The sequence below is a fragment of the Phycodurus eques genome, chromosome 1 (genome assembly GCF_024500275.1).
Source record: "Phycodurus eques isolate BA_2022a chromosome 1, UOR_Pequ_1.1, whole genome shotgun sequence".
Lineage (NCBI taxonomy): Eukaryota > Metazoa > Chordata > Actinopteri > Syngnathiformes > Syngnathidae > Phycodurus > Phycodurus eques.
The window spans coordinates 47,086,939-47,350,412 of record NC_084525.1 but is presented as its reverse complement, the minus strand read 5'-3'; the positions used below and the strand labels follow the sequence as shown (position 1 = coordinate 47,350,412).

The 263,474-nt window shown below is 47.0% G+C and overlaps 23 protein-coding genes, 2 long non-coding RNA genes and 1 other non-coding gene across 48 annotated transcripts; 16 read left to right on the top strand and 10 right to left on the bottom strand.

Moving 5' to 3' along the window:
* Positions 1-2,986: 2,986 nt before the first annotated feature.
* LOC133412442 (IQ motif and SEC7 domain-containing protein 2-like) lies at positions 2,987-33,127 on the top strand. Its single transcript, XM_061695654.1, has 17 exons — positions 2,987-3,512; positions 18,687-18,798; positions 23,101-23,268; positions 23,344-23,517; positions 23,604-23,699; positions 24,824-25,383; positions 25,577-26,428; positions 27,217-27,375; positions 27,455-27,577; positions 27,643-27,809; positions 28,127-28,266; positions 28,343-28,468; positions 28,933-29,032; positions 29,369-29,530; positions 30,327-30,533; positions 31,321-31,370; positions 31,848-33,127. Exons 1-17 carry the CDS (start codon positions 3,433-3,435, stop codon positions 33,030-33,032), a joined length of 4,461 nt encoding a protein of 1,486 aa, XP_061551638.1. The 5' UTR covers positions 2,987-3,432; the 3' UTR covers positions 33,033-33,127.
* Positions 33,128-38,411: 5,284 nt separating this feature from the next.
* On the bottom strand, positions 38,412-38,493 carry trnas-cga (transfer RNA serine (anticodon CGA)). Its single transcript has one exon. It is a non-coding gene; the product is annotated as a tRNA-Ser (tRNA).
* A 386-nt stretch (positions 38,494-38,879) lies between these two features.
* Positions 38,880-40,673, top strand: LOC133397567 (small integral membrane protein 11-like). 2 transcript variants are annotated; one of them, XM_061668723.1, is made up of 3 exons: positions 38,880-38,968; positions 39,685-39,896; positions 40,505-40,673. In XM_061668723.1, the coding sequence occupies exons 1-2, from the start codon at positions 38,954-38,956 to the stop codon at positions 39,871-39,873; spliced, it is 204 nt and encodes a 67-aa protein (XP_061524707.1). In that variant the 5' UTR covers positions 38,880-38,953; the 3' UTR covers positions 39,874-39,896; positions 40,505-40,673. The 2 variants fall into 2 exon arrangements, with proteins under 2 accessions (XP_061524707.1, XP_061524623.1); XM_061668639.1 differs by having other exon boundaries at positions 39,685-39,920.
* Positions 40,674-41,440: 767 nt separating this feature from the next.
* LOC133397434 (insulin receptor substrate 2-B-like) lies at positions 41,441-45,732 on the bottom strand. Of its 3 annotated transcripts, none has more exons than XM_061668360.1 (7): positions 45,589-45,732; positions 44,735-45,158; positions 43,919-44,159; positions 43,222-43,474; positions 43,003-43,129; positions 42,418-42,720; positions 41,441-41,893 (listed from the first exon to the last, which is right to left on the bottom strand). In XM_061668360.1, exons 2-7 carry the CDS (start codon positions 45,142-45,144, stop codon positions 41,671-41,673), a joined length of 1,557 nt encoding a protein of 518 aa, XP_061524344.1. In that variant the 5' UTR covers positions 45,145-45,158; positions 45,589-45,732; the 3' UTR covers positions 41,441-41,670. The 3 variants fall into 3 exon arrangements, with proteins under 3 accessions (XP_061524344.1, XP_061524429.1, XP_061524504.1); XM_061668445.1 differs by having other exon boundaries at positions 41,682-41,893; positions 42,566-42,720; XM_061668520.1 differs by having other exon boundaries at positions 41,682-41,893; positions 42,587-42,720.
* An 883-nt stretch (positions 45,733-46,615) lies between these two features.
* LOC133397296 (cytochrome P450 4F3) lies at positions 46,616-51,378 on the top strand. 3 transcript variants are annotated; one of them, XM_061668232.1, is made up of 13 exons: positions 46,616-46,893; positions 47,009-47,153; positions 47,236-47,289; positions 47,785-47,912; positions 48,367-48,488; positions 48,558-48,704; positions 48,795-48,909; positions 49,315-49,381; positions 49,481-49,610; positions 49,729-49,820; positions 49,891-49,955; positions 50,701-50,783; positions 50,868-51,378. In XM_061668232.1, exons 1-13 carry the CDS (start codon positions 46,690-46,692, stop codon positions 51,082-51,084), a joined length of 1,569 nt encoding a protein of 522 aa, XP_061524216.1. In that variant the 5' UTR covers positions 46,616-46,689; the 3' UTR covers positions 51,085-51,378. The 3 variants fall into 3 exon arrangements, with proteins under 3 accessions (XP_061524216.1, XP_061524038.1, XP_061524127.1); XM_061668054.1 differs by having other exon boundaries at positions 49,687-49,820; positions 50,868-51,377; XM_061668143.1 differs by lacking the exon at positions 50,701-50,783 and having other exon boundaries at positions 49,687-49,820; positions 50,868-51,377.
* A 637-nt stretch (positions 51,379-52,015) lies between these two features.
* On the top strand, positions 52,016-57,239 carry LOC133412438 (uncharacterized). The gene is made up of 12 exons (XM_061695640.1): positions 52,016-52,683; positions 52,760-52,842; positions 53,279-53,437; positions 53,505-53,630; positions 55,144-55,307; positions 55,473-55,563; positions 55,634-55,732; positions 56,075-56,095; positions 56,190-56,210; positions 56,428-56,454; positions 56,523-56,588; positions 56,658-57,239. The coding sequence occupies exons 2-12, from the start codon at positions 52,767-52,769 to the stop codon at positions 56,675-56,677; spliced, it is 870 nt and encodes a 289-aa protein (XP_061551624.1). The 5' UTR covers positions 52,016-52,683; positions 52,760-52,766; the 3' UTR covers positions 56,678-57,239.
* A 61-nt stretch (positions 57,240-57,300) lies between these two features.
* Positions 57,301-67,375, bottom strand: slc19a1 (solute carrier family 19 member 1). Of its 2 annotated transcripts, XM_061695625.1 has the most exons (7): positions 67,258-67,373; positions 66,093-66,652; positions 65,210-65,357; positions 64,583-64,960; positions 63,279-63,471; positions 59,781-59,922; positions 57,301-59,157 (listed from the first exon to the last, which is right to left on the bottom strand). In XM_061695625.1, exons 2-7 carry the CDS (start codon positions 66,366-66,368, stop codon positions 58,966-58,968), a joined length of 1,329 nt encoding a protein of 442 aa, XP_061551609.1. In that variant the 5' UTR covers positions 66,369-66,652; positions 67,258-67,373; the 3' UTR covers positions 57,301-58,965. The 2 variants fall into 2 exon arrangements, with proteins under 2 accessions (XP_061551609.1, XP_061551600.1); XM_061695616.1 differs by having other exon boundaries at positions 64,583-65,357; positions 67,258-67,375.
* A 320-nt stretch (positions 67,376-67,695) lies between these two features.
* Positions 67,696-72,337, top strand: LOC133397156 (uncharacterized). 3 transcript variants are annotated; one of them, XM_061667844.1, is made up of 7 exons: positions 67,696-68,126; positions 68,545-68,723; positions 68,828-68,986; positions 69,112-69,258; positions 69,484-69,654; positions 69,779-69,952; positions 71,644-72,337. In XM_061667844.1, the coding sequence occupies exons 1-7, from the start codon at positions 67,817-67,819 to the stop codon at positions 71,680-71,682; spliced, it is 1,179 nt and encodes a 392-aa protein (XP_061523828.1). In that variant the 5' UTR covers positions 67,696-67,816; the 3' UTR covers positions 71,683-72,337. The 3 variants fall into 3 exon arrangements, with proteins under 3 accessions (XP_061523828.1, XP_061523908.1, XP_061523749.1); XM_061667924.1 differs by lacking the exon at positions 71,644-72,337 and having other exon boundaries at positions 69,742-69,881; XM_061667765.1 differs by lacking the exon at positions 71,644-72,337 and having other exon boundaries at positions 67,699-68,126; positions 69,779-70,583.
* A 726-nt stretch (positions 72,338-73,063) lies between these two features.
* arpc2 (actin related protein 2/3 complex, subunit 2) lies at positions 73,064-81,487 on the top strand. The gene is made up of 10 exons (XM_061695604.1): positions 73,064-73,298; positions 74,819-74,853; positions 75,851-75,963; positions 76,869-76,914; positions 77,026-77,212; positions 77,309-77,402; positions 78,687-78,813; positions 78,906-79,006; positions 80,346-80,446; positions 81,017-81,487. The coding sequence occupies exons 1-10, from the start codon at positions 73,225-73,227 to the stop codon at positions 81,036-81,038; spliced, it is 900 nt and encodes a 299-aa protein (XP_061551588.1). The 5' UTR covers positions 73,064-73,224; the 3' UTR covers positions 81,039-81,487.
* A 4,351-nt stretch (positions 81,488-85,838) lies between these two features.
* On the bottom strand, positions 85,839-90,394 carry LOC133397099 (G-protein coupled bile acid receptor 1-like). The gene is made up of 3 exons (XM_061667636.1): positions 90,158-90,394; positions 89,037-89,252; positions 85,839-88,975 (listed from the first exon to the last, which is right to left on the bottom strand). The coding sequence occupies exons 2-3, from the start codon at positions 89,130-89,132 to the stop codon at positions 87,896-87,898; spliced, it is 1,176 nt and encodes a 391-aa protein (XP_061523620.1). The 5' UTR covers positions 89,133-89,252; positions 90,158-90,394; the 3' UTR covers positions 85,839-87,895.
* A 4,445-nt stretch (positions 90,395-94,839) lies between these two features.
* On the bottom strand, positions 94,840-99,866 carry aamp (angio-associated, migratory cell protein). Of its 2 annotated transcripts, none has more exons than XM_061667414.1 (11): positions 99,483-99,862; positions 98,311-98,442; positions 98,111-98,230; positions 97,821-97,960; positions 97,572-97,716; positions 97,017-97,100; positions 96,425-96,540; positions 96,133-96,227; positions 95,855-95,945; positions 95,628-95,782; positions 94,840-95,105 (listed from the first exon to the last, which is right to left on the bottom strand). In XM_061667414.1, the coding sequence occupies exons 1-11, from the start codon at positions 99,571-99,573 to the stop codon at positions 95,030-95,032; spliced, it is 1,245 nt and encodes a 414-aa protein (XP_061523398.1). In that variant the 5' UTR covers positions 99,574-99,862; the 3' UTR covers positions 94,840-95,029. The 2 variants fall into 2 exon arrangements, with proteins under 2 accessions (XP_061523398.1, XP_061523487.1); XM_061667503.1 differs by having other exon boundaries at positions 95,018-95,105; positions 96,133-96,271; positions 99,483-99,866.
* A 20,332-nt stretch (positions 99,867-120,198) lies between these two features.
* On the top strand, positions 120,199-146,032 carry LOC133412416 (histone deacetylase 4-like). Its single transcript, XM_061695592.1, has 25 exons — positions 120,199-120,501; positions 127,955-128,211; positions 129,161-129,311; positions 130,100-130,223; positions 131,035-131,153; positions 132,178-132,306; positions 132,394-132,503; positions 134,087-134,221; positions 134,287-134,482; positions 135,143-135,378; positions 137,449-137,667; positions 138,388-138,589; positions 139,013-139,146; positions 139,219-139,321; positions 139,397-139,443; positions 139,538-139,645; positions 140,820-140,875; positions 141,068-141,155; positions 141,219-141,338; positions 141,443-141,540; positions 141,606-141,724; positions 142,051-142,184; positions 142,493-142,577; positions 143,124-143,268; positions 143,338-146,032. Exons 1-25 carry the CDS (start codon positions 120,387-120,389, stop codon positions 143,375-143,377), a joined length of 3,270 nt encoding a protein of 1,089 aa, XP_061551576.1. The 5' UTR covers positions 120,199-120,386; the 3' UTR covers positions 143,378-146,032.
* A 1,794-nt stretch (positions 146,033-147,826) lies between these two features.
* LOC133412410 (ribose-phosphate pyrophosphokinase 2) lies at positions 147,827-156,863 on the top strand. Its single transcript, XM_061695579.1, has 7 exons — positions 147,827-148,105; positions 151,008-151,191; positions 151,785-151,883; positions 152,089-152,213; positions 154,916-155,089; positions 155,166-155,325; positions 156,248-156,863. The coding sequence occupies exons 1-7, from the start codon at positions 147,984-147,986 to the stop codon at positions 156,338-156,340; spliced, it is 957 nt and encodes a 318-aa protein (XP_061551563.1). The 5' UTR covers positions 147,827-147,983; the 3' UTR covers positions 156,341-156,863.
* A 702-nt stretch (positions 156,864-157,565) lies between these two features.
* LOC133412403 (thymosin beta-12) lies at positions 157,566-159,454 on the top strand. Its single transcript, XM_061695567.1, has 3 exons — positions 157,566-157,644; positions 158,438-158,547; positions 158,629-159,454. The coding sequence occupies exons 2-3, from the start codon at positions 158,448-158,450 to the stop codon at positions 158,661-158,663; spliced, it is 135 nt and encodes a 44-aa protein (XP_061551551.1). The 5' UTR covers positions 157,566-157,644; positions 158,438-158,447; the 3' UTR covers positions 158,664-159,454.
* Positions 159,455-169,334: 9,880 nt separating this feature from the next.
* Positions 169,335-170,371, bottom strand: LOC133412395 (uncharacterized). Its single transcript, XR_009769759.1, has 2 exons — positions 169,576-170,371; positions 169,335-169,464 (listed from the first exon to the last, which is right to left on the bottom strand). It is a non-coding gene; the product is annotated as an uncharacterized LOC133412395 (long non-coding RNA).
* Positions 170,372-173,075: 2,704 nt separating this feature from the next.
* LOC133412397 (uncharacterized) lies at positions 173,076-177,757 on the bottom strand. Its single transcript, XR_009769761.1, has 2 exons — positions 177,677-177,757; positions 173,076-174,073 (listed from the first exon to the last, which is right to left on the bottom strand). It is a non-coding gene; the product is annotated as an uncharacterized LOC133412397 (long non-coding RNA).
* A 111-nt stretch (positions 177,758-177,868) lies between these two features.
* LOC133396947 (transcription elongation factor A N-terminal and central domain-containing protein) lies at positions 177,869-179,676 on the top strand. Its single transcript, XM_061667296.1, is given in 3 exon segments — positions 177,869-177,945; positions 178,946-179,272; positions 179,274-179,676. Coding segments are annotated over 3 exon segments (705 nt in total). The 5' UTR covers positions 177,869-177,879; the 3' UTR covers positions 179,586-179,676.
* A 1,804-nt stretch (positions 179,677-181,480) lies between these two features.
* LOC133412391 (ras-related protein Rab-9A-like) lies at positions 181,481-183,697 on the top strand. The gene is made up of 2 exons (XM_061695543.1): positions 181,481-181,567; positions 181,813-183,697. Exon 2 carries the CDS (start codon positions 181,851-181,853, stop codon positions 182,454-182,456), a length of 606 nt encoding a protein of 201 aa, XP_061551527.1. The 5' UTR covers positions 181,481-181,567; positions 181,813-181,850; the 3' UTR covers positions 182,457-183,697.
* Positions 183,698-184,534: 837 nt separating this feature from the next.
* LOC133412382 (neuronal membrane glycoprotein M6-b-like) lies at positions 184,535-203,681 on the bottom strand. 2 transcript variants are annotated; one of them, XM_061695530.1, is made up of 9 exons: positions 203,592-203,681; positions 201,211-201,351; positions 200,866-201,003; positions 190,832-191,018; positions 190,590-190,749; positions 189,262-189,430; positions 188,587-188,660; positions 188,447-188,512; positions 184,535-187,330 (listed from the first exon to the last, which is right to left on the bottom strand). In XM_061695530.1, exons 2-9 carry the CDS (start codon positions 201,215-201,217, stop codon positions 187,178-187,180), a joined length of 954 nt encoding a protein of 317 aa, XP_061551514.1. In that variant the 5' UTR covers positions 201,218-201,351; positions 203,592-203,681; the 3' UTR covers positions 184,535-187,177. The 2 variants fall into 2 exon arrangements, with proteins under 2 accessions (XP_061551514.1, XP_061551505.1); XM_061695521.1 differs by lacking the exon at positions 203,592-203,681 and having other exon boundaries at positions 201,211-203,025.
* Positions 203,682-207,415: 3,734 nt separating this feature from the next.
* gemin8 (gem (nuclear organelle) associated protein 8) lies at positions 207,416-212,645 on the bottom strand. 4 transcript variants are annotated; one of them, XM_061666959.1, is made up of 3 exons: positions 212,594-212,645; positions 209,951-210,263; positions 207,416-208,771 (listed from the first exon to the last, which is right to left on the bottom strand). In XM_061666959.1, exons 1-3 carry the CDS (start codon positions 212,636-212,638, stop codon positions 208,512-208,514), a joined length of 618 nt encoding a protein of 205 aa, XP_061522943.1. In that variant the 5' UTR covers positions 212,639-212,645; the 3' UTR covers positions 207,416-208,511. The 4 variants fall into 4 exon arrangements, with proteins under 4 accessions (XP_061522943.1, XP_061523107.1, XP_061523177.1 ...); XM_061667123.1 differs by having other exon boundaries at positions 212,353-212,638; XM_061667193.1 differs by having other exon boundaries at positions 212,582-212,633.
* A 96-nt stretch (positions 212,646-212,741) lies between these two features.
* On the top strand, positions 212,742-216,593 carry LOC133412373 (nectin-4-like). Of its 2 annotated transcripts, XM_061695497.1 has the most exons (6): positions 212,742-213,630; positions 213,708-213,797; positions 213,948-214,199; positions 214,534-214,869; positions 215,323-215,434; positions 216,207-216,593. In XM_061695497.1, exons 1-6 carry the CDS (start codon positions 213,516-213,518, stop codon positions 216,307-216,309), a joined length of 1,008 nt encoding a protein of 335 aa, XP_061551481.1. In that variant the 5' UTR covers positions 212,742-213,515; the 3' UTR covers positions 216,310-216,593. The 2 variants fall into 2 exon arrangements, with proteins under 2 accessions (XP_061551481.1, XP_061551490.1); XM_061695506.1 differs by lacking the exon at positions 216,207-216,593 and having other exon boundaries at positions 214,534-214,963; positions 215,323-215,403.
* On the top strand, positions 216,512-224,952 carry LOC133412360 (OX-2 membrane glycoprotein-like). 4 transcript variants are annotated; one of them, XM_061695467.1, is made up of 6 exons: positions 216,512-216,593; positions 217,488-217,617; positions 218,455-218,778; positions 219,613-219,939; positions 221,657-221,944; positions 223,131-224,952. In XM_061695467.1, the coding sequence occupies exons 2-6, from the start codon at positions 217,497-217,499 to the stop codon at positions 223,286-223,288; spliced, it is 1,218 nt and encodes a 405-aa protein (XP_061551451.1). In that variant the 5' UTR covers positions 216,512-216,593; positions 217,488-217,496; the 3' UTR covers positions 223,289-224,952. The 4 variants fall into 4 exon arrangements, with proteins under 4 accessions (XP_061551451.1, XP_061551441.1, XP_061551469.1 ...); XM_061695457.1 differs by lacking the exon at positions 216,512-216,593 and adding an exon at positions 216,965-217,049 and having other exon boundaries at positions 223,131-224,951; XM_061695485.1 differs by lacking the exon at positions 216,512-216,593 and adding an exon at positions 222,911-223,028 and having other exon boundaries at positions 217,142-217,617; positions 223,131-223,214.
* A 453-nt stretch (positions 224,953-225,405) lies between these two features.
* Positions 225,406-229,640, bottom strand: LOC133396697 (uncharacterized). Its single transcript, XM_061666837.1, has 5 exons — positions 229,470-229,640; positions 228,567-228,881; positions 228,443-228,484; positions 228,251-228,358; positions 225,406-227,218 (listed from the first exon to the last, which is right to left on the bottom strand). Exons 1-5 carry the CDS (start codon positions 229,537-229,539, stop codon positions 227,010-227,012), a joined length of 744 nt encoding a protein of 247 aa, XP_061522821.1. The 5' UTR covers positions 229,540-229,640; the 3' UTR covers positions 225,406-227,009.
* Positions 229,641-229,829: 189 nt separating this feature from the next.
* Positions 229,830-237,076, top strand: LOC133412355 (splicing factor U2AF 35 kDa subunit-like). Its single transcript, XM_061695443.1, has 8 exons — positions 229,830-229,892; positions 231,558-231,645; positions 231,721-231,787; positions 233,515-233,564; positions 235,036-235,134; positions 235,217-235,350; positions 236,492-236,584; positions 236,680-237,076. Exons 1-8 carry the CDS (start codon positions 229,849-229,851, stop codon positions 236,786-236,788), a joined length of 684 nt encoding a protein of 227 aa, XP_061551427.1. The 5' UTR covers positions 229,830-229,848; the 3' UTR covers positions 236,789-237,076.
* Positions 237,077-237,688: 612 nt separating this feature from the next.
* Positions 237,689-246,678, top strand: cbsa (cystathionine beta-synthase a). 2 transcript variants are annotated; one of them, XM_061695381.1, is made up of 15 exons: positions 237,689-237,826; positions 240,232-240,506; positions 240,660-240,766; positions 241,775-241,909; positions 242,036-242,115; positions 242,188-242,392; positions 242,482-242,573; positions 243,458-243,583; positions 243,659-243,743; positions 243,907-244,012; positions 244,273-244,350; positions 244,440-244,574; positions 244,675-244,783; positions 244,968-245,052; positions 245,942-246,678. In XM_061695381.1, exons 1-15 carry the CDS (start codon positions 237,716-237,718, stop codon positions 246,127-246,129), a joined length of 1,917 nt encoding a protein of 638 aa, XP_061551365.1. In that variant the 5' UTR covers positions 237,689-237,715; the 3' UTR covers positions 246,130-246,678. The 2 variants fall into 2 exon arrangements, with proteins under 2 accessions (XP_061551365.1, XP_061551357.1); XM_061695373.1 differs by lacking the exon at positions 237,689-237,826 and adding an exon at positions 237,833-238,024.
* Positions 246,679-246,770: 92 nt separating this feature from the next.
* arl13b (ADP-ribosylation factor-like 13b) lies at positions 246,771-258,541 on the top strand. 5 transcript variants are annotated; one of them, XM_061695405.1, is made up of 10 exons: positions 246,771-248,184; positions 251,978-252,048; positions 252,126-252,375; positions 254,547-254,652; positions 254,819-255,021; positions 255,247-255,361; positions 255,448-255,589; positions 255,944-256,066; positions 257,711-257,779; positions 258,336-258,541. In XM_061695405.1, exons 1-10 carry the CDS (start codon positions 248,126-248,128, stop codon positions 258,347-258,349), a joined length of 1,152 nt encoding a protein of 383 aa, XP_061551389.1. In that variant the 5' UTR covers positions 246,771-248,125; the 3' UTR covers positions 258,350-258,541. The 5 variants fall into 5 exon arrangements, with proteins under 5 accessions (XP_061551389.1, XP_061551379.1, XP_061551417.1 ...); XM_061695395.1 differs by having other exon boundaries at positions 258,199-258,541; XM_061695422.1 differs by lacking the exon at positions 246,771-248,184 and adding an exon at positions 250,582-251,561 and having other exon boundaries at positions 258,199-258,541.
* Positions 258,542-263,474: the final 4,933 nt, after the last annotated feature.

Sequence of the window (263,474 nt, the reverse complement as noted above, 5' to 3'; positions counted from 1 at the left end):
CAAAATCATGATCTATCTATCCTGTGGATGAATTCATTCAAAATTAAGAAAAGTCATCAAATGTAACTAGTTATTTTACTTTGACAAAGTCGTTGACATAATTACACACTGTTACATTTGCAGCTTGCAATTGTAAGCAACTACATTTCCCAACACTGTTGATATCGCACTCAGGGCCTCACTGATTGGTTGCAATTTGCTGTGTTGATTTGCATGCTAGCAAGCTACCACTCCAGGTGCATAAAGCTACAGTATATAGACAATTTACAGCATATTTCAAAAGTCTGCATGCGGCTGTAATGATTTATGACAGCACCGTTCACGTGGTCACTGTCTGATTCTGATCAGTTGTGGCAATGTCGCGGCCCGTTTGGTAGAATTGCGCGTTAAAGGACAATTATCCCACTTCCTAAGCAGTATCAGAGGTGGAACAAAAAGGAACGGGAGAACCGGAAATATCCAACGGTCATTTCTCCCTGGCCTTTTTCGTGTTGAAACCAATTGTCACTTTCACCCGACATTAGCGTCGAAAAAGTCATCAAACGACCTCATTGTAGAGCGCGACGTCCGCGTGTGCAGGAAAAAAGGCCAGGTCCTCCACGATGGCTCGGATGCTCCAATTTTGAGGGGGAAAGGACGTATGAAAGACGTTCTGGATAAATGGCACTGTGTGTCACATGACGTGACGTGGCATCTGTAAAGCTGAAGTCGACGCTGCGATTTAAAGAGAGCACAAAGGTCAAATTCTCTTTGTTTCGTCGTTCTGTTTGAAGGTCCCATGCCAACCTTTTTTTTTTTTTTCATCATCTTTGATGCCCTTTTATCGGGTTTGCCAGATATTTTGGGTTGGAAATGCCCAGGATGTCCTTTTGCAAGCTATTCTAGTCGGTTTTCTACGCCTGGCAATTGAGACGGACGGACTTCCCATGAATATTGCTTATGTAAATAAGATTTGCACCGATTGGATCACTCTTATTCTTCCTTTAAATATCGAAAAGCAGCCTTGGTCCTTGGCGAAATCGTGGCGTCCTGTGGCCCGCGACAGCACAGCCATCGTGACGACACCGTGTTTGGACTATTCGATGTCTTAGTTTCATTGGGAAGCACGATTCAGCAAGCGTCGGATTGTCGGCCCACTAACGGGGAGCGCGATCTGAAAGGGGACCTGGACGAAAATTCAAAGATGGGAATATTACGAGGAGGAACCTGCGCTCGACATTCCTCGCTGGTGACAATGCTATTTTCATCCAATGGTATGATGGCTACGACCTTTAAATGACCCTCCCCAAAAACTGATTTTATTTTTTACTGCTGATGATGATGATAGTTATTATTATCATTTTTTTTCTTTCGTGCACATTTTTAAGGGTGACTGTTACCATGGCAACAGCCAGCGTCACTGTACCTGCTGCTGCATTAACACACGCACACACACACACACACACACGTCTTTTTCTGATTCTCTGCATTTCCTGCTCATATGTAAATAGTTTTTTTGTGAATGCTTTGAAGAGAACGTGACCTTGGATGCTATAATACATGACGATGTATTCTTTTAAGAGCAGTTCGCAAAAAGCATTGTCATGAAATGAAAACGTGCAGAATGTCAGTGAACATTGTCAAAAGAATGATGACGACGACGACGTTGCTTGGGGCTCAGATTAAAGTTTCTGGAGAAATGATTGGTGCGTTTAGTCTTGAATCACTTGGCGCTGCCAGCAATCCTGAGCTTGTTCCCGTGGCAACGTAACGCACACACATACACGCACTCGTCCAGGCGACACTACACGAGCTCAACTCGCAAACAATCGGGAATGAGAAGGGAAAAGCAGCAAAAAACGACCTGGATTAGGACGTACCTCTTTCCATCGGAATTACCACCTGGAACAGGAAGCGCCGCCTGGAATGGGAAGTACCGCCCGCAAAAGGAAGTGCTGCCTGAATTTGAAAGTAACACCAAGCTCAAGAAATCCAATCTGGAAAAGGAAGTACCGCCTGAAACAGGAAGTACCGCCTCGATCAGGAAGTACCGCCTCGGTTCAATCTCAATCTAAATCAATCGACTGGAAGGAGGCGCGTCGGCAGTTAATTGGATTAAAGTCTTAGCGAGTTTGGTGAGTGACAGCAGGAAGAGGAAGACATTTCCCAGTCTGCAGAAAGAACCGAGCAGCACGTTCACACATCAAAACCACTTCGGCGCAAAAGCAATCCAAGTCCGCCGAGGACACGAGCACCGCCGGAGGAAAAAGTACCACCAAGAGGAAGCAACTGGATTCGGAGTACCATTTGTGTGAATATGTGCCATCGGGAACAGCATGAAACAGGAAGTACCACCAGGATTTGGAAGTACCACGTGGGCTTGGAGGTACAATTTGGAATAGGTAGTAAAACCTGGATTTGATGAACCATAGCAAGAAGAAGTACCAGCTGCAACAGGAGGTGTAGCGCAAAGACGAGAAAGTCGTACCTGGAACAGAAGCAGCCGCTTTAGGAAGTACCACCACGGACAGGAAATGCTATAAACGTCTGGATTTGGAAGTACCGCCGTGGATTAAGAAACCTGGATTATGAAGTACCGCCTGGGACCGGAAATTCCCCAAAGAGCAGGACTACGAAATCCCGTCTTTCGTCAAATAGCGGCCGTCCCTCTGCCTCAGATCACAATTCGCTGCCTTAACGCTGTTGCTAACCAGAACAGCGGCACTGAGCGAGGCGTGATGGGTGATAGTGTGGCATTTCGTTCGAATGATGGAAAAACATCCAGTTGAATCCAAAAATGTGTCATTTTTGAACAACACATTCATTCATATAATATTCTGATTTTATTATAGTTCCTTAAATATTTTTTGGTGTCTCATAAAATAAAAAGACACAAGTTTGGACTTGTATCTTTTTTAGGTAGGACTTTTCTTTCCAAAAAAAGATAAACGAAGATATTACTTTTTATCCAAAGAGAATATGAATTTTTTTGGGAATGATAAAAAATAAATACATATGTTTTAAATACAAATTGATTTTTGGAACATGATGACATTTTTACAGCAAAATACTGCTTTTTTGTGAAGAATTACATTTTTATTCTTTTAGGATTATGGCTATGACAAAAAATCTTGAATCTTTCTTTAAAAAAAGGAAAAATTCTTGCAATATGCGTTTTTTATCGACTTGGGAAAACAAAATTCTGTTTGGGAACGGCCATTCTCAGCGTTGCCGGACTGTGACGTCACAGCGGGGCCAACGTACGTCTTCCGTCCCCACGTGACTTTATGCGGCGGACGTCTGAGCATTCCGGTCGCCTCTGACACGCGACGCTCCGCAATGTTGCGCGTGGACGGCTGACATTTCTCCGCATCTCCTGGGATCCGCTCAGAGGACGTCGGGAGATTTTTGCCGACGTTTGTGAACGCGAACGTCCGAGCGCCAATTCCTGGCATGTTTTGCATTTCCGGCGCCTGCCGGCTTTGCCTTCCGTTTTGTCTGCGCTCCTCTGGATCCTGGTCCCCCTTACACAGGTAGGACGTGTTGTCCTCATCGACCCGCAAACTGATGGGTAACTAGTTTTGAAATCTAAAGCCGCTACAAATTGTTTGTTCGACTATTATTCAATGTATTTTAAAAGGGGCATTGGTGACAATAAAAAAAAAAATTTTTTTTTAAAAAGAGCTTGCAAAATCCGAACATAATTTAAAGTGAAGATCATTTAAAATTTTGGAATTTAAGCAAGAATCATGGAAGTCGACACACATGTTTTGCTTTTTGCGGGCCACACAACAAGATGCGGTGGGCCGGATCTGGCCCCCGGGCCTTGAGTTTGCGATTTAGGGCCCTTGACGAAGCTAACATGCTAATTAGCATGAGACTATGTGTGTGCGTGCGTGTGCGCGCGCAGTGGACAGTGAGAAATGAAACGCAGACACGTGGCTGGAGAAGCAGGTTGCGTCTCGGGGAGGGAGGCGAAGGAAGCAGGGGAGGAAAGGAGGGAAGGGAAGACGCATCCGACTGGAAGGAAGCGAGAGAGAGGGGAGGGACAGCGTCCGAGTCGGGGGTGTGGCCGAGCGACACACAAAGCAAGAGAACAGAAAGAGAGAGAGAGAGAGAGAGAGAAGGGCAAAGGGAGATGAGAGCGCGAGAGGAGGAGACACAAATACAGGTGTGCGCGTGTGGAAGTTGTCTTCATTGTCGACACGGAGGTAAGACACTGCTCAGCATCCGTGTGTGTGTGTGCGCGTGTGTGGTTTGACATTTGTGTGTGCGCGTGCGGCGTGTACTTACGTGAAGGGCGTGTGCTGATGCGTGCGCGTGCGTACGCGTGTCTCATGAGCACACGTGTGAGTAATGTGAGCGTATTATATTTAAGTGTGTGTGTATGTGTGAGTATGTATTTGTGAGTAAGGCCGTGTGTGCGCGCGCGCGCATTATAACTGAGGTCACTGCACAATACCGATAATACAACAATGAACAAACGATTGCGTCGTAACGGATGTGTCGGAATGAAAACACCCGTGACTTATCATGCTACATGCTACATACCACACAAGCCGCTGCACATTCATGAACAGTTATTGTTGTTATTTTGTCATATTACCAAAGTTTGCTACTTGAGCTCACGGATGTTGAATGCTCAATTTGCTCGTGCTGTTAACGAACGTGAAATGCTAACTTTGCTGCCGCTACTCACGGTGCGGCTAGCTTTATATTGCTATTTTATGATTTGCTCGCTATTTGCTATCTTTGCGCCCGCTGATCGATGTTTAGCTTTGGTACTGCTGGTAACAAATGATTGCGGATGTCGAATGCTAACTTTGCTAATACTGCTAATGAATGTCAAATGCTAACTGCGCTGCCGCTAACAATGTCGAATGCTAACTTTTCGACTGCAGATAAATGATGTCAAATTGTAACTTTGCTTGTGCTGTTAAATGAGGTGAAATGCTAGCACAGCTAACTTTTGATTTGCATTTTGACATTTTGTTTGCAAATTTTGCTTCCGCTGCGTTTAGGTCGTGAAGACCGTGAAGAAGGGGAAAATAAGGCCACCGAAGTGAAGCGACGCATGAAGACACTCAAGTGCACTGCGCTCAATAATTCACGCAGCACGCAGCTGACATGTATTGGCTATTTTTAGCACGTTAGCATACCTGAACATGAGCAAAATTGTTATGGATTTATTCCTCATTGCTCAACATCAGCTATGTCCTGACTAACTTACACTCGTACGACGAATTGACTGCTAAGCGCTACATGCAATGCTGCTAACACTCCTAAATTTTGCTATTACTGCTGCTAATACTGCTGACTGTCTGAGTGCAGTAATCCCTCGCTATATCGCGGTTCACTTATCGCGGATTCAGTCTTCTAGGCGCGGTTCCCTTTATTGGCTGTATGATTTGAATGTAGGCGGCACGGTGGACGCCCGGTTAGCACATCTGCCTCACAGTTGTGACATTGTGAAATGTTAGCGGTTGCAACTCCTGGGAATTTGGAAAAATAATTCGCCGCCCGCACCGGTTTGAGCGATCGAGGCGAAATTGGGCAAGCGTGTCTGTCGTGACAGGACGCGCGAAAAAAAGTCTCAAAGATCCAAATGAACAGGAAGTCGGCCATTGTGGCTTAAAGCTGCCATTTTGGATGAATTTCAGTGCTTATACTTTTTTCAAACTCCAATTAGCAAAGTTGCCCAAATCAAAGCACAAAATAACACCGAGTAAATGTATCTTATTTCGACTGAAAACCTCTTACTTTCATTATTTTTAAGACAGTTTTGGCTTTTTTCCCCCTACATTTTAAGCAAGACAAAAAGACTTGGTTTAGGATGCAAAATCTTATTTTAGGAATCTTATCAAGTCAATTCATACTAGTTCCACTGGCAGATTTTTTTAAAAAATGTATTTGGGTTGAGGGGGGGGGATTTTTGGATTGAAAAAAATCTGACAGTGGAACTAGTATGCATTGACTCGATAAGATTCTTAAAATGTGTATCTTAGTCATTTCGTTTTGCCGAAAATGTAGAAAACTGTCTTAAAATAAAGTAAGATGTTTTCAGTAGAAGAAATAAATAAATATATAAGCGTTAGATACAAAAAGAGGATTTTGCGTTTGTGCATTGAACAAGAAAGCCAAGTTTTTATTTTTTTTGCGTCGCCATCTAACGTGGGAAGAGCACGGAGTCAAGCCCCCGTCGTGACGAACACTCGACGACACTAGCGCATCCCATAACGACAAGCGCACGGCGAGGTGCCAGTAGATGACGCTCGTGCACTGTTTGGTACGGCGGCTGTTTGGAAAGTGGATTGAGTTGCGTGCAGAATTGCTGACTGTGCGCATTTCGGCTGACGGGTCGACTCTGCTCCTCTGGCTCGCCGATCGTCACTTTTCATTTGTGCTTTGATTCGCAGAGATATAAGATTTCTACGTCATATTCTGCCCTTTGAACAAACTTTTTTGACGACGAATACTGCAGCTTACTGGGTGACTAACAGTAGTTGTGAAACTCTTCTTCATTTGTGTCTGCATGACTGTGTTGTACTGCCCCCTGATGGCCAAGTTGCACACAAGCTGTCTGCAGCGAGACTGTATATAAATGGCCACAAAGTTATTTATTGTTTAAGGAAATATGATAATCTTTTGAATTGAACTGCCCTAAACATTTAATAATCTTGTATGTATGCGTACAACGTTATTGTTAGGGGAGTCTAATTGACGTGATTTGCGCATGTGTGACGTTCACAGTAACCTGCTGCCGTTCACACACCCAAACAACTAAATGTAAGCACAAAGAGAGTGAAATTGTATTCATGTAAAAAAAAAAGAAAAAGCTGAGGGAGAAACAGTCATACAAGTTTTCAATTTGCCACTATTTTCATGAGTGCACTAAAAAGGTTTAATCTATGAAATGTTTTTGTTTGGTGCTCATTTGCGTATTATTGTTATTGGAGCGTTTCGATTCACTTGCACGGGCGCTAAAGCTAACGTCGCAGTGGCTGGAACGAGCGAAGCTTGCCGTGCAGTTGTGCTTTAATGACAAGTGAGTAGCGACACACAAGCACACGCATGAATAAGTGCGCTGTTAGCGATAGCCAGTACAGTACCTGCGTGCTATTGGAGGTTTTTTTTTTTTTTTTTTAACATGAAATCAAGTCGTGAAAGATGCTGTGTAGCAATTGCTAAGCTAGTGACATAATAAATAATGATGATAAATAATGAAATAGAAATATGCTGTCACGTGATCCCCCCTCAAACATGCATTCCTAGAACCGGCCCTGGTTAGAACTATTTGGGTTATGATTATTATTATTTTTTATCCATCCATCCATCTTCAACAGCGCTCATCCTGGTTAGGGTCGCGGGGCGATGGAGCCTATCCCAGCTGACTCGGGGCGAAAGGCGGACTCCACCCTGAACTGGTCGCCAGTCAGTCGCAGGGCACATATAGACACGGACGACCGTTCGCACTCACATTCCCAGCATCACTGAGCGGGAACTGAACAGTGACTTATTAAAAATATGGCAAAAAAATGTTGTTGTGTTCTTTGTGGAGGCTGGAACGGATTTGATGACTGTGATTTGAGATACGACTGAAACTCATTTCTCAAGGCGGCGCTGCATAAGTGTTGCGCGTCCGCTTTTCCAGTTAATGCTTTTTTATTTGTTTTTATTTTTTTTTATTGACCTCCAGACTTTTGTTATGGATGTGGCGTCCAGTCGCGGAGTCCCGATTGGACTGTCGGGTTTGCTTTGCTTTCAAGGAGCCTAGGGAACGAGACTGCTCGGATTCGACTTCTTCTTAGGGCCTGATTTTTCAGCTGCAGCGTCCAGTCAGTACACGGCTGGGAGATGACAGACGGCATCCAATCAGATCGATTGCGGAGACCAGTCGGAGCGGCTGTCAATCAAAACGCGACGAGACTTTTGCCAAAAAGTTGTGCACACGTGAAGGACACGTCACTGGCTCGGTTAACCGCACGCGCACATACACACATGGACAGACACACACACACACACACACACAAACATGCATACATACAAACGAGAAAAAACAAACAACTCACATAGACACACGTGTGCACACGCAGACACGTACACACTCAAAATCAAATAGCCATACACAGAGACACAAACACACACACACACACACACGTGGACAAAAACACTCCGAAAGACACACACACTACCACAAAAACACACATGCATGCACACAAACACCCACAGACAGACACACACGTACACAGACACAGACCCATACAGACACACAAACAAACACACACAAACTAAAAAAAAAATGCATTGACACAAACGTACACTTGAAGCACACGTGCACACATAAGCAGACACACACGCATCCCCCTCATCGTGCCTCTCCGGGTCGGGGGTCACTCGAGGCGTCAAGAGGCTGAGGATGCTGACTCGTGTTGTGTTCAGGAGCGTAGTTTTTTTCCCCTCTCTCTGCCTTCCCGTCCTCCTCATTTCCTTCCCTTCTCACTTCCTCCATCCTTTCCAGCCTCCTCCTCCCTCGTGTGTCCTTCGTTTCTCTTACGCCTCCCGCTTTCCCCGCCTCACTGTCACCCTTTCGCTCCTCCCCGTTTCCATCTCTCGTTCCTGCCCTCTTCTCTTCTCTGCAATCCATCACTCACAATCCCAGAATTCAACTTTGACCATCGGACGGAAAGCGAGTGAGACAGAGGCAAAAAGAGAGAGCGACAGAGAAGCAAAGACGGCGAGAGAGAGACATAGAGGGTGGCGAGGATGGACGTTGCTCGGCGACGGTTGCCGTGCAACGCGATGGGGAGGGACAGAAGGGAGGGGCTTGGTCGCAGGAGTCAAGTGAAGGGTTGCCATGGCGATGCAGGCTTCCTGCTGTCAGCCTGTGTGTGTGTGCGTGTGTGTCAGATTTCCTCTCGTGGGGAGATGACAAAAGAGGTCATGTTTAGGATGAAGAATAGTTTGAATTTATTTAAATCATTTGTATGAAATGGAACAACCAAGTAAGGAGAAGAGTTGTAATACTGCGAGAGTGAAGTCGTGTTTTTTCAAGCAATTCCTATTTTTCGAGATGTCAGACTTTGGGAGGATAGACGAAAGCTTTTTAAAAGAAAGTCAAGGTTGTGCGGAGCAAGATTTCTTTTACACGAGTCATATTTTTGGAATAAAATCTTTTTTCTTTTTTAAGTCGTTATTTTGCCATTGTAAAATCAAAATATTTATTGATATATTTTTTTCAAAAGTCATGCAGGTATTTGTTTTTAGAATTAAAAGTATTTTTATTCAAGAAAGAAGTCAGATTTCTTCAGGTAAAAAGTATAATTTATTTTTAAGAAAGGGTCACAATGTAAGAAAAAAGATATATTGCTACGACAAAAAAACCCTGTTTTTTTTCAAGATAAAGTAGTAGAATAAAAGAAAATATTATTTTATGATGATCATTTCAACATACTTCCTTGACACCAATGACTGTGCTTATTTCTTATGAAGACAGGACTTTGACGCCATCTTGTGGGCATTTTCGGACCTCGATACGACTCGTTTAACCAATGGCGAGGGGTAGGATCTACCAACAACAAAAGAAAACCAAAAAATGGTTTTGTTTTGAAAGTTTCAGTGACTTTCTCAGAGCAATAGAACTCATTCAAGTGGATTACATTTGGGTGACTTTTCTTAGTTTTGAATGAATGCAAAGTGGAACTTTCAAATTCAAAAAATGAACCACATATTTGTTCTTGACACAAATGATAAACGGATAACTCCATAAGATGACATGTAGATACACAATAAAAATGCGTTCGTTGCGTCATGTGTACAACGTGTGGGGAAACATGACGCCGTGTTGACGTCATGACAAACGTGCACAATTTAGACAATTTCGCTTCTTAAGACAAACCAGATAAACGAATGTTCCATTAAAAAAAGAAAGTCCCAAATTCTATAGAGGAAAGTGTCCAAAAGTCAAATGTTCTTTTATGTGTCCTCGAGTGCAGCTCACTCTTTCAAAATCCTAGACACACTAATAGATTGCAGCACAAGGTGGCGCTGGGAGGTCATATTTGGAAAAATATGTCACGTTTGGACTTCGGCAGAATGCCACGTGACCGGTGAGAGCCAATCGCGAGCGTCAACTTTCGACGGAGGAAGTCAGGGAAAAGAGTAAAAATGAAATCTGCGCTTTTTGTGGCGATTGTTCAAATGTGATCACGAGAAGCAAAAGTGTGATTTACCGACGCCTTTTCTCGCAGTCACTAAAATGAATTCAAATCGACTTTGCAATGAAATGACATCTTGCGGTTCCATGTACTGAGTTATCATCTGCAAATGATGGAGAGGAGGAAGGCGCGCATCTCCCGCCTCCTCTGCCTCCCTCCCTCCCTCCCTCGCTCCTCTTCCTCCTCTCCCTCCTCTTCCTCCGCTCAACGTTGCATTGGCGCGGACGAGCGAGGCGAAGCACAACAATGTGGTGCATCAACTGCGCGTCGGACAAAACGCCCGCCATTGCGCACAACAAGCTCCTCTACTGGTAAGGAGACCGACAGCGACGGCGTCGTGCGGTCACGACGGCGAGTGCGTGTGCGCGTGGTGCGCGCGATCGAGGGCCGACGGCGCACCGGCATGCGCGCGCGTCACACTTGACCGTTGACGACCCGCCGTGCGCACGGCGGCTTTGCGCGCGTTGACTCTCTCGCCATCTTTGGGTGTCTCTCGAGCTTCTTGCTGGCCTGGCAACTCATCACGACTGCTCGAGTCAGGCGTCTTTTGCTTGGTCGTTTCGTATCGTACGATTCCGAGTTTCAACGTGGGATATTCAACTATTTCGCACCGGACGTCAAGTGAAATATTCGTGTGCAAGCGTTTGTATATGAAGTCAACGCAAATGCGCGAATAAGCGCAAATTCAGGCAGGGCGACGCGAAAGACGCGGAAATTTGCTTCTACGGCAATTCGCTCTTCCGACTCAAGCCGCAAATTTGCACGAGGCTGCGTCGCAAACAGCCAATCGGCGTCAGGAAATTCCCGGAGTTGTTGAGCAGCACGACGGCGGGTAAAATGATCGTCGCCGGAACATTTCGTTAACTCCGGCACTGGGAAGTGAACTTTCACCTCGCGTTACTCGCGGCGCGGGAGGAGTGTGCACACTCGACGTGAATTCGCTTCATTGGCGTGACCGAAGATGAGATTTGAAACCGTAACCCTGTTTTTCAACCCTCATTTGAAACAGTAATCCTCTTTTGAAACCCTACTTTGAAACCCTAATCCTGTTTTAAAACCCCAATTCGAAACCCTTATCCTGTTGTAAAACCCTCCTTTGAAACCATTACCCTGTTTTGAAACCCTACTTTGAAACGCTAACCTCGTTTGGAAATCTTAACCCTCGTTTGAAACCCTACTTTGAACGCCTAACCCTGTTTGAATACCCTCATTTCAACCCCTAACTCTGTTTTGAAACCCTAACCCTGGTTTGAAACCGTAATTTCAAACCTTAACCCTGTTTTAAAACCCTAATTTGAAACACTAAAGATCAGGGTTTCAAATTGGGGTTTTGAAACAGGGTTAGGGTTTCAGATTGGGGTTTGAAAACAGGATAAAGGTTTCAAATTGGGGTTTTGGAACAGGAGTAGGATTTCAAAGTAGGGTTTTAGGAGAGTTTTTGGGTTTGAGAACAGGATTAGGGTTTCAAATTAGGGTTCAAATAGGGTTAAGGACTCAAACTAGGGTTTGAAAACAGGGTTAGGTTTAGAAATTTAGGTTTTAAAACATGATTAGGGTTTCAAGACAGGATTACGGCTTCAAATATGGGTTTCAAAATAGGGTTAAGGTTTCAAATGAGGGTTTTGAGACAGGTTTATGATTTGAAACCCGAATTTGAAACCTTAATCCTGCTTTGAGACAAAATCTTAAACCTTATGATTTGAAAGCCTAAAAAACCCTGTTTTAAAACAATGTTTTGAAACCCAAACTCTGTTTTGAAATCCTCGCCCGTCTTGAAACCCTACCCTGTTAATCCTTTCTCTGTGCCAGTCGACTGGACAGCGGCATCGAATTGTCGCAGGGCCTCATTCAAAACATCAACAGCCAAGTGTTCGCGTCGTATTTGTCCGTTTTTGTGTCTCGGCGTTTTAATTGCCTCAATGTGTTGTTCGATTGAAATCAGCAGCGTCGATTCAGTCTCTTCGTTTTCCCACAATTCCGCAGCAGCATCGCAGTCATCGAAGGTGCCTTCCTCACCAAATAAACAAAATGATTCAATCGCTCATTATTGTTTTAAACTGGCTGCTTTCTGTCCTCAGAGAACTTCTCGTTTATATTTGACTTTACGCCGATCTGATCGGTATCGGCCGATAATTAGCGTTATATGCTCGAAAGCTTTTATCGGCTTTGATGTCGTAATTCGCCGAGCCGATCAATGACGTCATCGATCTGCCCCGCACGAGACATTTAACTCCGCGTCGCCTTTGCGTATAAATCCAAACGCTAGTTAGTTTTTAGCCTTGTCACGTGCCTTGTGGCGCACTACTGTAACTGTCTGACGGCCAATAAAGTTTTTTTCAGTAATTGAATTACGTTAAGTTAGCACCCATTATTTCTGTCATGTAATGTTGATTTGACCTAAACTTACGTCAGTGGCCGATCCTTGAATGCCCCCTAGAGGTCATCGATGTTTTCACTTTTGCCTAAAATGCTCGAGAATCATTTTGAGCTGGGATGGAGCGAAGATGAGGTGAAGATGAAGATGATGAGGACTTGCGAATTGACCTCGAGTTCAAAGTCTTGGGCTTGCGACTTAACTGCGACTTGAAGTTGAGAAAGGCAAGTCCCGAGTCAAGTCGCGAGTCCTGTTTCAAAGTCTAGGACTCACGACTTGACTTTGAGTTTCAAAGTCTTGGACTTGCGACTTGAAGTTGAGACAGGCAGAGTCAAGTCACAAGTACTGTTTCGAAGTCTAGGACTGCTGACTTGACTGTGAGTTCAAAGTCATGGACTTGCAACTCGACCGCGACTTGAAGTTGAGACCGGCAAGTCCCGAGTCAAAGTCACTGTAGTTCCGTGAAGAAAAGTTAGGATTTATGTGGTTGGGGATCGCTAACATTAGCTAACGTTCGCATGCTGCTAGTTTTGTTGAGTGCAGCGAGTTGATCCAATGAAACCCGTGTTTCATGCATTTCAAGCAGCGTGCAGAGCTGGTCCGTGAACTGAAAACCGGTCCCACATCCCCAAGAAGAGCTGCCGTGCGAGCCCGTCCCTGTGGATCTGTGAGAATGACGTGCGGGGTGGAAAAAAAATGAGAGAAAGCCGGAGGACGGGGACGGTGGGCGTTCATGAAGACACTCGAGTCACGCCGCCTGTTTGGGAAGCGCCGCTGAAGCCGTTGAGTCAGCAGTGAGCCTGTTGCCTAGCAACCACCGTGTGGATTCCAACCCCGATCCCAGCTGGTGCTTTTCTTGGATGGACTCGACTCCGGGTGCTTTGGATGCTACAAACGGGCATGACTAGTCGACAGAATTGGAATCTTACGTATTCTATTATAGACTCCAAACTGTTTGTGATGTTTTGTGGAACACATGTACGTTAGGTTGGACAAAGATGCTACAATTGTCCGATGTCTATGGAAACGTGTACATTAGGTTGATCAGTGGCACTTTTTGGGACAGACTCAAGTTGCCAGAGTGGCGTGGGTACAAAAAAACAGGCATGATTAATCGATTGCTGATATTTTAATCAAGGAATATGTATTTGTGTGAATGCGGTTCTTAATGAACGAAGCAATGGAGGCAAAATAGAGTGCACATAACGATCCTGCCGTCCAAACAGGAGTTATTAATAATAATAATAGTAATTCATGTGTTACACTTATTTTTCACTCAAAGACGCTTCACAATTTCATGGATGGATGGATTCATGGAGTCGTCAGTGATAAGCTCCATGTGTAGCCACAGCTGCCCTGCAGGGGGCAGTCTGACTGAAGCGCGGCTGCCATTCTGTGCCTACGGCCCCTCCACCACATCCGTTCGTAGGCCATGCAGGTCGGGTGTCTTGCTCTGGGTTATGAACATTCAGAGAGCGATTATCCCATCCCGTGCAGTTTTTTGGGGAACTGTGTGGCCAGTTAAAGATGAGTGACACGTCCTCCGTGATGGCCGGTTAGCTTAAGCTGTTTGACTGACAGAAGCGACTTGAATGTTTTGCTGTTGTGCATCAACTTGAGACTTAAATCCTCCGCCATGACGTCTCCACCCAGGAAGGACCCCCAGGAGCCGCTTAGCGCCGCCGTTGAGCGCCGTCTTCGATCACATTCTGATTTCTGTCATCACCTTTAAGTTAGCTTTTCATCATTTAGAAAGTTTCACTTTCAGCTTCAGTTTCAGCGGCTGACAGAAGAATCTGGAATGTCCGTTTACCCATGTTGGTACCATCATCCTTATGTCAAGTTGACACAATCATGCCAGTTGGAACCAGCATATGAAGTTATGTTGGAACATCATGTCTACTGTATTCCATTTACTCAAGCTGGTACCGTCATGCCGTCATGGTGGTACGAATGTGCCCATTTGGTCAATTAGATAGCACCGTGCCCTTTTAGTCATGTTTGGTGACATCATGCCCATTTAGCCATGGCGGTGGAATCTTGCTCTCGAGTCACAGTGGTACAGTCGGGCCCTTCTAGTCATCCCCATCAATTTACAAGACGAAAAACAGCTGTGTCGCTGCCCCCTCAGTCCACTTTTGCTTTCCGTCCACGCCGCTTGCAATGATGCGGCAAAATGCTAACGACGCTTGGCTATGTGTGTGCGGGCACAACAGAGGATTGTGGGTGGATGATGGAGGATTGTTACGTCAGATCCCAGATACACGATGACCAGTTTTACTGCAGCGTGGGGAGAACTCTGTGTGTGTGTGTGTGTGTGTGTTTTGTGTTCTGCAGTATTTTGTGAGCTTCAAACACCCCCACAAAGCAGGTGCCCAGGGTGTGTGTGTGTCTGTGTGTGCTTGTGTGCGTTAGCTGAGCAGGATGGCGACAAAGCAGAACGACATTCAAAGTAGAGTAGTACGTCATTACAGACAAAATGACCGACCTGTTGTGTTTGTTTTCATGTGTTGTCACGTGCGCTTCCTGATTGGTGGAAGGATCTAAGATGTTGAATGTGTTGGGCGCTATCATCACGCCCATTTTGTCACAGTGGCACCATTGTGCCAATTTAGTCAAGTTGGTTCCACCCTGTCTATTTAGTTGCTTTGGTACCATCGCATCCATTAGTGACATTGGTGCAATGATGCCGTTTTATTCATGTTGGTGCAGTCGTGGCTATTTAGTCCCACTGGTACCATCACGCCCATTTAGTCAAGTTGGAAGAAGCGAGTTGGTATAGTCATGTCCTTTTAGACAGGGTGGTATCATCAAAGGTATTTAGTCACGTTTGGATCCTCTTGCCCATTTAGTCACTTTTTTCATACGCGTTCGGTGACGTTGGTACTATCATGCCCATTTCATCAAGTTGGAACCAGCATGCTTGTTTAGTTATGTTGGCGCAATCGTGCCCATTCAGTCAAGTTGGTACCATGATGTCAATTTAGTCAATTCATGCCCTTTTAGTAATGTTGGTACAATCATTTAGCCACATTGGTGCAATCATGCTCCCTCAGCCACGTTGCTACAAACATGTCTGTTTCGTCACGTCTGTACGATCATGTGTCAGACGGTCCCAGTTGGTGGAAGACGACGAGTTGGCGAGTTGCCTAGCCATCTCAAAGTCAAAGTCGTGCCGCCTCGCGTATCGGACTGTTTTGATGCTTCGTGGAGGATGGACCTCCTAGCCGGTGGAGGATGACTGAAGATGTTGAACGTGGTGGGCGGTGCTTGCCTACTGAGCAGTTGAAATCTCATCACTTTGTGTCATCGCAAAATACTTTTGTCTCTGAGAATCACACGCTTGCCCAAGGCAAGACGCTTGTGTATGCGTGTGCGTGCGGGTGGAAAGCAGAGATTTGAGCTCACTAAATTGTCTTTTATCGTTTTACGCTTCGGGATGACTAAATTGTCCTGGAGACTTCCAACAACTTGTACTGTATGTTTGGTCAGTTGAAGACTAAATTGTCTTTGAAGTTTACAAACTATGTCGATCGTCGTGGCCTTTTGAAGAAAAGGCACACGTTAGGTCATTGTCTCCTTGCTTTCAACGATCCGTTTCCTTTCCTCCACATCCCGACTCCCGCTGCTTCTTCTCTGCACACCTAATTCCACACCTCCTACTTTGTCTCCGCCTCTTTCACGCTTCCAGAACTCAGCAGCCAATGATGCGGCGGCAGGTGGGGGCCTGGCGACGGTCCCGCCCGCAACAGACGACAGGGAGGATTTATTTATAGCACAGAGCGAAGAGCTGCTTGGTCAAATGTAAAACAAAGCGTGGAGAAAACAAAGTATGATTTTCGTTCTAATCACAAGCGTAACAGCAACAACAATAATGATGACGACACGACGTTTTTTAGATTATGTGGGTGAGCGTGGGTGTGTGGTTGTATTCATGATGACCTCGCACCGACTACCAGATCCTCCTTGAGACCGGTAGGTAGATCATCTTGAGCCGTAGAAGCTGTAGAACCTTGTTAAAGCCCACATTTACAACCCTGTAGTGAACAACCAGAACCTCCTTGATCATCACTAGAACCTGCTGTACAACATTTAGATCTGTAGAACCTCTAGAACCCTCTTAATGCCCACTTTCACAACCTTGGAGTGGACTTCCGGAACCTCTCTGATCACCACTAGAATTAGTTGTAGAACATCTAGAACTATGGAACCTTTAGGACCTTCTTAATGCCTACATTTAGAACCTTGTATTGGACTACCGGAACCTCCTCGATCAACACTAAAACCAGCTGTAGAACATCTAGACCCATAGAACCGATATGACTTTCTTAATGCTTACATTTACAACCAATGATGGACTACCTCCTTCATCACTACTAGAACCTGCTGTAAAAGATCTTGTCCAGTAGAGCCTCTAGAGCCTTCTGTTCACCTTCACAACCTTGTACTAGACTACCAGAATCTCCTCGATCACCACTAGAACCTGCTGTAGAAAATCTAGCCCTATAGAACCTCTAGAACCTTCTTAATGCCCACCTTCGCAACCTTGTAGTGGACTACGGGAAGCTTGGATCACCACTAGAACCTGCTCTAGGACCCCTAGGCCTACACAACTTCTAGATACTTATTAATGCCTACATTCACAATCTTGTAGTGGACTACCAGAACCTTCTTGATCACCACGAGAACCTGCAATACAATTGGTCATTAGAAGTTTGAAGACGATCAGGAACTTTATGGCGAGCCAGAGAAGGCTTGAGAGGATGGGGGTGATGTGATGCCAGGCCTTTGAATGGGTGAGACTCTGGCGGCAGAGTTCTGGACATAACGGAGCCTATCCAGGAACTTGCTAAGCCCCCCGTGCAGGACGTTTTGTCAAGCGATTCCCGAAGCTCGAGGTCATAGTGGCAGCAAAGGAGAACTTTATCTGCTACCCGACAGCTGAAGTCAGGGAAACTTGCTTATTACCTTATTAACACTCAAGCGCAGGAATGCGTGGGCACAGACTCTTGTTGTGGATCCTCCTCCTTTATTGCTTCAATGCAACATGTTGAACTCACACATTGTTAGCCTAGCACTACTTCCACCCTCACACACCCTTGCAGTGCCCACACACAACAACAGTTTATCGTAGGAGCGCAGAAGGGAGGAGGGCTTCTGTGGACCATCTGCAGGGAGGGAAAGAGGAAGAAGACCTCCGGGTCCGATGCCATTTGGTTTGCTTGCGCGCGTGCGCGCACACGCACGCACGCACACACACACACACATACTGCGCTCACAAAGTGGTGGCTCACTGACACACATTTGCCAGAGTCCCCGTTGTGTCGGAATGTAGAGCGTGGCGAGCCCACCGGGCACACGAGTAGGGGGCTCGCTGGTATGCGTATTGATATGTATAACTTCATGCATAATATGCATAATACTTCAAATAACCTAATTTACGAGTTTTTTTGTAAAATTCCTCGTGTGCTTTTGACATATTTGCTAAATAAAGAGGATTCTGATTCTAAAAAAACAATAGGATTCTTCAACAAACCAAGTATATGTTTTTAGAGTGTAAACAATGTTGTCGAAGAACCCAACATACGTGTTTGGATATACATCAAAGACTAGTTTTCAAACGGAGATGTCAAACACAATTTATCGTCTTAATATACCTGTTTTTATTAACATCAAGACAATGGACCGATGTACGTGTTTTTGTTAACATCAAAGACAATTTACATTCTTCTAGTCTAGTGTACAACAATGTGGTCTTCCACGATATCCGTTAATTACACATTTGCTGTGTGTCATATTGTTGGCATTGTCGACATATTATGTACGCTTGTGTCACACTGTAAAAAAACACACTGTGTGTGAGGTCATGTGAAAGACACAAGGACATCTCCGACACACGCACAGTGCAGACACCCACACACTGTTCAGCATTAGTCAACGTGTGCGTGTGTGTGTGCATGTGCGTGTTTGTGTGTGAGTGAGCTTGGCAGCGCCCACGTTTGCTTCTCTTGCATCTTCACGGGCGTCTTTGATGATAATGATGACGATAAGGACAAGCTAACGATGGCATCTCTTGAGCTGCTAGCGTTGCGTTAACCGCGCCTGTGTTTTGTCCTCAGCGTGGAAGGTGAGCCGCGGTGTACGGAGGCGCTCCCTTTTCCAGATTCATTGTTCGGCCACCCTTACGCCTCCAGCACCTCCAGTGGGCCCCTGGGAGCCTCCCACACACAGGTAGTACCCACACACACACACAGCAATTAGCAACACGCTGATATACAGTATCTTGGCTCCATTTGTCCACCTGTACTTCTTCATACTGAAACTAACTCCTTGAGCCATCACCTTATAATGGTGGAATGGTTTGTCCCAATGATCCTAGGAGCTAGGTTGTCTGGGGCTTTATGCCCCTGGCAGGGTCACCCATGACAAACAGGTCCTAGGTGAGGGACCAGACAAAGCACGACTCAGAGGACTCCTATGATGTATAAAAACACTGGAAAACGTTTTCCCTTGCCCAGACGCGGGTCACCGGGGCCCCCCTCTGGAGCCAGGTCTGGAGGTGGGGCTCGAAAGCAAGCGCCCGGTGGCCGGGCCTGCACCACAGCCCGAAAGGGTAACGTGGGTCCTCCTTCCCATGGGCTCACCACCTGTTGGAGGGGCCATAGGGGTCGGGTGTGAACTGTGTGGTGACCAAAGACAGGGACCTTCGCGGTCCGATCCCCGGCGACAAAAGCTGACGTGGACCGTCACCTCCCTGGCAGGGAAGGAGCCCGAGCTGATGTGTGAGGTCGAGACTAGATATTGTGGGGCTCATCTCCACACACAGCTTGGGCTTTGGTACCAGTTCCACTCTGGAGTTGCCCATGGTGAGAGGCGCTGACCAGGTGTGGGTATACTTATTGCCCCCGGCTCGGCGCCTGCACGTTGGGGTTCACCCCGGTGGACGAGAGGGTAGCCTCCCTCCGCCTTCAGGTAGGCGGATGTGTCTTGACTGTTGTTTGTGCCTATGCACCAAACAGCAGTTCAGAGTACCCACCCTTTTTGGAGTCCTTGGAGGGGGTGCTGGAGAGCGCTCGGCTCACTGGGGACTCCATTGTTCTGCTGGGGGACTTCAATGCTCACATGGGCAATGACAGTGAGACCTGGAAGGGCGTGATTGGGAGGGATGGGCCCCACGATCAGAACCCGAGCGGTGTTCTGCTATTGGACTTCTGTGATCATCACGGATTGTCCATAACGAACACCATGTTCAAGCATAAGGGTGTCCACACGTGCAGTTGGCACCAGGACACACTAGGTGTCCTGATGATCGACTTTGTGGTCATCTCATCGGACTTGCAGCCACATGTGTTGGACACTCGGGTGAAGAGAGGGACGGAGCTCTCAACTGATCACCACCTGGAGGTGTCTTGGCTCCGATGGTGGGGGAAGATGCCGGTCCAACCTGGCAGGCCCAAACGTATTGTGAGGGTCTCCTGGGAACGTCTGGCAGAAACCCCTGTCAGAAGGAGTTTCAACTCCCACCTCCAGCAGAAATTCACCCACGTCCCGGGGGAGGCGATTGACATTGAGTCAGAGTGGACCATGTTCCGCACCTCCATTGCCAAGGCGACGACCGGAGCTGTCGCCGTAAGGTGGTCGGTGCATGTTGTGGCAGCAATCCGCGAACCCGCTGGTGGACACCCGTGGTGAGAGATGCCGTCAAGCTGAAGGACTCCCATCAGGCCTTTTTGGCTTGTGGGACTCCTGAGGCAGCTGGTGGGTGCCGGCTGGCCAAGCAGAATGCAGCCTTGGTGGTCGCATGGTAGGAGTTTGGTGAGGCCATGGAGAAAGACTTCCTGACGCCTTTGAGGAAATTACGGTCTACCATCCGGCGTCTCAGGAGGGGTTAGCAGTGCACCATCAACACTGTGTAAAGTGGGGATGGGGCGCTGCTGACCTCGACTCGGGACGTTGTGAGCCGGTGGGGAGAATACTTCGAAGACCTCCTCAATGCCACCGACACGCCTCCCATGAGGAAGCAGAGTCTGGGGTCTCTGAGGCGTGCTCTCCTATCTCCGGGGTTGAGGTCGCAGAGGTGGTAAAAAAGCTCCTCTGTGGCAAGGCCCCGGGGGAGGATGAGATTCGCCCGGATTTCCTAAAGGTTCTGAATGTTGTGGGGCTGTCCTGGTTGACACGCCTCTGCAACATCACATGGACATCGGGGACACTGCCTCTGGATTGGCAGACTGGGGTGGTGGTCCCCCTTTTTAAGAAGGCGGACCAAAGGGTGTGTTCCAACTACAGGGGGATCACATACTTCAGTCTCCCTGGTAAGGTATATTCAGGGGTGCTGGAGAGGAGGGTCCGTTGGGAATTAAAATCTCATATTCAGGAGGCGCAGTGTGGTTTTCGTCCTGGCCGTGGAACAGTGGATCAGCTCTGCACCCTCGGCAGGGTTCTCGAGGGTGCATGGGAGTTCGCCCAACTAGTCTATTTGTGTTTTGTGGACTTGGAGAAGGCGTTCAACCGTGTCCCTCGGGGGGTCCTGTGGGAACCCCCTGATACAGATTGTTCGCTCCCTGTACGACCACTGTCAGAGTTTGGTCCGCATTGCTGGCAGTAAGTCGGATTTTATTTAATTGAGGGTTGGACTCCGCCAAGGCTGCCTTTTGTCACTGATTCTGTTCATAACTTTTATGGAAAGAATTTCTAGGCGCAGCCAAGGCGTAGAGGGGGTCCGGTTTGGTTGCTTTGGTATTGCATCGCTTTTTCTAGATGATGTGGTTCTGTTGGCATCATCAAGCCATGATCTCTAGCTCTCAGTAGAGCAGTTCCCAACCGAGTGTGAAGCAGTTGTGATGAATATCAGCACCTTCAAATCTGAGACCATGGTCCTCAGTCGCAAAACGGTGGAGTGCCCACTCCAGTTTGGGGATGAGATCCTGCCCCAAGTGGAGAATATCTCTGGGTCTTGTTCACAAGTGAGGGAAGAATGGAACGGCAGATCCGCAGGCGGATCGGTGCAGCGTCTGCAGTGATGCAGACTTTGTATCGGTCCGTTGTGGTAGAGAAGGAGCTAAGCCGAAAAGGTGATGCTCTCAATTTACCGGTGGATCTATGTTCCTACCCTCACCTATGGTCCCGAGCTGTGGGTGGTGACTGAAAGAACAAGATCCCGGGTAGAAGCGGCTGAAATGAGTTTCCTCTGCATGGTGTCCAGGCTCTCCCTTAGAGATAGGCTGAGAAGCTCAGTCATCCAGGAGGGGCTCAGAGTAGAGCCGCTACTCGTCCAGATTGAGAGGAGCCAGATGAGGTGGCTGGGGCATCTGATTAGGATGCCTCCCGGACGTCTCCCTGGTGAGGAACAGGGAGTTCCAGCCACGTCCCACAGGGAGGTGTTCCAGCCACGTCCCACAGGGAGGAGACCCCGGGAACGACACAGGACACACGAGATATATATATTTCGTGTGTCCTATATCTCCCGGCTTGTCTGGGAACGCCTCGGGATCTCCCCTTAAGAGCTGGGGAAAGGGAAGTCAGGGCATCCCTGCTAAAGCTACTGCCCCCGCGACCCGACCTCGGATAAGCAGAAGGCTTATGCCCAGCGAAGTTTTTAGCTTGGAAGCTAATCAGGCAGGTGTTTACTAGGAAGCTGTTAGCTAGGAATATTGTCTTATCAGGAAGTTATTACCTCATGGGCTAAGTGGAACCTCGATTTAACGGACCCCAATTTAATGGTTATCAGATATAACGAACAGAAAATAGTGTCCAAAAATAGTGTCCAGTTGTCACACAAACCATCATTGACAAAGTCTGTTAATTCCAGAACTGGCCGTTGTTGTCCCAGATATTTGGTCTGAAGACTAGATCTGGCTAATGGAGGTGTCTACCTGTCCATCCCATGTTGGCAGGGGTGACGTTCCATCAAAGCTTAGCTTAGCGTCAACGTAGGCACGCAGCTCACGTATCTAGCTCTTCACAGCTGTGGCTGTGTACATCACGTACACATCTCTGGAACATTTACCCCCCACCCCCACCCATGCGCCAGCGAGGTAAGTTTGGATAAACTAGAAAATGTTTCATCTATTTTTAAGCTTTTTGATATTTAGTTTATTTGTACTGTACTGGGTGTTTTCGGCCACGAAAAAAAGGTCTATTTGTATAGATAGCCCTTTATCACAAAAAAGTCTCCCCCCCATTCGTCTGTTAACTCGAGGTTACACTCTACACAGGTGTTTACGATGAAGTTTTAGCTAGGCATATAATTTGTCAGGTCACTGATGGTGTAGTGGTACAGTCGCCTGACTTTGGTGCGGGCAGCGTGGGTTCAGTTCCCACTCAGTGTGAATGTGAGTGCGAACTGTCGTCCGTGTCTTTATGTGCCCTGCGACTGACTGGCGACCAGTTCAGGGTGTAGTCCGCCTTTCGCCTGAAGTCAGCTGGGATAGGCTCCAGCGCCCCGCGACCCTAACTAGGATAAGCGCTGTTGAAAATGGATGGATAATTTATCAGGAAGGTGTCAAGGCTAACCGAGCACCTGTTGTTAAACAGGACAGCTCGCCCATCTCTACGCCCAGCGCGGCGAGCTTGGCGTGGGCACAGCGGAGTCGCCAGCAGCCTGCCAGCCTGGCACTACGCAAGCAAGAGGAGGAGGAGAGCAAACGCTGCAAAGCCCTTTCTGACAGCTATGAGCTCTCCACGGACCTCCAGGACAAGAAGGTGACACACCCCCTCGGGACCATTTATGAGCCCAATCCGTATGAAAGGCTTCTGATTGGCCGCTCTTTCTCTCAGGTGGAGATGCTGGAGAGGAAGTACGGCGGCCAGTTTGTGTCTCGGCGGGCGGCCAAGACCATTCAGACGGCATTCCGGCAGTACCGCATGAACAAGAACTTCCAGAGACTCCGCAGTTCGGCCTCGGAGAGCCGGATGACGCGTCGCATCATTTTGTCCAATATGAGGATGCAGGTACACACACACACACACATATGCACAAACACACACAAATGTGCACAAACATACACGTTCCGTCATCCTGCTGCTCTGTGTACCAGTACTCCTTTGATGAGCGTCAGCCGCAGGGTCAAGGCTATTCAGGTCCGCAGGGGTCCGAAGACACAGCAGAAATTGACGACTCTTTCTCCAAGCAGGTACCAACTGTTAGCTTGTTAGCATTTAAAGGTCCCCTCCCATCGCATTTTTGAAAGTTATTTTTCATCATCTTTGACGTCCTTTTATCGTGTTTGCAAGATCACTTGGGTTGAAAATACCCAAAGATCCCTTTTTCAAGCTATTCTAGTTGGTCTTTGGATTTCTAATTAATATGCCATATGTAAAAAAGCTTTGCTCTGATTGGATGATTTCTATTCACAATTGAAGTATGGAATACAGCTTCACTCTGATTGGCTGTTGGCGAACGGCGATATCTCGGTGGCCAGGCATTCGTAGTGACCGAGCGTTTATTTCATTCGATGTGGGGATAGTTGTCCTATCATTTTGCAACAGAATTCACCAAGCGTTGGATTGTTGGCCCACTACTCACAAGTCGCAACACCACAGAGGAAGGGACGTGTCACATGGGTGAAGTAAAATAAGAGGATATTTCGAGAAGCGGGTCTCATTCAATCACTACAACATCACCGGCTCACGGCGCAGCATTCATCTGTGGCGTACATTTCGGCGACATTGACCCCAGTTATTCAAGATTATAAATATGGTTAAGTACCTTTTTTAAAACACATTACTGATGTGCCATAGTTCTTTTTGTAATTGGCTTGCTATCTTGTTACATGTTAGCGTACAAGTGCTAGCATGTTAGTTAGTGTTTTATCAATTCTCATTTGAAATAGCACAGGAAAACACGTCGAATCTATCGAGAATTCATCTAGCTCCCTTACTGCATTTTATAGTCCTTTGGTGTCTTGCTAGCATGTTAGCATTTTGACAATTCTCATTTGAAATAGTACTCGATTCCCGCACAAGATGTAGAATCCTTATCAAGCTGCCTCTGCGCTTTTTGTAGCCAGGTTGGTATCTCGCTAAATGTTAGCAGATCAACTGCTACCATATTAGCATTTTATCAATTCTCATTTGAAACGGGGCTAATTGATCTGACTTAGGGGCTATTTTTTAGAGAACAGATTGCTATCTGCTGTGTTAGCATACAAAGTTTTAGCAAGAAAGCACTTATGTTAGCATACAAATACAGTTGGCAATGTTGACTGTGTGTGTGCCTGTTTGTGCGTGTTTGTGTATGTACCTGCACGTATGTCAGGTCAAGTCACTGGCAGATTCAATGGACGACTCGCTCACCTGTCAATCGGGTCGAGGGGACTCCCAGGAGGCGGGAGGAGAAGGAGAGGAGGAAGAGGAGGGTGACGAGGAGGAAGAAGAAGAGGACGAGGAAGAGGAGGAAGACTACAGGGAGGGCTGCTGGAGTGGGACCGCCACCTCCTCCCGCCGTGTGGTGGGCCAGGTGGGTCGGGTCGGGCGGGGGGCCTCCGGCGCCGCCATGCACGAGGACAGCACGGCCACCTCCTTCAGTGACGTCACCCTCTACATGGACGAAGGCTGCCTCCCGGCCTCGCCCATCTCCCGCCCGCCTTCCTCGCCCCTGTCTTGCCCTGCCTCCAGCTCCGACACAGAGTACTGGGGAGGCGCTAGCGGAAGGGAGGACAGCCGAAAAACAGAACGAGGCGGCAACGCCAGCCGCAGGAGCAGCACCCCTTGCACAGAATGTCGGGGGGAGTACCGAGGGAGGGCCGCCACAGGAGGACACTTGCCTGTCTTGACCATAGAACCGCCCAGTGACAGCTCGGTCGACATGAGTGACAGGTCAGTCGAGAGACACAATCGCAGAAGGTTGAAAGGAGTGAGGCGCAGAAAGTAAATGTAGGGAGTAAAAGTAAAAAAATTAATCCACGAGTACAGTACATAGACCTGTAAAAAGCTACTATCTAGTGCAGTCATGAAGTATTTGTACCACTGACTTCAAATCTTAAATCCTATGAACTGTGGTCATCTTAAGGTCCGAGCGCGGCTCCATCGGGCGTTTGGTCTACGAGCAGGAGCCGCCCGGGGTGGAGCGAGCAGCAGGAGAAGAAAGTGGAGGCGGAAATGGTGAGAGCGCAGAGGAAGACCACGGAGGTGGCGGGGCAGCAAGTAGCGAGGCCGACTCACCGCAGGGAACCATCAAACACAAACCAAACGGCCGCTCGGTGGTGATGGCGCAGGGACAGACTCGTAGTTGCGCCCCCTTGCCCATGCCCTCGGCCCGCGCCCTGCCATCCCACGTGCTGCCGCACCCAGTCCAGCACACGCACCCTCACCCGTCGCCCGTCCCCCATCTGCCCACCGTCTTGCACCACCACCCGCAGTACAACCACATGGCGTACGTGCACCACGGCGGGGCCGCGTATGTGCCGCACTTTGCCCAGCACCATTACCACCACCTGCACCACCACCACCACCTCCCCTACCCCTGCCCGGAACCCACTTCTTCGCCGCTGCCCTTGCCCATTCCACCACTCTCCCCGATGCCACCGCCGCTCACACCCTCGCCGCTGTCGTCTTCCGCGGACGCTAATCAGCACCTGCACCACCTGCCGCACCTGCACCATCCGCTGCACCACCACCTGCTGTGCTCGGATGGCGACAACGAGAGCGTCAACTCCACGACCACCAACTCCAACGACGACACCACCGTCAACAACGGCAGCTCGGGCTCGTCGTCACGCGACAGTCTGCGAGAGCCCACAGCGGCGGCGCACGGCAAGCAGACGTATCAGCGCGAGAGCCGCCACAGCTGGGACTCGCCCGCCTTCAATAACGACGTGGTCCAGCGGCGCCACTACCGAATCGGACTCAACCTCTTCAACAAGTGAGGAGAGAGAAAGCGTTGCGCGTTAGAGCCTTTTAAAGACTCCATCGTCTTGGATGTTTACGAATGTATGATGAATGGTTCAATGAAGACTACAATCTATTTGGTGTTAACGAAATCACGTACATTGGGTTCTTTGAAAACTAAATTGGCTTCGATGTTTTCAGATACCCATGCATTAGGGTCTTTCAAGAATACATTTTCTTTGATGTTTACGAAAATCACAAGCACATTAGGTTAATTGAAAGACTAAATTGTCTTTGGATTGATTGCCTTTGGTTTATTAGGGTCTTGGAAGACTAAATCGTCTTTGATGGTTACGAAAACTTTCATTAGGGTTTATGAAAACATAAGTATGTTAGGTACATTGAAGACTGAATTGCCTTTGGTGTAACGAAAAACACGTCCGTTAGGTTCTTTGAAGACTAGTTTTTGTAATGATTACGAAAACACAACGACACAAGGTTCAATGAAGACTAAATTGTCAAAGATGTTGACAAAAACACCTTTATTAGTTAAATATTTGTTGTTTATGAAAATATACTTTGGTTTCTTTGAAAGCGAAAATACTTTTTGATTATTACCAAAACACAAGTATGTTAGGTTCAATGAAGACTAAATTGTCTCTGATGTTTCCTAAAACTTGTGTTTTGGTTCGTTGAGTCTCCAATTCTCTTGTCTTGCTTTTTCTTTGGCAGAGGGCCCCGCCCGCTGTGCCACATATTAGAAACGGACAAGGAGGCTTGGCAGGATCACAGTCCTGACAGGTTATTTGTTGTGGTTGTCAGGAAGCCGGAGAAGGGAATCCAGTACCTGATCGAGAGAGGCTTTGTTTCGGACACACCGGTGGGCATCGCAAGGTTCATCCTGGAGAGGAAAGGTTTGAGCCGGCAGATGATTGGCGAGTTCCTGGGCAGCCGTCAGCAGTTCAACAAGGATGTGCTAGAGTGAGAACTTCGTTTTCCCACCACTCTATTCACCATGACGTGGTGCACTGATTAGCTCCTGTGCGTGTCTTGTGTTCAGCTGCGTCCTGGACGAGATGGACTTCTCTGGGATGGACCTGGATGATGCACTGAGAAAATTCCAAGCTCAGATCAAAGTTCAGGGTGAAGCTCAGCGGGTGGAGCGGCTGGTGGAGGCTTTCAGGTAGGTTCGCGTCCTTCGATGGCTGGTGACAGAGTTCGGCTGACGGTTTTGCTCTCGTCCTGCAGTCAACGCTACTGTGTGTGCAACCCGGTGCTGATACGGCAGTTCCAAAATCCAGACACCATTTTTATCCTGGCCTTCGCCATCATTCTCCTCAACACGGACATGTACAGCCCCAACGTGAAGCCCGAGAGGAAGATGAAACTGGATGACTTCGTCAAGAACCTGCGAGGCCGGTGGCTCTTCATGTTGTCTTTTGTTGAACTTGTAGAGGCTACTGTCGCTCCCACGGTCAAGCTAAATTGACTCTTTTGTCGTGTATTGACGACAATCAATCACACTCATATTCAGGCCATCACTGCACCGAAGTCAGGCGAGTCTACCACTACACCATTCGAGATTAAATTATCTTCAATGTTTGCAAAAATGCTAACTTTAGGTTCTTTGGGAAGTTTGTCTTAAAAAGTCCACAGATTTGAATTGGACCACCTCCACATGCTCTTCACTCACACTTCACTCAACCCCAAGCCAATTCCTTTTTATTTCTAGGTGTGGACAACGGTCAGGACATTCCGAGAGACCTTCTGGTCTCCATTTATGGAAGGATCCAGAAGTGGGAGCTGAGGACCAATGATGACCACGTGTCTCAGGTGCAGGCGGTTGAGAGGATGGTGGTCGGCAAGAAGCCCGTAAGAGCCTGTCGACTTCTGCGTTGGCCTCAATCAGCCGTCTGCTCTTACTGAATGGTTGACGGATAATTCCCAGGTTCTGTCACTGCCTCACCGCCGGCTGGTGTGCTGCTGTCAGCTGTTCGAGGTTCCCGACCCGAACCGAGCTCAGAGGAGCGGCGTCCACCAAAGAGAGGTCTTCCTGTTCAACGACCTGCTGATGGTAAGAAACGAGGGGTGAAACGTTTTTTGAAATCCACCCAAACGGTTCGGTTCAACTGTTTCATGTGTTCCGTTTGTTTCGTAGGCACGCGCTCGCTTCTTTTTTTGACAAAAGCAGTGAACAGTAGTGCTAATGCAAGCCAAGATGGTGGCACACGCCGCAGTGACGTGTAAAAGATCCGTTCGGAAATTCAATCGGGCGCCCTGACGCTACTCTGCGAGTGCGAGTCTTCAGCACATTCCAACAGCGCTCCAGAAGTGAACAAGTAAACAAAGTTGACTTGAGAGTTTAGCATCTCAAAGCCACGCAAGTCTTGAGTGTACACGCGTTACGTACTTGGAAACTGCTTTTAAATTGTGAAAACAAAAAAGACAAAATGTCTCCTTTAACATTGATAAATGAACATGAAGTCCTCTCTTTCCCTTCATCTTCCTCCTCCTCCTCCTCCCCCTCTCCCTTCACAGGTGACCAAGATCTTCCAAAAGAAGAAGGCCTCCGTGACGTATAGTTTCCGACAATCATTCCCGTTGGTGGACATGCAGGTGCACACCTTCCAGAACACTTGTAAGAACCTCTTCTTTTCTTTTTTCAGAACAGTGCTCACTCTTCATAGACCCTTCGAGAGCTGCAGGATTTAACCCTCGTGTTGCGGGTCAAATTGAGACGTTTGGACGTTAAAGACAAACAGTAAACCCCCGTCTATCACCGGGGGATACAACCATATTTAACGCGTTGAATGTAGTTATGGAATACTATTTCAATCTGAGTTACATCGATGAAACTAATACAGTTTAAATATTTGACTAGGCCCCGGGCCACTTTGGACAAATAGGTTAAGAGCCCCTTCTTTAATGCACGTTGCAGCCGCCCAATGAGCTTGTGTCGTGTCGTGTCGTCCAGATTACCCTCACGGCATCAGGTTGACATCGGCCAACCCCGGGGGCGAGAGGAAGGTCTTGATCGTGTTCACGGCGCCGAGCCAGCAGGACCGCACTCGCTTCACCTCGGACCTGAGGGAGAGCGTGGCCGAGGTGCAGGACATGGAGAAGTACCGCGTGGAGTGTAAGTGGGGGCGACACGGCTTTGGGGCAACTGACTGGCCGAGAGATAGACCGTTTTTTTTTTTTGGGAGGGTCCACTCATTTTTTGTATTACAGAGCTGTATTACAGTGGACCCCCGCTATTTGCAGGAAATAGGACCGGTCTGTACCACGAATAGCAAAAAGCCGTGGATAATTGACACCCGTTGTAATTACTTTTATTTATTTTATTTAAAAAAAACAAACAAAAAAAACGGAAAACCGGAGTAACCGGAGAAAAGCCACCCAGGCACGGGGAGAACATGCAAACTTCACACAGGCGGGGCCGGTTTTAAACCCACAATTAAGCAAAATGTTTTTCATGTACAGTGTAAGAATATTTTAGATTTGATTAATATTGTTATTGTATAGCAGCACGATGGACCACTGGTTAGAGCGTTTGGCTCACAGTTCTGAGGACCGGGGTTCAATCCTCGGCCCCTCCTGCGTGGAGTTTGCATGTTTTGCATGCTAGGCTAATTGACGACTCTAAATTGCCCGTAGGTGTGAATGTGAGTGCGAACGGTTGTTCGTTTATATGTGCCCTGCGATTGGCTGGCAACCCGTTCAGGAAGATAGCCCGAAGATAGCTGGGATAGGCTCCGGCACGCCCGCGACCGGCGTGAGGAGAAGCGGCTGAGAAAATGGATGGATGGATGGATGGATTGTTATTGTACTATTTACAATAATTCAATGAACCAATTATCTATCAATGTCAATGCTCAGCTGTTGGTTGTGGCACTTCGGGTACCCACACAGTCCTCTCGCCTCACACGCAGCCGAACTAGAGAAGCAGAAAGGTGTGATGCGTCCCGCCGCGCTGATGGCGGGCGGGCCGGGCAGCGGCGCCGGAGGGGCGGGGCCCTTGAAGAGCGAGGCTGTGAACGGCGCCCCGGGTCGGCCCGGCCTGGACGACACGTACGCGTCGGTGGACGGACTCAAACGCACGGCGCTCAGCTCCTCGCTCCGAGACCTGTCCGACAGCGGTCAGCACAGCTTCCTCTTTGGGTCGAGATGTGAAAAATGGCTTTACACTGTGTCTCCAATTATTACGCGTAGAACATTCCGTTCAAGACTTGACGTTAACGCCCGCCAAATGCGCGTGAATTTCAGCAGTGGCGGGCGTTAACGTCAACTCGCCACTCCCGCGAGCCACTTTGTATTTCGATGGGTAAAAGGCTCCGTCATGAAAGGTTTCACCGAGCACCCGCCCCCCACCGCCAAGCCCGCGTTGATGACTGTATTTGGACTGGCCAAAATCTTGGGAATAATTGTGCCAAGTGAAAACTGTGAGTGGCCGGTAGCAAAAAAGTTCATGTCAAGCCCTGATTATGCTCAATCAAAATCAAGCACGTCGTTCCACTTTAATAAGCAAGTCCGAGTTCTTATGAATAGCAGGAAGAAAAGAAGTATGAAAAGCGTGGACTCGTTCGTCCAATGCCTTGCCAGCGTTCGGGCCCCTACGGACAAAGAACGGACTGGTTGCCAGCCAATGTCTGGGCACCAACTGCTACTTCGGATGATCCAGATAGATGAAGTTCTTGATCGGTTATCATAGTTTTGATTTTAAAAAGTGATATGTGAGACATTATTTATCGAACCGAATGGAATTTTAGATGATTCCATTGTATTCCATGTAAATTGCACTATTGAGGAAAATGCACCAAAACGGCATACGCCTAATAATTCGGAACACAGTGAAAGTCGACGACGTGATGCCGCTTCTGCCCCCGATGGACACTTGACCGTTGCTTCATTCTGATTGGCCAACAGGGAAGCGAGGTCGTCGGAACAGCGTGGGTTCACTGGACAGCACGATGGAAGTAAGCATGATGTCAATTCATGTCACGTGTGATCAGAGCAACTCATCACTGATCATCTATTTGTCATTTTTTGCGTTGTATCTAGAAGCACAACGATGGCCTTTTTTTTCTCTTTTTAAACCTTCTGCTATGTTTGTTTTTTCGCGGGTGCGTTGTATGTCGGTACCATCAAGGGTCCCCTGTAATTTTTTACTGCCTCTTCGCGACCCATCCATTTATGGGACCGCGGCTCACTTTTGGGCCCCGACCCATCAGTTGAGAATCACTGGTCGAAGCCATCGCTTTAGCTTGAAGATTGTACCATCAAGGTTTGCCACTGTAAATTTGAAAAATTATTATTATTTTTTTTAAATATCGAATTAAAAACAAGGAAAGAATACGTTTTTCTCAATTTAAACAGTCACATAACAGGAGGGTTCAATGACAGTCTATAAAAAGTGGAAAATGCTAATTGAACTTGTGTGCTGGTCCTGTCAGGGGTCCATCATCAGCAGCCCGCGGCCGCACCAGCAGTACCACCCCGGAGGGCTTCTGGCCTACAGCCCCATGATGGCGCCCTCGTCTCCGGCAGCCTACCGGCCGCACCGCCCTACTCAGAGCCCCGGTACGGGGGTAGGCGGTGGGCCGGGGCTCTGTCACAACCAGGCCGGGCCGAGCGCATCCCCGCTCGCGAGCGGGGGCGCAGCTGGGGCCGGCGGAGGGATGGCGACGGGGGTCGGCCCGGGCGGCAGCGGCCGGTTCGGGAACTTTTTTGGCAGCCGCAGAGGGAAAGTTCCCGGTCCCCTGACGATGACGTCGCCAACACCGCAGGGCCCCCCGAGTCCGCTGATGATATCCTCCCCGCCCCACTACCCCGCACCCGAGCCTCCTATCGCCCACCCGTCCTCCCCTTCCCCGTGCCCCTCCCCATCCGTCAACCTCGGCCAGTCGGACCCGGGAGGCATTGGAGGGGCTGGAGGCCCGGGTGGGGCGCCGTCCAAGCTCCAGGCGTTGCACGCCCAGTATTGCCACGGCAACAGTGGGGGAAGCGGGCACCAGCTGCAACAGACTCCACCCCCACCTTACCACCACCATCACCGATACCACATGCAAAGCGCCCCACAGCACCACCCCCTCATGCACAGGGTGTCGGTCCCGCGGCGCCAGGTCGCGTCTGGCTGCGCGCCGTCTCACATCCAGCAGCATCAGCGGCTCCAGCAAGCCGCCGCCCAGCACCAGCGCTACAACGCCGCCTCGGGTTTCATCACGCCCCCGCCGCTGTCCCCGCACTCGCCTCTCACCCCGACGACGCCACACGGACTCTTCCGGCCGGGCGGCGGAGGCAAGCTGCCGCTAACCATCTCGCACTCGCAGCCCCACCCCCACAGTCACTCTCACAACCACGCCGCCCACTCCCCGCTGAGCCCCTCACCTGCCAGCTCGCCCTCCACCCACTTCATCTTCTCCACGCCACCGCCCCAGACTCCTTCGGCGCGTCTGGTCTCCCAGACCCTGCCACAGCCCTACGGCTCCCAGTACCCACCGCTCTCCTCTATCCCACCCCCTCCTCCGCACTCCCCGTTGCCGCCCCCATCCGCCTCACCGCTCTCCCCGCACCCGGGGGCGGGCGGCGGGCCGGGAACCAAGTCGAAGCCGGTCAGTCGGATCAGCACCGTCGTGTGAGGAGTCGGCGAGCCGAGGCCCCAGCCCGTCTGGTCGTCGGCCACCGGGGGGCGGCACCCCACCTCGTAGCCAGCTACCGGGGGGCGGCGCTAAGAGGGGGGAGGAGGAGGAGGAGGAGGAGGAGGAGGATGGCCGGAGGACAAGTGCAAACGTATCAAAATGGCCGCCTGGTTAGGCGGCGAGAAATTAGAACGGGGAAGAGGAAATTACTGAGCCTGTGTTACTTTCACATCCACTTCCCCTGCGGCTAGAACACCCGACAGATAATGTCCCGGCGCACATCGATCGAGCCATCCTTCGGGGGGTGCGGAGAATTTAGTGAGGAGTGAGAACAGTGCCTGACGAGGGTTTGCGCACCACACGAGCACGTGACAACTGGATTCCAGAAATCCAGCTGTTCCCCGGAATGGCCAATAGGGGGCGCCGTAGTTAGTTTGCTGCACTTTGTGTCTTGTTTGGTGCACACCCGTGCATGACTTGTGCAATCGCTGCTGAGTGTTTGTAAGAAGGGGCGGGGACTTTTTGTTGCTGCTGTTTTTGTTTTTTTTACCTCTGTGCTTTGTGAAAATGTTGTTTTGGCTCACAGGGTTTCTGCACTCTCCTTGTTATGGATCGGGACGGTCATTTAATTCTTCACTACGATACACATACCATATGCATGTATATATATGTGTGTGTGTGTATATATATATATATATATATATATATATATATATATATATATATGCATGTATATATATCAAGGCAGGAAGAAAGCCTGAAGACCAACATCAAGGTGAGAAGACGAACATCAAGTCAAACATTAAGATAGGACAAACCTGAAGACAAGCATCAAGACCAACATGAAGACGAGATGACGAGACAAACACCAACGCGAAAAGAATTCAAAAAATACAAAGACAAACATCTCCCATTCTAATGTGTAATGCGGTATATAATGTATCAGGTATTCCAAAGGTATACAAAAGCAAAGCATATTGATGTACTGATGTTTTTTTTTCCGTGTTGCCAAGGAAGGAGATGAAGCTATTAATCATGATCCCAAACAGGGTGCACTCTGGGAAACAGAGTCTTTTTTACACAATCGACGAGTCAGTCAAATACTAGTCCTGCGTATTTAGATCAAATGTGGTGTTATTATGCAAAATGCAACGTAAGTATACATAGTTACAATCTTCCTGGCTGGCAATATAGTGACATTATCAAGAGTCCTGGAATGTTTGTTCCATTAATTGAGCCATTTCCCCCTCAAATTGGTTGATTAAAACATGTATTTTTTTATTTTACCTCATTGAATAATGGGCTATTTGATTTATTGTAAATAAAATAAAAATAGCTTAGTGAAAAACTTTTTTTACATATATTTTATATTTTTCAATAAAAAATGTTTTTATTAAATATTAATTATAAATAATAAAGTTACAAAATGGGAAATGACTCTTTCACCATTAAAACGATTTACATAATTTGGTTCATTATTATAATTAACAATAAATGTGTTGAATTTTCCCTTGAGGGGTTATAAACAGGAAAGAAAATAATAAAATGAGCTTGAGTTATTCTATTAAAATCAACTATTTTACATCATTTTCTTCATTATAATTACATTCATTATAAAGAATGTGTTGATTTTCCCCTTGAGGGATTATAATCATTAAAATAACGTAAAACAATTTAAATGAAAATGTTCAACTGTAAAAATGTTTGATTATTTTTTTTTTTTTTTGGATTAAAATAAAATATTTGACATGCACATTTGAACTTGGCCCATCTGTCCCTTTTAGGAAGCATCATTCTGTGGTCGTTGAGCACTAAAGTTAGCCCGCCCGTCCGAACATGAAGTACAACGGCAACAATTAGCGCAACGAATCCAGCTCATTCGTCTTTTTTGCAAAGTGGAGCGCGAGGTGCCTTCAGACACGAGGATGGTAAAATATGAATCATCTTTTGAATAGACTATCATTTCAGACCACACCAGATGTAAAGGTTTTTGGGGACTTTTTTTTTTTTAAATCCGGACCTACACACGTGTACCTTTCTCTAATTATGATGATTATTTTTTGCACTTATGCAACTATGAGCGTCGCCTTTGTGAATGTGTGCACGTGAAGTTTACAGTGTGTGTGTTTTCTTGAGTCTGCGGGCGTATGCGTGCGAGTGTGTGTGTGTGTTTACGTTTTCAGGGTTCTACTGGGCGTATTTGAACTTGATTATTTTTGTACGTTTACCCATATTGCGTTACGAGTGGAAACGGCGTGAGGGCGTTCCTCTGGGCACCTTCTTGGCTCCCCTCTTTTTTTTTCATTCCCAGGGAAGACTATTGAGTCCGATTTGACTTTTCTTTTCTTTTTTAAAGAACAAAAAGGCAAAACTGGGCTTATGCAACGTTCCCTGAAGACTTAGATTACCTGATGATGACTTGAAATGTTTACACTGAAAACTTTACATTACTTGATGATTTGAAGACTACACTGACTCGTTCTTACGCTGAACCTGTCACATGACATGATGACGACTTGAAATGTCTTTACACTGAACATGTCGCATGGCTTGAAATTGAAGTGTCTTTACACTGTCTGAATCACGTGACTTAATGACTTGAAGCCTTTACACCTAACAGGTAACGTAACTTGAAATCTTTACACTGAATATGTCGCTTGACTTGAAGTACTTCACACTGAGCGTGCATTGGTAATAACTTCAAATCTTGACACCGAACACAACATGATTTGCCAACGATTTCCAGCGAACACGTCATATGCTCAGAGCCATATTTGAATGAAGTAACAACGATTTCATGAAGTGATGATAATGTACGGTGCAGCGTTTGGGTCATCGCGCTCGGACGCCACCTTGCCGTTTCCGCGTGGCTTTTGTCGGCCGCGGGGCTTGTGTGACGCTGCGCAAACACATGCAATAAGTGACTTCAATGGATTTTCTTTTTCCCCTGACCTGTTTGATTTCGCAATGATTGAGCGTTCACTTAACAGCAATCAAGACTGGATGAAAAGAAGAAAAGGCGTGTGTGTTTTTCGGTGTGCAGCACGTTGACGTATGAAAAGACGTAAAAATAGAGGCATGATGCTCTCTCGGCCCAGCTCTTCTCTCCATTATTGCTGTGCATGTCTTATCTATTATTACAGTATCTGCACTGAATGGAAGTTTGTATTATAAGCCGCTATGTACATAATAAACACGTTGAATTCAATGAAAAGCAGCTCTTTTCTTCAGGAACCAAGACCAACATTTTTCATTTTACAGGAAATATTTTCTGACCGCTGCTGCCGGCAAAACGGATTGTGTTGTTTTGGTTTTTTTGTTGTTGTTTTTTTTCTCTCTAAAGAAAATCAAATGACAAATGTTGTCTGCTTCCTGTGCTGAGGTAGTACGTGTACAAATGTACCAGTAGTGTCAAATACTGTATGTGTCCACAGAGATGACGTTATTTTAAAGATGATTTAGCCATGTATAGAATTATATTACTTGTAACTTTGTTTTGGACAACATTGCCGAGGCAAACGTGGAAATATTTATTGCTCTGAACATATAAAAATCTGTTCATGTTGATGGAAGGATGATGGCTCGCCTCCTGTTATTTTGCGGTTGTTTGTCGTATACTGTCCAGTAGTGCATCCATCCATTTTCCAAACAGCTTATCTTCACGGGGGTCACAGGTGTGCTGGAGCCTAAACCCAGCTGACTTTGGGGCGAGAAGCAGGGTACACCCTGAGCTGGTTGCCCGCCAATTGTGGGGCACAACGGTGCCGTGAAAGAAGTTACATTCTTTTTGTTTACAGTCATCAAACAAATGTAAATAGCAGACAAATAAGTCACCTTCAAATGCTGTTTTTACATGATTTCATTGATTGAGGAAGAAACTATTCAAAGTTACCTGACCCTGTGTGAAAAAGCAATCGCTCCCCTTGTTAAATCATCAATTCATAATAAGGCACATCACAATTTTTGGGTGAATCATCACTGATCACACCCGAGCCTGATTACCTCCGGACCCGTTCGATCAAGAAATCACTTAAACAGAACCTGTCTGACCAAATCAAGTGGGACAATAAAGATATAGAAAAGCTGCAAAGAAATGACACCATCCAAACAAAGTCAAGAACAGTTGCGAAATAAAGTAAGTGGCATCTATCAGTCGAGAAAGGGTTACTAAAGCCATTCAGCCAGCTTGAGGATTCCAGCGAACCATATGGAGAGCCATGATCCTCACATGGAGAAAACATGGAACAGTGGTGAACCTTCCCAGGAGTGGCCGGCCTACAAAGATTAGCCCAAGAGAACAGGAGGCCACGAAGGAACTCAGGACAACTTGGAAAGAACCGCAGGCCTCCCTTGCCTCAGTTAAGGTCAGAGTTCATGACGCAACAATAAGGAAGAGACTGAGCAAAAATGGCATCCATGGCGGCGTTCCAAGCCAAAAACCACTGCTCGTCTGACTTTTGCGACAAAAACATCGAAATGATTCCCGAGGCTTTTGGGAGAATATTATATGGATGAATAAATGTTGAGCCTTTTGGAAGGAGTGTGTCTCGTTGCATCTGGCGTAAATGTATCACAGCATTTCAGAAAAAGAACATCAACGCAACAGTCAACATGGTGGTGGTTGTGTGATGGTGTTGGGCTGCTTGGCTTCTTCAGGACCTGGACAACTTACTGTGATTTATGGAACCATGAATTCGGCTCTTTAACAGAAAATCCCGAAGGAGAATGTTCAGCCATCGGTTTGTGACTTCAAGCTGAAAGCGCACTTGGGTTCTGCAGCAGGATCGCGATCCAAAACACACGAGTCAAGTCAACTTCTGAATGGCTTCAAAAAACAAAATGAAGGTTTTGGAGTGGCCTAGTCAAAGTCCAGACTTGAATCTGATTGAATTCATGCTCGAAAACCCTCCATTTTGGCTGAATTCAAACAATTCTGCAAGGAAGGGTGGGCGAAGCTGAGTATGGCCTAACCAATTCTTAGTTTTAGGGGGCTTTATTTTTTTTCACGCAAGCCCAAGTAACTGAAGAGATTTTTTTCCCGCCCTTTATAAATGAAATCACTATTTTAAAAGAGCATTTTAAGTTCACTTGGGTTATATTTGTCTGATATTTATATTTGTTTGATGATCTTAAACATTAAAGTGAGGGAACTATCTAAAAATATCAGAATTTGAGAAGGCAATACATTTTCACTGTATTGACAAAAAAGAATCATAATAATGATTAGAAGACGTCGAAACTGGGTGGCTGAATGTCAGAGACTGTAATCGATTATTGGCACTTCCGGATTTTGAGAGTTGCATTGTTAGAACTACCACAGGGCTGGGACGAGAATTTGATTTGGATTTGGAAAGGTTGTTCATTCAAACAAAACCAAGTCGTCACGAACAGGATTCGAACCTGTGCGGGGAAACCCCATTGGATTTCGAGTCCAACGCCTTAACCTCTCGGCCACCGTGACTACGTGGCATGATTCGGCGCTGTTTGAGACATTGTATTCAAAAACATTCATTCGTTACTGGGACGCCAATGGCGCAATGGTGGTTGGTTTGTGAGCATTAATGCTATTGGTCCGCTATAAATACTATCGTGGTCACCACGAACTAACTCCAACCAAGCCCCGAGTCACGTCTTCAATAGCATTACGATTGTGGCGGAAACAATCGTGTACTTCCTTTTCAGACTTACATGCAACATTTTAGGGACTCTGTTTGAACACCGCGTTGCAAAAAAAAGAAAAAAATCAATCGGATTTAACTAAATAAAAACGGGTAGCCACTTTTATCATAGCTACCCAGAATGCCTCACGACTAAAGATTTTGATTGGCTACTTAGCTTGAAGCCCCGCCTCTTTGATGGACTGTTCAGTTGTCCTCTGGTACAGTTCCCCGAAGACAAACTTGAACGCTTCATAAGCTAAAATGATCAATTGGAAGGTAAACAATTCCAAACGCGTCATTGACTGCTTGTCTTCTGCTCTCCGTGGTTCCCCCCGCCCCCTTCTGTGAAATCTTTCCCGAAATCTTACACCGTCTGTTGTCGCTCGGGTCATGCTAATGCTAAGTTGCTAAGTTGAACTAATTCATTTGGCCTCATCTAAACTTTTGAACGCACGTGCAGCTGGTCAATGTTTCAATGCTTTTTGCACAACGCGGTTCTCTGAACTAATCTGTTCCATGAGCATGTCAATGTCTCTACATTAAGGCATTTCTGCGAAACGTCCAGTGTCTGTGCCTTCTCAACCAAACGCACAAACAGCATGTAGCTTAATGTTCGACCAGCTATTGGTGAGATCAACTGCGAAACTCGTGTAGCTTTCTTGTCTTCGTGACTTCTACAGTGACAGAAGGAGTCCGATGTCGTAGTGGTTGCGTCTCTCAACTTCGAATCGCAAACTTTGCATTTTGCTATTCTCTTTCCCAATTTGATCAAAAACAATTTTGAACCCAAATGAAGTCGCCTCTGCACTACGCATCCTATCATACTGGCAGATTGTAAAAAAAACCAACCAAAAAAAAAGTACATTTAAAGAAAAAAATATATATATTATATATATAAATATATACTTTTTTTTTTTTTTTTTTTTAAGTATCCCTCTTCAGTGGTCAGGAAACCGTGTCGTCACCACACTTCTCGTCTTCTCTGTCGGCAGGCTTTGGACAACGTACCGGTACTCTTGTACATTTTAGCCCTGAAGACGCTGATCCTATGTTTGGCCTTCGCTGGGGTGAAGATCTACCAGAGTAAAAAGGCCGAGGCTGCGCTCAAGCAGCAGCAGGCCGAGAGGAGGAAGTTGGCCCGGAGGACACAGGAGCTCATCGATAACACGAAGGAAGACTAAGAGGAGCCGACTTGCCAGTTCATGTACCAACTATATGTTAATCAGGGGTACATTCATGTCGATTTTTTGAATAGCGCTGGGGGGGGGGGGGGAACAAAACTGAGACGAGGAAAGAAATCCTCGTGGCTTCTTACTGCTCTGAATGTACTCAATATGAGTAACAGTCCACACGTCACCGTGTGGCTGGCTCGGAACCACAACTGACCTGTACGAGCCAGACGGGTGGAAAATACAAGTAATCCAAGTAGAAATACAAGGGGCTAGTTTAACTGCTGAACTCCATTGTTGGTGTGGCGAATGACTCGGGAGACGCGTTATACCACGGGTGTGCAGAGGAAGTGTTTATATTATCAACATTCGTTTCACCATTCTCCTGAGAATTGGTTCAAGTTTTTTTTTTTTTTTTTTAATGCATGTCTCAATTATTTTGTTAATTGAAATATTTATTTCCAAAAAAAAAACCATTATTGTAAGCAGGATGATCAGTCAGGCTAATCTTTCAGAAACATCCCAGAACGTTGCCTTTACTGACATTGCAAGGGAGGAAAAATTTGACTTCATCGTCAGAATGTGTACCCCGCATCACTACGTTGTAGTCTCACCACCTTTGTCTTGTCCTTTCGTCTGCCAGGGCCGAGCACCACGTCGTGACGTGACCTGACCGTCTGCAACTACTCAACATGTCACCTTGATACGTTTGCGCCCTGTGTCCTACGTGAAATCGCAGAACACACAAAAGTATTTATTGAATTTTGAAATATGTTTTATTTGTAGTTAAATGGATAAAAGATTATTCAACACCCTTTTTCTCCCCGTATTGTACTGTGCTGCATGTTGTCTGTAAAGTGATCCGGTTGACTCAAAATGTGACTCGGTGTTAATACAGACCTCTGACTAGTGATTCAGGAGAACGTTTTAAATCATCAATTCAGATGATTCATGAACTAACCATCCCAGGCATATAAAGCCCAGGTATTGACGAGTTGTTACTCCATGGCTTACATCATAGTTGCTGGGTTTAAATTTGACTTAAAGCAGCCCAAAAAAATAATAAAAATCAAGCCCAATAAAAAAAATTATTCACTTAAACTCAAAATTCTGATGAATCATATTGAATATGCTAAATATATGCTATGCTAGTATACCTGGACCAGTTATTGTCAAGTAATAACATTTGAAGATACAATTGTACAGAAATTAACCTTTTGTCATGTGATGGGGGAAAAAAAAAAACAAAAAAAAATCTAATCAGAAACTGATAACACTCATTGCAAAGGCTAAGCCCTTCCACTTGTTCATTCCCGTTAAAAACACCATTACATGACACCAAAGGGGAAAAAAAATCAATCGTTCCATTACCGCCAAAAAGGGTACCCATAAAAAATACCTCCCCCTTCCCCATTACAATACACTTTAAAATGTTACCCGCTGCAGCAATTGTTTTCTGTTTTGAAGTGGTCGGTGGAGTTCAGTGTTCCCCAGCTTTGGAGGCAAGTTACGTAATTTACATCACAAAGACATCTGACAGCACACCACCAAACAAATGTCACAGAATGTGTACAACAGGTTGCATTCAAGTGACTTTTATTCATTCATACAACAGTGGAACATGAACCGTGAAACATCTTTCAGTGAAAGCCACATCCTGGTGGTGAGAAACTGTTTTGCACTCTTGTGCAAGCAATAAGTGAAACGTGACCGTCTTCACGTTCGGGGTCCGACATCCCACGGCTGCACCGGCTTTAAAACATGCCGGATCAGCCCACATTGACAACGCTTACAAACCAGTGTTCTTGATCAGTCGTAAGCTCGCAGACATGACGGCAGACACGAGGAGAGTCGAGATCGAACAGCGAGCCGATCTCCTGCTTGGAGGCGACTAGATTGGACAAAGGGAGTCATCGGTCCGGGAGGATCTGTACGTTCTTTGGGAGACCAAGGGAACCCAAACGGCAGCGGCAGTCGTTCGTCGTAACTCGAAGTACGCCGCGACCCGTCGGTGGCTTGACGAGGAGAACATCTGTCAGAACCACAAAAGAAAAGCAGATCGAACGGAAATAAAATAAAGGGCTAGCCATATCATTGTCAATGTACGAAGTAGTACGTCCCTCCAGGATTTCGTGGGATTTTTATTTATTTTTTATAAATTGTTGCCATAAAAAGTCTGATTTCGCAGCAGCAATTAAGAAAAAAAAAATGTGATTAATGCTGATTTGTTCATCTGTTATTACCAGAACAAAATATAAACTACATGAATTTCTATTTGGTTAATGACTAATTATTGAACAAAATGGTAAAAAAAAATCAATTTTACCAGTTTGTTTGCAAAACCTATTGTAAGTGAAATTTGAAACACTAGCATACATACATTTTTCCCCATTTATTGTATAATTTAAGGAACTCAGGGAAAGCAATGATGGGTCCGATGCGCAGACATGTTGCAGCGATTGGATGAAACCGCAAGCTCGCGCCTAATTCGCCGGAATCGGTGGCATTTGCATGATTTGTTGCGTCGGCGTCTGCGGTAGGCAACTTTAAATGTACCTGTTGACTCCTCCCCCAGGGGAAACGGAGGCTGGCCGGTCGTGTTTTTGTGGACTTGACATGGCAACATAAGCATCTTGAGGCAGCGCACAAGAGGTGCGGCTGACCTGCGGTGACATCATCACGTAACCGCCGCCTTCCGCCTCACCCCCCATAGTGCATCCGTCACCTCCGGGCCGCCTGCTCATGTCCATGTAGCGGTCGTGCACAGGCGAGGCGAGGCTACGTAGGCTGAGCGGAGACTGAGGTTCTGTTGCGTCGGCTTGTTGGCACGGCGTCTGGACGTCGGGGTTTTTCTTCTGTCTGTACGGGTACACCTCAATAAATTAGAATACGGTCAACAAGTCCTTTTATTTCCGTACTCATACGGTTTATATGGTTTCATTAAACATGGAGGACGATTCCTGCTCATTTTCAGGATGACACATTTTAGCGTTTCATCTGCTGTAAGCTATAATTATTATAAAGACAGTATATATTAAAAATAACAATATTTCACTCGGTGTGTGCATCAGTTTCACTTTTTGAATTGAACTACCCAACTAAATGAAGCTATTGCCACTGTTCTAATTGATTGCGATGTACCTGTATTTGGGTCTGCAGCGTTTGGGGGCCAGGAGCTGATTGTGGTTGGAGGTCGGGGACCGGCCGAAATCCGGGAGCGCCCGCAGTGCGCGCACCGTGTCCCGAACCACTTCGTGAATGTGCTGTGCTGTCAAATCAGAGGAGGAGGAAGCGGGGTCACGCCGGAGCACTGAAGCAGCAAGTGGCCAAACGCCAACACGGCGCATAGCTTGTTACCACCTTGGTCTCTCGCTTCAAACCAGATCTCCCCAGGGCCGATCGGCGCCGTCCGGCCGAGCTCCAGAAAAAAGGAGCCGTCCAAGTGGCCAAAACGACGGATGCCCGGCAAAGGAATCGTAACGGAGGGCAAATCGGGGCACGCGCCCACTGGGATCAGGATGAGCGAGGTCGCGGTGAGGCAGAGGCGGAGCTCACCTGCCAAAGTCTTTGAGCGGCCCAAGCCGAGACCAGCCTTCACTGACACAGGCCAAACCTTGAGCAAAATGTACATGGGACATTTTCATATTTTCACACTTCGATAACAGGCAATCAAGTGTTGCATATTGCTTTTTATCTCGGGCGGCTGTGGTTCAGTGGGTAGAGCAGGTCGTCCAGTGAGCAAAGGGTAACCGGTTCGAATCCCAGCTACAACTGTCTGCATGTCGAAGACGCCGAACCCTAATTTGCCCCCAGTGGGCCTGGCAGCGGCTTGCATGGCAGCAGTCGCCCATTGGTGTATGAACGCGCGTGTGTGTGTGTGTGTGTGTGTGTGTGTGTGTGTGTGGGGGGGGGGTAATTGTCATTTCAGAAGTGTGTTTCAAACCGGTAGCGCTTCACTATTATCCGTACCCCGGAAGTATCTCTCAGTTTCAAAAGGGTTTGCCCGGTCTTGGACTGGACGTTCCGCTGTATAAAAGTGACAACGAGCTTATCCAACCTCTTTGAAGAAGGCCGCGGGTGGCAGCGTGCAATACCCGTCGTCCTCATCATCACACGCTTGATCTTCATCACTGCGCTCCTCCATCATTTTCTTGATGGACAGGTACCACGCTTCTTGATCCCTCTGGTCCTCCGCCACCAGCACCATCGTCTGGTCCTGAGCATAGAGTGCCACCGTGAGGCCTTTCCTGGAACTACCCAGGCAGCCCACTCCAATGCAGCACCTTAGGAAAATCACCCTGGGAGAGAGGAGCTCATTTGACTTTTCAAAAGGCAAAATTGTACCGTTATCATTGCAAATGAACAATAACGAGCGCAGTGATTCTCAAAGTGTGGTACGCTGGATCCCTCTAGTGGTAAGTGAACGAATCACTGCCCAAGTACAGTTCTGTTTATTTAACTTCAGTTCATTACAATTGCATTTCATCTTTAAGAACAAACCGTTCTTAAATTTCTATTTAGGTACAATTTATTTACCTTTTTGTGCAACATTTTTTTTCATAAAAACGGTTTAGTGACTTTTTTTCCCCCATATATCTTGTAGTACTCCACCTTTTAGACTTGGATAATTCCATTATTTATTTATTGGGCATGTGTTTTTCTTTAATAAATATTTTAGGCCTACTATGCTCCCGTATTTTAATGCTGGTCATTATTGTGGTAGCCTACTTGGAGAGTTTTAATTAGTTTTGGGGTGGTCCACGGTGTACAAAGTTGGAGAACTACTGAACGAGCACTGAAGATTTGCTTTGTGTATGAACGGTGGTGCACAAATAAACTTTCCTTGCCTTTAAAAAAAAAAAAAAGTACCAACCCTTGCTTCCTCGGCCCAAACAGCGTAGCTTTTCCAGACGACTTCTCCATTGCTGCAAACTTCTCCTCCGACTTGTACCACTCAAGTCGACTCGGCCCGGTGTGACTTCCTGCTCTGAGGACAAAATATCGTCTGTGACTCCGCTCGAGCTTGCCCAGGTAACCTTGTTTCACCACATCACTGCGCTGCCCAGAGGAGGTCGCGAGGGCACTGAGCAGACGGACGGAAGCGTGACTGCTGCAGAAGAATTCCTCGTACCAATCAAAGGGAGTCACCTGCACCCCAACGTGATGGCCCACCTCACCACCTCTTATCTGGGTCTGACAATCATCGCAAGAGGGTTCTGTCGCCATGAGCGTTTGCTCCGGGCCGGCGGCCCTCCTGTTGTAGCCGTCAACCATCTCCGTCATATCCAGAGTGAACCCTGTACCGTTGCAAGGAGATTATGAATGACGAGCCAGCAAAACAAATGCTGTTCGTGCTAAATCAAATAACCCTCTATATCAGTAGTCCATCTTGCAGGTATACAGTACAGATAAGACTTGTACTTACTGTTTCTGTTTGGTCATGACAATACTGGAGCCATATTTGTGGGGGCATTTTTATGAGCATGCGACACATTAATATGCCAAAAGACTTAATGAAAAATCTGCTCCATCACATAACAAACACTGCCAAACGAACATTGACCCAGGGCTATTTTTTTTAAATATTATTCATTACATAATACAACGCGAAACGATGCTTGACGAAAGTGTCGGTCTGAAATTAAAAGTAGCTGACTAGCTAGCTAATTGGCTAACAAGTGATCTTATTATGCTGATGTTCCCCGAAGCTGTGGAGCTCAAACTCACCTGACTTGAACAGTTACGAACATTACATCTATAAATGTCTTCGTTTGGGTGTCATTTGCGGCTACGTGTAGAGGTCAAAGAAGGACTTTTACAGTGACTTTTTCCACCACCATGTCTGAACTGTGGCCAGGTGTAACAGAGCGCTAATCAGCGGGGGGGTTGTTTTGTTTTGTTTTGTTTTTCTTCTTCTTTTTTTTTTTTTTTTTTTTTTATTTCTTGTAGTTGACGCACTTAAACGCATCCAGGACCAAATGCTGCCCTCTGCAGTTTGTTATTGGCATGGCAAGTTGTTTGTATACAGTACAGGTACAGTACAGTACTGCACAGGTACAGTGACTTTAGTTGTTTCCCAACATTTATTGAGACAAGGCACATTATTTTACATGTGAAAAATGTCAGCGCACGCCACCAAAAAAAAGTGTCACAAGAAGTACATTTGCAGAACTAAGGAATCAATGTCAATGTAGTCCCAAATTGACTTACGAAGTGAGAACTCTGGGCCTGTTTACGTCAGCGTGAAGCTATTACGGTGGTACCTTGACGTACTAGTTCAATACTTTCAGCGACAGATCTCAAATGACTTCTCGTGTATATCAAATCGATTTTCGCTTTTGAAATGAATTGAAACGCCATGAGTCCGTTCCAAGCTACTGCCTGCATTTGTCACATTTTTATGTTTCAGGGACTACGGCTGGAAATTGGCCCTGTGCTAAATCCAGCGCTTTTACGCTTTAATCGTATAACAACTATGCGCGACGTGTTTCATGAAAGTGCGTTGTCCCGTCCTCGTGAACACGCCAAAACGGGCATGTTTTTGGAATATGGAAGGAAGCTGAAGTACTACCGAACCCCCAACCTCCGAACTGTGAGGCGGATGTGCTAAGCACCCGCAATATGTAGACATTTCCAAATGATTGGAATCGCACTAGCCACAACATTGAAAGGAGGGTGTGATTCTAAAAAGGAGGGTGTGATTCTATGAGATTGCGGAGGAGGAAGTTCATGTCCAAATAATTGCAAAAGCAGGCAGAACGAGTCTGCGTTCGCTTCACATCAACAGTTCGCCACCGAGCGGCTTTCCGCGTCCGCGCCCGTGCCGAGATGTCTCTCGTCTTGCGTGCCCTCTCTCAGCTGTTCTGCTGGGCCGCCCTTTGCCACGTCTTACAAGTGGCTGCTGCGGGACTGGTTGCCGTGGTAACGGTCCGGACCGCCGAGCTGTTGCTTCAACACGCTCGGTTGACTCGTAGGCTGTCCTGCTTCAGCAAACCTCATGCAGACTCTTGGCTCATAGGCCACCTGGGTCAGGTAGGTCACGCGCATTCATATAATTGCTGGTCAATCCAATATTTGTCAACTTGCTCTGTCGTCCTTGATTTAGTACTTCTCCAATGGCGCTTATCCTTCCTTGTTTCTGTATCAGATGAAGAGCACAGAGGAAGGTCTCCTCCAGGTGGACGAGTTAGTGCAGACGTACAAACATTCCTGCAGCTGGTTCCTCGGGCCCTTCTATCATCTGGTCAGACTCTTCCACCCGGACTTTGTCAAACCTCTGCTAATGGCGCCAGGTGAACTCATACATATTCACGATATGTATTTATTTATGCGTTTGTTTTCGGTGCGACAATGTCTCTTTCTCCCGCTACGCAGCCAGTATCACGGTGAAAGATGAGCTCATCTATGGTCATCTCCGTCCGTGGCTCGGTGAGTCGAAAGAAATGAAGAAGCAATGACAACATGTTGCAAGCTGAGTCGCTTTTACATTTCAAAACAGCCAGGAAGACGGCTAGTCGTGGAAGACGGTTTATCAGTGAGAGGAACACACGTAACATATATTGAAATCTTGAAGATAGGGTTTTGTTAGTGGACCGTCATAAAGCAAACAACCACATTTTGAGTTTCTCAGTGAATAACGAAGGATACGGTAGGTTTTTAAAAAATTGGGAAAATGTGAATGTAATTATAGTTGTAGTTCCCTCTGAGGGACTAATATGAGCATAATGCGTCCAATTGAAAACAAAGCATGTTTATAAAATGTTACAAATGTAAAAAAATATATATCTAATTAAAAACAAAAAAGTGGCGATTGAAATGCCATCGGTTGCCCTTCAGGAGGATTACAAGCGCAGGTAAATATTTCATAAGATAGGACTTGTGCGCTTACCAGATGAGGCAAACCTCGATTCTCTTGTTTCTCAGGCCAGAGTCTGTTGCTGAGCAACGGGGAGGCGTGGTCCCGCAGGAGGCGTCTTCTGACCCCCGCTTTTCATTTCGACATACTGAGGAACTACATTGCCACATTTAACACTTCGGCGAACGCCATGCATGTGAGACCAAAGGCAATCGCAGTCTGTTGTTGAACTTCGGCCCCTCCCGTCGGGGGTCCCTGAAGCCAGTAAACCCTGTGGGATATTTTCCTTCCACCGCAGGCTTAAAGCGGGTATATTTTTGCGCGTCGAACATGTCGTCACACGCAGGTGTAAGAAAGATGATCAATGAAGTAGCATCCATTTTTCCGAGCGGTAGTAGCGGTATTTGACTGACGGCCGAGGGGGCCGAGGGGGCCGAGGGGGCCGCGGTTTCAGCGCATTCAGCGGACACGCGTCCGAGAGCGCGGAGGACGGCTCGATTTTTCACAATTTGGAATATCCTGGACGCATTTTTGAGTCATGCGAATTTAGCAGGGTTGTCCGCGTTAGAAGACATTTTGTTTTGACTTTCCGCGGACTTTCAGCTGGCATGTAGAAAGTGTGCGCGCCTTCCCCTCCACGTGTCACGCAGGCTAAGTGGCGGCGTCTGGTGGCAGAGGGCAACGCGAGCCTGGAGATGTTCGACCACGTCACTCTGATGACGTTGGACAGTTTGCTGAAATGCGCCTTCAGCTACAGCAGCAACTGTCAGGAGTGAGGATGCGCCCGCCGGCCGTTCTTCTTCCTTTGACCTTTGACCCGACGCATCCCGTCTCGCTGCAGGTCGAGCAGCGAGTACGTGTCAGCCATAGTGGAGCTGAGCAATCAGATAATAGAACGGCGCCAAAACATTTTGCTCCACTGGGACTGGATTTACTGGAAGACGGCGCAGGGAAAACGCTTTAAGAGGGCTTTGAACATCGTGCACGGGTAACACACACGCCTTCGAGCGACTACAAATAATGCTGACTCGTCTATGATCACGTGACAGAATGACTATTGTGACCTTTCCACGTGCAGTTTTACGAGCGAAGTGGTCCAGAGGCGCCGTACCCGCCTCAGACAGACCTCGTCTGATTCCACCTCCGAGCCCGGGAGGAAAAAGGATTTTGTGGACATCATACTGCTGGCCAAGGTCTGGTCTGAGTTCACGAATCGTCCAGTCTGCACTCCATATTGCGTACTGAAACACTGAGGTGGAAGTAATTACGCCCGCTGGAGAGTGAATACATTTGGGTTTGAGATCAAAAGAGCAACGGGAGGTTTCAAAGTCGAATTTTCTCCTTCGTTGTGGCACAGACGATGAACCGGCGCAAAACGTTTGCAGTCGCCACGGCAAGAATAAACAAGAGTCCGGGAGCCCATTCCCGCTAGTATAAATCACGTATAAAAACACAACTCACATCATTTTACTACATTTATCGCACATAAAAAAAAAAAAAAAAAAAGACTGCCTCTTCAAAAAAATAGACATGATTTTTTTTTTTTTTACTGGCAGGAATGGACTTCCATAAAAAAACATTTTCATTTCACATTTCAGGATGACGACGGCCGAGGCTTAACAGACGAGGAGGTGGAAGCTGAGGCCAACACTTTCATGTTTGCCGGTGAGACTGTCGGACCGCCGCGTCGGAGCTTTTACTTGGCGTTTCCCAAGCGTCGCACGGAGACGTCACCGTCGACCTCGCTTCCGCGTTCCTTCGCAGGTCATGACACCACAGCCAGTGCCGTTTGCTGGACGCTTTTTAATTTGGCACGCCACGCGCACTTTCAAGAAAAATGTCGGAGGGAGGCGCTGGAGCTTATGAAGGGCCGCGAAGGACAGCGAATAGAGTGGTGAGGAAATACACGGACACACTGTGTTTGAAAAGTGGCCGCGGTACTGAGTCGCACGCGTTCATCCGCACCGCAGGGAAGATCTGTCCAAGCTTCCTTTCACCACCATGTGCATCAGGGAGGCGCTGAGGCTACACTCGCCGGTCCAGGCCGTGACGAGGACGTACACCCAGGACATGCCGCTGCCGGGGAACCGGACGGTGCCGAAAGGTCAGAGGTCAAAACATTCCTGGGTGTCCGCTTGTCTGAAAGTCATTTTCCCATGAACCTCCTCCCACAGGTGCCATCTGTTTAGTCAGCATTTACGGAACACACCACAACCCTGCGGTGTGGACAAATCCGCACGTAAGAAATCAAAGACACACTTTTCTTGTCACTCTTTCGACTTAAGACTTCTAAGACCTCAGAAGCACTGGCTTACATTTACAAGCTACATGCAGTATATTCTAATATTTCTTCCGTGAAATTGTATCCATTTCTTCCCGACAGTCTGCTCTGTTCATTTCGTAGCGTTTCTCTCGACTCTGCGGATTTCGGACCGTTTAGTCCAATCGGATTTCGGCTTCTACGTGTTGCCGTGTCAATCTCGTGTGCCCGGGGAACTTCACGATGTAATGCGGGGGGCTGTTTCTTTGACCGATCAGAATGCAGATTTGATTTGCCTCGCAGATCGGAATTCTGATCTGAAACATTAATATCAGCATTCTTCAGTCCTCTGATTGGTTGCTCAGAGCAAGCTAAGTTCAGCTCGCAACACATGTCTGTATAGCGATCGGCACACAAAAATACATTTCAAAATGTATTTGATTTTGTTTTCCCAGTTTTTGTCCTGTTGTGAGATCAATGTTGATTCCGAACTGCTCCAGATCACGTACGTGGCACAGCTGTGCGCTGTTATCTTGCGTTTTGTCTCGTATCGATGGCGTCTGAACTTGCGACTCGATCGCTGCGCCGTTGGTAGGAGGTGACTGAAGTCCGGTGCCCGTGCCCGTGCCCGTGCCCGTGCCCGCTCGAAGCCCCAGCCGGGTACCAAACGCTCGGCCCGCCACTGCATTATGCCAATAAATAAATGTCTTGTTTTGACCGAAAGGAGTTCGATCCTCTGCGTTTTGAAGCAGCCAACCAAGAGGGCCGCTCTTCCCACGCTTTTATTCCCTTCTCGTCAGGCCCCAGGTGCGACCTCGCGCGTATCGCGGCTCAATCGCGCGGCAGCGCTTTCGCACTGCTGACCAGACGCGTGTGTTTTTGCCTCCACAGAAACTGCATCGGTCAGAAATTTGCGCTGGCAGAGCTCCGGGTCGTCGTGTCACTGACGCTGCTCCGGTTCCGCTTGACTCCGGGGCTGAACCCCAAACTGGGCTCCGCGGAGGTCCGCCGTCTGCCCCAGCTCGTGCTGAGGGCGGAGGGCGGCCTGTGGCTGCGGCTGGAGCCCCTGACGCCGACGCCCGATGCCAAGGCGGCGTGGGACGCATGAGACGCTTTTGTTGCACTCTCGACCCAAATTGTTATACATATAGGTAAATACGAGCAATAATCCTAATCCTAATCATACGAATAGGTAGGCTGATTGAAGACTAAATTGCCCGTAGGTGTGAATGTGAGTGCGACTGGTTGTTTGTTTCTATGTGCCCTGCGACTGGCTGGTTACACCCCGAACCGGTCGCCCCAACGTAGCTGGGATGGGCTGCAGCGACGGAAAACGGAATGGATCATGCAAATGCGGCCCTCGAAAGAAATAAAAGCCCGCTGCAAAATGATCGCTTTCTCTGATTTTGTCATTTACAGGCTTGAAGAAAATTGACAGTTGCATTTTATTCCATAAACTAATGAAAGCATAACTCGCAAACTCCAAATACAACGACAACTTGTTGGAGAGATGCTCGTCCGCTTCCAAAATCCCCACCAAACGCGTTCTTTGAGAAATGGGTGTCCAAGTGGTGGCCCTTGACGCGAATCAGTACCCGGGAAGTAGCTCTCCGTTTCAAAAAAAGCTCGGGCACCGCTGTCGTGAGCCCGAGTGTACTTTCCCCTCAATCTCAGTGTTGGGGATGGAACAAGATGATGTCCTTTCATTTCCAAATGGAACAATTGTAATCCATCCCATTACCGGGAGAAAATGGGTAGTCAAATTACGGTCGCTTTTGGAAATTTCCGTCATTGTAATTTTTGTGAAATTTGAAAAAAAAAAAAAATAATTATAATTATATATATATATATATATATATAGAGAGAGAGAGAGATTTATTTCTTTTCTTTTTTTCTTTTCTTTTTCATATCACATCCTCCTTCTGAGGCTGGTGGTTGGAATTGGCTCTCTCTGGTCACGTGCTCTCAAACATGACAAATAATAACCAAATATAACCTTGTCTATTTTCATCTATGATTTTGAAAAGGTTAGACTCAAAGGTACACGTTTAAACACCAAAAAGAACATTCGGCTTTTGGACAATTTCAATTGTTCTGGGCGGAACCTTCACTTATCCGATCGCCGTAGGAAGCGATATTGTCTGAATTGTGCACATTTGTCATTAGGTCAGCATGATATCATGTTTCTCAGGTTCTGTACGCATAATGCAGCAAGCACATTTCCCGTTATTTATTTCCATTTCACGATGTTTCGCTATCAGTTCATGTCAAATGAAGGTAATCCATTTTTTTTTCCCGAGGACTCATCCAAGGGCCCCGTTGCCTTCGCTCAAAATGAAGAAAAGGGATCCAAATGTTACACTCGGGTTACATTTTCAACAGGGTCGCTTGTAAGTGGAAGCAACTACATTACCCACGATGCACCTCGAAACGCAGAGAACAGCCGAAAACGAACAACATCGCGCATGCTAAGGTTATTATCATGTGTTCGTTATTGCGGGAGGTCCACCGGTTTGGGATTGTGCCGATTTCTTTCCTTTTTCCTTTTTCCTTTTTCTTTGACTTTGACTTTGACGCGACGCGTTTCCGGTACATTTGGGCGGAGCATTTGAGTGCCTGCACCCAGAGTGGGAAAAGTCAGCTCCGCGTTCCTGTTTCCGGAAACAAATGACCGCGCATAGTTACGAGAGCGTCCATTGCTGACAAGGTGAGCGTCCAAAACATTGTTCCCCGCGGTGGGAAGCGTCGCTTTTACAGCGTTGCTGCTGCCGGCGTGTTCGCAGCGTTGTGATGGCCGAGCTGGTGAGAAAGATGACGCCGGCGTGCCTGCTGGTGATCCTCGTCCTCCTGGCCGCTTGTTGCACAGGTACAGTCCAGTTTTATTTTTGACACGTTCAAGCGGAAGGCAACATGTTGAGCGGAGCTCGTTGTTTGCCACACGGTGGCAACTAAACTCGCTCTGATGATGTTGTTTTTGACTGTACAAAAAAAAAAGAAAGAAAAGAAAGTCAACTTTAAGTTGAGTGTATTCTGATTAAGAACGACAGAGCATCGCACCTGGCAAGGCAGCGCGGTGGTGAGCGCAAGTGGTGAGCACGTCTGCCTCGCAGTTCCGAGGTTCGGGATTCGAATCTCAGCTGCGGCCTTCCTGTGTGGAGTTTGCACGTGGTCCCTGTACGGTGTCGCGCTTAAGGAGTAGGAACCGAGCGAACGTTCCCGGCGGAAGAGCGCCGTCCTTGGAAAAATGTCTTGTGTCGTCGAGACCCGCAGAGGTCGGTCACGGTCTTTGCCGTTCTTTTCAGGCTCCAAAGTTTACAAGAAGGCGGGCGATGGCGTCGTCCTCAGGCCCGGCGGCGGACCCGTCGACACCGGCCCCCTCACGAGCATCTTGTGGAAGCACGGGCCCCACATCGCCGTCGAGTGGGACGGGGACGGGGTCGACGTGTATCGGCAGTTCAAGGGTACGCGATCCGATTAAGAGGCGCCCGAGGGTCATCGGGGATGCTGAATGCTTCTTTGCAATTCGAGGTCGCGCGACGCTCAACAACGTGAGCGGGGAGCTGACCGTCGCCGGGTTGACTCCAAGCGACAGTGGCACGTACACGCCCGAGATCAACTTCGTCTCCGCCGCGCCGACTCATCTTGCCGTTATCTGTAAGTGGATCGACGCAATCAGCGCCAGGGTACTTCTGGGTGGCGCTGACTTGAACTGAAAACGATGACGAAAACTTGTAAACTTAAATAGAATGTAAAGAATCGAACAACTTGTGTGTCACGATACGTCGATTGCGGCTCTTTCTGGCGTGCGTGACTTGGCCACCGGGTGGCAGTATAATACAGTCATGCAAACGCAATCAAAGAAGAGGTTCACAACTACGGGTGCCTTATTAGGATTCCCACATAGTTTCCAGGCAGGACACGCCCTGCTCCGGGACACGCACCGCCGCACTATGATTGGCTGTTGTATCCGTGTAGAACACGCCCTACTGCGTCCAGACGGGAAAAGAAGTGTGTGACTTAAGTGTGGCGGCGTTAACATGTTTCCCACTAACCCTTAAACCGCCTTAAACCGCCTTAAACCCCAGCCCTAGCCCTAGCCCTATACCTAACCATAACAAACCTCTTTGCTTTTCCATGTTTGGGACGGTCATCTCGTTCCATCTGCGTCGCCTGGCCCTTCGCGCCACGCGGGAGCCAATCATGTTGCAGCGGGGCGTGTCCTGCCGAGAAACTTTGTGGGAATCATAATAACATGGGTAGTTCAATTCAAAAAGGGAAATTCATATTCTAGCGATGCACTACACACTCGGAGTGAAATATTACTTGATTTTTTTTTTTATATGCATCATTTTTATGTTTATAGCGTGCAGCAAACGAAAACCCTAAATTCACATGGAAATTCTCGAGATTTCTTTGCAAAGGATAAAGAATATATGCCTGTGAATCTCGTGATATTGTCCATCTGCATTGTGTTCAAATATGTATTGTTTAAAGTATTATCATAGCACCACTCTGTAGATGCTACTCGTTAGCCTGCCTATGGCGTTTCCCCTTGTGTGTGAGCTTTAAACTTGCAGGCATCAAGGCAAAGCTATGTGGTTGTTTGAAATGCTCAACGTGCAATTCTCTTTGCCGTGTTTAGTTTGACAGTCAACTTCAAGCGGGAGTGGCATTGAAGCCCCTTTTTTTCGTTTATGTTCAAAAAGAATTGCTCACTATTTGGCAAAGTGCCGCTTGTGTCGTCAAGTGAGTCGCGTTCGCTGCCACCGTACGGGCCTCGTATCTCGAGGCGCAACTGTAATCAGGCCGTCCCTCGACAATCTTTGTAAGAATTTCCTCCACGTCTATTTATGAATCAGTGTACCGCACATGGCGTCTTCTTTTCAACTGATACTTCACGCGTTCAAACTACGGCGGTAGACAAAAAGGCTACAATCATCTTTCAAGCCATTGACCCTGTTTTCGCAATCGCTCCGCCTCGGCCAAATTGACGTAACGGTTTGAAATGAGAGTTTTTGCCGACCGGGCGTACGTGTGTCGTCGGAACGGTCTGTAAATAATGCGCGCGCCTCCTGTTCTTTGCGATTGAGAAAATCGAAGCACAGGCGGGAGAAGATGAAACAACCGAGCGAGGCGTCGTCATCACGCGTTCTGTTTCTTCATCAAGTGTCCGTCCCCGAGCCCAGTGTGGTAACGTCCTGCGATGCCGGGAGGACGGTTTGTACGTTGACGTGCGCCGGCAACACCACGGGGGCCGAACCCGTCACATACACCTGGATGCTCGGCCATTCCTTGGAGCCCAACTCGTCCGTGGAGCGCGTCATTCAAAAGGTCTTCAACTTTTTACACCAAGTTAAAAAAACAAAACAAAAAATTCAAATACACTTGTTTCGTGTACCACTAGAGGGAGAATCATTGGTCAATTGCTTAAAAGGTGTCAATGAAAAAGTCAACAAATGTGCTAACGGGCTGTTGGTTCTTTCGCTCACCGCTCAGGACGCTTCAAGCGCGGCCGAGATTAAGTGCGAGCTACAGAATCCAGTCAGCATGAAGGCCAGCCCGTCTGCTCAAAACCCGTTCCTCGCGGGTAAGCTGTCGCGATATAATGTTCGGTTAATTGTCTTCTTCTACAAAAAAAACAGTGTTTGCTCCAACAGCGAGTTCAGGGACTCTGAAGGTCAACGCGGGCCTGACCGTCTTCATCTGTCTCCTGACTGCAATGGTGCTGCTGGTGCTCATTCACAAATGCAGAACAGGTAGGACGAGGAGAATTTCTGGAAAAAAGTCGCTGAAATATTTAAGGGTTCGCACCGCCGTCATTTCATCAGGTGGTCTTTGCGTTAAATGAGCATCGCAAGATTAGCCCCGTTTTGAATTTTTGGGGGGGTAAGGTGTTCATACCAAATAAAAATAAAAATAAATCTCTCTCCCACTTAGCTTTGTCCGCTGTCACTCATCAACTTTGGTGCACTTCACAGTTAATAAAGGTTTCATGGCAACAGATTGACTCCAGTTCATATTCTATTTCAATTATGTCATACTGGGGAAAAATCCACATTTTGCTTTCTGTGATTTTAACATCTGTTAATGTCACACAGGGATGTGGTTCTTCCAGAAAGGTAAGCATGAAGTTCAAACTGAACTTTTTTTTTTATTTTTTTTTTTTTTACAATTTTTATAACTTGAAAAAAAAAAATCTCTCTCTATCCCTAGCGTCCATGCCGTGGGAAGCAGGTCAGTAGAAAGCGGAACTCTTTTCGACATTCTGATATTGTCGGCCAGTCTCAGATGGCCAAACCGCACTTTGTTGAGATTCCTTTTCCATTCGAAAATGCCTTAGAATAGCATTCAATGTAAATTGGCACTACTGAAATACAATTGAATTCAAGTGCTTTAATGAATATCTGAGTTTGATTCCCCCCCCCCCCCCCTCCCCCCTTCACAACCACAGACTTCTGGAGGAAGCAGGAGAGGCAACGTAAGTGTCACTCATTGTATTGATTACTATATTTCAAGCTATTAAAAGACTTTTCGGAAAACCCACAGTTGAAGGTCAAGGTGCTCACGAGTCGAACGGCACTCCGGCTCGCCAAGAGAAGGCACAAGCGGAAGGTACGCCCGGAAATGTCTCCACTTAACAAGATCCGTCACAGCTTGATTCTTTACCGTTTTGCTTTGCAGAGGAAACACCAATGACGTAGAAGGCCCGAAACCCCAGATTGGTCTCTTAACAGTTGCACACGCTTTTCTACAGACGTTTGTTCGGATCGTTTGGATCCGAGCAAAGCCAAAAAGGGAAATCGGGCATGGTGCAGAATTGAAACGTGAACCCCGGACAATACCAGGAAATACTCCAGCGTGTGCGCTATTGTGCTGGCCAACGTGCCGGACGGGGTCAGCACCAGGGTCGTGGGCGACAATTGCATCATTGTGCAGTTCTGATCCACTTTTCGTCATCTGACATCTTTTCAACACTAACGTTTTTATCTTTGCAACACTAACGTTTTTAACTCATCTTGGTCTGTTTTTGTTGTTTACATATTCACTCCTTGTTCATTGGCTACATGGAGTTTTTCCTAGTGCTGTTTCAGGTTTTATTGTGTGCTTTTAAAGTAACACCACAATAGTTTTTGGAGACTGTCTTGCACATATTTCATGTTTGTTTTGTTTACCTTGTAGCGTTTTTATTTCTTAAGTTAGTGCTCTATAGATAAAATTGAGTAGAGTGTATTTTAAACTATAAAATAAAATCTTGAAGCATGGGGTGTCGATTTCAAGTTGAACCACTTGAGGGCAGCCAGTCAACAGTCTTGCACAGTGTGTCCTCCAGCAAGAAGCCGTACCGCAGCTTTCAACATTTATTGTCCTGTGCAGCTGCAAAAAATTGTTCAGACCCTTCAAAAAATAAGCAGACACCGCGAGGGGTGCTGACCCAAAACAATTCTGAAAGTACAGCTCAACAAGCAAACAACACGGACATGCCAGTGCACAAACTCGGTCTGACAAATCAAATGTAATTATTACCTACTCAAATTGCACATACACAAAAACAATAAAAACAAACAGATTTTGTTTTACAGCATTCAGACAAGCTCACAGATCGGTTATTTTGTAACAATTTAAATCTCACATTCCTAGCGAGTATTGTATAATCCTACTCAAAAACAGTCATCATTTCCTATAATTATTGCTGGCAGCAACGTTTTAAAACCTTGCAAAAATGTTCCCGTTGCATTTGGCAACATTGCATTCTGATAATTGTCCTGCACAAGCGCTTGTGGGCGTCACAGCAGTCATCCTGTCAGCAAAAACCCGACAAACTTCAGGAATGTGGACTGGAAACAAAAAATAACTTGCCGTAATTTCTCGTGTATAATGTGCATTTTATTCCCCAAATGGCAATAGTGCGCATTATACATTGGTAAAGGAGAAAATGAAACATTCCCATTTTATAAATGCATGCTGCCATCTAGAGGTTATGAAAAAGGTGTAGCCTACACTTTCATTCCAATATGACAGGGGTACATATGACTGCATATGTGTACAATAGTGCTCATAAATTTACATACCCAGGCAGAATTTGTGAAATATTGTTTTATTTTTATTTTTTTAAATACGACTGATAACTGAACAACAACCATCATTAAATTATTCATGGTTAGGTTTTGTTTAATGATAATGCTTTTCTGAAATGCTTGACAGTTTAATTTGAATCCTAGTAAAATAAAAATGAAATGTGTTTCGCCTAGTCCTTCATGTGTTCTTAAAAAAATTGTACACATCTTGCAAATTCTGCCTGGGTAGTCAAACATATGAGCACAACTGTGTGTTTTCTCATTTGCTAAATAAAAGTAGGGCTGTGAATTTCAAAATAAGAGTAAGTAAATAAAAAGAAAGTATTATGTGTTCAAATAAAGTGCTTAACCAGAATGATTATTTGAAGAAAATACAAATAATACTTTTGATCACATGGGTAGAAGCAAAATCATGCATTATACATAGGTAGAAGGGTTTTCCAGAATTTTGAAGTCAACTTTGGGGGTGCGCATTATACACGAGAAATTGCGGTATGTCTAAATAAAACAATGCCATAATTTCTTCCCACATTTTTTTTTTTTAAATCTTAAAAGGAAAAAAAAGCGGTTTGACCCTAACAAATGTGTGCAACTGACACAATCAATGCCGGGAAGACACTCAAGGGATCTAATGCGATGTGAACGTCTGATTATTGATCAATCCAGGGGAAACAAAACAATCGCATCATTTTAGTACGGTTTAACAAATAACGCCGATAGCAGCATGATCACATTCGACTTGCTGGTGTCGTGTCACCGAATTTCTTGAGCTGTCCTACAAAACTGAAGTTTGTCACGAAGTGCATTGAATACAAAAAGGTGAAACCAGGCTCTTGTATCAGCCAGAAGATGAGGCACTTGAACATGATTAAGGCTCATTAAAACAATTAGAGGATATCGATAAGTGGCGCTTGCTATGTCTTGGCATTTTTGCCATTGGACAAAGGTTGCGCCTCAGGTACCATGTCGCTGAGCTCCGTCGATTTGGGCCGCCGGCTGACCTCTCGCCTCTCGGGCCGGTTTCTGAAGTGACGGAAGATGACGACGGCAGCGCACGTCAAGTAGGTGACGGTCAGCAGGGTGAAGTAAATGAAGTACACAAGAAACTGGACGGGGAAGAAAAAAAAAAAAAAGCAGAAATACAACAATTATGTGCTGCCTAAATCAAGGATTAACCTTCATCAAAGCGAAAGAAAGGATCTGCTCGTGATCCCAAACAGTCAAGCTCATCTCTGACACTGTGGATGTAGCGTCGTGGCTTCGAGGACTTGGGCTCACTCGTCTTCGCTGGGCAACGGCACATTGGCAGCAGCAAAAGAACCTTTGATACAACGTTTTTGTCCGCCAATTTCCAGAATGACGCAACCAAATGGGTGGGGTGATCTGTCGTTATGCAGCAATACAATGTTCCAAAACAAACGTCGCTCCTCAGTGGCAAAAGGGGAAGCTTTTGGAATCAGAATCGCTTTTATTGCCATTGAAAGGTCAGTGAAAGGTGCATTCGCGAAGAGGATTTTCTTTCCTCAGTCCGACGGCGCAACATGAAACATGGATGGCAGAAATAGAAATAGACGACGCAGAAAGAAAATCATGCACAATAGGCATAAACAATGTGCAATAAGCGTCCGGTGGAGGTGTCTGTATGTGAACGTTGGGTAAAACGTAATCAAATGGCATCAAAAGCATGAGCTACGTCACCCAAGCTCGCTCTTGTCGCACGTCGACTCACCTGACTGTGCACATCCAAAGCCAGCCCCCTCTTGTCGGCAAATATCAGGTTCATGATGCTTTTCAGGATGGTGCCCAGGAAGGTGTTGATGCCGAACACCAGGGCGCACAGCTCCTTGGTGAGCGACGACGCGATCTGAAAACTAGACAGCAAATCTGACTATCAGCCCCATTTTCCAACGAGGCCAAGATCGTTTTCGATTTAAATGTGTCGTTTAGTCTGCGTTCGATAAAACTGGCAACTCTCAGGTGTCAGACCTCTGACTAGGAAAGGCTCAACGGGACAGGGCTTAAAATTGAAGCAAAGTCTTCTGCCCAGAACGACGGTTGGCCGAGATGCGATTCTTTGGTCTTCATCTCGCTCTCTTGCCTGGCAGCTCCACCCTCATCAGCCTTCTACCAATATACTCACTCTCTCCTCTGAACGTGTCCAAACCAAGCCTGCTCTCTCAAACTTTGTCTCCAAAACATCGAACTTTTGGCCGTCCCTCTGATGACATCATTTCTGATCCTATCCAAGCTGCTCACTCCTCGAGAGAACCTCAACATCTTCGTTTGCGCTGCTTCCTGTGGTCTCTTCAGCGCCACTGTCTCCAATCCGTCCACCATGGCTGGCCTCACCACTGCCTTCTAAACTGTGCGCTTCATCCGAGCAGAGACTCTTCTGTCACATAAGACACCCGACACCTTCCTCCACCCGTTCCAACCTGCTTGGACCCGTTTCGTCACTTCCTGCCCACACTCACCGTTGCGCTGGACGGTTGACCCCAAGTATTTCATGTCCTCCCCCCTTGGTATCTCTTCTCCCTTTAGCATCACACTTCCCCCTCCACCCCTCTCAAATCATGCACATACAGCGTCTGAAATAAGTATTGAACACGTCACCATTTTTCTCATTAAATATATTTCCAAAGGTGCTATTGACCAGAAAATGTCACCAGATGTTGGGAACAACCCAAGTAATCCGTCCATACAAAGAAAGTCGAACAAATAAGCTCAGAAATTAAGTTGTGTGTAAAAATGTGAATTGACACAGGGAAAGACTAATGAACAAATGAAGAAAGGGAGGTGCAAAAAGGCATGGAAAGCCAAGACAACGCCTAAAATCGATCAATAATCAAACAGCAATCCAGCTCCTTGTCAGTGCAAATGAATATCAGCTGGTTGAGTCCTAACTGAAGGCCTACAAAAAGGTCTCATTGCACAAGGTGTGAGTCAAGACACATCTCATGATGGGGAAGAGCAAAGAGCTGTCTCAAGACCATCGCAAACTATCCAGCCATCCATTTTCCGTGGCGCGTCTCCTCACAAGGGTCGCGGGCGTGCTGGACCCCATCCCAGCTATCATCGGGCGGGAGGTGGGGTACACCCTGAACCGGTTGTCAGCCAATCGCATAAACAAACAACCATTCGCACTCACATTCACACCTACGGGCAACTTAAGAGTCTTCAATCAGCCTACCACGCGTGTTTTTGGGATGTGGCAGGACACCGGAGTGCCCGCAGCTGGCACGGGGCGAACGTGCAAACTCTACACAGGCGGGGGCCGGGGATTGAACCCCGGTCCTCAAAACTATGAGGCAGACGCTCTAACCAGTCGACCACCGTGCCGCTGCCCATAGCAAACTAATTGTTGCAAAACATAACGATGGCATTGGTTACAGGCGCACATCTAAGCTTCTGAACGTTCAATTGAGCACGGTTGGGGCCATAATACGGAAGTGGAAAGCCAATTGTACCGCTACAAGTTTGCTTTGATCAAAGGTGCTCCTCGCAAGATTTCTGACAGAGGAGTGCAAAGAAGAACCAGAAGAGGTGTCCAAGAGCCGAGGACCACGTGGAGAACTTCAGAAAGACCTGGAATTAGCAGGTACTGTTGTCACAAGGAAAACAGTGTGTAATGCACTCCGCCGCCATGGCCTGTAAGCACGGTCCCCACGCAAGACCTCATTGTGCTGAACAACATTTGGACAAGTCAGTTAAATACTGGGAGAATATAGTCTGGTCGGATGAGAGCAAAATGGAACTGTTTGGATGCCATAGTGCACACCACGTTTGGAAGAGAAATGCCACTGCACATCACCCTAAAAACATCATAGCAAGAGTGAAGTTCGGAGGTGGCAACATGATGGTGTGGGGCTGCTTTTCAGCACACGGTACTGGTGAACTTCACATTATTGAAGGAAGGACGAACTGGCAAATGTACCGAGACATTCTTGACAAAAATCTGCTGCCATCTTTGAGGATGATGCAAATGAAACGAGGGTGGACATTTCAGCAGGATAATGATCCAAAACATACTGCCCAGGAAACTCTCGATTGGTTTCAAAGAAGAAAAACAATAAAGCTGCTCGAATGGGCCAGCCAATCACCTGACTTGAATCCAATGGAAAATCTTTAGAAAGAACTGAAACTCGAGGTCTATAAAAGAAGCCCACGGAACCTTCAAGATTTGAAGACTGCTTGTGTGGAGGAATGGGCCAAAATCCCATTTCACATTGTTACACACAGCGTATTTGGTCAACTTTCTTTGTATGTATGGATTACTCGGGTTGTTCCCAACATCTGGTGAAATGTTCATGCTAATAGCACCTCTGGGAATATATTTAATGAGAAAAATGGTGACATGTTAAACACTTATTTCAGCCGCTGTCGGGGGAAGGGACAGAGTTCACGAATAGCGAACAAACTGACTGACAAGCCCCCAAAATGTTTCGACTTGCCTATACAAAACGTTGAAAAATACCACACAATGTGATCCAAAAACACTTGAATATCATTTTACATTACCCTTAAATTCAAATGGCTTACAGATCATTTGATTTCGAAAAAAACCCAGAGTGAAAAAAATACACACGCTCCGTAAGATCTGCTAACAATCCAGGCTAAATTTAGCTCCTCTCCGACGTACAAAGATCTACAGTCGCGCTGTATCACTTCGACATAATTCCTTGACACCAATTACTACTTTTCTACCAGTCAGGGCTTTGGTGCCAACTTGTGGCAAAAATATGTGGTGATTTCGCAACTACAGGTAGGGTTAGGATAGGCTCAAAAGACCAAAAACGCAAATCGTCAAATTTGTAAAATAATGTGGAGATAAGATATATTTGCATGTCCTCTCTGCATTATGCTGAAAATTGCAAAGGCACTAAAAAGGACGGATTGTTGCCTGGCTGGCTAACAGCTAAACAAAGCAAATGCTGTCTTTTGCCATTGCCAGCCGTGTTTTTTGTTTGCCATAAACTTTGCCGGCTTGAACCACATCGAATTCAGAACTCGTTAGCTCCAAGTTGGATATGTGCCAGTTTTCTGGAATGCAGCATTAGTTCAATCAGTCTGTGGACTTCCACACAAATCTTTGGATTAGTCTGGCTTTTGGTGAGCGAACCCTCATACTTAATCATAAAAGTGACCCACCAAAACTCATGTAACAGTGAAACAAAAACCACTTGAGCTTGGCCTTGAGCGCCTTTATAGGCATGTACTCACTACTCACGTGGCAATGGGCACCAGGAACTGGTAGGAGCTTCTGAAGAGGACGTAGGCCACGTAACAGAGCCAGATGTTGTCAGTCGTGCCCATGAGCAGTAGCAGGGCAGCCTGCACGGCCGTGATCGAGCCAATGACGAGCTCTGACCAGATATTCCACCGGATTTTCACAAAGCCTGCGATGAAAGAGGTCAACGCACCTGCAAAGAGGCAAAAGAATCCAATCACGAATGTAGATTTTTTTTGGGGAAGAAAAACAATTATTGGTTCGGGAAAGGCCACTCTGCGAAATGCTCTGAAATATTTTTCCACCACAGTGCCTAGTCATGGTTTTGCTATTCACCAATTTATGTATTTTAGGCTCTTCCTGTAACGCCCTAATATTCCACGGGATGATGCCAAAGCCCTGGCAAAGGAAAGTAGTAATTGGTGTTGTAGTGACTCTGACCCAGTTGCCGGAAGCGTGTCGTCTCCCCCCCCCTTGATAAACTGCATTCTTCCAAGCGGCCCTGCTGTGACACTGCCCCAAGGAAACGCCTCGTGGACCCGAATTAACATCTACCCTTGAAGTCTGAACTCCCAAGCATCAAAGACCAGATGTTTTCCCCCGGACCACCTGTCTGTCATCTAGAACTCCAAATTTCATAAAGTGTCGCAACCTTCAGGTCACGAGACTGATAAAAAGGTTTCTCGCCACGCTCCCGAAATTTTATCCACATAAAAAGTGACGTGGTGCCCCTGTACGATACAGATCAGTTTGATTTTAACGATTAAACTTAAAATTACGCTAAACCGGAAGTAACGCAGGCATCGCTTCCCGCTTATTCTTTAGTCCCAAATTAATTACATTTTTAGTTAACCCTCATATACGCTACAGTGTTAAAGAAGCAGCACGTTAAAGTGACACAACTTGACGAAAAACAAGCTATGAAGCCAAGTTAATAGGTAGTTAGTGGAAGTTCTGGAAAGTCTGCTGTAGACGGCACACGCAGTTCCGGTGCATTTTCTTCAGAATCCAATCATCTGGATGAAGGCGTTTTATTTTAAGGTAGGTGTTGTGAAATGTCTTTGAAATACATTGGCGCTCGATTGTCACGGTGCAAAAACACCTCCCTCCCCCTCACTGGTTTTCAAAAGGCAAAACGTTTGATCAGACCCCCCTTCGACGATTGGTTTTCGTTGCCACGCTGCTGAATTTTGGGCCACCACGCAGCTACAAGCTCAATATTGAAATGTTGGATCGCTGCTGATTTTACGAGTGTTGGGGACCACACTGGTACCGGTGTAACTTGAGGACTTGAAATAACTTACTCAGTAAGGTAGAAGCAGCTTCCACGGCCCCATTGTAAACATTATTGTTCTCAGTGGCCGGGTAAACTTTGCTCCACAGGATGTGGACGTAGAAGAGCACCAGGTAGTATCCTGTGGAGTTGAACACCCACCACAGCGACCACAGTCGCATGTTGGGCCTTTTCACCACAGTACTCAGCTCCATCAGCATCTGCACAAAGATAGAATCCTTCCAGCGGGACGCAGAGCACGTGGAGACCGCTGCGGTCAACTGGGAATCCTTCGGGTTCATCTTGTCCAGTTCCGCCTTGGCGGCTACTTGAGAGGCCGCTTCTCTGCGCGCCTGGTTGAAAAACAAGGAGCGTTTGGGCCAGGGCAGGCACAGCGACAGCACCAGACCTAAACTGACAAAACCCAAAGAAATAGCACTGAGGGTGTTGTAGCGGATTCGCCCCACTGAGATGAAAAGCTGGCCCAGCACAGAGCTGGTGAACACGCCCAAGAGGACCGAGGCGCGCGAGTAGCTGGCAACGCGCTGATAGAGGCTCAGGCTGACCAGGGAGAAAATGTAGGAGGAATACGCCACGCGGCACGCCATTGTGACACCGTAGAAGAATTCCATGAACTGCATCTCGAAGAGGGAAGTACCGAGCAGCAGTATGATCCAGATGACCACCTGGCTGAAGCTCTGGAGGACCAGAAGCGGCTTGTAGCGCAGAAGATCCGTCAGCAGGAAGGCGGGTACCAGCACTGCCATGTAGGAGTACGTCAGCACCGGAATAATCTCGTTGGTCACCTACAAATGCAAAACAAAAACAAATATTCACGTTTGTGCTTCATGGGGGATTTTATGTGTCTATTTATGCGTATGTGTCTATTCTCAATTGTCCGAATCATCCCCTCCAAAACGAGTCGGTTTAGGGCTCCTAGGAGGAGGTCAGGTTTCATTTATCCCCATTTACTTCATGGCAATGACCATCATGTCTTCTGCATAATGCACACTTGCCCTGCGATTGGCTGCCGGCCTGTTGGGGGTGTACCCCGCCTTTTGCCCGCAGTTGACCGGGATGGGCTCCAGCATACCCGTGACCCTAGTGAGGAGAATAATACACATCCCCCCCAAACCCCCCCGCAAAAAAAACAAAATCCTCAAAACTCGATAGAGCATATTATACAGGGGTATGGGGGGGGGGGGGGATAATCACGTTGTATTGACTTATAACACTACCTAGGGGTTGTAAAAAAAAAAAAAAAAAAGTGGTTTCGTCCCGATATTAATATGTAATGTCTAATGTTACAAATCTATATATAATGTGGTCATTTTACTCAGCATATTATACTTGCGAGCCTATTATACACGAGAAATTATGGTAGCCCTTCGGTTGCTCATGTTTATGTTCTCATGGCTCTATTGCTTATTTGCACATGCCCACGTTTGGCAAAAAAAGTTTTTACCAGTGGTATTATGTGACACCGTAATACAAGGATACATGCAAGTTCAACACCGTGAAGTCGTGAGAGCACAACTGACCTGCTGACTGGTAAAGTTCTTCTCAGCGCTGAGTAGATATGGCGTAATGAAGGGCTCTCCAGGCTTGATGGACGACATAAACCCATAGAAGCACAAGAATATCACGGCCCCCCTCCACTTTCTGGGCTCCTCGCGGAGACCTTCAGAGGCAGGCGGCTCCTCCGAAGTGCACACAGCCATCTCCAAATCCCCGTCCGCATTTCCTTCTATGGCTTCAACTGCAGCCACCTTCTGGTCCATCTCATTCTGCTGCTCCGCTGTACTGTCTGAAACCATGGTGTCGGCTGATCGGGGATCACTCAGAGTGAAAATGAAATCACAGAATGTGAATGAAACCCACACGGTCCCTGAATGGCTCAAGGAGCAATGTGCGGTCCTCGTCGGCGCTTCGACCTTGCTTCCGTCCCCAACAAACACTTGGAATAAGGTGTGGGTAAAGTGGTTAAAATGCTACATGCTGTCACCCTCACAGAGGAGAAGGTTGACCTTTGCTCCATTACGCATTGTGACAATGTGCCACAGCAAGCGTGCAGTCATAGGGTTTACTTTCATTGTCCCACCTGAAAACACATAATCGTAACACGCACACTATTCAAAACTGTGCTTGGTTGACTATGATAATAAATAATAACAAGTCATATCAGTTTGAAAAGATTTTATGTGACCACGAGGCCAGCAGACTGCTTTTCTTCATTTCTAAACATATTAACGTTGGTCAATTTGACCGCCACCAGGACTTAAAAGGCATTTACCTATAACAGCCGTGGTATGAGCATGTAATATGCTCAACAAGGAAACGAGACTTCTCTCACACACAGTACGTGACTCCGATGAACAACTCACACAAGCCTGCACACTGAGCGTCACAAGACGGAAACTTACAACTTTGCCAATTTTGTCTTTGTGACAACCGTATTCGCGGCTCGAAGGCCCTCGGTCGTCGGTTAGCGAATAAACAAGAACTAAAGCGCAAAGCGGCTAGCTGGCTGGCTAACATCGATGTAAAGAAAAATTGTGCATTTGTATCGTTTGTTGACACAAATGGACGACACGTTATTCACAGTAGGAAAGTGACATTGCAACAGTCTCTCTTGCCAAACAGCTCAGCATGCTGCTTTCGTATCACAACTTATAGGTTCGTTTAATGTAAATTTAAGTTACATACCTCGTGTGTTACGGAAGATTACGGCGTCCTATTGGTCGAACTCCCTGTTGTTGTTTTTTTTGGTCGCATTGACTTCTGGGAAATGAAGTATGAGTGTGTAAAATGGCCGCCGTAGTTTACAGGCCATACAAACTTCGCTCGGTGGGAGCAATTCAGCGACACGCACGCACACGCACACGCGGCCGCGCGCACACACCATATTAAATCAGGTAAATTTCTCCAAAATATGTATTAAATAAAAAATACAATAACATAATAATAAATAACAAGCTAGAGACTGGGTTAGGGTATTTACAATCACCTCTTTTATTTTTGTATTTCAGTTTCAAAATATATGTCATGGGTCGAAGTTTTGGGGGGGGTCCAATATTTTCAGAGCACTTCCGGGGGCTTTTTCAAGAGTCCGGCGGGGACATCAGCGGAGACGTCACCGCGACGCACCAGAACCACGTGACCCAGACACCACGTGACGCTGGTGCCCTCGTAGTCACTGCAATACAGGATCCGGCCGCATCTGGGCCTTTGTACTTGTATTCCAGAGTGGCATTGCCCTTGCAGCATGCCAGCCAGGGGCCGGAAGGGCAAGAAGATGCAGGAGGAGGAGGAGGAGGAGGAGGAGGAGGAGGAGGAGGAGGTTGTTGGAGACGCTGGTGTCGCCCCGAAGGGGGGAGATGCTTGCAATGGAAATCTGTACGACTGGAAAGACGGCCATCAGGAGGCGATGGCGGATTTCTGGAGGGATCATCCAGAATTTTACGATAAGTCAAGTGCAAGATACAAAGATATGCAGCACAAGAGAGCCGCGGTTCAAAGCTTCCTTGTCGACACGCAGAAGACCTTCGAGGAGCTCAACAAGCCGCTGCCTACATGTGAGTGTTTCTTGAAAACGGACAGTGAACTTTTGTCGTGCAAACTTCGTCTCTTGTGTCTTAAAGACATTCTAAGCTGTGGCGAGTTGGTGAGTGGGGACTCGAACAAAATGTCAACAACTTTGCCAGCGTGTGCGGGACTCGAGTGCCTCTACTGCCATCTAGAGCGCATGTGAAGGAGGTGGGGGTGGGGGGGGGGGGGGGGGGGCAGGGGCAAACCTTTGTTTTTAAAGCGCAATCACTTTCACCTACTCCAACAATGAATGACTACCAATGTCAATTTTGGACGGCATCCCTTGAAATGACAGTGAATTGAATCGCATTGAAATAAATGCACGCATATATGAAGCGAAAGGGGTGCGTAATGTTGACTAATTGTCGCGATGGATTATTATTTTTATTTTTTTCTCCCCGCCAGATGCACAGTTTGTAGGACACCTGCGGAATATGAGGACAAGATTCAACAGATACACGACGAAGAAGTCGTGGCAGCCTGCTCATAGAATCTCTGCCAAGGAAGCCTTCATCATAGATCGCTACCAATTTCTGCACAGGCACATTGTGGGGAATCGGCATCTCTCGCACGAGATGCATTCGGTAAGGGCACGCGGGACTTGGACCGTCGTCTTATCGTGCCGCGTACGCTCCTCTACGTTGTCATGTGGAAGTAGATCGTCACACTGTCATATTTTCTTCGACAGTTCGGTAGAGGCCGCCGCTTGGGAGAAGAGGACGACGACCACGATGCCGTGAGTTTCGGGTCAAGTGTGGAGTCTTCTTGGCAGCCCGGACCGAGCCCACGCACCTTTGGACGACCGAGGCAGAAAAAGACGCGGGAGGAAAGCAACGCTATCGACCGGGCACGTGCGCCGTGGCGTATCGTGACCGTGCGGGAATTCCAGTTCGCATTGCCCATCGCATCGCAGCGGTTTGTAATGCAGTAGGATCTTTCTTCCGAATTACATTTTCATATTCGGTTCGACAGTTTGGCGGAGATGACGCCGATGACGACGCCGTGAGCGTCGGGTCGAGTACGGAATCTTCTACGGAACCTGGACCGGGCCCGCGCGCCTTTGGACGACGGAGGCGGAAAAAGATGCGGGGGGAAAGCGACGCCACGGAGCGGGCAGAGGTAACGCACATGCGAGTGTATTGTGAACTTGTGGGATTTCACGTTCACGTTGCTTTTGGAAATGCCGCGTATTTATACACGCACGCACGCACGATCGATATACACAGCTGGGAAAAGTTCAATATTTATGTCTTCCTTTCAGAAAGTGAAACTATTGTATCGAATAGTGTGTAGTGATAGTGATGAATGTCCTCAAGTTTCCTAACCGTGGCCTGTGTGTTGTAGCTTTTGGACCGGGCACGTCGTCGTGCGGGAAACATCAACCGGCCTCTGTCGAACCACAAGAAGCGTGTCAAGGAATTTGTGAGATTCCTCGAAACCGAAATCCTCCAAGTCCCGGAGCATCGATTCAACCACTGTAGTATGGAGTTCATCTACCTGGTCAGGAGTTTTCAGGTTTGTAAAAAAACAAACCAACAAAAAAACAGGAAGAATCTTGATATTTGTGACTTTGGTTGAAATAGTTTCTTTTTTTTTTTGAAGGTGTCGCATGTCTGGATGATGAGTATTTCTTTCGCAGGCCCACGGCAGCGTTGAAGCGAACCGAGCCACGCGGAGCAGCGCGAACCCGTCCGTGGGAATGTCCGATCAAGGAATGTCCGGCCCGATCCGGTCTCGGGGAACGTGTAATCGAGTGCAGACGACGAGTCGGGGAACGCGCCGCGTGCCGTGCGGGCCGCGAGTTAACCAACAGGTAGGAAGTTACCTTAAGGTGGAAAACGACTGGGACAGCAGCGACATGAAGGAATGTGAACGAGAGAGCATTAACGGCCGTGACGCAAAACATTTGGAGAAGCGAGATATTCCCCGTTCGTGGCCTTAGTTCGGAGAATTGTCGCATGTTTTCTGCTCATTCGGGGTGCATGCCTTGTGTTCTGCCAGCCTGAAAAACACATTCAAAATATCTGTTTAATATGAAAAAACACATACAAGTAAGGTGCAATTTTTTATTTTTTTTTTCCATTTTTATCAAATGCTAATTTAGCTTATTCTGTTCGTCAGTTTATAATTTTAGCAACGCTTCGGCAGCATGTTGTTTTGATAGCATACAAGTCGAGCCAACGTTGACGAAGAAACACACTGACTTTAAAAAAAAAAAAAAGAAACATACAATGTACATTGTAATCGTTTTTTTTTTTTATCCTCTTCTCAGTACAAATAATACAAAATAAAAGAGGGGAACGACACTTGTGGGCGGAGAAGTTTCTCTGTTGTGTTGTGCCGTGTTGTTATCATTGACACTTTTTACTTTTGCATTGCACTACATTTCAATGTCTCTACTTCTTTCTGCTTTTACTTAAGTACAGGAGTAGAATCACGACTTATACTTTTGCTGGAGTCTTTTTTTATTTTGCTTACACATCCATCTATACTTCTACTTAATCACAGAGTGTGAGTACTTTTGCCACCTGTTATTTGTACATCACCAAATGTCTTCTCCATCTTTTTTCCCTTTCAATACTTTATTGAACAGTGGAAATTATAGACACTCAAAGGAGATAATACATAAAAAGTAAGTTGCAGTATGAAAATAAAAAAACAACAACAGGTATTCGTTTAAGCCGCAGGGGTGTCACTCATTTTTGTCACGCGCCACATGGTAGTTCTTAAAAAAAAATACAAATTATTCAGAAAACAAGGGGGGGAAATTTGTCAGAAAAATTACTGGTCAAAAAAATATTTAAAAAAAAAAAAAAAAAACCTCCAAAAAATATTCAGAAAAACAGGAGTTTTTTTATTTGTATTTATTTGTTTATTTGTATCCCAGTGAATACAATACGCTTCTGTATGAAACAAATCGAATTTGCCATTACGAATTCATGACGGGCAACAGTTTCGGACCACCGTGAGGTCTCGAGCATAGATATGAAAACTAGATGCCACAGATATGTATTAGCAAAGATATGAGCTATATGCTACCAATACACAACATTTGGTAAAACAAGCAAAAAAATAAAAATTAAAAAAAACATTTTCACATGTGAAAGGGACTCCCAGTACCCTTGTCGTAATTTCACGAGGTTTTACACAACCAACCGTATGCAGCCCAATCACCGACCTGGCATGATGATATCCAGGCTAGCTGCGTTAGCATACTAGTTAGCTTTAGTTGTAGCCTACCCAAAATATTTGGATAGAGAAACTGAGGCCCAGGATATATTTAACTGGTCTCCTTACATGCAATGTCGTCCTCTGCTTGTCACGGAAGTCACGCAAAGCAGTCACCTTTGATCCTGGACACCCACTTTTTGACTGTGCCGTAGCCTATTGTAGCTTTACCATACAAATTTCGAAAAGGGTTCGTGGTACAATTCACGCTCACATTGGTACCTGTGGACAATTTAGTCTTCAATAAACCTAACAGATGTTTTAAAAATGTGTTAGGATGTCGGAGTACCCAGAGAAAACCCACGGCAGCGCTGAGATTCGAACTGTCAACCTCAGAACTGTGAAGCAGATGTGCAGCCCACAAGAGGACAGTGCTGCCAGTTTACGACATTATTTGCCTGACATTTTAAGAGAAGAATTATTTTTACAACAACAGTACAACAAAAAAAAGTCCTACGAATAACATCAAATATTCAAATCGTGAAAGCGGCATCCAGGGATTGTTTACCAAATGGTGTTTCATGCTCCACAAACGCTTTACCCAGAAAGCAAAATGAAAAGTTGCACAAATAGGGACTTCTTTGTTTACTTGAATTGGTCAAATGGATTGAGTCTCCATCTTGAATGAAGAGCACAAGACGTTAAACGAGACCGAATCCAATCTGGCACGACCGCCTTCGCCATTCACACGAGCCAGGAGGTGGTTAATTGATAACTCTAAATTGCCCGTAGGTGTGAATGTGAGCGTGAATGATTGTTTGTTTCTATGTGCCCTGCGATGGGCTGGCGACCAGTTCACGGTGTACCCCGCTTCTCGCCCGAAGGTAGCTGGGATAGCCTCCGGCGACCCTGACCAGGATAAGCGCTGTTGAAAATGGACGGACGGATGGATGGATAAATACAAGGACAAATGTATGAATAGTATTGTTAAAAATCTATATATAAAATGTAAAAATCTATAAATATTTGTCCAAAAAAAAATCGATCTAAAGTAGAATTTTAAAACATCTGTAAATAGAGGTTTTAAATAATATATAAATACAATTTAAAAATCTGTGAATAGAATTAAAACATTAATCCAGTTTAAAAATTGGATTAATCACACACTGAACATTTCATTCGGTCTGATTGCGTGTATGTCTGCTGAGTGGCATCGCTGTGTTACTTGAAAGGCACATTTCTTTGCTTTGCTCTCTGCATTGGGTTCATTTGGGCAACCATACAGGTTAAAGATGGCGGCTACATCTGCATGCAGCCGAGGCTCTCTCGAGTGTTTCGATGTGTCTATGGTTTAGAGCACCGATATGCCACGCCTATTTTTAGCTGCCCCCCCCCCCCTCCTACAGCGACGCAAAGATCGGAGGGTAAAACTCGAGAGCGCATTCCAAGTCTGTGAACGGCATGAAAAATAAAAGAACAACAATGCCGACACATTGTGCTGCATACGGTTACGCCCAGTGCTGTACAATCGCAACAGGGGGACTAGGAATAAACCCAATTAATATTATGGGGCTTATTTAATTGAAAACATGTTCTCTATTAATAGCACACGCTTTGATGTTTATAAAAAAAAGTTAGCCTCGTGAAAATTAATGAATTTAACTTAATTCCAATGTCCATGCGATGCTTTTGAAGGGAACGTCGACCGCTCCAAAATGGCCGCCATATAGTAGTAAACTAGACTCTATATCTATGTCCCAAAGTGTCAAATACGCGGAAGTGGCAGGCGGAAGAAGTCTCTGCGGCCGGAAGTGCTCTGCTCTTTCAAGGCAGGAAACATTTAGCAGCATTTGATACAAATAGCGAAACTTCAGCCCGTGGCAGCGATTATCTGCGCTCTCCGTCGACTCCACTGCGATGATCCTGTTAGAAATCAACAACCGCATTATAGAAGAGACGCTGTCGTTGAAGTTCGACGGCGCGTCAAACGGGTGAGAATCATTGTTACACCTGGCTAGCCTCGCTAATGGGCTCGTTAGCTTCCCTTGAGCGGTTCTGCAAATACAAATCGCCGCAGTGGGAAGGGAGTTTGGTGGGGCTGACCAGCGCATACAGACACGGAAGAGCCTGTAAAGGAGCGTTCGATTGTGAAAAATGTCGAAATAGACACTGAATGGCCACGGCCATCGGCGACGACTGCTTCGCCTCTAGCTGGGGTGTGTCTCCCCCCCCCCCCCCCTCAAGCGGCGAGGTGTCAAAGCTCGCTGCAAGCGTCTCCAAGCACGAAGCTCAAACTCGGATATTCATCCGCGTGACACCGCCGGCGGGATGAAAGCGAGCATTCATCAAATAGATGACGTCGTTTGCAATCGGATGTAGCAGCAAGCTAACTGCTTTCTTTGAAGAATGGTTTTCTGCTGGGCTCTTTGATGTTGCTGCCTTTACCGAAACAAAACGACAAATAAGACACATGATCTATGCTTGCACTTGCCATCGATAGCAGAAAATAATAATAATAATAATAATCAAATGGCAATAAATCACCGAACGTAAACGCCGCTAGGCGTCTGAACTGCGGGCTGCTTCCGCATTCCTCAAGTCAAGCTGAGTCAAGTCCGCTTCACAGCAGCCGCACGAAGTCGTTCTCTCGCATTAGTGCTGCAATATTTTTTGCCAGCACTAATGGCACACTGGGAGGGAATCACTGCCTGGGAAACGCGCGCGCGTTGCGGCTCGGCCGAACCCTTGCAGTATCCATCGGTAAATGGCGCATCTGTGAGCCGGAACGCAAAACCACTGCACGATTGTTAGCAACATGCACATTAGGGGCCAGCAAAGACTTCACTGCTGCCAGAAGCATTTTCTTTATTTATTAGGATGATGATGATTATTATTTGTCCAGTCAGATTTCAGCACTGGACTGTTTCTTTAACCAATCAGATTACAGATTTTCCTCAGAGGGCCACAACAACAACGTACAATTTTTGCCCGGTCACCTACCAAAGGCTTAGTTATGGCTACAAAGTACCCGGGCACTATTTTGTGCGTCAGGCAATTATTTGCCTTCAGCAATCGTTGGATCCTCGAGTTTGCTTTGGTTTCCTTTTCAAGGCAATCTCTCACTCTGGGGTCAGCAACTGGGATCCCCCAGTAGCTCACAAGTGATGGGACATTGTGATTTCCTAGGAATGTTGAAGAAGTGATCATTTGCTAGTGTAAACAATTGCAGTGATTTTTTTTTTTTTTAGAAGATAAGTGTTTCATATCGATATTTGTCCTTTACACCCCTTTAAAAATAATTGTTGATAAATATTGAGAAAAAGCATGAACTTGGTCAGTGTCGTCAGATGATTATCATTCATGATTAAAAAAAAATAACATCGTTGCAAGGGAGTTTGAGCACATTTGGTGAATCAACCTGGTAGCCCCTCACATTCATCAGCTCCCAAGAAGTAGGTCTTGGTTTCAAAAAGGTCGCGACCTCTGCTCTGACTTAATATCTTCCTTGCAGAACCAAGCCCGAGGCTGTTGATGTGACGTTTGCAGGTAAGCTGATGTTACTTATTACTGTTTTGACCAAATGTTGTGAATTAAGGGATGGCATCCATGAGTATTGTACACATTAAGGCCACACCTCCTGGAAATGATTGTGGTCGGAGTGCTTTTAAAAGAGCTTTGCTGTTCTAATAACTCAGTTATTGATTGCACTTATATGGATGTTTTCGTCTTCTGGAGACAAATTGCTTGTGTGTTTGTGACATACTTGGCAAATAAAGATGATTCTGATGAATGTAACCGTTCATAAGAAGCTATTTAAGTGTATAGTCAAAATCCTAAGAGATGATAATGCTGACTTTTGAGTCATAGTGGCAATATTTTGGCTGTAATTAGCAGTGCTACAGAACTCTCTTTTGCATTGCATCATACTGAGCGTCGTTTCAAAATCTTTGATTTCCTAAGTCGGCTACACGAGAGCATCAAAACTGATATTACTAAATAAATACATCAACCGTTCGCAAACCGAGTTAATGTTTCTTGTTGAAATGAATGGAAATGCAACTAATCCATTCCAGCCGCAGAACGATGTTATGTTTACCTTATTTTGATCATCGTGTGGTTCAAAAACGAATACTGTGCAATATCGAAATAGGTGAAAACACAATTTCTGACGATGAAATAACAGCGGGTTCGCGAGCAAATCACTGTGGAGCGTCTTAGCCTTTTCGAGTACAGTCGATTTCCGTTCGCTGTCGTTACCGCTAACCCTAAATGGCTGCCGCCTCCAACAATGCAGCACAGCTTTGGCGTTGCATTGTGGGATGTGACGGGCATTTTAGGCAAAATACGAAAGATGCCCGAAGCACGGAGCGCATTTATGCGGCGCGAGAAAAAGTAGCCCGCCTCTTGCCCAAAAGCTCAGCCGGGGTAGGCGTGTCCCAGCTCACTTGGCAGTTTAGAGAATGGATTGCCGGTGCAAGTGCTCTTAATGTTGTGGCCGTTCGGTGAGGAAATTCCAGGCTAACGTTGTCCTTGTCTTCTGTAGACTTCGATGGCGTGTTGTACCACATTTCCAACCCGAACGGCGATAAGACCAAAGTGATGGTCAGCATCTCCCTGAAGTTCTACAAGGAACTGCAGGAGCACGGGGCTGACGAGGTACAACACACACACACACACACACACACACACACACACACACACACACGTGGAATGTACTTGACATGAATGGGGTTTGATCTGCATAGAGCTGGTAAGTATCAGAAAGTGTAGAATGAGGTCTCCTGTTCATGTACGCAAGAACCGCCGAGAGAGCTCTGCTGCCATGTAAGGAAAAAAACGCAGCCACGGAGGCCTCGAGTAGAAACGGGAAGTGCGTTCGAGGCGCGCTCAGCACAGGCAAGGAAGTGCTGACTGTGACTCGCGGCCGCTGTGTGAACACTTTGGCTGCAGCTCGGGCCCCTTTTTTTTTTTTTTTTTTTTTTTCCTCCCCCCTCGAGAGAAGAATATCGGCGCAGCCTTTTTGCAATTGTGAAAGATTCGTTTCAGGTTGATGTGGCGCCTGGTTGCCATTGCTCGTTTTCTTTTGCACATTATGACGCTGGCTCCCGCCGTCTTTTCCAAAACGACCGCTATCTAGTTTCTAGTGAAGACCCCATCAATTATTTCCAAACGATACCACCGCCTACCTTGTTACTTTTGGTTGTAAGCGATGCTGTTGACTGCCATTTTTTTGTTTTGTTTTTTTTGCACAACTGCCGGAGGATTCCTGCAGGCTATAAAAAAAAAAAAAAAACACATCACTGTTAGCAATTCGAAATAAAAGAATGCAGCAAATTCTGATGGACTAAGTAGCAGCAAAATATACGTAAATATATATAAATATGAAATAAAAACATAGACCGAGGGCTAGTGAGATAAGCTCATACCTTTTTTATGAGAATAATGCCAGAAGTTCAAATTTGAGACCATATTCTTGTTCGGATTCCGCCTTTCGGTCAGAAGTGCGGCAGTGGTTCCAGTGGTTTCATTGATTTGAAATTCAAATATGTTTTTGTTCTCAGCTGCTGAAAAGAGTGTACGGGAGCTTCCTTGTTTCACCAGAGCCTGGTACGTTCACGTTATGCTAATGTTAGCGCTGTACCTGCTACCTAACGTCCATTTCCCAAAATGTATTTCTTTGTAAAAAGACTACGTTGATGCAAATGAATGACTTTCCAGGCTACAACGTGTCGCTCCTCTACGACTTGGATGCCCTACCGGGCAACAAAGATGAGCTTGTGCACCAAGCGGGGATGCTGAAGAGAAACTGCTTTGCCTCCGTGTTCGAAAAGTACTTCAAGTTCCAGGAGGAGGGCAAAGAGGGCGAGAGCAGGGCCGTGGTCCACTACAGAGATGACGAGTCCATGTACGTGCAAGAACGTCGGGAAGGCTTTTCTCTCCCGGGCTGGGCTTCAGGTTTGAACATTGGAAGAGGTTTCAAATAACCCATCGATGCCCTCAGGTATGTGGAGGCCAAGAAAGACCGGGTGACGGTCGTGTTCAGCACGGTGTTCAAAGACGACGACGACGTCATCATCGGCAAAGTCTTCATGCAGGTTTGCGAGGCCGTAAAGTTTTTAAATGATGATGATGATGATGATGATGATGATGATTTTATTTATTTTTTTTGCTGTTGTTGTTGCATTAGTTCCTGGAACAAAAAAACGTTTCCGTCAAGCATCGACGTAACAGGACGCTGACTCGGGAGACATTTAGAAATAAAGACCAGAACTTTCCAAAAACAATGACTCTATTAATGCAACGAGGTGACCGTAAACAATGAATTTGATCAATTTTCTCTCAGGGTTGAATAATATATTCAGATTTTTAACCTGTTGTGACGCATGAAGCAGGTGCAACTTGTACCTCGGCTCCCCTAAGCACAGCAACTTCCATTCAGTTTACTCGCATTACAATAAACATTTTGGGGCTGAACCACCCAAAGAATATTTCATACGTTTACCAAAACTATGATCCAAAAACAGTTGAATGTAATTTCTAACTCCTATTACCCTTAAATATAAATGGCTTACTTGATTTAGAAAAAAATGCGCTGGAGTTGGACGCGTACAGCGTGGACTCTCCAGAACTTCCACCAACAACCCAGGCTAAAGTTAGCTCATCCTCGACATACGCTTGTCTCTGTCGAGTTCGATCACTTCGATGTTTTTCCTTGACACCAATTACTACTTTCCTATTTAGCTCTGTTCTCGGCGCCACCGTGTGGTATCTTCGGATGTGACAGAGCACCCCAAAAAAAAATGCAAATAGGTGTGTTTTTCAGCTAATAGCCGAGGATGGGTACCGCAGGAGAAAAAAAAAAATGCTAATTTGAATAGCGAGCAGTGAATAGGTTAGGCTTCACTGTAATGAATTATTATTGTTAAGAATAAGACTTCTGAGTTGGTAATACTAAACGCAATGTATACCTTTTATTAGAACTGGTCAAATGTGTCAGTACACGTCTTTATTATTATTTTCGGCGGTGACTATAACAGTCGATCTTTCCCGTCACGCTGCAACAAAGGGGAGTACAGACCGCCTTCGAGGCAGAACAAGAATTCCAGATAAGCCGAATGAGGATGCACTGTTCGTGCAAATGTGATTACGGCTTCTGGCGATAAATGGATTCTTAGGAGCCGCACAGGTCCTGTGCGTGTTCCTCTTGGCTTGTGCTGTGTGAGGTACATCGTTTCCACAAAGAGGGTTTGAAGAAAACGTGCTTGCGTCGGACAACATTAAGTCAGTCGGCAGTGAATTCCACATGAAATTATTTGCCAACTTCTGTTACCTTGCTTCTATTCTTTCAAATACAAATGTCCGGAACTCTCTCCACGTAGGAGTTCAAAGAGGGTCGGCGAGCGAGTCACACGGCCCCGCAGGTGCTGTTCAGCCACAGGGAGCCGCCTCTGGAACTCAAGGACACGGACGCGGCCGTCGGGGACAACATCGGATACATCACCTTCGGTCGGTCGGTCGGCGCTGCGCTGCGCTACGCTAGGAGGATGCCTTTGTGACATCGCTGATGTAGCGTTTCGTTGCGTTTGTTTTCTTTGTAGTCCTTTTCCCACGTCACACCAATGCCAACGCCAGAGACAACACCATCAACCTCATCCACACCTTCAGGGACTACCTGCATTACCACATAAAGTGCTCCAAGGTCAGTTTGCATGGAGCACACGTGCTTCTCTCATCACAAGCCTTTTTGTTGTTGTTGTTATTTCTTGCTGTTACTCGTTGTATATTAGTTACAAATTAGTTAAAAAAAAAAAAAAAAAATCTGTTTGGATTAAACGAGTGACAGCTTTGTTATACTTTTTTCAGTGTATTGGAGGTTGTTAAACTGGGGCCTCCAAGCTTTAGCTTGCGGGTCCGCAAAATAGTTTTCAATTGACTATCATGTCGTTTCCTTTTAAGAAAGTGCATGCGGTGTTGCTTTGAATGACAAGTGAAATTCTTTTCTTTGACCGCACTGGCGTCACAAAATCGTTTCTCAATGAAATGAATAGAAATGCCATGAATCCTTTTACAGCGCCCCAAAAAAAACAAATTTTTTGCAAATGTTTTTAAAAAAAATAATAATAATAAATAAATAAAAATAGAAATAGCATTGTTGTACTTCATAGAAAACGACAATAATGATGATGTTGCAATGTAAAAAAAAATTGTGCGTGCATCATAATTCAATGGGTATTGTGCTGCCCTTTTTGGTGTGCGCCACAGCCACCAGAGGGCGGTTATAATACATACAGACATGCTACACGTAGATTTGGCTTTCCTGCCTGTGACTATTGTTTGCTCTTGTCTGCTTGTGTTCCAATATAAGTTGAAAGGTTTATAATTGCCGCAACATAGATGCTAGTTTAGTTAGCCCGTCTGTGGTGTTTTTTGATTGTGTCTTATCATAAAGCTAGCAGACACAAATTGTGACTACAACGTCCTTTAGGGACTTCTTGCAGTTGTAAATGTTGCGCAGACATTTTTTGAGCAACTTTAATTTCAGGCGCATCACGTTTGTGTGCTGCCCTGCCGCTAGATAATGAAGGAGGATGTTTTTTGTGCAGACGGACGGGAGTCATAGTGGGCAGATTTATGGCTGGGTGTGCGCACGCGTGTGCCTGTGCGTTGAGAAATCGGAAGGTCAACGCACAAAGCAGTGTGTTGTCGGCGTCCTTGTCCGCGTCGCAGAAAGCCGTGTTTCCCAACCTTTACTGAGCCAAGGCACATATTTTTTATACTTGACATCATCTCACGGAACGCCACCAGAACAAAAAAGTAAATATACGCTGAAGTCATGATCTCGTCTCACTCGATTTGCTCACAGATTTGACCGACTCGGTGTGGAATCTCGGCCTGTTCAGTTATTCTGTTGTACGAATGGCAACTTTGGAAGAGCGCTTATTTGTTCTGCACGTCACTGGTGTCGATTGATAAACTAAGATGCAAAAGTTGTATATAAATGAAAACAATATGCAAATGTGTAATTGGTCCTTCTCCAGGCCTACATCCACACACGTATGAGGGCCAAGACGTCGGACTTCCTCAAGGTTCTCAACCGTGCCCGACCAGACGCTGAGAAGAAGGAGATGAAGACCATCTCGTATGTAGCCTCTACGCTGCCTCTTCTGCCAAATGTCTTGTTGTTCGATCTATCGGTGGGACAAAATGTCAATTCTTGTATAGTTATCGCTTACAGTGCAGTATGCAGTCACAGTTATCGAGTGTTGATAAAGGCTTAGGCGAACGGCCAAGGCAGCTAGCTGTTAGCCACTAGCCGCGAGCGCCGGCGACTGTTGTGAAGAGCCGTCGCGAGTCGGCGTGTCCGCCGTGAGCTGGCTAGATAAGTGGATCTGACCGACGTGGAGCTTATTATTGCTGAACATTTACCTCGTTCTAGTTTTTGTCAGTAAACGAAGCGGGCACGAAGGCCTGATACACATCACGTCCTCGTGACTTCACACGCGTAATGACGTAAAAATGGCGGCCCGTAGGTGAGCACATGCAGAGTTTTAAACATTTTTTCGAATACTGAGTAGATTCAAGTCAACGGCATCAGATAGAAAAAGATATGGACGTTTCAAATATAGCAGGAAGTTTTGACAACAAAGGTTTAGTTTCCCTTGAAATATGTGTGCAAAATGTTCAATTCTTCCGCTGGTTGCTTTCTCAGCGGGAGGACCTTCTGTCGCTGAGGCCGAGCCCCCGCGCAGCCCAGCTGAAGCCCACCGTCCGTGGCCACACGTGAACGCACCACGCTGCAACTCAACGGCACATTGGACAGGCCTCCAGGATGCCTCTAAACGCCCCACACGCAATTGTCGGTCTCTTTTTTTTTTTTTTTTGCTCTTTCTTTAAAACGAATAATAAAGTTGGTCGGAAAAGCCAAGGTTCAAGATCATGAAAACAGGGCATTCCTTGCTTTGCATAGTTAAAGAGCATTATTAGTCCTATATAAATATATATATATATGAAAAAAGACATTTTTGATACAATATCTTTTACTCCATTTGGTACTCTTACTTTGGCCGTCACCACTTAATATTAATTATTTTTCATGTGATGGTTTCAACTCCCCTTCTGCGCTTTCATGTCATTGTCATTTGAGGGAAATAAAAACTTTAACACCCAAATACCACAAAAACTGCTTTGGATTGTTTGTATATGTATATATGTGCTTGTGTGTGTGTGTGTATATAATGCACAGTACGGGCAAAAGGACGTGCGCTGTACTTGGATAGACGTAGAGTCTAAAAAGACTATTGCCAGGTAAAACAATTCAATGCTCTTCCACTTAAAACACATTCCCTGCCATTGACGGCTTTACAAGTCAAATATCTTCGCTCACCGGGAAGGCTGGCAGTAAATGAGTTGTAATGGCAGAATGTACAAGTTTACCTGTGTCTCCACCTGTTACGATTCATACAGCAGAATAGCTTTTAGTTCAACCAAGGTCATCGTTTCAGTGTATATACTGCGGGCGACACTCGTTCGGTGGTGCGCCGTGACATTTTGAAACGCAAATTTGATTTGAATGGCCAGCGGGTCCCCAGAATACCGAACTACTTGTACTTTTTCCCCTAACGTGATGAGCGTTAGGTACACTTTGGCCAGAGAACAGGTCGCTCGTGCTGGATTTGTTCTACCAGTTGGATCGAGGACTTACCGTGTGGCGGAGCGTCGTCTCAAGAAAAGTCCGAGCTGTCGGGAAAGAAGAGGATACGAACCCTAACGCGCTGAATGTGAAACGATTTTGTTTGGTGAGAGTAATCCCGTCCCACTTAGTAAAACGTTACAGAGCACCAGACATGACACAGGGGGAAAGGGGAAAAAAAAATTGTGGCCACAATAAAAATCAAATGTGCAAAGTAGGCCATGAAGGAGGCATAGTGCAAAAACAAAACAAACAAAAAAAAGTCACCCCCCAAGTCATGTCTGGGGCTCTGAAAGCCATGAGGGCTGTGTGATTTTTAAAATGTATTTGTATTTTTATTTCTCTTATTTCTCCCCCTCACCTTCCTCAGCCGCTGCTCCAAGTCCAAGATTGTCCGGTTGAGAGGGCCCACCCGCTGACCCTTCTCCGGCTCGGCCAACCTCGGGAAGTTTACCTCCGGGTTGCGGATCTGCGGACAAACGGTCCGTTGGGCGCGGGGGCACGCTGTCATTTTTTGAAGTGCAACTCTCATCATGTTCCAAAAGTCACTATCAACTTTTTCTATTTCGGTTCAGGTATCATTCGGACAGACGTGAGGCCATCAAGCATTCGACAGCATATCGTTCGCTTGCCTGTAGCTCGCCAATTGACATTGGAGCAGCGTCTCAAAATTGTCACCCGACAAGAAATGTTTCTGTCCCCGACTGCAAGTTCAGTCCAGTTTGAGAAGCCGTCATCACGCGAGTGATGCTATCCACGGCAAGTTTCATGAAGCAGGATCTGTTCTTTGACGAGGCCTGGGGCTAGCTCCGCTAGTGAAACGACCGAACCCCTACAGCCGGCGTTCACGCAAAGTCTTTCCAGAGGGCTGCACTGGAAGTCCGCATCGACAAAACCTCAATTCGAAACGTGCTAATGCTTTTTGTTTTTACTTCAGGTAGTTGAGCATCGTAATCTTCCGCTTAAAGAATTTGAACATCCAGCAGAGAATGATGTGCTGACAAAAAACTTCTCAGCCCAAATAAATACAGGAGCAACGGGGGAGATTGTTTAGAGCGTGATAGGAGACTGTATCTGAACCATCTCCTAGACGTCCTCCTCGTGAGCAAAAAGAAACCAGCGTCTTCATTCCTTTGTGTCTATTTCTTTTTTATAGGTGTCGGTGGGGGAGATAGATCGGACACAGGTGAAGAAAGGCAAGCTACACAGGAACGGATTGCAAGCCTGGATGTCGGGTACCTTGCTCTGGTACCGCTCCTCAGTCTCCTTCGGGTTCTTCGTGGCGAGTTTGCTGTACTGCTTGCGGATATTGTTGACAATCTCAGGCAAGCTGGAATTTGGAGTTTCAATCTCCACATTCACCTCCGAGTTCCTGATCTTCTCACGTAGGTCGTTCGCGGCCTACGCGAAAGTGGCCCCGGAGTTACAAAGTGGATTCAGCGCTCTTATTTTTGGTGGTTTTGATGTTGAGCCTTACATTTTTGTGGTCCTGCTCCAAGTTGGCCTGCTCATCCTTCATCAGATCGATCTCCTTCTGCGTTGGCTTGTTGCTCAGCTCGGTGTCCTCGATGTTCTTCTTCAGCTCGTCCGGATCATTTTCAATCACCGTCCGTGCCTTCGTTTCGCCGTTGAGCCTAGAATTTTTACATTTGAAAGATCTCATTGCACCCTACCAAACAATCGTGTCACCAAAATCCTGGCCACGGACGCCCCGGAGCCTCTTCCGCCGGCACCGCGGCCGTGTTTCCAAGGCGTGACGACGGTGACTCCGGACTAAAGCTGAGCAACTACGCGGGTGGATTTGATAGCACTTCTTATCGCAGCGGTGTGATGCTATCGGCTCATCAAACGACATCCGACCAAATTCAGGTTTTTCTGGTCCGCTCGTTTGTTGTTCTCCCTGCAATCAGCAGTGGTGGAAAGTAACCAGGTACAAATACTCCGTTACTGTACTTTAAGTGGATGTTTCAGGTAAGTGCAACTTGAATCCCCCGCACCCCTCTTTCTCAGTCGTTCTTTATTTTTACCGTATCTGAGTGCCTGCGCACATTCAGTTTTCTTACTAAGGGGAGAGAGAGAATCACGTTGGGTTGCATGTTTTTTTTTTGTTTGTTTAAGTGCTAAAATAAACAAATCCCTTCAAAGGTGTTTTTTTGAAGAATCGGCCTTCTCGCATATTTAACCTCTTTAGGGGTGCCAGCAAGCACTCCAGCTGCTTTGTTTTGGCAACAAATCATTTGGACGTTTGTGCGTGTAAGTTGAATCAGCGCTTCTTTTACGAGAATCTTCTCTTTGCACACAGGTCGCCATCACCTCGAGTTGTAGTGACGCCTGTTTCTTTTTTTTCCTCTCCGGATTGGACGCAGGCAGAGTTCGGAGGTCCTCGGGTCGAAAAGGTGAGCCGCAGGCGAGCTCGGGTGCATCCAGCCCAGCACCTCACATGTCAAGGAGAAGGACGACACGGTGGCACTCGATGACAAGTTCCCGAGGCCGATTGAAAAGGTTCGTGACCGCAAATTCACACGACAATACAAGTACGGAGACTTTTTCTGTGGACTCATACAACTCCTGAACTTAAATTTTAAAAAAGATGGAAACTACTGACTGACATTTTACTATGAATTTTATACAATACCTGCTTTGATAATTTGGCACAATGTAGAGGGGGGGGGGAATGCGCTTGCATAGTTCAACAGATAATTCATTTTTTTATTTTTAATCACTGGACCCAACTTTACTGCAAGAAAAATATTCTGATGGAATAATTTGGTCCGTCACACATCAAAATAATAATCATAATAATTATATATATATATATATATAAATATATATATATATATATATATACACACACACACACACACTCAACATAAAAATGCCAAATTAGTGAATGATAATGAGAAAAAAACTCGCACATATCTAAATAAATACATATATATATATATATATATATATATGTGTATATATATATATATATATATATATATAAATATTCAGTTACCTGGCCCGGCGTGAAAAAGTAATGGACTGCTTGGCTCCACAACTTGCTGTGATTGATGCAACCATGAATTCTGCTCTTTCACAGAAAATCCTGAAGGAGATTGTTCAGCCATCAGTTTGTGAGCTCACGCTGAACGAACTTGGGTTGTGTCACAGGATCACGATCCAAAACAGACCAGCGAGTCAACTTCTGAATGGGTTCGAAAGAAGGTTTTGGAGTGGCCTAGTCAAAGTCCAGACTTGAATCCGATTGAAGTGCAGCATTGGGATAAATGCGACACGCCTCTCAAGAGTTGTGACAATATTTTGTCTTTGTTTAGTACAGTTGGTAACGTTTGTTAATTAGCTGTAGTTGCCGAGCGGTCGTTAAAGTGACTCAGTGACTGTTTTTTTTTTTGTGCCAATGTCTTTGTGTCTCCAGAGCGTTCTCTGCCAATCGAGCGTCTGTTGTCGCACTCGAGCGGCTCCACCGACCGGAGACAAATTCCTTGTGTGTTTTTGGGACATACTTGGCAAAATAAAGAGGATTCGGATTCGGATTCTGAAGGTTGGCACTCCGTCTTAAATGTTCCCTTTCGCTTCTTCGTCTTGGTGACATCATGTGTTATTCCCGTGCGGAAAACACCTTTGTGCACGGACCGAACACGCAGGAGGATCCCACCAGGCCGCGCCGGCTCTCCCCACGCCGAGCATCATCGCGGACCTCGTTTGCCACCAATTTCATGAACGTCTGCTCTTCCTCCTCGCTCCATCTTTGCGCTCCGTCTTCTCTCCGCCCACGTGGTACGCATTTAAAAGCCCATTTTCACGGAGGAAAACACATAACAAGACGTGGGGTATATTTCACATTTATTTCAACATCTAATTTCCTTTGCTTTTGGATGCAAACATCTTTTTCATTGAATGCAGATTTATTTTGACAAAGCACACATTTGCACTCCTTATTGTGACATTTGAGCAGTATGTGAGGGTAACATTTTTTGTATTCTATTTAAGATGAGCCTTTTTTTTTTTGTGCGTATTTATTGATTTAACCGTGGGCTTCTTCATACACGTCTTCATGGAACTCAGGCCAATGTTATTCCTTGTGTCTTCTCACTGTAGATGAATTCTCTTCCTCAGCTTGCATTCCAGTACATAGATAAACACTTCTGGGGGAAAGTAGGAGTAAACATTGCAGGCAGGAGGTAGACAGAAACTGGTTACAATCATTTCAAGTGCGGCCAAAATAACAGGACTTCAGAGCTTCAACTGCACGAGGTGAGGACTAATTGTCCTTCTGAGCACAGTTTTCCTACGTGAAATGTACCAATGCCCCATTCGAAATTGCTCTGCCGTTCATTGGCAACCAGTCCAAGCTGTACTACTACTACTACTACTACTACTACTACGACTACTACTAGTAGGTCAGTGTTTGCAAAAAAAACAACAACAACATACTTAGTCTCGTCATTGAAAAACATTCCAAAAATGCACAGCAACGGTTTGCAAACGTTTTTGGTCCAAGGAATCCTTACAGGGGAGACATTTCTCCTAATCCTAACGCCGATCAAACGAAACGGGCATGGGGAGCCCTGAATGCCGTCGGAATTAAAAAGTTGCCTATTTTTGTGTGAAATTACGTTCAATTCATATTTTGTCGGGATAAAAACTTGTCATCTTACAAGAACAAAGTTGCATTCTTCCCAGCTTAAGTCATATTATATTAGTTTTAATGCGGGAAGAACCTCACATTTTAACATGAATGTTAAAAACCCAACTTTAATCTTATACTAGAAGACCTTTTACTGGGGAAAAGATGCCTTGGGGGGGAAGGAAACACATTTTGTTTAAAAAAAAAAACAACAAAAAAAGACATCATACATCACGATCATATCACAGCTTTTAATTGGCCTAAAGCGAAGGTCAACAGTTTAATTTTCTGCTTTTTAATTGCCGTCAGTCTCAATATGTGTAGTGCTGTAAGATGTGACGACAAAAACGACAGGAAAAGCCTCTCCTAGAACGTCTGAACGTTATTTGGAGGTTAATCAGAGGCGCTTTAAATGGTGACGGGTGTGTTCTAACTCCTATTTAACGATTGGTTAGTTCCGAACACGGCCACGCCCCCAGTTGTTAGCGGGTGTGCACACTTGTGCAACCACATTTCAGTTGTTTCTACTCCCCCTCTCGAAAAGATAAAAAGAAAAATTCCATCGAGCTGTACAAATTCTAGGTCACATTAATGGCGGAGAGGGTTTTGAAAGGATTTTTCCTGGTCTCATTTTTGGACAGGGGTGTGTAGACTTTTGATATCCACTGTCGGTATGCACTCTTCGAAATGATACAACATAATTGATTGCAAATTATATTGCAGGCTCTCGAGCTACGGCTCGCGGATCCCAGTTTGAGAACGCCGCCGTACAGTTCTTGAGAGGAATTGACGAGTTCAAGCGCCAAAGCCGCCGAGCGCCATTTCCATAAAAGTCGAGCCACGCCCGCTAGCGGACGGCCGATCGCTGCAAAGTTGGTCACGACCAAGTGGGTTCCCGCGATCTTGACGACAGCGACAACCCACAAGACGACTGACCGGCTGCACAATTTCATTTAAGATGAGGTCAAGGGTCCTTCGTTCAAGAGTTGTTATGTGAAAATGTTGACATTTTGAAAGTTAGTTTCTTGGAGTTTTGTGATGTGATGAGATGAGATGAGAGAGCTTCCCCCCCCCCCCTAAATGAACGTCCTTGGAATCAGAAATTTTAAAAAATGACAAATTTTACTCAGCAAAAAAAAAAAAAAAAAAAGAGATTTCTGCTTTTGCATTTGAACTCTTCAATTGTTTTGATCCTAAAACCAAATACTTTGATAAATAGACTTTTTTTGTTTTTTGTTTTCCCCTACAGCTGTAACGAACAAAAGCTACTCGACATCTTCCCTGACCGCGGACTCGGCCGCCGTCCGCATCCTCCGCCTCAGCCTGTCCCGGAGTTTCCGGTGCAGCTTGTACGCCGGTTCCGTGTACTGCCTGTTGGCGAGGCCCAACACCAGCGGCACCACGGCCGTGCCCCCGATGCCGGTGCACGAGAGCACGACGTGCGTGCTGGCCTTCCACTTGGTGTCGCTGATCAAGAAGGCGACGCACACGTGCATGTAGATGAGGTAGGGAAGCCAGCACGCCAGGAAGGTCAGAGACACGGCCACCACGCAGCGAGCGTAGCGCACGTTCAGCCGCCGCTCGCGGTCCGAGGCCCGGCCGCGCTCCACCGAACGATGGAGACGGCAGATGTGTTTCAGTTGCCCCCGCGTGATCCACAGGACGTGGCCCGTCATGGCGGCGACGGTGAGGATGGCGGGCAGGACCAGCCCGTAGACCTCCAGGTAGATGAAGGCGTTGGGGAACACGCGTCTGTACGAGCAGCACGCGGTGACGTTGGCCGAACAATTTGACGACTTTTGGCCACGTGCGCAACAGCCGGTCCGATCCGGGCCGGTCCAGTTGTTCCAGCCGAAAGCGGGCAGGGACGCGTACAGGAGCGGGGGCGCCCACGCCGACAGCAAGGCCAGGGGGAAACTTCGATGCATCCACAAGTTGCTGTAGCGCAGGGGCTCCACGATACAAACGTAACGCTCGTAGTGGACCATCACCAAGTTGAGGAGAAACGCCAGGAAGAGAAAGTTTGGGAAAATGTGCGCCACCAGGCAAGAGCTGAAGCTCAACTCGCGGTTGAGTCCCATCAGCGGTATGAAAGGGAGCGCCACGCCCGTGCACAGGTCGGCCACGAGCAGGCTCAGGAAGAAGTAGTTGGGCGTGTTGTGGAGCTCGCGGTTGCACAAGATGCCCAAGATGATGACCAGGTTGGCCAGGATGATGGAGGCGGACAGCGGGACCGTGATGGCGTAGATGAGCTGTTCCTGGCTGGCCTGAGCGTCGGCGTCGCCGTCGTCCATCGCGGAGGAAACCAACGGAGCGGCTCCGCTCGCGCCGATGTTGCGCCGACCCTGCGGGACGCCCAAATCGCACAGCTTTACTCTGAAATTGAAACGTGTCCCTAGGTCTTACCTTTTTGATTCTGCTTATCCCGTTTGCGGTCACAGGGAAGATGAAGCCTTTCCCAGCTGACTCCGGGGGAGGTGGACTTATCGACCCCGGACTCATTCGCAGTCCCAGAGACAGACAAACACGAACGCCTACGGACAGCTTCAGCCGTCCGGGCCGTACATTCGGTACTTGGGCCTTCGACTTCGGCTACTTAAGCCACCGCCGCAATTACAGAGACTTCCCATGCCGTACACAAACAACATATGGAGCAGTTCAGAATCTGTATTTATCTATGAACATGACAAAATATTAAAGACGGGAATCAAATGTTGGTTATTAAATGTATTAACGTGTGCGGATTCGAAACGGACTCGTTCGTTTTGCTGCGACCGACCGATCAGATGATGGAAAAATGTTATTGCGAGGCGACTCTAATTGGTCAAAGAAACGGTCCCGTTGCTCACAGAGCGCCTCCTCGACCACCTTTCCTTACTTACTCAGACCGCCCAGGACGAGTATTCCTACAGTATGCTCAAGGCGGGCTAAAGGTGACACGGCGGCACCAATTTTAGAGTTCGAACAATCTTTCAATCTCTCAAAAACGGAATCCCGAGAGGCCCGCTTTTTTTCCCCAACATTGCCGATTTGCGAAGCCTGCGGGCGGATTGCCGTTGACTCGGCAGCGCATAAATCCGATTGGACCCAAAGAAATCCTAACATGCGCGCGCTGGAAGCGGTACAGCCAAGAGAAAGGCTACGAAATGACTGTAGGGAATAAACTAAAGCAATTTCATGGAACAAATATTCAAATTGAGGTTGTAAATGTAGGTCGGCGCTTATGATAGTGTTTGGAGACGTCACTCAACACGCACGCAATCAAATAAGATCCTGACAGTTCTTTGAAACTCAAGCTACAGTTTATGAAGCGGGGAAGATGTTTGCGGAATCTTCCTATAAAACCACGCTTCCATATGACACGTCGATGTGCTCTACGGCATCCTGGATCACACCGGCCTGTTCGCGCTTGTCACTCATGTTAAAGCTGCAACAAGTGTAGGTGTGTGTGTGTGTGTGTGTATATATATATATATATATATATATATATATATATATTTTTTTTTTCAAAATCAGGGGGGGTTTACCTTTCAGTGAGGATCTGTCCGGTCTGATCAATTCAGCCGGTCATCCTCGACATCCGCGGTCAGATGATCGTTGCTGCCTCCTTTTGAATCCCTTCAGCGGATCCCAGTTTCTGGAAACGTCAGAAGACGCCGCAGGCGGGGGAGTCGCCGGGGCGTCTGTCCGGTCCGCCTGTCCGCACGCCGTAAAAAAGGAGGTCCGCAACTCATGGGGGGGAGAGGCAGCGCGCTGCTGACCCACTGACTTGGTCTCTCAGCCGCTTGCGTCTCCTGCCCCCTCCTATCCAGGATGTAAATGAGTTCCTTTCACAATAAGATTCCTGGTCAACGTTGGTCAGCAGCCACTTTCCGGAACACATTCTCAAGTCGGGAAACAAAAGTTACTCACACGAGTCTGTACTTATGTAGTCAGTTCGCAATACAGATACTTGTGAGAGAGAAAAAAAAAAAAAAAAGACCGATAAAAGTCAACGCCATGACAAAGTAAAAGTAGAAAAGTACAGGCTCTAAACCAGCGTGTCAAACTCCTTTTTGTTACGGGCCACATCGTAATTATGGCTTCCCTCTGAGGGCCGTTATGACTGTGAACCCATATAAAGGAATTATTAATTATTAATTAAATTAATTTCCTCCCAAAAAATTTAAACCAGTAGATTTTTTTTCAAAGGGGGGGTTGGTAACAAAAAAGCAAAAAGCTTGCAATATCTCTACGTTATTACAATAGAACACAATTAGCGATTTTGATTTGCTTTCAAGGGCCACCTAAAATGATGTGGTGGGCCAGACCTGGCCCCCGGGCCACCAGTTTGACACCTGTGCTCTCAACTGTACCCAACTACAAACTCGAGTACCGATGAAGTTGGGTCGTTGTGTAAAATGGAACGAAATGCAGAATACAACGATTTGCAAATCCTTTGCAAATGTTACAAATGATCGACTTTGTTTTGGATTTTTTTGTTGTTGTTGCAAATATTCCCTGTTCCACAAATCTGAGACAGGGGCATGGTTCCCACGGCGTTCATCTTTCCTTTTCAAGCGTTTGGGAAGAGAGGACACTAATGGTCGAAGCTTTGGAGGTCAAATTCTTTCCCATCCTTGGCTGATGTACAGCTCGAGTTGCTCAACAGTCCGGAGTCTTCGTTGCAGTATTTTGCGCTTCATAATGCGCCTGCAGACATTTTCAATGGGCGATAGCAGTCCAGTCTCGTACTCGCACTCTTTTACTACGAATTAAGCCACGCTGTTGTAACGCGTGCAGAATGTGGCTTGGCATTCTCTTGCTGAAAAAAGTAGGGACGTCCCTGAAAAAGACCTCGCTTGGATGGCGGCATGTGTTGCTCCAAAATCTGTACCTACCTTCACAGGTGTGCAAATTATGCATGCCACGGGCACTAACACACCCCCAAGCAATCACAGATTCTGGCTTTTAGACTTTGCGCTGATAACATTACAGACGGTCCTTTTCCTCTTTGGCCCAGAGGGCACCGCGTCCCAAAACAATTTGAAATGTGGGCTCATCAGACCACATCACACTTTTCCGCTTTGCGTCTACAGTCTATCTCAGATGTGCTTGGGCCCAGAGAAGCTGGCCGTCTGCGTATCTGGCTGTTGTTGATTTGTGGCTTTGATTTTGTACGGTAGAGTTTTAAATTTAATTTGGAGCTGTCGCGACCAAATGTGTAAACTGACGATGGTGTTCTGAAGTGTTCCCGAGCCCACGTGCAGGCAATATCCCTTACACAATGAGGCCGGTTCTTAATGCAGTGCCGACCGAGGGGTCAAAGGTCACGGGCATTCAATGTTGGTTTTCGGCCTTGCCTACTCCGTGCAGATTTGTCCAGAACTCTTTGGATGATATTATGGCGTGTAGATGACGAAATCCCCAAATTGTATTCAATTGAATATTGCTTGAAAAGGATTTTCGAATCAGTTTGACACAATGTCCCAAATTCATTGGAATGAGGGTTTGTATGTTGTATGTGCATAGTTGGGGTGTAAAACATCAGGAACATATTTATTTTGTAAATGACTACTCACAAAAAAACGGGGGGAAATATCACCTAAAATGGGTTATAGGTACTATATATATAACATATGTTACATAGGAGTAGGTGTATACAGTATACGAGTATGTATATACTGTATATGAATATGTTCATAAGTAGGTGTGTGTGTGTATATATGTACAAATATATCCAAATCTCTTTGGCTTAAAGATGTGTAGATGTAGGTTTGTATTTATCATTGTAATAAGTTTGGTTCATGAGCTTTTGGACCGAATTAAAACATGAAATCAAATCCAATCACCGTCCGCCTGGAATCTGTTGCAGAAGACTTGAAGCTCGAGGAACCGGTGCCCTTCGAGGTTTTGAAATGTAAAATGAAAGAATTGAAAGCAGTTTCGATAGAACGTCGAGGTTTTAGCTCGGCGACATGAACAAAGGAATTCCTCGATACGGCATGACTCATACATGGTTTGTGACAATATGCATTTATCAGTGATTCAAACTCGGATGTGGGCAATGATTATAACTCAGAAGATGAAAAAAAATAATCGTCCTTTTCACCCAAGTCACCGCGAGAAGAGATGACACAATGCCGATTAAAGCATTCAGCTCCTCCGACGTCCCGTTGTATTCGTCAGTATCTTATTCTTTATATATTTAGCGAATGCCCGATTCATTTCCCGCGCTGGCACACGACAAACGACAACGCGGAAATGAAGCATGTCCTTCGAAACAGTACAAATCTTCAATAAAATGATACACGTCCACGCAGGACGCGGCATCTGAACCGGAAATGGATTAGTACGTCACTTCAGAACGTGGGCAGCTTAAAAGTATATTCGTATTCAGAAGTATTTGGAGGATACTTAAGAGACTTCTTACAAAATATGGAAATTCAGACCAATTCGGACAAATTGTTCTGGAAGTGCGTCTTTATCGGTTGGCAGCTCTGATGTTAGCATGAACATCTTTTTAAAAGCAGCGCTCTGCTGTTCTGGCCAAATGTCTCCGAGCCAACTTTGGCCATGTCGATCTATTTATAGCTGCAAATTTCACTGGTGAGAAAAACAACCTGTCCCCATTGAGGAGTATTTCAAATACTTTTTTTTTTTTTTTTTTTTTTTGTCAGAGCTGCAGACAGCTGAAAGAGAAGGGAATCGAGTCTATTGGCCAAATGTGTTCTGTAAACACCGAAGAAGGAGCGCGTGACGCTCCCGCCGGGGGCATACTTGAAGCCCACCAACGGTCATAACTCCTACGAGAGCTGTGAAAGGCGCACAGTTAAAGAGGAGTTCAGAGGACGGCGAATGGCGTCGAACTCCTCAGATGAAGGCCGCAGACCTCGGACTGACCGAAGTTTCAGGAGGCAGGACCAGGCCCGAGACCGGACAGGCACGGGCCCGTTCGTTGAGGTTGGCTTTCCACGTGTGAGCGCTTTCACTCAATCTGCCGCAGTTCGCGCGCGCGGGGTAGGTTTGAATTCACAACAGCTGTCAAGCGCGCCTCATATCTAAACACAGCTTCTGATGGAGAGTCATTGGAGGCCCGCTTTGTTTTCCAAACAGTCTTTCCGTGGCAGTTCGGTCGCCCGCCCGCCCGCCGCCTCTCAGATGATCCCTTGAAACGCGACGTTCTCGGGGAACGTCGCGTGTGCGAAGACGCCGCGCGGGGCCTCACGACAATTACGCACGGGCGCGTTCGCCAGCTTCTCCACATCAACCAAATGAATTGAGGATTTGAAAAAGGAGTGGCGCCGTGACGACAGCACACACTTCTTGGAGAGGTCGGGCTCCGCGCTCAATCAAACTACGGTGGATCTCGACCGAGGAATCGTATGAACCAAATGTTTTTGGGCTTATGGTTAAATGTGGCGACAACCCAGAGGACACGACCGGCGCTTTCCCAACTCGGATACAATTCTGCTTGCCGGGCCTCGGCGCAGGTTTTGGTGCCGGCCAGGCAGACTCGTTGAGACGAAGGGGGGAAAAAAAGGAAAAGAAAAGACAATGTTTACGATCAGTTCTGATTCGATTAGGTCCCGGCCAGCCGGGGAGATGCGTGCTACTCGATTGGACTCGATAACCATCTTGAAATCTTCGACTCAAGCGTCCTTCCGCTTGAGTTGCGCCGACCTATCAAATTGGTCGAGCGCACGACTTTTCTCTCAGAGGAGCATTTTCTCGCTGATGACATTAAAGTGTACTTTGAAGAGCATCCACTTTCTTCGGGAGTCTTCTTGTCTCCCTTCATGACTCCGCAGCCATTTATTCCCATCTGATAAAAACGTTCGAGAGAACGAACCAGCGGCGATACGGCGAGAAATCACCGAGGTCAAAGGACAGCGCTTCTCAACGAGGGTGTCACAGTTCCCCCCCCCCCCCCAAAAGTCTGCGCACCCCGTTCAAATGCCAGGGTTTGGCAAAAAAAAAAAAAAAAAAAACGTTGAATTGCGTCAGTCTGACTTTTCGCCTCACAATAGGCAGTTTTGAACTCCTATGGTAGTTTGCGTTGCATGTGATAGTTATGTTTAATTCTTGTTAGAACTATGAGGGGGTCCACGGAAAACAGTTCTCCCCCCCCGCCCCCCCGTAAGTTGTCCCCGGACCCAAAGAAGTTCGTAGGGTCGTGTATCTTGACGCGACCGTTTCAAAAGAATCACAACACAAACGCAGAGCTGGAGTCAAATGTATTTGAGGATTTAAAAAAAAAAAAAATTCCTTTCGTATTTACATTGAAGGTGACACGGGTCAGAACACGGACCATAAAAAAGGCTGACGGAGACAGAACGCAGCCTTCTGTGAATCGGATCATTTCGAGATGAAATCCCGTTCCGAGGCAGCGCGCCGATTTCTCTCTTCGCTCCTCCTTTTTATCGGTCGGGCCTTTGCAGGCAGAAGACTTTGGCGCGGTTGTCTCCCGAAGACGTGACCGCCACCGTCGCTTCCCTGCAGGAGAGACGAAGACGGTCAAGCTGAAGCAAAGTCTGCCGGAAAGACGGACGAGGTCAACGCCAGCGTTGCGTCGCGTGACCGACGGATTGGCCCGCGCCGCCCCTCTGCGTGGCTTGGCGCGCACACGGCAAAGATTGTTGCTGCGCGTCGAACGGCGCGGAGATCATCTGCCGTTTTAGTCGCGTGCTGTGATGACGTACTCGGGCGTGCCCCTCGGTTCGCCGCCGCCGCCTTCTCCATCGATTTTGCAGCAGAATTAAACACATCGCCTGGTCATCTAGGTCCGTTTGTTCTAGCGGTCTCTGTTCCACGGTCGCCATTGCTGTTGCTTTGTTCCGGAAAGGAAAGGAAAAACGGCTACCGGACACGGCCGCAAAATGCAGGAGAAAGTCCACCGTGCGGTGCCGCAGCGACACCCCCAGACTTGGAGGGGAACTGCGGTACGTTTTCAAAACTGCGCGGGACTTTGCCTTTATACCCGAGCGCAGGACAGCGGGAGTAAAAAGAAGCCTTTACCTGTTCATTTGGAAGTCATAGATCTCCGCGGCGTGACCTCGGTACTCGGACACCATGTTGCCGGAGCGAGCGTCCCATTGGCGCAGCGCTCCGTCCAAACTGCAGGTGGACAGCAACGAAGAAGACTCCTCCCACTGCAGGTGAACGACGCCGGCCTGCAGGACGCCAGCGGGAAGGGATTTGAGGCTGACTTTCCCACTCCGGGTCCCGAAAGGGAAAATGCAAACCTCGTGTCGGCAGCTGTGTCGCAGGACCCGCGTGGAGAGATCGTAAATGGCCAAGGTGCCGTCCAGGTACGCCACAGCCGCGAGCGGGAGGCTGCACGGGCCACGAGAACGTTCACGTTATTTGGAGGTTCCAGAAGTCACCGTTACATCTCGCGCAATTCTGAAATGTTCTCATACACGCGACTGAGAATCAAATTTCAGCGCCGTCCTGTCACACTTGATGCACGGCGGGTCTTGAATTTGCCGCAAACCAAATCGAAGGCGGCGAGGCAACGTACGTGTTGCAGAATCCGACCGATTCCACAGAGTTGGAGCCGTCCTGCTCTTCCGACGCTTTGGCTTTACCGCCGTCCGAAGAGAACACGCCCACCACCTGATACCGCACGTGGGGGAAAAGGACTCGCTATTAGTTTCCCACTCCCCCCCCCCAAAAAAATAAACAATTAAAAAAAATACAGAATCCGAAATACTTAAGTACAAAGTTGAAAATGAATTGCTACTAGCAATTACATACAATTATACGTTTTCAGCTTAGACTTCCGCTCCAGTTGTGTTGCCATGGCAACCTACCTTGCCGGTAGCCGTGTTGATGAGCTTGGCACAACCGTCCACCGAGCCAGTCAGTACCAGAGAGCCGTCCTGGTTGCATGCGAGGCACGTCAGCGCCCCCTGGTGACCATCCTGACCTTTTTTTTTTTTTTTTTTTTTGGAACATGGAGAGATGATTCAAATATTGCACAGCAGTGGTTCTCCAAAGGTTTGACACCAAGTAGCACCTAAAAGAATAATTGCCAAATGAATCATGAGCAACATTCAAATACAGTAGTGTAGTAGGCACAAGTCAAAAACGAGGCATAGACTGTATTCGTAAAAAGTGTGTTATGATTCATGCGTATGAAATCAAAGGGTGACTCCACAATTGTTGATGATCAATTTTTTCGTATTTTCACACAAGTGTACCGTTTTTGAAAAGACACTTAAAGCATTTGCCTGTACACTTAACAAAAAAGGTTTGATGGTGGAAACATTCGATTCCAAATTCAAACAAACGGAAAGTCGACCAAGCGCATCTCGGAGTGTTTTCAACCCTCGACGTCCCACACGATCTCATTGCTTTAATTCTTCTGGAAATGTGTTGAAAATAACAAAGGCTTGAACTGGCCTTTAATGTGATGGATGGCGTTGCCCTGCTTCAAATCCCACAAGCGCACGCTTCCGTCCTCGTAACCCACCGCAGCGCGTTTACCTGAGGACAAAGCACGGCAGTTGATCCCTGCTCGTTGGAGAATTCTTTGGGTTCAAAAACAGTTCCTTCTTTGACAGTGCCATCATAATGGGCGTCAAGAAGGTCCCGGTCCTCGTTGCGGGGGGTCCATTGCATTAAGAGTGCCACCTGGTGGACAAGGCACGCACCGCAAAAGGAGCAGCGCGATGAATGAAAATCTGAAATCATGATGCACAAACTCTTGAATTCATCATATTCCATTCGATTATGTTAGGACTGAATGTTTTTATAAAGTAAACAAATGTCAGGTCTCTACAGTCTCTAAGCCCATTTGTCCTATTAAAAAAAATAAAATAAAAAATAAAAATAAATAAGGTTTTGTTGGTGTTTTGGGCGGCCGGAACGGATAAATTGCATTTCCATTCATTTCAATGGGGGAAGGAGATTTGAGATACGATATGCGTCTCCTTGCTGCGGGACTCTGCGGCCTACCGTCAGGGAGGACTTTGCCACTGGTGGCCTGGCACGCAGAACTCTGGAAGGTTTTACAGTCTCCGCCGGGGATCTTCCACATCCACACGTTGCCATCGTCCGTTCCCGCCAGGAGCACCGGAGCGCACGGATGCCACTCCAACCACTGAGGGGAGCCGCCACCAAAGACAAATATGCCATTGCAGGTTTTGTTTTGTTTACATGATCACAAACTCCCAAAATATAGGAGTCAAAACAAATGCGCTTCACCTCCAGATCGCCGACTTCGAAAGACCAGATCTCCTCTTTGGTCTCCACTTTCCAGACTTTAATCAGGCCGCTCATGTCGCCCGAAGCCACGAGCGAGGAGTCGTGGCTGAACGAGGCACACGTGACCGAGTCCTTGTGACCTGCGCAGGACGAAGAACGGAAAGGCCTCGCCAAAGTGGTCCGGTCGCAGCGCGGGCGCGTTCATGTCAAACTCATTTTGGTCGCCGACTACATTCAAGTCAGGGGGCCGCGACCACTTTGAAACCATAGAAACGCTCGAGGAGGGTCACCTGTGCACTCCAAGACCACGTGGCCATCGCTCACCCTCCACACGTACGCCCTGTCGTCTTCGCCTCCGGTCACCGCCAAGCTGTTGGTGGCCGGGTCCAAGCTCACGCAAAACACAGAGCCTGAGCGGAGACGGGGGGAAAAATAAATGCCGACTCGCGCCTTGATGGCGGCGCACGAGCACGCTGCCGCTAGTACCGACCGGTGTGTTTGGAGAAGGTCAGCTCGCTATCGTCCCGCTCCACCTGCGCTTCCATCTCGTCGTCCGTCTCCCAGCCTTCGTCGGCGGCGGCCTCCTCAAAGTCGATGTCCTCCAAGTCGTCGGCCAAGTTATCTGCGAGTACAAGCCAAACCGATTGATCAATCTCAAACTCACGCATTTGCGAGAGGACTTCTCGTCATTAGGGTCGCAGGTCAGCTGGACCCGACACTAGCCGATGTTCGCTTCGTGACGTCGATAAGCTCTTGCAATGCAAATGAGTCTGGAACTCGGGAACGCGTGGACCATTTGAATTCCTATTTCACGTTTACCGGGGCACCACAGAGACAATATGACATCCCAAATACTCGAAAAAGTTGGTTTGGCAAAATAAAGGAGCTTTAAGGTTTACAGAGAAGCTAACTTGCATGTTTTGTGACGCCACAGGGCTCAGGGAAAACATGCAAACGCCACACGCGAGGTTTGAACCCCAAACCTCGGAGGTGTGAGGCAGACACGCCAACCACTTAGACAACGTGCCGCTGATTGATAAACCTGTATTGGTAATTAGGGCAACAACTATCAATTATTTGAAAAGTCAATTCAACTGTCGATCATTTTTGGATGAATCAATGAATGGAATTTAAAAACCATTTGGATTTGGATTTTTCTTAAAATAGGACATTATTTCAAAGTGAAGAAAATGAACGAACATAAATTGATGATGACTCCGTTTCTGGTTTGGTCTGTAACATGTCACAAAGTTGGCAAAAAATGTTGGTCGTTGTTTGCCAAAGTAAAAACTGATGTTTTCAAATGTCTTATTTTGACGAAGCAAATATTATATGTCTGCTTTCGTGGGGGGCAGAAATCTGAGCATATTTACTGTTGAGGCGCAGAAATCCGAGGATTGGGACTATTTTAGGTGAAACGAGGACTCCAAACGCTTATCAATAGTTATCGATTAATCGATTCATTGTTGCAGTGGTAATATAAGAGGAAACTAAAAACGTGGCAGATTATTGAAAGAATACAAAAACATGAAGGAATCCAAATCTATATTGGTAAATATAGATAACAAATCGGGTCAGAGAGACTACGGCCGAATGTGGAATCCAAACATGGGCGCTCAACAATGTGTCATATAAATAAGTTGAAGATGATTTTCAACGCACCCGGATCGTCTTCAGTGTCGTTCAGGTCGATGACTTCGATGATTTCTTCGTCTCCGTGAAGCTCCAGCGAATTCGGCTCCGCGTTCGCCATGCTGTTAGCGACAACCGGCGAGCCACCTTTTGCAGTGTGTTACTTCAGACCCGGATTCTATTTGCACCCTTACGGCGTTGAGGAAAATCAGATTACGGCGAGCCGCATGTCAAAAACAACACGATTGCCTCAATGTTCTTCCCACGTTGCTTCGACTACAGCCAAGACTTTGGCCCTGATTGTTCTCTGCCAGGGTACGTCAGGTCCTCAGTCTCAACTTTGGCAGCTCTCGCACTTTCCAAATCAGCCTTTGTTTGCTTGTTCATTCACCAGTAAACGTCGCCGTTCGGGTTGAAATAAACACGATCCTGAAATTGCCGAGTGTTTCATTCGTTTAAAAATGAAACTGCCTGTAAAAACAAATTCGGGTTAACTTTTTCTACGACTCCGAAACGGGCGCAGGGTGATGACGTCATACAGGGAGCGTCGGTGCCGTGGCATAGCAGCCACATCCACCAGATGGCAGCGGTATCAACAATGTCACAACCCTAGCGAAACAAAACAAACCAAAAAGTCATTTTCATATCAATTCATCAATAACGGCACACATTGCCCACTGAATTTCTTTTTGAAAATGTATTAATTTGACTGAAATTAGTATTTAAATGTTCGGAAGTTATCCAACGAAAAGTCATTATTGTTTGTAAGAAAACATATTTTGAAAGTAAAAAAAAACAAAGCAATATTACTATTGCTTTGTTTGCCTTGTCCATGAAAAGCAACACAAATGCACCTTTGTGTCGGAAGAATTCCTTAATTGTACTTGAACAAGTACGGCCCGTCGGTCGCGCCAATGAAGTTGTCATTCGCTATCTTTTGCCTTAATTAAACTGTCTTTCGCTATCTTTCGCCTCAATGAAGCTGTCTTATGCTATCTTTCGCTATCTTTCGCTATCTTTCGCTAGCTTTCGCTGTCTTTCGCCTTAATTAAACTGTCTTTCGCTATCTTTCGCCTCAATCAAGCTGTCTTTCCTTGTCTTTTGACTCAATGACGCTGTCTTTCGCTATCTTTCGCCTCAATGAAGCTGTCTTACGCTATCTTTCGCTGTCTTTCGCCTTAATTAAACTGTCTTTCGCTATCTTTCGCCTCAATGAAGCTGTCTTATGCTATCTTTCGCTATCTTTTGCTATCTTTCGCTAGCTTTCGCTGTCTTTCGCCTTAATTAAACTGTCTTTCGCTATCTTTCGCCTCAATCAAGCTGTCTTTCCTTGTCTTTTGACTCAATGACGCTGTCTTTCGCTATCTTTCGCCTCAATGAAGCTGTCTTACGCTATCTTTCGCTATCTTTTGCTGTCTTTCGCCTTAATTAAACTGTCTTTCGCTATCTTTCGCCTCAATGAAGCTGTCTTTCGCTATCTTTCGCTCTCACTCGCTATCGCTCGCTATCTTTTGCTATCTTTCGCCTCAATGAAGCTGTCTTACGCTATCTTTCGCTATCTTTCGCTGTCTTTCGCCTTAATTAAACTGTCTTTCGCTATCTTTCGCCTCAATGAAGCTGTCTTTCGCTATCTTTCGCTCTCACTCGCTATCGCTCGCTATCTTTTGCTATCTTTCGCCTCAATGAAGCTGTCTTACGCTATCTTTCGCTATCTTTCGCTGTCTTTCGCCTTAATTAAACTGTCTTTCGCTATCTTTCGCCTCAATGAAGCTGTCTTACGCTATCTTTCGCTATCTTTCGCTATCTTTCGCTGTCTTTCGCCTTAATTAAACTGTCTTTCGCTATCTTTCGCCTCAATGAAGCTGTCTTTCGCTATCTTTCGCTCTCACTCGCTATCGCTCGCTATCTTTTGCTATCTTTCGCCTCAATGAAGCTGTCTTACGCTATCTTTCGCTATCTTTCGCTGTCTTTCGCCTTAATTAAACTGTCTTTCGCTATCTTTCGCCTCAATGAAGCTGTCTTACGCTATCTTTCGCTATCTTTCGCTGTCTTTCGCCTTAATTAAACTGTCTTTCGCTATCTTTCGCTCTCACTCGCTATCGCTCGCTATCTTTTGCTATCTTTCGCCTCAATGAAGCTGTCTTTCACGGTCTTTCGCTACCTTTCGCTATCTTTCGCTACCTTCCGCTGTCTTTCGCCTCAATGAAGCTGTCTTACGCTATCTTTCGCTATCTTTCACTGTCTTTCGCCTTAATTAAACTGTCTTTCGCTATCTTTCGCCTCAATGAAGCTGTCTTATGCTATCTTTCGCTATCTTTTGCTATCTTTCGCTATCTTTCGCTGTCTTTCGCCTTAATTAAACTGTCTTTCGCTATCTTTCGCCTCAATGAAGCTGTCTTACGCTATCTTTCGCTAGCTTTCGCTGTCTTTCGCCTTAATTAAACTGTCTTTCGCTATCTTTCCATATTCAGGAAGCCATTTATGTCTTTAGCATTATGTGAGAAGTGTATTTCAATGAGCCACCGCCATTTGCTCTGTCAATGAGGATTGCCTGCAATTTTAAATCAGCCATCATGTTTTGGAAACGTATTTCATATTGTCACAGCAGTTTGCGGCATATTATTTGAACTGATGTCAATGCTGAGTTACGGCACTTGAAGCCAGTTCCTCCTGCCTGTCATTGATTTTCCTGGTGTCATGTGTTTTAGTCACTCTTTTTCCCAGAAAAGCATTTGAACCAGCAGCTAGACCGTCATGAGACATTTCATTCTACCAAAGAAATGATGGAAGGATTAGCAGCTCCTTCGGGCAAGATTGCACATACATATAGCGTATGTCAGAAGATGTTCGAATATATCTAGTCGGCTCAAAGATAAAGTGACTGACCAAAGTGCTAGAAATACTTCAGATTGAGACTATTTGCAATGAGAGAGGATGTATTACTTTTTATAATTATAATGGGGCAGCTAATTGTTGTTTTGAGTGTTTTGCAGCTACTCAGATCAAACGATTCCACTTCAACCCATAGAAAATGCGGCAAACATGGTTTCATGTGAAATGGGACACAGATGACACCTTTAAGGACCTTAGCATACAGAAGGATTTTGGAGTTTTTATGATTTTTATTTCATTTAACCAGGTTGGTCAGATTGAGATGAAAAACCTCTCTTTCAAGAGTGAGCTGGCCGAGAAAGTTACAGACCTACAAAAAAAATGGCAAAGTACAATTTCTAAAGTACATCCTTTTGGAGTTAACCATGTATTGTATATATATATATATATATATATATATATATATATATATATATATATATATATATACAAACCCACATGTACACATCTTTAACTCAGAGACATTTGAATACATCTGTACTTATACACATACTTGGCTACTTGAATAAACATATTCACATACAACATATACGTACGATATTTTCACGACCATAAGGCGCACCGCATTAAAAGGCGCAGTCTCGGTTGCGGGGCCTATTTCTGGATTTAACACATACATAAGGCGCACCGCATTGTTGGGCGCAGGCATGTTGTAAAACATACGCTCGCTTAAAACTTACGGTAGCATGCGTGCACGCTAAAACGATGTTTTTAAAGAGGCAACGGGAGCAAAACTGAGTTCAGTTCGACTTTGTTGAAGTATTTAACAATGTACTCACGTTATTTTGGGGATCAATCCTCATCCACAAATCCACCCAAGTCCTCATGCTCTGTATCCGAAATGAACAGCTGGGCAAGTTCTCCGTCGAACACGCCGGGTTCCCTGTCGTCATTGCCGCCGTCGGTCTCGTTGCCGGGGTGGCTGTTCAGCAACGATGCCGGCTTTCGCGAAAAACTCGGACGACGGTCAAAGCGGATCCCTTAGCCCGAGCATCCACAATCCGTTCACATACGGTGGCGTAACCCGCCCGGCGTTGCCTCCCAGTCTGTCGCCATCTGTCATCCGTCGCTCCCACGCCGCTCGCTACGTAAACTTCGAAAGGCCTGTTTACGCCGATGTTCAGCGGTCGGAGTTCCTTCGTCAAGGATCCCGGAATGATGGCAAGCTCCGAGTTCATTGGCCGCAGTTGGTTTTTCACAGCGGCTGCGAGAAGGGCCGCGCATGTCCCAGATCAACAGGGACGGTGACGTGTGGAAAAACCATCCGGTCTCAGCCACTCTCTCATTTTCTCCTCGTCCGTCCAGCCCCTTTGATGGGCCTTAACGATGACTTCGGCTGGAAACTTCCTCTTAAGAATCACCATAGGTGGCGGTCCTTGGCACCTACTCATATGTTCGAGCAGATACATACCGTAGAACCCATTTTAGGTGATATTTTCCCCCATTTTCTGCGAATAGTCATTGACAAAATAAATAATTTACAGATGTTTTACACCCTAACTATGCACATACAATATACAAGTACAAACCCAAATTCCAATGAAGTCGGGATGTCGTGTAAAACGTAAATCAAAACAGAATCAATGATTTGCACACCCTTTTTCAACCGATATTCAACTGAACACGCTACAAAGACAAGCTAGTTCATGTTCAAGCTGAGTAAATATTCTTTCATTTTGAAGTGATGCCCGCAACGCGTTGTTGTTAAAGCTGGGCCAGGGGCATGTTTACCACTGCGTTACATCCTTTTTCCTTTTAACAACACTCATGAAGCGTTTGGGAGGCGAGGACACTAAATGTTGAAGCCCTGTAGGTGGAATTCTTTCCCATTCTTGCTTGATGTACAACATGAGTTGCTCAAGTCTCGGCGGGGGCTCCGTTGCAGACATTTTCAGTGGGAGACAGGTCCGAAATGCTGGCAGGCCGGTCTCGTGCTCGCACTTCTTTACTAGCGAGCCACAATGTTGTAACATGTGCAAGAATGTGGCTTGGCATTGTCTTGCTGAAATAAGCGGGGACGTCCCTGAAAAAGACCTCGCTTGGATGGCAGCACTTGTCGCTCCAAAACATGTATGTGCCTTTCAACATTAATGGCGCCTTCACAGATGTGCAAGTTAGCCATGCCACGGGCATTAACACCCCCCGTACCATCACAATGAAATGGACTCAAAATGTTTTGAACAGCAACAAATATCCGACTTATCTCCCCATACGAAAGTGGACTGGGTTGGATTTGGAAAAAAATTGCAATTGTACTTTTCACAGTGACATGAAAACAAATCCGATACTTGTCACACACGCACATGGCGGCGACCCGAAGTGCACGTTTAAGCCGGTGATGCTCCCATGACTGGCCATATTTGAAGCTTGGGCTGCGGTTTCAATACATCCCTGTGCGGTGAGCCATACTCTTTGGCATTGGATGGTGCCTTTTTGTGTTTACATTGGCGCAGGAAAAAGCAAGACTGAGGTCTTCCTCCTGAGACTGACTCATGCGGGGCCGCGCCGGGTGAAAGGACGGCTTCCCCTCGCCGACCACTAACAGCCACTCGTGTGCGTGTCGCAAGCGCTCGGGTTGGCGGCCCGCGTGCGATGTGGTGGCGGCCTGCTCGTTGACGCTCGCCTGTTGACACTTCTGCTCCTCTTCCAGCCACGAGCCAAAACCTGATTTATTTTAAGAGCACCCGTTACTTGAGATTTGTCATTTTTGTGGGTCCCGTTTGATATTTTGGTGCAAATGCTTTGGCGTCGGTCGATTCCCTTGGACGCAAAACGCTTGAAGCGACATCGACTCACGAAATTGCACATGTGCTGCTCTGGGCAAAATAAAACCGCCTAATCCGTGTTTTGACATCACAGCTCTCGACACACTTGTGTGTTTTATGTGAGTGCGCATCATTCAGAACCCTTACAAGTAACAATCCAGATGTCCGTCAACCATCCATTCGTCAATCCATTTTCACTAATCTGTTTTTTTTTTTTTTTGCCAAATCTGGATTAAATTCTTCACTGATCTTTTATGGACCTTTACTGCTTACATGTGCTATAAAACAAAAAGAGCGATTTGTCACCCCGCCCTAAAAATGACTGAAGCCCCCCCCCCAAAAAAAAAAAAATTAGGTATTATGTGTTAATGCCAAAGTTATATTGTCTTAGCCCCCCTAAAACCGATCTTCAGCCCCTTTGGTTTCCACAAAATGTTTCTTGGTCATGAAATCATTTTTTGTTCAGGGTTTCTGCTAAACTCTGGTGTCACCCCCCCCCCCCCCCCCCCAAGAGGTTCAAACGCATCTGTGAGGCTCTCGCGGCTTTCGAGCGCGCGCTCAAGCCCGACGAGAGAGACGCGGCCGGCCACCTTACATAACCGATGCTCTGCTGCCGTACAGAAATTACAATTCTCCGTTGCCATGGTTACGGCGATCCCAACAGACCTCTCTTGTGTTCCAAAAGAGAAATGACCTCGATTCATAAATACAAGTCGAGCAGCAGAAAGCTGCGACTGAGCTAAAAATAAGACGAGAGGATATTGCAATGTTTTCCTCTGAAAGAAAAGAAAGAAAGTTGACATGCATGCTTATTACGATGACTTTATGATTATGGCAGAAGTTAGCGAGGAGTCATCTTTCGATATCGTCGACAGCACCCGAGCGCCGAGCTCGCGTCCTGCGTCGTGAAGGCCTCAGTCAGAAAAGGAAGCGCACACATCTGAAGGTGTGTTCCACACAGAAAGCGTTTGGCATATCGCAGCAATCGAGCCGGCAAACGCGGAGCCTCACGCGGCCGGCCAATCGAAACGTTGGGCGGATCGATGTTCGATGCTGAGCGGTATCGGTCCTCAAACTTGAGGGTTCGCGAACCGTAGCTCGGGGGTGTGAAAAATCATTTCCGATACAATCATTTGATTGTAGTATCATTGAAAAACAAAAGAAAATGCATGCCTACATATATATATATATATATATATATATATATATATATATATATATATATATATATATACATATATATATATAAACGAACAAATATTTGAGTCATCATCTGTCATCAAACATGCTGACCATTCAGCGGTCCCGATTCTCCTACAGGACCTTGAGGTGGGCCAGGCGCCCGTCCTGAAAGATTTTACCTCATGCTACGAGGACTTCATGTGGCCAGAACCGAAGACGTGCGCTTTGATGTCCTCGCGAGTCCACCTACTATGCCACTTACGATTAGAAAACGATTCAGCCGGCCGGTATAAGCATTCGGAAGCTTCTAGATAACGACTTGCCATTTCCAAGAAGGTCAACCGGAGACCTGTTTTTATCTGAGGAAGTTGAGGACTTTTCATTTTGACAGCTGTCACGAAAATGTTCTGTTCATCATTTGTCGAGTTTGACCTCACGTTTTCTGGAAGTCGTCGATTGGGCAATCTCAGCCTCGTCGATGAAAGTGGCGTTAAACAGCGGCGAAAGACCACCGGGCTCGATCTTATCGATCTCAGCCGAAGTCTTTTGGGAGGGCCGAGGCAATCCCGGCAGACTTTTTTTGGCCATTGGAGAAAAAAAAAGAAAAAAGAAAGAGTCTGGCTTTTTCGAGGAAGGCAAAGTCAAAATCCGCCAGCCGCATTTGCCGTCGCGGCGGTTTTATGGCGCTCTTTGTTGCGCCATCTTCTTTTTTCATTTTCTGCCACACTGCACGACAAACTCACGTCATTCATCTCAATATCTTTGTTTGTTTCAAACGTTAGCGAGGGATATTGTTCATCACAGGTGTCAAATCAAAGCCCGCTACATCATTTTACGTGGCCCGCAAAAGCAAACGTTTCTTGCTAAAATAGCAAAAATGCTAATTTTCTTTTTGCAAGCAATTTTTGTTTTTGTTACCAAACCCTCTTTGAAAACAAACGGAATAGCTGAACTTTTTTTTTTTTTACAAGCTTCTGATTTCAAAACTACTTGTTGTGCGTAATAATAATACTAATGATCATAATTGCTTTCCCAGGGAAGCCAAAACTAGCATGTCGCCCACCGCACTGTGTGTTTGACACCCTGCTGTACATTTTTGAGCTAGTTTCGTAGCTTTTGAAAAAAACAATATGGAAGTATACCACACTGTTGAGTGTGTGGCGATATTGCCTTTATTTCGCAGTATTCGCACATCGGTGCGCCCGCCATCCTCGCCGGTTTCGTTTCCTGTTTGCGATCGACGTCGTCCGCGCGCAGCTCGTGGGGGCTCGCGCACGCGCACGCGCGGGCACGCAGGGACCGGCCGGCCTGACCCCGCCCCTCGCCGCGCGCAGGGGCGCTCCTCCAAAAAAAATCCAGTATGGCGGAATCCGTCAGGCGATGAATTCGTCGCGCCGCCGCCGCCGCCGCCGCCGCCGCCGCACAGTCGAGCAAGTGCAGCATGCGAGAGGACTGAAGCCGCGCGACGCGGACGAACGTCGGGACGAGCGGCGGCCCGCGGGGCCCGTCGAGCGGAGCTTCCGGTGAGTTTCGCCGCCGCTCGGACGGTGCGGCGGGGATGCGGGGCTTCCACTTTTCTCCCGCCCTGCGTCTGCGGTCGTGCTTGGCGGGCAACAAGGCGACGTTTCTTTTGCCCGTTCATGCGAGGCTATTTTTAGCGCCGCTCGGGCTGGAGCTTCACTGCGCCACTTTTGCGCTCTTGATTATTGTTGTTGTTGTTGTTATTGTTGTTGTTGTTGCCGCTGCGTCGACGAGCACAACGCGTCAAGCCCAAGGCCCGCGCGTGCGCGCTTTCGGGATGGGCGGTGGTAATTCTCTCTCTTTCTCTTTTTTTTTGTGAATGAGGGCGTTGAAGCTGTTTACGCCACAGCGGCCCATCAGGACGCTTTTTAATTTATTTTTTCAAATTGTTGTACTTGTATTTTCTTTCCAGCTCTCCTCCAGCACTCGCCGGCCCACCGCTTCAAAGATGTATCAGCTGGGAAAATCTTTACGCTTGTAATTGTTATTAGCGGGGCGGGTCGAGGTCGAGGGTTCAAATCCGGGCTCAGACCCCCTTGCGTTTTTCACGTTGATCGAGAGACTCCAAATTGCCCCGAGTCGCCAGTGCGAGCGTGAGCGATTGTCGATTTGTGCCCTGCGGTCGGTTGGCAGCCGGTATTGTATAGTTAGTATACGTCGCTAACATTGCCAATAATGAGCCGTAATTCTTTTTCTGAGCGTCTTCGAAGACACATTTCTTTTCCCTCGATGGGATCCCGTTCGATTCCATTTCATTACGATGCCGATTGTGAAATGCAATTTTCAGTCTCGTGTAGATTTCTGGGATCGTACACACGTGCAAGCCACAAGCTTCCGCTTTGGGGAGAATCAGGAGAACGTTTGTCGCAACCGGTGTGCGAGTTCAAACGATTTTGGCTTTTGTTTTGCGCATCGAAGATGCCGACGAGCTCACCGACGCGCTCGATGCGGCGACGCATCGTAACAGTTGTATTTTCCTTTTTTTTTGTTGCAGCCTTCGGTGATTTTTCTTCAGGGCTCCCCAGATCTGTCGCCCTGCATCAAGCTGCGACTTTGCGGGGACAATGGCCGAGCGCACACGCCGGTGCACATGAACGCACACACACACGCGCGCGCACTGGAGACAGATGCCCTGGGAGAATGCTTGCGCACCCCCCCACCCCCCTTTGGCGTGACAACTATTGCCCGTGACACGCCCCCCTCTTCCTCCCCCTCCCCCTTGTCCATCACAAAGCAACATGCATGGCGCAGTGACCGACTTTTTTGGGGAGCAATTTGTCCCACTGTCTGGCCTCCCCGCCATCGAAACACACACACACACACACACACGCGCGCATCCCCATCTACTTTGCCCTCAGGCACTTTTGCCCCCACCCCTATTGTTATTATCATTGTTAATATTAATAATGTGCAGCGAAGTCGACTTGGCATTTCAGCCTCTTGTCTCGATCGCATCTGACAGCCTTTGCTCGGGGCGCCAGGAATTCAGGCTATTCTTTCAAGTTTAACAACAAAAATCGTGCTTTCCATTCATTTGTCATATTGACAGATAAAGATCACACTGGTTGTCTTTTTTTAATCATTTTATTTGGAGTGACTTTAAGACCCGTTTCATTTTCAGGTTCAGACGGAGAAATGTCTTTACTGGCCACGGTTATTCAAGCACAAGGATTTGGCGCCTGAAAGCGGGATATTTGATTTTGTTGTGGATTTTTTATTTTTTTTTTGCAAGCTATCCTCCATTATTGGCTGAAATCTCAGTTGTTTATGTGCTGAGGCCAAAGCAGGAGACTGAAATGAGGCTTCATTCAAATATTGCTAGCACTTTGAAAGCTGCAAGCACCCCTTTCACTCCTGAAAACAGTCATTTATGTAACACTGGTTCATGGTTGTGTACATGTTAGATGCATGGTGTTGATGGGTTATCGTCCTTTACGTTTGAAGTGCTTTGCTGCTACACACACACACGCACACAATTACAAAACCCCTTTCAGGGGGCCGTCAATTTTTTGCCGATCGTCCTCCGCAAAGAGCGAGAGTTCGCTCGATAACAAAATGTACATTTAAGCTGAAGAAGCTGTTGGAATTTCTGCTGGTTGCGGTGTTCACTGTTGGCTATTGCGGAGCGCAATAAAGGAGCTGAAGAAGGTGGTGACCGAGGAAATGACAAGAACAAAGAAAGTAATAAAGAGCGCAGTACAGAGGCGACCATCCGCGCCACCATCTTATCAACTGCACACGTATGCATACTGTTTGTCTTCTCATGTTCCCATTTTTCAAAAGCGTATGTTTTCTTCTTCCCTGACAGGTCGGCACCAGTATTTGACGCTCTTGATTGGAGTCGGCTAATGGCGAGTTCCGACCCGTGAGGGATTCCGGAAGCACGGTCCCGATCCGCGTCGGATCATCGGAACGCACGCTCCGGGTCGTCTTCCGTTTGGGCCCGGAAACGGCCTGCTGGTCACGTTTGCGCACGCTCGGCGCTTCTCGCCGTCGGTGATGACGTCGCACAATCATCGAGGTAAGCGCGTCATTACGTCACCTCGCCACGGCCGGGGGAGCGTCGCCCAATGAAAATTGCGGCTTTCGGGTCCGAAAACCGGCAAAAATGTTGATGTTTTTTTTTTTGCAAACGTCTTATTTTGATATAAGAAAGACAATCAGTCTGCTTTACTATTATTATAAGTACGATTATTAATATTTGCCGTTGAGAGGCTTACATTCTGTCTCGAAACGATGAATCGATGATGAAAAACTCATCATCGATGAATTTGCTAATGGGTTAGTTGTCGATTAATCGCTGCGCCTGTAACGGAACCGGCGATCGGCTGGCGAACTGTCCGACGCCTGCCCCGCCTCTCGCCCAAAGTCAGCTGCTGGCATCAGCTGCGGCTCACCGCAACTCTATTGAGGATAAGCGCTATCGAAAATGGATGACAATTGCAGCAAGGTCAGGAGCGGGACGGCGTGCCGCGCGAGCTGCCGTCCGTCGCCGCCACCCAGAAGCGCTGGGAAGCCTCCGGTGACATTGTCGTAACAAGCAGCTCCGCGCTGCAAAATCTCTCCAGCGCAGCCGTATTGACAGATGGGAACGTTCCCCTTTTGAACATAGACAAAGTGCAGACAGATTAAACGCAGTTGAACACTTTAATCGGGTTTCGTGCGTGCTAATTGGCTGAATTCAATATGAATGCGCTTGAGAGGGAAAGAATGGAACGCTGCTTAAACTTCAGGTGCAGTCACACCAGGAAAGTCTTTTGGTCCGCTAAAAGCCGACTTCATTTTTCCCCCCTTTGGTGCGGTGTGCGTTCACATCTTACAGTTTGCAAGCCCACTACGATTTGCAAACAAAACCACGCGTGTGACGATCGTCGCTCCCGTTGGACAGAAATGCCCAGGGCGAGACGAAGCACAGAGCCGGAAACACGTGCTGCATTTCTGTTCGGCAAATGTGCGCGCTTATTAAAGCTGCAAAAAATTAAGAACGGAGTAAGCGACAGTATATTTTAAAACTTGTTCTGATTCAAGTCCGGAATTTCTCATTGTATGATCGCTTTGCCACGCTCGTGACTCAAATCGGGATTCGAATGACTGGTTTGTGAACAGCCAGCCGTATTAACTTGAAAAGCGTATAAACATAGCGTGAGGTGTGCCTGCGCTTCGTTGGGAAGATGACGATTCGATTCCATTTCGATTCTTTTGGTTGCGATCCATTCGATTCGATATTGATTGAAAAGAGCCCATATCGATTCAGTGAGAAGTAGAAATACACAAATAGATAAGAGTAAATTTGGACGATTTTGAAATGTTTCTTTTTGGATGCCATGTATGCCATCTTTTGTCGCATGCCACGTCACATTTTTTAAGCAAAACAACTTATTTATGCACATGGAGCACAAAAGTATAAAACATGACAGTTGTATATGAACATGGACAAGGTAAAGTGCATGTAACGTTAAATAATGCTTATTTCCTCCAGGAAATTGTAATAAAAATACATTTGACACTAATTCCCACTCGTTAGACATCGTGAGATGTGAAAGTTGCGTACGTCGTGGTCAGTCGCTCTTTCTGCGGACTGCAACGACTCCAAAATGGCTGTCTTACAGAGGCACTAAACAGGCCCAAAAAATATCGTGTAAATTTGACACACCACAGAGAAGAGCAATGCTAACAAGCCTCCCGCAAAAAAAATCGCTCAGTATAAAAAAAAATCAGGCTTCAAAACTTGAATAATAAGGGCCACCTCTCAGCTCGGAGATGCTGCGGGCGTGTCAGGGCAATCCGAAATGAGCCCAAACGTCAGATTTCAAAGTAGAAGTCGCTCGCCTCACGCTGCCGCTACTTGTTTTTGTCGCCATTTTGTTGTTGTTCGGTCGAGTGGGGCTTCTGTCCATACAACGGCATTCAAACGCAAAGCGCCCCCGCTGGCCAGGACGTGAATCGATTCAGAGGATTTGCTGAATCGATATTGAATTGCGTGGGGAGGAATCACAAAGCATCGATGCATCGATATTTGTACTCACCCTAAACTGAGGAGTGAACAATGTTGCTCTCTCATGTGTGGCTTCTCGTGTATAATACGTATTGTTTCCCCCCAAAGTTGTGAGAAATCAATAGTGCACATGTACATTTATAAATGTATGCTACCATCTAGAGGTTATGAAAAAGCTGTACATTTGCATGCCAAATGTCACCGCCACCTAGAGGTTATGAGAAAGGTGTACACTTTCATTCTAATAGGCCAGCCCCACCTACAGGCTATGAAAAAGGTGTAGCCTACACTTTCATTCCAATATGACAGGGGGTTTGTATGACCCAGAATTTGTGAACTATATATATATATATATATATATATATATATTTTTTTTTTTTAATAAAACGGATGACTGAACAACAACCATGATTAATTTCTTTATGGTTATGTTTTGTTTAATGATAATGCTTTTCTGAAATGCTTGACAGTTTAATTTGAATCCCATCCATCCATCCATTTTCTGTAACGCTTATCCTCCCATTAAAATAAAATTAAATGTCTTTCGCATCGCCCTTCATGTTTTCTTTAAAGAATTGTACCTTACCAATTCTGCCTGGGTAATCAAACATTTGAGCACAACTGTGTGTTTTCTCATTTACTCAATAAAAGTAGGGCTGTGAATTTCAAAATACGAGCAAGAAAATAAAACAAAAAGTTTTATGTGTTCAAATAAAGTGCTTAACTTCAAAATAATTCTTTGAAAAAACTAACAAAATACAGATAATCATGTTTCGATCACTGGGTAGAAGCAAAATCATTCATCATCACTGTAAAAATGCTTTTTACGTAGGTTGAAGGGTTTTCCAGAATTTTGAGGTCAACTTTGGGGGTGCGTATTATACACGAGAAATTACCGTACATTTTAATCTCAAACAAACATTTCTTAAAACCTCAATTCACACTTTTTTTTTCCAATTCGCAGGGCCTTAAAAAGCATTTGTGTGTGTGTGTGTGTGGTTGCACAACATTAGCGGTAGGTTAGCGAGCACGTGTGCGTGCCAGCCTGGTGGTGGGCCATTTTTATAATATGGACTGTAAATGAGCTTAAGAACACGCACTTTACAGCAGCCATGGGATTTTTAGATTCAATATCATTGAATGTAAATCTCTTCAGAGCAAAGCAAAATGCTTTGTCGGGTTTATATTTCCCAGAACAAAAGCAGGTCGTACTGATAAGGCGAAGGCGACGCATCGGTCGTCGTCGCATTTGTGTTCGTTGCGGGCTGGCGTGTTTGCATCGGAGGACCGATGAGAGCTTCTGATGTTTAGTTTACACTCCAGCAAGTTATCTGCTACATATTTGTACAATTGTATGTATAATTGTGGTAACTCGGCAACAACATACATGAGACAGATTTTGTTAAACATCAAATAATGAAGGGGAAATAGGTGGGCTAAATCCAGAAACGTCTGTAAATAAACTGTTTTCTTGGTGATTTTCGCTGAAAATATGCATTTTTCTCAATAATCCTGGAAAAACAAAGATGCAGATTGATGTTTTCATATTCAGAAGATGAGATTACATAGAATATTAGATATCTCAGTCGATATTATTGTCAGATGAAAAACTTTTAAAAAAAAAGAAAAAATAATAATATTTTTTTTTTTGTAATTTCTTGTTTTTATCCCGAAACAACAACAAAAAAAGTTTCAATTTTGAAAAGAAAAAAAAATTGAGACACAGTTAAGTGAACCGCCGGCATGTTAGCGCTTTGAGAATTCCCTCGGGGAAAGTGCTTGCGAGGCTTCGCGGTTGAATGTTTCAATTTCAGTTCCTTTCCCTTGCTTGCATTTTTACATTCCGTCTTTCACCGCACGACGACGCAGCCTTGTTTCTGTTCGCCGTGTATACCGCCAACCCAAAAACGTCCCACAATGCAAGGCGCTTCCCAAAGCACACAGTACTGAATACCAGAGCTGCGAGTATTAATTGATTCATCCACAACTCAACGATGATCAATTATGAATCGACTTTTGTTCAGTGATGAATCGTTTAGTGACGTTGTTGAACTTAAAATTGCCCAAATCCTGGGAATGAAGTAAATATTGTCAGATTTTTGTTGTTCTTCAGGAGAGCAGACTGATTATCTTTGGTTTGTTTTTTTCAAAATAAGACAGATCCACATTTTGTTTGAAAATGTTGTATTTTCTCTCATTCATCAATTCATGTAAAAAAAATAATCGATTAAAATAATTGTTAGTTGCAGACCGATGAAATAGTAAAAGTCGAAGAAGACGTTGGACTGTGATTTGCTGATGAACAAACCGTGTTATTTCCTCATAAAAAAAAAAAAAAAGAGTTTTCCCTTTTTTCTACGTTGGCCTTTATTTCCTTTTACGTTCTGGGGCTGGAATGAATGAATTGCGTTTTCATTCATTTCGATGAGAAACATTTCCTCGAACGAGCCACAGAACGGATGTAACTCGGGAACTGAGTTTGCGCTTTAAAGAGGGGTCCTCGCTTTCCGCTGACGTAACCGCCATTTGTAACGAAGTTATAATGTGCCATCACGATCGCTAATCAAAGCTAACAAAGTAGCCTCGTGCGCAAGGAAACTCTCAGAGAAAACGTGCTCGCAAAGAGGAGCCAGAAGTTGACATCCGTGAGCGATGGCGTTGCCGCAAGCTGACAGCGATTGGTTTTGATTTCACGGCGGTCAGCTTTCCAGGATCGTCTGCACCGTTTGCCGACAATAAAGTAGGAGCGACCGCGTCTGCGCACCGGCGGCTTCGTGACCGCCCACGCGGGCAACAGAGTAAACGCTGAAGATTGAGAATGATTGACTTTTTGCAAAGTAACATATAAGCAGGATTATCAAGGGTTCTGTGTTAAGTTAAAGTGTCTTTTTGCAAAGGTCCGTGTGGGCGCAAAGACATTGGCTTTGACTCGAGTGTGAAGAAACACAACTTTGACACCATGACATTTCGAAGAAGAAGAAGAAGAAGAAGAAGAAGAAGAAGGAAGACGTTACTGACTGATTCCTCAGCATGTTCCTCTCAGTCAGATGAGGCGCAACGCAATCGACTGACTCGGTGTCGGGCCGTCATCGGCGTCGAAAAGCGTCGAGATTTCAGCCCACAAGAACTCCACTTCGTACTCGTGTAAAGAAATGAAGAAAGTTATCCCAAAACCGTTTCTTGTGGCTGAATTTTGCTCCGGTTTATTATTGTTTTCATTAGTGATAGAGTTGTGTAATATCGGCACGTTTACATTGCCGTTTGATTTTTTTTCATCAAAACTCCGAGCAGTTCCAGAGTACTCGAGTCGTTTTTTTCATTGAACACTTCCTTTTATTCATTATGATTATTTGGAGGCCCACGTTTGACTTTTACTGGAGTCGTTTTATTCTCCAGTAACATCTTCGCTCTCGTCATAGTTGAGCACAATTTTGGACGGCATCTGCGACACGCTGCAGCTCCCCGTCAGGACGAGCAGGATAGAAAACGGAGGGATGAAATGACCTTTGGAAGCCCATCCTATTTTTCGTGATGCGGTTGTGATCAATATTGAGTTTTGCGTTTGTATTTCGTGAAGTCGTTCAGCGTTAAGTGCGTGTAGCGAGTGCACACGCGCAAATTTTAGCGGAGGATCAAGTGTGAAACGTGATGCAGAGTAGGAACGAATGCGCAAATTCGATTCCTTTTTCAATAATATCCCACATCAGTTAGCCCTACGTTGTTTTTTGGACACGCCGTAACGAAACAGTCAAAGGCCAGATGTCGTGATCTGTGGTACGAGACCATGCCGCCGTCCGTCTATCTTTGGCTCTCAATATCTCGGGTAAGTCATTGTACGCGTTTGCGTCGCTGTCGTGGTCCGCGGGGAGCTTTGCGACGTCGGCGACGGAAACGCCACGACAGACGACACGCACGGGGATGCCCGCGACGTTCCCGGGCCGCTGCGGGAAACCAAAACAAACATTTCTGTGAGCGACTTCAAAGCGGGTGTCGAGTCGACGTAAGAGCAAACGAGTGCGACGCGTCGACGCGGCCGTGTTGGATTCGCTTTCGTATTTGTCACACGGTTTCAATTGTCAACCAGCTCATCTGTAGCGATCGTCCAGGGGGATATGCGTGAAAGGTCAAAGGTTACTGCGTTACATTTGGATTTCTCTCATCCCGTTTGCAATTTCGTCACCGCTTTTCATCCTCTTCTCCAAGCGCACGCAAAGGCTCAACACTGCGCTTAAATCCCGGGGGTGAAGGGGTTAAAAGCGCTTGCTGCAATAAAGAGGGCTTATCCCTGAATCTATTTTTAGAATCGCACACGCACACACACACGCGAGATATGCGCCGCATGCATGCGTGGCAAACAAACAATCATTATTTTCGGCCTCCCGTGTTGATTCCCTTTTCACGATTGAGCGATTTTATATCGCTTTTTTGTTGTTGTTGTTGTTGTTGTTGTTGTTTTGGTTCGCTTGTTTGTTTTGCCGAATCGCTCAAAAAAGCACAACATGCGCACACATGACACAAGCGGCGCCTCTTTAGCGCAGCGACCATTGTGATGCGAGCGTGCAGGCTAATTCCAAACCTTCTTTTCATCATCTCGCCGCCGTCCACTTGTGCCGACACGTTTCTTTCTTCTCTGGACGGCCTGTGTTACAAATGAGGCAATTGTGGCAGATTGCCAAACGTTGGCGGCGGCGGCGTGCAGATACAGTGCCACGCCCTCGCTCCCCTTGCTGTCTCGGTTCCTTGCAGGCTCCTGATTCTGGGGCGGTGTGGTCTTCTTGTGCGTGCGCGCTTTGACCCTAACTGGAGCACATCAGCCACACCGGTCACGAACTCTAATTGATTTTTGCGAGTTTGAACTAATGAAAGGAGCCGTGTCCGTCTTTTGTCCCTGTCCCTTTCGTCGCCAAAAAACGGGATACGCCGTGTCCTGCCAATGAGCTGCCCGCCGCGACGAAGGTTTCCGCTCCGGCCTCGGACCCCCGTTCCGAGCGGCTTTCGACGTGACGGCCTGCGGGCTCCTTTCTTGGGAATGATGGAAAAAAGACATCTCCGGATACGGCTCCCGATGCAGTCACCGACCTTAGGCGAGGACACACTGAGGTCGTGATATTGAATCTTACAAAAGAATTTTTTACCCACATGACGTAAAGGTGTGTAATAACGCGTTACATTTACTCTGCAACATTCCTCGCGCTATCGATGTAAACCGCAACGTATTTCTTTTCCGCCTCGGGCGGCGTCACGTTTCAGCAATCCGACGTAACCACGGCCGACGTTTGGCGGTCACGTGACCACCGCCGAAGCCCGCCGAGCCCTCGTATGCGGCCAACGATACGCGTGCCTCGCAAACCACAAAAAAAGAGCAAGTTGCTTCGTTCGCTGTCATCTGTCTGAAAATCACGAGACGAGCGTAAAGCGAGTTTTGTTCGACGCTCGGCTGCCTCGCGAAGGCCCCGCTCGTGGGGGTCGGGTGCTCGTGCCACCCATATGGAGTCTGTTCCTGACAGCGTGAGCGGCAACATGCACACAAGTGGCCTGCTGGAGGGCAATTTGTCGGGCGCCACCTGTTCTTCCTCGCACAAACGAGCAGCTCGTTACCCTGCTGCTGGGTTGCCGCCTTGCCCGCCGCTCCTGGCGCGCCCGTGATTGGCGAGAGTGCCGGCAAATGCCAAACTAGCCACGAATCCGCCAGGAAGGATGAGCGAGAATCATTCGGAATTGCGCAACCCCATTCATCGATTCCCAATCGCAATTGTTTATATTGATTTTCCGAGCGTGATCGACTTGACTGTGACGAATATGCGTCCCCTTCGTTTTTCGGGCAGTCTAGGAGGTATGTCAGAAAAGTTCCGGAACTGGTGGAACGAAAGATGCAATTCAAACTACAAAGGACCTGACTAGTTTTCCCCTTTGACCTAATCCCCCTGGAGTCTGAGGCCCTTTGCCAACATTCTGTGCCACGCCCTCAGGCCCTTCTGGAAGGATTCGCCGTCGTCCTCGTCTTCACGACGGGTCCCCTTTGACGATCCCCTTGAGGTTAGGAAGGACGAAGAAAATCACACGGAGCCGGTCCAGGTCGTCCAGTGCGGCATCGCTCTTCTCGGCCGGGAAGCGTCAGATGCTCGGGGTGTTGTGAGCGGGCGTGTTGTCACGGTAACCGTGAAGCAGCCACGAGTCGTCCCGACGCAACTCTCGGGCCCTCGGCGAGGCAAACGGCGCAAGATCTCTTCGCGGACGTTCTGGCAATCGTCTGGACCGCATTGAAGGGAAAAACCTCGGCCGTGAAATGTTGGAAGCTTCAACACGGGAACCTTCAGAAAACGAAATATCGACGGTCGCTAACCAAATCTCCAGACGACAAACGTTTTGTAAAAGGATGAAATCGTAATTTTCTGCCTCGCGTTCACCAACGTGCCACGATGCCGGCCAAGTCCATTTGCGACTCAGATGGAAACCTTCCCGTTCCCTTCCGCGCGTGGCTCCCGTCAGCTCGCCGGCAGCGGAGCAAAGAAACCGTAATTGACCCGAGCGACATTCACCTACGCGGCGGACAAAAAGTGTCCCGCCGCCTCGTTTACGGCGGCGTCCGTCACGAGCCGCATTCGCTCGCCTGCGCTCGAGGATATTTATAGCCGCCCGTGACTTTGCGAGCTCTCCCTGTCGGGGATGCGAGTGAGCGGAGGGCGGTGAGGAAGGGAGCGCCGCGTAACAAGCCCGGCGTGGAGACGTCGGGCTCTGCGGCGCACCTGCGTGCCACGTGCGCGTCTCAGGTTTCAAGTGCGCTTTGGTTTTGTTCATCTCGCCGCAGACGAGACACCTGAGCACGGCGCCCTCCCGGGGCCCCTCATTTTCCTTCATTACCGTCCGAGATGTAAAGGCGCTCTCGTAACTTGCGCAAAAGTGGCTTCAAATGACTTAGCAAGCCGCAGGTGTCCTAACATGCCGTCATTTGGATTGCAAATGCCGGCGGCGTGAGCGTGATTTGCATACGCTCGTCAGCAGACGTCCTCAAAGGGGGCGTCGGGGGCGAGACGTCGCGACCGCCTGTTCGTTCCCGCCGTCTTCCCTCACCTGACACTCGGCCCGTTTGGAGGTCACGCAAACGGCGGCACGGATCGGGACCCAAGGGGGATCGGCGCATCCGAGCCGCCGCAAGACAAACGGGTGCAGCTTCGCGGCTAATTAAGCGAATGTGCCAGCCCGGTCCAGAGAGAGTTCCAGAAATAGCGAGAGGCTCGCCTGTTGTCCTCTCTTTTAGTGCTCCAAGGGGATTTGACACGGGTTTCGTCTCCCATGCGACGAATAATTGCATGTTTTTGCCTCAGATGTCTCCATGTGGATCAGGTGATTAAAGCTAAAAATATGAGTAAGAAATGTTCTATGTACATGCAGAGTCCATGCTCAGTGTGTGAGTGTGTGTGCGTGTGTGTGTGTGTTGGGTTCTCTCCTCCCGTTTTGCAGCCTTTGGTGTTTGCCTCCATTCCCCCTCGCCTCAGCCTCCCCTCCTCGCCGCCTTACCTCTTCCTCTCTGTCACTCTGCTTTTTATAGCCATGTCTTCCCAGGGCTCGGCAGCTACAAAAGCCTTTTCATGTCGCCACTATAATTACAGCCTCCCCACACATATACACACATCTATCTGAACACACAAGCGCACACCGAGGAGTGCACCAGCAGCGGCGTGTCTTTGTGTGTGCATGTGCGCGCGTGCGCCGCATGTGCTGTTATACACAAAAGGCTGAGCTATTTTTACCTCCGACGCACCCCCCTTCCTCCCCCGCCGCCCCCTCGCCCCCCTCGCCCCCCGTCCCTCTTTGCTGCTGCCAGCCACGTTTGCTATGCTGAGCACAGGCGGTATCAGTCGAGCCCCAACGTCCCCCCGTTCGCACGCCGATCTCACGGCGATGCGGGCCGCTCTCGCCTCGGCCGTCGCTCACATCCAAGCGCGTTTTCGGGCACCTCTGACAATTCTCCGCGCCGCAGCCAGATGCGGCGCCGGGACGCACGCCTGGCGCCGAGCAGATCGCTTGAAGCCCGCCCGCTCCGACCGCAGCGTCTGATTAGCGGCGTCGCGCATCCCGATGTTGCGGACCATATTTGAAGCGGAGTGTTCTCTCTCTCCCACAGAGGGGATCCTGGGAAAGGAACAGCCGCTGGAGGTTCTCAAGACGTCGCCGCTCAACCACATCCCAACAGGTTGGACACCCGGGCGTGCTTGTTTTCCTGCACCAGCTTTGCGTGCGTGCGTGCGTGTGATTGCACTATAAACCACATCCTGTGCAGCTTTGCCTTCATTCAGTTTATCTGCATTTCATTTATGGATTTAAGCACATTCTTGGCATTTTGTGAAAAAACAACAACAAAAATATCAAATGGGAATTTGCACTGTTGCTCCTCTGTCGTGTTTTTTTTTTTTTTTTTTTTTTTTTTTTTGTGAATGGAAGGGTGCACTTGTTTTTGGGAGAACTGGGAAACTGCTCTTGGATTTGGGAAAAGGAAATGTGTCCAAAGACAGCAAAACAAACACGAGATCGTCCATCATCCCGCTGTCTTTTCTGCTGCTGCACAGCGCAGAAGAGGAGAGTTGTACTTTTCTGTTTATTTTGCTATCTTTATAATCTTTTCCTTTCTCCCATTGCTACTTTTTAGCTTACCGCAGCTAAGCGTCAAGCATTCAGCGGTCAGTTAGCTTGTTGCTCATGTCCATCTTGTCCCGAACCTCGCAGAAGCTTTCTCAACTTTCCGCCTGCCGCCAGTTAAGATGATTAAATCTTGAGATTCACTGGAGTCGCCTCTTTGCAAATTCCGTCGCCTCGGATGCAACGTCGAGCTCGGCCCCGCGCGTCGTGCCGTCGACTCGCCGCCGTCCGTCCGAGTCGAAGGCAGTTTCCATGTGGATGCAAATTGAGGGTCAATCGATCTTTGTTGTTTTGAATTACAAAGCAGCGACATCTGAAGTCGCAAGGTAAGCAAACACCACTTTGGTTGAACACAAATTCGGGTGAGTTTTGTGGCAACGGACAATCTCACCTTCAGGCCGTTCTTTGAAATGCATTTCTGTGAACTGCGGGGGCGTAGACGGTTGTATCGAGCGGCGGCAAGTTGGAACTCGCTTTTGTCAGAATGCTTTTTCATGACGAAGCCTCGGCGAAGGTTTGGCGATTCCAATCGGACTTTGCTGCCTGCTTGGGGCCGGCGTGAGCTTTTGCCATCTCCAAGACAGCGGAACCATAAGTTCAGCTCGGCCGGCGGTGCTCTCGAGGGATGAAACGATCGATCGACAGTTTACAAATAAACCGCGCTTGCATTTCTAACGGTAAGTGTGACCGTTTTCAATTCAGTTCAATTCCGACTTTTTGGGAAATCGCAAGGGGGAGAGCAAGCACTCATTTCCAATGATGCTGAGAGGACAGAAACAAATCAAAAACAGAGCAAACGTATTTTTAAAAACAGTTGCATTGTAAAGAAAAATCTTTCTTTGACATAATGTTGAAATATAGACATAGAATGGTGTTGCGTTTGAGTGTCTGTCGTAAAAGTGTTTGGCTAGCCGCCATAACCAAAAAGTGGAAAAAAAAAGTTGCTTCGATCTGCCGTCTCCCCCACAACTGAGGGAAATCTCTTTTGCTTCAGTTTAAAGATCGTATTTATTAATTTATTTTTGATTTTTTTTTTTTTTTTTTTTTGCATTAGTCTACTGTACTTGAGTGTATTGAGGAGTTTTAAATATATCTTTTGTTCCACGCAGATGCCCAGATATTTGTTTTCTTTGACACTCTTATTTTTCGGAATGGAAGTCAAGAAATGATTTGGTTTTTTTTCTCTCCAGGATTTCAAAGGCTTGCTGGAAGATTGCAATAGCGACAGTAATCCAAAAAATAATTCTGAAAAAATGCTATCCTTTTTTCTTTGTACACTTTGAGGCAGCGGGTTATTAGTGAGCGTCTTATAGTTTTGTTCCCACTTTGCTCAAAAATGCTGAAAGTGAGCAAAACACAGGCGGCATGGAAACAAAGTAGACTCGTTGCTTAACAGGTACGGCTCCCGTGAAGTGTTTTTTTTTTTTTTTTTTTCCCTCCGCGCGAACGATGCTAATGTACCCGAGTTGCGATTTTTAAAGCGCACTGGGTTATTCTTACACTTGAAGTTTATTTGCGCTACTTCATTTGAGTGTCACTCGTTAGTAGTTCGTTGAGCAGATCTTCTCCCCGTTTTATATCCTCGTGACCAAGAAGGGATTCATGTCGCATGGATTGACGGGCCACTTTTGGGATCTTACATGCACGAACATTTCTTTTGGTTGCAGCTGCTTACAATTTGTAACGTGCAAAAATGGCGTATGATTGCTGATTTTCTACTGGATATCAATAGCCTCGGTGACTATAAACGTGTTGTTCGAATTTGTTGCCGTTTCACCTGCAGCGCTGAGCCAGCTCGCCCTCGGAGGCCGAGAAGCAAGCTGACTGCCGCCTTTCTTCTCCATGAAACACAAATGTGCAACTATTTAGTCTCCCCTGCTGCTTTTTTTTTTTTTTCCCAAACATCTTTTCCTCCGCTCTCCTCACCGTGTCTCGGATTGGCTAAAGGAAACGATGTCTGCCACGTTTTACTGAACAGCGCTGCCCGGCTCGGCATGGCATCTATTACGCTGAATGAGCGTGAAGCTCCGGCGGTCAGACTGCGGAGACGCGCTTCGGGCCTGATTTGATAAGATCCCGACTAGCGGGCACTAAATTGTGTGATGGCGCTAACGGATAGCGCCCACTGTTGCTAGACGAAGGTTGCCATCTTTTACTAAGATCCCAAATATCGGCCGATCAATTGCGTGCTCGATGACCGAAACGGATTGGACGCGCTGTCGCAACGGGCGTAAGAAGGGTTGCAAAACTAGACGCTGAATATGAGACAAGAGTTAGTTCAACTCTTCCCGGCTCACCATTCTCAGTATGTTTTTCGTGGCGAGTTCAATTGCAGCAAGTTCCCCTGGGACGGCCGAGCCCTTTGCATCTGTAAGGCCGCTTCATTAGGGAATTGTAGCAGGCAAGGAGGACCGCAGCCCCGCGGCCCCGCTTGTCATCTTTGTGGCGCTGGCGCACAAAACATCCCGACAGCTTGTATCCGCTATTTAAAAAAAAGGGCTTTGGTCACCACGGAACATTTGGGAGAGCGTGACAAAATGAAGTTTAAAGTGATGGAATTGGAAGGGTTAGTGGAAAATGCGAACAAACATATTCCTAAAACGATTGCAACGATAATGTTGGGGAAGGCGGCAACCACAGGAAAGCCATGTTGTTGTTTTATTGATTGAACTTGAAATTGGATGTAGGAGTGTGTGTCCACGCTGCGTTTAAAACTCGGGACAGCTCGGCCGAAAAACTGCTGCGCAAGAGGCCGGCACTCATTTTCATCGTGCTGAAGTGACGCAGACGCACAAAGTCGCAGAGTTGAACGCAGTTTTGTCATTCAGAAGCTCCAAAATCGCACTGTTGAACAGGCAATATGCCACTATAATTATTGTTGGCATTTCAAACATTTTACACGAGCTGAAAAGTTGTTTGTGTCATTTTGCCCTTCACTACGCTCACATCGTTTTATGCCTGCTTTGCTTTGCGGCTGCCTTTCAGACATCAGTCAGCCTCACGTGGGAATCTTTTTTTTAAGTCCAGGTTAAAAACTTCTATCATCTTTTTTTTTTGCACTGTACGTTTTATTTAGTCTTGATTTTCACATATATTGTCTTTGTTTCTAAATGTTTTAAGCCGTCTTCAAGTTCGCGCCAGTTTTTTGCACGCGAAAACCTTTTGTAAATCAGGCCCTAAGAATCTCAAATCAAAGATGGCTGCCTTCTGGCATTGTCTGCTATAAACAGATCAGCAAGCGGAGCCAGAAGAGTTCTGGAGTGTGACCCCTGCGGGGTCGTAAACATGTGATTTGTTGCAGGGAAATGGCGGAACAGAACGCGAGGATGGGGAGATGCTGGAAGGGTTTGAAGGTCCAAAACGTCCAGAAAGAATAATATGGTGAAATCGACTGCATCGATTTTTCTTTTCCAAACTAATTTGTCATCCTGGCGTTGAGGAAGATGAGGGAAAGCCACAATTGTTCCGTCAGTTAATTGAGTAGCGCCTCAGTGATGGATGCAAAAACTCTCAAAGCAATGAATTATACATTTGCTTTTTGCATTCATATATACAGTGGACCCCGCACACTTGCAGTTTGGCACCTGCCGATTCACCAATTTGCGGATGGTTTAAAAAAAAATAATAATAATAATAATAATACTTTTTTTTTTCTATTGTCTTCTTTTTTCCACATTTACATTTTTTTTTTTTTTTACATTTCTATTTTAGTTTTTTAGTTTTTTCTTGGAGGGGACAAATCCTGAAAATGCTTACTGAGGTTTATCTTCGCTTTTTCAAGATTTTTTGGGGTTCAATTTAATGGTCCACTGTATCTCACAAGCTTCCCCGGATTGGAAGTCCATTTTGTGGTTCTGTTTATGCAGGACAAATTCCATGGCAGCAGTTTGAAAACCACTCAGGAAAGAGCGAGCGGGGCGACGAGGGGCACAGTTTTGGTAACGGCAGGGTGATGGCTGCGAACAACAGGCCGGCTCGGATACATTTGATTTCCCTTGTGAAGTGACCGTTGTCTTTTGCGTCAATGGCCACACGGAGAGAATATAGCGTGTGTGCGTGTGTGTGTGTGTGTGTGTGTGTGTGTTTGAGAGATGTTGGCTGCGTAATAAACCAAGTGCACGCTCGATGATGTCACCGCTGAGGAAAGAAGGGAGAAGAGAGCGAGAGTGGCCTCGCAGGTTAAAGATGGCGAGATGATGAACTCGCAGCGAAAACCTCCAGCCGGGCGCCGCCATGACGGGAGATCCGATGAGCGGGAAAGGGAGTTCCCTCGCCAAAGGGAAAACGGCATCCCCGTGTTTTGGGCTGATCTTGTGAGCTTTTGTCATGCGTGTCGTTTGCGTTCGAGTCGGGTTTTTTGTGTTGTGTTACTTGACGGCGTTGCGTTCGCCAAGTTCGGACTGACGTTGATTGGCTCCTTGCTCCGCTTCTTTCAACTTATTTTAGAGATGAGAGGGAACATGAAAGACATTGAAAGAAAGTTCATTGAAGACTTTGCCCACGAACGTCGTCATCTTCGACGAAGATATTGAGAGGGACGTTGCCGCATCGCCCTCCACGTTGCCGCTTTGGATTGAATAGTCAGAGTGACAAATGACGAAGAAGGACCGCTGAAATAAGCCAAGATCTTCGCCATTTGGAGCGCTTGCACGTTGTTCTCAGACCCTTCATCAGCTACTCTCGAGTAATCGACGCTGCCGTCGTTCTCTCGTGATCGTCCTCGCCTGTTGCATCAAAACACAACTGGCAGGCGGGCAAATTATTGGCTGAACGTCGGTTTGCCTCGAGAACCTGATGCTCTTTTGCCCCGCTCTAGCTCCGGAGCTTTTTGTCACGGTCTGTGTTTTGACCCCTTCGAGACGATTGGGTGGAAAACGCAGAACACAGAATCAGGTTCAGGCTGTTGACGACGAGTCGTCGTTCAGAAATGTCCCAGGACTGCCGGGAATGAAAGTACAAGATGTAATGCAGCGCACTTACACAGCTCTTGTGTAGCTTTCAATTCTGCATCCCAAGCAGCTTGATGTCAAAAGTTGTTCCCTTTCTGCTGAAGTAGCAACATGTCAAGATTTGCCCCAAGTGACAAAATGCCGAGTCTGACGTGAACGGCCACTGAAACCAGAGAACAAGCCAACTGAGAACTTTGAAAATTCGGATGACGGGTTCTGGAGTGGGGGGGGGCGGGGGGGAAGGGGCCTTTTGGCGAACGTTTTTGTATGATATCACCTTGAGAAAATCTGGCCAGAAAACGCCTTGAAATTGGAATAAAACTAAAAATATTAAAAAAAAAAAAACTCATCAAAGTGGGAAGGACAAATATGACGATGATGAATTTCAAGCGTGTCGAGGCATTGTGGAGCAAAAACGTTGGCGCCCGGTGTCAGAAAGCTGGACTCAGCAGCAGGTGACATCGTAACCGCCCAAAACGCTCAGCGAAAAACATCCAAGGATGGCGGAGAACAGAAAGGAGGGCCATTGGGAAGCGCGCTGATCTCAATCCCGTTGAGCGTACGTGAAAAGAGGAGAGAAGGCACCCTTCAAATTGGAGAGAGCTGGAGCGGTTCGTGCAGCACAATAATTCAATTCAATTTTCATGTTCATGAAAAACAAATCTGTGGTTGGAGCATGAAAATAAAGCAATGTGTGCTTTATATTGGTTCATTTTCACTCCATCTTTCTTCATTATTATTCTTGTCAGTTTCAAGTTATTTCTGTGATCCATCCCGATCAATAAGCTCACATTTCGTCTGGCTCAGATGCGCTCTGCACCCGTCGGCCAAACGCGACGGCGCCTCGTCGGATCGGCGCCACGTGCCGATTGATGCAATAGGATCTAATTTAGTTCGAGAATCACATGCATTCGAAGATATCTCGCAAGCAGCGGTCTGTAGAGTCGCTCAATATTGTACTCATGTGCAGAACGATATGACTCAAGTCAAAGTAAAAAGTAGTCGTCCAACTATTTACTTGAGTAAGACTAAGAAAGTACTCGATGGAAAAAAAAAGGACTCAAGTAAAGAGTAACTTGTGAGTGACTTCAGATATATAGATTTTTTTTTTTAAATAAAAAAAAAAATAATATACGGGAGTAGACACACACCTGCCACCATTTGAATTTGTCAGTGCCCAGAAACCAACAACACATACGTTGGGCCCGACACAAACATTATTTGCTGTATTATCCCGAAAATGACTTGATGGAGAAGCTGTTTGCTGTGTGCGCGTGTGGGACACCATAGGAATAGTGCTAATGTGGCCACATCCGCTGCCGAAACCACAATGGAAACAACTGCAACTCACCGCAAGGTGTTTGCTCAAGTTAGAAGTGGGCTGAACTGTTCAAGTTTGGCCAGTGACAAAACTCCGCTGCATGTTAAAGCTGTTGTTTTTGGGAGTCTGTAAAGTAAACACACTGGCGTGGCCGGTTTTTGTCATCAGCTTGAAGCCCCTTCTTCAACAATTGTTCAGCATCTTTTGCCAGACTGCCGCCTGTTGTCAAGTGAGTTGAGTTCACTGCCATCATACAGCGCTCAGATCTCAAAAAGGGCCGAATGTCGTCTTGTGTCTCAAAAAACGTGAAAGTTGTATCACTCATATCTCAAGGCACCTAGAACTGTACTGCAACATACTGAGAGCTGTTGTTCACATTTGAACGCGGAGCTATTTGGCATTATAACTTTTGCAAGGGTCAAATTGTAGATATCGCAGTTGTAAAAATCATCTTCAATAAGCGGGGATGAGTCACCGAAAAACGGTTTGGGAGGTTGTCCCTCCCCAGGCAAAAAGAAAAACAAAAAGGAAAAGGACAAATATTTAAGAAAGTGGAATATGATTGGGTCAAAAAAAATCCGCAGACAGTTGAATCCGTGGCCGTGCGGGGTTGCGCTGTATATCGCGCACGTGCTCAGAATGTTGCGGCTGATAGCGCTTGCTTTTTTTCAGTCCGTCGGGCCGTAAATGTGGACGCGCGGCCCATTTGGCCCGGCCTCTCTCGGTGTGTGTGTCGACAGTGGACATCAATTCAGCGCTGCCCCTGCGCCTCCCCCCCGCCGCCATCCCCATGGATCTGCGCGTGGACCATCAGCGCCAGGCGTCGCCGCCCCAGCAGCGGGCCGCCGCTCCCGCGCGCGAGCAGCAGCTGCAGCAGGAGTTGCTGAGCCTGAAGCAGAAGCAGCAGATCCAACGGCAGATCCTCATCGCCGAGTTCCAGAGGCAGCACGAGCAGCTTTCCCGCCAGCACGAGGCCCAGCTCCAGGAACACATCAAGGTAAATCATCATCGCAAATTGCCTCTTTAACGCCCTTTCGCTAGAAGACAGCGAGTCATTTTAGCTCCGTTGACTCGAACGGCGACAGAAAATGTGGGCAACGCGTTATCGCAAAATATATTCCTGACAATTGGAGGAGAGACTCCGTATGAGAACTCCGCGCGGCAGGCGTGAATCGAGCCGGGCACGGCCGCGCTCCTGTGGGCTGAGATGTCTGAAACGCATCAGGAACAGCACAAAATGATCGGGAGGCGGGAGATCAGATGGCCGCCGCGCCGCCGGAGTCTTTCCCTCGCTTCCCTCACTCTCCTCCTCACCTTTATTTCCTTTCCCCTTGGTCTTTCTTGCCTTCCTCCCTAACCGTTTGATTTTCTTTCTTCCATTTCTTCATTTCTCCGATCCTTTTTTCATTTCCTCCCTTCGTTCCTACTTTCTATTTCTCTTTTCCCCGCTTTGCCAGCCTGTCTTCTGGGTTTCTTCTCCCATTTCCCTTCTGTCTTCAGTCCCCTTTCCTCTGTTTCCTTTCATCCCTTCCTTCCACTTTTTTCTTATCATAATATTCATAAAATACATATTAAATTCTTATATGTTTGCGTAGTTTCCCCACTTTAATGTTGAAGATCATCAAATATCAGTCAACTATAACTCAAGTGAACTTAAAATGCTGTTTTTAAAGCTTGAACTATTCAAAGTTACCTGGCCACGTGTGAAAAAGTGAAATCATGAATTGATTGTGGCTAATCACAATTTTTGGTTCATTCTCACCGATCACACCCAAGCCTGATGACCTCCAGACCGGTTCAGTCAAGAAATAGAAAAAAAGATATATCGCCTTGTGATGCAACAAAACGTTTGAAAAAGAAAAAAAAGTTTTGAAACTGGACTGAGACCTTCCCGCGTTGGGGCTTTGCTCGTTTGAATGTCGCATTTGTTTTCTCCTTCCCTACAGCAACAACAGGAGCTGCTGGCAATCAAACACCAACAGGAGCTGTTGGAGCACCAGAGGAAAATGGAAAACCATCGTCTGGAGCAAGAGCTGGAGAAGCAGCAGCGCGAACAGAAGCTGCAGCTGCTGAAGAACAAGGAAAGAGGGCAGGAGAGTAAGTTGTCCTGACCGCGAGCCAACTGCCGTGCCCGCCTCCCGCTTAAAGGTTCTGGGTTCGATTCTCGGCTCGGACGTTTCTGGAGAGAGTTCGGATGCTCTCGTCGTGGGCGTGGCTCGCACGGGTACTCTTCTGACTCCGGTTTCCTCCCACGTTCCGATGTAATTTCGGGTTCATTTAAGACTAAATTGCCAACGGGAGATGGCACGGCCGCGACTCGCCCGTGACCCTCGACGTGATACACGGTGCAAAAGAGATGAACAGAGCCAGCGATATTTGTTTTATCAAGGAGAAACTGGCTCCAGTAAATGCACTAAGAAGTCACGTTACAATACATTGAGTAAATGTATGGAAGCAGAATATACAGTCAAGGATGTTTGAATTGAGGAAATGCAACAAATCGCGGGTAGAAAAGTGCAAGTGCTGGACATGCGTGGGTGCGTGCACGTTTCCATTCCCGTGCAAGTCAGTCTGTTTCCATTTTGCTGCCTCCTGAACGCGTTTGCGGAGCCGCCTGAGCCCACGGCCTCGGCGCGAGGTAAGTTCGCCTATTAATTCCGGCTGCTGTAAGCGGACAGACGTCCTCGAGCGCCGTTTCGCACTCTGGTTGACTGGAAAGCCTGCGGCGACTTTATTTGTGCGTCGCTTATGCTTGAGACCGCTGTGTGTTGTGTTCAACTTGGCGGTTTCCTCTGGGTTTGTAGCATGCGATTGTCATATGCACTTTCTTATTGTAAGGCAGATCTCATACCTCATGTTTGCTTTACACGGCCGTCTCCCCGCAGGTGCCGTGGCAAGTACCGAGGTGAAAATGCGACTCCAGGAGTTTGTCCTCAACAAAAAAAAGGCCCTGGCCCAGCGGAGCCTCAACCAGGGCGGCCCCCCGAACGACGCGCCGTACTGGTACAGGTGAGGACACGTCACTGATCGAATGAATATACGGTGGATATTCAAAGTCAAATGGAACGGAGGCCTTAGGAATTATGAACGGTCGGAAATAGCAGTGGGTGTTAGCACAAAAACCGTCAGGCTTCTGCTAGAAAGCAAAACAACTGGAAATGGTGAAAGAATGAATGGGACTTGTTCAATTCTAAACACAGTCACATGTCCTGCTCCACTTTTTTGATCTTGATTGTTTGTTTTGACTGATTCATTTTTTTTTTTTTTTTTTTTTTTTTTCAATTGAGTTGTACACAACTGAAAAGTCCCATTCATGGTGGAAAAAATTCGAAAATGATTTATCTTTGTCACATTTTTTTTTTTTTTATATCACAAAAACCTGGCATTTGAACAGGGGTGTGTAGACTTTCTATACCCACTGCATACGATACCCGGCCGTCGCGCACAGCTCGAGAAAGGGCGTTCGACGTTTTGACAGGTGCTGCCGTGGCTAACCAGCGGCGCTTGTTTTGACGCGAACCTCTGCCTCGGCGTGCGACGCTGAGAGACGGATGGCGCCGGGCTAGAAAACAAAGATGCGTTCGTACACGCGTGAGGGCAGCTTTTTGCGCCCTTGATGATAGGGGCGCTTCGCTTTTATGCCGGTCGTCCCCGAGTCCTTATTTTAGTATCTCTCAAGGTGTTTGCAGGTGCGCACACTTTGCTGCGCCATCCGTCATCGCACGCATGACGTGACCCTCATCAGCTCCAATTCACCACAACACGCCGAACCTTTGTGCTAGATGCTTCTGACTTTGCTTTTTCTTTTCCCCTGACGTAGAAAAACTCAGCACAGCTCTCTAGACCAGAGCTCCCCTCCGCAGTCCGTTATGTCCACCTATAATCACCCTGTGCTGGGCGTCTACAATCCACGGGATGACTTCCCACTTCGGAAAACAGGTGTGTCTCACACACACACACACACACACACACACACACACTGGAAGAAACATTTGGGGCACAATTGAAATGGCAACGATACAACCGGAGACAATATGTACGGCAGCTTTGAAAAGTCCACTATGCGCAAGCATGTTACGGATAAACCCGGCGGAAACAGACGTCTCTGTGCATTTGTTTTCACTGGAGAGTGACTGTCTGAGTCAGAAGGCCGAGAACTTCACCGGGCCACTCGGGATCAGAAGTTTAGGGGTGCCGGGGTTCATTAATGAATGAATTATGACCAGAATATAAACGTGCTGTGCGGCAAAGCATCAAGTTGCAAGTTGCGAGTTTGTCAGGTGCCAAATTTTCACCAACAGTTCAGCCTGCTTTTTGCCTCTGCTGTGTGATTATGAGAAAGCTATGATTTTGCATTTCACTACATTCGGAATTGATTTGGGCTTATCGGAAGGCAGTCATAAATTACACACATGAATGCGTCGACATCTCATCGTTCACTCCTCAGTGTTATTTTCCATCCCGCGCTTTGAAAATGTGTCAGATGAAGTATTGCGTTTGAAAGTAAGAAATGTCCGAGGAAACGAACCCAATTGTGTGCTAATCCGTTTTTGATTAAATGTCTTTGTGTTGAGCTGCCCCTTGATGACTAAAAACAATCAAATTCATCAAATGGTGGTGTTTTGGAAGGTCGGGGGGCATAGTAAACAGGGCATTAGTTGCATGCCGTTCACTCCTCTCTGTCTCCATTCACAAGTCTGCGCCAGCACATACAAAAGAGAGAGAAAACGCTTCCCAAATTTGAGCTAATTGCCTCTTGTAAATTGGATCCCAATTTGCCTTGTAGAAAAAAAAGCATCGAAATAGGAGGAATTGTACAACAACGAGTAGTGGCATGTGGGCGCTGTTACCGAACGGGTTTCACAATAAAGGGCCCTCCACGGCTCATTCGATGCTGAAGCGCTTGAAGACAGCGACCGGTAGCACGCGACGCTTACCGGGTCCCTAAAATTCCTCCTTTCAGCCTCGGAACCCAACTTGAAGCTGCGCTCCAGGCTGAAGCAGAAGGTCAGCGAGCGGAGGAGCAGTCCGCTCCTCCGCCGCCGAGATAGCCCCGTCGCCTCTGCAAAAAAGCGCTCCCTCGACATGGCAGGTAGCAGCGTGCACTTCGACTTCAATGACGTTTAAAAGTGGACCGGATACATTCGCTGTTTTTTGGAAATGTTTGTGCTGGATGCAGATTCTGCATGTAGCAGTGCCCCGGGCTCGGGCCCGAGCTCCCCGAACAACAGTTCCAACAGCATCCCCAGTGAAAACGGCATCGCTGTGTCCGTCTCCAACAGCAAAGAGGTAAGTGACGTACACTCAAATTGAACATGGAGGCGATGGGATGGGCGCGCTCAGCACATCCAAGTTCAACATAAAACCTTCAGTCAGCCCCACTTTCAGCTTGGCACTGTTGCGCCGGCGCTGATCTGCAGGTGCTCGTTATCGGCTTTTAACGCCGGCGTAGCGTGTGAGTGACGGCAAAGAGCGAAGGCTCTTCCGATGACGAGTCAGCAGAGGAGGCGCTCGGGTCCTACTCGCCGTAGCCGTGAGGAAGCACTCGTGCCGTGTGGACGAGGCGGGTGAACACGGCGGCTCTGTGGCAGTCACTTTGTCTGAACAACAAAACAAAAAAAACATACTGTATGTCGTCTTAATAATTGTGGCCTTTTTCTTTTATACGTCACCAACTAGCCATAGAGATCATTTCATATTAACATAAAATAAATATGGTGAGGTTTGTGTGGAACATATCCCTTAGGTTAAATTTTGGGACGACTCGGTTGCGTTGTATTGCATCGCATGGTGACGTTAAGTCGAGCTGGGTGACCATATGGCCCCCGGTCCAGATTTTTTTTCTACGGCTTTCGACAAAAGGAAACACAATTTGACGTGTATTTTGGGTCACAAGCTGTCATGCCAAACCAAGTTTAAGCCGGATCTGATCTCGAGTATTTGCCAGCAATATTACCGTAATTTCTCGTGTATAATGCGCATCCCCCCCAAAACAAAAAAAATAACTGGCAAAAGTCAATAGTGCGCATTATACATAGGTATAGGGGCAAATGGGGGGAACTTTCACGTTTTGTATGTTGCCATCTAGTGGTTATGAAAAAGCTGTACACTTTCATTCCAAAATGCCACCGCCACCCAGTGGTTATAAAAAAAAGGGTAGCCTACACTTTCATTCAAATATGACAGGGGGTACGTATGACTGCATATATGTACAGTTGTGCTCATAAGTTTACATACCCTGGCAGAATTTGTGAAATGTATTTATTTTTTTAATATGACTGATGACTGAACAACAACTATCATTCATTTCTTTATGCTTATGTTTTGTTTAATGATAATTATTTTCCGAAATGCTTGACCGTTTCATTTGAATCCCATTAAAATAAAATGAAATGTGTTTCGCCTGGTGCTCCGTGTTTTCTTTAAAGAATTGTACCCATCTTACAAATTCTGCCTGGGGAATCAAACATATGAGCGCAACTGTGTGTTTTCTCATTTGCTAAATAAAAGTAGGGCTGTGAATTTCAAAATAAGAGCAAGTAAATTCAAAAAAGGATTACGTGTTCAAATAAAGTGCTTAACTTCAGAATAATTCTTTGGAAAAAAACTAACAAAATACAGATAGTACTTCATGTTTTAATCATATGGGTAGAAGCAAAATCATGCATTGTAAAAATGCATTATACATAGGTAGAAGGGTTTTCCAGAATTCTGAGGTCAACTTTGGGGGTGCGCACATTATACTCGAGAAATTACGGTAATTTCATCCCATCTGTTTCCCGCTTGAACCTATAGAGATCTTCGAGCGCATAGTTTTGGCAGGTTGGCAATCGGTCGGCCCTCTCTGAGTGCTTGTTGAAATGTGCTTCCAGGCGTCCATAAGCCAGAGGGTTTGCAGTGGTGCCGAGGGGGGCTCTGTGAGCCAGGTATCCCTCTACACTTCGCCGTCCTTACCGAACATCACCCTGGGCTTGCCTGCCACCGCCACCGCCACCGCCGCATCCAATGTGAGAACCCGGCGTCGCCACCGGCAGGCTGTCGATGTGTGCTAACAACTCTTGGTCTTCTCCAGGTGACGTCTGCTCAACAAGATGGCGGCGGTCTGCAGCCGGCGCTCTCCCTCAGCCCTCCTTTCCTCTCAGGTGGCCGCTTGACACCCTACCTGGCTGAAGCGGCAGCGGGGACAGGCGGGCACGGCGGGCACAGTCCGCTGCTCCAGCACATGGTTTTAATGGAGCAGACTCCTGCGCAGAGCCCGCTGGTGACAGGTAGGAAAAGTCAGCCGAGGCCAGTGAATGTAGATTCAAAATAGTAACACGAGTGCAGTGATCCGCTGTTCGGAGTGCGTGGAGGTCCCTTGTGTGCCCATTTGCACTCACAGGAGTCCATTCGGGACCCTGAACTCACGACCTCCCTTTTTTGTCAGCGTGTGCGGTGGGAGAGGGCGGCCGTGGATGCATTAGCACACGACTGCTGTTTGCAGGCATTAGCAGTGAACAGCCGGTAATGCACACAAAGACACACCTTTGGATGTGCTGGGAGAGGAAGTTTGAAGCGGACGAGCACGCGGGCGCACACGGGCTGGCGAGGGGGAGTGACTTTTTCCAGGGCGAGTGAGATGATTAGTTTTCGGTTCAGTCGCACAAAGCCATTTGGGAACATGTTCATGAAAACAAAGGAAAACAAATAACATGTGCGTCACTGCTATGTTTTAGCTCGCTGACAAATCTCTCAGAATGGAACTCGGCTGTTCATTTTTCTCATTATGTCATTGCCGGAAAAGTGCTGCAGTCTGGCAGCCCAGATGGCAGAATTTTATTACATCTGCTAACCCATATTAAATCCGACTTTTGTAAGATAAAGTACATGCGTTGTTGTATTTCATGGCCGCATCACCAACGCACCCTTCGTCTCTGGCCGCACCCCAGGTTTAAGTGGCTTGTCCATGTCCCCGGCAGCCTCCATGGCAAAGCTGCAGCGCCAGCACCGGCCTCTGGGCCGCACCCAGTCGGCGCCGCTGCCGCAGGGGAGCGCCGCCCAAGCCCACGCCCAGGCGCTGGCTCTACAACAGCTGGTGCTCCAGCAGCAGCACCAGCAGTTCCTGGAGAAGCACAAGCAGCAGTTCCAGCAGCAGCAGCAGCAGCAGCAGCTCCAGTTCAACAAAGTAAGAGAAGAGCAGACCTCCACCAAGGTTTTTGTCTTTGCCTCCTGTAAACGCAATGCGTGAATGGCGGAAATATAGGATCTTAATAGCTAAAAGGAAATGAATCATTTCTTCTTGTCAAAGGGACCAAAACGTAACGAGATGCTACATAACGTCGCTGTCAGGCGGAAACCTCGTAAATAATCTCGACACGGGACACCGCGCACACAAAGAGTGATCGCGCGAGATCTCTCAAAACGGAGACGCGCTGACACTTCTGGGTATGCGCCGATGTTACTAGAATGTTTCCGAGGGGACCCGAGGCGGGAACATTGTTGTCAAAAAAGACTTCCTTTGGAAAGTACTTCTTGCAGTCCGGGGAATCCACTTTTATACAAAATATGACATCAGGTAGGACATGTTTGTTTTTCTGTTTTGTTTTATGTTCAGTTTTTTTTTTTGCAGTGCGGTACGTAGATTGACTTTGTTCCGTTCCACGTCACAATTCTCGGTGTCAGGACTTGGGAAAAGTCGACACACACGCACACACACACACACACACACACACACGCACACAAAGAGCTTTGGTTGTCAATATTGAAGACGTTCGTTATTTAAGATTGGCAGCCCGACTGTTTGGGACAATACAATCGGGATGAATCCAATCTGAACACACATCCGACTTTAGGATATCCTTATAAGATAATCTTATAAGGCATTAGATGGTCTGGCGTTTGACGTGCTTGGTCGGGAAGTGGCAAAATCGGCCCCAAAACAGATCGATGGTCTTGATGCGTGCCTTAGAGATGCAAGGATTCCGCCTGACAGCGACGATAAGCAGAAGATTGAATGAGGGATTTCAGAATGGCTGCCAAATTCTGCAATTTCTCTCGGCCTTCAGCTGACACTCGAGGGTTCTTCTTTACCTCATTGAGCGTTCTGTGCTGTGCTCCTGCAGTCGTCGTTACAGGATGGCCACTCTTTGGAAGAGAAGCAACAGTGCTTTTTGGTGTGTTCTTGATTTACACATTTCTTGTCCAAGTTCTCCCTTTGCCTTCTTTTTTGTTGATGAGTAGGTGGAAGCAGATTTGGGCTAAGACACAGAGAACGTGTTGTGTGTGTGTGTGTGTGTGTGTGTGTGGTCCGCGTCCATATGACTATGGCCAAGTTTCATGAGCTGCGAGCTAATTGTCGGTTGCCACGGTAACAGCGCAAACGTTCGCGCCTTGTCGCTCTGATAACCGTACGCATTGGAAATCTGCTGGGATGTCAGCTGGGATGCGCACGACCCTAGTGAGGATACGCGAACGGATGCATGGATAACTCAATGGAATGGAAAGATTGAAGCAGTTTGTGCGTCATGATTCATTCGTTGCGGCTCCTTCTGCTGTGCACGACTCGGCCACTGGGGGGCCGTTAACGAGAGTCGCGCGGACACAAACCAAGAAGCGTTTCGACACTTTGGTAGCTGACTCAGTAAGCTGCTGTAATTGTAATTGTGTATGGCAAAGGAGAAAGAATATATCGTGGAACCACGGGTTACGTATTTAATTAGATCCGTGATCCCGCTCTCAAACCGAAACGTTCGCAAACTGAGGAAATGATTCCCGTTGAAATCAATGGAAATGCAACTAATTCGACGTCATATTTACCTTACAGTATTTGGATTCTTGTGTGGTTAAAAATGAAATACTGTGCAATAAAGGAATGATGTGAAAACACAATTTCTGATGATGATGCTGGTTAGCATTAAGCTACTTTGCCTTTAAGACCTAGTCGTGTTGTTGTTTGGAATACACAAGGTTGAGCACAAAATCGGCCGAACGACAGCTCGTATCTCGAAAACGTTGAACGTCATTCAATTAGAAAAGAGACATTTGAGAAGAGATGGACACAAAGTCTGCGTGCGTAAAATTGATTGAGCTCGTTCAAACAAGAAGATTTCCGAGAAAAGACTGCCTTTGAGAAAAGACATTTCCGTCAGCCAGTTTGTCTGCAGCGTTTCGGAACTGAGCCTCGCACGTTCAAGCGGGCCCGTCGGATCCCGCTGTTTCCTCACACCGTTGCCCTCCCGCCTCCGCATCCCCGCAGTTGATAGCCAAGCCCGGCGAGTCGCCCGTGGGGCGCCAGCACCAGAGCCACCCGGAGGAAACGGAGGAGGAGCTGCGAGAGCACCAAGATGTCGGCGCGCTGCCGCTGGGGGTCACCGTCAAGCAGGAGCCCCCCGACCCGCAGGAGCTCCAGGACGAAGCGCTGCAGCAGCACCGGGAGCGGGAGAGGCAGGCCGAGCAGGAGCTTCTCTTCAGACAGGTGGGGAGGAACCCGATTACGTCGTTACATTACATTACTTTTTGGGGGAAACAAGTTCAGATCACTTCCTCCTGCCTGTGATTAGCTCACTCTGGTCATGTGCCATTCTGTCCTCGTCTCAAACATGGCATATTTTTCCAAATATGACCTCAAAATGCCACCTTGTGGTGCAATTTATTAGTTAGTTAGTTAGTTAGATTTTGAAAAGGTTCGACTCGTAGTTACACTTTTGAACACATAAACAAAACATGAACAGTTTGATCTTGATAATTTTGTACTTTTTTATGGCGCATTCACTTATCTGGGTTTTTATATGAAGCGATATTGTCTAAATTGTGTACGATGCAACAAAAAAATATGTATTCCAATTGACATTATTTTTGTGTCAAGAAGAAATACAAAATAATGATCTGTGCTTGCTATGCTCTGCGTTTTTCGAGGAAACATCCAAGGGTTCATTCAAAATTCACTTATATTACTTTGAAAAAGTCAGTGCAATAGTTACACCACTATTACATTTTTAACATTGTAGCCAAGTACATTTCCAAAGTCCTCTTCCCAACACTGAAAGGTGGTTCGGGCCGAGCGAAAAGCCTTGCAGATGTCGCACAGAGCCCCGCGGGGAGATCGTAACAATAAGAAATACTTTCTGCTCCGACGATGACAACTGTGATTGATTTGCGTGCGTGCGTGTGTGTGTGCGTGCGCGTGCGCGAGCAGCAGGCCTTGTTGTTGGAGCAGCAGCGCATTCACCAGCTTCGCAACTATCAGGCTTCCATGGAAGCAGCCGGCCTGTCCGTCTCCTTCCCGGGACATCGGCCTCTGTCGCGGGCGCAGTCGTCTCCGGCTTCGGCCTCGTCCTTCTCCGTCAGCGCCCCGGTGGCCCCCTCGGACCCGCCCGTCAAGCCTCGCTTCACCACGGGTCAGCACCGCCTCTCTGTTTTCACGTGAAGCTGTGGTGGCAAGTAACCAAGTGCAAATACTTTGCGAGGACGGTATTATGTCTCACTTTTACGTCCTACATTTTAAAACAGATAGAATGTACTTTCTACTCCTTACTTTGGCTAAATAGGCTCGTTACTATTTTGCAAACTCCCCGGATGGCGACACGACGTAAATAGAGAAGTAAAGTCAACTGCGTTCGGGCTCGACATTGATTGAGATCTTGTTTTGTTTTTTGTCGGCCATGAGAACGATTTGTGGCAAATGCGTTCTCTTTGGCCAGCCTAAAATCACTTTTTCTTTCACTCATTATTAGCTCATTTTAGTTTTTTTTTTGTTTTTTGTTTTTTTCAATTTAATTTCGGTTATGAATATGAATATACGAATGCGTGTTTGTCTCCAGGTCTGGTGTACGATTCTCTAATGCAGAAGCACCAGTGCATGTGCGGCAACACCAACAGTCACCCGGAGCACGCGGGCCGGATCCAGAGCATTTGGTCCCGCTTGCAGGAAACCGGACTCAGGTCGCAGTGCGAGGTAGCGGCCCTGCATTTCTTCATTGGAGCGCGTTGCGCAGACACGCGACGTTTGATGTGTGTGTGCGTGTAGTGCATCCGTGGGAGAAAGGCCACTCTGGAGGAGCTGCAGACGGTTCACTCAGAAGCCCACGTCCTGCTGTACGGAACCAACCCTCTCAGACAGAAACTCGATTGTAAGCCCGCTCGCACGCGCCGGGTCGCGGGGATCTCCATTGACATGACCTGACTCGTTTTTTCCCGTTGACCAGGTTCAATCACTCCCATGTTTGTGCGGCTACCGTGCGGCGGGGTGGGCGTAAGTGGCATTCACGCAAGATATGTAAAACGCAGACCAAAGGGAATAAGAGTCGAGCCGACTCATACCCGGTAACCGTGTGCGTGTATGCTAGGTGGACAGCGACACAATCTGGAACGAAGTCCACTCCTCCAGCGCCGCTCGCCTCGCCGTCGGCTCGGTTGTGGAGCTCGTCTTCAAAGTGGCCACCGGAGAGCTAAAGGTATCGTCATCATCGGCGAATATTGGTCTTCGCTTTGGCTGCAAATAAAACGTCTGAGTGGATAATGCAAGGTTTGATTTTCCATCACAAGATGGCGCCAAAGCCCCGGCCAATAAGAAAGTAGTCATTGGTGTCAAGGAAGTATTCAGCTCAATTGACAGAGCAAGATTTTGGAGCTAAGTTTACACTGGTTTGGTGGTGGACATTACGGAGAGTCTTGACCACCGTGTTTTCAAATCAATGCAATGCAAGATTAGTTCGAAATGACATTGGAGTGTTTTGGGATCATAGTTCGGCGTATGGTATCGTCGCAAATGTTGTACATCTGTACCCTTACTTGTGAAAATGCTCCGATATGCTGTCACACTGATACCTCATCCTGAGCGTGCCGTGTGCAATTTAGCAGATGCCATTTGCTACAGTTTATTGTCATTCCCAGTTGAGGCTTACTGTAAAACTAAAAATAAAGAAAATAAAGAGTTATATGTTTACCCAGACGCATAGCATCGTCTTAAATAAGTCCACTGGCTTAATGCTGACAAATGATACGAAACGCCATCGACGGGGCTAGCAAATAAGCATCCATTTTGCAGTACAAACCTTTCAATAATAAATATTGGACCACAAACGGTGCAGAAACACAGACAGCAAAATGATATAATAATACTCACAGACATATATTCTTTCTAAGCAACGAAAACCAGGTGACTACTGCATATTATTCGGTAGGTGCGACAGTCTTCTTTGTGTCTTTTCATCAGTCTTCATGTGATCTGCATGCATATGCAGCACTGCCCCCTGGAGGTGGCATCTTCAAGAAATGCTTGTGACTTTTATAAAAAAAACAACAAAAAAAACAAAAAAAAAGCAACAACACACATTTTCATGAGAATTGCAAGATCTAATGGCATTATCATACCCAGTAAACATGATACAAATGTAAGTACTTAAGTAAGTAAGTGGTATCAGTTTGAAATATTAGAACAGGAATCGTGAACATTTTGGGGAGGGCATCAGTCACGCGTTTTGCCGTTCACGGCAGGGCTCGGTCTCCATTCCCAACGAATAGCGGAGGTTGACTGTATCTTTCACCAAATGTGTTTCGCGCCTCCCCTGAAGCACATTTCCGACGGTATTGCTGTGGCTGACGACTTGTTGTCTCGCTCCCCCCCAGAACGGTTTTGCTGTGGTGCGACCTCCTGGACACCACGCAGAGGAAAGCACTCCCATGTAAGGCCACAGCTGTCACCACACTCAGTAGAACACTACAAATCCCAACCGTAGGACAGAAAGGATGCACTTTGCGTTTATTAGTACACTGCCCCACAGTACATTTCGTATTCCTTTATTCATTCAAAACAGTCATGAGAACCGAGCGGAGACTTGCATGAGTGAACGTCTGGCTGTCTGTTGACATTCCAGGGGCTTCTGCTACTTCAACTCTGTGGCCATCGCTGCCAAACTGCTGCAGCAGCGACTCAGCGTCAACAGGATCCTCATCGTGGACTGGGTAACTCGGAAGAGCGCTTCCATTATTTTGTCGGAAGGACATTGCTCACAAGCTGTCATTTAGGATGTTCACCACGGCAACGGCACCCAGCAAGCCTTCTACGATGACCCCAATGTTCTCTACCTGTCTATTCATCGCTATGACGACGGCAACTTCTTCCCCGGTAGTGGCGCGCCTGAGGAGGTGAGAAAATGTGTTTGGGCCAGTGCTTTATGGGAAGTAAGCGTTTGTCTGCCATTTTCTTTTTCTTTTTGCTAAAACACCGATTGTTGACCTTTCCCCCGCAGGTCGGAAGCGGCCCCGGAGTCGGCTTCAACGTCAACGTTGCCTTTACTGGAGGGCTCGACCCGCCCATCGGAGATGTGGAGTACCTGGCTGCCTTCAGGTACCGGACGGACCCTCCGAGACACTCGGAAGATGTCGGACAATGTTTGAAATCTCGCCTCGTAGGTCCGTGGTGATGCCCATCGCCAATGAGTTTGCTCCAGACATGGTGCTCGTGTCCTCCGGCTTCGACGCAGTGGAAGGACACCCTCCGCCACTTGGGGGCTACGCTCTGACATCCAAATGTAGGCACACCGTCACGGTTGAATGATTCACAGTTTAGGGGCCGAGCCCTGCCGATAATAGCGGACAACCGCAAGTAATAGAACCCTCACCCCCAAAAAAAGTTTAGAATTGCCTAAATGATTATTAGTTGAAATTGTAATTATACCCCAATCACAAATTCCAAGTCTGTCTTAGAACTTTACCCTTCAAAATGAAACAGATGCTTTGGCTTTTTCAAAGCCACTCAGCACAGCAAAAACCTACGCACCCGGTGAAGACTCTTGGAACTGCGGGTAACAAATAGGTGAGGGTTGACTGTACTCGCCGTTTCCACGCTGTCTCTAAGGTTTCGGCTATCTGACGCGCCAGCTGATGAGTCTCGCCGGAGGTAGGTTGGTCTTGGCTCTGGAGGGGGGTCATGACCTAACCGCCATCTGTGACGCCTCAGAGACTTGCGTCGCTGCGCTGCTCGGACAGGAGGTGAGCGGGCCGCTTTTCCGTCGTCATTGATACTCCTTCCATTGAGCGCATAGTAATAGTATAAGTGGGCATGCTTGTTGTGGTTGGCATTCCGGTTGGCACTTTTGATTTTTACAAGCCTGTCCCCTGCACATTTGAAGCGATGTCTCGTGAGCGCATAAGTTTTGTTTTGCGAGAGGAGTACATCCATCCATCCATCTATTTTCTGTTCCGAAAAGTGACTGATAGAAAGTGTAAAAGAGGAGGCCGAATGAGATGGCACGCCCCCTTGTGGAAGGTTTTGAAATGTTTTTGTCACGCGCGTGCAGCTGGTGCCGCTGCCCAAGGCTGTCCTGGAGGAGAGGCCCAACCCCAACGCTGTTCGCTCGCTGGAGAAGGTTCTCGAGACTCACTGTAAGTTACACCAGCGTTCTCTAACCTTTTGGGTGCAGGGACCCCTTACAGGGTGAATTTGTTTTTTTTCAAGGGCCGCGTCGTAATCCTCGCGCCAAATATACATTACGACCGTGTGCGCTCCTAAATGCCGTGGGAATGATTTGTTTTTTGCGATGTTTCAACCTCGGTATTCATGACCTGTTTAGAAGAAATTAACTGAACCATTTATTCATCAATGCTAGCTGACATGCGCTGCTTCCACTAATAACAGGGCTGCGAATAGAGAGAAGCTAGTTTACAAAAGCACAGTGACGTTGCCAACTTTTAGCGGTTTGGTCGCTGCATTTCTAGACTTTATCGACGATAAAATAGCGAGTATTTTATTCATTAAATAGTTTCATTGCCGCGAAGAAACAGACAATGCGAGGGGAATCCTTTTTATACATGATTTTGTGGATGACAAGAAAGGAGAACCACAGAGTTACTGTACACTTCCCCGCCCCGCACGGTCGTTCATTCTTTGCATCTCCGTTGTCGTGTGACCTCGACTGTCCCCCGTCTCAGGCAAGTACTGGCGCTCGGTGTGCCGCCTCCCGCCGCAGCCGGGCCTCTCGCTTTCGGAGAGCAAGCGCGGCGACTCGGAGGAGGCCGAGGCCGTCAGCGCCATGGCCTCTCTGTCGGTGGCCAACACGAGCGCTGTGGATCACAGGTAAACGCTACATCACCGTCAAATACGAGGGGAGCATTTTCATCGGTGTGTTCTTTTTCTCTACATCAGACCTGAGGAGGAACCGATGGAAGAGGAGGAACCACTGTAACACGGCGGGGGGGGGGGCAATACGCCACGGTGTCACGCTGTTAGCATTGACCTCTCCGGAGGCCACGGCCTCTCTGAGCGGCAAGGAGTCTCGACCGATCCCTTCATTTAGTCCCCCACCCACCGGCCCCCCTCCCCCGGCACGACGCGGCACCTTGATTGGTGGAGTGACAGGGGGCGGGCTCAGCCTCAGAGTAGGGAGCCAATCAGGAGACAGAGGACTGGAATGGCAAAAAATCAAAACACGAGTTGCTTTTTGGTGCTTGTTTGGAGCTGTTTTTCTGTCAGTCTTCGCACCCTCCAAGGACCAGTGAGCAAGGCAGCGGTGGCAGATGTTTTTCGAGGGAGGGGGCTCGAGTTCAGGTCTCGCCACGCAAAGGTGAGCTTCTTTGCGGAAACGAAACGGTGTCCGTGTGACGCAACACCGAATCAACAGCGCGGACACAGGACGTCCCGACGGCTGCCAGTCGCAGCTCTGGAATGACCGTTTTTCTCCACTATTGTTCCATTTTCCGCAAAGGGAATGTCATCTACGGCATGCGTTCACCGTGGACGTCGGCTCTTACAAATGTGTTTTCATCAGAGGTTCGGAGAGGAGTGCCTTGGTGAGGGTCCGCTGCATTTCACGATGGTTCAGGAAAAGTTTGCCTTAAGGTTTCCTCGTGGGAAATCAGCGCCAGGGAGGGACGGGAATTGGAACAACACAGCAAACAATTTTTCAGCATGTTTACTTGGAACGTGGCCGTGCGCCTCTTGAAGAGTTGTTTGACAATTTTGGGTGGATGGATCTATTTTTCTGTGGGAAGGGACATGCTCTGGAAGCTTGAGTGCAAACGCACGTCGCGAAACGGACAGGCCTTGACTCTTCCGTGGCTTCCCTTTGAAAGATAGAAGAAGCGTGAGAGGAGAGGCCGGACATTTTTGCGAAGCGAAGAAAGCCAAAGCATGAATCTGCATCGAGCAAACGCGTTCGGAAAAGCCTTCTTCCCGGCTCGCTGAATTTGATTGTCGATCCTGTGCCGCGCTGGCAACTACCTACAGCAGTTACTCGTGAAGCTCCGGTCTTGTAGATGAAATCGCCTAGATTTTGTGCGGCGCGACGGCCTCGTCATATCGACGTGTTTGATTTTTCCGCACCGTCCATTTCCAACACTTTATTTGTTGTTTACTTTGTACTTTGCTTTTTTTTAAATCCCTTTTCTGGATAGTTATCGGGCTGCCGTTCGCTCTTTTTGTAAAGAGCGACTTTCTTTCTTTGTATGGCTCTGCAGGCCACCGCGTTTTTCATCGATTGTGTATTTATAATGTACTGTTTCTAGAAGATTTGTACATGGAAAATTTCTAAACGTACTCTAACGACAGCTATGATATTGTGAGCGGAACGGAACACAGTGCGGCGGTACTCCACGGACGCAGAAAACAAAAGTTCCCGAAACAAGCCGCGGCGTATTTAGCTACTCGTGCGCGGCGCTGCTGCGATATGAAGTCATCGCACGGCGCTGCTTTGGACTTTTCCTCGTAGAGTCAAACCACTTCGTTGCCTAAGTGTCGGCCTTTTCTCTCGCGCACGCATACGACACGCACTTACGTTACCTCGGTGACGTGCCTGCGAGGCCGTTTCATGGAGCGAGCGTTTTTTTTGTGTGCGTTCTTATTTGTTATTTGGAAGGAAAAAGGCCGGCGCACGAGATGCGGAACGGATCCGACCTTCTCATCGCTCGTGTCTGTGACTTTGGGTCGGCATCACCGTGCGATGATCAATCCGTTGCGAGACAATTTGTGTCGCTACCAGCGTCCCAAGACGAAGACCTCTTCTTGAATTCTCATCATTTTAGCAGCGGTGCAACTGAGACTAAAGCGTGAGTAGTTGAAATAGGAACATCTGGTGCCAATGTGTCATCAGCGTAGTGTTATATTTTGCTTCTATTTTCCAGCGACCCTCCTTATCATGTTTTCTCTTCATTTGTCTATTAACGCCCGGCCGTGACGACCATGACACTTATTTGAAGTTTTGATTCATTTTATAAACTTGTAAAATGTGACTTTTGACTTGAGGGTCTAACAAAAGCATTCCATTGGATGAATTCATGAGATTTTTGTTGTTGTTGCCTTCTAGACACGCTTTTACACCTTCTTTTTCCTTCCTGCTCGCACCAACTTGAACTCTTTGCATGATTTGTGAGTCAGCATGCCTGCTTGTCTGTGTAACAAAAAAATTTATTTGCACAATAGAGGAAGAACAAACGAAAAACCCAAGAGTTTTCTTCCTATCCGCTGTGCAAACAAAACCTTTGCAAAGACTTTGGTCCCAATGACTCCACCGCGGTTCTTCTCGTTTCTGACGAGTGAGTGATTTGAGCACTCACTCCAGATGGATCTCGACGGACTGCGTTTGCTCTGCCACCTTCATGAAAGACTCTCCCAAAGAATGTTCCTGTTTCAAAGATGTTTCGACCGGCGCGGTGGACGCTGGAGCAATGCTGCGCTTTTAATTGGGGAAGCGGTTTGGAGGAGGACATTTGATTGTCGCGCCCGCCTCGGCCAGTCCTGCAACGAACCACTGTGGCTCAAGAGCAATTCTTGGTTTACATGTAAATGGCAAAGAAGACGTTATTTTTTGTTTGCCGTCTATGTCTCTTAACAATGGGGGGGGGGGGGGGGGGGGGGGAACTAAGAGAGAAGTTATTTCTTGGGGACCTACGCTTTGGACGTTTCATCTCTGACATCTAAAAAATATATTTCTGAAAAATATCAGCGTCTTTGGTGGTTTGTTCTGCAATGTGAACGTCGTCGGCAGCGAGCTCACAATCGGGGGACGTTTTGACATCGATGAGCAAGAATTGATTTTCCTCTTTAAGATTCGAATTGGGTGATCTCCGCTGCGTCGCGGAATCTGATTATCTGTCTGGCGCAATTTTGCAAAGTCCACGTTTGCTCAGTCCAACTTAAGATCAATAGAGCTGGTCGTGGCAGGCGTTTATTTAAATGTGCTCCGATGAAGATTTGGCATTTTAAGGAATCCTTCATCCGGATACGAAACCGCTGATTTGCCGCCGCGCGCGTGATTGCGATGATGCGACCCACGAGACGCATAAAAAGTCACCTGACCGATCGCTGAGTGGAAAATCCAATTATGACGCAAGAAGCGGCAATCGGGTGACCCCCTCCGATCACAGCAGGAAAATCCACCCACCGGAATGCTGCGACCGCTCCAGAATCCGGCAAACTGGACCACATCGCATCGGTCCTGAAATCTCTACTCTGGCTTCCTGCGAATCAAATCCATTTCAAAATCTTTCTGTGAGTCGACAAAGCACTGAAGGCTCTTGGACCTCTTCCGTGCGTGGCCTCGACTTCCAGACGCCTTCAGCGGTGTGTCAAACTCGTTCGTGTCTCGGGCCGCGTCGGAGTTATGATTTCCCTCAGAGGGCCGCTAGAACAGTGAAACCATATCAATGTCGAATCACCAAATCATATTATTACCATTGCACAACAAATTGAGGGATCACTACTTTTGAAATCAGAAGACAAGGATAATAGTTTGCTCAAGTATTGTTTTAAGTTACTGTGGAAGAAGGGTTTGATCACTGAAAAAAATGCAATATCTCAACGTTATTGTTTATTATAATGACAATTTGGAATTTGGGTACAGATTTGAGCAAAAATCACGGAAGTTCGCCCGGACGGCGCCTGGCCCCCCGGGCCTTGAGTTTGACACCTGTGCCCGAGGTCATCGTTCGCAGGCTTGTTGAGGGTTTCCGTTGCCCGAACAAAAAGGGTGAAGCGCCGGTTTGCTTTTGATGCTCCTCGACTGCGGAACCAACGCTTGAGAGAGATCTGCCTGAAATCTCGGTTCGTTTCAATCGACAGAAAATGGAGGGATGGGCGATGCCAGTCTGACAAATTCTCGGCCTCGTGAAATATTTCCATCCATTGGAAGGAAGAATACAGTGACTTCTATGTCGTCAAACGTTTGAGCTGTGTATTCCTTGAAAACGTTTCTTCCTGTTTCGTCATTGTCCGGTCCATTGTCTCTCGTCACTCAGTCTCTCGTTTTTTGACATCTCAACCATTAATTGGGTGGAGGCTCATGTTTAAAAAAACAAAAACAAAAAAACAACACACATTTGATTAATTATTGTTTTAATTGGTTGCCAAAGGGTTAAGTAACGGAGATAAATGGCTATCACCACTTTTAGCAGCGTCCATTTTTTGTACGTTGAAGTATCTTTCCTTCTCCAGCGTTGTGAGTACTTTTTTTTTTTGTGCATTCGATTTGTGGGCGTTCAAAAGTGTGCGTTGACGCCCCGTGGCGTCCAGTGAGAGGAGGAGGCCACTTTTCTTCTTCTCCTCTCTCTCTCTCTCTCTCTCTCTCTGTCTCTCTCTCTCTCTCTCTCTCTCTCTCTGTCTCTCTCTCTCTCTCTCTCTCTCTCTCTCTCGTCAACCGTCGGCGCTGCAACAGTGCAATGCAACAGTAGCAGAAGCTCCCATTATCGCGACCATTTTGGTGGTGGGCGACCTCCTGCAACTTTTTCATTCCTTTATTTAAATTTTTTTTTTTTTTTTTTTTTTGGGGTGGGGGGGGGGGCCCAGCACTTTGTATCGACATGCCGAACATCGTCCTCTTCAGCGGGAGCTCTCACCACGACCTGTCCCAGAAAGTAGCCGACCGGCTGGGACTGGAGCTGGGCAAAGTGATAACCAAGAAGTTCAGCAACCAGGAGACATGGCGAGTATTTGCACGATCTTTTTTGACAAGTTGACGCGATTTACGATAGAGTCTCGATAGCTCGCGTTTGACCGTTAGCTCCAAGCTAACAATCGTTTACTGCAGCGTCCACACGTGACTAGCTAGCCTCATGTAAACACAGCGGGCTAGCAGGCTAACGCTAGTGCGTCCATGATCGGACACGGCTTTTTCCTCGTCGCTCGCTACAATAAAATACAAAAACAACATCGTTTCTAAATTAAAGTTGCATATTACGCCTTACATGAACGCCGTTGTTGGAAACAGTCCAGTCGACAAATGTAAGCGCGTGTGTCCGTGCTGCTAATTTTGCTAGCTAACTGTTTCCCGTTAGAAAATGTTGTCACAAATGTCCGCGTTTGCCAAATCGAATTGACCGTCGACACAATTCTGGCAAACAGCAAACCGATTTAGGAATTATAGAACACTTAAACGGAGATTCTCACGTTCGTATTAAAGATGAATGTTGCAGTTTAGCTAAATATGAATAAATACTTTTTTTGTTGTGAATACAATCGTTTGATGATGATGATGATTATTATTTTGTTCCCCTTTTGAAACTCCACAATTGTGTTTTCCAACATCGAGTGAACGCCAAACACATGCGAGCTACCAAATTAGTGACGAATTCCACTAAATATTTTTCCATCGATAACATGGTGGCGTGGGTAATATCAAGTTAATAGAAAAACCTTCTTCGCTTAAGTAGGAAATGTTCTATTTTAGAGCTGTGTTGAATGCATAATGTGCAGCACTAAGTGTTCAAATCACATGCACGTGATTTGTACGCTTTTTCCCAGCAGTGGCCATTAATCGCATCCAGCACGCTCACAGTTGTCTCAGTTGATTGCTGAGCCGGTTTCTTAAAACAACAACTCAAGGTGGAAAAGGTATTGACACACTCTACTTAAGGGGAACGGGTTCATAGACACACGAGGGATAATAACGTGAAGAATCGGGGAACGTGTTGTCCCCTTGCGTTTCCGCAGTTTTCAGCTTGGGAACTCGGCTGTTTGGGGGACACTCTTTTAAAAACAATGAGTTTTCTCACCACCAAACTGAAAGGAGGTGAGAAGTTTAGACTTCCGCTCGCAGCTCCCACACAAGCTTTTGCCAGCTGACCTTTGCTGCTCAAGGTCTGCACAGCAGCCGTTGCTGGCTTCCACAACACCGTTGGACCTTTGCAGCAGTTTCCCACTCGCACAGAGGCTTCATTGCACCAAAGTCGGACAGCTCGAGCAAAACGAATCATTTGACGATGGCTTCTGTGGAAACTGCTAGTTTTCAAGTTATCCAGGCTCAGTGATCACATGGCTGAGGCCAAGTTGGCGTATGACCAGAGCGCCATGTCCCCAACGGGAATGTTTCACACACGCTTGCTGGCGCTTCTGCTTTCGCTACCGTCTCGCGCTGCACACGGACTCGGCCCAGACTTGTTCGGCGAGTATCCTTCTCGCAGGTTTTGTCTCGTTCAATCCGGAGCAGGCCAGTGTCACTGTACAGAATGCAAGTGATGATTAATTGTGCAGGGCTTTTATTGGTTTGAATGCGGTGGAAAGTCTTGGATTGGATAAATAACGGAAATTGAAATAATCCATTCCAGGCTCACACTGTCATAAATTAATAACTGGGCGGGTAATATGTCAAGAACAAAAATGACATTAATAGTGTAAATCTGTGGTTCTCAAACTTTTTACACCAAGTACCATGTCAAAAAATACTGCAAGTACCACCACAATGCCCGACATTAAAATACGGTCGCGCAGTAGGCTCATGGAAAAACCAGGGATACATTTTATTCCAAAAAGTACAATGAATATGACCACTTTGTAAGATGCTGTAAAATGATTTCATTCAAATGTATTTCACATAAAAGTTGAAAAATTGTACCAAAATAAATGTCTGAAAACAAACGGTTTTAAAATGTATCGTACTTAAAAAAAAAATTAAAAAAAATAAATACAACTGATGTAACAAATGTACCAAACAGGATTTCCCCGAGATTTAACTTTATACACAGTTTGAATAGTTAATTTTACACCTAAAAACGTGCAAAGCAGAATTAGCTGACACAACAACACATTTATCATAGCTGACGCAAGGTAGCGCCGACGGCGTTTTACGTTAGATCATTCAATATTGGCATACCACCTCCACCACGAGTTAGAAGGTATTGCGACGCCTCGGCAAGTGGTCAAGGGTTGACACAGCCGCCGGTGGACGTTCAGTGGCTTTATTGAACAAACGTAAGAACAAAAAAAAAAAAAAACATGTAAACATAAGCGCATTTATACACTAACTGCTATGAACCCAACTTGCAGACTGGCTAACAGTTAACCAGTAAACAGGCGGCCGCTAACCTGACTCAACAACGGACAACTACGCTCTCATTCGCTGGCGCACACGTCACTCAGCAGGCCAAGCCCCGCCTTTTAAAGCTACACACTCTCAAAGTCACAGATACCGCAGTGGAGAACAAGAAGATGGCGACCTCAAGTGGACAAAAATCATTCATGCACCGCACATGCATTTGGTTATTGCAATGTGTTGGTATTTTTGTAAAAAGAAATGCCGAAATCTATTTTTATCGATGGGATAATCGGTAGAATACTTGGTTCTAAAAACATTCACCAGCCATCCATCAATACCTTTTGCGGAATCTGAATATCACTAAAAAAAGTTGGCATTTTATGAGAATACTCACAATATTACAAGAAAACATGAGGCAGCTTAGTGGGCAGTCAGCTGCGACAGTGGCTCAAAGTTGCCAAATAAAGTTGTTTCGGATTATGAAGAAGCATATTTTCCCCACGATGCGGATTCGTCTTCTTAATTGTACAGCGTCAAAGTTCCACTGAACTTGATTCTGCCGTTGAACCAACAGCGTGGAGATTGGGGAGAGCGTGCGCGGCGAGGACGTGTACATCGTGCAGAGCGGCTGCGGCGAGATTAATGACAACCTGATGGAGCTGCTCATTATGATCAACGCCTGCAAAATTGCCTCGTCGTCCCGCGTCACCGCCGTCATCCCCTGCTTCCCTTACGCCCGCCAGGACAAGAAGGACAAGGTACACCAACATTTCATTCAAGGTTATTTGTAGGTTTTTTTTTTTTTTTTTTTTTTTAAACTGAAAATGCACAGTTCCAAACAGTGTTTCCCAGCCTTTGTTTAGTAATGAATTGTTTTGCCCGTCACCATACGTTACTGGCATCGATGGTGAAACAAAGACGTAAATAAACCGTTTGGGATCAATGATGTGATATTGGATGATTTCCCGACGCGCACCTAGTGAGCTCTCATGTGTCAAGACGCACTTTGTCACGGTACAGTGGTTGAGAATCACAAGTTTAATGTTATGTTTCTGTTTAATCTTAATGTATTGCTCCCGATATAAACCTGGAGACTTGAGCGTGAGCCTGTGCGAGCTGACGCTCAGCATCCCCAGCACCCGCTGTCGTGTTTTGGCAACAACGCCCCACAATTGCAGTTTAGAGCGGAATGCAAATGAAATGTACAGCGTACGTGTACGCTGAAGTAAGAATCTGGAAATGATTTGCTCCACATCGATGGATCCTTCAGCAGGACAAACTTTCTGCGATTGTTTTCGTTGAAATATGAATTTGCCACTCCCGACTGCGACCGTGTCGCATGCTTGTGCAGAGCCGAGCGCCCATATCGGCCAAGCTGGTGGCGAACATGTTGTCTGTGGCCGGCGCCGACCACATCATCACCATGGATCTCCACGCCTCGCAAATACAGGTGAGCGCGCCCACGTGTTTACGGGAGCATATTGTTGTTGTCAGTTTTTAACTGAGCTCGCCGGCTGATGTCACGTTTTAACCAAGAAAATTACTTTAGCTAGTCTAGTCTAGTCGGGCCAATGTGCTCGAACGAAAGATGAAGTTTCTTAACAAATTGGCAGCTCGCAAATGACAATGCGGACAATATTTTTTTTACCTTAAAGGGCTTTTTCGACATCGCTGTGGACAATCTGTACGCAGAGCCGGCCGTCCTGCAGTGGATACGAGAAAATATCCCTGAGTGGAAAAATTGCATCATTGTGTCTCCCGACGCTGGCGGCGCAAAGCGGTAAGACGCTCCAGGGCGAAGAGAAGAAAAGCTTCTGAGGTCCAATCATCTCCAGCAGTTTTTATTCAGCCGTGCCTTATTTTACATTCGACAAATCTCATTGCACACCCCCAAACACAAATGACACAGAAGGCGTATGTGTTGAAATAATGATCTCGTCGTTTTCTTTTTCTTTTTTTTTGCCCGTCTCTCGCCCAAATTCAGCTGGCGTAGGCCCGAGCACGCCCGCGTCCCGAGTGAGAATGAGCGCTACCGAGAATAGACTGAGAGATAAGATATGCTAGGAAATCTTGGATTGCTTTCGTCAATACAGTGTTCGCTCGTTTTTCACGGTTAATGGGGACCAGAACCCCCCGCGAAGGGTGAAAAACCGTGAAGTAGGATTTGTCCTGATCATATTAGTGTCCAAACTCACCGTCTTTTCCCTGCAATCAGCAATCCACAATGCCAATGCAGCTTCCATTTTCACAATTCTCTTATTACGCGGAGTTACCACACGTTTGGCTTCCTTATTGAAGCAGTTTTGCGGATGTTTGCTTCCTCTTTCTTGATGTACCGCACTGTAGATTCATTCACGGCGTAATGGCGTGCCACAGATGCATAACGTCTGCCCTCTTTGATCAAATGTAAAAGTTTCACTTTTTCACTGATGGTCATCAACATCATCTTCCTCTTGGGCGCCCCGGCGGAAGCTTTCGCAGGGGCACAGCGCTTCGGTGGCATTGTAAGGGCTTGCTTAACTAATCCAAAAAATTATCACTTAAACTAAAAAAGTTATTGCGAGGACGAGACTGGCGAGACACAACAAGGGAAGATGCCGGGTGAGGCTGCGATGATGCGCAGCCAATCGGCTCACGGGATAAATCCACTCGTGCTCTCACTGGTCGATGATACGCCGGGAACCAATCACGCGCCTTGTATGAGTGCCCGTACGGTACAGGCATGTACAAAGCCTCTGAGTCAACTAATCTCTTTGTTTGGCATGCAGGGAAACCTTCTCTCGCGCGCATCAACATGAAACAACGCGTCTTTCCGCAATATGGCTGCCGATATGGCTGTGTTTTTTTATTATTATTATTATTTATATAATATAATATATATATATATATATATATATTTATTTTTAATATTTAGGAAAAACCAACGAAGCACTGAAGCCGCAAAACGTGAAGCGCGAAGTGGCAAGAGAACACTGTATTTATATTGTAAAAATCAGCTAAGTGATTAAGATATCCCTATGGTTCATCTTTGGGATGACCAGCAGCCCAGTACCCCGCAAAAATAATTAGCTGCGCCCCTGCACAGAGCGACAGAATGCGATCTCAAAACGAGAACAGTCTGTACTCAGCTGGACAATTGTTGACGATTGTGAGAGCAAGCATGTAGATATGAGCGCTTGTTGATGGCAGTCAACTCACTTGATGTTGCAAGCAGCAGTTTGGCAGATAGTGAACAATTATTCTCCCAAAAGAGGTTTCCAGCTTTTAATTGCCTCTTGAAGTTCACTGTCAAGTTAAACATCAAACAAAGAGAATTACCGTAATTTCCCGTGTATAATGCGCACCAGTGTATAATACACACCCCCAAAGTTGACCTCAAAATTCTGGAAAACCCTTCTACTTATGTATAATGCATTTTTACAATGCATGATTTTGCATTGTAATTGCATTTTGATCTGTATTTTGTTAGATTTCCCCCCCCCCCCCCAAAAATCTGAAGTTAAGCACTTTATTTGAACACTTTTTTTTTCCTTTTTTTAATTTACTTGCTCTTGTTTTGAAATTAACAGCCCTACTTTTATTTAGTAAATTAGAAAACGCATTTTTGCTGATATGTTTGATTACCAAGGCAGAATTTGTAAGATGTGTACAATTCTTTAAAGAAAACATGGACCAGGCGAAACACATTGAATTTAATTTTGATGGGATTCAATTAAAACGGTCAAGCATTTCAGAAAAGCATTTTCATTAAACAAAACGTAACCGTAAAGAAATTAATGATAGTTGTTGTTCATTCAGTCATATTTAAAAAACAAAACAAAAAAAAACAATATTTCACAAATTCTGCCAGGGTATGTAAACTTATGAGCACAACTGTACATATACGCAGTCATAGGTCCCTTGTCATATTGGAATGAAAGCGTAGGCTACACTTTTTTTTTTTTTTTATATATAACCACGAGGTGGCGGTGGCATTTTGGAATGAAAGTGTACATCTTTTTCATAAACACTATATGGTGGCATACATTTATAAAATGTGAAGGGTTTTTCCATTTGCCCCTATAGCTATGTATAATGCGCACTATTGACTTTTGACAATTTTGGGGGGGGGGGTGCGCATTATACACAAGAAATTACGGTACACGTCGGAATGTCTCCTTAGCTTCATGCTAGCCAACAATGCAAAACACCATAGATGGGCTAACAAATTTCAAAAATTAGTGTTTTGACGTGTTTTCACGGAACCAATTAAAGTCTTATCTCTAGGCAGTAAATGGCTCCCGGACCGTAGTTTGGACACCCCTGATCGAATTGTCTCCATAAGTCGCTGGCATGGAATGATGAACAATGATACATTATGTACAATAAATAACTAATAATTTCCAGTTGTGTAATGGCTGTGTGGCGGCACACTAAAGTGTCGCGGCGGGCGCCGGTTTCGGTTTTGCGACGCGAGACGTGACTCTCCCGCCGCCCGTGCAGCGTGACGTCCATCGCCGACCGCCTGAACGTGGACTTCGCCCTCATCCACAAGGAGAGGAAGAAGGCTAACGAAGTGGACCGCATGGTGCTGGTGGGCGACGTCAAGGACCGCGTGGCCATCCTGGTGGACGACATGGCCGACACCTGCGGCACCATCTGCCACGCTGCCGACAAGTCAGTCGCCGCGTGCGTGCTTGCTTGGACTCTTTCCAATTCGGGTGTTTTGACATTCCCCTTACTCGCGCTTCAGGTTGATCGACGCCGGCGCCGTTAAAGTCTACGCCATCCTCACGCACGGCATCTTCTCGGGCCCCGCCATCTCTCGTATTAACAACGCGCCGTTTGAGGCGGTGGTGGTGACCAACACGATCCCGCAGGAAGAGAAGATGAAGGCCTGCCCAAAAATACAGGTGCATAGCAACGAGAATACACGAACACACGCTCACCTCACTCTGGAAAAAGGACCACTTCTTCTTTTTTTTTTTTTTTTAAATCCGGATATCCGATATCGATCCCATATCAGCAAAAAAAAAAAAGATAAAAGCGAGTAACAGATTATATTAGACTGGATCTAAAATATCCAAAATACCGTAACTGAAGTGAACTTGAATTATTTTGCCTCTTAAAAGTGTCATTTGTATTTATTGAGGTTATTTTTTCACGGTCTATCCAATTATAGAATATGCTAATGTTTAAGTTAATGGAATTAAAATATTTGTTTCAATATTTTCCCCTGTATTTTCAAATTGATTTCTTCAATCGTAGTATATCCTTTAAGGTTTTTAACTTTATATGTAACCCATTGGTTATTAATCAACGGGTCAGTTTTTATTATGCCTACTGTTGTTATATCACTTTTTTGGAGCCATTTCTGACGTGCCATACTACAAAATAAGTAAATCTGAATAAATATCGTATCGGATCACAATTTCTATCGGCCAATACTCAAGGCCGCAATACCACCGCCGAACTGGAAGCCTTTAACGTCACAAAAGCAAGGGACTTGTGACCTCATCTTTCCAAACCGTTTTCAGAGGTGAGCGACGCAATCGGTACAACAAGGAGCTGACAAAAGCCGTGTATTCGGCGCAAATGAATCCGCAGCCGCCGCCTTCCCGAATTGCGGCTAAAAATCGATGCCCTCACAAAACAAGCCTTTGTCGGGAACGTGTTTCTGTGTTTTCAAGTCCACAACTATGGAATAAGTGGCAATGTTCAAAGCAGTAGAGAGGTCATCATTTAAGACGCACTCATCTTCGTGCGGTAATGAAATTCCAACTCTTGGTCTTCCGGTATTGCCTGTCCTGACGATCCGTGCGTCCGATGTTGCAGGTCATCGACATTTCCATGATCCTGGCAGAGGCCATCAGGAGAACCCACAACGGTGAATCCGTGTCCTACCTCTTCAGCCACGTCCCCTTGTAAAGGCGAGCGGGGGAGGGGCCCCCCGTCGGATCCACCGGCTGCGTGAGCGCGCCCCTCCCGGAACGGTGTCGAGGTGGTTTTGGCGAACGAGGCCTCGCCCGCGGCTCGTCTCCGAGAGTTTCCATCCGGGAGATGTGACGGACCCCGCCCCCGCCCTCACGCTGACCAAAGCGTCCGTTACGTACCTGTCGTGTCCCGTACTAAACTTTAAATGGAGCGTTCCACTTCACATTTGACTTCCAAGAATGTTTTGGTAACTTGCACCTTTTAGCCATCAAGTATTCTCATCCGCTGTCGCTGGAAGTCGCGCAGTTGCGGTCGGGAACGACCCACCGAGTCTATTAAAGTGCTCCAAAAAGGTCATGCGAACGGATCGAATCCGGAAATTTGTTTTCGTGTTATTAATTGATAAAAGATTCAAGCCGTGACTGACGCTGAGGAATTTTGTACCTGCAATGGGGTCTCGTTGTTTTTTGTAACGCAAGTCAAGCAGCTTCTTTTGACAATAAAGCTTTTGACACTTTCTTGTGCGCCTTTTTACGCGCGTGTGTCTATTTTCATTCTGGCGCCGCGGCAATAAAATAGCGCGACAAGTCCGGTTCAAGTGACAAGTGTGAGTGGTTGTCACCGCGGTGCCCAATCCAGGTTGTAGCCGGCCGAAGCCCCCTGAAGTAGGCCTGGCGACGCCGCTGGTTCCGTCGCCTGCATTATTTTGAAGCCATTTCGCAGACCATTGCCTTCATCGGCCATCACGTCATTACGTCATACCCTTGACGGAACGAGATCTTGTCAATATTTGACGCTCGACTCTTGTCTTAAAGTTGTTCTCTACCCTCACGCATTTCACTACAATACTCATTTCCATGCACTTTGGTTCTAAATGTTGGTATTTTCAAGACTTGGAGCTGTGGGTGCATACTTTCTGGTGTGTGTGTGTGTGTGTGTGTGTGTTGGTCAGATGTTATGATTATTAGCGTTTTCTTGGAAAATGGATGGCCGTCAAAATGTGGTTCCGCGTTTTGTGCGGCTCAGACCAGCAGGGGGCGCCTCGTCCACGCGGGCGACAGAACCACGTAAACCGTGTTCCCAAAACAGAAAGCAAATATTTGGAGGCGGATCCCCTCCGCATAACTCCGAGGTGCTGTTTCGGGGTCTCGCCAGCAGGGGGGGCACGGCGGCCGCGATGTGGCTGACGTCAGACGTCATTAGCATATCTGCTGGTATATGTGCGCTCGCGCGGGGCCGCGTCTCGCCTTGTGCTGCTGTTGCCACGACGTCGAGCTCACCCTCAGAACAACTCCTCGGTAAGCCGCGTTCGCGTCACCACTCTCCGGCCTTTCTTCCTCGCCACCGCGTGCGCTTTTCCCTTTTCTCGCGCTACGACGGCGTTCGGCAAATGAAAACCTATTGGACCCGTTCACACGAAAGGCGTCGTTTGATTTGCGCCGAGAGGATGCGTGCGCGCTCTTTGTCCGACCGGTGCGCGTTTTCCTTTGTTACAAGCCTGTGTTGGCAAAGTGCGTGACCCCGGCCCCCCCCGCCCGTTTACTACCCGCCCGGGCGTCCACGGGGGGAATCCACTGGCCACAAATGTGTCGCGCACGACGATTGATTTGATGGACTGGACATGGGCGGTGGTTCCTTCACATTGAGCCGCATCGGGGGTGGGGGCGGGGGCGGGGGGGGGATTTGGCCATGACTACAAATTAATAATAATAATGAAAATAGGTATTGATTTTTTCCTCCTCTGCATGTGCCTCCTTTGTGTTCCTTCTGGGAGTCTGCATGGTGGAGCGCCATTGTTATGTAAATACGTGGAATTCATTGTAAGATCCCAGTGGAAGCCAGTCAAATCACGGCGGGCGCAGCCGCAGGGCGGACCAAAGTTGGGCGGGAGGGGGGTTGCGTACGTGCCCACGAGAGAGAAAAGTCATCTGCGGAATGAGATCTGGCCAACGCCCTGATTTCATAGTCGGCAGGGGGGTCCACATGCTCCCGTGCTGATTTGCACATCCGGACTCCCAGCAAAGATTCAAAGGACACTTCTCGCAAGTGCTTCCTTGCGACTGCTTTCTCCTCTGTTTTCTGATCTCGCAGAGCTGCAAAGATGAGCGACAAACCCGACATCTCGGAGGTGACCAGCTTCGACAAGAACAAGCTGAAGAAGACGCAAACTCAGGAGAAGAACGTCCTGCCCACAAAAGAAAGTAAGGAGGCCTGCCTCTCTCTCTCTCTCTCTCTCTCTCTCTCGCTCGCTCTCAACCAGTGTCGTCTGTTCCCTTCCACAGCCATCGAACAGGAGAAGGCCGCGGCGACGTCGTGAAGCCCCTCGCCATGCGCCGCGTGCCCCCTCCCGTCCCCGCCTCTCTCCTTCCTTCCTTGCTTCCTTCCTTACTCCCTGCCTTCCGCATGGCCTTGTTTTCATCAGTCACCTCTCCTCGCTGTATAACTTTGTAACCGAAAACGATGACCGAGCCACCCGCTCCCGCAGACAGACGCCGCCGCAGGTCGACACAGCCACGCCGCCATCTTGGTCTCTTTTTTTTTTCTTTTTTTTTTTGGGTCCCGAGGGATGAAGAAGCGGAGGAGGAGGTCGAGTCTCCCGGAGGTGCGGGTCTCCGCCGCAGAGAGGTCGAGGAGGCGACGGTCGGAAGCACGTCGTCGCCGCCGCCGCCGCCCGACTTCCTGCGTGGCCACTTTCGCGCCAAACAAAAAGGCGTCCGGCTTTCTGCTCTTATGTCGTCTTTGTAATTCTCGGAAATGCACACGTTTGTCTGTACGCTAGTCAAAATGTTCATGAACGCCCTTACAAATTTGACGGTTGTATGTATGTTTTTATTTCTTTAAAAACAAAAACGGACCTTGTTTTGTGGTTAAAATGTACTTTGGCTCCGTTTGTTTGAGTGATTCACGATTTTGTGTCACAATCTGACGCGCGAGGGAAAACAAAAAGTGTCACTTGAGTCGACGCGCTCTTAAGTCAATCCTTGGAAGTTGTTGTTTTTTTCGAAAGTCCCAGCAGTCACGTTGCTCCGCCGCAATCCATTGCAAGGAATGGAAGAACATGAAATGTTGTAATAAAAAACAAAAGAAAAAAAAAATTTGCTACCAAGACGTTTGGTTGTCAAGTGTTTGCAAGGCGCGCCGCACAACACGAGCTGCACTTTTTCGCGCTCTCCTCGGCGGCCTTCGGCGACGCCGCCTGGAGCCCAAAAGTCAAAGGTCGAGGCGCTACTGAATAGAAAAAGAAGCGTTCCCGCAGATGGGAAATTTGAAGCAAACGCTGTGCGTCCAGCCCGTGTTTAACTCTTCGCAAGAGCGATTTCAAGTTTGATCGTTGATAATAACAATAACAATCTGAGAGGTTTACATGACATTTTGCCCATTTAAATGGCAATCATTTGCTCATTTTCATCACAGGCCCCAAAGCAGTTCGGGCTTTCGCCAGCGGGCCACGTCGTTACGTCATCATATCGTTACATGCGCCCACAAAAAGGATGGATAACTGCAAACCCCAAATCCAGCGAATTCGGACATTGTTGAAAATGTCCATCTAAACAATGCAATGATTTTCAAATCCTTTTACGGGAGGCAAGTTAAGCAAAAGCAACATCATCATCATCATCATCATCATCAGTGCAACACTGGGCCAACATCTCAGAAGGGTGAGGTTCAGAGATTGATCCGAGTCTCGGACACCTACGCGTTAGCCTACGTGAATGTTGTTTATCATCTGGCACGAAATAGAAATTGGACAAATGTTTGTCCTGAGATGGCTAATTGCACTGAAAAGCTTTCTTTCTAATGCCAGTTGCTTTCCTTTCTTGCAGGCGGCTACCGAGACGAACGGGACCGGATCCGACCAATGAAACCAGATTAAAGATGACAATCCGAGTCAAAATGCCAAAGCGGGAGGCATCCCATCATTTCTGCGAACACGCGTATCGAGGGGCCATTATTGCAATATAAATGACCAAAACATAAATGGCCCAGATTTTATCGTAAGCATCAAACTCGAAATCGCTCTCCTGCAAAATAACCAGGAAGTGAGCCCACTCTAGTTCTCGGTGGCTCCATTTTGAGCAAGAAACATGAGGAGCACACACACTTGTGCTCGTGTGGGTTTTCTCTGGGTATTACGTTCTAAAATCATGCGTCCAGCTCAGCTGAATTGCTGCAGTGGCTTATGGGACGGCGTGACCCGCAGTGCGACGTGTCGCCTCAGCGGGTAGATTTGCTCCGCCTCCTCAACTGCCTTCGCCCTAAATTAGCCGCCGCCGACAAAGCCTTAATGGCATTAGCGCGGAATTGGCAGCCGACAACGTTCAATAGCTGAACTCGCTCATCGCCGCGCCCGCCGTTGGGGACGCGTTACGCGGGGAAACCTTCGTTTGGTTCGGTCGGGCCCGACACTGTTGAGCGTGCCGGTTTCCCTCATCCGGTGTCGTCTTCCATGTTGGTGTAAGTGGATTGGCGTTAAGTCAGTTTCTCCTAATAAGGTATTAATCTGCATTTGGGAGGGGGATGGTGGGGGGAGGCTGCCAGGCAAAGGCTTGGCCAGATTAAACACCTCTCACCTCGCTCTCTGGCTCCGCAGAGGCCCGAGGTCACTTAGCTAGCTCGGTCGCTTGGGGGTCCGTGAAATCATTGCAGTAGCGTTTTTTAAAAAAAAAAAATGCATACATAGGAGGCGCTGCTAGAACAAACACATGGAACCAATTACAGTACTGCTTGTTAGCTTATTTTAAAGGGGGACTGGGGGAGTCGGTCTTTTATCGATTTTATTTTATTTTTTTTAGAAACACTGTTGTTGCTTCTCTTCCAAGGAGGGGCCGCCCTGTACAGCGCAGAATGCTCAATGAGGTCAAAAAGAACTTTAGAGTGTCAGCTGTAAAAAAAAAAAAAAAAAAAGATTCATTGGCACGAGCCAGCCAACCTCTCGGTTGACAAATCTAACCCTACGTGAAACATGAAACAAGAATGGGGTTTAATGGAAGGAGACAGAGGAGGAAGGCTTTGCTGTCTAAAAAAAAAAACAACACATTTGAATTTTGCTAAAGAGCGCTTGGATGTTCAACACCACTATTGGTAAAATCATTCTATGGACAGATGAAATTAGAGTTGAATTGAACACACGTGCGGCGCAAAAAGGGCACAGCACAGCGACATCGAAACCTTATCGTAACTGCGAAGCATGGTGGAGGGAGTCTCATGGTATTGGCGTGCTTTGGTACCTCAGGGCCTGGACAGCTTTCTATCATCAAGGGAAAAATTAATTGACAAGTTTCATCAACGAGATATTTTGCAGAAGAAAGGAGGACAACAGGAGAATGATCCAAAACGCAGAAGCGAGTCAACAACAGGAAAGGAAAATACTTATACCTTATAGGTGCACGCACAGCGTCAGACGTCACCTTCCGCTTTGTTTACGTTACATTCGTGAACTACCTAGCTAACCTACCAACCAATGCGTTTATCCGCTTTTCCTCTGAGGGAAACTACAACTGCGATGCGGCCGCCAAGGGTCTCACATGTCGGCGTCGAGCCTCGCGGGGATAGCGCCGCCTGGCAACCCATGGCAACAGCCGTCGCCGAGTCATCTGCGTCTCCCCGGGGAAGGCGTCCCGGCGGCTGCCGCCGCGCGCTCGGAATACTCTGGAGATGGCGACGGCGCCACACGCAGCTCGGTATCGAGAACAGATTGTCATGCGGCCATCTGTCGGCGTGCGTTCCTCGCGCAAACTGGACGTCTTCAAACTGCATTGTTATGCTAAGAGCCGCCCAAGCATGACAACAGACTCTTGAATGAGCATTAGAACGTCATGCGATGATCTTTGGTCCGTTATGTCTCCATCGCTTGCGGCGCGAGACACACACGGATTCTGCTGTGCGTTTCCATGGCGACCCCGCCCCCCCAGTCGCAGCGAATGAATCAGTATGCTACCCACCGAACGGTAATACGTAGCAAAATATACCGCACAGCTGCAGAAATGATCACGTTTGTGTCACGATGGACGTTTCGTGCGCACGTTAGGTCTCCCGCTGGCTCCGGCAGATAAAATCACGAGTCGGGAATTTTCTGTCGAGGCTGCACGAGAGACATCAGAGCCCTCAGGTGCGCGCGCTGAACCAAAGCTGCCGAGCCGACGTCGGCTCTTCCAGCCTTTTCCTGGAGGGACGTGCGTCAATCTCCCTCGGCCGCTCCGTTTCTGCGAGATTGAAAATGACGTCAAAGGGCAAAATCATTTGATCAGTAACAGGGAAGACACAACCCACTGAATTTTGTTTTGAAAATCAATTTGACTGATGTCGCTATTTGAATAATTGCCAGTGGTTCGCCATCAAACGGCCATAATTGCTTCTACGAAAAAAGAAGGGGACAAAAAGCACCAAAGTAACATTTTTCAAACTTTGACTTCTGCAGAATGGACGGCAGGACATAAAGAGCGAGCAGTTGATTATCGCCAGATGGGCTCCGATCGATGGCCTTTTTTTTGGTCTGTTTTTTTGCGGTCTGCCTTTGGCTCGACAGTCAAGGACATCACAACAGACTGAATCCTGGACCTGGACCTGGATCCTTTTTTGTTTTGTCTGGGGCGGCGCAATATTGCTCTTGACAGCCCTCCCTTTTCCCACTCTGTCAAAACACAAATGTTATTCTACTGAATAGGATGTGTACAGTGACCCCCCCCCCCCCCCCCCCCGCCCCCGCCAATTCCCCATTTACCCTCCGCAATATTTTCTGTACAACCCCAACATTTGAGCGACCGTTGGCTGAAAAACAAATGATGCTGCCCCGCTCCTTCTTCGGCGCCACGTTAGCTCGCGTCGGCCACCGACATGATTCATTTAGAATTGGGCTTGCCAAAGGAGAGGTCTGGACGGAACCTCCTCTCACACTACGAAAGCGCCGCACGCGCTGAACAACGTTTCGGCAGCCGTCGCGCATGTTCAAATGTCACACGGTAGCAAAGAAAACAGAATATGTTTCGCTCCTTCGGGAATGAGCGGCGCTGAAAGAAAAGGTCAAGCGTTACTTTCAGTCGAATGGAGCTTCATTGGTTAAAAAAATACAATCAAAAATACAAATTGCGTTTCTTACCATGCAGGCTGTAATTGTCGAATGGTAAATGGCATAATTTTGCCTCACATTCAAGCTGAAAGCTTTTGGGGATTTTTTTTTTCCCCCATTTCAAATCGTCGAAGGCCATAATCATAAAAAGTCATTCTTGAGCTACCGTCGCTGTCCGCGTGCTCACTCCGAATGCTGCGCACCGTCGCATAATCGCCAAGCAAATGTGCAAACTGGCTAACCGCGACGCACGTTACAAGTCGACTCCTTGAGTCATTCGAACGCGCGGCTGTTGCGACACTTCTCGCTCTCAGATGGGCTCACGGCAATCTGCTACGAACAGCACCCAAATAGTCGAGATAACGGCGCCAAAATAGAAGCGTGACACGGACTTGAACTTTGTCAAGAAGTCTGCACACCCCCCTGTGAAAATCCCAAGGTTTTGTGATATCAAAAAAAGGGGAGATCGGTCACTCATTCCAAAACGTTCGCCACTATTACATGTGACCTACAACATGTACAACTCAACTGAAGGGGGGGAAAAAAAAATAAAAAATCCTCTTTTCCAGGGCAGAAGTGAAAATACTCAAGTGAAAGGATGTGGTTGCACAAGTGCGCGCACCCTCTTATAATGGGGATGTGGCTGTGTTCAGAATCAACCGTCGCATTCCAATTCATGTCACCACTTAAAGTGGCTCCGATTCGCTCCAAATGAAGTTCAGATGGTCGAGTAGGCTTTTCTTGAGATTTGTTTTGCTTTCTAGCGGAAGGTTTTGCGCTAACTTTCATGTCGACATGACAGATGACACGGCTACATCGAGCATCGTGCCCAGATGACTGCAATTCAATTGAGGTGTCGTGTCGCTGTCTCCGCAAACAAAGACATATTTTGGATGAAGTCAAACTGCATCACGACAAAAGGGAGCTTATTGTATTTTGGGCAGTAAAGAAAAGAGGTTCGTTGTCAGTCAACACTCGGAACGACTGTCTTTAAAAGCCTGGCCTCGGCTGCCGAACGCTGCCTGCGGTTTGGAACGGCCCACGATTCCTCCGCCCGTCTTGGCCTCGTTTCCATCTGACGAAAATCAGCCCCAAAGCAGGATGCTGCCGCCACCGTGCAAAACTGTCACAGTAGTGTTGTGTCGTGTTGTGTTGGTGAGGAGCAAGCAGTGTTGTGTCCGCAACAAACGTTCCTTTTGGAATTAGACACAAAAAGTTCAACTTTGCTTCACATTTTCCCGACACGCGTTCGGGAGTTTGGGGAATATTTTGCGAATCTCCGAATCCTTGCGTCACTGTCCGTAATGCTCCCGGTGTTTTTTTTTCATTTTTTCTGTCTTCGTCCACAACAACCACCAATCAATCAACCGATCCATCGAGATTGCAGCTACTGTTGACTTTGTCTTTCTCTGTTTCCATTTGTTCCCCTTGTGTCGTCATCTGCCGAGGTTGAAAAAAGAGTATTGAGTATCTTTTTGAAAAATAAAGGGAGGTGAAGTCAAAAAAAGTCATCAGAAAAGTAGATGCTGTACTCAAGTAATGTACAGATACCTGACAAAAAAAATTCTACTTACGTTCATCAATGAAGTGTTTGTACTTCATGACTTCCCACCACTGGAACAAAACCTGCCGGACTAGGAAATGAAGGTGCTTCCTGTTTTTTTTTTTTTTTTTTTGCTTCCTCATTGCCAAGTTTCCTACACGGATGTATCAAAGGTGAAGCTGATGACATGTTCTCCTGAACTTTGGATTGAAGAATTACGGCGGTGGAAAAGCGGCAAAAGGTGAAGCGGTTATACAACGATGTGGCGGCCGGACGCACGGACGCTTCTTTGTGCAGATGGTAAAAGATTACAAACGCTCACTTGGTGAGTCGAGTCCCAGATGCCCGAATGCCCCGCGTGTCTTTTTGCACGCTGAGGCCCCCCGCGCCGCCGCCCCCGCCTTATATAAAGGCTTCGGGCAGACGTGTGCCCACGTTCCCTCGCCGCCCCTCCATCTGCGGCATCCCAGTTCAAATTGGACTCAAGTAGCGGTTGGGCATCAACACGACATCTTTGTCTGGAAATCTGGCGAGCCCCCCCCCCCCCACACACACACACAATGCCACAATTGTTCCCGCGCGCCATTTTGCGCTCCAGCGTAGGCACGGCGCCAGGCCGGGCCCTGCTGCAACAAGAACGGACGTAACGAGCGCGCAGAGGGCTCGCTTGGGCATCGTGTCGCCGTCACAGCGCGGCGGAATTAAGAGTAGTAACAACTCACTTCTCCGTGACGCAGTCGAAACTCATTTGACGACAACCGACTCCCAAAAAAAAAACGGAGAAGCCAAAGCAGGCGGACCGCTGCAGCGGCGGGAAGTCACAAATAGTTCGTTTTCACGTATCTTGAGCGTTTCATTTCCGAGCCACTTACTTGAAATTTCATACGTGTCCTTTCGACTCCTTACTTTGTCAAAGTACGCTTGTTACCTTTTGAAACCTCCACGGATGACAACGCAATGTCCACCGGATCGTCCCGGCGGAAGCCCGCTCGGAGACGACCGGAACGGTCCGTTTGCCATCCGTTTCACGCGCCGAGGACGAAAACGTTGTCCTGCAGCAGCCCGAAAACCACCGGCTCCTGGCATTCGAAAATGAAACAACGTAAGGTTTCGTTTTTCACTTATTACCATGAGCTCATTTAGCATTTTGCGGTATTCAATTCACAACAATAACAAAGCCACGGGAACACGTTGTTATGATAGATAGCGGGTCAGAGCAGGTGAGCACAATGCAAAATGTCCCCGTACCTTTCCCAAAAAAAAAAAAAAAGACGACCAGCTGAATGAGCCCTAAGGACTAAAACAACGAATGAGGCTCCGGATATTTCCAGGTCAATTATCGGGCAGATGATTAGCGGTGGAAAAAGGAATGGACGGCCGGCATTCGCCCACCCGACAAAAGTTGTGAGCCTCACGTGGGAGATAAAGCAGAGGAGAAAGACGAGGGAGCGGGTTGGTAAACGAAGCATCGCTCCCTCCGCCTTACTTCTCTCTTTCAAAGGTCAGCGGGGCAAGTTCCCAGAAACAAGTTCCCGTTTCTGTTTCTGTGTGCGGTCCTGATCTGCTGTTCTCCGCGTTTCGAAACCGCAGCACCCGGAGAAAAGCCACGCAGGCACGGGGTGAACACGCAAACTCCACGCCGGTCAGGCCGGGATTTGAACCCGGGTCCTCGGAACTGTGCGGCAGACGCGCTAACCGGTCAGGCGCCGTGCCGCGGCCACGGAAGGCGCCGCCGCAGAGTTCATCGCGACCCGACCCGGTAGACCGGCGTCAACGCATCCATCCATCCATCCATTTTCAACAGCGCTTATCCTGGTTAGGGTCACGGGGCGCCGGAGCCTATCCCGGCTGACTTCGGGCGAACGGCGGACTCCACCCTGAACTGGTCGCCGGTCAGTCGCAGGGCACATATAGACACGGACGACCGTTCGCACCCACGCTGCCCGCACCAAAGTCAGGCGAGTGTACCACCACGCCATCAGTGACATCACTGGCGTCAAAGCAATAGCTTTATATTAGACAGGGTGTTGGCCTGAGCACAACAACAGCAAATAGGTGAGTTTTTCAGCAAATAACAGGTTGAATTCAAAAAAAAAATGTTGTTGTTTTTTTTTTTTTGACGAGGGGAAATTTGTGAATTGCAAATATGCAGGCAACGCGCATTTTCGGTCGATCCTGAAATGTTAATGCGTCTGTGATCCCAAACCGAAGTCGTGAGTGCTTTTCATGAAAATCGAGGTTCCGATGTGGATGCGCTGCGAATGTGTCAAAACCCGCCCGACGCCGCTCGCATTCCGTCAGACGAGCGGGCCGATGACCTTTCCCTACATTTTCGTCTCCGGCAGCATCTGCTAGCGTCCGCCGGACCAGCAAACGCTCGGTCGCCCCAGAAAATCGAATCGCACGTTGAGACAGGACGACGCTGCAAAATGGAGTTCAAAATCGATGTCGTGGTAAAAACAGTTGGGAGTGCAAGACCGGGCTCGAGGCCCCAAAAAACCGGACGACGACCGCCAAGACTTTGTTTTGTTTCGTGCTAACAATTCATGACAGCGATACGCGCTGCTCTGTCGGCGTACCCGTTTCCTAAGTGCTCTGCAGCCCGCGAGGGTGTTCGTGTAATACGGAGCTCATTAGTGGGAAGGGTTCTCAAGCATCAGCGAATGCGTCGCTGCTAAAAATGCAATTCAAATGTGCACTTTGTGTGTGACTGGTGGACTTTGAATAGGCAGCTCTGGAACGAAAATAAGCATTTGCTCTGATTTGGCTAGCCCTAGTTCTTCGTTTGACGAAACGACACGATTTTGTTTTATTCTGCAAACCGCCGGCAACATTCCAAATACAAATATTGTCATTTAGAGCATTCATTTGCAGAAAATGCTCAATGTTTCAAATGCACTTCATGCAAGTATACGATGTATACTTGACAAATGCACTTTTTGTCACTATCTATGCGCGACTCTTGCACTTTGCTTTGTTACGGGTATGACTAAAGTGATGTATATACAGTAAATAAAGCAAGCGCGCACAATTCGCCGGACCAATGGCGGTTGAAGCTTGAGCGAAAAGGTCACAAGGAAAACGGATCTTCTTGCACCTTTGGTGGGAACCGGAGAACTGTTTGTCAGGGCTGCGACTAAATGAGACCGCGGGCAGCTAAATAGTGAGAATGACGAGATGCGACACGCGCGGGAACAGAGCGCAGACATTTTTCCGCCGCTGCCAGAACGCAGCAGATGGCCGCTGTGACTCCAACGGGCCGATCCGCGTGCGCGCTTCAGACCCCGGGAGATGGTTCGGCCTCGCTCTCAGCTTGTTTTTTCACCAGGCATGCGTCGGCGATAGCTGACATCATTTAAGACAACCGCAGAAAAGATACAAAACAACAACGACGACGACGAAACGAGGCCGTCCGCTGCCATGGGGTTCGCGGATTTGTTGTGTTTTGCCTTCGATGGGCGAACCGCGACCGGCCGTGTCACGGCTGCGCTCATCACGTAAACGAGCTTTCTCGTGTAAATAACGAGAAAGCTCGTTTGCCCCGAAACACTCAAGGACTTTTGTCTTGAGGTCGGCTGCGCAAACACGGCTCGGTTTTCCTTCAAAAGCTGAGCCGTGGTATTTAGCGGGAGTATTGTGATCGACAAAGCCTGCACAGACTGAAAACAGACACGGCCGCCTCCCAATATTATTACCCATAATCCACCAGGATGTGCCAGTTGTCATGCTGATAGGGAGCCAATCAGGCGCAGCCTTATGTAATCCTTGCATCCATCCAGAGACAGACACACTTTTTTTTTTTTTTTTTCCCCCACCAATAGCACACACACACGCGCGCGCGCAAACACACACACACCGGAGTCGGACCGAGATATGATCGTGAACATTCCTCGCACGAGCCGCCGGCTGCCGTTGTGCATTCCTCCAAAAGCTTGGGACTCAACAAGCGCTCGCACGTATCTGCACTTGTACGAGTGTCCAAAACAAAGAAATCAAAAAAGGCTGGTTACAGCAAAAGTACAAAAGTTTAAAAAAATAAAAAAATAATAATAATAATTGTTTTCATCTGTCGAGAATCCCCATTTTGATAACATTTGCAATGCACACAAGATCGTTTCCCTTTGTGTTTACGTGCTGAGAAGAAAATCAAGCTAGCTCGTGTTAGCTCAGGTCATTATGTTTTTAAAACACGTTTGCACGGTTTTGGCTCAATTATTATGATTAGCACTGACAAAATATACCTTTTTTTTTTTTTTTTTTGACATGATACAATTTTGACTTTTCACAGAGCCTCCAACATCAAACAATTCTCTTCAATGGAAAGGACATTTCTTTCTTCTTCTGTTACTTTGTCATGAGTTCTGCCTAGTTCACCTTCCTCCATCTTGATTCCATTTCATCCATCCATCCATTTTCTGTACCGCTTATCTTCACCAAGCAACCAAATTTGAATTTGGCAATCAGTCAAAGTCTTGACTGCAGTTGACATCTTTTTTTCCCCCATGTCGACTGAAAAAAAAGTACCAAGACTATTTTGACCAAGTCAGGAGTGAAAAGTGCAGATAAATCTTTTCAAATGTAGGAAGGTGAACATAAAAAAATGATGAGAAACGCAAATACCCGAGTTAAGTACAGAAAGGTCCTGAGAAGGTATTTGTACTTTGTCGCTCCCTGGAGAAAGTCGAGAGCGTCGTCTTTCTGGGGCAGCCGTCCAACCGATCTGCGGGCATTCCTGCCCGTGAGAAGCCTCCGTTGCTTCTTCTGCATGGTCGCGTGCAGATGTGATGAACGAAAGGCGGCAAGCGAAGAAGGCGCACGAGCGTTTTCCTGGACATCGACGCGAAAGGCGGCCGCGATCTACAATATTGGTTTGCTGCTCGAATTTCCATGAAGCCTTTTTGGGTTCACGGTGTTCCTGCGTGAGGTCAGCACAAAAGAATGCGGGCCGGCCCTTCCGCCGTCGCGGCCAGATAAGCTCCCCCGTTACAAGGACAGCGTGTTATCACATCGAGTGGCAAGTTTTTCTTTTCCCTCTGCCGTTTGGCCCCGAGTTGACGAATCGCTCTTTTGTCGTCTTTCTGCAGAGGAGTCGTCGTCGTTTCAGGAATGCGGAATGTCGTCCCTCGTCTGCCGAGGCGAGCACGGAATCCGACCGTCTGCTTCTTTAAAACCTTCCGCGGCGTCGTGCCAAGCCGTTCAGAGCGCAACACATCGTAAAAGAGGTTTATTGGACATACTTTCCCTCCGTGTTCAGGGCTTGTTAAGTATGCAGGCGTTTGTTTTGGGTTTTTTGCTGCCGATGCGGTGCTTTCCGAGCCGCTGCTCGCGGGGAGCCAATCAACAATCTGCTTTTTTCTTTTCAATTGCTTTGCGGCCAGCCTCACGGCGTCCTTGCAGTTACTGAGGAAGTCAAATATGTTTGCTACTCGCACATGCGTTTGCTGATTTGATCGTGAAACCTCTTTACCGCCTTCCAGACCGTACGACCATGGAGGGGAGAAACATTTCTTCTCCTTTTCGTTTTACCCGTCCTACACGCTTTAAGCACATTTAAACCGATTCGAGCAAAGTTTTCAAGTTTTTCAAACACATTTTCAAACGTATTTGAAGCCCCCCCAAAAAAACAAAACAAATTTCAATCATGAAATGTACAGGAAATACTGCGTGTATTGTTTTGTTTGTGTCCATGTGCCTCGAAGGCCATGTGGCCGAACCCGACTGAAGTGTCGCGGAGCGTGCGTGGCCGGCGACTAGTTTTTGGCGGAGTGGCCGATCGCTCGCCCGCTGATTTTGCAGCGGTTCAAAATTCAGATTTTTGTTGCACGATGAAGCAACGTCGCAGCCAATCAAAATGCACATTCGATTTCGGACACGCCCAAAATACATTTCCGGGTTCCGGGCCGCCGCCGCCGAGACATACAAATAAAGTGCGCCCTCGCATACTCGCTTTTCATCCCCTACAAATTGTGGGGCTCCACTGTAGAGTAGAGATACTTTCGTACCAAAGATCTTACTGAGCCAAAATGGAGAACCGACAACCTGCATTTCCACTTCTGCAATCGCCCTCGCCAACGAGGACGTGACCTTTCTGAGCGACGCGGCTACTCGCCGTTACCCAGAATTCCCCGGTGCGAGCTGAAGCGGCAGAACGACAGGAAGCGTGACCCGAGCGCTATTTGCGACGTTTCTGTCGCCTTTCCTGTTGCTTGTTTGGTCAGAAGGCAGCGCGGCGGCGGCGGCCGAGCGGGCGGTTGGCACGTCCGCCTCGCACTTTTGAGCTTTTGGTGTCTCGGATCTTGACGACGGCCTTCCTGTGTGGAGTTCGCAGGTCGACCTACCTGAAAAATCCACTGAAGTACAGTAACGGAGTCCAGCGGTGCCTTGAGACGTGACCCGCCTTTTCTCATTTTTTCGACATACGTTTTTTTGCTTTGACCTGTGAGCAAAAATTGGAGATAGATAGGCGGCGCGCTTGTAAGGTGACAGGCCGCGCGGCTCGATTTACTTCACAACAAGCAGGAGTTTGGCAAAAATGGAACAATTCTTGAAAAATAAGTGGCGTCAAGCTTTTTAATGCCACGCCCACCTGAAGTTTACAAATTAAACAGAATGACATTGTTCTGTATTTAAAACCACATCGCATTGCGTTAACGTGCGCTAGCTTACTGCTAACACAACGTGGAATGCCATGGACGGGCTCACAAATAGCAACTGTGTGAGTCTTGTAATGCTTTGAAAAACAGACATTTGAATATAAACGGTGCAGCAACACACGTAGATGGACAATATAACAATACTCACAGGTATTTCATATATTATTATTGAAGCTTACTGAGTCATTTACAGTCGTTGTGAAACTCTTCTTCGTTTGTGTCTGCATGACTCGAGTTAACTGCCCCCCCAGCGGCCAAGTCATGGACACCAAAAGGAACCGCCAAGAATTCATCATGCCGCACAAATTGTTGAATTCTTTCTATTCTATTCGATCAAAATATGTTATTACTATGTTTTTTTTATAAAGTGCTAAAATAGCCCTTCAAAAAAAAACATTTAAAAAAGACGACAAAAATGTTTTTGGGGGAGGATGGAACGGATGAACGGCATTTCCATTCATTTCAATGAGATGCGAGTGACCTCTGACCTCCACCTTCAAAGCGCAAGCTTTAAAGGCGGCAGACTGCGCGTCATGTTTGTTCTGATCAAAACCTCATGTGGAGTTTTGGCCCTCTCTGCCATCTTCCGTCCTTCCGCTTTTGTCAGTCTGAACTTTTCTGGGGCGACGCCGTTTCAGAATTATTACCGAGACAAAAATCATGTTTGACATGCAGACTCATCCCCGTCCTGCCTTTTCTCCCACACCGGCGCAGTGACCCAACGAGACCGGCAGAGCGATTGTGAACCTCCTTGCTGTTTTGGGCCTTTGGAGAGCGGCTTGCGTTCGTCTTCCTGTGGAGAACGGCAATAAACGCCCGAACAATTGGCAATTTACAGCCGACGTTGAAGCCGGCTAAGAACATTGCGAGTAGCGGGACGTCGCCCTCCTGCCAGGTGCTTCCTCTCGACTTCAGGATGCGGAACAATCTTGCCGTGTGTCTTGTGAGAAAACGATGTCCGCTTGGAATCGAGCGCCTGACCGACTTCCATCGCGTGCTGCCAAAAGGGAGAACGAAGCGAACGCGACCTGCGTGCCGTCTTCTGGTCTTCCCGCTTGAGCTCGTGTTTGATCCCATCGACATTTTGATCCTCCGCAGAGACGCCTCAAACGGTTCTGTGACTTCCTCGTTTAAAAAAAAAAAAAAAAAAAAAACAGAGTCTGCTCTGTATTACGTCCGATGTGCGAGTGCATATAAACAAATGTGACGCGGCATGACTCGGCCGTAGAACAGCTGATGTCTTTCCGGTTGATAATGCTCAGTATTGACGGACACGTTAGCGAGGTAACCCACTAGCGCAACACGACGGAATGTTTGCCTGTAGCTTAGCGCCCTGTGTTTTACAGTAACGCGATCCAAAAATGACCGCTGCACCTAAATTGTGACCATGAATGTACAAGCCCAATTCCAATGAAGATGGGACATTGCGTTAAACAAAAATAAAAACAGAATACAATGATTTGCAAATCATGTTCAACCTAGATTTAATTGAATACACTACAAAGACAATACACTTGCTTGTTTTTAGCAAATAATCATGACCTTAGAATTTTATGGCTGCAACACGTTCCAAAAAAGCTGGGACAGGCTCACGTTTACCGCTGTGTTACGTCACCTTTTCTTTGAACAACATTTGGGAACTGAGGACACGAATTGTTGAAGCTTTGTGTGTGGAATTCTTTGCCATTCTTGCTCGATGTACAGCTTCAGCCGTTCAACAGTCCGGGGTCTCCGTTGCCGTATTTGACGCTTCATAACGCGCCACGCATTTTCAATGGGAGACGGGTCTGGACTGCAGGCAGGCCAGTCGAGTACCCGCACTCTTTTACTACGAAGCCACGCTGTTGTAACACGTGCAGAATGTGGTTTGGCATTGTCTTGCTGAAATAAGCAGGAAAAAGACGTCGCTTGGATGGCAGCATGTTTCTCCAAAACCTGTATGTACCTTCCAGCATCAATGGCGCCTTCACAGATGTGTAAGTTACCCATGCCATTGGCACTAACTAACACAGCCTCATATCATCACAGATGCTGGCTTTTGAACTTTGCGTCCATAACAGTCCGGATGGCTCTTTTCCTCTTTGGCCCGGAGGACACGACGTCCACCATTTCCCAAAACAATTTGAAATGTGGACTCGTCGGACCACAGAACACTTTTCCACTTTTCGTCGGTCCATCATAGATGAGCTCGGGCCCAGAGAAGCCGGCGGCGTTTCTGGGCGTTGTTGATAAATGGCTTTTGCTTTGCATAGTAAAGTTTCAAGTTGCACTTACGGACGTAGCGCCGAACTGTATTTACTGACATTGGTTTTCTGAAGTGTTCCTGAGCCCACGTGGTGATATCCTTGACACATTGAGGTCGGTTTTTGATGCAGCGCCGCCCGAGGGATCGAAGGTCACGGGTATTTAATGTCGGTTTTCGGCCTTGGCGCTTCCGTGCAGTGATTTCTCCGGATCCTCTGAACCTTTGGATGACATTATGGACCGTAGATGATGAAATCCCTAAACTCCTTGCAATTGTACGTTGAGGAACATTGTCCTTAAACCGTTGGACTATTTCCTCACACACTTGTTCACAAAGAGGTCAACCTCGCCCCATCTTTGCTTGTGAACGACTGAGCAATTCAGGCAAGCCCCTTTTCTAGCCAATCACGGCGCCCACCTGTTCCCAATGAGCCTGTTCACCTGCGGGACGTTCCAAACACGTGTTTGATGAGCATTCCTCAACTTTCTGTCTTTTTTGCAACGTGTTGCAGCCATAAAATTCCAAGTTCACGATTATTTGCTCAAAACAATCAAGTTGATCAGTTTGAACATGAAATATCTTGTCTTTGTCGTGTATTCAATGAAATATAGGGCGAACGTGATTTGCAAATCATTGTCTTCTGTTTTTATTTATGTTTAACACAACGTCCCAACTTCATTGGAATTGGGGTTGTACGGTATGTCGCCTTGACGTAAGCATATCGGCGATTTCACCAAAACGAGAAGAGAAGCAAGTGCGGGCAAGCGCGTGTGTATGCGTGTGCGTGTTTATTATTGATTAGGCCGACATTGCAAGCGAGAGGTGCTGACCTGCTTTCAGTCTGCTCCTGCCGATTCGCCACACAAGCAACGAGGAATTCGCAAGGGTGTGCGTCGGCATCTGGAGCGTGCGAGCGCTCACATTAACACGCCACATCCTGTCGTGTCGTTCTTTTATTTCTCCTCACGTAATTCCTGCACCGATCTGACTTGCCGTCCAAACGGGGACCAAGGGTCGCAGGGGTCACAAAGGTGGGTGCTAATAATGAGGAGGCCGAAAGTGTTAAACAGCTGTGGGAAGTGCTTCACTTTAGTCGATATTGCAGGTTTACTTGTTGCTTTTTTACTTGCGTAAAGGAGTTGAATCTGCAATTCTTCAGACTTTTTTTTTTTGTTTTATCCATACTTCTATCCATTAGCAGCCATACTTCTAATTAAGTACGGCGCGTGAGTACTTTTGTGTTAAAAGGGTCGTCTCATACTGCAGGCCCAAAGAATGAGAATTCCAGGACGTCTGGAATTCAAACTTCCTCGCACAGCGGAAACGACGCGAGCGGAGGAGAAGAGGACACAGGAGGAAACTTGAAGGAGGTCAAAGCGCCGAGCGACATGTTCACTTGGAAATCGGGTGCGGCGCCGCGATCGCTTATCAGCGAGGTCAATGCTTAACTACGGTATGTGTGCTCGCTGTAGTTTACACCTTTGTGCGAGGTCAAGCGTCACCAACGACATTTCCGCGTTTGCCGAGCCAGCCCAACCAATGTGGAGCCCGAGGAGACGATCTTGAAACTTAATAGTAATTATTCGTTTTAATATACTGTCATTGGAGTGAAAATATATTTTGCCCAATTTTGTGGCACCCCCTGGTGGCTATGCCTATATTGCCTAATGGGCTAGCCAGCTCTGTGTGTTGAACTTAACATTCTTGACGCCCAATTTGTATTTTTTGTGAGAGCTGATCTTTTTGTAGTCGATAATATTACAATCTCAAAGGCGACGTGTAATTTGAAGAGGAACGCGTCCGTGAAGTGACGCCACGTGGCGCAGTGGGTTTACGGAAATAAATATGGCCCCTTGTCATGACGCATTTGTGGCAATTTGCAGGATTTGGTGCAACTGGAGCCAAAATGTTCCTGCATTCCTTTTGGCCTCGGACCGTTTCCTGCTCCATCGCCCAATGGTTGTTTGTTTCAGGAATATGATCAGTCGCCCTTACGACATTTTCACATCCTGCGCCATCAGCTCGCGTTCGGATCGCTCCATCTCAGCCTTTCAACGGCCACCGCGGCAAGTTGCCGCCTGCCCGCGGCGTAACCATGGCGACGTCTGGCCGATCACACCCCCGAAGTGGGAGCCCACCAAACGCGGCGGGAGCGTCGGTCACGACGGATCGGCCTTCAGGGCCGAACGACGGAGGAAAAAAAAAAAAAAGTTCCCTCCGTCATGTGGGATCACACTCAAGGTCTTTGTGATGCGTGGGCGAGCGACGACACGCACACACACGCTTGTCAAATTACATTAACGCGACTTCGACGTCAACCGCCATCGTGCGCTCACTGCGAACACTGTTGGCCAGCATCCTGAGATTCATTTTGTTCATGTGTGCTGGGAACGTGTATTAGGTTTTGTGTATGCCACGGTGGTAAATACTGACATGACTGCAATGAAGTCGATTTTTCCGGGACGTGTACTTTCGTTGGGTATTGATTTTCTGACGACTTTTTACTTTTACTCCCTACATTTGACAACATAAGTGTACTTTAGCGAGCCCCCATTCTATCTTTGCTCACTGCTCACCATGCATACCAGCACCCGCACTTTCCGTTGTTCCAGCTGTTTTATTAACGTCTTCGCTCCCTCCCTAAGTCCGCGCGGCTTTCGGCGGAGCTTCTTTTCCATTTTCTGCCCCAAACGACTGGAACACCGCGCCACAAATAACAAAACTCACCTCATTCCTCCTCATATCATCATTTAAAAAGTGAGGGAAGAACACTGTACATAAGCGCTGCACCTGTTTTTAGCCTGTTTGTAACCTTTTATTCACCACCACGTGCTATGATGTCAGTCTCTCGCTCGCTTTTTGTGTGTTTGTGCTGCGTGTTCTGCGCCAGGGGCGGGGCCATCACAAGCAGGAAGTGATACAGCAGGCCTCCCAAGCAGTCAGCAGAGTGCAGAGAGCGCCACCTCTTGGAGCAGGGCCATCATGGCAGGCCGCATGCTAGTAAAATTCCATTCCCACAGTGAAATTATTTGACGAGATCCAAAAGAATAGCGGTCTTGTGCCGTCAACAATAGGGAGGAGGCCATTTGTTGGCGACGCTGACCCCCCCCCCCCCTTTTCCTAAGTGACCCTCCTCCACATCGACCGGGAGACATTCCCGAATATATTAAAGCGAGCAGTTCGCCATTACTGGCACCGAAAGCTTTTAGAAGCCGCCCCCGCCGGCTTCCTCCCAGGGGCCTTCGCTGCATATATCCGAGGAGCTTACTTCCAAAATAATACGTGGACGGTGATGTCATACCCCAGGTTACGTAATCGCCCCCCGCGGGCTTCATGACATATGTTCTGAAAACATTTGGGACGTCTATTTTGCTTCATTTAAACAAAGACCAAAATAGACGCATTTGGATATTCAACGTTCAGTCATTCATCCATCCATCATCCGTTCCGCTTCTCCTCAATAGGGCCTGTAGGGCCCAGCGATCTCCGGGCGAGAGGCAGGGTACACCCCGAACCGGTCGCCAGCCGATCGCAGGGCACATCCAAACAAACAATCATTGGCACTCACAGTCACACCTACGGGCAATTTAGAGTCTTCAGTCAACCCACCACGCATGTTTCTGGGATGTGGGAGGAAACCGCCGTACCCGGAGAAAAGCCACCCAGGCATGGGGAAAAACATGCAATCCCGGCCCCGCACAGGCGGGGCCGGGATTTGAACCCCGGTCCTCAGAACTGTGAGGCTGATGTGCTAACCAGTTGTCCACCGTGCCGCCTGACCAAAAAAAACATAACCCATTTAAATAAAATGCATCATACTCACCAGAGTACTTGTTTTGCTAGTCATACTTGAATTACGCTCAATACCAGTGAGTGGCGCTAATGTACTTCAGCGCCATTTTGCCAACCACCATTACGACCGAAGAAGGATATCGCAGATGGACTTCCGTTTCCCGGAGCGGCTTCCAATGCGACAGCAGCACCACCTGGCGACCGATTTACGCAGCGCCCTCCTTTGAAACGAACATGGCCGCTGCGGTGCGGACAACAATTGAATTTGGGGATTGTAGCGATGGAAGTGACAAAGTTCAGGTATTCGCAACACTCACACACTAGTTTTAGATGCCCATATCTTCACAAAAGGCTCGTTTTACTTGTATTTCATTGTCGTGACACATTTCACAAGTACAGTCAAAGGAAACCAAATGCAGATGACATTAACAACCTAAATTCTACCTGATGAAGGTGTTTACATTTTTTTCTCCACAATCTGTTGTCTTCATTTCATAACATTTCTCTTGGCTGCAGAGTTTAAAGCGGCTGTGTTAGTTATATTGTTTTATCCAATCAGATTCGAGCCCCTACGTGTTCCCACGTCAAATCTAATCTGCCCCTCTTTTTTTTCCCCAGTTCTTTGTAAAATAGGGTTGAAATTAAGTGACGTTCATCTTTGTTGATCTTTGGTAACTGCGATACCCAAGTCAACAATCTCGTCCTTCAGCGGAATCCCGCAAATTGGTACGCCGAGGAGCCTCAAATTCCATTTTCATTTATTTCCATTGTTTTTCCCATATGATTGACCTTTTCATTCAATGCTTTGATTTCACTTCGTACCTCGTCCCAACATTTTCACGAGGGTGTCGTTTCTACTGTTGATGAGATCGGCCAAAGATCGAACGGCACCGGTCGGGCCGAGAACGCATTCTCGGTCAATTTGGGACCGTGTTGGTTTCTTCGAGAGCGGGGCCTTGCTTGGAGTTAGCGGTACGGGTGTTTTCCTATTGTTGCAAAGTCCTGCAGAAGAATATACGTGTGTACAGGAATGAAGTTCACGATACGATTTCCAGTGTTTGCGTAATTGCGATCATATGAATGAACAGCAGCGCGACTATAGAAGTGGACATTTTTACATAGTATCTTTGAGTATTCGACTCACGTACTCCGAAAGGTACACGAGTGTAAAAAGTACAAATCAATCTGTTTGCAAGTGTTCGGAAAGTAAAATGTCAGGAAAAAATAACACTTGGGTTGAAATACGTACCAGGATATCAAAGATACAGTGACAAAGTATTTGTACTTTACTTCCCACCAGTGGAATTCAAAGTCTGGAATGGCAGAAACAGAGCAAGAGGCCTCGTCGTCGGGCTCCTCGTCGTCTTCCGTGGCTGAGGTCGATCGAGCAGAAGGCGCCGCGGCCTCCGTGAGGTCCAAATGCGTCGGGCTGCTCGCCTCCGCCCTCCGCCTCGAGGCGCCCGACGGCGACAAGGCCACGGAGCTGGCCGCGGAGGTCGAGCGGCACGTCCGCCGCATCCACGCGTCCGATCGGGTCGGATACAAAGCCTGCGCGAGGAGCAAAGTGGCCAACTTGAGGAATCCAAAAAACGCCCACCTCCGCCAGGGCCCGGCGAGCGGCTCCCTGAACTCCGGAGGCCTTCGCCCGCATGACGGCGGAGGAGATGGCCTGCGCCGAGCTCCGGCAACTGAGGGAGGAGTACTCGTCTCGCGGCGTGAGCGAGCGGCAGCTTCCTCGCGGGCCAGAGGGGACGGCGACGCGCCGGCTCCGATGCCGGCGCTGCGGCGGCTTCGACTGCACGGTGACGCGGGTGAACCGAGGGGTGCTGTTCCTGCCGGCGTGGGCGCGGCAGGGAGGCCCCGATGACCCGGCCGTGACCTTGGTGACCTGCAGCCGTTGTGGCCAGCGGTGGTACCACAGCGGCTGGCTCTGCCTCTGACTTTTTTTGCGGATCCGGCTTTTCTTAGACGAGTGATTGTGCATTGTTTTCAATTCATTTGTGTTTGCGTACACACACACACACACACACACACACACACACACATATATATATATATATATATATATATATATATATATATATATATAGGGTTTTAATATATTTCTTTTGCTAATACTGTTGAAGAGACTCATGAAGTTTGTTTGTTTGTTTGTGATGAATAATGAAACTATTGAATACAGGCATTTATGTGACATGGGTTTATGATTGTGTGCGAGCTCGAAGCGTGGTGTCAAAGTGTTGGTGACGATTCTTTGTGTTGTTACAGAGCACACTAATAATAATTTTTAAAAAAAAATGAATCCAAGCAGAATATTAGTCTTCTTTAACTTGCCACTCTTGAACATTTGAAGTCCTGGAGATGTCATACAGACCGCGCTGTTTTTTTAGTTTTTATGTTGTCTTTGTTTTTTTGCTATTCTCTTCGTTTAAATCGCTTTGCTGCCATCTTGTGGTTTTCATAGGGAAATTACAAATCCCTCTCAATTATCAGTGGACTTTCGCTATTCTGTTATTATTTATTTTGTATTTTAACTATTGCTATCTCCGCTGTCATTTAATGAATTATACGTGATTTTAAAAAAATGAAAATGAATGATTTAATTGTGTTACACATAGTACATTTGAACTTTTCTTCTTTTTGAAATGTACCTTATCGATGACCGATTTGGCCCATTTGTCCAGTTTAAAACTCAAATGTGGCCTTTCGCACAAAAGTCGACACACCCCTGATTGAACCCGTCGCGGCGTGTCGCACAAAAGCCCTCCCAAGACCACACGAGCCAACGCCGGAACCTCGCAACTGTGAGGCCGCGAATGAATAAATCCAACTCGAGATGCGTCACGTGATCAGGCACGGGACCCTCAACGAAAACGCGCAGAATGTGAATCTTTCAAAGCCAAACAGGCCGAGGTCCTTCTGACAACGTGGTCCAATCGATGACTCGTATGAACTATGACTGTCCTTGTTTATCCTTTTTTTTTTAGGGTTGTGCCAGCATGACTAAGTCTCCTCATGTTTGCTGAAAAGCCGCCAAATGTTATTTTGCATCTTGTTCATTCTTAGTGACTTTTGTGTGATGTGGAATTCAGCTGTCATCGGGAGTTTTCGATTTGCGTTTGTTCAAGAAGACAAATGTATTGAGACGCGCCGGAATTGAAACAGTTCAGATGTCGTTGTCGCTTTCGTCTTGGCGTGGATCTGGCAATTGCTGTGACGTATTAGCCAGCATGACTCTACTCCTAAATCTTTTTTTTTTTTTTTTTTTTTTTTTGTCTCTGGCCTTTCAACTCAAGTATTTTCAGAAGGAATTTACAGGATGCGGCCTTTAAAAGCAAAGTTCTTGCGTTTGCGTCTTCTCCCCGCGCCTGCGTGGCTTTTCTCCGGGCACTTTGTTTCTGTGTGCCCTGCGACCGGTTCGGGGCGTGCCCCGCCTCTCGCCCGAAGATAGCTGGGACGGGCTCCGGCACGCCCGCGACAGAAAACGGATGCAAGTCGACGACTTGCCTCTTGGCCTATAAAAGGCTTGAAAACTTTCATTTTTTAAAATGTACAGGATACATTTGAGCGCTTGCAGAAAAGTGCAAACCAGAGAAAAGTCACATTCAAGTCAGACATGCATGACGTATTCCGTCTGTCACAGCTTCCACGGCGAACTGTTGTCCACAGTAAATGTGCATGTGAGATGCACACAAAGGCTCTATTTTATTTCACTTTTTTTTTTCCGAGGGGTATAACAAAAAGAAGTGTGGCAGCTTGCACATGACGAGTGGAGGCGTGACCCAAACCCGGGCGGGGCTCTTTTTATTTTTTGGTTGCCGTCCTTTTGAATCCACATGCAGGGGCTCTCGTGAGCGGTCCCGGGTCCGGTCGGCGGCGAGCACTTCCAGGCAGGACACGGCGCAGCAAGTCAACGTGCGAGGTAGCTTTCCAATGTTACGGTCAAACCGCATCATGTATCTGCATTTTCTCTTAGATTCATGGCATTTCAATTCATTTCAGTGGGGGAAATCGATTTGAGTCATTGGGTAAGATTTACGAAAGAGTTGAGTTCCAAACTTGTTGACGGACGGATCTAAACTCGTAAGGTGGCGCTGCGTTGACCTTTGGCCTAGGTCACTCGCAATACTTAACGGCACTTAACTTTGTGATCTTTCGCATCCACAGCGGCTGTAAGCCCGCGCCGCAGTCGCCCGCCTGAAGCCATGACCTCCAAGTCACCTCTGCTCAAGGTCATTCTCTTGGGCGACGGCGGCGTGGGCAAGTCGTCCCTCATGAACCGCTACGTTAGCGAAAAGTTCGACTGCAGGCTCTTCCACACCATCGGCGTGGAGTTCCTCAACAAGGAGCTGGAGGTGGACGACCAAAGTGTCACGCTGCAGATCTGGGACACGGCGGGCCAGGAGCGCTTCCGCAGCCTGCGCACGCCCTTCTACCGCGGCTCCGACGGCTGCTTGCTCACCTTCGGCGTGGACGACGCGCAGAGCTTCCGCAACCTGGCCAACTGGAAGAAAGAGTTCGCCTTCTACGCCGACCTCAAGGAGCCCCACGCGTTCCCCTTCGTGGTGCTGGGCAACAAAGTGGACGTGGACGAACGGCAGGTGTCGGCGGAGGACGCGCGGCGGTGGTGCCGCGACAACGGCGGACTCGCCTACTTTGAGACCAGCGCCAAGGAGGCTACCAACGTGGCGTCGGCCTTCGAGGAGGCGGCTCGTCGGATGCTCGCGCTGGACGCGCGCGACGACCGCCTGGTCCACGCCGACACGGTGGACCTGAGCAGGAAGAGCGACTCGGATTCCGGCTGCTGCTGAAGTCGAGTTGGGACGCGCGTCTCCAGAAGTGCCCGTCGTGGCTGCGGCAAGCTACGAACTATCAGAGGTCGGTACGGTCAGAACCGGCCCGCGGCTCCTTAGGGCCTGAAGCACATTTGAATTTGGGGTAGAAACGCACCAATGTCGTACGTCTGTGCTCCATAATAAACTCCGATACTCAGACACCGATACCACTTTTCCAGCCTGACATATACCTTCCGGATACTTCCAGCTCGGGCGTGTGGAGAGTCTTCCGCTAAAGGTAAACACATACGCGACACTCGGTTAGGCGGCTTGTAATTCACGCTCTGCAAAACCGACCACCAAGTTGGCTCCTCGCGAGTTGCGGCGGCACGGGCCCAACGGCGAGCGCCGATGTTCTCCGCCCCCCTCACGTCACTTGTGATAACGTATCACTTCAGTCGCCCTGTCGCGCTTTTCTTTTACGACTTGTGTTTGCACACTTCACAGTGTCGTTAAGACACTGAGCTAACTGGCATCTGCGTTACGACTTGTAATGGCTGCCTGTACGTTCTTCTTCGTCTCTTATTTCTTCTTGTTTCGATGTACTCTTTGTGTATAGTGCCCCCTCGTGTTGAGACTAAGAGAGCACATAACATTTGAGTGAGCTGTGTGGCAAGACTGTTCGAAAACGTTTGCCACGTTCAAGGAAAGTTTGTGTTTTGTGTTTCCGAACAAAATTGGATTAAACTAAAACACATTTTTGTCACAGTTGCAAGACTTTATTAAGTATCACTAATTGGTAGTCAAATGTAAGTACTTTTTTTTTTTTTTTTTAGAAACAAGCATTCCAACATGTTTCACTATCACTATTTTCACTCCTTGTCTTAAAAAAAAAAAAAAAATTAAAAAAAAAATAAAATAAAATACTGTCCACCAGTGGGCGCTCGAGTGACAAGTGGCGCCTGTGGAACTGCTGAACGCGATGTGGGCTAATTGGGCTCAGCTGATTCGTTCAGTCTGTCCGGACTCCCCTATAACTGTATGTTATGTTTATTTGTTATTTTTGTGTATGACTGTATGTCTCATTTCAGTATCGGAGGACAGTTTCCGTCCCCCACTCATGACATGTCAACTATGTACAAAATAATAAAAAACCAAAAAAACATATAGTTGTTGTGTAAATTATACAGCAAAAGTGATCCCTAAATATTGTTTTAAAATACTCAATAGCGCTTGAGCACCCCAAAGTAGCTTTTCGCTCCCTCTTGACGACCAACGTACACATCAAATATAACAGATAAAAAAATGTGTTCAATCAACTTTTTGGGTGTCATTTTGTTTCTGTTTCCATGTTGAAACATTTTGTTGTAGCATGGCCACACACACAGGAGTATTTCTGCTTTTAAGTTGTCTTTCAACGCAACTCGGTTACTAAAACCTTTTTAGCCATCGAGAGGAAGAGAAAAGCAGAAATGATCACGCTAATTCGTCTGACCACGGTTAGACCCGAGGCAAGTCCTTACTTCTATTATATTCTAAAAAATTTTTTTCAAATAAACGCAATCCTGTTACTTATCATAAAAAGACAATATCAACAGTTTTTATTTTCTATTATATAGCTGAGTTTGTGACTGAGCAATTAGCATACCAGCTAGCACAGCTAGCAGCTACTCTTAAGCAAAAACATTAGCATTGAGTTCTGTTACTGAAATGAAATGGATACTAAAATTTTCAATTTCTGTAATTTTCAAATAAAATGTAGCTTTGTTTAATTGTAAATGATTTATTCTGCAATATTTTTGAACGATGTTTTTCAGGTGCCCAAGTATTTGGAAAAAGCTTGCGCCAAACACAGCAAAGTATATGATGACAAGTAAAGTGCCATTTTCAAATGACAGGATGCTTTGTTAGCCGTTGTTCTTGAAAACCCAACAAAGAAGTGCTGCCATTTGGAGTACCGTTTTGCGTAAAAGCCATGGATTGATTTCACGCACGCGTGTAAATTGCCGATTCGCACGACACTGTCGGCATCAGTCGACTTGAAATCATTCCCGCCTCCTCGAAAGAACATCGATGGCAAGCCAAGTCAAGAAAGAGGCAGGAGACAACGGTGACACGATAATAAAAATACCGGTTTTACTAGAGAAGGTTACAAAAATCATCACTATATAGCAGTCATAAAACTAGTTCCAACTTAACATAAACAGCATAAGGAAACACCTACATAGACTACATTGCCATCAAAGTACAATGGATATATATATATATATATATATATATATATATATATATAAATTTTTTTTAGAAAAGGGAAATGGGGTAGGGGTTCAGAAGAAGTGGGGAAAAACACCGCCTACCAAAGTTGTCATACAATTGACTACACGTCACCTGAAAAACTGCAAAGACACGGTCATGTCTCCTTCATGCAAAGAACAAGGAAACAACAACACCCTGACATGAATCGTCGCATCGGAAATTGAGGTTTGCCTTAACATCTACCTGGCGGCAGAGGACGGAGAATTAGCGAACATAGCGCGCCTGGCAATCAAATCCTTTTTTGGAAATACAGAATAGACAGCTGCACACGTGGACGACACTGACATGCTTCATCTCAGCAAAATGTTTTTTTTTTGTCCTTTCCTTTTTTTTTTTTTTTTTATTATTATTATTTTTTTAAAGTTGACTTAGCAGTGGTCATCAATTATATAGTATAGTTTATGATTATGAAACAATATCGGATTATAAAATGAATGTATGAAAATTCCTGACTTGTTTAGTTCGAGTGTAAACATCCAAAAACGGTCTGTGGCTCATCTGGGAGGCTTAAAGAAAAAAAACAATATTGCACGGACAAGTCACTCTTTTGGCTGGCCATTCAAAAAATGGATATATATATATATATATATATATATATGTATAATCAATATAGAATCACAAGAAGAAGAACTCAACAAGAAGAACTCAAAACCGATGAAATCAATTCTTTCGCATTTGAACTATTTGTATCACAAGAACGTCGCTCCATCGTGTCACGGCCGCACCGCGTCCCTCTCGCGACATTTCAGTGAAGATGTCACGTTGCCATTGTGACATCAAATGCAGAGCTAGCATCTGACGGCTAAACGCACGAGGGGAACATGAACATGTTCGGAAAGAAAGAATACATGAAATATCGTGGACAAACACGGACTGCTCTCTCTGAGTCGATTCCATTTTTTAAGGAGCGACGAAACTATTTACAGTTGAGTCATTTCCGAATGAGATTTCATGGTTGTCGTTTGGGTAAGCGCTTCGGATAAGTGATCCCCAACCAAATTGGCGTAAGAGATCATCAGGTCTAGCATTGGAAATGTCACTTTCATTTACGTAAAGTCATGTATCTTTGTTCATCTACCGATGCAGGTGATGTATAGTGACAGGCAGAACCACTGAACGCTCTTCCACAGGATGAAAGAAGGTACACAATTAATTACGAATTAAATCTCACAGCACACCACCTCTTTCTTTGGTGGTGTGCTGTGAGATTTGTTTCGAATGTCGGCTCAATAGAGTTGTTTTTCTTTTTCCCCCCAAGAAAGGAATCCAAATGATTTTCCAAGCCGAGGGGTCAAGGTCTCATCAATTTTGGGAAACGTTCCCTCGCAGCGATGACCTATCGAGAGGTTAGTTCGTTGTGCCAGACATTTTACATTCGACAAAATCAAGTTCACCTGCAAGCACAACTCATTATTATGTCACGACACCATTTTGAGATCCTTTGGGAGACGCGCGTTTTCCCAGCGCTCGCAATTGTACTTGTAATTACGATTCAAACTACCCGTCGTTGTTTCATTGATTATCTTAAATGATGCATTGATTAATGAACAGGTACAGTATGTAAATGGTTGATTGATTTGATTGTTTGGATTTTGAATGCACAAGCTACGAAATCAACTTTTTTTGAGACTACAACATTTGGCTTTTGTTTTGCGAAAAAAAGAAGAAAAGAAATCCTTACTTAGTAGATTGAAGTGCAGGTTAGCGTTTCCCCACATGCCAAATGATGTACTGTATGCCATGCAGCCTTGCAATTGCTCAACTTGTTCAGTTTTCTTGTCCGTTTGTACAGTAACAATGTTTTAAGCATCAACAATAAATCAGTCAAAAGTGTAAAGAAGTGTGGGGGGGGAGTGAACGCCAAAAACATAAGAAGAAACATCTTAAGAGTACCTGGTCGTTTCAGAGAGTATTAAAAAAACAACAACATTCGCACACATTCACACAATATATTCATATTCATATATACTGTATATATGCATATAAAACATCAAAAAAAGAGAGGAAGTCGGTCACCGTCTGGCTTCCCCGTGGCGGGCGCTGACAGTAAACAAAGTTGATTTCGGCCGCGGGGAGCCGTGTGTGGAGAGGCCGCGCTGGCCGGTGGGGGGCGAGGACTTGGCCGCACCCCGACAGCCAGGAGACGCTCGGTAAACTGGCGGAGCGTGTGTGAGCGCTCCCGTTCTCGAGCCTCTTTTGGGGGGGGGGGGGGGGGGGGGGGTCGCTGTTCCTCCTGACCCTCAATCCTGCTCCCTTCTGGTGGGAGACCACGCCCACTCCACCCAACATGGCGGAAGGGAAGAGCAGAGAGACTCAGGAGCTGGCGGGACTACCGAATATAACCGGGGGCGTCGTTTTCATGAAGGAAGCCGGTGGGTGCTAAGGTGTGGGGGGTGGCGGCTGAAGGTGTGCGGGAGGGAGGGAGGGGGGGGGTGGCGTCCTTATGAGTAGGAGGACGAGTTCTGGCCCTCCTTGGAGCGCGCCTCCGCCTCCAGGTCCTGGTCGTCCTTCGTCTTGATGTCGTGGTAGTCGTGCGTGGAGACGACGCTCTTCAGGTAGGCCCAGTTGGCTGACAAGATCATCAGATAGTGAATCTGAAGAAAGACCACAAAATTCTTGTCGTGGACTCTTTGTGTCCCAACTTTCTCCTCCGAAGGCAACATTGAAGGATGCAAAAGCGACTTTGACATTGTTTGACTTCATCAAACATGCTAACAGCGATCCATCAGGCAATTATGAATATTTTCTCCTCACGCGGGTCGCGGGGGCGCGCCGGAGCCTATCCCAGCTAACTTCGGGCGGGAGGCGGGGTACGCCCTGAACCGGTCGCCAGCCAATCGCAGGGCACATAGAAACAAACGACCGTCCGCGCTCACATTCACACCTACGGGCAATTTAGAGTCCAATCAACCTAGCACGCATGTTTTTGGGATGCGGGAGGAAACCGGAGTGCCCGGAGAAAAGCCACGCAGGCACGGGGGGAACACGCAAACTCCACGCAGGCGGGGCCGGGATTTGAACCCCGGTCCCCAGAACTGTGAGGCGGATGCGCTAACCAGTCGACCACCGTGCCGGCCAGGCACTTATATATTACAGTTATTTTGGGAAACTGCTACATCACTGCTTTCTCAAGGATGATAAGGTAAATAGTTTTGGGTTTGCCATGATTTTTGGGGTGGCCCGCAGCCCTGTTTCCCTCCAGAGTAGATCAGCAAATCTCCATATTCACAACAACAACAGAAAACAACCTGTAACAACCGACAATCTTCAAAGCAGCGTTTGCTTGAGGATCTTATTGAATTATTCATCTTTGACACAGAGGCGAAAGTGGAGGAAAACGTTTTTGCTCTTTGGTTGTCAATAGTTTCTTTGCGCAAGTAAAAAAAAAAAAAAACTTGTTATTCGTAGTAACGGTCCTCGTCGTAGTCGTCATGTGCGTTGCAGCCACGGCAGATGCGGGTGTCGCAATTTCCCCCCGCGTTATCGACACCTACACCCAATGGCGTCGGAGGGCCGCGTCAAATCGGATTTTTCTACAAGTGGACGGTGGGCCACAAAAAAACAAACGCTGACCCTCTGCGCATCGACGGACGCAGAGGTGGGCGACTGGGGAGGATTTCGCGCTGTGCGAGAGAGAGAGCCAGAGTTGCTATGGAAACAGATCATCGCGACGTGGCAACGTGCATATCAAGAGACCGAGCCGGGCTCACCAGTGCTATGACGGTCGCTCCGGCGCCGGCTAACGCCACGATGTAGAGGTGGTAGGACAGGTAGAACTGCAATCCAAAACGGATTTCGGCTTAGTGGAGGAAAGTAAACGTAGAAAAAGTCCTGCTCAGCAGCGTCTTACTTCACTGGTGTTGCAAATGTCTCCCAGAGCGGCACCGCAAGCTTTCCCCGGCGTCGCGTTCCAGGGAACGATACCTGTGGGATCAAAGCCTTGAGTCACGGAGACATCAGAGCGGGAGCTTGTGCTCGGTCAAATCGAGACCGAATGCAGGAATGAAACTGATTGCGCATCGTGCATCATCAAAATGTAGCTTGTTGCATTACGCGTTGACAGCACCATACCATACCATGCTGACCTACTGACAAATGTGCACAATTTCGACAATCACTTCATATGAAAAACCGGATAAGTGAATGTTCCATTAAAAAGCCCTAAATTAACGACGACTTCAAAATCTGAGACAAACTAATCGATTGCCTCAAAAGGTGGTGTTACGAGGTCATATTAAAAAAAAACAAAGTCATGTTTGAGACTACGGCAGAATGGCACATGACAAGAGAGAGCCAATCACAAGCTCGAGTTGGATTTAGAAGGAGCAAGTGACATGAAAACAAATCTGCTCTTTAGTGGCATTTTTCAAAATGTCCATTTTCACCCTGTAATGTGATGGATTACGACGACGTACATTCTGTAATTAAATGACGTCATCTTGTCAACATGTCATTCTTCTTCATTTCAATCATTTCTGACCAAAGCTGTGCGCGGCGCCCGCGCAAATGTGTCGGCGCCACCTACCGTACTGCCTGACGTCCACGCAGATGGCGTCGGGCGAGGTGATGTTGGAGTCCGGGGACCTCATGGCAGCGCAGGTGTTCCACATGTTGAAAAAGACGAAGACCGGGATGGCCGTGAAGCCGAAGACGGCGAGGAAGGCGAGGGCGAGGATGTAAGTCAGGAACATGAACTGAAAAGGGCGAAGAAATCCGTCTGCGTGACGCCCCTCATGTTTACAACCACTGCTATGACGTCGCAGTTATAGAAACCATCAATACGAGATGTCCAAAACCACAATAAACTGTAGCAGCGCACGACTGCGCCGTGTCCGTTCACAATCGATAGTTGACATCGTTTATCATCAGAAACGCCGATTAATAAAGGTATCGCGCCAGTCGAATTCGGCTCGCACTGACCGACCAATCAGAGGACGTAAACTGCGACCGTTATTGTAGGCCAGCTAGCTGTTTCTGTGGGCGAACTTGAAATCCGATTGGTTCAAGAAACAGTCCCATTGCCAACACGGGGAACCCGAAAATCCGTAAATAATTGATTGGAATTGCGTCCAGAGGCCACAAAACGGTGAGGACAAGATTAGATCACATAGAGGCTGAAATCCGATTGGACAAAATAATCCAACGTCCACGTTCACCTACTGAAAGCAGCGCGGCCAAGAGAAACGCTACGAAATAAAGAGAATAGACTGTTGGGAATGAATTAGGGCTGTCACTATCAAATCTTTTTTGAATCCATTCTCCCATTGATTATCGATCAAATAATCGAATAATACTTGCCTCATGACAATGTTTTTTAAACGCTGTGTTTTTGTTTGTTTTTCTAACTACGAACATACATTTAATTCTCATTTATGAGCGATGGACTTCAGACTTTAAGATGCTTATTTTGGTACTGAGCGTATTTGATCAATTTATCGTACAGAATTTGTGACAGCAAAATACCAAATGCAACATACATAATATTACACTTCTAACAGTGCCTTCAAAGTCACTCGTGTGCCGTTTTCGCCGAAGGTTATGATCGGCTCAACGCTGCGTCCTTCCGTAATAAATGTCGTTTTTTATTTTCAAGTCGACTTAGCTGAGCTATTTCTTGAATTTTCCCAGCCCGAGAACGGATGAATACAATTTGGGTTGTAAATGAAGGTCAGCGCTACTGATCTTGTTCAGTCCTCGCCGGCCTTGACGGCTCGCCGCTGTCAAACGCTGACGGCGCGAGCGCAAATTGGCCATCCGCGCCGGGCCAGAAAGGACAAACCGTGCCGGGGTCACCCCCCCGAGGGCTCAAGTGCGCACAAGCGTATCTGCACTTTGCGTGCGGGCGTGACATACGAAGGCGGTGATGCAACGTCCGCACACGGTGGTCTTGAAGTCACTCTGCAGCTCCTTCTTGATGGCGCCGGTGGTGTAGAAGCCCTCAGCCAGCAGGACCACGGCGTAGACGAAGAAGAAGGACGCGATGCCGTAGATGATGTACTGAAAGATCTGAACGCTGAGCACACGGAAACATCGGGGAGGGTTAAAGCGGCCAAAGGTCGCGCGGCCTTTGCGCCGGCCAAGCTTCCAGAACTTACACCAGGGTGAGGGCGGCGTGGTCGCCGGAGATCCTGGAGAAGTGGTTCTCCAGCAGGGTGAGGGTGCCGGTGAGCGCCACGTGGCCGCAGCCGCAGAACAGGGCCACGCCGGAGAAGCACAGGATGGTGGCCACCAGGGAGGCGTAGGGCACCCCCCCCAGACACTTGATGCAGCACTCGAAGCATCCTGCGGGAGGCCACAGCCGAGACTTCAAACGTCATCGCGCGACGGGGGCGACCGATTCTCGCCCATTTCTAACAATCAACCAATTTCAGAAAGTATTTCCTTTCTCAACAACTTTCAAAAGCTCCAAACCTTACACTGCTCGGTTGAAACAAGAAAACCGCTTTGCTCCGTCGTAGGTCAGCGTTTATGTCGCTAGGTAGGAGTTTTTTTCTAGCTATAGGAAACGATTCCCGCTGCCCTCTGGTTGAATTGGCGCAAAGACAAGTTAGTTGTGTCATGTACATGTGATCCTATTCAAGCCAAGGTACGACTGATTAGCTGACGTGGGCGTTTCAAATTTATTTCAGCGGGGAGATATGATATGAGATGCGAGTGTTTGCGTTCTCTATTCCGACAAATTCAAGTGGCACCTGAAGGCCACGTCCGTCTGTGTTCGACGCGAGCGCGCCCACACTCGCCTCCTCCCTTTCGTCTTGCGAGAAGCATCGCCAAAGAATTTTTTCCCCCCGCCCGGCTTGTATGACCAGATGACATGAATAAGTCACGCGGCGGCGCTAAATAAATGATCTTAAAGCAGAGGAGATGTTTTCTAGGGCAGCTCTTTGAGTGTTGTCCCTCTGAATTCTGGGATGCGCTCGCGCACTTTCTTCTGCGGATGAACATCAACAGTCAAGAAAATGAAGAGCAACAAGGAGGAGGGGACTCTTACATAACGGCTTGTTAAAAATAGATCCTCCGGCAAAGCAGGAAGTTTGTCAGGGAAAAAAAAAAAAAAAAAAAAAAGGGATGAAATGAAATGTCTTTTGTGCTGCGTTTCCACGGCGACCGGCTCCTTTTGGCAACCCCGAAAGGCTCGCTAGCGTTTTGCACGTAGAAGAGTTTGTTGAATTGAAGCGTCCTATGAAAGCGGCATTAAGGTGTCTTCGGACACGTGCACGTGCACCTTCGCACCGACGACATGTTCTCACTTCCACACGCGGCACGAGCCGGAGCTACAAGCCCGCCTCGTCGGCTTTTACGGCGAACGCCGTCAATGGATGCAGACAGCCGACGACGGCTCTTCCACGTCATTGGTCATCCGCGTCGTCGGCGGCGCAGCCCAAATTGAACGGACGTCCGGCCAAACCGCAGCTCGAAGGCCGCCGCTTGCTTTTCAAGTGAGAGTTTTCTATCGCGCCCTCGGAGCAGCCATTTGACTCTCCCGTGGGACCGCGCTCGTTATCGATGACTTTAAAAGAGCAAATTGACTTTTGCCTCCACTGCGGGGCGGGAAGTTCATCCGGAGCTTTTCTGGCCATACGCGCAAGATGGAATGACGCGAGGGGCACAGAAAGGCCTGAAGCCACACCTCGAGCGTGTTTCCTCCGCTGCGTTCCAGATTGCCGAGTAGCACAAATGACGACAGACCAACCCTTAAGAATTAATACTTGCTTCGTGTGGGAATCGATCGTCCGAGTGCAGTCCGATAAAAGAATCTCATCTTTTTAAACCACCTTGAACGATAAAAAAATCATTTGACCCAATAACTACGTGCAGATAATATACAGGGATAATACAGATACACGATCAAGTGTATGGTTTATATCGTGCTGCACGAGCCTTGCCCGGTCCCTTTTTTGAAATCCGAGATACGAGTGAGTTTCCGGCCCGCCGTCGGCGAACGTCACAACATCCGGGCGCCATCGGTTCACATTGGTTTCCTCGCCGCGGAAGGGCGAACTCAGTCAAAATAAGACTATTTTGAAAAAGAAGAGAACAATGTCAAGAGGTAGTGCAATTTTTGGGCCGTATTTTGTGCGATTGTTACAGCCAACTTGATCGTTTTCATCCTCAGTCTCTCCGCAAGCCACTCCGAACATGCAAGCGCGTGTCAGTACGGAGCAAATGTTCTTTATTGTTCCTCACTTGTGTCAAAGTGGGAGGAAAAAAAAGCCGTTTTGGTTGCATGTTAATTGCGTAATTAATTAACGAGCCTCCGTGCGAGTAGCCCGTGACGGGCCGGCGCGCCTGCCGGTCTTTCTGACTTTACCAGGAGCGTTCACGCTCTGATGCCGTGCCGCTCAGGATTTCGGGGTTGTGCCCGGCACATGGTATAAATCGTGCGATTCGGCGCTAGATTAAGTCATAGCGTTAAGACGCCCCCCTCCAAAGTATGCTTGCTGCTCACGATGAAGACTCCCGTTGCATAACGGGGGGGAGAGCTTCGTTGCATAATGCGTCCAAATCTCATCGATGCCGATGAAGAGGCGGGTTCAAAAACGCTGGCCCGAAAACAGGCCGGGTCCTCGGTGGTCCACGCGGTCACGACCGGGGGTTGCGCACTGACACGTCATCGTGCTCTTGAGGTCCAACCTCAACTGCTTGCTTAATACCATACCACAGAATATTAAGAAAATACAACAGCGCACCGGGATACTCCTTCTTGGAGGTGGGCTAATCTCCAAGACCAATTAGAGACGACTTTATAGGAGAAACGGCTTGAAAACAAATCCCGACTTTGGAGTTGTGCAGAGAGCTGATCAGGCTTTAAACTAGCGGTCCTCAACTGTCGTCACCCGGCGACACGCATTTTCTTATTGTTGCGCAGTCTCGACCCGCTTTATAGACGATAAGAACGATGAAGCATTTTTGGTTGAAAAATAGCCTCTGAAAACACGCTCCATTTTCAAACGCCATTTGAAATGCCCAAAGTATACGGCTAGCCATGTTCCGCGCTAGCCAGAGGCTGAGCTGCACTGTGTTTGTTTACGCAGTAAAGCGAGTCGCATTTCTTGTCGCTTACCGGGCGCGTTCCGTGTAGGAACTTGGAACGCCTCTGCGCTGTCACACACACACACACACACACACACACAAAATCCCACCCACGAGCAGAGAATCACTGCTTGAAAGCATAAATTCCCTCGCAGGCTTCTTTTAAAACACACCGGCGCTCTCCGGTCGCCCCGTGAGAGTGGTTTTAAAAGGCCGCTAATCGGAAACGGACAGGCCGGAGTGCTCGGGCCTAATGGAAATCAACGGGCTATTCATTAGGAGTGAATCGAGGCGACACTCCGAGGTCAGCCCGTCGCGACCGGCTGCGTCCCGCCACCTCGCTACGCATTCCGCCTCTGCCTGAAATACGACCGGCGGCCCGCGCCGCACTCGCCGGCCGGCGCAATCTGTTCCCGCCGCGTCGTGTATCATCTCGGCGCTCTTATAATGACATCGGCGAGAGGGAGCGCCGGCGGTCAGCCAGGAGAGGCTTCGCCGGATTACAATCCAGATGCTACGATAGCGAGCGGGACGGATGGCGAGGGATGCCGTACCGACGAGGCCGCGGGCAAAGGAGCAAGCGAGCGAGAGGTGGAAAGGGAATGAAAGCCGGAGGAAGACAACGGAACATGTCAAACGTGAAAATTCAAAACGTCGTTTTCGGTTATAGTGAGCGACCCAAGTGATTGTCTTTGGTTTGCCAGTGTCGTCTCAGTATTTTCTCCGCTAAAAATAAAAAAAACACAGACAGACACACGGGTGGGGATGAGCGAGTACCGATACCGGGTATCGGCCTTATTTCGAGGTATCGGGTACGCGTGAAGACTGCCGATACCGGTAACCGGTACTGAACGCAAAAAAAAAAAAAAAACATCTGACATCAAGTTCTCCTCGCCGATATTTGACGTTACACCGCTGCGGCTTGACACATCGGCGAATCATCGTGCGTCGGAAAGAAAGAAAGACATAGAATTCGCAATGATCTGTCATTATGTTAACTGCAATTGTACGTATTAAAAATACTAGTGGGATCGGTACTCGGTATCGGTGAGTACTCCAGAGTGAATACTCGTCCCTGCATCAGTGTGAAGAAAAAGTGGCCTCGAAAATCCCGACACTGGAGTTTGGTTTGCACAGAAAGATGAGCAACGCGATTTAGGACAAGCTCCTGAAAGTAACATTAACGGTGACGAAGGAATTAGTCAGGTGACGAGAGGCCAAGCCAACAGCAAACGTGCCTCGGCACCATTTTGGGTGAGCGATCACGCAGACGAGTCGAAAGATTCGACGTGTTCGTCGCGACAACGCCGCCTCTTTGCCTCAGGCCGGCGAGTATCAGTCGCCATGGCAACTTGTCACCCACGACCCACTTCGAGCGTTGAGCTGAGCGGCCGCTGTTGCTTTTTCTCGATGCGATGAGCGAACGAAATCCAAACACAAAGATTTGAGCCAATAAGAACGAAGGAAGAAGGTAAGTGAAGCGATGGCGTGACGGAGAACTTTTCAGCTTCCTCCCGAGAAAATATCGCGGAATTTAATTGAGCAAAATGAAAATGTGAAAATAGTTGCATTATCTTTGAACACAAAGAATGGAGCAACACGTGAAGGCAGACAATATCACTCAGTAATAATACTTCCGGGCATATAGCCTTTATCCTATACATCAAGAAAACAAACCAAAAACACTAATATTACTGCAGTTTATTGAGTCACTTTGTTGCAAAACTCTTTTCCGTGTATTATCTAAACTGGAACCTTCGATGGACTTTTAACGGGTATAAAATAGTGTCAAGTGGTAACTTAAAATGGCCTCTTCCATGCACCAGCGAGCTCAATTGGGAGGAACTCCATCCATCCATCCATCCATTTCCTTTACCGCTTCTCCTCACGCAGGTCGCGGGCGCGCTGGAGCCTATCCTAGCTATCAGTGGGCGGGAGGCGGGGTACACCCCTCCGAACCGGTCGCCAGCCAATTGCAGGGCACACGAAACGAACAACCATTCGCGCTCACATTCACACCTACGGGCAATTTAAAGTCTTCGCGATCAACCTACCGCGCATGTTTTTTTGAAACCGGAGCGCCCGGAGAAAAGCCACCCGGGCACGGGGAGAACATGCAAAGTCCACACAGGCGGGGCCGAGGATTGAACCTCGGTCCCCAGAACTGTGAGGCGGATTGTGTTAACCAGTCGTACCCCGTGGCGACTTTTCAAAGCTTTTTGATATTTATTTAATGCTGTTTTAGGCCATGAAAAAAGTCCTTCAATTTAATGGACAACCAGATTTAACGCACGCACCCCCCATTAGTTCGTTAAATCGAGGTTCCGCTGTATGTCTGTGTTGTACTGCCCCCTGGTGGCCAAGGCGCGCACACCACAAGGAGCACAATTTCCGTTGCCATTGAAGCATGAAAGCATTTAGCATGTTAGGATGAAACATTGATACGATTTCACAGTCACACGGGCAAACCTTGACTACAACGTGACCCGTGACCAAAATGAGCTCGACGCTCGTGACGTCGTCTACGATGAGGCGTTCGAGGAGCTTTTTGACGTGGCTTCGTTGGGCGCAGCGTTGCGTCTCTTATTTAGAAATCACGCCGTCGGGTAGGCTCGAGCAGAGCGGACGGACGATATTCACTGGAGTTTTCTTCCGCCCGAATTCAAAATGGCCCCCCGGGCCACAAATTGCGTCGTGCCCAGCGAGCGAGCGAGCGCCTCAGCAATTACGCCATCGTGGCAAATATTGGATTTTCCTCGGAGGCGGCGGTAATCGCCATCGGACGCCGATTCCGAATCGGCGGGTGATGGAGGAGGGCCGAGAGCGGGCTGGCGTCGTTCGAGGACGAGGCGTGCTGTGCCAACCTGTCACGCTGCTATTCATATCTCGCCGCAGACTGGCACCGAACAGCGGCCGACATTACCGCCGCGCGTTCTGTGGCCACAAAGGGGACCCCGAGCGAGCGATGTTCGTTGAAAGCCGGACGTGAACACAATGCACTGTACGCATGTCAAAAATAGAGCTTTTCACCCACGCCTGCTCATTGGCACGTAAACAAATGAAAGCGCAACACACGCACGCGCGTCCAGATGGAGGCTGACAGCACGCTTTGGGCAAATGACTTGAAATGAGGACTCCGCGAGCCTCTCCCTCGTGTGCGACGGCTTTCACGTGCTTCCGTGACCTCACGCGGCGCGGCGGGCTCAGCGAGGCTACAGTCGGCGGAGCCTGTGCGAGCCATCCAGATGAAAGCGTGGAGAAATCCAACATTTTTTCAACCGCGCTGCGGATGATTTGGACGCTCGCCATTTTTCACGTGGGCCGCACGGCATCTATTTTCATTCGTTGTCAATGTTGCTTTTTATTCTCTGGAAGAATCAGGCCTTTCGGGGAAAAATCGTCAGTGTTTGCTTTAAGCAGGAGTTAGCAGCTAAACAACGGAAGTGATGAGAATTCAAACACTTGAAAGCAATGCATCTGGTTTGGACAATGTTTTTGTCATGTCCATCTCAAATAAAGGAATCAACTCGAAAAGGTTCAGATACTGCTGTAAAAATAAAAATACAAATAAGAATCCATCCATCACAATCCTGAAAAATCAACCCAAGTGCAGGAATGACACATTTGTACTTGTTACTATGAGACACAAAGTAAAAATGCATCGTCTGCGCATGCGCGTCGGATTTCCGGGAGGTCAGCGAGCGCGACGGCGATGATCCGCGAAGGACGAAGACGCTCCCGTATTTGCGTGCTTGTCGGCAAACAAACCAAATGTCAGCGCCGGCGCCTGACGGACGAACGGCAAACGAACTTGACCTTTTCTGTCACCGACCTTTTGCCCTTTGTGGCAATCACAAAGTTCATCTCATCTTCTGATTGCTGATCATTTTCTTGACAGAAGCTCTGTTAAAACAACAACAACAACAACAACGGCCTCCGGACAATGACGTCGTCTCCGAAAATAGCACTGCGTTGTAAATTAGAAATATAGAAGCTTGATCAAACATAACAAAAGAGAATGCAAAGAAATAAGATGGCCTTTGAGGGGCGTGGCCTCGCGAGCGACACGCGGAGCTCGGACTCCAGCTCCGGTTGGCCGTATACCACACGGTAGAGCTCGTGCTGGCCCTCTAAAGCGCCGATTCGTTATTCGTCGTGACGGTAACGAATGACCGGTGAATCAGAATCGAATCGTTCCACCTTGTACTCTTCCGGAAAAAAAGACTGCAAAGACGTGTCATTGTCCGACAAATGACAAATCCCATTCGAACGTTTGCAAACGATCTACGGCCCCCGGTTACGTCCTGCTTGCAGTTTTTTGGGGGGGCCGCAGATTTTGTCACAAGACCAGAACCAGAGTACACTGACGCATTTTGGATGGTGCATTTCGACAGTGCTTCTTTTTAGTTGAAAATGGATTCCTTGAACCAGGATCCCTCGCAATATCGTGGCCGTAATTCCACGCTGGCTAGATGGCGACATCTGCTCCTACTAAGCCAGCTGGTGACTGTATTTTAGCTGCTAGTTAGCAGTAGCTGGCTAGCTCTCGTCAATCGTCGGCCACGATGTGTTGGATGAATCTCGCGTAACTTTCTCCGATTCGTCTTCGGCACTCGAAGTCTGCCACAAATGTCCGCGCGCATCAAGCTTTTATTGCGTCGTACGAACGGCAACAGGTTAATTGAATCTCCTGCCATCTCGCGGAAGAGCATTTCATTGTTCCGCTTGCCACGATTCATCACGTACATTTACACGCAGACTCGCGTGCCAATCCGATGGAAATCATCCCGACGGAAGATCTCCGTCAACCGTCCGCGTGAGGTGATCTGTTCAGATCCGGTGTATACGTGTCACACACGCGTTGAATCAGAACAGGTGTTTTACAGTCGTGTGACACGCGCAGATCGACGCGAACATCGCAGCTTTTATCGAGCTGGAGGTCAGTTGTCGATGGAGCACAGTAGCGTTTTGACATTTTCATGAAAGGAACAACAAGCTACAAGTAGTTCAAAACAGGATCTCCGTCGCTAGGAAGCCGCCATGTTGTCGAGCGTGTAAACGATGCGCATTTGCGCTAAGAAGGAGCGTGCGCAGACGGAGCGCAGCCCGGCCCGATTCCGATTCACCGTTTGCATGGCGAAAATGGACTTGTGATCAGTTGGGCAAAAGGAATATTTCGCCTCTTCCATTCGGATTTGGCCTGTTTAGTCCGGTTGAGCATTTTCGTTTGGTTTGGGCTTCTAAACCGATTCTAATCGGAACGCAAGGCTCCGTTGTCAAGCCGCCTATAGCTAAACGAACAAAGATACATTCTTGAAAGTAAACAAATGTGAACTTTTGCACCAATGAAGTACAATTGTTGTGGTTACTCAATAAAGGTGAGCAGGCTTTGGTAAATGCGGTAATATTAGTTGGATAAATATTTGGACCCGAGGTGGAAACCCAACGTCACGGCGCGCAACTTAGACGCTGATTCGGAGCCAAAGCGGCAACACAAGCTTCTTACGCGAGCACTCTCGTCTTTTGGCTCCCGCTGCAAATCTTCAGCGTCTTATTGGACGCTGTAAGCTGATGGTCACATTCCAGATGTCAAAGGGCGCGCACGCAAATAAGCCGGCCTCCAATCTATGAGGGTGGTCTCAGTTGCGCAACGGCACACCTGAAGCTGCGCACGGTGCGCGGAAACGGGCGATTTGAGAATTCAGGGGGTTAGCCACTCGTTCTGAAAGCGCTCGCCCAGCTGACGTTGCGCAATGGGAGGGAACGATGTCATCGCTTTTGAAAGCATCGGAGCGAAGTGAGGGGACACGCGGTTCACAAATATGGGGAGTCGCTGGCTTATGATTGGACGACCTCCGACGACAACGGACGCGTTCGAAGATAACAGAACGAAAGAGAAAACCGGAACGCAGGCTGCAGCGACAGGCACGCGCACGGACGTTTTGGGGGGCAGGTGCTCTAGCCCCCCCCCCCCAAAAAAAAAACAGTAGTATGGATTTAATTTACAGTATGCATCTATTTTGTTAACACAACATCACATCACCAACACCCCCCCTCCCCCCCCACCCAAAATATATACAGTATCCCTGAGTGTGTGTTTTTATGTTTTGACCCTGTACTGGTAAGCGTCTTTGCGTGTCTAGTAAAGAGCACTTTATGAATAAAAAAATGCGTAGTATTATTATTCATATGTTACGTTACATATATCAAGTTTTATTTTTTTCATTTATGTTTTACAACACAGTTCGCTTTTCCTTTATTAAAACGTATGTAACAAAAAAATATATATATATATATTTGCCGGGGGCCTGTAATGAATGAATGGAAATGGAATATTGAGTTACGAGCTTGCTCGGGGAACGAATGAAATGTGTAAGTCGAAGCATTTTTGGCTGGGTGGTGCGCTGAGATCGCTCCAATGCGAAATGTGTCTTGGCTTTGCAACCAAGCGGACTTTCATTCCCAACCTCGAGCAAAAAAAAAACAATCAGCGCGCACACTGCATGACACACCTTCGCCCGCAGACACGCGCCCGCGCGCGCGCCACCAGAAGCAGCAACAGTTTGACGTCATCTACGTTCAAATGATCTTCAGACACAAGCACACACACCGAAAAAAATAAACGCACGCAGTGGGATTCGGCTTGTGTCGTTTTTCGGAAGCTTTTACGTGGAGCGTGTGGTGACGCGCGCGTGCGCGCCTCTGCGTCAAGTGCGCGCATCTTTCTGCAGCCTCCTTTGCACGCACGCGCGCAAAACACACACCAAAAAGAAGACTTCCCGAGTGGAGGAGGAGGATGAGGAGAAGTCTCGTACAAAAACAAAAAAAGAAACAATCAATCAAAGGCTGTCGTGCACGCGCACGGGCGCCAACAATACAGCGAGAACGCGTGCATCGAATTGTCTGGAAATCTGGCGCACATGACATCAAATCTGCACCGCGAGCTGCTGGAGGTGAAAAAAAAATCAAAAAAAGTCCTCGCGGTTGCTTCCGTCCATCAGAATAACAGCGCCGCTATTGTTCGCCACCGCGTGGCCGCTTTAACGGGACTCGGGTCGGCGCAAAGACAAACGCACAAAGGAAAGAGGAGCCCGACCTTTGCTCTCCTGTCCTTCCTCTTGCGTCTCCTCCGCGTTGGAGTCCATGGCGGGCTTTGTTCCATCCATGACGATGCGGCGGCAGCGGGGCTGGGGGCCTGTGCACGGCTGGGCGGAAGGACGGACGAGCCTGCAGCCTGGATCGGAGCGCGGGGACTTGATGCTTCTCTCTTTCTCTCTCTCTCTCTCTCTCTCTCTCTCTCTCTCTCTCTCTCTCCCCTCCCCCCTTAACGCTTGTGCACAACCTCTCTCTCTCTCTCTGTTTCTCTGTCGTCTGCACGTGCAAATGCTCTTGTCGGGTGGGATGGATCACGCTAAACTGTGACCCCGTTCGGTTTCCTCACCTTTCATTCAATCCAGACCCCTTTGTTGTTGTTGTTTCCACGCGGCACGACGGCCCAAACAGTGCAAGAGGTGTAAATATGCAAAGCGACGTGTAGCCGTGCGTGAACGCAGCCATGTGCGCATCGCTTCCCCCTCTCCATCTGCTGAGTTGAGACAGAAAACGAGGGAGGGAAGACAGACGAGCAAATCTTGTGCCTTCGGAGTCTAAATTGGGGCAGAGAAACTGCAGCTCGAGCTGAAGCGATGTGGTGAACTGATGTCACGATTGACCAATCAGATGGCGGGGCGGTAAACGCTCGACTTAAGAGGAGCAACTTTGTTTACCTCGAAGGATGCTGATGCGAGGATGCTCCCGATCCGTAATTGGCCCCGTTTTCCACCGATCGGGAAGATATCGTGAAACAATGGGACGCCATCTGTCCCGAATCCGCTTACAGTTTTAGTTCGGGCCCCCAGGTGGCCCCGTTTCAGGCAAACAAGTCCAGGGGGCCCCGCTTAGCCCCCCCCTCCCAGTAATTGTCCATACCTCCAAACATTGACAAGGATCAGCCGCACTATAATAGCTCACATTGAACGTGACATTTCCCGGGCGCATTTAGCCGCAGGGCTGCAGAAAAACACCCGCTGTGCGCCATATGCGGCCCAGCCAAAGAGGGTCACGGCTCACAAGGGGCGTCTGACGAGCGAGCCGCCCCGAAACCCGATCCGCGAGCGCAAACGAACAACGCCGTTGAGCCATCCTCGCCCAGGGTCTTCCGAGCACACGTGGGCCTGAACCCATTCCATTTCATCCAAACGCATTTGTCACGATGGCAAAACAATACATCCAATTATACAAATTAGCTAGCGGTGCAGCCATTCATCGACAAGCAATTGATGATCAAATTAAACAATAATGATTTTTGATAGCCGAATAATTGTTGACAGACCTTTTTTTTCAAAAACGTAAAATGGTGCTTTCGACCGCAAATTTGCATAATTATAATGATGCGGTAAATATTCATAATTATATTTACTCTAATCAGAAGCGGACTGATTATCTTTGTGCCTCATCAAAATAAGACATTTTCAAACATCTTTTACTTTGGAAAACAATTGTCGAGACTTTTGCCTCTTCTCGGACGTGTTACGAACCAAAACAATATGCGAATCAATCGGTCGAGGGATGGACATTTGAAAACGTTTGATTATTCCGATTAATCGACGAATCAAAAAAACAATGGACAGATTCATCGAGTCATAAAAGAATGGTGAGATGAACTTTATCTCGAGATTCGTCCCGGGTGCCAATAATGTTGGGCTTAACAGTACGTGTGTGAGTGTTCAGCGGCATACGTACGCGTGTACATGGCGGTCAGGCCTTTTAATCCGCCGCGGTGCCGATGACCCACTTTCGCCCCCTCCCGCTCACACACTCAGCTTTCAGTCGCCAAGGAGACGTTTCGCTCGCATCCCTGAATAGGATAATCCATCCCTGACACACTCACACACACACACTGGAAAGATGTCATCTTTTATTTGCAAAGGTGGCGTTGAGATGGAGGCCCGCAATTGAAGCGGGCATGCCGAAGAGCGCCACGTCATTTTTTGCAAACTCGTCCATCACCTCGTCACCAATTGTCATCATTTGAGTTCTCGGCCGCACGACGGCGAAGTCGGCAGAGTAAATAGCCATGGCAACGTCTCGCTTGCCTTATTGACGATACCTGACTCCTGGCTTCACTCATTCACTGCCAGCCTTCCCAGTTAACATTGAGATTTGACTTCTAAAGCCGTCAATGGCAGTGAATGTGTTAAACTGACTCCCCCCCCCCCCCCCCCCGCCGGTACACACACGCGCACACGCGCGCACATCCCCCCTCGCCCGACCAATCTCTCCATCTCGCAATTTATCTGACGAGCCATTAATCCCGCTGGCCCAGATTTTGGTCTTCAGTCTGCTCCACATGTTGTTCCACCGTCATCGCACCCACAATCCGTCCGTGCCGCACACACTCACGCGTTCACGTAGAGTACGCTTGTACCCTTCTTTATGTCATGCGACGCGTGTATGCAAGTTCCTGCGTCAGAAAAGCACCCTGAACGCACCTAAATTGCTGAAAGCAAGCGTGAGACGTTTGTTATTCTGCCACAGTTGCAGTTGCAGGTAAAACTCAACACACAATCATCCAAAACACACACACACGGTATATTTAAATTAAACACGTAGTTGGTTTTGGAAACATTGCCAGCTTAATGCTAGCAGGCAATGGAAAATCCTATTGACCAGCAAACCAAAATTAGCATTAGAAGTTACGGGAGAGATTTTCCTTCAAATAACGAACAATCACACGCAAACGTTGTCATGGCGCATGCAGACAGGTGATGAAACAATACTCACAGGTATTATATTCTTCCTAATTTGTGAAAAGCCAGTTGTATTCATAATGTTCAATCCCAGCTTTCTTCATCTACTCTTTTCAGCTTCGTGTAAGTGTATCTACATGCGTGCACCACACTGCCCCTCAGAGGCCAAGGCGCGCAGTCGCTGGAAGAGCAGGTAATCCTTTCTATTTGTTGTTTTCATTGCTATTATTTTCAGACATTAATTTTCCTTGTGAATAATTTATGTCGCGGTCGTTCTTTAGAGTTAAATTTAAAGTTGAGTCATTGGATAAATTAATGTTTTGCAACATGCATAATCGTGTTTATTCATCGTGATTTCAATGTCAAACAAAGTAATCGTGATTATGGTATTCTTGACAATCAGCGGGCGCTCACTCGCAATGAGGCGAAATCTTCATCATCCTCATCCTCCTCTTGGCCAAAGGTCGGCCTTGCGGAATGTGCGTTACGCATATTCATATTTCTTTGCCTGCGTGGGCACTCCGAGCCACAACTCCTCGCGTGTGACCGCGTGTGATAGGACGCCCGCCTCCATCTGAGAGGAGTGCGTTGCCGAGTCGCCATGGCAACAAGTCCTCTCGACGACCACTATTCCGACACGCCAGAGTTAGCCGTCGGGCTGAGCTTAAATTTGCTCACGCACGAGACCAGAAAAAGACAAGCAGCCTACGCAACGCGGCGAGTTTTCAGGTTGCGCGGCGGAAAGCGGAGATGTGCTTTGTGGCTTCAAAAAAAAAAAAAAAAAAAAAGTAAAGAACACCGCAAATATTCAACAAACGGAACGTATGGCTCCGATTGGCTCCGAATTGAGAGCTTTGTTGTTGCAGACGCTGCTGAAGTGAATCCACAGATTTGTTTAACAAACACATTATACATCTGACAACGGTTGAAAAGATAGACCGTCAAAACCGGCGGAGCTAAAACTAGGCTTGCACCCAAAATGGATGCTCTGCTGGCGTGGCCGCTTTAGAGCGCCTCATTGTTGTAGCATAGACAGTTTTCCACCAACCGGCCCGGGAACTTTGAGTTCCTGGTAGCAAAAGGTTCCTGTGGCCCACGTGGTTTGTGTCTCCATCGCAGTTATTAGTTCAATGAGGCCGATGTCGCTCACGACACCTACTGACACCTACTGGATCTAAATAAAGGCTGCTTGTCAACGTATTTCACTCCTCGTACTCTTTTTCGGTGGCAACACGGGGGGAACTCAAGCTACCGGGGTAGCTAGGGAAGTTCCTGCAAGGTTCCTGCGGTGGGAAAGCCCCTAATCCCTTGAATGTGCCGGTGGGATAGATCACAGCCAACGGAGGCACGAAGCGGATATCTTCTCCATCTTGGTTTCGTGTGGTTACGGGAAGGCATAAGAAAGATTCCAGGCGAAGTAGCATCCATTTTTCCAGGTGGTAGAGGTCGTATTGGATTGACAGCTGACAGTGGAGTGGGGCGTGGTTTCTGCGCATTCAGAGGCCCCGCCCACGGCGTTCGAATCGAGAACGGTGGAATTGATAACGATTTTTATATACTTTTTTCACCATTCAAATTTGGCAGGGTTGTTACCAACACTCTTCTCTGTGGCGTAGCAAACTTCGAAGAAGACTTTCTTTTCACTTTGCGCTCATTGATGACTTTTGCGGTTCCAATTTGCCGTTATTACTATTCCTGCTCGGTGCCTGTCTGCCTCAGCATCCGTTTTGCAGCTACGGCGCGCCGCAGCCAATCCTCGCGAGAGGGGACGCGGTGGTCGTCGCGTGCCGCGTAGAGCGCAAAGGTTGCATTGACGAAGGGGTCAAACGGGCGATGGAGGGAATGCGGCCCGTCCAAGAAAGGCTCCTCATGGCAACAGTGACGGCGTGAAGAAACACAAGAAGTTTGCAAGGACCTTCTGTAGGAAGAGGCCCATCGCAAGAAATCATGTTGGCTACTTCTGAGGGCCATAAACAGTCTGGCTGCATTGTTGAAACCGGATGTTGCCAACGGGAGACAAGGACAGAGCTTGTGCGTTTCTACGTCTAAGCGAAATATATGCCGCCACACGGCAACGAAAATTCTATTCTGTGCTCGGAGCTGGCACAGCCCGTCGAATCCGCAGCCGAGCGAGCGGATCGTTCGTTGCAAATCCGATCGACACACGAGGCGCCGCTCGGTGGCTGCGTGCAAACACGCCATCGTCTCCTTGTGCGTGGGCGAGTATTTGAAGTGTCATTCAAATACTCACAAAGTAAATGGAGAATGGACGGAATTTCAACCAGAATTCTTCAAGAGCTTCAAATCCTGGCCGGCGGGATGCGACAAATTTCGAAGAGGAGACCTACTTGTGCACATGCGCACTCAGTGAGGAACAAAGTTAAGTCGTAACATTTTCCAAACTGTGATTACGAAGGGGGGTAGGGAGGGGGGGTGGACGACGACAGTGAAACGGTGAAAGCGAGCAGACCGTGTGAGGTTTCTTTTCCTTTAATCCTTTAAACTGATTAACAGAGATGCACAATAATCAGACGAGGCGTATTATGTAGAGCGTGCGCACAGGCGCAAAGCTTCCGACAGCCAACACAGCCAGTGACAAAGTCAAATGCAGAGAGCCTCCTCTGAAAATCACCTGATTTCTTGCGCCTTTGGTTTTTGAAAGAAAAAGATCTTTTCAGTCCCTTAGCCATCTTCTGTGCACGCCTGGAGAACTGGTCCCGAGAAGGAAATGTGGTGGAGAAGGGTTACGACGTCACTTCTGTTGGCGACTTCTTCCATTTGTGTGCAGCATAACAGCCAAATGCTGCTTCACCATTTTTGCTTTGTACTCTGCGCTCCACTATTTGACTCCGAGTCTGTCGATCTCAGAGCCCTACTGGGTTTATATTTCATAAGCATTTCATTCATGTATTCAGAACCTAAACCGTTTAGTGATTTATAGACCAGTAGCAGAACTTTCAAATCTATTGTAAAGCTGACTGGAAGCCAGTGTAAAGACTTTAGAATTGGAGTTATATGCTCCGACTTCTTCGTTCTGGTCAGAACCCGAGCTGCAGCTGTTTAATGCTCCTTTTGGGGAGTCCAGTCAGAAGACCATTACAATAGTCAAGTCTACTTGAGATAAAAGCATGGATGAGCTTCTCCTGGTCTGCTTGACACATGCGAGCCTTCACTCTGGATATGTTCGTCAGATGGTAGAACGCAGTTTTAGTCATTGAATTGAATTGAAGATGAAGCCTTACTGATTAAACTCAACTCATACATTCGGTAAGTCACCAAATTGCATAAGGATACAAAGAACATCCCCAGTAAGCCACTTTTAGAAACCCAAGCCACGGTCAGAGTGTTATGAAATAAATTCACAACCTTAGACCGACGAATAGCTTATGCACACACTCGTAACAATATCCACAGGAACATGTGCAAGTCAAGAGCAAGGTTTAGCTTGTTTCTCTACAACTACGGTACTACAGTTGAGAACATCCCCGCAATGAATTGTGGGTTCGCGTAATGCTTTTGGCTGACGGTATTGCCAGGATTATCAGTGCGAGGATTGGTGCGAATAGTTCAAGCAGCAAATCTGTTCACATCATTCAAGCAGAGCGCACCTGCCTTCAACAGGCATGTGCTTGTGTAGCTGTGTGGATGGCGACCTCAAGCGGACAGATTCAATACCTGCGCCTCGCTCAAGTATCACGCTTTGAATTGCATATGTGAAACGTAGAAACATATATAATCATATGATAAATCATTGCACGATACGTCGCCAATCCCCTCCAATACATTTTTGTATAATATAAAAGGAGGTATTAACTTTGTATTAGAGTGCACATTACTTTTATTATTAATACTCCAAAACTTTCAATTCCCACATGCCATAGTAAACATTTGCCCGTCAACATTTCACGAATGGAATATGCGAATTAAAAAAAATAAATACAATAGCAGACGGCACTATATGTGTCCATTAGGGTTTGAATTTCTACATTCAAGTATAATAATAAGCTATTTACAATTGCTTTTAATATATATGGATTTCGAATTGGGTGACACATTATCTCAGACAAATGGCAAAAACAACTTGCTTTCTTTTGTAAGTGTATAGAAATCACAGATGGAGGGGGCGCCATACTAACCCTCCCCAAGGGCACCACGTTGGGTGGGCAAAAGGGCAAACTGAAAGGAATACAGTGGTGCCTTGAGATACAAAAACGAAACTAATCCATTCCAAAAAGGTTGTCATTTCTAGTTAATGAGGGAAAATAGCACTCCATCCTATCGCACCTCAGAAAACATACATCGGTACAACACTAATAGTGGTCGTTCTGCACAGAGGATAAAGAATATATATATATATATATATATATTTATTTGTCTACAGGCTGGTGTTCAATCTGTTGCTGAAAGGCTTAAAGCACGGGAACGTAACACAACACTCAACACGATGTTTCCAAAAGCCGTCCACACGTTTGTTTTCTTCCAACTCACGAAGCACGCTGTAACGTTGTCCAACCGACGAAAATACACAAATGGTTGGACATTAGAACGGATCCAATGATAATAAATCACATTTATATTGTACTTTTCCTAATACTTAATGATTCTTTTGGTTCATCTCGATTTTAAGTAGCACTTACAATTCACAACACGGCAAAGGTGAACACATCAGGTTTTATTCAAACAGACACTTGAAAGTCAAAAGGCAGGTTGCAGCGTACGTGCCCGCCGAGAGAAATAAGAGAGAGATAAACGCTGCAACCATTGAAGGCAGCCGTGGGGGAGGGGTTCTCGTGGGGCTGAACAGATGGGGACCAGCTCGCTGGGGGGGGAAACAAAAAGGGGTGAGGACAAACAGACAAGGAGGCATTTGTTTCAATCCGTTCACATCGCCGCAAAGTTCAGAACCTCGCCCCGAAGTCTCTTGAACCACTTTCGCTTTTAAATCGAGCGAGCACTAAAGTTTGAGCGGGATGACGGGCCAGTACTTGGGCTGCTTGAGGTCACAGTTCCTGTCAAAGGTGAGCTGCATGGCCGCCTCCATGGCCAGGATCTTGGCCGCATCCTCGCCGTACAGCTTCTTCATCTCGGCCCCGCGCCTCTCGCCCGGCCGCTCGGCGGGCGGGGCCGCGCCGGCTCGGCGGGAGACGCTGCGCGGGTCCTGGTCGGCCGGGACGTAGGCGTCCTGCTGCTCGGCCTCCATTTGTTGCCGCTCCCCTGCGGGGACAGGAAGGTGACCGCAGCCAAACCCCGTTTAAAAACCTTTTGGAACACACTCATTTGAGGACAAACAAATTGAATGCATTCACAGTATAGTAAAGACTGTATCCGCATCAAGCACGTGCCTTTAAGAGGCGGGGTCGCCGAATCGTCGTGTGAGCTGTGGCTGACAGCAGCTCACTGTTTTTGGGACGTGGCGCTGAGACCCCCCCCCAACTGCCAATGATGGCCACAAGATGGCGGCAAGGCACGACCTTTCCATCAGGCAAGGCTAGGGCCGCACTAAACGAAGGCCCGAACCTCCCTCTAAACGGACTGTAAAGTCATTTCCGTGTTTTCTTTCGGAATACATGAAATATGTTGCAAGATATGTGCTGAAAATGTTTTCAGCATGGCAGGTTAATCGAAGGCTAAATATATTGATAGACAATATTGTCTGTATACATGTCACTCCACCGTCTATCTTCGAATATCCGTTGCATAAAGGCTTCTAACATTGCGACACTGATGGTCTTCGTTAATGCCGTTTTTCAGTGTTTGCTACCGCACAGCTGTGTTTCTTTTAAATACACAACACGTACAAACTATTCTCACGCCGATCGCCGGCATGGTGGAGCCCGTCCCAGCTATCTTCGGGCGAGAGGCGGGGTACACCCTGAACCGGTGGCACATATAAAAAAACAAAAAAAAAACAACGACCATTCACACCCACACTCAAACCGACGAGCAATTTAGAGTCGACCGCGCATGTTTTTGGGATGTGGGAAGAAACCGGAGTGCCCGGAGAAAAGCCAGCCAGGCACGGGGAGAACATGCACACTCCGAACAGGCGGGGCCGGGATTTGAACCCCGGTCCCGAGAACTGTGAGGCAGATGTGCTGACCAGTCGATCGCCGTGCCGGCGTACACAAGTATATTTTATTTATTTTCATTTAGACACATTGCAGAATTTCAGCCTGTCAACTGTAAATATTCTCAGATTTCTGACAAATTATCTTTGTGTTGAATCCAAATAATAATTTCCATTCCTCGAATAAAGGAATGGAAATTAAAGAATGTTTTTAACCGATTAACCGACAGATTAATCGATGACTAAAATAATTGTTCATGAAAGCCCGAGTTGAAACACCTCGACAATGATGCTATTAAAGACGACCAGTGAAAAACTCCACTTACTTAACTCCCGTCTGTGTTTCTCAGTCTGGGCAAAAAACTCCCGAAGCTCGTCGCTGATCTCCATGTTACTGACGTCGCACTCGATCTCGTCGTCCGAACTACTCGCCCCTTCTTCGCCGTCCCTTTCGTCCGGGCGCCAGTCCGCATAGCGCTCTCGGCTGCCGGGACGCCAGACGGGGCCGTGAGCGGCCCGGCAGGCCTTCCGGTAGGCTCGCCAGTGCCGCTGGTGCCAGGCCGCGGCCTGCCGGTAGTGCCGCCAGTATCGACTGTAGACGGGGCTGCAAAACCGGGACATTTGAGCGCCAACGTCCTCCTGCCGAGGAGGGGAAGTTGAGGTCAACACAGTTTACAAGCAGACAGAGGTGGGAAGTAACGAAGTACAAATACTTTGTTACTAAACATCAGTGGATTTTGCATTTGTACTTTACTTTTTCTGGACGACTTTTCACTCGTGCTCGCTCCATTTGAAAACCGATGTCGGTACTTTCTACTCCTTACTTTGTCAAAATAGACCTGCTGCTTTTTTCAAATGCCACGGATGACAACATGACAAAAATGTGACGCAGGGATCGTGAACAATGACGCCGACGCAGCAGATTCGGGGAACCAAGATATCGCCCACCCGCGCCCTTATTTCAGACTCGAAGACAAATGAGGTCTTTCGCGACGGCACGAGGTCAGACTACTGCCACCAAATTTGCCCGCATCTCGGACACCGGCAAAGCGGCACCGCACGACGTGTTACGATACCAACGTATCCTGCCTTTTACGATCATCGGGCTACTTCTTGTCAAGTCAGGCGAGACCGGAAAATGTGTCCGATATTGTAGATCAGTGACAGTTAAAAAGTGTGTTATACTTTTGCACTTTGGCACATTTCCTTCAGTCTGTAATTTTGACTTTGTAAAAAGGAGTTGAATCAGTACTTCTACTTTAAGTGCAGTGCGAGTACTTTTGCCACGTCTGCATTCCAAACTATGAAACGATATAATCCCGCAATTTCATTGCAGGACTTGAGTCCAATTTACAACATGCACATGAAATATCCTAATTTAATTTAGAAAGGGATTTAAGATTAAGAGTGCAGTTGAATGTCAGCACTTCATCAAAGTGCAGCAGGGTTTAGTTAAGCGGGGAAGGGGAATCTTAATCTGCCCCCCCCACACACACACATTTTGCAGCCATTAAAACAATCCAGTTGCCTTCGAACTCCGTTTTTCCAAACTGCTCTTAAACACATCGTGACGTGGCCGCGCCGATGACCCCGATTCGCACAGACAGCAAATGAGACAGACGAGGGGTCGTGTGGAGTTAGTCGCCGATTGTCATTTTGATTAACTCTTTCAGACGATGAGCATTAAATGAGCCCGAAAGTCAAAATGCTCATCCGTGAGGCTGCTCCGGCTCGCTTTCCCCCTTCAGTTTCCTTGTGTTGAGACAAATATTTTGGGGGTAAAGAGCAGCTCTTTTTCCCGGCTAAGACTTTGAGCTGACGCTTTCAGCCTTCGTCGGAGCCGTCAGCGCTTCCTGCGGTCACGTGTCTCACAACAGAAGAAACTTTCAAAGCCAAATTCCCCAACATGATGGTGCCTGCCGCCGAAGAATGGCGTGGCAGGTGTGCGTATGCCCCCTGGCCTTCTTATTTCTATGGCCTCATTTATCCATCTTTTGACTTGATTGGTCTCTGATGTGATCATTTTCCCCTTTTCTCAATCCAAGACATGGTTGTGTCCATTTTGTGTGCAATAAACCCGCTGACAAGAATTACGTTTTTGTGTGTGTTGCCACCGGACTTTGAATTATTTGTCTTGAGTTTTTTGGTCCCAACGAAGAGGAGCAGTTCAATGCGAGAGGATGATCATTACACTGGGGAGCAATTTGAAAAAAAATTGCTGTTGACTTCGATTTTTACGCTGATTAAAACTAAAATTGGCACGCTGATTCCCAAATTTTTTAGCACATCAAGTTTTTTCTCCTCCACATCAGCAAAATCCCATCGATTAGCTGTCGTTAGACTTGCCAGCTGCGTGGCAACTTGTTTGTGCGGTCACCATCGAGACAGTAGCTCAGTACTGTCAAGAGCTGCAAACAGAAAGCTCGCATAGTAGGAATTAAGAGCATTTGTGCTGCCTTTTTCTCTTAACCTTGTAACCATGGGCATACCGTTGTAAGTTCCATTTTGGTTTATGCGTTGTTGTTTTTTTGTTTGTTTTCAAAACGTCTAACTATTCCATCCTAGTGCTTTATTTACATTTGCTCCAAAAACTTGACGAGATAGAGAAAAAGTGAGATTAGTTCAAAGGAGTTGCCGGACCTAAAGTCAATAAAAAATGGCGTTCCCCAGTGATCTGCCCATCAACTTCTGAAACCAAAGCGACGCGCCAGTCGCTGCTCTTCCTTACCATGCGTGCTCTTCAGTGCCTCACAGCAGACAACGGCACGACCCGAGGAGGAATTTGGTAGAAAACCGAGCCGAAAAAGCCAGCTAGCGTGGCTAACGCTACCGAACACAGTGACAACCAGGCTACTTGTTTGCAGTGAACGCTCGCATGTTCCAAACGGAGACGCATTCACCCCTTAAACTCCAAATAAACCACGGCGACATGCGGAAGGTAACACTTTGCTGAATACCTCACAGCTGACCTTTATATATGGATTTGAGTTCGACGCGTCTCCGTTTGAATACATTTCCCAGCAGCCTTTGCGGCTAAGCAACGGGATCATAATTTATTTAGCGCCTCCCAGAGGCTGTTACGCGAACAACAATATAAACGCAAGACTACTATGTAACACCACAGATCCGTGAGCTTGATACGACAGGCCCATTTGTAGCTCCGTGCCCACGGCGACGCTAAGCTAGGACTGAGGTCAAAGCCGGCAAGCGTATTGCATGGGTGTGGACGACAAGATAACCGAAAGACCAAGGATTACGAAAAAAATGTTACGTATTGATAGCACACGCTTTGGCGTTGACAAAACAGTAACTCTCATGAGAATCGATTGGGAAATGAGCAAGTGACTACTTCATTTCAATGCCCATGGATTGCCTACTATGGGAACGCCGCCCTTTCCAACATGGTCGCCACGTAGGCACGTCGGTTATTCGGAGCGCTGGCAGATCTTTCGCGTCAACGTTCCAGTTATTATCTTTGATAAACTTGTAGAATATTGTAACTCAACAAAACGCCCGCAGCGCTTAATTTCCCATTTTGTTTCCCATTAGCTGAGTTGTTGCTCAGAGGGGAAGCTCGTGTCGATGTCGTCCATTTTCCCAGCACAATACTCTACTTAAGTGTACTTTATTCCAAACGCGATGAAGACAGCGGGACACGTTTGACCAAATATTTGCGTCGTGCTTGAAGCCTTTTCAGCGCTCTTGTCAGAGGAAACGCAAAGGGACGATAAATAAATTCGAAATAAAAGACGCAGGAATTCACACAGTCCCAGCGCACCCTCATAATCCCCATATGAGCACGATTGTACATTTCAGTAGAATAAATGCTGTTTACGTGTGGCTCCAACCCCATCATTAACCACGGTCGTGTGTTGATTATATCATGATGTAATGCGTCACATGCTGCGCCGCAGCTGTCAATTGAAAAGCGGCAGAAACGAAACCGAAAAAGATCTTCTCAACAAGATGCTGCAGCAGCTGCTCCTCGTCACTTTGCTCTTTCAGGGTGAGTCGCGAGCGCAAGCGGGAGCTCGACGTTGCGCTTCTCCGCCCTCCCGCAACTACCAACATTTTGTGTTGCAGCCGGCAGCCCGCAGATGAGCGCCTTTGGGGACACATCGGCAGAGTATGGCGAGGATGCACACTTCAAGTGCGAGCTGCACGACCAGAAAGGTTCAGTTGGCCAAATTTCACGTCGCTTCAAACTGAATGTGAAAGTACATCCTTTGCATTGTCATCGCGCATCAACAATTCTTACGTTCGCCTCCAGTGTCACGCCAATGCGTTCAATTTCAAATGAGACCATTCGGATTTCGCCTTCAGGCGTGCAGCAGGTCACGTGGCAGAGGCGCCTGCGGGATCATTCCGTTGAGAACTTGGCGTCCTACAGCAGGAGGTTCGGACAGCACGTCAACGAGCCTTACCGGGAGAAGGCGGTTCTCACTGAGACGTCGCTCAGCTCGGCGTCCCTCACCCTAAAGAATGTCACGTGGGCAGATGAATTTTGTTACATCTGCATCTTCAACATCTACCCGGGAGAGTCCAAAAGAAAGCAGATCTGCCTCACCGTGCACGGTAAAACCCATGACCTCGTGTGTCGATAGATCATCCGACGATTGTTCGTTTCCGCCCCGCCATTAAGGGTCTGGCGTGTCTGCGTGCCCCAGTCAGATTCACCAAAATCCCGCGGTCCCAGTTGGGCGCAGGTTTCGGCAGACGTTCTGGCACCAAAAAGTCCCGAGGCTCACACTCGCTGCGCTGATATGCCGAATCGCCTATTTGGTCTGCCGGATAGGCGATTGAAAGACAATCGAGACGCGCACGTTTCTACGCTGAAGCCGTCGACGGAAATGGAGGCCCTTCGTGGGCAATTTGTCGTTTGACCCGTGTGACTCTGCCAATTTTGCAGGAATATCTGAAGTGAAAGCAAAGGTGTACCATCCCGGCAGCGGGCTCGCGGACGGGAGTGCCTCGGTTGTGTTCAGCTGCTCTGCCACGGGGAAACCGGCACCCGCCATCCGCTGGCGCTTCACGCCCGACGCCGCCGATTTGCAGCAGCCGGCGGCCACCGCGCTCGCCAACGACGACGGCACGTTCACCAGCGCTCAGAATGTCACGCTGCGTGTGTCGCAGAGCTGGCGGGGCCACGCGGACTGCGCGGTGCGGAGCGGGAGTCGGGCGGAGAGGACGGAGAGGGTCCCGTTTGCCTGGAATGCCGGCTCGGAGAACGAGGCGGGGGAGACCGGTATGTGTGTCGCTAAGGCCGGAACAACCCGCAGGGTCCGAGTGCCCGCTTCCGACGATCGCATCCAAAAGTGGCGCCTTTGACTTACGAGCGGGTATGTCGCCAGCCGTCGCTGTGACTTCTCAAAACCCCCCCCAAAAAAACACGGATAGGCGTGTTTCCGTGGTGTCGGTGAGTCGATTTCTAATCGAAGCTGTCAGTGGATGGTGGGTGCAATTTGCGGACATCTAATCCCGTGTCCTGCATATCTGGGGGGGGGGGGGGGGGGGGGGGGGGGTGACTGTGACACAGAATGAAAGCGAAAGGGGATGACATTTCAAATGTTGACTTTCTCTTTCACATTCCTGATCAAAAAGACCAAATGAACAGCTGTGTTTGTTTTGTTTTAATTAAAAGTGAGAAAAGGTCAACATACTTGTGCTCGCCTTTTTAAAATGTTTTTTATTTGGGCAGGTGGAGGACTGTCTTCGACAGGGCAAATTATTCTCATGGTGCTCGCTGTGCTCGGCGTGACGGCGCTCGTATTCCTCGGCGTCGTCAGAAGACTGACGAGGACACGGAAGAGGTGAGCGTATTACAGTTCGATCGGAAATAGGATCGTGAAAGTCGCACCGCCGAAACGGTAGCGGCGACACCGTGATCTTTCGACATCGGATGCAACGTGACGTCCGTCCCAAATAGCGATTGGATATGCGGACGCCCTGAACAGCGAGCCTTTGAACAGCGGGCCGGTGCTTTTCCGCGAGACGGCACGTCGCACTCAATGATGAAGATTTAACGTTAAACCGCTTTTCACCGTTTCAGTTGTCACGATTTTGCGTCGTGCGCCTCGCTAACGAGCTCTGCATAAACCCCCCCAAATTCCTCTTCCGTTTGGAGAGTCCGCTGGCGCGATGGGTTTAGAGTGCCTCGTTGTCGGCCCCGAGTGCGCGCACATCACGGAAAGACGGCAGAAGAGTGAGATATTTGAGTTGTGTTGCTTCCTTTAAAGTCAGATTAGACGGCCGGCAGGCGGACGGGGATCTCACGCTAGTGTGACCGCTTTCGAGCGCCCCGTGGTGGGGAACGTGTAGGTACATTGTGCGGTATTTGATTGACAGGTGACTATTTATTATTATTTTTTCCCCCCAATTTTGAAGCCTCATTTCATATTATGATTTTATTTATTTTTAAATCAAATTTGGCAGGCGTGCTGACAACGCCTCTCTGTGGTTTGTGACAAATTTAGAAGACGTTTATTTTTGACTTTACAGTGACCTTTTGTAATTGCAATTGAAACAAGAACATCAAGACTAACTGCACTGATTGTTCCCTGTTTTGTTTTGTCTTGCGAGCAGGGAGAACATTTCCGAAGTCGGAAGGGACTCCGGCGCGTCTGATGGCCCGACTTCCCGACGGGATCATCTCCATTCACCAACTTTGCTCGCACCCGAACCCTAACAGCACTTCACGTAGCCTTGTATGAAGCTTTAAGTTGCAGAAGGTTTCTTGGTAGTATCGGTTGCTTTTCTGTTACAAAAGGAAAGGACTTTGGGGGCTTGAGGTTCTCCGTTTGTCTTTTGAAAAAGCGGAAAGTGCTTTCATTTGTCTTGTTTAGGATAAGCCAAGACGAACGAGCGGAAGTTTTCAACTCCAGGAGCGAAGGTCCAACGGAGACTTTAGCGCCACGTGGTGGACGTTTCAGTATATTGCACAGAAAGTGAACAGAAGGACGAAGACGAAATGTTTGTAAATTTCTTTATAGTTGTATGGAAATGGCTTTGCGTTTTTTTCCACTTCAGCACCTCTGGCAATCATTTTGTGTTTGCGTACTGTTGCCCTGTGCGTTTAATTTATTTTGTTATTTATTTTCTCACTTTTAGCAATTTTGTTCTGCAAATTCAATGCAAGGTCTTATTTTGGCCCCGATTGTAATTGTGCGAATCATAAAACACGTTGATCGCATCCGATTTGCGTTTGAATCGATAATTCGAAGCGGCGGAACGTGCGCTCGAACGGCCGCAATACGCGCCAGTGGCCGCCGGAGGTCGCTGTTTCCTCGTCTGGAGCGAGTCCCCGGGAGGGGGGGGGGGACGCAACTTCCATCACTCGTTGCTCTCCGCTCGAGGGCGTCACCTGCAAAATTCCTCACTCCCCGCGCTCGCCGACAGTCACTTCACGCTGCCGTCTGACCGCTGTGGGTGAGTTTCATCTGCAGCCTTTTTTTATGTCCGTTAATCCTGCTGAGGAAAACCTTTGGTTCTTAACAATATACTAATACGAAATACTCCTCTTGAATCAGTAAGTGTCCATGTATGTATGGATTCCGTCACTTCCTGTTGAGTAATAATCAATAATCAAGTGTCCTATGCGTTGAGTGTAAGAAGTGGCGTCCCTTTTATTACTTTACAGGTTTACAAATAATTTGTAGTGCAACAATAAGTCACTTTTCACGATCAGTAATCACTATTATCAGAAAGGTTTCTACAAAACTGTGTATTAAATAAAATGACAAACAAGAACGATACTGAAACAAAATCAATTGAATGTGGAATAATTGAGTCTTCAAACTGTGCCATGTAATTGAATATCCTCCCCCCCCCCCAAATGTGCATTTCTTCCATGTGTTTGTCCTGCAGCAAAACAAAATGAAGTGGGGCGTTGCTTTCTGGAGCCGGTGGCGAGATTTTGCCGAGTTGCCGATCTCGCTGTGGTTGGACACGTTTGCGCTTCTCCTGCTCTGGATCGGAGGACCGTCCGGCGCGCGAGGTGAGTTTCTCGGAAGGCCGATAATGCACAACGGGGAACTGCGCGAAACCGAAATCGAGCCGATCGACGGCCACGAGGATTGTCGCATTCCTCACGGTCACCCGAGTTTCCAAATAAGGTAACCGCCAAAGAAACACAAAGACTGGCAAAGGCATGAAGGTGAGTCACTGCTGGCAGTGTGGGCCTGCTTTGCTTTTCTAACGTCTGGTGTGTCGACTTATTGTCTTCATCCTGTGTGTGTGTGTGTGTGTGTGTGTTGTTATTGTTGTTTTTAACCCTTTACGGGTATGCGCGTGGGATGAAGGAAACCCGCGCACATTCAAACCCCCAAACTTCACAAGTGCGAGGCACTTTGCTGCCGACAGATAAACGCTAATAGATATTCCAACTTTTTTTTTCTGATCAAACTTTGTCGTCGAAACCTTTTCGCGAGTTGCCGTCGAGCGTTCCACGTATTGAGTTCTGCTCGACGTATTCTGGGACGGCGAAGGGACTGCGGCTGAAAACTAGGGTGCGTTTACTTAGATGAAAATGAAATGACCATTCATGTACGTCGTCCCTTGTCCAAAATCAAGAATTTGGTTCAGACTGAGGCTCGTTTGGGCCAATTTCCTAGTACGAGTCCTGGAATTCGCCCAAAATGTTCAACGACATCCACGATGTTTTTTTTTTTTTTTGTGCATTCTGTTATGACAGACGTGAATTTGAGGTTTCGTTCGGGCAAAACTGTTGTGGGCGCTTCATTGTTTCCCCCCAACCTACCGGCGGGCTCAAATATTCAACAGGAATATGAGGACGAGGACGACACTGACGTTGGGTAACATCGCGTCCTCGCAGGTGAGGTGGCGTCACGTGCCAGCGTGAGGGCCGAGGCGGGCCGACCCCTCCTCTTGGGCTGCAACGTCACCACGGCAACGGGCGACAGCGTCCATCAAGTGCGCTGGCTGGACGGACGCGACGAGCTGCTGCTGGCGTACCGGCACGCCACGCCGATCCGCGTCAGCCACCGAGCGCCCGGCGTGCGGCTGGTCTCCTGGCGCCGGGACTCCAGCTACATCGCCATCGCCGAGGCGCGCCCGCAGGACGAGGGCTGCTACCGCTGCATCTTCGACGTCTTTCCCGCGGGCTCGCAACAAGGCAGCACGTGCGTCAGCGTGACCGGTGAGTTCGGCCTTCTCCGACCTTCGCGCGCCAGCGGAACGAAGAAGAGCAGGCGTAAAGTCGACCGATGGTCGAGCTCTCGGTTGAGAGATTCGCAGAAGCCAGATATTCCCCATCCACGGCCGATGTGAGAGAAATGTTGGCCGTCTTTGTCTGCAATTCGGATTTTCTAATCAGAAAGAAAGTCAGGTGAATTTTTTCAGCCGTTATCGTTGGCTAATTCGGCATTTCGTTAGCCTAGCAACGTAATTGCCAGTCATGATTAGCTTACATTTACAATATCAATAAACAACACCAATATTCTTGCTAAAAATGGTTTCTCTTTCTGTTTTTTTGGTTTTCTTGATATCTGTGCAGATTTTCACGGATGTCGGTGATTCTCAAAGTGCGGTACGAGTCCCGCTTGTGCACCGGCGTTGTCTGTCGTGCCGCGCGAACGTGCCACTGCATTAAACGCGTTGAAAGCCGACAACATTGGAAAGACGCCGCACATTCAAACATAGTGGGAGGAAGCTTGTCGCTACGCAGCAGCTTATCTCAACTTTTGAAGTCCAAGTGCAGTCGAATTGAACTCGAGCACTTTAGCGCATGCGCACTTTAGGGCACGGAACCTCGGCCTCTATGTTTTTGAAAAGATGCAAGCTTGTGTGTTGAAAGGACGGAACGGCGGGCCACCCGCTCGGCGGGCTCGCTGCCAGCGAGCACGCGCGGTTTGAGCCCCGGCCTCCTCCTCGTTAAAGCGGCTCCCGAGGCTTCTTACTGCACGTTCGGGTCCCGGCAGATGTGAGCAGAAAGCGTTGCGATCGTAACGGCCCCAAATGTGCTTCGTTCCAGCCAGGGCGCGTCACGACGGCGACGAGAAAGCCCAGCGCGGCGAGCCGGCCGCCCTGTCCTGCCGGTACGGCCTGCCCGATCGGGTGCTCCAGGTTCTGTGGAAGAAGACGGCGGAAGGGGGCGGCGGCGTCACGGTGGCCTCCTACTCCCCAGGCCACTACGACGTAGAGGAGACGCTGCGGGGTCGTCTGAGCCTGAGCCCGAGTCTCGGCCGCACCCGGCTGGCTTTCCGGGCCGTCGGCGTAGAGGACGAGGCGTGCTACACGTGCGAGTTCCACACGTTCCCCGACGGCACCAGGAGCGCCACCGCTTGCCTCTCTGTTTATGGTCAGTTCGGGCAAAAGTGCTCAATCGCACAGATTGTGAGGTGATTTACAAGGTCACCTGTAGGAGAAGAAGCCAATGATATCGATGACTCTACAACACGCTAAACATTTTCAAGGATGTCCGTTTCCGTGCCTATCTGTGACTCTTCCAGTCCATTGCAACCTGCTGCTCAGTGGCCACTTTCCTCTGAGAACACGTTGGGAGCCTCGCGGTGGCGAGCTACGGTCGATCGTTTGGCACCGTCTCAGTCTCGATGTCAAAATGTGAACAACGTGACCGAGAGGACCGTTTTAAAACCAATTGCAATTTAAGCCGGACATTGATTGGTCGAGTCACCCATCAAACAGCCGTTGTGCACTTTGCCCTTCAGCTCTTAACGCCCAAAAGTACGGAAACGTCGAACGGTTGGACCTTCGAATGTGCATTCAACAAAAGTTCAAATGAAGTTCGCATGTAAAGGTGACAGCGCATTTTAGGTCCATCCGTTTTCCGAGCCGCTTCTCCTCACAAGGGTGGCGGGCGTGCCGGCGCCCGTCCCGGCTGTCATGGGGCGGGAGGCGGGAGGCACACCCCGAAACCGGTCGCTGGCCAATCGCGGGGCACGTAGAAACAAACAACCATCGTCAATGCACAACGAAAACTGTTACAGGTGCAAAGTCTTTGGGTTTTGCTTCTTATCCGTTTGAATGTCCAGATGTCCAAAGGCCTTTGGCCTGTGCTCTACAGTACATGAGATGTAAGTGGGCAGCACTTTGAGAAGGGAAGTTCATGCTCGAGCAGCCCTTTTATCGCTCAGGAAGGGGAAACGAGTGTATAAATAAATCACAATCTCCTCTGAGCGACGCCACAGCTTCCAAAACAACTTTTTTGGGGTGGGGGTAAGAGGTGATTGTTTGTGTGTAGTTTTGGAATGAAAAGAGATCATATTTTGTGTTGTTTTTATTTGTTGATCGAGTTTCCAAGCAGGCGATGCGGTGAAATGGTGGCTCCTTCTTTTGCTCGGGGTTCCTTTCAGTTTGCATGTTGCATGTTCTCTGGGGGCTTTGCCTGGTGGCTTTTGGTTTGTCTTTGGGGGGGGGGGGAAAAAAGGCCAATTAAAAGCTGGGATATGAGGCGAAGGCGACCTTTGCAAAAATGTGGGGCTTGGAAGCACAAACCTCGGGTCAAAAGTTTCCAACGTGGCTAAATCACTGCTCGAAATGAGCACCACGTCTTTGGCAATGTTCAGGACGAACGACTTTGTGATGGCGTCCTTTCTTGTTATGCGCAAAACAAGGTGGAAAAAAATCTGCTCCTGTTTCTCAGCGGGGATTCAAAAGTCACTGTTCGCTTTTTTCGGAAAATTGTGGCTACAGGGGTCGGAACGATCACGAAGTTGGCAAAACCGACTGCGCTTTTGGAAACTCGCGCCACTCTGTTTGCAGCCGTGTCGTTAGCGCAAGCAGGGCATGTCGGCTAGCGACGATGAATTGAATTCAATTGAATTTGGTTCTGTTCCTTTCTATGAAACGGGCCATTCATATTTGGGTTTCTCCGCCGCAAGAGGTCCCTTGACCCCAAATGTTTGAGAAGGTTCTGTGACGACCAAAAATCTCCATAAGTGTCAACAACAGAGCGTTCAGCTGAGACAAATTCGAGCCATCCTTGTGATCTGGCACTGTATATGTGGACAAATGGCTGTTTCTTATCTGAAGCAGTTCCTAATTTTCTCCGGCAGTTTTACCCGAGGTGACGGTGGCCCACGCGAGCTCGTCTTCAGGCGTCACCGCGGCCAACTGCACCACGCGATCACGGCCCGCGGCGCAGATCACTTGGAGCATCGGCGGGGACGACCAAAGTCTCGACACGTCGTTTGTTTCACGCTACGCCGACGGTGACGGCATAACCACGGTGACGAGCACGCTGGTCCTCGCGTCGGGCACGCTCACCGAGCGCTCGGTCCGGTGCGTCGTACGCCATCGGGGACTGGAAAAACCTCTCTACGTGGCCCTCCACAACACACGCGGTGAGATGTCCAGAGTCCTCCTTTTAAATCGGTTTCGTTATTGGTTGCGTGACTGCTTTTAGCTCGTCAGCGCAATTGTTTATTTCAAACTCATGGTTCATAAAAGGATTCTCATGTTGCGACGAGAGGCGCTAGCCACCGGCTAGCTCGCGAGCTAACAGGCCCTGGAGTCGTCCGTGGCGTCACCTCCTCACTTTGGGAATTTTAAGAATGACGCCGAGCTCTTCTGTAAGTCGTGGCAACCAGGGAAGATGCATTTTCAGGGCGTTAGCTTAGCTAGCTAGCTAACTGCACAGCGTATTGGTAGAAATGGGCCTGGTAATACTAACTTAAGTTGCAGGATAACCACTGATACAAACAAAGGCGCTTCAGTTCTGAAATAATGGAGCAAGGGCGACTCACGCTGGATGCCCAAGTGTGACACTGGGCGTCGTTTCAGCCATGCCCCCCCCCCCCCCCCCCCCCCCCCCCAAAAAAAAACCAAACAAACAAACCAAGATTGAAATAGTGAAAACCAATTTAACGCCACATCTCCACAATTCAGTACTCTGTATTCTTTAGTCTTTTTTACACGTATTCAGCAATTATCTTCAAACACCTTTTATGTATTTAGAAACACATTTCCTATCTTCACTTTCATCTTAAACCAGTAAGTTGAAGTACGGTAATGATATTATTGGCCAATATACAGTATCTAAACTATTAGGATGTCTTAAACTTCTTAAAGTGAAGCATTCCAATTTAACACAGCTTCCATCATCATCATCATGTGGAATAATTGAACATCTGAGTATCAACAAAAAGCCTTTTCGCACTCCAAACAACTCTGACCGGAGTCGCCGTCATGGTCTTTGCTTTGAGGAGTAATTCTGGCGGGGCGGGGGTCTGTGACCGCATTCGATGTTTCATTTGTGTCTTACCTGCTGGTCATTCGGGAGTGGAACTGGGTGTGTTTCTGCGCCGCAGTGAGTCCCGTCCAGACGGTCGTCATCTTGCTGTGCAGCTCGGTTGCAGTCCTGATCCTCCTCGGCTTGTGTGTCTACCTCCGCCGTAAATTCTCCGCTTAGAAAATGGCTCCCGGCAGGCATGGAAAAACATCCCTTCTGACAAAGACAAAGTTTATTTGGACAAGGTCGGCAAAGGTCGTTGGCAAGGCCAAGGTTTCAAAGCTACTTTCCACACACAGGCGTTGGCGTGGGTGCGTCAAAGCGTGTCGGCGTCCTCCTCCTCCTCCTCATCATCATCATCATCGTCGTCATCATTCCTGTTCACTTGTGCGGAAAGTGTGACGTTGGCATTGTGAGGCTCCGTTCGATCTTCTGCCTTTATAAAAGCCTTCACTGAAATACTTCGTCATACTCGGTTATGTATTGAATGATGTATTTTAACCTTTTTCAAATGTTATTTGATACCGTTGTTAGATGTCTTTATATTTACCACCGATGTCGGGATTGTGAGCTTTTTCCCGGCCGATTGGCTCGTGAGAAGCCGTTTGACTGCCTCATATTGAGGGTACGTTTGAAACACCCACTTGCATCCTTCTTGGCCCGAAGAAGGGCGATGAAGAATCAAAAGGAATTACAGTAACGTTGATGCCCACGCCATGCACAGTTTGGAATTTCGCCCAACTTTAAGGGAATCTACAGTACGTTTATACACAATTGCCCCAAGCTTGAGTTCACGGTCTCGCATCACCCATCAGCATTCCAGCATTAGGTTATTTTCGTTCCGCATTTCTGAATTGGAATAACCACCCACGACACGTTTCCCACCAATGAGTTGGTAACGAGACTGGCCGAAGTTCCGGAGCGAAAGAACCACTTTGGCGCGGCGGCAGAAGCGCTGGCTTGTCAAAGCCACGTGGTAAGCAGAGCTGCAGTGGTAGCGGCATTAGCTTCCGATCGGAACGTTCTAATAATGTTCGGCTAAGTTGTCGACGCGGTGACCGTGTACCGAGACATTCTTGACAAAAATCTGCTGGCACCTTTGAGGATGATGAAAATGAAACGAGGGTGGACATTTCAGCAGGATAACGATCCAAAACATACTGCCCAGGAAACTCTCGATTGGTTTCAAAGAAGAAAAACAATAAAGCTGCTAGAATGGGCCAGCCAATCACCTGACTTGTGTCCAATGGAAAATCTATGGAAAGAACTGAAAGCCTCACGGAACCGTCAGGATTCGAAGACTCCTTGTGCGGAGGAATGGGCCACAATCCCACCAGCGCGATGCATGCGACTAGTTTCTCCATACAGGAGGCGTCTTGAAGCTGTCATTGCAAACAAAGGCTTTTGTACAAAGTATTACCAGTAGTAAATTCCAGTTGGGGTGTTCAATACGTTCCCCCCTGTGTCATTTCACATTATTAACACACAACTTCTTATTTGTTCTACTTTCTTTGTACGTATGGACTACACTTGGGTTGTTCCCGACCTCTGGTGAAATGTTCGTGTCAATTGCACCTTTACAAATATATTTAATGAGAAAAATGGTGACGTCTTAAATTCTTATTTCAGCTGCTGTGTGGCTAGAATTGTTGTTTTTCTTCCTTTGGGAATTTTCATGAAAGCATATCGCAGATGTTTTGCTCAGAAACCTGGTAACTAGTTTAAATTGAGATTTAAAAAAAAAAAAAAACCCGTCTCCTTTAATATTGCCTCGGCAGTCGTCGTAACAGTGCCGCAAATCATCCGTGTCTCCGTTATTCCCTATTGGAGAATTGCCAGCCGATCGGGAGGCTGACCGGCGTCCCGAACGGGTCTTGCTCAACCTTCGGAGGTTCGACTTGAATTTGATAACGTCGAGGGTCCCAAGTCACTCAGCTGAACGAAATGTTGAGTTGCAATAACACCAACCAATTAAAAATCAGTGCACAAATGTCTTTGCCTGCGCATGTTCTTGTCCCGTTGTCCTCCTTTGCTGCTCCTGAACAGAATAGCAAGAGTGGGGATGGTTTACAGTTCGGGCAGAAGGACACGTCTGTCCTCTGCGGTCGGGAGGAGGCCGTGACAAAAATACTTCCCTGAGTCCTCCCACACATGGAAACAGTGCCACACCCAACTTACGGTAAAACTCCAGGCTTTGCGTGTAAAACATGTTGTCCAAAGTAATTCCTTATGGAGCCAACTCAACCAACTGCATGAAAAAGCTGAGGTTGGCCCAGCGACTCGTTTGTTTTATTGGAGACTCGAGGCTGGCAAAACAGAAGAGTGACCACGTGAACGCTTTGAATGTTTGTTGGTTTGGCACCTTTCGGGGCCGGCAGGATGCGCAAGGGAGGAACCGCATCCGGCCGCCGTAACGGGCACAACTGAGGAATGGCGCACAGCTCCGCATCCATCTATCTACAGGGGATATCGAAAGTCCACACACGCCTGTTCAAATGCCAAGGTTTTGTGATTTCAAAAAAATATCGAAACTTTCTCCACCATTAATGTGACCTATGACCTGCACAAGTCAGTTGAAATCTTTGGAAGTAGAGTCAGTACAAAGAAACAGCCGCGATAATGGGGTTGCACTCACGCGCACACCGTCTCATCACTGGGGGTGCGGCTGCGTTCAGGAAAAGCCAATCACATTCAAGATCGAGTCAAGTTTATTTATTTAGCTTTTAATCTCAGCAGAGTCTCCGAGGGCTTCACGAGCCGCACCGTTACAGAGGTCGACGGCGTATCCTGGTCTCGGGCGAGGAAGGATGGACCTCGTGTTAAAAACGGGAGCCAGCGCACGAGTGCCACCTCGTTAAAAACCCAAATGCCTTCCGCTCCGTAGTAGTTTTTGGTATGCTGCTGTTTTGGTGATGAGCGGTGTTGTGTTGTTCTTTGTATTTTATTTGGACTGTTTCGAGACGTCTATTACTGGTATCAAATTGTTTGTAGGGTTTCACTTTCAGGGAAAGTTAACTGTCTACTATGCTTGCTAGCCCACGAGCGAGCTAGCGAGCTAGACCGGCGGCGGCTTCGTCTCACGTGTCAGCGCCTCGCTTGGTGTTGCTGTGTGTGGCCACACGTAACAGAGACACAATGGGGAAAGCGAACTGTTTATTAAACCCAGTAGCACGTTCTGCAGCCTGTTGCTAACTAACTAACGAGCTAACGGACATTTGAGCACATGCTGTACACACCAACCTGTTTGATTGACGGTTGAAAAATGAGTGTCAAGAGAGCTGGGAGGAGGTGTCTCATTTTCACAATTTTGGAGCTTCCTTTTACAGCATATACTTTCTTTTTTTATGATTCATTCAAATTTGGCACGCTTGTTCACATCGCTGTTTCAAATTGACAAGATATTTTATTTTTACTTTACAGGGCCTTTTAAGATAACAGCAAACATATTGACGGTTTTGTCATTTGCGCGTGTGGAGAAATTAGCTGAAATATATTTTTAAAGTGTCATCCGGCGTGAAATTAGACACGAAATCCAATAAACTGTCACCTGCCAACAAGGAGCTCGAACTGTTGCGCGACGTTTTATCAACATGAAAATGTATTTAGTTTTATTGATTTATGAAGCACTCCCCTTGTCTTCTGCTTAAAGCAAAACAAAAGCTTCAACTGACAACAAAATTGACAAGCTCATTGGAGAAGGTCCCTTTTGTGCTTTGAAATGTCTCTCAAGTCATTGTTCAATCCCTTCTTCTCCTGTCCAAGCCAATTAAGTGCGATGTAGTGCGATATGGTCAACGTTCGACTTCCAGCACGAGGAGGAACCACCCGTTTCGTGTTCAAGGGATGGATGAGAAACGCTCGCGGCTCTCTCGAGAGCGTTACGTTGCGCAGAGCAGACGACGCAGGTGCTGCGGTGACAACTTTCATAAACCGCAGCACGCCCACGTGAATGTGTGCACCTTCCGCTTATACAAACTTTTGGGATGTGTTGCTACCTTTGAATGTTTCTTTCCAAAAAATAAAATAAAACACATCCAAAAAATAACCACTGAAGGTCACATCTCCTTCCTACAAAGGAAAGAGGAAGCTGCTGGTTTCAGTCTCACGTGAAAGTAGTCAGTTCACCGGCACGACCGTGGGCGAAACTGCCGATCTTCCGCCGGCAGCCGCGCGCGGCATCATACTCGAATGTATGCGTACTCGGAACTTTCCTCTCCGGGCCGCCTCAGTGGCGCGGGGGCAGCGGCGGGCGGCTGGTGATGGAGCGCGGCGTACACGACGGAGCTCGCGTCTTTCTCTGTCCTCCTTTCTGAAGGCTTTTCCTCCTTGGACGTCATCCTGCCGGACATGAAGCTGCCCGAGGAGGTTTCGGCGCTCTCCGAGTTGCCTGCATGAGGGAGATGCATTTATTTATCGGATCAAATATGGACTGGCTTCATATTTATGAATATGTACGAACAGGTTCATACACTATTTCCACTATTTTTATCTTTTCATTATGACTTTTTTGGGGGAACTTTTAGGTGAACTTAATTGGCCCTTTTGTAAACTGTTGAATGTTTTAGTCGGTTTTGCTCAACTTGCAGTTCAAGGAGCCGAATGGCAAAATTCACGCCAGCTTTTTTTGAAACTATGAATAGACTAATGGAGCGGTTCTCAAACCTTTTGTGCCAAGTGCGACCTCCCAAAAATAAGGACAACAATACTGTGTCGCATATTCGGTGGAGATGTTCAACAAAAACGAGGCAGATGTCGCCATTACTCTCATAAGTTTGAACATTAACACGACACTTAAAAAGGGAGGGATGTACTTCAATAATGATTCAATTATCTATTGCGCGTGATAAATTAAAAAAATAAGTGCCAAACTAAATGTTTGAAATCTAACAGTTCTTATAGATTAAATGCAAATTAATTCCTTTTTTTTTATTGAATTACTGAAATACTTCAAATTGAAATACAACTCAACTGTACTTGGAACATGTAGTGTACTGCATGAAAGTACGCTAAATGCACTGTAAAATTATGCACAGTTTGAACATTCGATGCAGTGGTTTTGTATCCCACGGTCGTCCACTTCTATGCCTTTCTGTGATTCCTCCAATCTGGCTCTCTCTGCCGATCACACGGTGTGACACTCGGCTAAGCGGCCGCTTCCTCTCTGAGAACTTCCTGTTCGAAGCCGCTTTCGTCTCGAGGTGTAAACACGTGAAGAGCGTGACGAAGAGCACCGTTTGAAACGTTATTTTCGTTGAGCCGAGAAATACCTCGCTCATTCATGGATCAAACAGCAGATTGTGAACTTTGCCCTCCGGCTCCTTGTTATAGAACAGCCGACGAGACCTAGTTTTGTGTGTGTGTGTGTGTGAGTAGCATTTGCATTGGCTTACAAAAAGGGGATACATAGAAAACAGCTCACTTTTACACCGCTGCATGGAAATGACCGAAATGCAAACGACGACGATGACAAGCGCCATCGTGCCTACGGCGGAGTACGCGTACATCCATCGCCCTTCCGCTGTCATGGCTGCAAAAAAACACACGTAGACTTGATTTCAAAGAGGACGTGTGTCGCAAAAATAGCAGGCGAATAAAACAAATGCATCCTTACCAGTTTCGTTCCCCGGCGAGATGCTGGTCGTCACGTGGTTATCTGGGAAACCAAAGGGTGGCATTTAATCTCGGAATAACCGGCAAAATTCACCGCAATCGATGACCGTGTTAAGGACACGTACCGTACACGGACACTTTGATGTTCTGTCCTAAGGTGAGTCCACTTTGACACCGATAGAAACCCGCATCGCTTACTTGTATATTTGTGAAGCTTAGTAACAACATGGTATCCGAGTTGCTCACGTGGACCGATTTCACGCCAGTACGAGAGTCATTGGGCAGTGGCACAAAAATGTCGCTTTCCAACTTATTCCAGGAGACGTACGATGGATGAGAGCAATTCATATACCGGTATGTGCAATTAATCTTGACGTTTCCCCCGACGGGAACGTTGCGATCGCTTTTGTGCTGCATGATTTGCAGGCAGTCTTCTCCGTCTGGACAGGGGGGATGAGAAGCACACAAACATACATTGAGAAGACGCGGGTAAATATGGCCCACGGCACTTTCAGACCTCCATCGAGAATTTTTGCAGGCCTCCTATCAGGCACTGGAGTCCACTATTTGGACGAGGGACACGTTCATGGTTTTGCCTGTACACACCACCGCAGTGAGTCGGAACAAATAATTCAGACACAATTGAAGCTTTTCAGCTGGGTTTGAAGCGCTTTGACAAGTTGTCATTCTCTGTCGCGCTTGTCCTTGTTTGGGATAAGTGAGTACACCCTGGACTGGTCACCAGCCAATCGCGCTGCACAAACAAACGGCAAGCAATCACAACATTTGCTGTCTTGGCAAGTCGGGAGGAAGCCAGAGTACCTGGAGAAAAGCACGCAAGCAAGGAGAGAACATATGCCGACTGTCCGCAGAGGGGCCCGAGCCGAGCCCTGCACCGCGCAGAGGCAAAACCACAACAAGCTCGAGGATACGGCGCATCACATCTGGACCGAACAAACGTATGGGTTACGCAGGCTTTAGGACCTCGGACGGTGAAGGATAACACAAAAACAAAAACAGCAACTTACAGCTGACGCTTGAAGTGAGACACAGCACTGCCAAGACAGACGCAAGCGGCACGCGCCAGGAGTGCTTCATGGTTGAAGGCAACACTCCTCATCTTCTCCTTGCAGCAAGTTTGTCATTTGGTTCCACAAACACACAAGCACAACTTCCTCTGTCTGATCTGGCTTTGCAATGTTATGTGCAAGTGAGTGAAAAGTCACACGCACGTTCAAAGTTCAACCACACGCTCACGAGAGTAACTGGACGTGGTATTTTGGAACAACAGCGCCTCGGTGTGGTCGTGAGTGGTATTGCTTAATGTCCGTTTGATGCCCGAGGGTTTACGTAGTGACGTAGGTCTTTACGTAATGACGTATGCCGTACGTCTCCGGCGGGCCGAAAATGGCGGAGTACCTGGCGTCCATTTTCGGCACAGAGAAGGACAAGTAGGTTTCCCTGTCTGTTTTTCTTCATAAAGCGAGAAAGGCGGTTTACTCGAAAAGCGCCACTACAGTTTCCGAGCCTGACCGGTAGGCGGGCTCAGTGGATGGCGGTTAGGCTTAACCGAGTGGCACAGTCGAGCTGATATTAGCGAGAGGAGCTAGCTCGCGGAGCTAGCTCGCGCAATGAATGAAACGGGAAATCACGGCCGCAAATCTGCAGCTGCGAGGCGCTCACACGTCCATCCATTTTCGGAGCCGCTTCTCCTCACTCGGAAATACTTGGCAAGCACATCTTGTACGAGTTGGCCGCATCTTTACGGCCACGTTTGCTTTTCACCGCTAGCGAACTTCTGCGTTTCGCTTCAACCCAACCACCAAACCGTAATCGTTCGCTGGATTCCACTAAGTTGTATTATTATTTTACACATGTATTAAAACATTTTACGATCAAACAAAGTGACTGTTACTCACAATGTGACAAATATTTGAACTTTTCTAAGATATTTCAGTCCAAACAATACGGGCATATGCCGTCTTGGGCACTCTCATCATATGCACTTGTCGTGCCATTGTGTAAATGAAACGATGCGCAAGCGAGATCATGTTCATGATGTGACAGAACTATCCCCACAAAAGTCAATTTATAAAAAAAAAAAAGAAAAGAAAAAGAATACCAGCCGTGATGTGCGTTTGGACGCAGCACCACTCAAGAAGGTTGATCTTACAGGAATAAAGATGTTGAGATTGAACTCCGGAGTGACGTAATGAGAAACGAATTGGTCGAGGGAGGTAACTGAAGTTTCAAAGAAAGTAGACTGAGGCGCTTTTGACTTCTGGTGAGAAGAAACGAAGGACAGACCGCACGGAAATACGAGGGCTACCAAGAACCAGATCGAGGAAAAAAGACCGTGATAAACCAGATCTGGGAGACAACGAAGTCGATAAAAAGAATGCCTTTATACTATAGCAAAGCTACATCATGTCCCAAAAGTCACAAGACACAGTTTTCCCATTTCCTTTCAGGTATCATTCAGACAGACGTGCGGCCATCAGCCTTCGACGGCGTTGCAGTTTTTGTCAGCACGTGTTTCCCTTGCCGGTGGACATTGGAGCGGCGTTGCAAGACGTTTTTCTGTCCTCGACTGCAGTTCAGCACCAGTTTGAGTAGCTTCGTGACCGTCGTCACAACGCAGAGTGCGACTTACTCGATCCGTGGCAAGTTTCTCAGAACGGCAGCGGGAGACCCGCGACTACCACCGCTGATGAAAACATCAAAATCCAAGAACGGGCGGAAAGTCGACCCGAAAGCGTGACGAAGCTTCTGAGCTTCTTGAGCATCATAATCTTTCGCTTGAAGCCTTCGCACGACCTGAAGTAGTTCCTGATCGTGTGTTATCAATTTGCCGATCGGTGAGCCATTGGCCAGGGAATGATCATATGCGTACACAAACTGCAAAGCCCAAGCTGATAAATGGTGATGATGGCCTCTCGTCTGTCTGAATGATACCTGAAATCGAATCGAAAGAAGGAAGTTTAGTGTATCGCGACTTTTCGGCCACCCTGTATTCGTGTAGGGAATAGACAGAAGAAGAAGAAGAAGAAAATGATGTGCAATATTCTTTCGCTGTTGCACAGCAAGTGATCAAATGTTCATGCGAATCCTTCCAGGGTCAATTGTTCCTTCTATTTCAAAATCGGCGCTTGCAGACATGGCGATCGCTGCTCAAGATTGCACAACAAACCGACCTTCAGCCAGGTGAGGATGACGTCGGCCGACAGTTGCTACGAATGCGGATTTGATTTCCCTTTTAATTGCTCATTTTCTCCGCAGACCATTTTGATACAAAACATCTACCGCAACCCCCAGAACAGTGCACAGACTGCCGACGCGTCGCGCTGTAAGTGTCGCCTTCCCTTGCCCTCCCCTCGCCTCCCCTCCTTCCTGTGTTTCATTAATGTGGCGGCCACACGCGAGGTGTCGCTTGCAGCTCTGCCGTGTCGGACTTTGCGAAACGGCTGCCGGCTACGCGACACACGAGAACATAAACACCTTTTGCACCTTTTAGCTGGCGGGGGAACGAACGCCCAGAACAAACATTTGGTGAGGAAAAGTACACCGCCGACAGGCCAGCTTGTTAAACAGTAAACTGCTCACGTGACTTAATACATGTGGGATGTTTACATTGTTGAATTCTACGCCCCTCCCCCAATTTGAAACACTTATTGTGTACAGCTGGCACTTTGCTGAGCGTCACATAGACACTCGCGCTAACACTGCTAAACAGCGTGCACTTCCTCCAAAATGGGATGTTTTACTTTAACAAGAGAGTTCAGTTGTGCTTGAAAAGTAATGAATGCATTCATTTACTCAATCATAATTCAAATTTGAAATTGTGTCCTCTCTGCCACTGTTAACATCTATCATCAATTTGACTGAGTTTTTGAGTCTGAGTCAGCTTCTTTCGTTTTTTAAAAAAAAAATGTTTATTTGTTGATTATTGTTAGATTTTTTTTTGCAGCACTTAGTTTCAGGTGCGTTTGACCTTTTAAAGTGCTGTAGATGTAGTCGAGTGGGTTAAACGTTTATCTTTATCAGCATTCTGATTAGAAGCCTGACCTCGGCACAGAAATAAAGTTGGCATCTCTGTGCTGTTTTTCTGCGCTCGGTCACGCGGCGCTTTGGCATGTGATCTCCGAGCTTGTATCAGGACAGGAAAGTCAAGTTTTGGAACTTGTAAACTTTATCACTCAGAGTTTTGGGCACATGCATGCAAATCCCTTTTTGAGCTCTCGAATATGACGAAGTTGGAAGATGTCATTCCTGAGGATTCTAACAACATGTTTTCCCTCCCCAGCTCCACGTTTTTTCGTTGTTGTATGTCACAGAAGTTTACGTTTTGTATTTCAGACCGTTTCCCTCTTGAACATTTACCTTCATAACCTTGAAAACTGTGCCCAAGTCTGCTGATGGTTTGCACTGTAAGTTCTTCTTCATACCCAGGACCCTCTGGCACTGACTGCACTTATGTTACCGTACCGCACAGTTTCCTCCCAAATTTGGCTGCACTTGAGATTAAGGAGCCACGTGCAGTTTCCTGTCGAAAAACGAGTTGTGCCAGCGCGGCGTGTGGGTGCACAAAGCACGTTGCGCCTCGTTTTGCTGATGTTGAGCTGAAGGAACAGCCAAGGAGGGTTGATTCCTTGGGTTCGGCGGCCCAGGACTGCCCACGATTCAACTCTCCTTAACATTCCATGACAGGAACCACAGCGAAACCTTCAGACTCGACTTATCAGGGCCTTTCTGTCCGAGCCTGGAGGCTTTGCGCTCATCCCACACCGGGCACACAGTGTCCCAGCCACAGAAGCGGGTCGCTGACCCCAGATTCTGTTTGTAATGAGTACATCAAGAACCCGACCGTGACGTTCTGCGCGTAAAAAAAAAACAAAAAACATTGTTCCGTCAGGAGGAAGCCAACCAGGCCCGGTTCTAGTTTTTCCTCAACACACAACAAACACACACTCACTCACACGGCTGTAATTTCATGTCACCTGGTAGAATGTAAAAGTGAATTGTCCTCAGTCGAGGTTCTTGACAGTGCTGCTGATTTCTGTGTTGTGACTGCAGGTCCCGTCAGTGATGTGGAAATGCAGGAGCACTATGACGAGTTCTTTGAGGTGAGTGACCTTTTGTATCGCTCCTTTTCCAACGTGACATGTCAAAATCTTTTCTGTTGGCGCGTCTGTCACACAGCTGCCCTTACGTACAGTGGGGGAAATAATGATTTCATCCATTGCCGAATTCACGACAAAGACGTTAACATTCTCTCATTTTGATGATTAATTCACGCCAGTTAGTTCCCAGCAAGCAGTTTGAATGGACAAGAGTCATTCCACGAGTGCTGTCACACAATCCGCCTCGCGGATGTTCTAAACCGTTCTTTTGGCCGGCATCAACGGTCAGCAGTTACCTGCGTGGGTTTGCGCCAACCAACATTTGAATAACGTCAAATAATAAACGTCAAATAAAATGTCTGCCTTGAAGCTTCGCAGTCATCTTTTTCCCCCACACAAACTAAAGTTACTGCTGACTCCAACGCGCCACTTCACGGAGAAGTTAAAGAAGCCATTATGAAAGAAAGATAACGTCCACACTTAGAAAATGAGATCAAGCCCTGTATTTTTGTTTTGTTTTGATAGTATTCTTGGGGGGCTGCGAAAAGCGCTTACAAATAAAATGTATTATTATTGTTATTCAAGTGCAATGTGTCTTCTGTAAAGCAGGAGTGGCTTACACATCAGCAGGTCTACAATTGCGACACAAGGTAACGTAAACATGGTTAGCTAATTTAATCGAGTTTAGCACCGCTAGTTGGGATGTACTGTAACCCCCGCACAGGTGGTCAAAGATTGACACGGTCGCCAGTGGTCTTTCAATCACTTTCTTGAACAAACGCTAACAAAATAAACATGTAATATTAAGCACATTCATATGCCAGCGGCAGCAGCCACAACTGGTACCCAGGGGCTAAATGTGCAGATAGGCTAACCTGAGCTAACAACAGCGAACTACATTCTCAATCACTGGCGCACACGTCACTCACCAAGCTGGGCCCCGTCTTTTAAAGCCGTACACGTTCCAAGTCACAGATAGTACAGTGTAGACCGTGAGGATGGCAACCCCAGGTGGACAAAAATAAGAGCTGCACCCCACATGCATATTTTGTATCGCTATTGTCGTTTGATAATGCAAAATCAGTTCTTTTGCGATTAATTGAGGGGATAATCGGTAGATTAATCGATTGTAAATATTTATACAAAAATGGGAGGTGTTAATAAACAATAACGCACAAGAAAGAATACCCCATTAGATTATCCTCAAGCCACAAGCAGCTAGCTAGAACTACAGATAGCTAGCTAGCGATAACCGTGACTCGAGCTTCACTGCTTATTGCGCTATTAACGGAAACTATTTGTGTTGGTGGACCTGAATAACTGATTAAATAAACGTTACTGTTAACTAATAAATAACATTTGTAGAACAGTAAATAGAATTCCCAAGCATTCCAAAATTCCGAAGCCAAGTGTGGGACTTTGACCTTGGAAAAGGTGCTTGAACCCGGAATCAATTCAACTTGTGTCGGTACAGGAGGTCTTCACGGAGATGGAGGAGAAGTACGGTGAAGTGGAGGAGATGAATGTGTGCGACAACTTGGGGGACCATCTCGTCGGCAACGTTTATGTCAAGGTACTTCGTAAATGACTGAATTGTTCCGTTTTCCTTGCGGGCTGTCGGCAACCGCCGCTTTGTTCTCCGACTTTGCTTGCAGTTCCGTCGCGAAGAGGATGCGGAAAAAGCCGTCATGGACTTGAACAACCGCTGGTTCAACGCCCAGCCCGTCCATGCCGAGCTCTCGCCTGTCACTGACTTCAGGGAAGCTTGCTGCCGCCAGTACGAAATGGGGTGAGTTACCACTGTCAGCATGTTGCTGTTGGAATATGAATTTCAAAAATCAAAACAAAAAAGGTTGAAATCTTTTTATCGGACCAAACCCAGAATCTGTAAGTCAAACCAAGTTTCACTAAGGTCTGATCCAGGTGGTTTATCTGGCCACATTTAAAATGGACCTTCGGAGAAAATCTGGATAAAATTCAGCATTTTGATTCAGATCGTACTTAAATCATAATGTTACCTGATTTCAGCACTCTGAGATGGTTCTCTTTTATGAATGCCATAGACCAGTATACTTTGTGTATACAGTGCATACTCCACATAGGTCATTAGGGTTAGGGTTAAAATAGTGGGAATAATCATAAACGATACTTTTATATGGTGCTGGTACACTTATGCAGTCATTTTTCAATGCATGTCAATCATACGTTTGTGGTAATGCCCAAAATGAAGTGGGAAGAAGGTTAGGAGCCCTCGCGAGAAGAACTGACCCCTCTCAGTTGAACAAATGCTCCAATATAAAGAAAGCCTTTGTTTTATTTCATTTCAATTGACCTGTTTTGTCTGCTACTTGTTGCGGACAAACCTCTTGTTCACAGTGACATATTTTTCAAATATCATATCCTGAGTCACTGTCAATTGAAACTATGTTATGCCATGGTCGTGCGGTACCTCCTCAAAAAATGGTGCGGCCAAATGAAAAAGTTGATCTGGTGGCAGTGCGGGCAAGTGCAAAAGTTAGCGTAGAGCCCCGAGCTCATTAGCGACATTGCTCCACGTGAATTTGTCGACACCACCGCACAACCGGCGATGGAAACTCGCGGACGGCCCGGCCGCCAGGAGAGCTTGGAAAGTAGACTTGTCGTTTTGACATGGTTCCAGCTGACATTAACTGTTGATTTTCACAATAAGAAGGTTGTTGATCACCCGCCACGTGACGTCGTTTTGTCTTCGAAGCAGACGCACGAGCGTATTATTCTCTCTCTCTCTCTCCGCTGTCACGTGACATTTGGCTAATTGGACAGCGGACGTGAGGATTTAGGCTGCTTGTCAGCTGGAGTTGGCAGGTTCCATTTCAGATGGACGTTCATGGCACTTGTGCTTTTGTTATATCTGAAGATAGACGTGCTTATTTTGCCGCGCTGTGTTCCAGAGAGTGCACCCGAGGCGGATTCTGCAACTTCATGCACCTGAAACCGATATCCAGGGAACTCCGACGAGAGTTGTACGGACGCCGCAGAAAAAGGTTCCAACGCCCCGTTTGGGTTGCGCAGATCACTTGGTTCGATTCATTTCTCTTTTTTTGCTGCTTTTCACGATTTACTTTTTGTCTCCCGACAGGCAACATTCTCGCTCGCGTTCTCGGGAAAGACGCTCCCGCTCGAAGGATCGGCGGCGGGACCGTGAGAGGCGGAGGTCGAGAGATCGAGAACGCTCAGGACGGTTCTGAAGGCGGACAATGGAACAATCTACCGAAATCCGTCTTGGGAAAAAACAAAAAAAAACAAAAAAATAAACCCAAAAAACCCTGAGAGTGAAAATGGTTATTTAGACTTTTGGTGAATTGTTCGTGTTTTTCTTTGATCCCTTTTTTTATGAACAGCAGGTCGCTTTCTCAATAAAACAGATTTGTTACACTGCATTGTTTACTTCAGAAAATATGAATCCCTTCATTCCTATGGAAATTTTTTTTTTGAGATGCACATGTGCTACATTCCAACATGTGGGAAATAATTAAAAACAACTGACATTGTAGATGTTGTGTTTTTGTGTGTTTCGAAGGGAGGCCGCTCATCTTTTGGCTGTAATATTTGCATTTTCACTCCAAAACATGATTGAGCCAGCAGCAGGAGCTACAGAGAGACCGGAGGAGCTACAGAAAGGCACAGAAGTGGACATTTTAATGGGGATCAAACGCCTGCCGTGAATTTTGCCATTCAGCTCCTTGTTCGAGAACAGCGAGACGTGCATTCAAAAGTTAAGAGGTCAAATCAAGTTCACCTGTAACGGTTGAGTTTTGCACAAAACACAATGTCCCCCCCCAACATTCTGAGTATTGCCGATATCAAAATCAATGTAAGAAAAACTAATCATTGAAACAAATGGTACTGGAATTTCTGCCCTAAAATGTCTGCAGAGGAAGCAGCGCTTAGCCACAATGGAAGTGAATCCCGCAATTTTGACCTTTAGTTCTTCAGTAGTTTTGTTTGTTTGTTTTTAAGGTCGTTATTGGAAAAGTCATCCGATTTTCCGAGACGTCAATGGCGCGTGTTCTGCCAATAAACAGTGGGCGGGGACCGCGTGGGCCAATCAGTCTCGGGAAGTGTCCGGCTCGTGATTGGCACAGAAGCTCGACGGACGCCAATCAGAGAGCGCGATGACGCGTCGGGTGCCAGCTGCAAAGCGGAATTTGTGCTGGTTTGTGTGGCAGCTCTTCAGCTCGTCTCGGCATTTACGCTTGTTTTCGGGGCCACGTTGCACTTTACAGGTGAGTGACGAGCCAGCGGTGCCGAGTCCCGACGACACAAACGCGACAATGTTCGGGGGAGCTTCTTCAGTCGTGCTGTGTGCTTCCGTGGAAGCTGACGCAACACCAGCGACTTCACCTGCGTGTTCTTCTTCTTCTTCTTCTTCGTCTTCTTCTTCTTCTGAAACGAGCCCATTATCGGCGGAAAATCGCGTCTCGGTAAATTTCAGCGTCTAACGTGTAGAATTTGCTGTCGTTTGCCTTGTGGAGAAGATTTACGTGGTCATCCATTGTTTTGTGTTTTCATCGATATGATGCAACATTGCAGCAGCAGCAGCATCGTTTTTTTTTGTTTTTTTTTTCTTGCCCACACGATGGATTTGCAAACACGTTGAGCTCTTCGTGCGTGCGCGCGTGCGCGTGTGTGTTTGCTGTGCGTTCCTGCTGCTCACATTTGTGCGCTTTGTTGCCGCCCAGTCTGCCTGCTTGCGCTTTTCGCTGACCGTGCAGACAGCGCTTTTCTTTTCTTTCTTTCCTTTTTTTGTACAAATGAAATTAACTGCTAACTAAATATTAGAATTTTGGAGAGCTGATTATGCCACAGAAGACTAATAATACATGACCTCCATATGTAACAGTTAAGGGTGAATTACTAATCATATTTTCATCGGATTGGTTTTATTTGGATCGTTTAATCCGAAGTAATAAAGCATACAGAAGAGCTTTTCCCTGGGTCAAACTGCACGTCTTAATTGCTCAATTGAGTGCTACATACACGCAGTTGTTTTGACAGCAGATCACTGAAATCTGGCTGTTCCGAAGAATTCTCATCATCGAGCACTTGTTCTCGTCCATTGCCATTCCTTGGCAGAATTTCGACGATAACACGAGTGATAACGAAGGCAAAACACATTGATTCTCGTTTCGGTGCGATTCCAATTAAACTGTAAGGCTTTCCAGAATAGCGCACAATTGAACAACGATAGCAATAAAGGAATTCATGAGATGATTCAGTCAGCAGCACCCAAAATTGTCACCATTTCCCAAATTCTGCCAGGTAGGTAAACTCACGAGCAACAACTGTATGTGAAAACGGAACAACATGCTTTACCTTATTGGCAACATCAATAAGGTAAAGCATGAAAAAAAAATATATAATAGATGTATAATATAACATTTGGCAACGGGGGTAAAAAAAAAAAAAAAGAAAAAAAAAAGCCAACATTATTCCAGTTGATGAACGCAGGGAACGACTTTTTATTTTATCTGCTGTAATGCTGGTGTCTGAATTCGCTTTTAAAATACTGTATTCTATTTGATCATACATTAAAAGAAAACATCCCTAATGGAACACATTTACCTTGATATTACAGACCATTACTGTTTTTATAATAGGATTATATTACATTTGCGTAATTACAACAACAGTTGTCTGTAGATATAGCATTTTTTGTTCTGAACATTCACTGCCAGCCTTCCCAGTTAACGTGGATATTTGACTTCGAAAGCCGTCAATGGCAGTGAATGTGTTCAAAGCAACTGCGTCAGCGACTGATGCAATATGATAAACCAGTGTGCTTTAATTTAATATGGCAGCGCGGAGGATCACTGGACTCTAATCTTAAGGAGACATTTCATTTCGCCACAATTGGAAACCGTTCCCAGGTGTCTTGATAACGTCTCCGTGACATGCCGAAGGATCAAGAATTACAGAAAACGTTCCGCACCTCATTTTTTGGTCTTGCTCAAATGAGTGCGCCGAGCAATCACGTATGTGCTACTGATCAAAAGTTGATCTGTGCGTCCAACACAACTCCTTACAGCGTTGCTTAGAAAGCTTTGTCTTGCGGGTGAACCACGACCTTTGCTTGAAAGTGACTTTGTATCTTCGCCCAGCCTCGTTTTCAGAGAAACTTGGTGTCGGGGCGGTTATTATGTAACTCGGCCAAGTTGTGATGACACAATTTGCAATGAATGGCTCACTCACAGCTTTTTGAAAATAAGATCATTTCAAAAGATTGACTTGGTTGTTTATTTTCATGTATGAAAGAGACCCAACTATTTGTATATAACCAACTAAAAAGTCTACTTTCCATATTTGATCAAATGAACGTGTTAAAAAGTTGAGATGTGCCGGGAAAGGAAATAATATCAACAGTCAGTTGATGTTATTGGTTCCTTTCAGTCTGGGTTTACTCATTGTTGCCGTGATTGGGCATGAATGGTTAGCAAATTGTTTACTGAGCTTTCGACTGTTGCTCAATGTACTGTCCAATGACAAACACATGGTCCACATATTTTCTTCAGCGGGATAAACAAAAGGTTGCTGAAATGATGCCTTGTCGAAGTTTTTCTGGAAATTTCAAAAGCACAATTTCTTGGGACATTGAGGATTGTCATTTGTTTCCGTTTTTTTTTTTGTCAAGCAAACCATGCCTTCCGTTCCCTTGTCCAACGAGGCTCCTGTGAAAAGCCCCATCTGCTCCCACGCTGCCAAGCTGCTCCACCACATCAACGGCGAAGTCAAACCGCACGAGGCTTCGGACCCGTCCAACGGGGTCGACGGCACGCGCGCGGCTGAGGTCGACGCCGAGCAGAACGGCGGCATTCCCAGGAAATGGATCAGTCCGGACCTGCCGAGCCGCTGCAAGTGGAGCCTGGGAGCCCCGCGGGCAGAATCTCCTCATGCTCATGTTCCAAGGTGAGTTGGGACATGTGGAGAGACCCTATTAGTTTTTCACACTGAAAATTCTCAATAAGGAAGAAAATAATTGTTGTTGTCAGTCGTATATGATTATTATAATGAATGTGTGTTTGCCAACACCCTTTTCCTTGATTCTTCTTCTGTTGACAGAACGGCTGCGCCTACTATTCTTCCCGACATTTTGCACAGGATTGGTGACACGCCCCTGGTGCGGATCAACAAAATCCCAAAAGCGTTCGGACTCAAATGTGAAATATGTGAGTCTCCGCGCGCACGAGCCGAGAGTCACTGTTCCTTCTCCAAGGGTTTAACGCTCAATTTTCAGTCCGGCCTGAAGACCGCGTTGGGTTTCGCATTACATTAATGTTGCCCATATTAGCTGTTTTGACACAGGTTAGTATTTCAATTACAAATTCTTTGTAAGCCGTTAATTTACTGTTACAAATGGCTTTCGCAACAAGTTCGGGCTCACCGTTTGGCACATTCACGCTTCTGTTGTGTTCAATTGAAATTGAATTGATTTAAATAAATGTAGCAATGATTAACTACCATTTTTAAATGGCAAAGAGACCCTTATTGTAAAGAAGGGTACAAACAACCATTATGTAAGTTCTAAACTCTTATATAAAAGGGAGATTTATTGTGACGTATGATTCACATTGCTAATTTGCATATTATATACGGAGTTGAAAAAAAATAGGAAAGGTATTTTTATTCACAAATGTTTAAAACCAACACGAAAATTAAAATCCCTACGTAAGGCTGGCAAGCGCCTTTGACACAAAAGCTTTACTCCAATTATAACCAGCCTAACCATTCAAAAAGATTCCCTCCATTTAAACATCATTATTAGTAGACTTTACACCGATTTTTATCGGCCTGATCGGTATCGGCCGATAATTAGCATTTTATGATCATCGGCTTTAATGTCATAATTCGCTGACATTGATCGGCTCCGCAAAAGACATTGTGCACAGTTTATTTGAATCCAAAAGCTCGTTTATTTTTAGCCTTGTCGCGTGTCTTTTGACCTAGTACAGATACTGTGTTGTATCTGACGGCCGATGAAGTTATTAAAAAAAAAAAAGAAACGTCGGCCGTGTGGGACAGACCACACGTAAGGGTCGGATTGTGAGTATTGTTGTAATTAATGTTGTTAACTCGTAATTGGAGTCGCTCCTATCGCAAGGCACCGCTGTAAATTGGTCGCGTATAAAGTAGCAGCACACGTTAATGTTCTTCCTTCCTCCGTGACGTCGGCGTAGTGGCCAAGTGCGAGTACTTCAACGCTGGCGGCAGCGTCAAAGACAGGATCAGTCTGCGAATGGTGGAGGACGCAGAGAGGGCGGGCATCCTCAAGCCTGGAGACACCATCATCGAGCCCACCTCCGGCAACACCGGTAATCGAGCGAGCCGGCGCACGCGTTTGTGTTCACAAGTGCGTGCGTGCGTGCGTTGCTATGACAAAAGGTATTTTAACGAGCTGAAGCAGAAGCCTTGTAAATGTTGTGTTTGCTCGTGTCGAGGTATCGGATTGGCTCTGGCCGCGGCCGTCAAAGGCTACCGCTGCATCATCGTCATGCCCGAAAAAATGAGCATGGAGAAGGTGAATTTGTCTTTCTGTCCACAGTGGCTTCCTTCCCTCCGCATTCTTCAGGAGAACTTTTTCTTCACGCAGGTCGACGTGCTGAGAGCACTCGGAGCCGAGATCGTTCGCACGCCGACCAGCGCTCGCTTCAACTCCCCAGAATCTCACGTGGGAGTTGCCTGGCGCCTGAAGAACGAGATCCCCAACTCGCACATCCTGGACCAGTACCGCAACCCCAGCAACCCTCTGGCTCACTACGACACCACAGCCGAAGAGATCCTGGAGCAGTGCGACGGTACAGGACGTCCGCGCCGCTCCAAGAAATAGCAAGTTTCGTTAGCACGAGCAACGGGACGTTGACACTTTTCTCTCTCACCTGACCAGGTAAACTGGACATGTTGGTGGCAGGAGCCGGCACTGGAGGCACCATTACGGGCATTGCCCGCAAACTAAAGGAACGTTGCCCCAACATCAAGGTAAGTTGTTACCAGAGATCACAATGAGGATACATTATATATATATATATATATATATATATATATATATATATATATATATATTTTTTTTTAATTATTAATGCTCTTGGTCAATTGCTACAACCTAGAAGAGAGCTTGGAACAGTTGAGATGTATCACTTCAACTCAATTTCTTGCCGAGAGAGAGAGAGAGAGAGAGAGAGAGAGAGAGAAAGAAAGATGGATGGACCTTGTTTTCCTTTAGGCTCGTCCCGTTTGGGGTGGCCACAGCGCGTCCTCCTCTCTGACACAAACTGCCCTCGTGTCTTCCCTCAAGACATCTCCATCAACTAGACTTCACCCCCATCCGATCGACCTGATCGGTATCGGCTGATAAAAACATTTACTCCGTGTCGCCGTCGTGTACAGTATATTCGAATGCAAAAGCTAGTTTATTTTTAGCCTTTTGGCGTGTCTTGATGTAGTGCTGTAAATGTCTGACCACCAATAATTATAAAAAAAAAAAAAAAAAAAAAAAAAAAAAAAAAAACATGTCGGCGGTGTGGGACAGACAACACGTAATGCCCGGATCAGACTACAAGACAAATTTGCACTTTTACGATTGTCAGACTACTGCAAGAAAATCTTGTATTCCGATTTCCACCGCATCCCGTTTTTTACGATCACTGGGCTTCAGCTTGTCAACTCAAGTGTGACCGGATACACTCGTTACCATGGCGACAACGAATCGCGCCTTGGGTTTATTAGAACAAAATGGGGGCAAAACGTGCGTTGGTGGTCAGCGGTGCTCGGGAGAGGACGTTCGTTTAAGGCTTGCTTGAGTCACTGCAGATACGAGGCGTCAGCTGAGATTAGTCTCAGCTCTTTTGACATTTTCCCTGTAGATTGTTGGTGTCGACCCGTTAGGCTCTTGCCTGGCAGAGCCAGAAGAACTGAACAAGACTGACAAGACCCAGTACGAGGTGGAGGGCATCGGCTATGACTTCATTCCCACAGTACTCGACAGATCAGTAAGTAGCACCGGCCTTTTCTTCTCTTCTTGGGCGTTTGCGATAGGCACCGATGTCTCCGTGTGGCGTTGTCAGGTTATTGACAGCTGGTACAAGTCAGACGACGAGGAGTCCTTCAGTATGTCTCGTATGCTGATCAGGGACGAGGGCCTGCTCTGCGGTAAGCGCTTGCGCCAGTCGACCGGAAACGTACTTCGAGTAACAGTAAATATAACAGATAATGTATGAACACTGAAATTAGTGAACTTTTCAATCCTTTTCTAATTGATTGAGATCTCCCTGTATGTTACGTTGCCAGTGAAAGTATCTGTGTGTGAAACCAGGGGGGAGCTCTGGCACCGCCATGGCAGCTGCTGTCAATGTTGCCAAAGAGTTGAAAGAGGGACAGCGCTGCGTGGTCATCCTTCCGGACTCCGTCCGAAACTACATGTAAGGCGTGGTCAAGTTCTAACGCGGGCCGCTTCAATGGATTTTGTGGTTTGGAGCGCTGCCAAAGAGTAAGAAGCGATTGACAGGTGATCAGTCGAGTCCACCGCCCCTGCGACCCTGAACAGGATCAACACTATAGAAAATGGATGGCTCGAGCTGTCGTTACGAGGGCCCACAAGTGTTTTCACCAATATACCACGCCAACTTTGATCAAATGGATTGAGTTGGAATGAATCCATTTTCAAAATGTCTTTTGCAAGGTCCAAATTCCTGAGTGACAAATGGATGGTGCAGAAGGGTTTCCTGAGCGAGGAGGACCTCATGGTGAAAAAACCCTGGTATGTTGAAAGTTGCGTTTTTATCCCGAGCAAATTGGAACGTACAAGCATTCAGGGATGTGCATGGCTTCGGTCTCTGTCGCTGTCAGGTGGTGGAACCTAAACGTGCAAAGTTTGAACCTGTGCGCACCGCTAACTGTCCTGCCGACCGTCAGCTGCCAGAGGACGATCAAAATCCTCAAAGAGAAGGGCTTTGACCAAGCGCCCGTGGTGGATGAGTCAGGGTATGTGTCCTGGAGCACGTCAAACACAAATATTTGCCATGGTAAAATATTTAATAGTGTGTGTGTGTGTGTGTGTGTGTGTGTGTGTGTGTGTGTGTAGGGTAATCCTGGGCATGGTGACTCTGGGGAACATGCTGGCTTCCATCCTTGCAGGGAAGATCAGGCTGTCAGATGCAGTCAGCAAAGTGCTCTACAAGCAGTTCAAACAGGTCAGACTAACTTAACTGTGTTTGAAAGGTGTCATGATCCTTCGTAAATCAGATCCCAGGCATAGTTCCGGTCCAATTAAGCTTAAACTTGGATGAAGAAGCATTGCCTTTTTCAAATTGATTTGAAGGTCTATTTTCTTCCATCCCACTCTCAAAATATTGTCCCCTTCTCTCATAATTTCAGATACGTCTTTTGGATAACTTGGGAAAGTTGTCCCGAATTCTGGAAATCGATCACTTCGCCCTGGTGGTTCATGAGCAGATCCAATGTAAGTTGTCTGAACTTTCTTGCGCTTAGTAGTCGTAGTAGTGTGGGAAAAAAATACACAAATTGTGTGTTTCAGCTCACACTTCTTAAACGAGACATATCGCCGGCATGCGTTGTTTTTTTGAAATTGAAGCCATTACCCAGGTATCCTAATAACATGTCTTTGGCAAGCTTTTTGTCACCGTACCCCAAGAATCAAGAATTCCAAAATTGCCATGGTAAAATTGGCTCCTTTTAGGGGCGGAGCTCTCAACCCGCCCGGCTTTCGTTAGAATGACAAGCAGTGGGCTGGAACGCCTCGCACCGGGCGACCGCTCCTTGCTTCTACTCGCGGAAGACAATGAAAGTGTTGTGGCACATGGCCACATCGCCAAACGCAAACAACCCCTCTCAACATCTTCACAGAGCAATCAAGTGTCTTTACTAGAGTACTGTCGCTTATTAGAAGCTAACACTAATAAAACGCTAATTTATCCGTAGTGCCCCCCCCCCACACACACACACTTAGGGTGCACCCAGCGAAATGACATCGTTATTATCAACAGTTCACAAATGCCCCCCGAACCCACACACTGTTAGCTAATGCTAATCTGGGCTAACACTGCAGCTCGGCTTACCTTTTGGCTTTGACACGATAGTGCTTTGGCTGCCAAAGTGCTTCTTTGGCTCTGGAACTTCAGCCAGCCTGATGTTGATGTGATGCTAGGGGCTTGAATTTAAGGCAAGCTGCTACTTATTTGTGGAAGTGGAGCCTGGAGCCCCACAACCGCCACTGCTTTGAGTATTTGGAAGGTAGAAAAGGTGCTGTGTCGATAGCTTTATTTCTGCATCACCTTTTGGCTTTACCGTGTGAGTCCTGCACTTCATTCTTTGCTCTTGTTGTGTTTCAGACCTGACGGACGGCTCCTCCAGTTTGAAGCAGATGGTCTTTGGGGTGGTGACCGCTGTGGACCTCCTCAACTTTGTCACAGGCTGTGAGCGGCGGGAGCGCACTTTATCCGAGTCGACGGACGAGCAGGGACTGACTGAGAGAGACGTAGCGCAGTGCGGCGCTTGCGCGTTTCTCACGGCGTCATAATGCCCGCAAACGTCGTCAGTCAAGTTTGTCTCAAATACGGTAAAAAAGGATGATCATTTTTTTTTCATGTTTATGTGAACTTGAGTTTTGCAGGCTATTTTAAAGTTTGTTACAGGATTCATATAAGTTAAGATTGGGTCATTTTTGGAGGGGTTTGAAAGAAGTGGTTGTTGGGAAGTAAATCTGCTTGCCGTGCATAAAGAAAGTTGTTTTGTTTAAGGAGAATGCTATCGTTTAATATTATTGTCAATAGTTGAGCCTTTTTGTTCACGTTTGAGATAAGGGATATCAGAATGATGATTTAGATTTTGCCATAAATCAAGATTAGCCAGGCTGACTGATGGTATTCATTTTTAGTTACAGTGTGCATGTGTTTGCTGCTTGTGTGTGTCTGCAAAAAAAAAACAAAAAAACAAAAAGTATTTAGTATCCTACACGAGGTCTTTCTGCGTTCTAAATGCTGCCGCTAGTTTTGACGGTCTGGGGGGAAAAGTATTTTTTATTTACTCATTTAATTGATGTGGGTGGTTCAATAAACATGGTACATTCCGTATCGACTCTCATTTAACAAGTGTTAGGCCAAATCTTAAAGACAATCAGGCTTTTTTTGTGCTGATTTTGCCCCTTTCCGACCAAGGCCAACAAATGCCAGACAAGTTTGTCTCATAAAGTTATCCTGTAAAATAATCCTTTGGTTTGAGGTGTCGGATGAATTTGTCCTGATAATGGGGTCGGAAACAGGCTTTGGTTGACAATCTTAAATGCTAAACGTGTTCAGTCGTTCTCTTCTCAATTGATGACTCCGTAGATTGGGAAGTGCTACGGAATGTAGCCAATCAAGAAGCAAGCTGACTCTGACGGACAAGAAAGCGGCCGTAAAGAAAAACATGTTCTACCTGCGATGTGTTTTGTGTACGTGGGTTCACTCGACGGCAGGAAGTCATTTCCCAAAAAGTCTATATGGACGGCACTCCCGCCAATGTTCTTTCTTGAGATTATCAGAGCACACCACACACAGTATGACATTTTAAATCTTCGTTTCGGATTAAGATAAATAGTTGTGAAGAATCTTTACAGGTACATCTCAAAAGTGTCAAAAGCTTAATTTAGTTAGGTAGCTCAATTCAAATAGTGAAACTCATAGAGTTTATATATTTTATATATTTTATTTCATGATTTAAAAAAAAAAAATAAAAAAAAAAAAATTGATTGTCGCTCACGGCAAACAAAAATCCTAAAAAAATATACAGAAACTATAATATTAAGTAGCAGTGAAAACGATTTTTAATGTTGCAATTTGGCAGGAATTTACCCTCTGAAAAGTATTTTCCCAAGTTTGTAATGAATGAGTACTGAAATAAATGAACTTTTCAGCAATATTTAAATTTCTGGAGATTATGTGTGTGCGCGTGCACCAGGCGTCGGTGGGCGTGTAGTGCCAAGATTGTGCACAGGCGGCGCTCTGTACAGAAAAGACTGATTTTGTGGGACGAGGGGATATGACGTCAGCATCCTAGCAACGGAAAAGAAGGCACAGAAAGGCTGAAGCAAGCTAATTGCTAAGCGCTTGGTTCGCAATGTAAACATGTTACTCGTTTTGATATTGCGCTCTTATACAGCCTGCTCTTGGTTCATGGTGAATACAAGTCTTATTTACAAGGTGACTGACGTGTGTCGAGACTAAAACGAGTTTAACACGCTCGCTCGAAGCGCTATAGCATTAGCGGCAGTTGACGGTTTTTACCCTTAATTTTTTTTTTTTTTTTTTTAAATTGTTGGGATATGTATTCTTCGTTTGGGTCTTCCCGTGACATGGACGGACACCTAAATCACAGGACCGAGTGATGCTTAGCATTGTCAATGGCCACTAAGGTTACATCAGGCAGGACTTCGCTCACAATGTAGTTCGGGTAACGGTCGCCACACCACACAACGGGGCTGACGAGTGGCGGAACTCCCGATGACCACTTGACTGCAGACCCGCACTTGGCCCGACATGTTTAGCCTGATGGCCAATTGCTGCAACTGGCTGAAACGCTGGCGAGAGCCGGCAAGGTAAGCAAGTCGTTTTACATTCACATTTAACAAATGGCCTTTAGTTGCTCTCACAATGTGCACATACACTTAGATGTGTAGTTATGTCAACTGTTTAGCCCCTGCAAACGGGAACCGTGCGATAAAATAGTTACCAAGTCATCAATCACAACAGAACTGTACATGCGCGAGTTAGCCCTGTTAAAAGACATCCTTATTTGGCCTGTATTAAGGCTTTACACGATCAGGATTTTTGGGGCCGATCACAAGAGTTTAAAAAAAAAACAAAAAAAAAACGATAACCGATCCGATCACAAGATGGAGGAATGTGTCTATTTAAATGACCTGTTCATTTACTGTATATACTTGTGTACTTAATTGCTCCAAAAAATATATTTACTATATCTTTCGTCCTCTATTTATGCCAGCGAGGCATAGTGACAGACAGAACAAATGAATGGTCTTCTATTAGATGGCAGGAAGTAAATACAGTAATTCATGTATCCACTTTTTGCGACTTCTTTGTTTGTTGGTGTGTCGTGAGATTTTTTTTTTTTTTTTTTTTTGTAAAATCTGTTCCCTGGCTCCATAAAGGTTGGAAATCACTGCTCTAGTCAGATCGTGTATTCTAATCAGTCAGGTCAACCCAACATTACACCGTGACAGAAATAATGACTTCACCCACACCGAAACGTTAGAGCATGATTCGACAGAACGGCGGCATGTTTATGAACAACCGTTAGCGTTAGCACTAGCTTGCTAGGCTACGTAACGTTTTGTTGCCTGCTCGCGAGCCGTATCGTATTCAAAGTACGAGAAAATTCCTCAAGCGAGCCTTAAACGAACGGCCTCTCCTGTCCTGAGCACCGATGACCAACCACACACGTTTTCGCCCATTTTGTCCTTAGAATGCAGTCGGCGCGATCCTCTCTTGTTGTCGTCGCCACGGTAACGAGGGTATCCGGTCGCATTTGAGTTGACGAGATAAAGCCCAGTGATCGTAAAAAAACGGGATGCGGTGGTATCGGAATACAAGATTTTATTGCAGTAGTCTGACATAGTGCACTCGTGAAAGAGCAAATTTGTCTTGTAGTCTGATCCGGGCATTACGTGTTGTCTGTCTCACACCGCTGACGTTTATTTTTTATTTTATATAACTTCATTAGCCGTCAGATATTTACAGTACCAGGTCAAAAGACACGCAACAAGGCGAAAATAAACTAGTTTTTTGTTTAAAATATACTGTGCACGATGGCGACGCGGAGTCAATGTCTTTTGGGGAGCATTGATCGGATCTGCGAATTATGACATTAAAGCCGATCAGCATAAAATGCTAATTATCGGCAGATACCGATCAATCGGTGTAAAGTCGCGACTGGATATTGAGGAACTCATGATTCAATTTGATTTTGATTCTTTAGGTTGCGATTCAATTCAATTTGGAATCTTTAAGTTGCAATTCAATATTATTGTAAATGCTTTGGTGTCGACTCAGGAGGAAGTAGAAATACATATAATTATAATGCCTGTTGACAATTTTTGAATACGTATTTTTATGTGACCATACGTGGTATATCACCCCCCCAATTTCGGGCAATAAAACATCTGAAAATAAAAAAATAAAAATTGCACAATAATTTATTTGTGCATATGGGGTATAAAATTGCAAAAATACAAAACATGCCAGTACTTTGAGACGATTCAGAGGAGTTGCTGAATCTATATTGGGTTGGGAATATTGCTATGCATCGATTAATCCATGTTTTTACACACCCTCAACCCTTATAAAATAACATCATAGTTAGGATTTCCCGCAGAGGGTTGTTATAAATGTAATATCGCCACATCTTAGTACATATACACATTTGCCCCTTGTTATAGTATATTTGCTCAACATCAAATTGAATTGTACATGAGGATTTATGGAAAACTGGCAAGCAAATGTTTTAGTATACCACTCTTGTCCAATTTATTGGGATTTGTTGAAAAACTCATGTAAAACCGGCTCAAGAGACTACATGGCAGTCAATGGCCATTTTGGCACAGATTTTCTCCCAAAATAATAAAAAAAAAGAATCCATTTAGCAAGAAACATTAAGTTGATGCACTTTATTTGCCTGAGTAGGCCACATAAAATGATGCGGTGGGGCAGATCTGGCCCCCTTGCTTTGAGTTTGACTCCCTTGATTTAGAACGTCCCACACTGACAGGTACTATTAAAAATGTGTAACATTCAGAATCATAAACTAGATGAACCAAAAAAAAAAAAAAAAAAAAACTCACTCACGCATGCAATGCAGAAGCGCAGTCATAAAAAGCATGTGCAGCACATAAAATATGCATCTTACACAGCAAAACCACAACAAAAGACATGCAACTTCGGTTTTTACATGAGTATTATCCTCCTTGAGTGATTGTATTTTCAATGTTCAATGAAGTTGTCCTTAGGTTTGAATGTGAGTGTAAATGGTTCTTTGTCTCCTGTGATTGACTTGTGATGAGTGCAGCGTGTTCCCCGTAAGTCAGCGGAGATAGGTTGAACACAACAATACTGACGCTTTCTCATATTCTAACATTGGAATCATGTCAACAGATTGGAAGAACGGGGGGGAATTTTGTAAGCCAGCGATCTCTTTTGCAAATCAGCCGACACTTCATTAGGTACACCAGTCGTGTGTGCGCTTTGTAAAATATTCTGCCTTTTTCGAAGATGCTCAGTTTTGAGCGCTATCAACGACAGGTTTACCTTTGTGGTTTGTGAACCGCGTCGGTTGTTTAGAACTTTTACTATTGGATACCTTACCGAGCTACGTAAGAGATGCCTTGTATTACAAATGGTTAGCCTAATGTGCAAGTCATTTTTCAACATTTTTGGGTAAATAAGAAACAACAACAAATTAAAAAAAACAAGAAGAGTCCTGTTTCCTCAATTCAATATTTGCGGATTGTTAGACCTGGATGACTCTGACTCTACACAGACATAAAGTATGTTTTTTTTATTTTATTTTATTGAGATTGTGACAGGAAGGTAAAAATGACTTGGGTAGATTGAAATGTATTTCCTTATGGTGCATTGATTTCAAGGCCTATCCAGCAATGGAGACTCTTAATAATGAAAGATTAAACATTTGCGCACAACCCACGTGGTACATGTGAGTCTTTGGATTTAGTGAGAAATCCTCACCTAATCCCACGGCCAGGTCAGTTGAGCAAGTCTCTCTCCTCTGACACGTTGCTGCGAGGGGTTTGCAACGTAAACGGGGTCCCAGATAGCGGGTGCTCATTATATGGGCTTTCCGTGGGTTTACATCATGAGGCTGCTCAGATGAAGGCCAGCTGGCTCCAGAGGGCCGTTAGATGGATTAAGCGCTTGATGTCTTCTCGGCCCAGGTGTCACAGTTAAGTATGTAGATAGGAGACAAATGAACGTCCAGTGTATGTGCTTATCATCACCTTGAATACATACCCGCAGTCCTCTGTTGGCTATAAATGTTTTCCTGTTTGTCTTTGTCACTTAATGAGTTCATAAGATTAGCATGCTAGAGCTACATACTGCTTGTTTATTCAGCACACACTCATAGCATGGCAATTATTGGAAACAGTGCATTACATAATTGAGAATTCTGAATGAATAGTTGCATGACAATAACTGGCTCGTTCAGTCCACGGACCGATTTCACTGTTTATCTAACTGGCGTAACTGCGCCTTCCATTGTGACAATTAAGTGGAAGTTTCTCTGGGCCTGGCTCATGAGTCAGAATATGAGTGTGTTAAGACGAAAAACTGTATTCAGACTAATTTCTTTTCCTACAGAAAAGTGACTTTGGTGATGGTAGGACTGGATAACGCAGGAAAGACCGCCACAGTACGAGGAATCCAAGGAGGTTCGGACCTGGTTTCGTTGTTCTTCCTATTTTGTTGTACAGATTTGTCTTTGTTAACCTTTGACTTTGTTTTGCAGAGAATCCCCAGGACGTTGCTCCAACTGTGGGTTTTTCGAAGGTTGACTTGAAGCAAGGAAAATTTGAGGTCACCATCTTTGATCTGGGTGGTGGGAAGAGGATCCGCGGTATATGGAAGAATTACTACTCGGAGTCACACGGTGTGGTGTTTGTGGTGGACTCCAGTGACGTGCAGCGGATTCAGGAGACGCGGGAGACCATGGCAGAGGTTCTGCAGCACCCGCGCATCGCTGGGAAGCCGGTGCTGGTGTGAGTGAATGCAACGGAATTCAAAAGTTGGATTTAAAAGGATCATTCATTCAGGGCTTTTCCTGGCTCCAATTGAGACAGTGGTGAGACCTTTCCGATCATTTGGATAAATTCATATGCTGCGACTCCCACTGGCTCCATAAAGCACTTTTATTTACACATACATTTTATTGTTCTTAAATGTATTTTTGTAATTAATCTATTACACTAAAATACAATTCTTGGAATACTGTTCGGGGCGGCACGGTGGACGACTGGTTGGTACATCTGCCTCACAGTTCTGTGGTTGCGGGTTCAAATCCGGCCTCGCCTGTGTGGAGTTTGCGTGTTCTCCCCGTGCCTGCGTGGCTTTTCTCCGGGTACTCCGGTTTCCTCCCACATCCCAAAAACATGCATGGCAGGTTGATTGAAGACTCTAAATTGCCCGTAGGTGTGAATGTTGAGTACGAATGGTTGTTTGTATGTGCGCTGCGATTGCCTGGCGACCATTTCAGGGTGTACCCCACCTCTCGCCCAGAGTTAGCTGGGAGAGGCTCCAGCATGCCTGTGACCCACGTGAGGAGAAGTGGTACAGAAAATGGATGGATGGAATACTGTTCAATTTGAATTGAATATAACTGCGCATGTGTGTACAGTTGCATAGGAAGTTAATTGGCTTTAACTTGGCTAAATGTGGTTGTTAAATGGTAGTTGCACATTGTCTTCAGCCATTTCACGTTTAAGCCTCCTAGATTTCATTTGGTAAATTGTCCTATCTGCACCTTGTAGTCCAATGCAGTGCACCTTGTAGTCCAATGCAAACCACAGTAAAGAATCTTTGTTTTAAACTACCGTAATTTCTCATGTATAATGCGCACCCATGTATAATACGCACCCCCAAAGTTGACCTCAAAATTGTGGAAAACCCTTCTACCCATGTATATAATGCATTTTTACAATGCAAGATTTTGCTTCTACCCATATGATCAAAACATGAAATATTATCTGTATTTTGTTATTTTCAAAGAATTATTCTGAGGTTAAGCACTTTATTTGAACACGTAATATTTTTATTTACTTACTCTTATTTTGAAATTCACAGCCCTACTTTTATTTAGTCAATGAGAAAACACACAGTTGTGCTCATGTTTGATTACCCAGGCAGAATTTGTAAGATGGGTTCAATTATTTCAAGAAAACACGAAGGACCAGACGAAACGCATTTAATTTTATCCGGCTTCACCTGTGTGGAGTTTACATGTTCTCCCCGTACCTGCATGTTTTTTCTCCGGGTACTCCGGTTTCCTCCCACATCCCAAAAACGTGTGTGGTAGGTTGAGTGAAAACTCTAAGGTGTGAATTTGAGTGTGAATGGGTGTTTGTTTATATGTGCCCTGCGATTGGCTGGCTACCGGTTCAGGGTGTACCCCACTTCTCGCCTGAAGATAGGAGTCCAGCACGCCCGCGACCCACGTGAGGATAAGCGGTACAGAAAATGGATGGATGGATTGGATTCAAATTAAACTGTCAAGCATTTCAGAAAAGCATTATCATTCAACAAAACATACCCTTAAAGAAATTAATGATGTTGTTGTTCAGTCATCAGTCGTATTTATTAAAAAAACAATTTAAAAAATGGCAAATTCTGCCAGGTTATGTAAACTTATGAGCACAATTATACATATATGCAGTCATATTTACCCCTGTCATATTGGAATGAAAGTGTAGGCTACACTTTTTTCATACCCTCTCTGTGGCGGTGGCATATTGGAATTTAAATGTACAGCTTTTTCATAACCTCTAGATGGCGGCATACATTTATATAATGTGAAAGTTTTCATTTTCACCTTTACCTGTGTATCATGCGCACTATTGACTTGACAATTTTTTTGGGGAAAAATATGAAAGAAAAACGGTCATTTGCGGCTCTTCTTTTTCAGCGGTTTTAGGAGCAACTTCCAACTGTTTTTGTCCATGCGGTCACTGACGGAATACTGCAACTGTTAAAAATGACACCCAAATTAGTGCAATCCTGGGCAAATAATTAAAAAAAAAAAAATTTATGCAATCAGAACTTGTAGAATTAGAGCCAACTGGAAATTAGGTTTAGATGTAGAAGGTCTTGGTTGTAGGAAAAGTCATTTTCTGTAGCCGGTGGCCTATACTCATTTAGTTCTGGTCTCTTCTTCCAGACTTGCCAACAAACAGGATCAGGAAGGAGCACTGGCTGAAGCAGACATCATTGAGAACCTGTCGTTAGAGAGGCTTGTTAATGAGAACAAGTGTCTCTGTCAGATCGTAAGTGTTTCTGCACCTGTTGTGGCATGGCCGTTGAGTGACATGAAGAGTGTTCAGTTTTGCTGTGAGCCCCACCATTTCTAGAAAAAACAGCTTGCTTTGTTAAAGCGCCCTCGTATGCTTTGGCTTGGCAGTGCTGACGAAATCCGTTCTATTCCTTTTCCAGGAGCCGTGTTCTGCGGTCCTGGGTTACGGCAAGAAGGTTGACAAATCCATCAAAAGGGGTTTGAGCTGGTTGCTCAACAACATTGCCAAAGATTATGAGGCCATTACTGAACGTGTGCAGAAAGACACTGCAGAACAGCGTGCTCTGGAAGAACAGGATAAGAAAGAAAGGGCAGAACGAGTCCGGCGGATAAAAGAAGAGAGGTGAGCAGGGAGGTATGGGGAAAAAAATGTATCATGGATGCGTTCCCTACCCAAGAATAGAAGACAATATCTGTATTTGTTTTCTACACGAAAGTGTAATGAAATCTTTTTTTTCATTGCTTGCGGGTAAACACTTGAACTCATTTGACCCAAGAATATTTTCTATACATCCCTCACAAACGTGTGTATCAAGATGCCAAAAGGTTAATACGTTTTTTTTCCTAGAGAACGGCAAGAGAGGGAAGAGGCAGAACGTGAAGGCAGGCAGATTTGCGAAGATGAACCTGATGAAGAAAACATGCCCAACCCCTTCCAGCCGATCGAAAATGTCATCAGTGAGGTATGAAACAGCAACCGAACATTAAAATAAGGCGCTGTGTGATCGCCAGCGTGACCGATTTCTCTTCCGTCCAAAATTTCATTCAGAGTGGGGATAAAGAAAATGCGAGAAGGCAACAGGAGCTGCAGGAGTGCACGATCAACAGTCTGAAGGCAGACGGCAAGTATCAGGAGGACAATCATGAAGAGAGAGACGATGCCAGGCAAATGCCAGATAATTCCAGCTCAAGTAAGTGTGTTCCGACCCGCGCCGATCTTTACAATGAGTAATGTGGCAAATTTTAATTGAATGCGACTGTGAATCCACAGTAGCTGTGAGCGTGCATTTCAACCTCAACCTCAAAAGATGAAAAACGAGATGAAGGCAGTGGGCACTTTTGAAGAACATTTGCAAAATAGCATGCACCCCGTTTCTGTGCCACTTGCGAACACTCTGAAAATGTTCGGTGCCTTAGAGGAAATCATTTCACAATCACACTGAAATAATCACACCGCATTACGGATATGGTTTCAAACATTCAAGAAGAAACTGAAGCAACGTCTTCCCATCATTTCAAATTCATAGCACCATGTTTTGTCGCAGGCACAACCACGGAGCAAAGCAAGCAAAAGGTGAGAAAATTGTACCTGAAGAGGAAGCACCGTGTGGACCCGCTGAAGACGGAGGAGGGGCCAGCAGAGAGACCCTCCCCTGCGCCAGTTCCAGGTTCGTCTTTCCCAAGTCACACTTTCTCTTCTCAGCCTGATTTGTATTTTCCACATCACACTTTGTCTTCTCAACTCAATTCGTCTTCTCAATTCGATTTGTCTTTCCCGCGCCGCACTTTCTCTTCAACTCGGCTCGTCTTTTCCTCGTCGCATTTTCTCTTTTCAACTCGATTCGTCTTCTGAACTCGGTTCGCCTTTTCTGCGTCCCACTTTCTCTTCTCAACTCGATTTGTCTTCTCAATTCGATTTGTCTTTCCCGCGTCACACTTTCTCTTCAACTCGGCTTGTCTTTTCCACTTCACACTTTCTCTTCTCAACTCGATTCACCTTTTCCTCGTCGCATTTTCTCTTTTCAACTCGATTCGTCTTCTCAACTGGGTTCGTCTTTTCTGCGTCCCACTTTCTCTTCTCAACTCGATTCGTCTTCTGAACTCGGTTCGCCTGTTCTGCGTCCCACTTTCTCTTCTCAACTCGATTTGTCTTCTCAATTCGATTTGTCTTTCCCCCGTCACACTTTCTCTTCAACTCGGCTCGTCTTTTCCACTTCACACTTTCTCCTCTCAACTCGATTCACCTTTTCCTCGTCACACTTTCTCTTCTCAACTCGATTCGTCTTTTCCACGTCACACTTTCTCTCCTCAACTTGATTTTTTTCATTTTGTCATTGTTTGAAAAAAGTGAGGAGGGAGCGAGTCGACGCTGTTGCATTTTCGAATGTCAAATGTTAGCAGTCCTACGTTGAGGAACGTTGTCCTTAAATTGTTTGACTATTTTCTCCCGCACTTGTTCACAAAGAGGTGAACCTCGTCCCATCTTTGCTTGTGAATGACTGAGCAATTGAGGGAAGCTCCTTTTCTAGCCAATCACGGCGCCCACCTGTTCCCAATGAGCCTGTTCACCTGCGGGACGTTCCAAACACGTGTTTGATGAGCATTCCTCAACCTTCTGAGTCTTTTTTGCCACCTGTGCCATCTTTTTTGGAACATGTTGCAGCCATAAAATTCGAAGTGAATGATTATTTGCTAAAAACAATCAAGTGTAATCGTTTGAACATTCAATATCTTTGTAGTGTATTCAATTAAATATGGGTTGAACGTGATTTGCAAATCATTGTATTCTTTTTTTATTTATGTTTAACACAACGTCCCAACTTCATTGGAATTGGGCGTGTAATTATTATTTTTTTTAATTGTGTTTTGAACTGAATATAGTTTGAAAAGGATTTGCAAATCATTGCATTCTGTTTCCCGAAAAAAATGGAATTGGGGTTTGTATGTACGGTCATGGAAAAAATGATTGCACCACTTCAGTTTGTTGTTCATTTTAATGTCTGCTACAACTCAAGGTAACAGTTGAATTAGAGCTGCTGTCTCGCCATTTTCCACGGGTTTGATAGCAAAATAACAGTTAAGCTTAATTAAGCATGTCAAATAGGACATCAAGTATTATGTCATCAGCTGCATTTTTGTTCATTCTCTCAGCTAATATAACTTTAGTGGTACCAGGCATTCAAATGAAGAAGAAATTGAAGGAACAAGGGTGATCTAATCATTGTTTCCATGACTGTGTATGATGCATTGTGTGCATGGTACATTTCCCCTGGCAAATATTTGAAAGTTCGACTGCCTTTTTTCTATTTTAGTCGGCTGGGAGTCACCTAACGTTTCTCGGCTGCCCAAACTCGAGCCTCTGTGGGCCTCAAAAGCCTCTGGTAAAGACCGCCGTGTCTACAGTCCAATTTGTCGTTTTGTCCTTTTAACAGCTCCCATCTAATCCCATGCTTGCCAACATTCATTGAGTTTTCCTTCTTTCTCTTTCACTAATGGTCGCAAGTGTCTTCTCTTCAGAGTAATAATTGGAGGGCTGCTGTTGCCATTGTAGACAACATTTCAGTTGGGCACTGCAGAGGAAACACCGAAGCCGTGCTTTGACTCTTAATGCCACCGACCTTCTGCAGCGTTAAGCTCGATCATCTCCAACGGCTTGTTGGTCTTTGCATCCGCCCGTCCATCTCCATACAGCATCTTCACCCTCTCATCCCGCTCTGTTTCTTTTGCCTGATGCATGGATTTATTTCAGAATGTCCTGTCTGTGTAGTAATTTAGCCAAACCCTCTCTTCCGCTCCACAGAGTTTTACAAGAAGCCACTCCCGCCTGTCGCAAATAAACCACAGCCTAACAGTGACACCCACGATGTGGTTTTTTAACCTCATTTGCTGATTGAGCCCCCCCAATCACGGCTCTCCCCTTTTGCTTTCTGTCCCAAGCGAGCGGAGTTTAAACCGCACCGTGGCGCTCAGCGGCCCGGGAGCAAAGAAGTGCAGCGTAAAAGACGAAGGAGCAAGACGGAGACGGATGCTCTGTTCACACGCCATCAAGCTGTGCTTTCACAGGCTCAAAGAACACTTACACGTTTACTAGACAAACGTTTCCATGTACCATATGTTTTTACCATGTTATTAAACAAAATGAACACAGCTGTATCACTCTTGTGTCATTTTTCTTTTTCAAATACCTTATGATTTACGAAATGAGTTGGGAAGAAGAAACTTGTGTCCCTACAAGCTAATCTGTCTCATGATCAATATATCGAGAGTATTTAAGGATATTCCGATACTATTATCGATGTGTACAAAAAAATGCCATCTACCAATATGCAATGCTTTCTTTTCATAATGTTATACACCAGTATGTTGATACCCTAATATACTATTAGCTTTCCCGTACCACTGTCCTATGAATATATTTGATGCAAATTTCCAACGGTCTAGTCTAAACCATTTCCAACGGTCTAGTCTAAACCAATCAGATGGTGAAGGGCAGGACCCCCTCTGATTGGCCATGCGCGTGCGTGTGTTTGAAATGCAGGCCCACGGAGAATCGCAGGCGGACCCGGCGACGTTTTCCGAAGGCCAGCGTGTAGCTGTGCGATTACAGCGCGTTGAGGGCCGTAAATGGAACTCGTTCCAAAGCCAAATGCCACCGCGACATTTTGGATTGAAGCCAGATGAACGCGGCCACACGCGCGGTTGAATTCGTATCAAGTCGCAACAAAAACAAAACAACATAAACCACAAGGCGACAAAGTCCATTGAAAACAACCATCGCAGCCAATTTCTTGAGGTGGCGAAAACATTTTCCGTTTCCCGTTAGCTTGCAATGAAGGAAGCCTTTGTCCAACAATGCAAGCATTAACGTGACCGTCACATGCACGGTACATCACTCGCTTGAAGAGACGCAGCCGTGAAACATGTTGACAAAGCAGCGTTTCAAGAAGTGCTGCAAACCTTTCATAGGCAGTATGAAGCTTGATCTACTCGTTGTGCTGTTGTTACTTTGCACTTTTTCTTAACCAATTGGCAGTATATTGTTGTCTGTTAAGACGTTAATGGCTCTTCATACCTCTGTGCCAAATGTTTAATATTTGTTTGTAGAGCAATTTTGTGAAAACAAATATTTTTTATTTATCAGATATTTATTGTTCTACATTTCAATGTCAATGTTCAATATTCTTGAGAATTAAAAGTGAACTGCTCTTAAAAAGGTACTTTCGGTATTGTGCTCTCTCTCATATGATTATATCAGCGTCATTAAAAAAAAACATCCGCAATAAAGGTATGACAAAGGACAAAAGAGCAGAAAATACAACCACGAAGAAGCGTCTAATCCGTTGACCCTAACGCTAGGTCAGGTAGAGCTTTGATTGTTGCTATTGGGCCTTAGCGTGTTGCCTGTAGGGTGAGCATCGATCGGAGGCGCGAAGTCAGCCCGCGGTTCCTTCCGACCGACGCCACGAGAAATCGAGCTGGCCGTCAGGGAAGCGTTCCGACCATTGACTTTGGCTTTCCTGACCACGTTCCGGCACAGATTGCACAAGTAGCCGCGGGGTGTGCAGAGAAGCCACTTAGCATCTTGGCAGTTTATTTTGCACTCGACCGAAAATGTCACCCAGGTTATGAGCAACAGATGCATTTGAATGCATTGGTTGCATATATTATTGAAGGTGCGCCAGGGACCTCGTTGTGTGTTAAAACCACGGCCGGAGGCTGGAATGAGCATCATTATCAAACAAGAGGCCGGATGTGTGTGCGGACCTGTTCTTTATTTATGATATTCAATTGGGTAGGCCACAGGAGGAGTTCATGCGGCAGCCATTGTGGCTGTTGTCCTTTTAGCGTTACCCATGTCTTTTGCCAATAGAGGGCAGGCCAGTCCTAGGAATCACAGCCCAGCAGGGATGTGACTTCTCACCAGCGTCAGAGAGTTGAAGTGCAAACTGCTTTGTCTTTTTACATGCTTATTGAGCTGATCTGATCATCTTGGTTCATAAGAGTGACTCGCGGAGGAGGTGCACTCACCCACCGGTGAGGCCTGATTTGAAAAACTGCAACGTTACGGGCGCAGTGACATTCAAGCTTACATTAAGCTTTTGTGGCACCATGCTTCCTCTTATGGTCAGTCTTCTGGATTAGACCAGGAGTGCTTCTTTCTCATCGTTTTATGCGGAGTGTGCTGGGTCGTTGACCTCGCGTACACCACGCACTATTGCACTAAGAACACGTGTGGGTTCTCACGTATCAGACGACTTCCAGATGCTGCTGCCGCGCATGTCAACGCTTCGCGGCCCGTTGACACCACCAATGACTATTTCCCTATTAGCCCAAGTCAAGTGTATTTGTATAGCCCTTAATCACAAAAGAGTCTCAAAGGGCTTAACAGTCCCAGAGTTGGCAATCATCGAGGTTATCCCTTCGTCTAAACCCCCTAATGGCCCAATGAAAAAACTCAAAACCCCATTTGATCCCCCTTGCCCCCTTCCAGGACGAGCAGGCTGCAATGGATGTCCAGCGAGGCAACATTTAGCACATCGAGTAGCCTGCTGGGCGCCACGGTGGCCGACTGGTTCGCACATCTGCCTCACAGTTCTGAGGACTGGGGTTCGGATCCCGGCCCCGCCTGTGTGGAGTTTACGTGTTCTCCCCGTGCCTGCGTGGCTTTTCTCCGGGCACTCCGGTTTCCTCCCGCAACCCAAAAACATGCACGGTAGGTTCATTGAAGACTCTAAATTGCCCGTAGGTGTGAATGTGAGTGCGAATGGTTGTTTGTTTGCATGTGCCCTGCGATTGGCTGGCGACCCGTTCAGGGTCCACCCCGCCTTTCGCCCGAAGATAGCTGGGATGGGCTCCAGCACGCCCGCGACCCGCGTGAGGAGAAGCGGAACGGAGGACGAACGAACGAACGAACGAATGAATGAGGAGCCTGCTGTTGTACAATGTTCAATACGATGGCGTAAAAGTCCAACTCAAGAGAAAACGCCCCACAGGCCTCCGGTGGTTCTGCCTCAGGATCTATGAGCCAGGTTTTATTACCTTTTTGACTCAGTGATACACATGTGATGTCTATGTTAATGCATCCATTGTAAGGCAAAGGACGTTTTCTTTAGTTGGCCACGTACTGTAGCTGACATGGAGCAGCTAGCCGTGAGCAGCGGATCAGCTGTTAACTTGCACAACTGCCAACGGCGATACGGACCTTTCCCTGCATCATCTTGTGACGTTTACCACCCTGCTTTCTCTGACAAGCCGGCCGGCTGTCAGCCGGTGGCCAACGCCAGCTACTCTTTCCCTAACGTGGCACCTTAGTCGTAGCAGGATGTTCGTTACAGAAAGAGCACAAGAAATAAACAATTAGGCGCCAATTTGTGCCTTTTTCATGGAATAGTTGGTGTTTTACAGAAGATTTCCTGATTTTGCAAATCAGCCAGGGTTTGTTGTATGCTTTAGTGTTTGGTGGCACAAGTACAGCTGATGGGCACAGGGCCTGCTCTGATTGAGGTTAGGGAAAGGTGGCGGCTAGTGAATGGCAGGAGATGCAGAAAGGCGGGACAAAGGGAGCGATTAGGGCGGAAAGGCAACGAGAGATAGGAGAGCGAATCGAGAAAGCAGATAAGGGATAATGAGGTGTTCACAGGAATGGTGTTAAGAGAAAAAGGAGGACGCGGGACTTGGGGAAGAGCCGTGAGATAAAGGTTCAAAAGTGTGATAGGAGCGTTCCGGTGTCCGGCGCTTAGTCAGCAGAAGTGGAGGAAGACGAGAAGCCACAGTGAGGACATCTCAAGACTGTGCTGACATTGGGCCGTTTTTGTTGAAGCAAAGTTCTAATGTTCATCCATCCATCTTAGCCGCTTCTCCCCACTCGGGTCGCGGGCGTGCCGGAGCCCATCCCAGCTGTCATCGGGCAGGAGGCGGGGTACACCGTGAACCGGTTGCCAGCCAATCGCAGGGCACATACAAACAAACGACCATTCGCACTCACGTTGACACCAACGGGCAATTTAGAGCCTCCAATTCATGCATGTTTTTTGGGATGCGGGAGGAAAAGCCACGCAGCCACGGGGAGAACATGCAAACTCCACACAGGGCGGGGCCGCGGATAGACAGACAATTTTTAAACTGCCATTTTCACCGTCACGTCACTGAGAATTGAACCCATGCTGGCAAATGAACTGTTACTCCATTAGTGACTGACTCCTACAATCCATTTGGATGTAATTACAGGACTTGCTTGCAGAGGAAAATGTACCGTGCGACTGACAGGTGCCTCGAACGCTAACGTTTGCTCGTTGTTGTTTTCAAATGTTTGTGCCTCACTGTCGACCACGCAGCAGCAAGTGACAGGAAGGAAGGAAAACAATTCATGGCATGCCTCTTTGAGAAATTATAATTCTATGTGGTTCACTTGATGGTTTGATTTCACTCTTTTTTTTTCTGTAGGTATGTCCTAATCCAACTTTTTCAGCCTTCCGTTGTGGCCGATACCGATCTGATTACTGATTTCAGCAGTAATCATCCATAATTTACTTATTTTGTACAACCCCGATTCCAATGAAGTTGGGACATTGTGTTAAACATAAATAAAAACACAATACAATGATTTGCAAATCATGTTCGACCTATATTTCATTGAATACACTACAAAGACAAGATATTTCATGTTCAAACTTGACTGTTTTTAGCAAATAATCAGTAACTTCGAATTTTATGGCTGCAACACGTTCCAAAAAAGCTGGGACAGGCTCATGTTTACCGCCGTGTTACATCACCTTTTCTTTGAACAACATTCAATAAACCTTTTGTTAACTGAGGACACTCATTGTTGAAGCTTCGTCGGTGCAATTCTTTCCCATTCCTGCTCGATGTACAGCTTCAGCTGTTCAACAGTCCGGGGTCTCCGTTGTCGTATTTTACGCTTCATAATGCGCCACGCGTTTTCAATGGGAGACGGGTCTGGACTGCAGGCCGACCAGTCTAGTACCCGCACACTCTATTACTAAGAAGCCACGCTGTTGTAACACGTGCAGAATGTGGTTTGGCATTTTCTTGCTGAAATAAGCAGGGGCATCCGTG

Coding starts and splice junctions, on each gene's coding strand:
- arpc2 (XM_061695604.1), top strand. CDS start 73,225: ATGATCCTGTTAGAAATCAACAACCGCATTATAGAAGAGACGCTGTCG. Junction 76,915..77,025: donor CCTTGTTTCACCAGAGCCTG/GTACGTTCACGT, acceptor ATGACTTTCCAG/GCTACAACGTGTCGCTCCTC. Junction 79,007..80,345: donor ACCACATAAAGTGCTCCAAG/GTCAGTTTGCAT, acceptor GTCCTTCTCCAG/GCCTACATCCACACACGTAT.
- LOC133412403 (XM_061695567.1), top strand. CDS start 158,448: ATGAGCGACAAACCCGACATCTCGGAGGTGACCAGCTTCGACAAGAAC. Junction 158,548..158,628: donor CGTCCTGCCCACAAAAGAAA/GTAAGGAGGCCT, acceptor TCCCTTCCACAG/CCATCGAACAGGAGAAGGCC.
- LOC133412410 (XM_061695579.1), top strand. CDS start 147,984: ATGCCGAACATCGTCCTCTTCAGCGGGAGCTCTCACCACGACCTGTCC. Junction 152,214..154,915: donor GACGCTGGCGGCGCAAAGCG/GTAAGACGCTCC, acceptor CCGCCCGTGCAG/CGTGACGTCCATCGCCGACC. Junction 155,090..155,165: donor ATCTGCCACGCTGCCGACAA/GTCAGTCGCCGC, acceptor CTCGCGCTTCAG/GTTGATCGACGCCGGCGCCG.
- LOC133412355 (XM_061695443.1), top strand. CDS start 229,849: ATGGCGGAGTACCTGGCGTCCATTTTCGGCACAGAGAAGGACAA. Junction 229,893..231,557: donor TTCGGCACAGAGAAGGACAA/GTAGGTTTCCCT, acceptor GAATCCTTCCAG/GGTCAATTGTTCCTTCTATT. Junction 235,135..235,216: donor TCGGCAACGTTTATGTCAAG/GTACTTCGTAAA, acceptor CTTTGCTTGCAG/TTCCGTCGCGAAGAGGATGC.
- LOC133412360 (XM_061695467.1), top strand. CDS start 217,497: ATGAAGTGGGGCGTTGCTTTCTGGAGCCGGTGGCGAGATTTTGCCGAG. Junction 217,618..218,454: donor AGGACCGTCCGGCGCGCGAG/GTGAGTTTCTCG, acceptor GCGTCCTCGCAG/GTGAGGTGGCGTCACGTGCC. Junction 218,779..219,612: donor CACGTGCGTCAGCGTGACCG/GTGAGTTCGGCC, acceptor GCTTCGTTCCAG/CCAGGGCGCGTCACGACGGC.
- arl13b (XM_061695395.1), top strand. CDS start 248,126: ATGTTTAGCCTGATGGCCAATTGCTGCAACTGGCTGAAACGCTGGCGA. Junction 252,049..252,125: donor AGTACGAGGAATCCAAGGAG/GTTCGGACCTGG, acceptor TTTGTTTTGCAG/AGAATCCCCAGGACGTTGCT. Junction 255,362..255,447: donor TCGAAAATGTCATCAGTGAG/GTATGAAACAGC, acceptor AATTTCATTCAG/AGTGGGGATAAAGAAAATGC.
- LOC133412373 (XM_061695497.1), top strand. CDS start 213,516: ATGCGTCACATGCTGCGCCGCAGCTGTCAATTGAAAAGCGGCAGAAAC. Junction 213,798..213,947: donor CGAGCTGCACGACCAGAAAG/GTTCAGTTGGCC, acceptor TTTCGCCTTCAG/GCGTGCAGCAGGTCACGTGG. Junction 215,435..216,206: donor CTGACGAGGACACGGAAGAG/GTGAGCGTATTA, acceptor TCTTGCGAGCAG/GGAGAACATTTCCGAAGTCG.
- LOC133412416 (XM_061695592.1), top strand. CDS start 120,387: ATGTTGCGGACCATATTTGAAGCGGAGTGTTCTCTCTCTCCCACAGAG. Junction 139,322..139,396: donor TCTCAGACAGAAACTCGATT/GTAAGCCCGCTC, acceptor CCCGTTGACCAG/GTTCAATCACTCCCATGTTT. Junction 140,876..141,067: donor GCAGAGGAAAGCACTCCCAT/GTAAGGCCACAG, acceptor TTGACATTCCAG/GGGCTTCTGCTACTTCAACT.
- gemin8 (XM_061666959.1), bottom strand. CDS start 212,638: ATGTATTCAAACGGAGACGCGTCGAACTCAAATCCATATATAAAG. Junction 210,264..212,593: donor ACTCAAATCCATATATAAAG/GTCAGCTGTGAG, acceptor CCTCCTCGGCAG/GAGGACGTTGGCGCTCAAAT. Junction 208,772..209,950: donor GAAACACAGACGGGAGTTAA/GTAAGTGGAGTT, acceptor CTGTCCCCGCAG/GGGAGCGGCAACAAATGGAG.
- aamp (XM_061667414.1), bottom strand. CDS start 99,573: ATGGCGAACGCGGAGCCGAATTCGCTGGAGCTTCACGGAGACGAAGAA. Junction 97,717..97,820: donor TCGAAGTCGGCGATCTGGAG/GTGAAGCGCATT, acceptor GGCTCCCCTCAG/TGGTTGGAGTGGCATCCGTG. Junction 96,228..96,424: donor TCAACACGGCTACCGGCAAG/GTAGGTTGCCAT, acceptor GTGCGGTATCAG/GTGGTGGGCGTGTTCTCTTC.
- slc19a1 (XM_061695616.1), bottom strand. CDS start 66,368: ATGGTTTCAGACAGTACAGCGGAGCAGCAGAATGAGATGGACCAGAAG. Junction 65,358..66,092: donor AGAACTTTACCAGTCAGCAG/GTCAGTTGTGCT, acceptor TTGCATTTGTAG/GTGACCAACGAGATTATTCC. Junction 59,158..59,780: donor CTTTGGATGTGCACAGTCAG/GTGAGTCGACGT, acceptor TTCCCCGTCCAG/TTTCTTGTGTACTTCATTTA.
- LOC133397296 (XM_061668054.1), top strand. CDS start 46,690: ATGTCTCTCGTCTTGCGTGCCCTCTCTCAGCTGTTCTGCTGGGCCGCC. Junction 48,705..48,794: donor GCTTTGAACATCGTGCACGG/GTAACACACACG, acceptor TTCCACGTGCAG/TTTTACGAGCGAAGTGGTCC. Junction 49,382..49,480: donor CAACACTTTCATGTTTGCCG/GTGAGACTGTCG, acceptor GTTCCTTCGCAG/GTCATGACACCACAGCCAGT.
- LOC133396697 (XM_061666837.1), bottom strand. CDS start 229,539: ATGAAGCACTCCTGGCGCGTGCCGCTTGCGTCTGTCTTGGCAGTGCTG. Junction 228,882..229,469: donor TCTCACTTCAAGCGTCAGCT/GTAAGTTGCTGT, acceptor CCCCCTGTCCAG/ACGGAGAAGACTGCCTGCAA. Junction 227,219..228,250: donor TTCCATGCAGCGGTGTAAAA/GTGAGCTGTTTT, acceptor TCCCTCATGCAG/GCAACTCGGAGAGCGCCGAA.
- LOC133412382 (XM_061695530.1), bottom strand. Junction 191,019..200,865: donor GGAAGGACAGGAGAGCAAAG/GTCGGGCTCCTC, acceptor GGCCTCCCGCAG/GATGCTTCGAGTGCTGCATC. Junction 189,431..190,589: donor GACGTTGCATCACCGCCTTC/GTATGTCACGCC, acceptor CGCCCTTTTCAG/TTCATGTTCCTGACTTACAT.
- LOC133412391 (XM_061695543.1), top strand. CDS start 181,851: ATGACCTCCAAGTCACCTCTGCTCAAGGTCATTCTCTTGGGCGACGGC.
- LOC133397434 (XM_061668360.1), bottom strand. CDS start 45,144: ATGACGGAGATGGTTGACGGCTACAACAGGAGGGCCGCCGGCCCGGAG. Junction 43,475..43,918: donor CCGCGGCCTTCTTCAAAGAG/GTTGGATAAGCT, acceptor ATTTTGCTCAAG/GTTTGGCCTGTGTCAGTGAA. Junction 42,721..43,002: donor CGCTGCAGACCCAAATACAG/GTACATCGCAAT, acceptor GTACCCGTACAG/ACAGAAGAAAAACCCCGACG.
- LOC133397099 (XM_061667636.1), bottom strand. CDS start 89,132: ATGAGTCCGGGGTCGATAAGTCCACCTCCCCCGGAGTCAGCTGGGAAA. Junction 88,976..89,036: donor GGATAAGCAGAATCAAAAAG/GTAAGACCTAGG, acceptor GGCGTCCCGCAG/GGTCGGCGCAACATCGGCGC.
- LOC133412442 (XM_061695654.1), top strand. CDS start 3,433: ATGTTTTGCATTTCCGGCGCCTGCCGGCTTTGCCTTCCGTTTTGTCTG. Junction 23,269..23,343: donor CGGACCTCCAGGACAAGAAG/GTGACACACCCC, acceptor TCTTTCTCTCAG/GTGGAGATGCTGGAGAGGAA. Junction 27,578..27,642: donor CGGCTGGTGGAGGCTTTCAG/GTAGGTTCGCGT, acceptor CTCGTCCTGCAG/TCAACGCTACTGTGTGTGCA.
- cbsa (XM_061695373.1), top strand. CDS start 237,875: ATGTTCGGGGGAGCTTCTTCAGTCGTGCTGTGTGCTTCCGTGGAAGCT. Junction 240,507..240,659: donor CCTCATGCTCATGTTCCAAG/GTGAGTTGGGAC, acceptor TTCTGTTGACAG/AACGGCTGCGCCTACTATTC. Junction 240,767..241,774: donor CGGACTCAAATGTGAAATAT/GTGAGTCTCCGC, acceptor ACGTCGGCGTAG/TGGCCAAGTGCGAGTACTTC.
- LOC133412438 (XM_061695640.1), top strand. CDS start 52,767: ATGGCCGAGCTGGTGAGAAAGATGACGCCGGCGTGCCTGCTGGTGATC. Junction 53,438..53,504: donor CGTGTATCGGCAGTTCAAGG/GTACGCGATCCG, acceptor TTGCAATTCGAG/GTCGCGCGACGCTCAACAAC. Junction 55,564..55,633: donor TCAAAACCCGTTCCTCGCGG/GTAAGCTGTCGC, acceptor TTGCTCCAACAG/CGAGTTCAGGGACTCTGAAG.
- LOC133397156 (XM_061667765.1), top strand. CDS start 67,817: ATGCCAGCCAGGGGCCGGAAGGGCAAGAAGATGCAGGAGGAGGAGGAG. Junction 68,127..68,544: donor CAACAAGCCGCTGCCTACAT/GTGAGTGTTTCT, acceptor TCTCCCCGCCAG/ATGCACAGTTTGTAGGACAC. Junction 68,724..68,827: donor TCTCGCACGAGATGCATTCG/GTAAGGGCACGC, acceptor TTTCTTCGACAG/TTCGGTAGAGGCCGCCGCTT.